General features: G+C 54.5%; 2 protein-coding genes and 1 long non-coding RNA gene across 4 annotated transcripts in view; 2 read left to right on the top strand and 1 right to left on the bottom strand.

Annotated features, from left to right (window-relative positions):
• Positions 1–2,825, top strand: part of LOC128150703 (uncharacterized) — a 5,133-nt gene extending 2,308 nt beyond the window's left edge. The window contains exons 2-3 of the long non-coding RNA XR_008238139.1: positions 1–2,390; positions 2,642–2,825. The exon at positions 1–2,390 is cut by the window's left edge and continues 629 nt beyond it. This is a non-coding gene — a long non-coding RNA (uncharacterized LOC128150703). The remainder of the gene's footprint in view (positions 2,391–2,641) is intronic.
• Positions 1–15,292, bottom strand: part of CSPG4 (chondroitin sulfate proteoglycan 4) — a 15,788-nt gene extending 496 nt beyond the window's left edge. The window contains 10 exon segments of the mRNA XM_052807100.1: positions 1–2,229; positions 2,626–2,809; positions 3,701–3,855; positions 4,019–4,153; positions 4,355–4,553; positions 8,426–8,602; positions 9,078–9,557; positions 9,865–10,125; positions 10,127–13,447; positions 14,748–15,292. The exon segment at positions 1–2,229 is cut by the window's left edge and continues 496 nt beyond it. Of these exon segments, the coding sequence (XP_052663060.1) occupies positions 317–2,229; positions 2,626–2,809; positions 3,701–3,855; positions 4,019–4,153; positions 4,355–4,553; positions 8,426–8,602; positions 9,078–9,557; positions 9,865–10,125; positions 10,127–13,447; positions 14,748–15,005 (7,083 nt within the window). The 5' untranslated portion in view covers positions 15,006–15,292 and the 3' untranslated portion in view covers positions 1–316.
• Positions 15,293–78,531: 63,239 nt separating this feature from the next.
• Positions 78,532–244,549, top strand: LINGO1 (leucine rich repeat and Ig domain containing 1). 2 transcript variants are annotated; one of them, XM_052807105.1, is made up of 6 exons: positions 78,532–78,780; positions 93,751–93,923; positions 129,624–129,666; positions 172,901–173,071; positions 178,451–178,536; positions 242,246–244,549. In XM_052807105.1, exon 6 carries the CDS (start codon positions 242,258–242,260, stop codon positions 244,097–244,099), a length of 1,842 nt encoding a protein of 613 aa, XP_052663065.1. In that variant the 5' UTR covers positions 78,532–78,780; positions 93,751–93,923; positions 129,624–129,666; positions 172,901–173,071; positions 178,451–178,536; positions 242,246–242,257; the 3' UTR covers positions 244,100–244,549. The 2 variants fall into 2 exon arrangements, with proteins under 2 accessions (XP_052663065.1, XP_052663064.1); XM_052807104.1 differs by lacking the exons at positions 78,532–78,780; positions 93,751–93,923; positions 129,624–129,666; positions 172,901–173,071; positions 178,451–178,536 and adding an exon at positions 225,449–225,616.
• The last annotated feature ends 36,995 nt before the right edge of the window (positions 244,550–281,544 follow it).

Here is a 281,544-nt window from a genome sequence, read left to right as displayed (position 1 = left end):
TCCTCTCCAGCACTGTGGCCACCATCGGGTGGCCCAAATGAGCACCCAAAGTCAGTGTTCCCCAGGGATGCTCAGGCATTTTGCCTGCCCCCACTTGCTTATGCAATGTCCCCCTCCCCTGCCCAAAGCCACCTGGAGATTTGGGGGTCCGGGGTGGGCCGGACCAGCAGCCCCCGTATCCCCAGGGCCCTCCTGCATCTGTGGGATGCCAGCTCCCAGGGAGGAGGAGGAGGAGGAGAGCAGGGAGGAGGTGGCCGGCGGTGCTCTGGGAGGGTCCGGACCCCCAGGCAGTCTCGTGCCCCCACACCTGAGCCCTTCACACCCAGTACTGGTTGTTTTTCAAGGGGGGGTTGGAAGTCCGGCAGTACTGGAGGAGCTCGGGGTCCGGCGGCGCCCCAGGACCGGTGCCATGGGGCGGGGGACCCGAGCCCTTGCCCTCCAGGGTGTTGACAGTCGTTAGGGGGATGCCTTGGTTGGGGTCCGTCCTCCGGAAGGTCTCCTGGTCCGGCACAGCCCCGTTCTTGGCCTTGGAGGAGGGGGTGCCCTGGACGTGGTGCTTCCCTGTCTTGTTGCGCTTGTGCAGGTAGAAGAGCAGGGGCAAGATGAGAGCCAGCAGGAGGAAGATGAGGCAGATGGGGATGATGATGCTGAACATGTTGGCCTCAACGAAGCTGAGGAAAGAGCCCCCTTCCACAGGGCTGGGGCTGGTGGTGGCACTGGGGCCTGGCCAGGTGGTGGGGGACATCCCCAGCTCGCTGGCATTGGGGCTGCTCCGTGCCGTGCCCTGGGAGCGGGGCACCAGGGGCGAGGGTCCCGGGGGAGCCGTGAGCAGGGTGACACCGTAGGCTTTCGAGGCGTTGTAGGGCTCAATGCTGTACCCCAGGGATGCCAGAGCTGGTGGCACGCCGGTGGCTGCCAGCTCAAAGACGAAGCTGTCACTCTGCAGGGGCTGCTCAGTCTCAGCAGCATCTGGCACCTCTAGCCCGACCAGCCCTTGCTCCAGCTCACTCTGGCTGAAGGTCTCGATCGGGGTGGTGGGTTGTGCCGGGTCCCCGGAGACCCTCACGAGACGGCTGCCACGGGGCGCCCTGCGGATCTTGAAGACTGGGATGCTCTTGGTGCGGTTGGCCAGCTCACTGGCATCAAGGACGCTGGTGTCCAGGAGGACCGTGGTGCCCCTGGGCCACACACTGCCCATCTGAGCCTTCACCAAGGCGCGGACGGTCACGTTCACCACCCCGGTCGTGTTGGCTGCCTGTGACATGGCAAGGAACTGGAAGTTGTCCTCAGGAGAGGTGAGGTCGGTGAAGGTGAACATCACCTCCCCGCGGTCCAGCTGCTTCTGCGAGAAGCCCTGTGCCGGCTTTTGGTTGACCTGCACTTGGCCAAACCGTGGGTCCCTGGTGATCCTGTACAGGGCATTGCCTGCCCCAAGCTGTGCAGCTCCCAGGAGGTGATGGTGGGACACAGAGGCCCTGTTCAGGTCTTGGGGCACCTCCAGCAGCACCGGGCTGGCAGCGGTACTTGTTGCGGGCAGCACCTCGACCTCCAGTGAAGTCGAAGTGGGTGGGTGGTGGCCATCGGAGAGGCTCAGGGCTAAGGACCCTGGAGCACGGCTCCCAGTGGCAACAAACACCACGTGGCCTGCGTTGACATCTGCTTGGGTGAAGTGGTTGATGGGCTCCCGTGGGTTGTGGGCTTTGGCCACGTGGCCGGCGAGGGGTCTCTGGAGGACGCTGTACACCATCTCCTCTGGGGAACCTGAGGGGTCTGCCACATCCAGGTATTCCTGGGACAAGGTCACCATGGAGCCTGGTGGGACCTGCAGCACTTTTTGCCGCCTCACCACCTGTGGTGGCTTTCTGCTGCTGCTGGTCACTGTTATATTGAAAGCTTCAGAGATGACCACCCCTTCCTGCGGAGGGTGGATGGACTGCTGCACCCGGGGCCGGAGCCAAGCCTTAAATCTGAAACGGTCTTCAGAGGTGCCGTCTCCACCATGGGCATACACCAGGTGTCCTGTGGCCAGGTCTGACTGCAGGAAGAATGGCTGTGACTGCTCCAGGGGCACACCAGCCAGCAAGAGCTGCCCATGAGCCGGCAGCCCCGTCACCAGGAAGACAACATCATGTGCAGCCCTCTCGGAGACCGGGATTTGGCTTAGGAGGTTGGAAGCATCCAGCACTGAGGTGCCGATCTCAGCCCGTTGAGCCCTTGCAAGCTGGAGGCCTGGGGGCGAAAAGGGAAAACCCAAAAGTCTGTCATCCCTGGGAATAGCCGGGATCTGCTGGAGAGGAGAGCAGACCCAAGCGAGAGCAAGATATAGCAGAAAAAGGAGGATTGCAAAGAAATGGAGAGGGATGAGAAGGCAACTGGGACGTATTAGTTTGGTAAGATGATGGAGGAAGGAATTGCACAGGGAGCCAGCAAAAGGATGGATGCAATTTTAGATGTTGCTTGACATGGTATCAAGGCTCGTGCTTGGGTGGCCATGGGAAATTGCACTGTGGTGTCATCTTTAGCCAAACAAGCCCTCCTGAAGTTCGCACAGTCCTCCCGAATGGGGGGGATTGTGCAAACTTCAGGAGGGCTTGTTTGTCCCTTACTTCTCCCTTCTTTCTTTACCTGCATTTCTCCATAGCTGAGTCGAGTGCTGGGGACACCTGGCCTCGAAGGAGATCAGCACGAGGAGGGTGAAGGAATCTGAGATGGTTGTGGGAGCGACCACACGGAAGCGGATGGCATCTTCGGCCAGCCAGAAGGGCTTCTCTGGCATCTTGTGCTGGTAGAAAACCAACCCGCTATCCACCTAAAAATAATAATAAACCCCTCCCTCAGTGAGCTCTGCTAAATGACAAAATAAATACCCAGAGTGGGTGATACCATGTGGGAAATGGGTGCATCTGTCTTATCTCTGGTGTGATGGGCACTGTAGCACCAGGGGTGATCCCTGGTGATGCTGTGCTAGAGCCAATATGTGCACCCTTGGCTCTTATCTTGGCTCCAGGAAGGAGCAGCCAAGCCCTATTTGGGTAAGAAATGGGGATCATCGCCAGCCATGGCATGGTAGCCACCATCGAGAGCTCACGCTGCCTCTCTGCCGGGATGTTTCTGCCTGGCACTTGGGGAAGTTGAAGCTCAGAAGAGGGGCTGAGCTTGCTCAGTATCCTCCAAGAGCTGGGCCAGGCTTCCTCCAAGGGTGAGCACAGCACGGGGGGGCTTGCAGGTTGGGCAAACCTGTGTGCTTCTGGGCGATGGCTAGAAATAAGCCCTTTGCTGTGCTCTGCAAAAGCCTGGCCCTGTGGGAGAAGGGTGGTAGCAAGGCTTTGCTCGCAGCAGGGGTGAAACTGTTGCGCTTGGCTCTTGCCTTAGGCAGCAGCCAGGATGGCTGGGTCCGCAGCAGGGAGGTAACCTAAGAAAAGGAGATTATAACTCCCCGAGCCTCCCCCAGCACTAAATCCAAGGCTGGTGGCCGTGGTAAAGCCGGCGCTGGGGTGGCAGCTCTTAATCCCTCTCAGCAGCCGATGGCAGAGCAGGGAAAGTCGCGGTGCGGCTGCAGCCTTGTTCTACCTCCCGCCAGGGATCGGGTGCCTCTGCCCGTGGTGGCGGCAGGGTCGGGCTGGGACCCCCAGCCTGCAGCGGAGGGTGATGGAGGGCTGTGCCTTGGGCTTCTGAGGGGCTGGAGGAGGTGAAAGCTCACCTGGGCTTGGGTGAAGTTCCTGATTTCCTCCCCCCGGGAGGTGCTCAGCCTGCCCAGGTGCGGGGCTTGCTCGATGCTGTAGTACAGAGTGGCGGAGCCGGCAGGGCTGTTGCTCACTGCCTGCAGGTTCTGGCTGGTGATGGGCTGCAGGGCACCTGGAAAACGCGTCCAGCACGTGTTTCAACCCGTTGCCTCGCCGGCTGCCTGCAGGCTCTGCCACGGGCGTCTCTTGGCAGCGCTCGGGGAGGGGGTGCTGGAAGGGTCCAAGGGCCCCGCTTGCCATTGAACTGGAAGGATGGGGAACATGCCCGTACCCACCTGGGCAGACGGTGAGGTTCTGCTTCTTGGCCAGGCTGATGAGGGGCTCTTTCTGAGCCCTGATGAGGAAGAAGTGCCCAGGAGACAGATTCTCGCCGTCCCACAGTTCGAAGGCGAAGCCCCCGTCCAGGGGCCCTGCAGAAAGCACAGAGCTGGGCATTTACGAGGGGCAGGGGAGAGGTGCAGCCCCCCATCAACCCGGCACGGTTTGGACCGGGGTGCTGTGTGATGGGGTTAGCATCCGCCTTGGTGGCACAGTGCTCCCCTCTGGCGGTGTCCCCCCCCTCAGGCGAGGGGTGACGCCGGGGGGGCCGGGGCACCTCAGCCCTGCCCTACCTTGGTGCACGAAGAGGACGAGGCCGTTGTTTATCTGGGCCTGGGTGAACCGGCGGACCTCAGCGCCAGGCGCCGACCTCAGCACAACCTTCCCGTTGGCCGGGGGCTGGATGGAGTAGGTCACCTCCTCCGCCGGGGAGTCCTCGTCCTCAGCGCTCAGGACGTGGGGGCCGATGGCAGCTGTGGCACCTTCCCGCAGCTGGGGGACAGGGAGAGGCTGTAATCCCCTTGGGATGTCCCCAGCACTTCTCCCCTCTTCCCCAGCCTGCTCTGGACCCCGTCCCTGCTCAGACTGCTTCGCTGGATGTCCGAGCGTGTTCCAGCCCAACAAGGGTGCCTTGTCCGCACACTGGGTGATGCCTCCGTCATCTGGCCTCTTCCCAGCCCTGCGTCACCCTGCACCATCGCTGTGTTTGCTGGCACGTGCCGTGCTGCCGGGTCAGTGCCTCTGCACGGTGTGTGCGGGACAGAGGCGAGGGCTCGCCCCTCTGTGCCTCAGTTTCCCCGAGTGGTGGAAGTGGAAGAAGGCACGGTGCTGGCGCAGCTCGTGGGGTTGGGGCAGAGGCCGTGCCTTTGATGCATCTCTCCCCGTTGCTCCACAGGGGAAGGGCTTTTTGTGGGGTCCCTGAGCCCTGAACTCAGGGTCTGTTGCGATAGGACAAGGGGTAATCATTTTAAACTAAAAGAGGGTAGATTCAGACTAGATACAAGAAAGAAATTTTTTACGATGAGCGTGGTGAAACATTGGCCCAGGTTGCCCAGAGAGGTGGTAGATGCCCCGTCCCTGGAAACATTCAAGGTCAGGCTGGACGGGACTCTGAGCATCCTGATCTAGTTGAAGATGTCCCTGCTTACTGCAGGGGGGTTGACCTTTAAACGTCCCTTCCAACACAAACTATTCTATGATTCTACGAACTCGCTCTCTGAGCTGCTGCTGTGTACGTGATGACCGCAGCCCCGTCTCTTCCTGGCTGGGTGTTTCTCTTAGCTCATGCTCCCGGCAAAGCACCCGTCCCACCGCCCTCTCGCAAGGCTGCAGCGAGGCCACGAGCTGCCCCAGCAAACCCTCCAGGAATGACAAGTATGTGGCCGAGCTCAGGGCCACTGTGAAGCTTCTCAGGGCTGCTTCCCCCCCTGGCCAGCAGTGCCCACCCACCCCCAGGGATGCTGCCTCCCCAAAACCCTGGCATCACCCCTCTCCACCTGGAGGCAACAATTTTCCCTGCTCCTAATCCTGTGCCATATCTCAGTCTTGGCAGACCACGGGGATGAATCCTGCGCTGCCAGACAGGTTCTGCCCACGCACCCCAGAGCTGTCTTTCGCCCTCAGGATGCCTCCAAATTGTGGGGCGCGGGGACCAAGCCTTCCCGCAGCTCGTGCAGGGCAGAATGCGCTGCATCCCACGGCATCGCAAGCCTGGCCTGCATCCTGCAAATGCACAAGACAACACCCAGGCACTGGAGGAGCTGCTCAGCTGGCCGTGCTGGGTTAGATGAGCTCTTTTCTGCCGTTTTCAGCTGGCCTAACCCAAAACATTTCTTGAGTGGGTGTGGGTGCCGACACTGAAATTAAATCCCTCAGCAGTCCCCACGGGATGGCGGGAGGCAGGCTCGAAAACACAGCTTTGGAGAGACGGGATGGGGGAAGCGCTGTCGGACACACGGCCGGTGTGGGAGCCGAAGCCCTCGCAGCCAGAGCCGCTTGCTCCCCTCTACGTGCGCCGAGGCTGTCGGGCTGCTCCCTCTCCCCAACACCCACAACCAGGTCACTTCAGCACTTGTTGGAATTGCAATCACACCCAGGGCTTGGTGCCAAAGAAAACTCCCTGCGGTCAAAGCCCGGAGTGTTTTTTTCAGGCAGGGGGGACCGGCAGCCCCCGAACATCGCTGCCCACCGGGGACGGGCACATGCGGCGGCTGCAGCGGCTTTGCTCGCCGCCAAGGGCCCGCGCCGCCGCAGCTGACCTGCTTCACCGGGCTCCCCGTCCTCTCTGAATTATTAAAGACTTCTGCCTGGTTCCTGCTCTCGCTTACTCGGCTTATTATGTTTGCTCAGCCGCCGTGTCGCCTCTGCTCTCCAGGAGAGCGTGCGGGGAGGCAGCGAAATAGCGCCGGGAGCGTGTCCGTGTGTTTTGGTGCAGCAGTGGAAGCCTCTCTGTTGGTGGCACGCAGCCATCCTTTCTCCTGATGCAACCCAAAAAGCCATTTGAGGCAAATCTGCCTGCTCCTTTCAGGGGGGCTCCGCTTCGGGGTCTGAACCCTGCCCGTCGTCTCTCCAGCCCTGCGTGGACTCTGCACCCCTGGAGCTGGCAGGCGCAGGCAGCAGAGGAAGGCTTTGTGCAATCTCTCTCCCGGACCCGGCCTGACCTTTAAACGCTGAAGTCATCTCTCGCCAGAGCACAAACACAGCAGGGCCGGGCCCCTCCTGAGCCCTGGGTTGCTTTAGCATTGCTCCTGCTGGGAGCAGGGAGCTTTTCCCAGCTCCGGAATCCCTCCTGCGGGCAGCCGGGCAGCTGCCATTGCCCCTCCCAGGGCCAAGGGGGGATCCCAAAGGAAAGGCGGACGGACCGCTGCCTCGGAATTTATTTTGGGAGCTTTTTCTGTCTTTTCACCCTTTTTTTAGCATGGTGGCTGGGAGGGAAGGACATGCCTCCCCAAGTGCCTCGCAATCACTGGGCTAATGGGCTGGCTAAAAATAAGGCAGGGAGGGAGCCTCCTCCTCCTCCCCTCGCACAGGGCCAGCTCTGTGCGTCTGCCTGCGCCCCAGGCAGGAGCGTGTGGCACTGGGGACAGAGCTGCCTGCTCTGCCTGCTTCCCCCGCCTCGGGCCCACCCTGCCAGAGCCGGCACGGAGCGGCCCTTTCGGGATGCGCAGGTCCTCAGTGAGCAGAGAGGGGCTTTTGTGCCTCTGGAGTGGGAACAAGGGGCTGCCATGGGCCCAGCAGCCGAGGGGTTAACCTTTCCCTGTTGGGAGTGCAGGATTTTGGCCCAGCTGGGGCAGATCGTGGAGGCACCACTTAATAGGGATTTGCTGGAAGGGGGGCTGAACTTCACAGGCTGGGGTTGTAGCTGAGGTGGGTGCAGAGCTGGGGCTGGCTGTGGATGGGGGGGCGGGCCCAAACTTTGCTGGCAGCCCTGGCCCCTCGCCCTGCCTGTGGGGCTGCCTGGGTAGTGCCTGGCCCTGGGCAGGGCAGCCCGTACCCTTCCTTTGGGCATCTCCTCCAGATTCCAGGCTCCCAGACACCTTCCCAAAGCCACTGCGATGATCCTGGCACGATGATCCTGATGGAAGGAGCTACTTACCCTGCTGCCAGTCTGGGAAATCCTGGGATGGGTGAGGATTGGGGGGGGGGGGCGGGGAATGATCCTGCTGGGCTGGCACTCCTGCATGTTTTCTAATAATTTCTTTCCTGCAGTTTTGTATTAGTGATCCTGAACGGGGCAGGGAAGAGTCTGAAACAGAGGTGGGACTTCAGCAGCAGGTGAGACCTATTTGCTTCTGACTTTAGAGAGATGGGCATAAGGAGAGGTGTGACAGCTGCCTAAATAATTATTTCCAATCTGTACTGATGAAACGTGGGCAAGCAGCTCTTCGTGCTCTCAGGGATTATTCCGGGACCTGGGGAAGGGCTGCCCTCCCTCCTTCAGAAAAGGGGAGGTGAGCAGCCCCTGCCTGCCTGCCGCCGTGGCAGCGCGGCTCCGCCGGGCGCATCGTTGTGCGAGGGACCGAGGGCTGCCGCGGGGCGATGCTCCCATCTTGCGGACGGTTTCAGCATCGGCGGCGGGGAGGGATGGGGTGGAACCGGGGGGGGTGGTGGTGGGGGCATAGCCCGGTCTCCGCCTTCCTCAAAGCCTCGCCCCCGCCGGGAAAGCGGCTCCCTTCTCCTGGAGCCCATCGCCCGCCTCTGGTCTGCAGCCCGGCTCTGCTTGTGCCTCAGTTCCCGGAGGTGCGTGAGCAGGCTCGGAGTGGGTCCCGTGGGGTCCCCACGTTGAGCTGGCCGACCCCCGGGGTGTCCTAACGCTGAGCGCCCAGGGCCCGCTGGGGTGGCTGCCCATCCCCGTGGCATCTTACCTGCAGCCCGGCGTTGACCCTCAGCCGGGGCCCCTTGGAGCTGCGGGGCAGGATGGTGATGAAGAGGGTCCTGGGCTGGCTCTGCCGGTCCATTTCGGAGGTGTTGGCCAGGAGGGTGAAGCTGTCAGCCTGGGCCCGGGGGCCGTCCTGCCTGTAGTGGATCTGCTGCTTCTCCACCTGCGGGGCAGGGGCTGGGTGACCCTCCTGGGAGGACACGGGCCACCAGCCCCGCTGGGGAGGGGACCTGTGCACCAGCCTGGGAGAAGGGAGGGAGCCGGCTGCCTGCCGCTTGCTCTGGGTTAGCCCTGCGGGATGGATCCAGCACAAAGACAGGGAGACGCGTCCCCATGGGAAGCAGATGTGGAGCCCAGTGTGGGTGCTCTGCCTGCATCCCCACCCCGTATCCCCAAGGCCATCTAAGCACACTTTGGGGGTTGATGCATGCCTTGTCCGCAGGGCAAGCCCGCCATCCCGAGCCCCTCCATCCCAAGGGCAGAGATGTCTGATGGGCAGAGGAGCCCCGCAGCCCTCCCCAGCCTCTCAGTGCCACTGGGGGCTGGAGCCCACCCCTGGGCTCTTCCCAAACACCCTGGGCAAGCAGTGTGGCGGGCAAGCAGCACGGTGAGCAAGCAGGCACCCTTGGCTGCTCTACCTCGCTCCAGGTGAAGCTGTGCAGCCCACCATCCTCAGGCCGCTCGCTGTTCAGGAGGGTGCCGAACTGGGGGGGCTTGAGCACCCTGAACTCCACGCCGAGAGCAGTGTAGTAGGCATTGGGGATGTTGAGGATGCCTGTGGAGAGGGTAGCAGAGCTACCTCCCGGTACCGTGATGTTGCGGACGTCCAGGGGGATGGTGATGGGGAGCACAGCCAGGCTCACCACCACTCCCTCCAGTGGGTCCGCACCACTGGCTGTGATGTCCACGACAAACCGGTCATGCTCCTCCTCCAGCTTGGAGTGGAGGTAGAGGACTCTGCCATTGTTGATGTCCTCCTGGGTGAAGGACTGGATGGGGTCCAGGCTGGGCTGCTCGTTCGAGTCTCGGCCGTGCTGAAGCATCGCCAGGAAGCCAGAGGCTGGGGGGCTGCTCACCAGGTAGACTATGTCCTGGGGGGGGATCTCTTCATGGGCCACCTGGGAGTGTGGGGGAGACAAGGCATGAGTGGGGGGCTGGTGCCTGCGAGGCTGGGCTGCCCCACAGCCCGCCGCGGTGCAGTCTCCCAAGGCTTTGCCGTGGGATGAGCAGCAATAGTCACCTTCTTGCCGCGGCCATGCCAGACCCCCCCGCCCCGCCTCTGGCCCTGGGCAAAGCCTGACATGGGCATGAGTCCTTTGCTCTGGCCAGGTGGGAGTAAAATGGAGTCCTGCCAGCAGCTGTCCTGGTTTGGTGGCCAGGGAAGTGATACAGGCTTAGAGAATGACTAGAGGAGGAGATACTCACCAGTAAGTATTCCTCCTTGATCCCAGCCGCTTCCCCCTGGAAGACGTGGATCTCCTTGTGGTTGACTATGCGCAGGGGGCTGGGATGGGTGTCCAAGAACACGCTGATGGCCAGCGTGTCCTCCACCACCACCTCGTTTGCTTCTACAGTGAACTGGAGCTCATCCCGGGTGTTCCTGCTCCCATTGTGGTGGTAGGAGATCTCTCCTGCCAGCAGGTCCCTCTGGGAGAAGGCCATGACCGGCTGCTCCCCTCTCAGCACGGTCCCCCCACCTTGGGGGAGTTGTTATCAGGAACCGTATCTCTTCATCTGACCTGATGTCCATGTTGGTCTCCAGGCTGAGGACAGAAGAGTCAATGCTCCCTCGGCTCCCTTGGTGGATGACTAGACCGGTGTTGTTGACTATTTTGATGTAGGGGTCCGACGCCTGTACTTCCAGGAGGGCCGTGGTTTGGTGGAGGCCATCTGAGATCTGTAGCTGGATCCAACCCCGGTCAGCCCCTGAATGGACAAAGAGGATCTTCTTCTTCCTCAAGTCATCCTGTGTGAACCGATAGACCTGGTGGCTCCTGTCATCGACAGACACGATGCTGCCAAACAAAATGTCCTTCCTTGCCAGCACCAGCTGAGTGTCAGAGAAGCCAGAGTCCTTGTCGGTGAAGGCGATGTCATCTGTCGTCAGCAGGTGCTGCCCATTGCGCACCACGTTGAAGACCTTGTTCACTACCTGGACCGGGGTGTGGTCATTGACGGGTTGGATGGAGACCCTGAAAACACCTCTCACCTCCTCCGCTTCGGGCTCAGCGCTGCCCTCACCCTGCCTGATCGCTACGAAGGGGATGTCGTCCTCCAGCGTCTCGGAGTCATCGTGCTGGTACAGCAGCCGTTGGTGGAGGATGTCATCATTGGTGAACTCCGTGATCTCCTCTCTGGAGGCCCAGCCGTGGGATGCAGCCCAGGCCAGCCTCCCGTGTGCTGGCCCCTCAATCACTTCATAGAGGTAGTCCATGCTGTTCATGCTCTGTACAAACAAGTGGTCCTTGGAGATGACTGCTTGCCCCCCTTCCGGCACAGTCAGGAGGATGTTGGTCAGGGCTGGCGCGTCAGGGTCCCCGCCAATGCTGATTGTGTAGGTATAGATGGGAGAGTGCTGTTCACCAGCATGGACGCGAAACTGGAAGGTGTCCTCAGCTTGCTGAGAGTTCCTAATGGTTGCGCTGTAGCTCACGTGGTTTCTTTGCAGGTCATCTTGGGTAAATCCAAAGCCTTCGGTCAGCCTGTTGCCGAGCAGCTCCAGGTTTCCCTTTTTGGGAGCCTGGATTATCGTGTAGTGGAAGGGGACTGGGGCAGAGTTTGGATCTTCCAACATTGCCTCCAGCTCCTTACTGGTGATATTTCTGTGCCGCTTGTTCTTCATCTGGAGGGGGACCATGGTCCTCATCTTAACGGTGGCTCTTTTAATCCTTATGAGAAAGGTGTTGTTTTGCAAGATCTTCTGCCCCACCTGGACTTCGAATCGCAGCTTCTCCACAACATCTCCCAGCCGGTGCTCTGGGTCTGTGCTAAAATACTGGATGCGCCCTTGCTCCAGGTCTTGCTGGTGGAAGGACTCGACTTTTTTCCATTCCCCTCCCATGCTCCCTTGCTTCTGGACTTCACCATACCTCAGGGGCTCTGTGAGGACATACAGGATGGCAACCCGTTGTTTCTCTGCATTTGTTGTCACTGACAGGTTGGCTGTGGTAATGCGTGCAGCCCCACCTTGGGAGATGGAGAGGCCGGTGTTGTTGTGCAGGTGGATGTCGGGGTCAATGGCGAGGATTCTCAGGATGGCAACGGGGCTTGGGACTGTGCCGTCGCTCACCTGCAAGGTGAGCTGTAAGTTTGTCCCACTCTGGTGCACGTAGGCTACGTTGCCTGCTTCCAGGTCCCTGCAGGAGAACTCTTCGATAGGCACTCCGGGGTGAAAGTCATACTCCACATAACCCTCCTCCATCTGCTGGCCACCATGCAGCTGGAATTCGAGGTCATCGCAGGACGTGTCATCATCTAGGACCTGCAGGATGTCTGTGGTCAGGTGTTTCCGTGTGTGCTTCAGGATTGTCATGTGGTTCCCCTGGGGAAAGATCACCTGCGGGGCATCATTGATGGGGTTGATCATGATGGGCAGCAGGTACATCTGCCCCTGCCGCAAGCACTCTGGGACTCCTTGCTGGGCCGTCACTGTCACCTCCAGCATCAGCTGGTCCATGGGCCCCTCGGAGCCATCGTGGACGTATCTGACTTTCCGGTTCACAATGTCCAACAAGGTGAACTTCCTTCTGCTCCTGGACCCAGGAATGTCAAGCTCCAGCTGACCGTGCCTAGGGTCGTTGGTGATGCTAAAGAGGACTTGGGACTGCCGGATGTTTGCAAGGCTCAAGTCTACTGTTGGCTGGGCGTGTTTCCACTCCAGATAGGCTGTGGCCCCTTCAGAGACTATGAGGGGGCTGACGTGCAGCAACCTGCTGACGTTGGCGAAGGCGGGTGGGAAGCTGCTGTCTGGCCGACATGGTTCCACCACCAGGCCCGGTGCTCCCAACCAGACATCCGGAGGTGGGGAGGTGGGTGCCTCATCCTGCTCATATACCTCGTCATAGTCCCAGTAGTGCTCCTGCTTTCCACAGCCTGATGTGATGTCCTTTGTGATCACGGTGTCTTGCAGACTCCTCCTCTGCAGGTTTATCCGCAGGTCCTCCAAGCAGCCAACAAACGAGTTGTTGGTCATGGTCCACACTGAGATGAAAGCAAGATGATGCTCCCTCAGCCTTTGCAAAGCTTTTTCGTTCATACCACCGATGAAGAGGTTTCCCTGAAGGTCCAGGTAGTTGTTGATGCCCCGGTTGGACGTGGATGAGGCGTAGTAATCTATCAGTATCTCAAACTTGTGGATGTCTGTGTAGACTTTGACATAGTGCTGCTGCTCATCACTGATGAAGACATTGTTGTGCAGGACGATGATGCCGTTCCCCTTCTCGACAAACCCCCTCAGGCGCCCATTGGAGATCTCTAGGTAGAAGAAGTCATTCTCCAGCCCCGCGTGGTAGATGAGGGGTGCCTGGGTGATGCTCGTCGTTATCACAAACTCAATGGTCGCTTCCTCCCTCGCATCCCACGTGGGAAAAGCGATGTAGGAGTGTGGCCCCAGGAACCCGAAGGGGTCCTCGGGCTCTGCAGAGAACTGTGTGCTGCACCCTTCCTGGACCCGGTGGAAGATCTTGGAGCTGCCCTCAGAGGACAGAGGGGAGAGGACATCCAGGCCATTGAATGTCACTAAGTGGAGGCAACCTCTGAAGGGTGAGCTGGCCTCGGCGAGGTACGGCAGGTCAAGACTGCCTGTCCCACCAGCATAGAGGCCGTACTGGATGTCCAGCTCACGTACGGGCCCCACGATGTCCACGGAGCTGTTGAAGAGGCCGTCAATGGTCAGCGTCATCCTGCCATCTTCCACCAGCAGCTCCACATCGTGCACCGCCAGGTTATTGAGCTGCAGCTCTGCTGGGGACTGCAGGGTCACCTCCTCCGAGCCCAGCCGCAGCCTGGCCTGCAAGGAAGGATGCAAAGTGCTCGGTTCAAGCAAGGTGGTATCTGCAGCACAGAGGACATCTCTCCACCTACCAGAAATACCAGCTGAAGTGTGGACCTGTAGCTGGGGGCTCACAAGTCCTTCTGTTCACCGCTGCGTGCCCTGCCCTCCTTCACCTCTGGGCGCATTCCTCCCTCATCCCCCCGTGGGCAGGCTCTCTCTGTCCCGCTCTCTGAATTTCTCTCCGTTTTCACTCATTCTCAGCAAACCCTGGTCTCGGGGCTATTTCCCTGGGGTCCTCCATCTCCTGGTCCCACAGATGGGCTTTTCCTCCCCCCCCACCAGAGGAGCCCTGCCAGATGCTGGCTTCTCTTCCCCTACTGCATCCTGCCTGCTGCCCTCCATCCCTGCCACCTGGGCTGCTTCCAGTCCTTGCCCTGGGAGCTGGCAGGGGAAATAGCAGGCTTTGCTCCCCGCAGGCAGCAGCCCGGAGCCTGCCTACGTAGAGGGCTAGTTGCCGGGCCCTGAGACAGACACATGGTCTGCATTAGGGAGACCTCCGGCCAGCTGCTTGCTTGTTGTCCTGCTTTGGTTTAGATGTGGTTGGTGGCCCAGCCCAGGCTGCAGGAGAGGCAGGATGTGTGCCTCGGATGCTCCCTGCTCTTTTCCTTTATGGTGGATGCCAACACCATAATCACACGAGGGAATTGTATTCTTTTGTCCTGATCCCTTCCCATGCCCTAGCTGGGCTTGGCCTGTGGGTGGGACAGGGGAGACCTCTTCTTTCTCTGGATCCTCTTGTCTCACCCCTTCTCTTCACTAACCCCTTGCACCCCGAGGGTGCTGTGCACCATGTCTGACCATGCAATGTACGTGGGGTGCTGGTGTCTGGGTGTCTCTGTGATGCTCCCCAGCGTTACCCCAGGCAGTGGGTGAGGAGCTTCCCCAGCTGGAGCCTGGTTCTCCGTATTTAACCGATTCTCCCAAGACTCTGTCCACTCTCCTCTTGAACTTGATCTTAGAGGTCTTTTCCAAACTTAATGATTCTGTTTCTATGTCTAAAATCCAGGTAATCTTGCTCTTCTTGGAGGCTGGACTAGGTGATCTTTAAAGGTCCCTTCCACCCCAAACCGTTCTATGACTCTATGAACTCTTAACATCCCCTGGCAGGGGTCTTGGCAGCTTGGCTCTCCGTGCTTGTATCTGGCCCCGTGGGCTGCTGCTTCTTTCAGGTGCCGCCCCTTCATCCTTGCACAGGACGAAGCCCTGACCCATAGACCCCAGCTGGCGTGGGGGAGCGGGGTGCCGGGGTGCTGACCTGCAGGCTGCCGGCTCGTAGCTGGAGCAGGAGGTGGTCGGGCTGGCCGGCGGCCAGGAAGAGCAGCCCGCTCCCCTGGCTGGTGTACAGCTGCAGGCGGAGACGCACCGTGCGCGACGCGTCCGCCAGCGGCATCTCCACGTAGCCGTCCCCGAAGAAAGAGGCTGGGGAGAAAAGGGAGAGGGTCAGGCAGAGGAGGACACCTCCCGCAAGCCCTGTCTGTGTGGGGGCTGTGAATCTGGAGCCTCCCAAGCCCATCCATCAGTCCTTCCCCGTTTGCCCTGTGACAGGGGGCTGGAGCCCAGCAGCCTGGAAAGACCCTCAGGGAGTCTGTTTTCTGATTTTCCTAGGGGAAGGGGTTTCTAGGGGCCGGGTGGTGAAGCAGAGGTGGTGTTTCTCCTTGCCCATGCAGCGTTTAGCGGAACCTTCCCCCTTGTTACTTGGCCAGGGCAGATGCAGTATTGCCTGTCATCGGGCCGAGTTCCCGAGCGTTAGGAGGCGAACTGTTACCCTAATGAGTCTTTCCCACTTCTGCCACAGCCATCTCCCTTTGGAGGAATATGCACCCTTCCAGCGGTGGCTGTGTCGTGCCTTGCCGGATTCCCCGGCCGGTGCCAATCCCTGCCAAACAGAGAGACGCTGCGTGGGAGCCCTGGGGATGCCGCCGGGTCAGCCAACGCTGCGCTCTGCTCCTCTCCCTATTTATACACCACTTTCTAACAGCTCTCCGTATCATGCTAACACTGCTGACGTTCACCCTGAAGGTGGCTGCTCTGTCGGTGCCGGAGGAATAAACGCCTGTGCCTGCAATCCATATGTGGATGCGAGACCATATGGAAACCTTGGCTCAAACAGGGCGTCTGAAGCTGCAGCTGGAACGCGTTCAACGCCCAGTATACATCAGCCTTGGAGGGACTCAGCGCAATGGCATGTGGTCATGAAATGAAAGACTGTGTCACAGGGCATATGCGGGAGACGGTAGAATTAAAAGCATAGGGAGCGGCAAGGCTTAATTTTAGAGTGCTTATACTTTTTGCTTACTCAATGCATGCGTGTGCATTGCATTCACGTTAAGTGCACGCGTCTGCAATGCATTGCCACCCATCTCGGTTAGCTCCAGAGCAGCCCACGGCAAAGTTAACTCTGCACTTGCAGGGCAAAGCATAAACACTCAGAAGACCCGTAAGTTGTGAATGCTTGGCGACGATGTGTTGGAGGGGGGAACGTGCACGTTGTCAGTCCATATGCAGTTACAGGCTGTAAAGGCTGCTGTGCTTGAGTTTATACGTGTGAAGCTTTCCTGCTATACTTCACTATTGCACTTGTCGTCATCAAATCCACCCAGCTGCAGGCCCACACTTGGGTTTGGGGGCCCACGTGCGGTTTGCTGAGGTGCCATGGGGCAACGAGGACGAGGCTTTGGCTTCTCCGAGGGTCCCAGCCCAGCCTCTGCTCTCTTTTGGAGGAGGCGAGGATGAAGGTTGGGTGCTGGAGCGAAACCAGTCTCCTGCGTGGTGAGGTCTGGGTGTAAACACCCACGTGTGCTCTTACAGCTGCTTCCCCGGTGGCATTTTCCTATCGCCCAAATTTCTGTGGGGCTGACTGGGGTGGGAATGGGCAGGAAATTGGGCAGGCCCACCCTGCTCCGGCAGGCAGGCTTTGCTCATGGGGTGGTGCAGCAAGTGAAAACCCAACCCAACAAGAAGCAGCCACAGTCATGGAGGGTTTGAAACGAGCCCGTCGTCAGAGGTGATGGTGAGGGTTTGCCTGGCAGGGGTAGAGTTGGAGCACTCTGCTTTGGCTTACTGCGTTTTCTGTTGAGCTGAGCTCTGCGGTGCCCTGTGTAGGGCGATGTTCTTCTGAGCCCTTCGGGGACGGGGACACATCCTTGCTCAGACCCCACGAAAAATCATTTCCTGCTGCTGGCAGCAGAGAAAGTGCCTCGGCTTTCTCCTGGGGTCTGGGAAAACAACATGGGTGTTGCAAGGACCGTCACCCCACCCGCTCTGGGCAGGCAAGAAATGGCAGCATGGAAATATCTAGCATTTGCTTTAATACCAAGCCCTTCGCCCAGCCCAGGGCAGGGCTGCCAGGGTGCCTTACTCAAGCCTACTTGTATCCTGGCCCTCGTGCCTCCCGTTAGCATGGGGCACTTTGGCTTCCTTGTCTTCTTGGGCCCAGCCGGTGACTCAGAGGAGCTTTGCTATTCTTTGCAGGAGCTCTGTCCTCTCCTGACCCACTCCCTCCTTCCAGTGGTCCTTGCAAAACCAGCCAGCCCTGGCATGCCTTGCTCAGTGGCCAAGGGTGGTGGGTGCTGCGCTGGGCGCTGCCCGGGGCTCTCGGCACCACCTCGTCCCGGCGTTTGGTGAGCAGGAGCGACGCGGCACATCGCAAAAGGGAATTTTCCTTTCCCTCCCTGCACAGACGCAGGCGGCTGTGCTCGGGCCCCAGCAAGGCGTGCACACATGCATGCAATATATTGTGGACCCCAGGGACGTCGCATGTACGTTATGTGCTGGCTCCCATCAAGGTTCCCCCGTGCGTGCGTGCGTGGTCTGTGCTCCAGCTCCCACCAGGATTCTGCTACGTTTCGGGTTTGTGGCTTCGTCTAATCCAAAAAACGTGCTCTTCAGATGGGCGCTGAGCGGCTGCTCTCACGGGGAGGGAAGGCTTTGCTGAGGTCGGACCCACCAGCAGCTCCTCTGCCAGCCCAGGGGCTGGGCAGCATCTCACCACGGGTGCTGGGGATCATGTTTTGAGGCTGGAGGAGCTGGTCCAGCACAGCCAGGCTGTTTTCCAGTGTGACAAGGGGCAGCAGCTCCTGCAGCCAGCACATTTTGTCCTGCCTCCGTTCTCCCGAAGCTGCCAGAGATGCTTTTCTTCTCTTTCTCTCGTAAAATACTAGTAATAAAAAGTTACTGCCAGCGCGGATGCCCAGGGGAGTGGTGCTGTTTGCTGGGAGAGGGAGGAGGGACCCTTGCCCGGCTCCAGGAGGTGCTGGGATTTTTCTCCGGCAGCAGAGCCGTGTGAGTTACTGCTGTTTGTTTCCCAAATTCCTGCTTTATTTCAGGGCCGCCCTCCTCCTCTGCTCAGCAGCCTGGCCAGGATGTGAATGCCGCTCGACCTGTGGCATTTCTCTTTCACAAGGGACTCGCAGCTTTTCACCTCCTTCTCCCCTCTTCCTTGCCCTCCACATTGCAAAAGACCCAGAAAATATGGCTTGCTGGATTTGGTTTTTTTTTTTTCAAATGCATTTCGCCCTGGAGGAGCCTCTGTGGCACAGGGTGCACCATCCTGATCGATCGCTTAGTCAGCGGCTCTGATTTGGGCACGGATGGAGAGAGCAGGGACCCCCTCGGGCACCCAGCCCCATCCGTGGGCTGGCTGCAGCTGAGCATCCCAGGATCACCCCATGCGGATGCATTCCCATGACACAAAAGCACCTTTCCCAGGTGATCCAAGGGTGCCATGATCACGCCGTGGGCTTGTTGTGCCCCGAGCCCAGCCTCATCCCTGGATGGGGACGTCTGAGCTGTCGTGGGGAGCAGGAGGTCTCCACATCCTGGCCGTGGGTCGGGGTGGGCACACTAGCCATCCCGCTTGCCCCGGCTAAAAATAACATTCCCAGCTCGCCGTGTCCCACAGGAAATCACTGCCCCTGCCTTGCCAGGCCGATAGAAAGGCGTTGACGAGGAGAGAGGGGCCTCCGTCACAGTTTCCGAGCAGCCGGCCAGCAGCCAGCAGATTATAGCCTGCAGTGTCATTTAGTTGGGGTTTTTTTTTGGGTTTTTTTTTTTTGCATTGAAAAAAACAAGGAGATGAGCCAAAAGCACTGAGCAAGGGGCTGGGAGCGAGGCCCCGGACGTGCTCGGCTCCTCTTGGGGCTGGTGAACAAGCAAGGGCTCTGTGCGAGCCGGCGCTGCCCCCGGCGGCCGCCCCAGCCGCCGGCCACGTGCCGGGTCTGGGACGCCTTGGCCCTCTCCCCCTGCTCCTCCAGTTGAAAACACGGCGGGTTTGGCCTCTCCAGTTGCTGGTTTTTGGTGTTCGGGGGGGGGTTGGCATCCCAGCCCCTGAGCGAGCCACATCCAGCGGAGCGTGGTGCTGGGCAGCACCGCGGAGGGGAAGGGATCCCCCTCCGCCTGGGGGGCTCCGGGGCTGCGCTGGGACTCGTCGGGGCCACTTTGGGCCCTCCTCCATGTTTTAACATCTCTGCACACAAACTTCTCCCACGTCCTCCCTGGCACGTAGGAGGGTGGAGGAGCTAACTCCCGGTCCAGGCGAGGGAAAGCACTTGCAAAACCCAGCAACAAGGGTTTGCAGAACGAACCGGCACGGGATGCCAGGGTTTTTCGGAGCAGGGTGGTGTCTCCTGGGTGTGCAGGGGGAAATGTGGGCTGGTGGATGGATGCCTTCGCCACCGGCAGGCTCCCACCCCGGCTTGGGGCATCCCCAGCCCTGCCAGCGGGACAAATGGATGCGTTTTGGGGTGTGCATGAGGAGGTGCATCGGTGATACAAACAAGTCCCCGAGGGGCTGCAGAGACTCCCATTGCTCTGCTTGGAGGAGGATGCCGAGGCCAAGGAGGAAGGACCGGAGCAAATCCTGCCGGGAGAGAGGGGGCATGGTGCTGGGGAGGCACTGGCCACTCAACAAGGCTTCATTCAGGCTGCAGTGGGGGGCAGGTGGGGGCCAGGGCTGGTGGCCCATGTGTGTTTGCAGGGAGGGGACTGGAATTCATTAAAGCAGCTCTTTAATTACCGCGGTGGGTGCCAGGAGAGCCCCGTGCACACACACGCACCCCCTCCCTGAAAGATTCTTGTGTTTGCAGCCACTTCCCATCCCGGCCACACCAGTTTTCTGACGGTGGAAAAACAGCCGGGGAGTGAAGAAGGCTCCTTGTTGCCCAAACAGCCCCGGGCTTGTGTGGCTGTGGGTGCAGTCCAGCCCAGCCCAGCCCAAGCCGCCGGCTGCCCTCCTTCCTGCCCGCCGGCCGATGCCAACAAACGGCCCCTGTGTCGGCAGCGTGCCCGCTGCTGCTGAGCCCCCCTGGCTGGGGACCCCCACGGCCGCCCTGCCGCGTTCCTCCTCTGCAGCATCAGGAGCTTGTTTCCAGGCCCTCTGAGATGTTAGGGGCTGGTTTTAATTTTTTTTTTTTTTTTTAATGTTAATGACTTTATAAGGTAGCGAGCTCGCCTGTCGCCAGCCGTGCCGCGCCACACCGCAGCCACCCGCTGTACAAACACCGGAGGGGCTGGGGGACAGCCGCCCAGGCTTGGGGATGCTGCTCGGCAGCTTGAACCCCTCCTGGTCCCCTCGCAGCGTGTGCGTGAGCTCCCGTCCCGCGCCCAGCACAGGCAGGGTGGGCAGGACCAGCCCTCCCGCCTCCACCGTGGGTGGCCGTGGGGCTTCAAGCCTCCCTAATCCCCAGGCTGGCTCTGGGATGCTCGGCGGGACCCGCAGCCCCGTGCTCCCCAGCTGCATCCCAGGCGGCGGTGGGGCTGGGCTGTGTCCCTGTCCCTGCGTGGGGTGGAAGGGTTGGGGGAGGAAGGGATCCGATGGGCTTTCTGAGAAAGGCTTCATTATGTTCCCTTCATTTTACGGCGTGGTTTTATTTATGGCCGGGGAAGGAAATGAGCAGCTTGCGAGGCAGGCTAAGGCAAACACAGCCACGGCAGAGCGGCCCTTGGGTTTGGCTGGGGCTCTGCTGGGAGAAGCGGGTGCTGGGGGGGATGACGACTGGGGGCCTGCTGCCTTCAGGGATGCCCGGAGACCCGAGCGGGTGCCTGGGTGTGTCAGGAGGGCTAAGCACCCATCTGGGTCTCCACAGCGAGGAAATCCCAGTGCAATGGGGACGGGTCACACGTGAGCAGGTCTTGGGCTGCAGCGATGGCATCCAAGCCCAGTGGGGACCTCGGGGACATCCCACGGTCCCCCTCCTCTGCAGGCAGCACAGGGCTGCCTCCACAACGTGCTCCACATTTGGGACGGGGCAGAGCCAGCCCAGCAAAGAGCCCCTGCCCCGGGAAAAGCCTCTCCCTGCTCTCCTGCTCCTGGGGTTCGGCCTCGAGATTTACGGGGTGGGGTGTCATCGGCATGGATCCATCCCTGCTGTGATAGCTCCCGGCACAGCACAGGGGAGGGCTTTTTCTCGTTCTCCCCGCTTCCAGGTTTTATCCTCCGTGACTCCAGACAGCAACTGCAGCTCCCGCATCCCAAGCCAAGGCTGTGCATGCTTCTCAAAACCCCGGCACTGGGAATAAGAGCTCCAGTTCTTGCCTCCCACCCTCCACCTGGCCCTCCCTCGCAGCGGGGCTCCCCGGGGCCGAGGCCGGTGCTTTCCAGGAGTGCCGGCCAGCAGAGATTGCTGGAAAGCAGCGCCCGGGAAACCGCCAGCAAAGCCACAGCCGATCACCCTCCTCGGGGCTGCCGACTGCCAAACGCTTGCCAGAAGTGGCCATCACCCTTGTTTCGGGCGTGGGAGGAGAGCCCCTGGGCCGGGGGGGGGCTCTGCTTCACCCCCATCCCATCCTGCTGGCCCCAGTCTCCCGAAGCAGATCATCCACCCCTACCTCTGGCTGCACTGTGCTGCTTTGAAACCTTCCGCCTGTGTTTATGAATTCAGTTCCTCTCCCGTTCCCCTGCCGGCTGCTCTCCCTCTCACCTTCCCCTGTCTCCTGCCTGACAGCTTCAGGAAAAAAAAAAAAAAGCCTTTTTGCAGCCCACGGACTTTGGGATCAGGGGAAAACTTGCCTCCCTCTAATTCTGCACTGCCTGGGGGGGGGCTTGCCATATCACCCCGTGTCCTGCCAGTCCTCGGCCCCCTGCCCGACGCGCGTGCCTGCTCCTGCCCACCTTCCCCATCCTTATGAAGCAGCATGAAGGAGCTGCTATAGCTGGAGGCCATAAAGCGAGGTCCAGGAGGCTTGGCTGGAGCTCTGGAGCTCCAGCCCTCGCTTCTCCAGCGTGGTTTTACGATGATTCAAGCAGCCCTAAAGCTGATGGTATTTCCTGCGCTCTCCTGCTCAGCCAGATGCAGAGCCACGGAGGGGAGGGCAAGGAGCTGATAGCTGGTACTGCCGCGGCCCCTGCCACACACCGGCTGCGTCCCCCTTACAAAGGTGACAGTGCTTTTCGGAAGAGCTGGGGCTCTTCCAGCATCTCCGGGGCGAGCACCCCCGAAGCCTGGCGCGAGCAGGAGCAGGGATGGAGAGCTTTTAATGACATGTGGCTACACGACTCCGGAGGGACTTAGGGAATAAGCCTGAGCTGGAAACGGTGGTTGGAGTTTTTGCCCTGGGAAGTGAAGCGGGGGGAGAAAATGGGAGGATTTGGGGAAGCGGGAAGCTCAATGGGGCTTTTGTGCCGTCCCCTGCAGCGTGACTCAGGCTCGCTCAGGCTCCCGCTGCCAGGAGAAGTTGGCCTGGAAATATCGTATCAGCCTCAGAGGACGTGGTTTCCAAACCATCCCAAGTCGGGTTTTGTTCTATATTTTTCCCCTTCTCTTTCTTTCTTTTTCTTTCTCCCAAGCCGTCTCCCCCTCTCTCGCTGGCTGGCAAGTTTTCCAGCTCCACCCTGCACATCCCAGCCCCCGCTCCCACAGCTTTCCCTACTCCGACTCCGTGCCGGCTGCTTCCCACTCGGTGAGGGAAGGGCTTGCAGAGCTGCAGGAGGGCATGCGGTGGCATACGAGGGGACAATCCCGGCCAGCCCACCACTGGAGGAGCAGGGGGACTGTGGGGGAAGCCTGGGCTGGAGGCTGGGTTACCGGGGAGAGGGGCACCCAAGGCACACATCCCACCTGCAGATCCCTGAATCCCATCCCTGCCAGCCCAACAGAGCCGGTGCTCGTGCCCAAGCCCATCCCCAGCCCCAGCGGGAGCGGCAGAGCCCAGCCAGGGGATGTTCACAGGCGTCCCTGGAACGGCTGGACGTTACCGGAGAGATCCTCGCCTGCCGTCAACAAACAGCACGGCTGCCGCTGGAGAGGGGCCCGTCTCCTCTCAGATGTTTCCCAACCTCGCTTGTGCCAAATGGCTCTTGAAGTGCCAAGATGGGGGGGGCTATCAGCCAAAGTCAGGGCGAGGAGGGGAAGGACGGGCACGAGCGGCGCACAGAGGGAGATGCTGAGGCTCTGCCGGGAGCTACCTGACGGTTTTAATTCCAGCATCCAGTGCTGTCCTCAGGGGTAGGGAAGGAGCTTTTAAAATGTGCAGTTCGGGGTGAGCTCGCTGTAGCTGTGCTGGCAGGGCAGCAGCCACAGCACCCTGCACTCCGCGGGGCTACAAGGACCGTGGCTGGCCTGGGCTTTTGGTGATGCTGGGTGCTGTGAGGCACGGAGAAAAGTGTCTCCATGGACAGGGAGGGGTGTTTGCAGCATGGAAGGGGAAAGAGAGGATATTTTTTGCTCATCTGGGGTTGACATGCTAAATTGTCTGCCTTGCAGTTCTAACTGCAAAGAAAATGGGTATTTTCTTTTTCCCCCCTTCCTAGAGCTGAAATCTCTGCCTCTTCTCTTCTCTTCTCTTCTCTTCTCTTCTCTTCTCTTCTCTTCTCTTCTCTTCTCTTCTCTTCTCTTCTCTTCTCTTCTCTTCTCTTCTCTTCTCTTCTCTTCTCTTCTCTTCTCTTCTCTTCTCTTCTCTTCTCTTCTCTTCTCTTCTCTTCTCTTCTCTTCTCCTCTCCTCTCCTCTCCTCTCCTCTCCTCTCCTCTCCTCTCCTCTCCTCTCCTCTCCTCTCCTCTCCTCTCCTCTCCTCTCCTCTCCTCTCCTCTCCTCTCCTCTCCTCTTCTCTTCTCTCCCAATCCTTTTGGAGGTCCCCCTCCCTACCGTGCCTCCCCCTCCCCACCCCCATTATCCCCCTGGCTTTTCCATCTATGAGAAACAAGCAGTGGGGTGATGTTTATAGAGAAAATAAATGCCTGCTCTATTTCTAGCACGGGGGAAACATATAGCTGGCCGCGTGGGGCTGTGGGGGTGTGGAAGCGGGCGCGCACATCCCCTCCCAGGGCTGTGGGGCAGGACAGGAGGCTTTTCTCAGCCACATCTACCTCAGGCCAAAACTTCCTTCTCTCCTCCCTGGCTCCCAGAGGAAGTGACCCTGGTGGGCCCAGAAATTTCTGTGGGATGGGATGTAGAAAACCTTGAAGCCCGGCTGAAGCCCAGCCAGAGGCTGGGAAAGGGAATGGGAAATTCCTCCTGACCCCCCTGGCTTTCTGCCTGTGTGCTGGGGAGCACCAGGGGGGCTTATGGCATGATAACGGATGGGGAGCATCCATTAACACACCTGGGCATGGCACTGCAAGCAGCCGGGGGCTCTGACCCCAAAACCCCCTCCCTTGCCCACCTTCCCCCTGCCCGCCGCAGCAGGGAGGAAAAACAATCACCAGAAAGCCAAGATTTGGGCAAAAGAAGCAGCAGGAGCCGTCCCGAGCTGACTCACAGTCCACGAAGTCTCCTTGAACAGCCAGTGAGTCACGGCGATAGATGAACGTTACTTTTCTCTCTCCTTGGCTTGGAGGCATGTGATGGGACCGGCCACCTCCAAACCGTGCTGTTTGCCCCATGACTTTTCCCGCTCCCGTCAATTTTTGGCAGCGCCCTCCCTTCCCTGGGATGCTTTCTGTCTGCTACTGTCTGTCTGTCCGTCCGGCTGTCAGGCAGCCAAGAGCAGCCGTTGGGCGCAGGGCAGCTCCCAGAGGTATTGCACGGAGCAGACGCACAACTGGCGCAGGTGACGCACCCGGGGAGGACGGATGGAAAATGGGAATTTATCACCCTCTTGGATCCAAGGCATGAGGCATAAACATCTTTCACCCCACCTCGCTGCCGGCTGGCAGGAGGATGCTCAGAGACCCGATTTGGTCTGTCCTGAGGATGAGCGACAGCTAACAAGTGACAAACCGGGCGGCAAACCTGCATCCTCCCCATCCCGGGGTCGGGAAGAGCTGCAGCAGTCCCGCTCCTCCGGTTTTAAGCCCAGCTTTGCAGAATCCAGAGCTGCCCTGACTCTGGGCTCTGCTTTGCAAAGCAGCCCTTGGCTTTGCAACAGAGCAAAGTGGGTTCTCTGGTTGTGGCACATTAACAAAAAGCCTCGGGTCCATTTGCAAACTTCACAAGTAAAATGAGCATCGTGCAGGCGTGTCCACTCCCACCCGCAGCAGCTCAGGGAGAAAGATCATAACACATTTCTCTTGACCTCAGTTTTTCTGTTACATTTACCCTAGAAAAACTCCGCGGGGCATCCTGTCCGCGGGCAGCATGGCAGTGTGCAGCCAAGCACTGGGCATGATGGAGATGGCTCGGGGAAGGGCTGCTTTGGGGATGAGGGGTCTCCGATGGGCACCCTCCTCGCTCCGTGTCTCCAGGAGGTTTGGAGATACAGGGTGCTGAAGGGGCTGGCTGCAAACTGGGCTGGGCTGCCTGCAGACCTGCCTTGTCCCTGCTAGGGTGACTTGGGCACATGGAAATGGCCTGGGACATCCAGGCGAGACCCAGGAAGCGTACAGGTACGAGCAGAGTCATTTCTAGGACTTTCTAGGCTGGAGGCTGGGGGTGATCCTAACACTCGGGGAGGCCGGCTTCCCAAAAAGGAGACAAGCCAGAGCCCGGCTCCTCCAGGCACCTGGAAAGGGCCGATGGAGCGGCCCCTGGGAGCTGAGGCTGGGCTGAGCCAACGCCTGTTGCGAACAGTCTGTGCTTTGAGCTTTATTTAGGCACACAGACAGCATTAGCCTACCGCCTCTGAAGTCCTGTTACTGTCCAGCCTTCAACCTGACGTTAGTTCCTCCGGGTGAGCTTAACCCTGTCCTGCGATCTTGGAGGAATGCGCTTATTATATATTTGCCCACAGCCCTCTGTTGCTAAATATAAGAGTGAGACAAGAATATTCCTCCCTGATTCCCACGATACCAGTCTGCATTCTCCCCCCTTTTCAGCCTTTTTCCTGTTCTTTCCCATCAGCTGGAAACTTTTCCAGCTGCTTGGAGCTATGACCTCAGAACATGTGGCGCATTCACAAAAAAGAAAGTTTGAATAAATCGGTCGGATTTCCAAAAGTGGAGGAGAGGAATAGCCGAGGCAGCTCCCTAGAGCCGATAAGATATCCCTACACCCCGGATAAGGCAGAAGGGGTCGTGGCCAGGTACCCTGGGACAGACACTGTTCCCTGCCCATGAGCAGGTTACGCCGCCCGGGGCAGCCATGGACAAGCCGGCGTCACGCTCGCCTCCCTGGGACCCCCATCACTGCTGCTGCGGGTCCACCCGAGACTTGGGGGTCACATTTTTGCTGGAAGCTCGGGGTCAGTGCTGCTCATAGGGACCCTACACATCCGATTCCTTCTTCCCCCCGCAAACCTCCTCATCACAAACCCCCAGTGAGAGGGTTTTTGGGGAAGGGGGAGCTCAGCCTGCCGGTGACCTCACTGGGAACCGGAGGAGAGCCAGGCTGTCTAAAAACAGTTTACTAAAGCCTCACACTCAGATGTCAAGAGGACAAGTTTCATGAGTGTTTTTTCTCTTTTTTATAATCTTGTATTTGTTGTTGTGCACAGTGACTTTTTCCATTTCGGACTGGGCAGAATGCCCGGGGGTCCTGAACCTGGGCTTGCAGGCAATGCAAAACACAGGCTTCACCCCTAAAAACGAGTTTGTCCCCAGCCCTGCACCCAGCACGCTGCTGATGGCTGGTGTTGCTCTCCCTGATGGGGATGGAGGGGTGTCCCAGGGCAGGCAGCCCATGGGAACGCCTGGCATGGGCGCTGGTGGTCTCAGCAGGGATGCTCCCGAGGGGAGGGAGCTTGCAGGGAGCCGGTGCCCAGACCGGCAGGGTCGTGGCTGCCACGTCTGCTTCGGCAGGGTGCAGAAATAGTCCCCAGCATCAGAAAATGGGTGTAAAACCCCCTTTACTTTCCCAGCCCTGCAGGTCTGTGCCAGGCAGATGCCCACTGATCCCTGGAGCTGTGCCCCAGCCACACGTAGTGTTACCTGGAGGGAATCTGGGGGTTTGGCAGGTGCCAGCGAAAGCCGCATGCCTTTTTTTGGGGTTGCTCCAGCCCATTCACTATGAAAGAGCTTGGGAGTGCCAGGGCAGCCCCAGGAGCCATCCTGGACACCGGAGCGGGCAATGGTTCCACATGGTGAAATCCCTGCCCGGGATGGAAAGGTCAGGGCTGGAAGGAAGAAGACCACTTTGTTCATTAACAAAAGGGATTTTTTTCCACTTGGCCTGCCAGGCATCCTCATATTCTGGTGCATGGAAAAAAAAGAAGGAACAAGGCCGGAGGGAAGGAGAGCAGCGTGTCCCGGAGGCCACCTGCTCGCTGGGGAGGGAACAGGGACAACAAGGGACCTCCAGGGACCTTGTGGGTGCCAAGAGCCATGAGGCTGGGCTCTGGGATTGTCCTTGTCCTCCTTCTTGCACTGACACAGGCTCGGACACAGAAGGTGGTTGGGGAGCAAAAGACCAGAGGTGGTCAGCAATTCCTTCGGAAACTGCTTGGAGCAAGCTCCTGCCCCACTGTTGGTCAGAGCCCTGACTCCCGGCAGGAGGTTTGGGGAAGAGAAACTGCTTGGTGAAATGTTATATTATTTTGGGGGTAAGTTAGGGAAAAAAAGTGCTTTTTAAATTCCCTTCGCTTCTGAAGCTGCAGATGCCGCTGATGCAGTGTAAATGGTCGGTTAGACCCCGAGCGCAGCTTGGAGGGTCAGGCTAAGGCGCAGGCCTGTCCCGAGCAGGATGAGACCCATGTCCAGACCCCGCAGAGCCTGCTGAGGCTCAGACCATTGCAGGTACAAGCATCCCGGCGCAGGGGAGGGAGCGGGAGGCAGAAGGCGCGGGGAGGAGGCGCGGGGTGGGACCAGGGCTGCGGGATGGCCGTTGGGATGCTGAGGCAGGGCACGCTGCCGTGCCAAGAGCTGTGTGGTCAAACCTGGCCGCTTCTTGGGGAAAACTGGATATAAATCACCCGCTCTGCTCCCCACCCAGCCCATGCCCTGCAGTAACCCCTCTGCCCGGCTCTGTCCCTGCGCAGCAGCCAGCGTCCCCTGCCCTCCCTGCTGCCTGGGGCCAGCCCATCCTGCGGCACCACGGCTCCTTCTCCTGGGAGAGACCCTCAGCTCTGGATGGTCCCTGGTGCCCCATCACCGGCGGGGTGATCCTGCACCCCTCCGGGACTGTGCCGGCAGGAGAGGCGAGCCCCTTGCCCCATGCACCCACCCACCCTGGGGTGCCCAGGACAGACGGACAGAGCAGAGGCAGGAGGTGACACGCACCCTGGCAAATGCTGTCCAGCTCCGTCTTTCCCACCGGCACCCTCCAAGCCCTCGCAGACACCTACTGTGGCAAGGCCGAACATGGGCAGGGAGGGCTGACTCTCCCTGCCGGGGTTTCAGGACGTGCCCGTGCTCCGTGCCCATGGCACAGGGCTTTGGCAGAGCGGGGAAGGTGCCTTTCCTCCACGGGCTGCCCACGGCGCAGACCAAAGCCCTGGGGTTCCTGTGTGCGTGCGGGGAGGGAGCCCCATCCCTCCCAGCACCACGTTTGCATGTGCCCCCCCGGGGAAAGCGTCGGACACAGCCGGGGTACACGGCACCCTGAGAGCCACGGGGGCGAGCAACCCCGCTCCCTCCCTCGCCTTTTCCCGCAGGGCGACCCGGCCCAAACACCCTGCCCGAAAACAGGCAGCTGCCTCTCCTCCCTCCTGCCAGCTTGGCGACAGGCACCCCCTCAGCTCGGGGAGGGACAGCCTGCACCCATGGGTGCCTGTACCGCTCCCCGCTGAGTCCCCATCCCTCCCAGCCCACCCGAAGCCGAGCCTTATCCCCCCGGATTTCTCACCGCTCCATCCCTCGGGTGGGCTGGCGGGACGGGGCTTACCTCCGGCCGGGGGTCCCGCGTGGAGGGACTGGGGCTGGCAGACCAGCAGCAGCAGCAGCAGCGTGGCAATGCCACCTCGGGCACCCATGGTGTCCCCCGGGGGGGCTGGAGCGGCGGCTGGGGCTCCGGGTACGGCACAGCCTCCACCAGCGCCTGCTTCCAGGCGAGGGCTGCTGCTACTACTATATTTAATAAAGCGGAGTGAGGGAGGGACCCGTAACTTCTCCCGCCTGTCAGAAAAGAGGAATTCGCTCAGATTACAAAGTCAATTTTCTGTCTTAAAGGGCTAGAGGCCCCCACCCGCCCGCTGCCCACCCGCCGCTCAAAGCACCCTTGTTCCCACCGGGGCGAGGCGAGGGAGGAGCGGCTGCCGCCACCGCCGAAGGGGGAAGGAGCCCGACACGGGGTGTGACGGGTGGTTCCGGAGGCACCGCCTGCTCCCGGCGAAACAGGGCATCCATGGCTTTCCCCAGCACCAGGCACTTCTGGGGGAGCAAATCCAGCTCCCGGTGTCCGTGCGGATGCAGACGAGCGGCTCGGTCCCAAAGCCATGTTACCCATCCCTGGCTGTATCCCACGGCGAGCCGGCCTGCCCGCCGCCGTGCCACCTTCTCTGTCGCCTGCCGAAGCGGTTCTCCAAACCTCACACCTCTCTCAGGAGGACTCAAGGCAGCCAGGATGGTCCTCAGCCCTCGGGGTTCGTAACGGTCTGGCCGTGCTAGCGTGGCACCGGGAAAAGAGTTTTCCAGCTTCTCCCCCCGATGCAAAGCTGATGCCACATGTGTTCAGGATGAAGTCACAACCTTTTGGAGACGCAGCATCCCACCCAGCCTGGCTCCCCGCTCCTCGCCCCGCAGAGCCCCGTCGGGTTTCAGGGCTCGCCTTGCTCACCGTGTAGCTCGTCTCCCATCTCTCCATCCCCCTACAAAGCTGCTCCTGGCCTCCCGCTTGGATCTTGCGCAGCACACCCCTCCTTCCTCTTGGATGTCTGCATTTCAGGTCCTTTTCCCCCCGCACCGTGTTTCACCGATGGATTACGTGCAGCTTGTTTCCTGCTGGTTTATTTCTAACCTCTTTAGGGCCTTTGGTGTGACTTTGCTGTCCTTGGCAGCATTTGCAACACCTTCCAGCTTACAGTCATCTGCAAACATAATTAATTTGTTATTTACTCTTGCTTTCAGATCATTAATAAAGACATTAAATAAACCTGGGATGTGCCATTTTCTCAGTAACTTCTTATGAATAATTGTCAGGGGCTCCATAAGTTCATTAGCTAATTCTATTTAGTCTGGGGGTTACGTATTATCCAGACTTGCTGATTTGTAGAGATTCAATTTTGCCAAGCATTCCCTTTCCTGCTCTTTATCTCGAGGTCTACTGAAGACCTCTGCATCGCTTTGCTTTCTGTCTGTCCTCAGCGGTCCCCCTCTCTTTGCCTCGTTAAGGGCTGATTGAGGGATAGAGGCGTGCAGGGCTTGGCCCTTCGGGTGGATGTTTGATCTCGACTGTCTCCGTCGTTATTCATGGGTAACGGGCAGGCTGAACGTGTCCATTCCTCGCCTGCCCACTTGGCACAGGAGGTCCCGCTCCCCTCTCTGGAAGGATGGACCGGGACCACCTCCAACCCACCAGCAAGCATCCCTGCCTTTGCTCCTGGCTCCCCGGCCCCAGGCTGGCTTTGCTCCCTGCGGCGCTGGGGACGAGCCACCGTTTGCCAGGGGAACGCTGGCCTTGGGCGCGGGCAGCGAGTACGGCCTGAGCAAGGAGAAGAGCATCTTCCATCTCGGGGATGCTCGCTGGCCCGCTCTTGCCTCTGCAGGTGGGGTTTCCCCTGCTCCAGCAGCAGGACACCCGCCTGCAGCAGCGGGGATTGCCGCTTGCTGGCTGTGCTGGCTTCAGTGTCACCCAGCACTGAACGGGAGGAGGCTGGTGGGAAAATATCAGAGACAAACCTGGCCACGGCGAGGACAGAGTAAAACCTTCACTGCTTTTTTTATTATTATTTTTTTTTGTTTTTCCCTCCAAGAAGGAAACGACAACCTCTGGTTGAAACCTCATGCGTTATCCAGAGAAATGTCCCCACCGAATCCCCGCGGCAGCCCGGGCGCTCCTGCCGCAGGCTGCTTCGGCCGCCCCCCTTGCCGGAGCCCCCGAGCGCAGCCCCATGCCCCGCGTCTGGCCAGCACATTTGCTATCCCTCAGCCAGGCCCTGGCGGCAGCCCGGGATTTGTTTTTCCCTTTCTGAGCCAACATCTGGCCGAGCGGCGGAGGGGCAGAGCCAGTGTGGAGCGGTGCCTTCGCTCTCCGGGCGCTCGGGTAGGGCTGGCAGCTTGGCTCTGCACCGAAACCCGCTCCGGTGCCGGTACTGCTGGGGAGGGACCCGCATGCTTCCCCCTCCAAAGGCAGCTCCAACCGGGGCTTGCCCGCTGCCGGCGTGGGGACCCGATGCCGGGTGCCCCCCACCTCCATTTGCAGGCAGCGGGGAGCTGCCCTCGCCCTTTGGTGAGTGCCCACCGCGGGGAAACCCAGCTGCTGGGGCGGGCAGGGGGCTGGGGGCTCAGGGAGCCTGCCGGGAGGTGCTTTGAGGAGGGCTGGGGGAAAAGTGAGAAAAGTTAAATCCTTTTCTTCCCCTGCAGCTTGGTGGGCTAGCGTTTGAGGCGGCCGCGGTCTCCATCCCTCCTGGCGCAGGACTGCTCCCCCGCCTCCTCTCAGAGCTGGCCGGCCCGCCAGCCTCCGGACGCATTTATTTATCCAAGCCCAGCTTTTATTTAGGATGTGTTTCCTCCAGTGCGGAGGGAGGTGCGGAGGACTGCCGGGCACGTCTCGGCCACCCCGCCTCTCGTGGGAGCCCCACTTTGTCCGCTGCATCCAAGCCCAGCGTGAGCTGGCCAAGCCAGGAGCCCTTTCCCTGAAAGGACACCAATGCGCCCTGTTTGCTTGGTGTGGGCAAAGCTGTCCACGGCATCTATTTTGTGGGCTGCCTTTTGCTGCCTCCTGTGTCCTGCAGCCTCTGTGCAAACAACCCAGGATGAGCTAAATCTCCGGAGAACCCTTCCAACTCCACCGCTTGCTGTGCGTGAGACAGAACAGTGGGATGCTGGCGTTCACCTGCAGGGATGAGACACCCTATGCACACTTTAATAAGCAGAGCTCAGCTTCTGTGCTTGGCTTTCCGCCCCAACACAACGTCCTGCAGCCTGGCTGGGCTTCGCACCAGCCCCAGGCTCCCACCCTGCCACCCACCGCCAGCAGAGGAGGGGGTCGGCCGCCCACGGAGCAAGGATGGGGGTTCCCGATGGCTGCGAGGGGCTGCAGCTGGGGAAGCGAGTCTGTCCGAGGGAGGAGAGCAGCAAGCGTGCTTGGAGCGCACCGTGAGCGTCTGGAAGGAATATCCCATCCGGTGCTGGCAGGAGGGAGCGCATTCATGAATGCTGCTGGGATTTAGCTTCTCAGCATCTGCCTTCCCAAGTGCTGGAGGGATTTTAAGAGGAAACAAAGCAAAGCCTTTGGATCTGACCTGGCCAAAGCAATGCCCTGGCTGGAGGTGCTGGGTGGATCTGACCTGGGGTGGTGGGTCCCCAGCCTTGGCCATGCGCCCATTCCCCCAGGAGCAGGGACATCAGCCGGGTGCTGTTTCAGCCAGGTTGGAGCCTCTCCTGCCTCGACACATACGTGCCATGCAGATGGCGGTCCCCTCGGGAAGGTTTTCTCTCTACTTGCTCAGGGAGAAAGCAATGCGAACCTTGTGACTGTGGTTCAAAACAGCTGGGCAGATGTGCAATATCTCTGTGGTTGGGGTCACCCAGGGGAGTAGAGAGGGATGTCACAGGGTTCATTTGGTATGTCCAGCATGCCCTGTCTCGGGGTGAGGGAACGAGCTCGAGGAGCTGGGGATGCTGCCTGCTGCATTAGGCAGCAGAAGCGCAGCCCAGCGTCTTCCCAAGCTTTTCTCTTGTCTCTTTGCAAACATCAACAAAACAGCCTGTGACTAGCAGAGACTTGCGATGCTGTTAATTTAAGGAGACAAATGGTTCTTCACAGAGTTTCAGGGCCCTGAATGCTAATTGCCCTGACGAGCCCCATCTGGGCTCCCACCCACACCTTCCACCCCCCCCAACCGGGCTGCATTTAAGCTCAGGTGCCCTTAGCCCTTGTTCCCCTTCACCAGGGATGTGTTGTGGTGCTGGGCTGATGCTGGCTGCTGTTGCTGGCCCTGCCTGCTCTGGCAGAGCAGCTAGCCCTTGGGTGGAGGGGCTGCATCCCTTGCCCACCATGGGGGCTCCCCTTGCCTCCAGTGACTTGCCCTCTGAGGACCAGGATGAGGATTAGGATGCGTTTGCAGCAAGGTGAGCAAACATCTCTCTGTTGAGTTGGTGCTGCTTTGGGGTGTTCCCACCTGGGGCACATCACATGCAGCCTCTGCATAGGGATGGGGACTTGAAGTCCCAAAAAAGCAACCAGCTGGGGTGACCCTGGGCGGTGCTGGGGGGCTACCTCTTGCGCTGGGCTCTTGCGGCCACACTGGACCACGGGCTAACCCCTGTGGGCCAGACCCACAGCCCTCCTGTTGTTTTTGCCAGGCCTTGTGCAAGGGGATTGGTGTGAGATGGGCTTTATTTGCCCCCCCGGGGGGTTCGGAGTGCTGTGACTGTGCTTCCCTGTGACTAATACCCTTTGCTCTTCCTTGAGCACTGAACACATCACTCCCCAGCGTTAGTTTAAAAAAGGAAATCAATAAAGTCCATTTATTTTTAGCCTGGATTTAGGGTGTTTTGGAAGAGGAACTGAGATGTGATTTGGAGCCAGCAGGCTCACCAGCTTCTCCGGGGCTTGTCAGATAGAGGAACTGGGCTTTTAACACTATATAAATATTGACCAATGTATTTTCAAGGAGCGAGGTCCCCATTGTGTGAGCGGGGAATCCTCTGAGGGCACGGGGAGGGCTTGAGCGACCCTTGGAGCATCCAGGGGAGCAGTGGTGAGCTGTGCTGGCTACTCAGGCTGACTTTGGGTGCCTGGCGAGGTCTTGGGATCTAAGTGGGCTGTGACAGAGCTGGGCTTGGTCTCGGGGAGCTTGTGACAGTGCCTGCTTGAAAAAATGCTCTTTCTCACCAAGCAGCAGCTAGCCCTGAAGCCCACTAAGGCCAGCCCAAGACCCAAATTCTGCCCTGCTGGCGCTGGGACCAGGGTGAGAACTTCAGGGCAGGGTGGGAGGTGAGGAAGATGCTGCCAGTGCCGGGGCGGGAGGAAGGCTGGAACAGCCCGGATACGTGCTGTCCCGGTCTCGAAGGGGCTGGGGAGGGGGAGGACGGGGATGGACGAGGACCCGGAGGGGTTACCCCCGCCGGCAGGCAGCGGGCAGGGCCCGGGGAGCCGCTGCCAGCGGCGGCAGCCCAGGAGATGGCACCAGCGCACCGCGCTCGCCAGCCCCGGCCGGGCGCTCGCCCACCCCGGGATGCTCACCTCTCGCCGGGCCGGGGATGGAATCCCGCTCCGAGGACTGCCCTTGCTCCCGGGGGGCTTCGGGATAGGCAGGGGACGTGCAGGGCTCCGCTGTCAGCCAGGGTTGTTGTCCCTCCTGGGGCGAAGCAGAGGTGGGAACCCTGGGGGCTGATCCCTCTTCCCCCCCTGCTCCTGGTCTCGCACCCGTGCTGATTTGGGAGGGCTCTTCCCTCCAAGCTAGGGTGAATGTAAGGGCTGGAGGTTTAATTTATAGCCTGGCTCCCGGAATTAACAGCTGGAAGGAGAATATTAGCTTTTGGTTAAAAGCCCCAGTGCTTGAGACATCCCAGCTACGCTGCCCCATAAATTTAGGCACAATTTATTGCTCTCGGCCCCACCAGGACCCGAAGGTGGAAATCCCAGGCACTGGTTTCTTTCTCAGGACAAACTAATGCCAAGCTAGAAATAGTTGCCCCCCCGGGAAAGGGGGAGGGGGAATGGGAACAGCTCTGGCAGATCCAGCCTGCCCCAGGGAGGCTCCTTGTAAGCCCAGGGATCCTGGTGCCTCTGGTGCTCTCCATCTCTTGAGCAAGCAGGGGGCTGCCTGGAGTCCAGCCCAACTCAGTTCAACTGGGAAGGAAATCAGAGTGGTTTAGGTCTGGGGGTCTGCCTGGGCTGGTCTTCCAGTAGTTTCTGGCTACTGGTGATGGCTGGAGGGGGGACATGTGGCTGGGGAGGGCGGGATGAGCGTGTTTACATTGGGATGAGCCATGCAGGGATGAGTGCTGGGGCTGTTGCAGGGACATATCTGCTGGCAGGGAGGAAGGTACTCAATGGAGAACTAAGGTGATTGTGAGGAAGAAGGGGTGGAACTTTGAAAGGGAGAAATAATTAGGATGGAGCCACGTGGGACAGGAGGCCAGGTCCGAAGGCAGCCCATTGCCAGACCCTGCTGTGGCTCCCAAGGGTGGGTGACAAGTAGCCCTGGAGCCCTCAGGGTCCCTCCTGTCTCTGCTCTTGATAGCTCTGCCCTCGTAGATAGCTCCTGCTCTGCTCTGCCCTCGTAGCTCCTGCACCTTGCAAGCATTGACACCAGCTTCACCTAGGGGAGACCAGTTAAAAAGGAGAGACATGAGCCTTCTGTGTTCATCCAAGTCCCTGTTTTTCTGATTGTGTGCTGTTTTTCTTTCCAAACAGCCTTCCCGCTGCTTGGCCCCTTATTGTCTGTCTTTGGTGTCACCAAAACAGACTGGGTAGGTGTCTACCTGCAGTGACCTTCCTTCCTAAGCAGGCATTTGCAGGCTGCCAGGAGCACATGCCGAAACAGCAGCAGCATGAAGCCTTTTGTGCCTTGACCCTGGAAAGCCCTGGCTGCTGCTTCAGCTGGTGCTTGCTGAGCTCATGGTGTGAGAGGCACCAGGAGCTGCCTCTTGCCATCCAGCTTCTCAGAGAAAGATGGAGGTGGCTTCTTTACTGGGAAAGGTTGTGGTTTCTCTGGGTGCACTGAGCTGGCAGGGTAAGATGCTCATGCTCCATCTCCCCATCCCCAGCCATTCTCATGGTGCTCGCAGTGGAGGTGACACCTGACCAGGGACCCAATTCCCTGCACCCCCTTTTCTTTTCCTTCCTTCACACAAACTCTGAAGCTCCCAAAGCTTTAATGGGGTGGGTGGGAATCAAGCGGAGGAAGATGCAGTGACGCCCTTCCCATCACCCCAGCTCCTGGTGCTGTGGTTTCCCTCCCAGTCAGCCTTCACTGGGGGATTCCTCTTCCCTCAGCGGGACCCATCTGTCTTGGAGCAGATTAGAAAGACGTCACTTTGTCAGCACAGTCATTTGTCACGGTGGCTGGGGAAATTAGCAGGGGCTGGGCAGGGAGGAGGGAAATTGGGCTTGTCCTGGTGGCGTAGGTAAAGGTTGCAGAGACTTCTAGACTATTTCTAGCTTGGCATTAGTTTGTCCTGAGAAGGAAACCAGTGCCTGGGATTTCCACCTTCAAGTCCTGGTGGGGCCGAGAGCAATAAATTGTGCCTAAATTTATGGGGCAGAGTAGCTGGGATGTCTCAAGCACTGGGGCTTTTAACCAAAAGCTAATATTCTCCTTCCAGCTGTTAATTCCGGGAGCCAGGCTATAAATTAAGCCTTCAGGCTTGACATGATAATCACAAGAGTGGGACAAACCACATCACCCTGTTGCAGTTTGCAGGGGTTACCTGTACCTTGCTCTGTGTGCATGGGAGCAACCCAGCCGGCCTTGGTGCTTTGCACAGGGGACAGCGGTAGGATAAGGGGCCCCAGTCACTAGTTGCCAGCTGGAAAAATGACAAAACTCGGGGGGGGGGGGGGGGGGGGGGGGGGAATGCTATTTTGCAGCCACAGAGAGACAGTGCTGCAAACAAACGAAGAGTAAAACGCAAATTAAAACCGATAAAAATTCCTTGGCAGTGTCCCCTTTAAGCATCATATATTTTTATTGTATTCCAGTTTTATTTGCTGGAAAGGGAAATGTAAAGGGAGAAACATTCAATTAAACCTGCTAGTCAGCTGGAGCCTCTGAGCCGTGTCACTTTGGGGGCTGGAGGAGAGATGCTGCTGGAGGTTTCCTTTGCACTGTCCCCATCAGGGTAGCTGGGACTGTTGATACTGTCTCTTGCCTGTCTGCTCGCCCACCGCTGTCACAGCCATCTTGTAGCACATGACTGTATTTGCAAGGCAATGTTAATCACCATAGTAACAAGGGCCTTATTTCTGGCAGGATCTGTCCCCCTGGACGTGTGGCAGAGCGGGGCCGTCTCCTCCCCGGGTTCCACGGAGCAAGGCTGGCTGTGGTGGCTCCTTGAGGACATGCTTGTGTTTCCATCCTCTTCCTCTCTGTGCCACTATCCCCACCTTGCCCATCACCCGTTGGCTTCTCTCCTGGCTTCTCTCCATCACCACCTCTTCCTCCTCCCCAGTGCAGTGCCCACAGAGGACACGTGGGGCACATGGACCACAGCTAGAGAGTCCCAAGTCCTGCAGTAAGGAGGGCCCATACATCCAGGGTCAAAGCTGGGACTTTGGGGGCAGCAACCGTCTCTTCAGTAGCGGCTGGGGGCTCTTTGGTGTCCGCACTCAACTAACATAAGAGGGAGATGGTTGCGGGCTGGTTTCTGCTCAGATCATCAGCTTTTCCTTCTGGAGGGTGAAATGTTGGAGTTTCCATGAGCTGTGTTGGTCTACAAAGATGTGCACCACTTTCTACGTGACAGATATGAAGTATGATGATCAATTGTGAAGCCCAGCACATGCTTACTGTTGGGTGGCTTAAACATCTAAGTGCAAGAGCTGGAAATATCACCGCAAACCTTGAAGTCTGAATATTTCTGATCTTCTACCAAGGCCATGCTTCAGTGGGTTCTGACTTTTTTCCATGAATATAGCATCTGTGGAAAGAGCCAGGGAGAAGGTCCTGGAGATGATACGGTTCTTCCCAAACCAGGCAGGGCTTCTCTGAACACCCCCTGCCCCAGCCAGGGCTGATTCCCAGCAGAAACTGGTGATATGGAGGATCCTGGTCATGTTGTGCTGGTGGGACCCCAGCACTGTCTTGAAGGAAACCATCATCTGGCTTTGTTCTGTTGAAGGCACAAGGCAGTGGAGAAGATGCTCCCAGAAATACTCGTGCCTGCGGGCACTTGGATTTTTCTTCATGGCAAGGAAATCTTCTCCCCTTGGTGGAGGCTGCTGGTTGGCAGTGGTTGTGACAGGAGCAGCTGTGATGGGGACATCAGTCTCCTCATAACTAGACTGAGACCAATGCCTTATTCCCTGGCAGGCATTCATCAGTTGGCAATGACTTTCTGTCTCTATTGTCCCAGGGCTGGAGCTGAGCCAGTGACACAGAGGTAAAAGGGTCTATTTACCCATGAAAAATACTCCTGAGGCATCTAGAGCCTCTTCAAGCTTCAAATACTGGTGAAACCAAGGATGTGCTGTGAGCAGGGAGATGCTGGTAGGACTGGAACACCCAGTAAGTGTGCGTGGAGCCTCGCTGGAACCAGTGGTGTTGGTGCAGGTGACATTCCTGAGATGTGGAAGAGCGGCTCTCTGAGCACAGGTAGATGATGGTAGCAATTCTTGGAAGGTGCCTTTTGTGCCCCCCTTCCCTCTTAGCTCCCCACTGGGCAGAGGGGAAAAAAACCAAGCAGCCGTGAGGAATATAGCCATAATAAACCCAGACCCCTGATGGGAAGGGTGTAATGCGCTGGAGAGAAGCGGTTCAGCAGGCAGCGGGTGGTGGGTGTGTTGCAGAGCCGGGGATAATAAGAATAATATAAAAAATGTCAGGGAGAGTGGCAGCTCGGCAGCCCGGGGTCAGGCTCGCCTCCCACCAGGATCCTGCCGCCCTCCGGCAGCACTGCCGAGCCGCTGACACGGCACAAATAGAGCCGTTTCCCCGAAAAAAAACCAGCCTCTGTTGTGCGTTTCTGCTCAAACCGTTGCTGCTGCTGCTTGGTGAAACCCCTAGCTGAGTGCACTCGGGCGTACGCCTGGGCTTCTTGGGTCTGACTGGGGATGGAGAGAGGGAAATAGAGATGATGGAAAGGGGACAACATTTTTTCAAAAGAGCAAAGTTGGGAAAGAGATTGACTGGTTGGAGGAGGAAATGGTGGTGGGGGGGAATGTTTTCATGAGAGAAGAGCCCCCATCCCTGAGGCAAGGGCTGACTTCAGCCCCTCCATCGCCTCCCCAGCCTTCTCCAGCCAATGTCCCTCATGCCCCTCACTCCTACTTGCTCTCTCCATCTCTCCAGCTGACCTGGCACACATGGGTCCACCTCCCTATGCATTGTCCCCATCCCTTCCTCTCCCCCAGCAGAGCCATCAGTTCTGGAGCTGTACCTGCCTCCCACAGACCTGCTGGGATGCATACAATCATGTATTCCCTTCCCCATGCTGTTTCTTTAAACATATGAAAATCCCTCATCCTTACTGGTTCTGCTCATTCCACATGCTGTTAGAGAGATGCATCAAGTTTAATTCTTGTACAGATAATCATTATTTTTATTTTCTAGCTTGCTAAAAGGGCCAGGCGCATCCCAGAAGACTTTCCTGTGTTAGTGAAGGCTGCCAGGATGCATGTGGAGAGGACCAAAAGATCGGGTCTTCTGCGGGGCGCTGATGGTGCCCATCCAGCCCAGCTCCTGGGGGGACTAACCACAGAGGAAGAACACAAGTCGGAGGAGGAAGAGTAAGGCAGGAGGAGGAAAGGATGAGCCAGCTGGTGGTGATGTTGAAAGGAGGAGAGAGTGGGCTGGGTCTCAGCTGTGAGGATGGATTTTCAGAGTAGCCTTGGGTTGGGTTTTTTTGTGTGGGTTTTTTTTTTTTTTTGAAACTGCTCCTTTGTCAAATGGAAAGTGCTTGTGGGGAAGGTCAGACTTGATAAATCTCCCCAGTTTGAAAGCAGGAGTTCAGAAATGCTCAGGAACGTCCCATTTTGGTGATTTGTAAGCCGACAAAATGGGGGAGAGTTGGTTCAAAAGACTTTTTGCCTAGGAAAAGTGAGTTTGCAGTGCAACATCTAAAGGCAAAAAATGAAGCAAGCCCCAATGACCGAATGCACTCGGGGCTTTCTGGTGTGATGGGTTTGACCCCCACCCTACCCTTGCAGCCCTTCCTGGCCATCTCTGTGTCCTTGCAGCACAGTCTCTTGGGGAGAACAGTCCTTTTGGGGGACAAACCCCTTTCCTACCAGCTCTAGTAAGAAAGTGGCTGAAAGCCAGTCCAGAAGCCCCAAGAAGGGGATTTGGGGGACTGGGAATTTAAACATGTTGAAAGGTTGGTGTGTGTCTTGCCCAAGTTCTGGTTTTGTGGGTGCTATTACTGACCCCCTGCCCCTGATTTTTCCAGCGTGGCTCCAGCCCCGAGGCGCAGGGAGTGGGAGCCCTGCGGCAGTATCCTCTGACAGGAGGGCTGGCACTTGTGCAGGGTAAGTTGCTAAATCGAGGGAATCTTCTTTGAATAGTCTGTGCTGGAGTGACTTTTGAATGCTGTGTGGTTAATAGGGATTAATGGGAATTAAATAAGAATGGGAGAGAAGTGCTGGGAGGACTAAACTGTCTTGGGAATAGACATTGGGGGGGAGGGGGAAGTGTTACCTGGAAAGTATCTGGGGAGGTGGTTGCTGGTATGGGATGGCTGGAAACTGGGATCCTTTGGGTGCTGGTTTTCACAAAGCCTCAGGGCAGGGGGATGCTGCAGCTGTATCCCAAGATGCAGGGCAGGGTTTGGGGGCACCACCCAAGGCATGGCAGAGGCAGGCAGGGGGTCTGCTCAGAACCAGCTCAGGGTACTGAGTCCAGAGTATTTTGCAGCTGGTGATGTAGGATTTGAAAGTCGCATACCAAGCTGGGAGAGGTCTGGGGGCTGTCGGCTCATCAGAGGGCTTTGAGGGTGTGGGAGGCCCCCCAACCCTCCTCACCCTTGCTCATGATACGCTAGACCCGTGCTACCCAATGCGACAATGGACCGGTGCGAAAGGGAGGTAATAGCTGGAAAAAGCTGAAGAGCTGGATGCTGATCTGTACTTAGCTCTGAAATTACAGCAGGGCCCTGGTGAAAGCCTTCCCTGGAAGATACTGCCCAGGACACTGTGGACTGGGGTGTCTGTGGTGTTAGGAGCCCCCTTGTCCCCCAGAGTCAAGGGCTGTCCTGGCTCCTGATGACAGCAGCTCCTCTGGGAGATGTCCCAGCGGCTGGCCCAAGTGCTGTACCAGATACTTACACATTGTTAGTGGCTCTGGCTATTAGAAAGCTCCTAAGTGCTGATGTGTTGTGTTGGCGCATCCTTGCCTGGGCTGTGATGGAGTTGGGTATGGAGCAGCCTGCAGAGCCGGGTGTGGGGATGAGTGGAGTTGGGTCATGGTGTGAGGGAAGACCTATCTGCTGATAACACCCTGCAAGAGTGCTGGGAGCGGGGCAGGGATGTGGGAGCAGAGCTGCCTACAGCCCTGCAGCCAGCTTCCCTGAGTGCCAGCCTGCTCAGCTCACCTCCAGATCTGGCTTCTTTGGTTTGTTGGTTTTTTTGGTTGTTTGTTTTTTTTTTTTATCTGGGCAAGTCTCATGGGGGCAGCTGTTGAGAGGCAAAGAAGCTGAATTGGATTTTTGTGCCTGCATGAAGTAGGCTCTGGTTACACAGCTGGAGAGAATAGGATCCTAAATTGGATTTCACTGCTTACTTGGAATGGGCTCCAGTTGTGTGAGATTATTGGGGATTTAAAGCTAACATATAGGAAATGGTAATGAAACCATCCCCCAGCCAAAAAGCAGGGGAGCTCCATGTGCTTCTACGTTAACAAATGAGGATGGGTCTCGCAATTAATATCTGAGCTGTGAACAGAGCATTGCTGGTGATGCTGGTATGGTAATGAAAGTTTGCAGGATTGCAGGATGGCTATTATCTCCTCCTCTGCAAAACACAAAGGCATGTGTGCCAACATGGCTGGCTCCTTCCCCCTCGCTGCCCCATGGGCTTGGGGTCCCTTCCATGCCTCTCCCAGCTGGGGTGGCCCTCAAGGGTGATTGAGGAGACAAAGCAAATCCTCAGGTGCTGGGAGGGTTGGCACCCATCCACAGATCTGTAAAGGCCATGTGTTCACCAGTAAAATCAATGATGGATTTTTTTTTTTTTGCTTAAAAGAATGAAATTTAGGATGGTTAATTGCATTTGCCTGGTGCTGAGATTTAGTGTCTCTGATTTGTTTCCCACTCCTCTGCCTCCCCCTTGTTTTGGCCCCAGAAATGTCAAGGCTAATTGCCAGCATTATTTCTCCTCTTGTTTCAGCCTCGCCCACCTGAGCGCTGGTAAATTAGGCAGTGTGAGTGTGAGCATCATTGCCCAGTGCTGGTGTGGGCAGCCCCTGCCCCGGGAGCTGGGGTGGCTGGGTCTGACAGGGAGAGACAGCTTCATTTGGGGAGCCGCGCTCCTGCAAGCTGCTTAGCCGGAGAGCATGGCTGAGAGAGTCTGGGCACGGATCCGAACCGGCAACTGATTTTTGTGGAGAGATTAATTGAAGTGGAGCTGTGGGAGCTGAAGTGGGGGGGGGTATGGGGGGATCGGAGCCCACCTGCAGCTGGCAGGCTGGTTTTGGGGGTATGGTGGGGAGTGAGGCCGCCTGGGTCCCTGCAAAGGGGTCCTGCACCCTGGCTGGTTTTGGGGGGGATCTCAGCAGGCTGGGGAGCGGGGCCAGGAGCCAGCAGATGGCACTCCTGAATGCACCGCACAGCCTCTTGCTTTGCAGGCACCGCTCTGAAATGGCTTCCCCAGCTTCTCCGTGCAGCAGCTCCGGGCTTGGGGCTGGCCACTGTGGCCCAGCACGCTCCCCGAGCTCGCCCTCCATCCTTGCCCTCTGCCTTCCTCGCTGCCGGCATCTCCTGCCTGCAGACCCCGGGCCCCAAAACTCTTGCTCTTCTGCACCCGGGTGCTTTCCCGGCCTCTGCTTTGCTCTCCCGCTGTGCCCAGGGTGCTGGGTGCAAGGACTTGGGGCTGAAGGTGGGGTCTGCCGAGGGACCCCAGCCTGAGGTTTTGGTGCCGGGGTTGGAAACGCGAGCGTCACCAAGAGCGGAGGGGAGGGCTGGCAGCAGAAGCGCGCGGAGACTGTTTATTTTCTGTCCCTTGGGTGGTAGGCTCTCACCTCCGCCTGGAATTACAAGTCATGTCACATCTTGGGAGGCTTGAAATTGTGTTTCTCAGCAATGTTCCCAAAGAGATTAGAAGCACTGAAATGGCTGAAATACCCTCTGAGCTTGGAGCGGAACAAGCCACCAAACACAGCAGAGTGGGATGGGAAAGAGCTGCGGCATCCTCACCGGGGTAGGGGCGGGGGGGGTAGGTCATCCCTTGCCCCCTCCCCACACTCCTCCTCGTTTGGGGTTGTTTTTTCAGTGCCAGTTCATACTGGTGCAAATGGGACATGGGAAGAGCCGGGGTGGCCACCTGCCTTCTGGCATGGGATGGAGAGGCCTAACTGCCATACCAAATACAAGGTGTCTTTAAAGGGGTACCTAAATGCTCACCCATGGAGCTGGGTGGTGTTCCCCAAATTTACAGATGGAAAGCGAGGAGCTGTGATTTAAAGGGATTAAGAAGGGCCAAGCAGCCAGGCAGAAGCTGACCCTGACCCTGAGTGTCGAAGGGATTGATTTCCAGGGCTGATTTAGAAGAGGTAGAGATTCAAAACTTCTTAACGCAAGGCAGAAGCCCATGCCTTTTTGAAGCTCGGCTGCTTGTTTTCAATGGACATATTGCGAACACCAGCCAAAATTGCCTAGCTCCGATTCTTTGCAGTCTCTTTTTGCTGCTGGAGCCCCTGCAATGGCATGCAGCCGCAGAGGGCTGTGTCGGCTGTGGGGCCGCATCCTGGTCCTGGTCATCTGCCTCCCTCCTGTGTACATCCCTGTTCCTGGGACTGTGCAGAGCTGTCTGAGATGTCACCAAAGTGAATTGGTCCCCAGGTGCTGCTTTGAGGGCCTGGCTGACGGAGTGATTGGTGATCAGCTGGCTGAACTGATGCATCATACCACAATTAGAGACCTCCTGGTATGAGAGAGCTTCAACCCAGGCAAAGACTGAACCAGTTACAAATATTGAAGGAGCTGTTAAAGATGCAAACTCATTATCTCCCAAGCAATCCAGCGATGCTCACGAGGACATTAATGCCAGAGCAGCACATTGGAATGATGAATGTATACATATGCGTGGGTCTTGCGTTATGGAGTGGACAGAAAGATGAGCTTGATGACAAACATGTCCACAAATGTGGCCATCATTCCAATTACAGCCTGAAAAGAAGTGCAGGGTGTGAGGAATGGGAATGGATGAAAGGGGCATCAATGGGGGGGGGGGGCAGGGGGCAATCTCTGATCTGCTCCAAGGAGACCTCGGTGCCGAAAAGCCAGAGCATTGGCAAAGGAAGAGCTGGGATTGAAGGAGGAGCTCACACGGTTGGGGCTGTTTGGTGAAGAGCTGCCTCCCGGTGGGATTCACTGCTCCAGTCTCTGCTGGCTTATTACGTTGCCATGTTTTTCATGACTTGTGAGACTCAGCAAAAGACTTGGTGAGGGTTGCCTCGGAGGTTAACAAAACTAATTGAATTGAATTTCCAGCGAGAGTATTTACATGGCTATTTTCAGAGTGTGCTTTTTCCATACCTCTGGAAAAATGCAAATCCAAAGGGTAACTACCTGCTCCTCCATAGCCTGGGGGGACCTGCTGCTCTGCTCCTGGCTGCAGCTGTGCCAGTGGGGAAGATGGTCCTTCCACCATGTATAGTCACACCTGTGGTGGAAGAGGTGCAGGGCAGGGGGATGCTGCTTCAGAGCCCTTCCAGCTGGGGTATTTAAATCCTCCTGCTCTGGTGAGAGAGAACCCCAAACCAATTTCTATCCGGTTGTGCGGCTTTATCTCTGCAATAACAATGTGCTTAGTGCGCAGGGTGAAATTAATACTGAGCCAAATTTACCTTGGGAATATTTGAGCAAGTTTTTAAATGAATATTCATTGGAATTTTCACGCTCTTATGTCTTGCTTGGCCTATCATGGCTTTAACTGGGCAGCTGGGTCAGCTCTTTCCGGGGCATCCCTTGCCATGTCAGAAATGCTGGAAATCTCCCAAAAGAAAACATCCACCTCTTATTTTCTCCGCAGCCTGCGAAGTCACGGGAGTGATGCAAATCCTGCTGTTGACACCCATGCTGTGATGTGGGGCTGTGAGGAAAGAGGGCATCTGCCTGGGGTGCAGCTCCTGTCTCCCATCCCAAAGGCACCGGCTGGCTGGAGCAGAGGGACGTGGGAGGACGTGAGGGTTTAGAGCCCTGAGTGGGAAGGTGTCTGGCAGCCAGGAGCCAGGTCAGTGCTGCAGGACACGGGTGGACTCGGCAATTGTAATAAAAGTATGTGAGCTGACCTGTGGCCAACTCTAGAGAGAGCTCTCAATGCTACAGCTAAATGAGCTGGTGGCAGATTCAGGCAAGACTAAAATTAAAACAGGTCAGGTACAGGCAGTATCGCGGAGCTGGAAGCCAGGGTTTTCAAAGCACGCTTTCTCCGAGAGAGGGAGAGCAGGGGAAAAAACCTTCCTGTGTATGCAAAAGACATTTCCAGAGCTCTAATCCTTTGATTATAACAGATCTTAAGAGAAACTGTGCTACTCCTTGAAGATGAGGGGAAAAACCATAACTGCTCTATCTCATGGAAACCAAGCTGCTAATCAGCAGAGAATAATGATCAATTTATTGGATGTGATACATTTAATGATGAAATACTAACTGTCTTTCCTAATTCCTGTGACTAATGGAGAAGGACATAGTAAAAAGTATCAGCGTATACTGGTACAGTAAGTGCTTGCAGCTGTACCGAGATGGGGCAGCGGGTATTTACATGAGTGCAAATGGACAAGGAGCGAAACATGAAGCTAAGGGCTGCCTGCAGCTCCACGAGGGGATGGGGCTTGCAGGCTGTATTTCAGGAGAGGGGCTGCCTTAGTGGGGAATAAAAATAAACATGTGGAGACAACTTCCCGTTCTCATCAGTTTCTCAAGACTCTATGGGCTGCTGGAGCGTTACAGATGTGCAGGTACTAAAAATAAATGCTAGCCACTCCAGTCCCCACACTCAGGTGCCACTCCAGCACATCTGTGTCCCTTCACAGTGGTCCTGCTCTGACAGCCCATCCTCTCGCAGCTGGCTGCTCCAGCTCTGAGGGTGCTCCTTAACAAGCCAAGAAAAATTAAGACTGGGAATGATTCCCCCACCCCCTTTACTGCTGACAAATGCAATCTATAAAGCAGTGAGAGAGAGAGGGGAGGGCAACAAGGCTTGTCTGGATTAAGCAGCTGGGGAGCATCAAGCTGGGGCTGAGGCTGTTGGAGAGGAGTGTTGGCTGCTCACGCAGAGGCTGCAGCAGCCCAGGGTCCTGGCAGAGGGACCCTGCTGATGTCCCCTCCCTTGGTGGCGTCTGTCCCTCTGTCCTGGCTGCGCTCCCCAGCGCTGCAGGGACCCTGTCTTGGTCTCCCTGCTTTTCTGGATGGTGGGTATGGCACGTCTGCCAGTTTGCTGGGAATGGCGCCGGGGGGCTGTGCTGCTCTCTGGGACTGGACAGGGCTTTGCTGGGCAAAGCCCCTTGCCTCTGAAGGAGCCAGGGAGGTGTCTCTGCAGCAGAGAGATGGTGTTACAGCTCTGAGGGGCAAGAAAAGCCCATAAGGACCCACAACCCTTTCAGCAGGCCTGATATCCAGATGCCCTGTCCGTCCTGGATGGCCGCTCATCCCGATCCCACAAGGGGCTGGGGGGTGCTGGCGTTTCCCACGGTGCAGTGGGACCAGCTTGGGGGTGGGAGATGCCTCCGCAGAAGAGCAGCAGGCTGTCCAACACCTCGGCTCGCCAGGCTCGGCATTGGGGCTGAGAGCAGGCTTGGCCCCCATGCGCTGCTCGGCACAAAGGCAGCTACCTGCCCTTGCGTGCTAAGGCTGCTCTCCTTGCCTGCACATGTTGCGCTGCAGTTTTTCTTTATTTTTTTCATTTGCTTGCACCCCGTGATGTGGAAGAGGGGCTGTGGGGTCAGCCACCGGCGAGCATCCCTGGATGAGGGGCCGTATGGGGCTCATCTCCCACCCATCCCATGGGTCCAGGAGGGATAACAACTCAGCTCGGCTCTGCTCTTGGAGCCGCACGTGCCTCTGCCGGTGCAATAGCAGAGCCTGTAGCTAGATGCCACTCAGTACTAAGGCGTCATTATTTTTTACGAACTAAGAGAACATTCCCTAATGCGCCTTGGAACATTATCGTAAATAATTAAATCTGAACTGCAGTTGTCACAGTAAATGAACAAAAGATTGTTCTGCTTCCCATGTGCAAAGTACAAATCACAGACTTTTAGTCTCCCTGAATTTTTACTGCCAATTTAAGGAAAGCAGTGAAGAAAGAACCAATATAAAGTCTCCAAGTTGGGAGCGGATCCAAAACCCCGCCTAAAAACTCAACCTTTGGGCAGATCGAATCCATTTCCCTCTCTGCGAGGGCTGAGGAGGTGCCTGGGACGCAGGATTGCAGCAGCTTGTTGCGATGGCTGAGATGCTGAACGCCTGCAGGCACAGGGGCTTGGGGGCTGAACTTCCACCTTTCCCCAGTGGGATCAAGGACCACTCAAAAGCAGATCAAAATTAGCGAGCTAATGGGGCACGTTGCAAGCTCCAGGTATCTGCCAAACGCAAGGACAAGCCGCAGGCCATCGTGCCAGCCAAATTCTGGGAAAACCCAATACGCAGGATTTGCAAGTCCTGCTTTCATTTCAAAGCTCAAATCCCTCCCTAGCTGATGAAATGCTTCCATGCGTGCTTAAGTCTAAGGAATGTAACGTGGCACAATTAGGGATTTATTTATGTAACTAGGGTTTTGTTTAGCTCTTGGTCCATCACACAGGAGCATCTTAGTCTGCTCCTAAAGCAGGTACTAGAGCCAAGCAGACAAATGATGTCCCTGAAGGGTGGGAGCCAATGGCCTGATATGGTCAGGACTTCAGGAGAGTAAAATATAGCCTGTGTCTGGGGAAGATTGCTCCTGTATATCACAGGGACCCCTGTGGCCACCTGGGCTGAGCTTTGGAGAGCATCTTCTGCCCCTTCTGTTGCCTTGATTTAAGGCCGTCAGTGTTGAGGACACAGTGATTTGATGATAGATCCTGATGGCTGTGATGCATGTCTGAGGTCCACATCTCACCTCCCTAAATCTTCCCGTGCACGGGTCTTAATTCAGTGCAAAGTGGGGATGTGTCACTCTGCCTCCCGCCGTGTGAGTTTGCCCTTCATCTTCCTCGTGGCTTTGGGGGGAAGGCAGGGAGGTGGCGGAGGGGGAGGAAGGCTGCTGCTTGCCCAGGGCCCAGTGTTCATGCAGGTGAAGGTGTGATCTTGCCTGATAAAGATTGCATCGCTGAGGGGATAAGAGCCTGCAGGTGTCAACAAGGCTGCGTCCTGGTTTTGATCGGACCCCTGAACTCTCGCTGCTGTGCCCGGCAAACACGTCGCTAGCCTCCAGCAAGGGAGGGCAAGTGGCAGAATAATCGCCTTCCTCCACTCTAGCCTGGGTTTATGATGCAAAACGTTTTAAAAGGGTGAATAATTAAGTGCTGCTCGTAAAAGAGTTGCTTGGCACTGCTGCCGGGCTCCTCTGTCTCCAGAAACCGGGACCCAGCAGGGGCTGGGCCGTGGTGGGGGGATGAGAGCTGAGAATCATCCGCTGCTGGGCGCTGGGCTCGTCCCGCAGGCAGAGGGGCCTGGGGGCAAAATAAACATCGCCGTTTGCTCTGACAAGCAAGACAGAGACTTTTCAATTGCTGTATAGGTCCCTATGGCTGAATCCGTTTGCAGACTGTCCGGTACAGGGGGTGTTTCTCTTGGCGAGATCCAGCCGCGGTAAATAATCCAGAATTTGTGCTTGATGGATGTTCGCTCCCTGCCAGCCTGTCTCCTGAGAGTTATATAATTCCCTTTCCTGCAGCTCGGCTGTAAATTCAGCATGATTCATGGCAGTTCCCTCCGCCAAAGGCTTTTACAGCCCTGCCAGCCCCAGGCGGGCAAGGACGGGGCGGAGGGTCCAGGGTGGCCTGTGCCAAGCAGAAGGATGCTGCTTGCCTGGGCATCGGGTCTCCGAGGGCTAAAGCTCTTGTGTGGGGTGGGCAGGGCTGTGGAGACGGAGCGGGGTGGCCCTGAGTCACATCAGCTGTCCCCCGAGGCTGGGACAGCTGGGTCCTCTTCCTCTAGCTGACACCAGCCTCCGTTTCTTGTCCCTGGCAGACCCCCAGGATGCTCTTCTCTTCCATGCTGGCAAACCCCAGCAGCTCCCTTTGCACCAAGAAGATGCGCTGCGCCGGAGGAAATAATTCCTGCCTTGATCCAACAGAGAAGCATTGACAGCGTGGCGTGGCTGCGCCAACCTCTGCGGCCCCGGGAGGGTCCCCTTCTGCTCCGCAAAGTCCCAGAGGGCAGGGGGAAGCCAAATTACTTCTTGATTTTTGGAGGGAGCCACCCTTATTCCACTGCGTAATATCCTGCCTGGCCATAAACCCGGCTGAGGCGGTGGGAGCCCGGACAGGGGGTGATTCGCAGGGTGCGGGGGGAGTCCCCGGGCATCTGGCTGGCCCCTGCCTGCTCCGGCACTGCTGGAGGATGCTGTGGCACCCCAGGCACTGGGAAATGAAGAAGCAACTCTGCAAACAGCCTTCGACTCTCGACCGGAGCCAAAGGATGGGGTGCTGCCATGCCTGACATCTGCCAAAGCACGGATCCTGGCGCTGCTTTTGGGTGCTCCCCTGGGGACGCTGGTGGCATCTCCCCTTGCAACGGGGTCTGGGTGGGAGGATGCTGGGTCAGGTCCCAAACGCCCTGTCCCAGCAAAGGGACCCTTGTTAGTGCCGTTTGCCGAGCTGGTCCCCTTCCCCTCCCTGCCCTGCCCATGAGCTCCCATCACAATTTGTTCGGCGCTCGGGGGTGATAACCTATCTGCAATATTAAGACACGTGTAATGGAGCATATACGTATCCCCCCCTTAAATCAGATAGACCCCGTGGCGGAGGCAGCTGATAAATCCCCTGGGCAGTTACACAGGCAGGCAAATTTAATTAATTCTTATCATCTCCGACAGAGGCAGCGAGCAGCGGGCAGGGAGAGGGATCTTTTTGGCCTCTTTTCCCTGCCGAGGAGCAGGAAGGGGGAGCAGGGGAGGCTGCAGGACCCTGCCCAGCATCGGGGCTCCGCGGCCGTATCCTGGTGACACAGAGCCAGGCTGGGGCTTGTGCCTGAGCACGGGAGTCTGCTGGGAGGAGAGGAAACAGAAACCCGCCAGCCTGCTGCTCATGGGCTTGATCCATCAAAATCCAGGCACCTAAACGCATCAAAATACTGGGACTGTATAAATATCTATTTCCAGGTACTGGAAGTATGTCTAAATAAAACAAACTAGGCTCGACTGCTCATCCTGGACAATAAACACCTGTAAATTGTGAGGTGGCTATGACGCACAGCTGGAGCGTACCCATTTCTGCTTGGAAAAATATTTTTGAGCTCAGCTGGTGGTATTTATCTCTGGTGGTTGGCTCTGTAGCTGGGAAACCAAAGCAGGGCTGGATGCTGCGGTGAGGGGCGGATCGGATGCAAAGAGTATGGAGCAGGGCACCAGTGGCACAAGAGAAAGGCAGGAGGCAGGATAAGGGGGTCATGGGTCTGCCTGTGGGGCGGAGACCCACCGGAGCGTCCTACTGCCAGCATCTTCTGCAGCTGGTCCAGAAGCTTCAAAGCAGCCACTGCTTTTTCAAGGCTTCTGCTAATTGCTCTGACGAGCATCATGGCAAGGGTCGGGAGGAGGGGAGGACGGTGTGCAGGCAGAGCCCCTGGAGCACCCACTCAGCTCCAAGTCAGAGGTACAACACTCGTCCCTGCAAAGCAAGCTGCCAGAGAAGGTGTGAGTGTCGGGCAGCTGCTTGTGGGGATGAGCGTGTCCTGCTCCGGTGGGGTTACGGCCTCTGGGGCCGTCTGCCAGGGTAAGGATGTGCTGGGTCTGGGCTCTGATGGCGCATCTCTGAAAGGTGACATTTCTGGAGGGGCCGCGGTGCAGCTCACAGCCCCTTGGGCTCCCTTAATCAATGTGCCGAGAGAGGGGAGATGTATTTTGACGTGGCAGGTGAGGGTGGCTTAGTGTCCCCTGAATGAAACGTCCCCGTCCCAGGGGCAGGACCGCGCTCCCACGCCTTCCGCTCGCCGAGCACCCGAGGCTTGGTGCAGAGCCGGGACGCCGGCACGATAACCAACACGGCAAGGTCCGATGCGGTGGCCAGGGCTGCTATGGCCCCTCGTCAGGACAGGCTGAGGCTCCCAGCGTGGTCCTCCCCCATCCCATCAGCGGGCAGGAGAGGAAGGTCCCTGCCTTGCACAGGGTGTTCAGACTCCATCCAACTTCACCAGTGCTGATCAATTACTCAATTTTTAATGTTCCTGTCTTCCTGAGAAGCTTCATTTTATTTTTCTTCTCCTTTTCTCCCTATCACTGGCCATTGCGTTTTCATCTTAATCTGCCGATAGTTCATTTTCATTTGACATGTTAATCTATGCTTCTTTCTGTAAAGATAACTCATTCCTGCCTGATGGCAGGAGTGCATAACCAGCGCCATGCCAGGAATATTTTACTTGCTTTGAAAAGTCGGTAGAATAACAAGTAACCAGAGTTGAGCTGGTATTGCCCATTTGTTTTAAGAAGCCAGAGGTCCCTGGCAAGAGACCTGCCAGGTGATGCCGGTTTAAGAGCTTTGCTCTGGCTTGCAGGCAGGTGAGGCTTTGAAGCACGAGCTGGGGCTTAGGATGCCGAGGTGGGGCTGGATGCTGGGATCGCCCCATCCCCATCCTTACACACACACACGTTGGCACCGGAATATTCGGCTGTCAGCACCGGATTAATTTATTTGCTGCTGTTTATCAGGTTTGCAGCTGGCTGGTGTTTTTAGTGCTGTTTGTATAAGGAACGGCATCAGTGCATGACAGCAATTATTTCTATATAAATAAGAGCATTGATGCTGTCAGCTGCCCCTGATGGGCCCTGGGATGGGAACTGAGCCGATGTCACCACCCTGTCCCCGGAGGTGGCGGTGGGGACATGGGAGGTACCACACAGGGTGGCAAATGTCACCAACAGGAAGATTTGACAGCAAAAGCTGCCTGGCTTCCCGTGCACCCCTCCACTCCCCTCTGCCAAAACCACACAGTTCCAGGGATGCTCCTGGTGCTGTTCCCTTAAACACATAAAAGGGCTCCATCTGGTTTTAATTATTCAAATGAGCTGACAGGGTAATCAATATAAATGGTTAAACATGGCCAGGATTAGTGTTGGTTCTGCTGTGGCACTGGGCAAAAGTTCTCAAGATGGGGGGGGGGTAGCTGCTGCCCCAGTGCTATGGGGGAACTGGGGTGTTGGGGCCCCCCCTTGCCCATGGGGATGGGGTGGCACCGTGGCCTGGGCTGGGGGTCATGGGGCAGGGAGCATGTGTCTGCGGCCACTCTGGCAGATGCAGGATTTAAAACAATAACCTGCGGTACTTCTGGCTCTGTCTGCTTTTTTATTGCTAATATACTGCTAATTGTGCTCTGCTGTGCGGTAATACTAATAAAGCAAGATTTAGAAAGCAGGAGGCTTAAGAGAGTAAATCAAGGGCACGGCACAGCCTCAGCAATCTGCATCGCAATTAGCCACAGCTCCCCAGCACCGGGGAAGGACGAGGGACCCCACCGTGAGGACCCACGTGTGGGGTCCTCGTTGCACCCCGAGCTGCCGGGGCGGAGGGGTTTTGTGGGTGCCGCAGCCTGGAGTGGGAACCCCAACTCCTTCCCGGTGCTGGAAGACCTGTGTCCTCGCGCCCTCCCCGGCGGCAAAGTTTCTCCTGACCCCTTTCTCCTCTCGGGGCTGCCGCCACGCTGCTTTTTTTGCCGGGTTGCCATGGAAATGCTGCCTGCATCCATCCCTAGTCCTGCCCGCATCCATCCCTGGTCCTGCAGCCGGTGAGTGCCACCAGCCTCCTCCCTCAGGGCACCGCTGAAGGGGGGTTTGGTGGGTTTGCTTGGGCCACAGCTCCCATTTCTCCCAAGGCTGGCTAAAACGTTATTAAAAGACGAAAAGAAAGAGGGAGGGAGGCGGGCACCCCCTGGGTTATTCAATCCGTCTCGGCCGGTCCCTTACGGAAGCCGCTGGCGGCCGTGCCCCTCGGCGTGCCTCGGCGTAGGTGTGCTTCATCAAGCCGGCACCCGCCTCGGAGCGGGGTCACGCAGAGACAACCACCGTAATGAGAAGAGCTGAAATTGCTGCACGCAGCAGGAGGGGAACAGTGACAAAGGTGACGGGGATAGGGATGTCCTCGTCCCCACCGTCAGGCAGCTGCAGGCTTTCTAGGCTTTTCTAGCCCCAAGCGATGGCAGAGCCAAGGCGAGGCCGTTGTTGTTCCCTCTCCTCCCAAACCCTCATTTTCATCTTGCGTTATGGCATGGAAATGTTTGACTTTACAGCCTTAGTTTATATTGCCGGGAAGTAACTTAACCGTGCTCTCTAAGTGTTGAAGCTGCATTTCTTTTTGATGATTTCAAAGATTTATTAAGTTCTCCCAGGGAGAAGGAAGAAAAAAAAAAAAAACCATGCCAGCAAATAAGATTCAGTGGTAGGCCCAGCGAATAAACTGAAAATATATGTGCAGTGTTTAGAGATTTTGCCGGAGCGTTCGCTTTCTGCCGGCTCCTATCTACAAACGCACCTCTGTGATGCTCAGTGTTATCCTCGGCTACAGAAGCTTTGACGCCCGGGGATGCTGCTTTTAAGGTTCCCCCTTTATTTTGGGGTTCGGCTACAGGAGCCAAATAGGAGATAATTAAAGGTTTGCTGTTTGCTAATAACCTGTGCGCTCGAAAGTGTTCATCCAAACCACTCAGCTGAAATTAAAACATAGTAAGTGCTCTCCGAGCAGGAATCTGGAGCAGTTCCTGGGAATTTCGTGAACGTGAGAGATGGGTCCAGTTCACCACGCGAGTTAGTTGCAATTAATTAATGGACTGGGTCTATTAATTTACTCCCAAATCCAATCATTGGGGGATGAGGTCACAGCTGGCAGAGAAGTACCAGCAGGATGCGGGGTTTTCTGCAAAGTAAATTAACAGCATTTAATTTCAAGAGTCCAGAAAAAATATGTGTTAAGAAGTGACGGAGGCCTGGAAATCGGCTGGGGCTGGAGCCAGGAGAGGCACGGCCAGCTGTGAGGTGGGCGAGAGCCGGAGCCAAACTTACATCCGAGGATTTGGGTTCTTTTTCTTTCTATTGGCACTTTGCGGAAAAATAAGCGGCGCAATCTGGTGGGGTGGTGCTGGTGTCGGAGCCCGGGGCTGGCATTGCTCCTGCCTGCTGCTGCCAGAGCCCTGGCCGGGTCAGGGGGGGACCATCCCCAGGTTCGTGTTACCCTTCTGTGATGCCGGCTTAACGAATCTCTGCCTGCGGCACCATAGGTGAAGCACCTTGAAAACTCCCATCTGCCAAGGAGCAAGCGATTGCCAAAGAAATCAGCAATCCTGTTTTACTGCAAACGCTCCTGGTATTAAAAAAAAAAAAAGGGGGGGGGGTGCTAAGAAACTGCAGTGTCAGCAGAATTTGGGGCCAACTGCTTTGAACACAGGCTGCTGGGTGCATCTTGGTGGTGCTGGCACCCCGATGGCAAGGGCCAGGCAACCCCTTCCCTGCAAGGTTCCCCGGGGGTGGTTATGCCACTTTAATGAGCGTATTTCTTCCAGGGGAAGATATTTAGTTGTAAACACGCTGCTTTCAACAGCAAAGGGCAAATCTTTGCTTGGGGAGGAGACCCCAGGGAAGGGCAGAGGTCAGAGCTGCGTCTTTTCACATTGCTTTTAATTTCACCTTTGAGAAAGCTTTAGCTCCGGGTATTTATGTATCTCAGTTTTACCAGTACAGTCCCAGTTTCCCCAGCACGGTGTATCTTTTGTTGCCGGCACTTGTCTTCAGCCCCTTTGAAATGCCCTTTGTAGAGATGACCAAGTGGAAGACATCACTGTGGGGTGCTGGGTGCTCCCTGAGAGGAGCTGGGGATGCAGGCAGAGCCCGGCGCAGGCAGCAGGGCCGGCATAAACACCATCAAAACTGCTCTCTTGCCCCCAAACACTCTAAGGATGCTCGGCTGCCTTTTCTGAAAGGTTTGCCCAATGCGGTGCATTACTAGAAGACCCTCCGCTCTGAGGAATAACCTCATCTTGCTGAGAGGAGTCAGCAGTGATGCCGTCAGTCATTAAAAATAGAGGCTGGACTTCTACCAAGTGCTCAGCTCTTACCGTGCGTCTTTGTGTGCTTGAAAACCCACTGTCCCTTCTGCCCAGGGAAGCAGGAAAACGCAGGAGGATTCCGTCTGGCTTGGGTTCATTGTCACATGAGCCTCTGTCTTTGGTGAACGCTGAGAAAAAGCTTAACGATGCTCAAGAGGAGCAGGAGAGGGGCTTAAGTGCTGTAAGAGAGAGAAAAACATCCACACGCCATCCCTTATGGGTTTAAGCCATCTCAAGCGAGCTTTCTCTTTTTTATTTTTCTAATTGGTACCCAATTCTGGCACTGGTAGTGCTGCTCAATGGTGTGTTTCAGACAGGTGATGAAGCTGGCTCCTTTTTTTTACCAAAAAGGACCATTTTCTCCCCATTTATTCTGCAGGGAGACTTCTCTTCCATCCCCACAGGGAACAATTCTGGAACAGAAACTGGGGCTCTCGGTGGGTCGCCCGGCCACATGCTGGCACAGATATGCTCAGCGGGGGTGGCAGAGCCTGGTGGGAGCTGCGTGAATTTGGGGACCCCCTCGTGGGGTGAAGCAGGCTGCTCTGCTCCATCAACCTGCTGCTCATGGGGTTGAGCCACATGCGTACGGGAAAAGCAATCCCTGGGGGAAGCCTGTCTAAATTACCGTCTCCCCAAATAGACATGATTTGAAATAATTTCCTTAAGTGTGAGATTATTACAGTTAGATTATATATTGATTTTGAAGGCTTTCAGATGAGCAGAAACACTCTCCCCTCATCACAGAAAAGACTGAAAGGGTGGGGTGGTTTTTTTTTTCCTTTTCTATTTTTATAGAAGAGGGGAATTGCACCAAAATAAGGCGGAGGTGAGACATGGGAAGGCAGTGACAGGTCCGAGGTCTCCAAAAGAGCTCTAACCACTGAATTACTCTCAGAGAAAGGTGAAAGGTAATGAATTGTGGTTCCTAATGTCCCAGAAGTGTTTCCCCCCTCCCAGCCCTCACTCCCTTTCCCCCAGCACCCAGCATCCCTCCAGCCCGGGCAGGGGGATGCTTACCGAGGGAAGTGCCTGAGATAAATCCCTGTTAATCTCGGCTCACTGTACGTGAAGGGTAATAGCTCTGCAGGTCGGTTGATGAGCCGATGGAAAATAAAGTAATATTCCTCCTCGCTGCCCCCACCGCTCCTGTCCCTGCTCTGACAGGAGGCCAAGCTGCCGTGTTTGGGTGAGTGATGCTTTGGGGAGCGGTGGGCAGATGTCCCATATGTCAGCAGATATCCCGACATAATTATCCAAAACATCCCAGTAATCCACCTGCCCCAGGAGCTGGTCTTCTAGTTGTAGCTGCAAAAAATGCAGCTTTCTGCATTAAAAACTACCCATCGTTGGGTAATCAACTCAAGCCACATATTTGTACTTGGGTGGGACCTGGGCTGTCTATATCCCCCCACCAACGCTGCTGGAAAGGGGTTTCCTAACATCTAACCCGAGCCTTTCTCTCCTCCCCACGCTGGATGCAGAGAACAGGTTTTCTCTTCCACTTTGCAGCCGTTGTCTTTTCTATATTTGCAGACGCAGTTTTGCCCTTGACCATCTCTTCTCTGGGTTAAGCAACTCAAATTCATTCAACCTTTTGTATTCCCCTGATCTCCTGGATTGACTTCACTGAATTCATTAGCGGGTTCTTGGGCCAGGAGGAAGGAAGGTCCTGCCTGAGCCCAGGCTCATCACTTGAGGCGAGTATTCCTCCTCTGCCCTGATGCCTCGGGGGCCTTTGGGAAGGTGCAGGGGATGTTTCCAGCAGTTTAGGGGGCTTTTTTGCCTGTGCCTCTCTTCTAGTGGTGCTAAGAGCCTTATGCCAGCTGAGAAATCAGCTCTCAGCATCTTTATCTAAGCCCATCCGTTTGGCTTTTCCTGAATGCAAGCCTGCACAAGCACCTCGCTGTTTCTCCCCCACATATATATTTAGGTATTTTCCCATATCCAATTAATTCAGCCCCCGCCACCGAAGCGTCACGCCGCCTCGATCCATCCTGCCTTTCATCCTCCAGCAATAAAAGCATCTTTTGTCAGCGGCTCGCTGCTGGGCCGTGTTTCTCCACCAGGCTTGTGTAAAACACCCCCAGAACCCGTTAGATAGAGACGTTCCCTCTTCTGCAAACCTTGGTGCCCGTGAGTGGAAGGGAAGAGATTCATTATATTCTGTGGAGGTACCTGAGCCTGAGACCCTGGGATGAGAGGCAGCCAGAGGGAAGGAGAGCTCAAGTGATGCTATGATTAGTCAGAAAAAAGTTGAGGCTGCAGCCCCATTTGCTGCAAGGGAGCTCGCCAGAGCATCATAGTGGGGTTTTTTAGCACTGGCCACTGTATTACCGTAGTGCTGAGCAATGGTGCTGGGGCAGCTGTGGTGGCCTGCGTCGCTGGCTCTTGCCTGGCTCCGCATCCCCTCGCCAGCAGCACAGAGGCGTTTATTCGGAAAGATGCAATTGGGATTGCAGCCGCCGAGCCGGGCATCACCTTAACTCTGCCCCATTTGAGGCGCGTTGGACGGAGCAGGGAAATTGCGGGGCACCAGGAGATGCCTTCTCATCTTCGTGTTTTTGAGACCAAGCCCAATGCTTCGTTCCCAGCTCAGCTTTTCCACTGTAAAATCAATGATGTCCTTTGTCGGGGTGCTGGTTGACGGGGGCTGAGATGTTTCGGTGCGGAGACCTGCTGGCCGTCAGCATCCCCTGGGGTCCCCAGCCGGCCCTGCCCCACTGGGGAGCAAACGCAATCAATCTGTGTAATTAGGCAAGCAACCGGCTGCATTTGCGTGAAGTGCAGGGCAGTAACGCCAGCCGTAAAGCTGCGCAGCCACGGCGGGGCTCAGATTGAAGTGATCCAGCTTTTATGAGCAAGGATAAGATTAAACTGCTGGCGTGGGGAGAGTCACTGTGGGCAGAGCTAAGGTGACTCGGTGCACGACGAGGTCCTGCTTTGCCTGGCCAAGGAGGGTTTTGCAGATGTGGCAGATGTGAGCGGGGATGACTTCTCCAAAGCCCCGAGGGATGCGACCCTTCTCCTCGCCCCTTTCCCGGCTGGGGCTTGCGAGCAGGTCATTGCCATCCCTCTCCTTTCCCTCCTGATGAATGCTCTGCTGTTCCAACTTAGTGTCGGTGGGTCTGTCAGAAAAATTAATTTTTTAATTAAAAACATTTTTTTTGGTGGTGCTTTAATGTCTGGGTCTGGAGTAATTATTAGTAGCTCCAGGGAGACTGTGCTTTAGAAAAATTGTTGGTGCTACTGCAAAGGAATTTATCTGATTAACGTCAGCTTTCACACGTGGCTGTCAGGGAGGGGGATGGATGAGGGTGGGAGCCCTGCTGCTCTCAAGCAAACTGATTAATCATGGAAAACAAGGCAGGGCTCTGCAGGTGTTGATTTTCCACCTTGGAGGTGGACTGGGAGAGGAGGAGAGGCTGCAGCAGCACAGGGCTCCCTTGCCATCCCCTACCCCCACGCAGGTCCCGGGACGCGGCTGGAGAGATTGAAGAGGTGAGGAGTGACAGTTTTGTCCCTTGCTGGAATAAGGAGGCAGAAAAACACCCCAAGAGAGCGTGAGCAAAGCCTTGGGCGATTCTTGTCGCCACGAACGCATCCTGGGTGGGATTAGAGGAGCTGCTGCTGTTCCAGGGGCTGGGGGATGCTCGGCGATATCCCTGGCCAGCCCGTTCCTCCACTGCGGCCACTCGCATGGGGATTTTAGGCTTGCACGTAGCCAAATCCCTCTTTCAGCAAAAGGTCAAAGGTTCCCTGAAGGAGGCAGTTTTCCCCCAGCTCTTCCCTCCCGACTTCTTCTTAGAGGCTTATTCCTGTCCTGAAGTGTAAGGGTTTAGATTCCTCCCAAAACTCCTGGCTCCAGAGGTTTTTGCTGTGCTGTTTTAATCCCCAGAGCCCCGGCTGTTCTGGCTGCTCTGGCTTTGGGCTAGCCTGGCCGTGGGAGATTAACCAGGGCGTTGGAATGAGCTGAGCAGAGCAGCTTCATTAGCAAGCAGAGAAAGTGGCATGAACACATATGTGTGCTCGCGCTTCCCACCTCAGCAAGCACCTCCCAGTGATGGGGTCCCCCAGGATGCCCAGGGGACGGACAAATGGATGGATGGATGGATGGATGGAGCAGGAGGTCCTGGGCTGCCTGGGGGCAGGAGGGGCCAAACACTGCACCGCTCAGGACCACCTTCCCCTCACAGTACCCATTTACCCGATTTCATCGTAATGTTGTCAGCTGCTTCTCTAACGGGTTCTGCAGGCTCCAGGCAAATCCTACCCTTTTTGCTCAATTAGCAGGCTATACCCTGGAGAGTGGGAGGTAATATAAATATTTTCCATGTAGTAATAGGACTTTTTTTTATTTCCTTTTTTTTTTTTTCTGTGGTGCTGTCATTATAATATTGATTTGACATCCAGGTGTCAGGAACAGCTGGATGGCAGAAAAAATGGCAACTTTAATTCATTTTGCAGGCAGGGGAGAGGGGGGAAGACTTTCCTCCAGGCTTTCCCCCCTCCACCTTCCCTCTGCGATGCTCCATGTTCTGCCCTGACAGGAACATTTATAAACTGCCACTGTGGGGAGTATTATTAACAGCTCGATTCCTTAAAGACGCAATTAATTATTCACCTGCTTCCAAATCAGTTTGAGCAGCTTCTAAGCTGCAGTGTAAATAAAACCTTCCCAACTCCCCTCTCCTCTTTCTCACGCGTACACACACACGTATTCCTGGTATTCATAAAGCTGAGCTATTTAAATTGAGCCAAACTAGCAGTTATTGTAAATTACTGCAGCTCCATTGGCTTCCCAGGCTCTCTGCTGAGTTACACCAGCCAGGATTTTAACTCATCCTTGTGGAGATGGCAACTCTCGCTATTTTCTCATTTGCCGTATTTTTAGGCTATTTTTGCCTTGTTGCTAAATCCCTCCTGTTTTGCCGTGCCTCCCCCCTCAGCCCAATCTCCCCTTTACCTGTTTGCTATTTAATAAATCATCCCCTAAATGATCCCCTGACTTGAGCACCAGCTACAATGCTTTTGTGGAGGATTGGGGGTTTTTTTCCCCTTTTTGGAAAGATGTTAATTAGGTCTCAGCTGATGGCTGCTTTCAAAGGAGAAAATACCGGCTCCCAGGGCTCTGTGAGCAAAAGGCTGCACCAGCCCTGGGAGAGGCTGATTTGGGGACCCGGAGCGGAAAGGTTGCTTTTTTTCTCTCCTCTTGCTTCCCTAGGTTTGGGTTTGGATGGCCAAAACAGGTTGAAATGGCTTTAGGGCCACGGTGTTGGGTCTCTTATGGCCCTGCTAGGTTTCATTTATTGGGGTTAAGTTTCTGGGCTGAAGTTTAGGGTTGGAAAATGGTAGATATTTGGGCAGTTTGGCTGATTTAAAGTTGGAAAATGGCAGATATTTGGGGAGAAGATGTTTTAGGAAGAGGTTTGGGCTTTTTTCTCTAATGGAAAGCTGAGACCTGCGGTGGATTTTAGTAGGAGAGGGCAGCGCTCCTGAAGGACCCTGCCATCGTCACCCCAGAAATGCCGAGCACCCAGGGCTGAAGGGCAGCGGAGGGGCCATGGCCAGCACCTCCACTGCGGCTCTGCCTGGCCCCAGGAGGTAGGGACCCTCCTGTCACCCACTTGCTCCCCTACAGCACAGCCCCCCGCTCCCGAGATGCCAGGGGCTGGAGGAACCGCTCACCACCAAAGCTCACTCAGCATCTCACCCCGTAAGCTCCCGTGGTCCTACCAGGGAAAATCTGCAAACCCCTGTGACAAAGAAGTGAGCACGAATGTCTGGAGGATGCTTGTTTCCATAAATAGACTCCAAAAAGAAAAAAAAAATAATCAATTGATAAAAATCCCCTTTCCCGTTGCAGGATTCGTCTCCAGCACGAACACAGCCGCTGCCTCATGCGCTTCAAACAGACGAGGCCAAATCTTTGCACAGATTAGTCGCTAACAATGGAGTTAATAACGATAATGGCAAAAACGTCCTGTGCCTGCGTGAGATACACTTAGAAAAATCTACTAGCACCAGGTAATCACCGCGTTTCACACCGTCAAAGAGATCAATCATGTCAAGAGCCCATTCATCAATCAGCTGTGCCGGGAGCTTAGCAGGCAAGGAGGGAATGCAGGCAGCTCGCAGCGCCCCAAAAAACCACTCCTGGGGGAAAGGGAGGGTCCCCCGGGATCAGAGTGGGGCTGGGAAGTGGGATGCCAGCGGGCTCGTCTAGGGAGGTGTCAGAGCCCCAGCGGGGTCCAAGCCCAGGCAAAGCCTCCGCTCCCCTCTCCTCTCGAAGATGCTTCCTCGGATGCTCCCCTCTCTCTGGAGACTGGGGCTGACGGGGCTTCCTCTGCCAGAGACAGATTGTTTGTTGCTGTTTCTCCATCTGGCTGGAATCACGTCTGTCTTCCACCGTGTTATTTGTTGCCCAGTTGCCACTTCTAACCCATCCTTTCTCCTTCGCTTTCTACCGAGGAGATGTCCTCGGCTGCGTGGTCCCAGAGCCGCCCTCGGGACCCAGTACCCCACGTGGGATCCCAGTCCGCTAGTGCTAGAAATCCTGCCCTGGGGGACTTTCTGCTCTGAAAAATAGGACCTTGCTCCAAAGAGCATCCATAAACCCGCAGTCCTGGCGGCAGCGAGCCAGCAGGCAGGGAACGGGCAGCGAGAAGCAGGAGGTGATGGAGAGCCTGTCCCCATCTGCGGTGAGTCCGGGGCCGGAACCTGCCCCAGAGGAGGCAGCTGGCAGCCACAGGGGCCAAGCATAGCCTTGCAGAAGGGATAACAAGAGGCTGCCAGCAGCATGTTACGGGCAGCTTGGGTTCTGCAAATCCTGCTGGACAACAATTTATCGCTTATTTATAGAGGGCTGGTGTGCTGGCAAGGGGAGAGACCCCGGTCCTCCAGCCTCCCAGCACCTCTCGCCACCAAACCCCATGGGAGCAAGTCACCCCAGCGAGGGGTGGTCCCAGGGTGGGCAGCCACCACCCTGCCTGTCTCGTGTCATCCTCCTTGCTAACTGGCGGGCGAACAGATTGAGAGCTGGGGAAGGGCTCCTGGTGCTGCCGGCTCTGAGCTGCAGTGGCTGGCAGGGCTGTCACTCCTGGTCTGCATAAATCAGCCAGCTGAAGGCACGGGGAGATGGAGGGGACGCAGCCCTGCCTGTCACTCTGCTGGCCTCTCCATGCAGGCTGGACCACTCCTCCGCTGCCAGCCCTGCCTGCACGGGCTTGCTGGGCTCTAGCCTCTGTGCTAGATGGGGATGCAGCCCGGGGACCCCCTGAGCCAAGCAGGGCTTCAGCTCCCTGCCAGGACAGGATTTCAGGCAGAGGACCATACCCCTCATTCTGGGTCTCATGGCCACGTGCTGCAAACCTCCCAGTGAAAAGGGAGCAGACCATCCAACCTATCTCATTGCTCTGCCAGGTAAGGGGAAATCGAAAACCCACCACAAGCACTGGCGATGCCAGCCTGCAGACAGCTGAGACGGTGGCTCCAAGGGCTCAGCACTCACTGACCAGTTTTAACTCTGATATCTGCGTGGAGCCCTCAGTTGTATGGCGCTTTTATGATTCATGAGGCAGATATTATTGCAGAGCACAACCCGTTGCACAGGGCTCAGTGATGTGCTCTCCAGAGCTTGACCTGAACTTTCTCCAAAGCAGTAAGCCTTCCTTGCAGCGCCATGGCCAGCATCCTTTACTTCCGCAGCGTGGTACCCAGCTACCTCAACACCTCTGCCAAGGATGCTGCAGATGTTGCCCAACACGTAACAGCATCTTTGTCCTCACAGCCACTCCAGGAAGGGATGCAGGGCTGGTAGCAGGGCAGAGCAAACCCTGGGAGCCCCCGCTCTGTCTCTCCCCTCTCCCAACCGTCTCTGGCCTCTTCCTCTCTTTTTCCTGGCAGCAGCCCTCTCTTCCTCCCCTCTCCTCCTTTTCCCCACTTCTGGGAGGCTGCTTGATTGCCTGGCTCCCTTCATTAGTGTGATACCTCCTGGAAAATTGGTAAACAGAAGTGTATGAATGAGGTGTTGATTGCAATCAGCAGGGGAGAAGGGGGGCTGAGAGCGCTGGAGAGGCCGACGATGTTTCCCAATCACCCGGTGGTCCGGGGCAGCTGCTGGAGAGGATCCGCTCCCCAGCACGAGCCGTGCAGGGCAGCCGCCCTGCACGGCTCGTGCTGGGGAGCGGATCCTCTCCAGCAGCCGCCTAAGCATCCCTCTGCGGAAAGATGTTGCGTGTTCACACCCTCGCCCTTCCCTCTTGGGAGCATTGGATGCGATCTGGGGGAGCCCGTCCTCACTGCTGGGGTGGGTGGGATGAGGAGGAGATGGGTGCCAGGACACCTTGTCCCACGGGGACCATCGCTGGGCTGATCGCAGGGCGCAGCAGGGTGAGAGCACCCTCGGGTTCTCAGAAAATAAGAGCTTAGGGGGATAAGCATGATCTAAAGCACATCCTATTATTAATCTGGACAGACTGCAATGGAGCTGATCCCTTGACCGTCCATTCCCCTGGCACCACTGGAGATGTTGCAGGGGCAGGCAGAGGATGCGGAGCTGCTATCTGGCATCGCAGATGGGGATTTGCCTAATTTCTGGCTTGTTGCAGGGTTAAATGGCTGAAACCATCCTCCCTGGGCCAGGTCCAGCACTGGGTTAATGCTGCCCGGCTTCACCAGCACCGCAAAGGCATTTGGCATGTCAGAGGTAATGGCCTGCAGAGGTGAGGAAGAATTAGCAGCCCTGGTTTGGGGCAGAGGTGACGAGATGCAGGTGCAGGCGGTCTTCCACCACCCTGCAGCATTGCCGGCGGAGCAGGGAGTGTGGGGACCCTTCTGTAGGGAGCTCTCCCCGGGGCGAGGAGTTACCAGCTCTGTGCAGGGACCCAGGGGGTGAAGTGAGGGTGGGCAGTGGGGGCAATGATGCCCACCACGCAGCCTGATGGTGTCTCATTCACCCTGCTCCCGGCCCTGGGCTGCTGCCAACACGCTCACCCAGAAGTGTCTGTCATTAAGCATCTATTTAGGCGTGCAGAAGTTGCCTAATTTTTCAAGGGTGCTGCAAACCCCCGATGCCCTTGAAGTCAGTAGTTGCTGAAAGTACCCGATACCTCCAAAAACGGGTCATGGGAGACTTGCAGGTGATGCCCGGCAGAAATAGGTGGGCAAAAGGGCCAGTCCACGTGACGGGACGGCTGCGTCCCTATTAGCAAAGGGGGTGTCGGGGGTATCAGAATCACCCTGGGTGGTTGGGAGCGATGCCCTGACCATGTGCCGAGGCAGGCTGCAGTCCTGCATCACTGGGGAAACCCCAAGAGCGATGGGGAAACCCCTCGGGGAAGCACCTTTCCCTGCGGGGCATCCCTGTTGCCATCCAGGCCAGGTCTCTGCTCCCTGTCCCCAGCCCTGCCGCTCTGCAAAGCTGGCCTTTGGTCACGGGTGCCAAACTTCTTGCAAAGCCCTGCCTAGAAAAGGCAGCCAAAATAGGATCCCAGCGGATTATTCCCCAGCTATCCTCAGGGGGAAACATGACTGCTGAGGATAAAAGCAGGAATTAGAGGAGGGCACCTGAAGACGGGGGCTCAGGCTGGGAGAGGCATCCCTGCAGAAGGAGGCAAAACACTGGCAGTGTTTTTTGCTACCGTGCATCTGTTATTTGACCTTATAAAACTCTGTTTGTGGAGGTGGTTGTTATTTTTCGTTAAATCTTTTAATCTAAAATCCCATTAGGCTCAGCAGCATGTTCATTTGCGAGCAGAAGCAAAACAGTTCGGTGTTTGCTCATTCCTGTATCTTCCTCACTTCAAACAGATGTAATAAAGTATTTTCTCTTTCCCTCTTGTTTCCCTTTGTGATTTGGCTTTTTTAGGAGCCTTCAAGGCAGCTCAGCCCATTTTTCCCCCCTCCCAGCACTGCACGCTGCTTCTAGCTCTGCTGCTTTCTGGTCTGTTGAAATCAAATAAAATTCACATGATGTCCTCCGGAGCGGGGACTTTTCTTTGCCTGGCTCTCCTGCCCAGTTGCGCCGGTGGGGTTAAACCAGCCCCGCCATTACCAGACCACAATGTCTGGCCTTGGAATAAAACAGCATTAAAAGACACATCCACGGGGTGGGGGTTTTGGGTGTATTTTTACGAAAGGCCACGTGTGCAGAGCAGAGCCTGTAGCCCCCCCATCTCTGCCAGGCAGCAGCAGCCTGTGGAGGGGCAGCCTGGTCCCCACACCCGGGGAGGCATCGCGGTGGCCCTTTGCAGTGGTTTTTTCTCCTTCCCCTGTCTCCGTCATCTTTATTTCAGGAATTACTTAAAATCAGGCTTTGAATAATTCACCGGGATCATATGGCAGTCCACCCTAACTGATTCATCGCAACTTCCCTCGACTTCAATAATTCACTTTCCCGGTAAGAGCTGATGTGCTTTCCTTGTACGCGGGTTTGCTGCTGAGCACGCCCAGCTCCCAGACCAAATCTGTTCATGGGGTTGAGAAAAAGGGGATTTAAGGCCAAACGCCTTTGTTTTATGAAATGCTAACTTTCAAGCGGGGCAGAGGGTTTGCCAGGCAGCTTGTCCAGCTGTGGGAAAGGCAGTAACAAGGTGATCAGAAAATGGTCTTGGCTTGCTGCTGGAGATGCTCCTCTTGCTGCCGGCATTGATCCCAGGTCCCCACGGCAGCAGCAGGTATCGGTCCTACAGCCCCCTCCTTGGCGTGAGGCTTTGCGGCTGCAGCACAGACGAACTCCAATGGGTCGGTATCTACCCCCAAGAGTATCCCAGACCCCCCCACCACCAGGGACGTACCCCAACCCCGCTGCTCTGACTGGTCAGGAGCTGCATCCCTCCTCAGCCTTCCTAACGAGGTGCCTGGGCTCGTGTATTCCCCCAGCAAATGAAATCAGCATGGGTTAATTAGCCAGCAATGGCCAGTAACAGCTTATAAGAGTGAGAAAGGCAACAAGCCGTGGGGATTTGGCAGCCTCTTCACCCAGGCCCTGCTTATCTGAGTAAATTAGGGTTTAATTTAAAGGAAGTACAAAGGCTTCTATGGCAGTGTATTGATAGGGTTGTGCTAGAGAATGTATGATACGTATGGGGGAGAGGCTAAGATATATAATGTACAAGCTCTATACAATAGTGTTTCTGCTGTGGATCTCTTTTTCCTGTCATCTCAGAAGTGCGGCAGCAAGGCTGGTGAGGGATGTGCAACAAGGAACCATGGCTGTGAATAACCAGCAAACTCCCAGGAGAAGAGCTGGGGCCCTGATCCTGCAAACGCCAGGAGCGTGTCTTTGCTGCGAGGCAGCCCGAGGTAGGTGATGGTGAAAAAGCTCAAGTGCCTGCGTAAGAGCGTGGCTTGTGGGAAAGGGTTTACGCTTATGCTAAGTGCGGTGAATTTAATTTTCTCGCAATAGCACTTTAATATTACAAGGCGCTCCAGAAAAATCAGAGAGGGCCTGAAGCAAAATGCAGCCGAGTCAATTGAAGTTAACTTCCCCGGGCACGGGGCCAGGCCCCTCTTTAGAGGCTATTTTCCAGAAAGGCGGTGGATTGCCTGCAAAAATGTATTTTTAGTCGCTTTTGATTCGGCTGCTTTGAGCCTACCCAAGCCCAAGCGAGCTGTGTGCGGAATGGCCCCTGAAAGCCTGTGTTTGTTGGAGGGGGGGGGCAAGGCTGTGAGCATCCCCTAGCTCCACTTGCAGGGTTTCTCTCCCCTAATGCTGTTCTTTTTGGCACTGTGGCAGGGGGCAAGAGGGGTTTCCACAGCTTTCCCCCCCACCCCTTCCCACTCCCCCCACCAACCCCCAGTCTGATGCTGCTGCTCCTGATAGCTGCTCTCTGTCTAATTGCATTATAGCCTATGGGGGGAAGGAAACTACTGCTTTGGCTTCAAACAAAAGATGCCCTAAACCAACTAATTAGCCACCTGACTTGCTCCCCAACCTCCCATGACACTCCTGTATTTTTCATGCCGTTTCGGCACTGCTAACAAGCAGAGCTGCCAAGGCTGCGGCTGGCAGCTCCCCTGGCACCGGACTTGGGCTCTGGCAATGAGCTTGTGTCCAGCATCCCAAGGGGATGCTCTGCCTCTTCTCTCTTGTTCATCTTTCTCTTTGCCATCATCCTTTTTATTCACAGGCGCTTCTTCTGGCCTACTTGCATCCAGTTCATTTTCCTTTTCTTAAATAAAACCTGACTCCAGGCCTTATTTGGTAAATAGAGCTGGGAGAAGCTGGGCTTGCTCTTTCTTCTCCTGACGAGCCTTTCAGGATGGGGGAGATGAGATGGAAAGAGAGAGATGAATAGGATGCAAAAGCAGTGAAGAAAAATAAACACGAGATAAAGGGAGCGTGGGAGAGAAAGAAAAATGAGGCAGATCTATAGCTGGGATGGGGAAGCAGAGTAAAGGCAAGGGGGGACCTGCTAAAATCCAACCACCCCAGCCCCTGCAAGTGAAGCAAGGGACCCAGGGAAGCAAACTGGGAACACACCGGTATAACATGGGCAACGCTTAACATCCTTCCCCATGCGCCTCCTGGCCGTGCCTACGTGGGGTTTTGGGGAGAGGGGGCCGGTCTGGTGAAGTGATGGCCACACTTTCATCCTCCAGGAGCTCTCCTCTCCTCCTGCATCCCCTAACAAATTTTCGCCTGAGGTGCAGGTCGCTCATGGAAGCAGCCGGGCGCTTTAACCTGGCTCTGTCTCCAGCTGTCAAACGCTGTAAATATCTGGGAGGCAGTTAATGCTGGGAAACAACGGAGGTGCTTTAAACGCAGCCCAGAGCCAAACCCACTGCTGGTAGGGCTCATAAATATCCCTTTTGTGTTTCTTCTCTGTCAGAAGGCAGCAATAAAAGAGAACAAAAGCCAAAGCCATCATGGGGAGGCTTCAGCATCTCTGGTGCCTCCTTACCCCTTCCAGGGCAAGTCTAATAGCAATGAGGAGTAAAACCCAACTAGCTGGGGGTGAGCTGGTGGCATGGGGAGCCCAGCACTGAGATGGCAAGGTCGGGAGCTGGCACAAGAGGCTCCTGAAGGGCGCAGCATGGAAATTGTTGTTTTTCCTATTATTTCTCTATTTTCAGCAGGCTGAGTAGCACTGAACATCTGCCTCAAGGCAAGTAACCTGGCCCAGCTCTTGAAACCACCGGCTTCATTGGCAGCAAATGAAGTCCTCGGTTGAAGAGATAATTTTAGTGCTTTAGCCCTCACTTTATCTGTGCTGAAACCAGGTGAGAGCGAATGCTGTTGAACAGGGCGTGTGATGGGGAAACAGGTAATTGCTTGCACCAAGCAAACCCCAGGCATTGCTGGGGATGCCGGGGAAATTTCTCCCCTTTATCAATGGGTCCCACCACCCCATCAGCCCTAAAAGCAAAGGACCCTCGGGGCAGCAGGACCCACACTCGAGGAAGGTGGAAGCCCTGTCTGAAGGCAGGCATTGGTGGCATAGCTCTGCCCCAGTTGTGATATTTTTAATAGGCTGAATTCTCAGCTGGACCTGGCAGAAAAATCAATAGGAGGACTTGAGAAAGCAGTCAAAATACATGGAGCTAAATTGGCCACCCTGCAGGCAGCTGTGTGGCTTCTCGGGTGTCATGATGTGCGGCTGCACTGAAGGGGGGGGGGGAATGACAATTTCAAAAATCCTTTGAAATAATAGCCTAAGATTACTGAAGTATCTTAAAATACCAGGGGAATATCCAGAAGTGCTTTTTAGAAAGTTGGTGGTGGAAGTGGGAGGAGTGAGGGAAGCCACTTTCCCACTGCTGAAGGCATCTGGGGAGGGTTGGGGTGGGTTTCTCTCTTTCCCAATTAGACCTGAAGGGTGGCCTGCCACTCCACCTGCAGAAACCTTATCTGCAAAGCAGCATATCGGCTTTAGCAGAAAGCCTCTCTTTCTCCAAAGTCTCTTTAATTCCATCCTTTTAGATCTGCCTTTTCAAGTGCAGCCCCAGCGACATCCATCTGCCCTTACAATAGAGATGGTGTCCTGAATAGTTTTATTTTTGGCAGCTTTGCCTTCAGCTCCTCTGTGGTGGGGAAGCGGGGAGATGCTGTCCCCTGCCTCCAGCCCTCCCCGCTGCTGCTGAGGATGCTGTGATGCCGTTGGGTTTGGGGACGGCTATTTTGGTCCTCGGTGCCTCATCCGCCGGTGACTGCAGGACAGACGGATGCTTTTGGGGAGTGGCTGTAGGCACCTCCCGAGGCTGTGCAAGCCTGTCCGTGAGTTACTAACAGCTTGTGGCTTTTGCTGGTTCATACCCAGGTGCCTGTAGGGACAATCCTGTATCCCACCCTGCATCCACCCTGTGGTATGCCCGGGACCGGGCTGGCCTTTTAATGTTCACTGCTTGGGGCTGGGAAAGGCATAGGGAGCCTAGCCCTGAGTTTTTAATGGCTGGCAAGCTATTCCGCAGCTAGAGGAGAAAAGACAGAGGAGGAAAGTGGGAAAAATATAAAGAAACAATTTTCTTCTAACATTTCTCTTTTCTTTTTCAGTGTGAGCCCTTCCGGGAGGAGGTCTTTAAAATTAATAATGTTCTCTCTTTTTCTCTCTCTATTCCCAAGACTCTTGGTTTAAATTAATGAAATGTCAAATACTATTAAGTTCTGATCATGTGTTTGTGATAACGAAGGGACTGGTTTCCAGCCAGTTTACAACTCTGATCTGTTCTCTCCCTCCCCCCCCCCCCCCCCCCTTTTTTTTTGCTCTGATTAAAACTCCCTTTATTAGAATTGCTCTTTCATTGGCTCTGTCTGATTTCCATCCTTTGTGGTCCAAGGCTGGGGAAAGCCTTTTCATTGAGCAGAAGATTTTAAGGTTTTTTAGCATTCTAGTGTTTTCCTCCAATGTCTGCTCAGACCAGGGGTGACAGCCCCTGCCACAATGCCTTGCTGGGAGCTGATGGATGCTCCCAGGGACCTCACAGCCCCTACCCCCAAGACCCCAAACCCCATAATTTCTTTTTTCACCTCCTTCTTTCTGTACTTGGGAACTGATTATGTTAATAAGTTTAAAAGGCCACATAATAATCCAATGCACCATAGGCAGCACCCTTGCAAGGAAAGAAGAGCTTCGTTATCTCCCCCAGTGCTGTTTTTCGGCAGGGGAACAATGGGGGCGATTACAACTAACACAAACAGCGGTGTGGGTCAGGCAGAGGATGGTTGGTCCCTGCCAGCAGCATCCAGGGGATTGCCAGGTCATGGCCCACATTGGGGCTGGACCCTGCCACTGGGATGTGGCTGCTGAGGCGGGAGGGATGTCAAGCTGGTTTTTCCGATGGTAACTTTACCAGGACACTGTGAAAAAGAAAAAAAAAAAAAAAAAGTCCCCTGATGGCCACAAACTGCCTTGGGAAAGACAAGCTGGGGGTCTCTGGGGAAGGGCACCTCAAAAGAGTGAACTTCCCGGCTGTGAATCAAGGCAGCCCTTGCTTCGCTCGCTCCCCCGACAAGGTTGTACAGTGAGGGTTGTACAGCTGGCAGCGTTCCTAGAAGGATGATTTAGGGAAGGATGAATGGATGGCCTCATGTGTAAGCAGCTAGATGGGCCCATCCCCTAATGGATGGGCAACGAGGCGACAAGGTGCTCTTGCTGATGGCTTCATCAATCACCCGTCTGGCTGGGCTCTCCAGCAAACTGGAAGAGCTCAAAGGGTTAATCTGTAAGTTAGGACTCAACACCAAAGATACAGTCATTGGGAGAGAAGAAAGCCCTGTTGAAAGCTTTAGGAAATAATTTGCCTTGGCACTTTCTTATAAGAGTGAATTGATTTTTGCTGGGCTGTGTCAGGCTGAATTATGAATGGGGGAAAGTATGGCTGGTGCTCCCAGAGGTGAAGGTGTGATAATTGAAGGTATGTGCAGAGGGGGCTTGGGGGCTGCTTCCTTCCAGCAGTTCCCTCGTGAACATGGGGCCACAGCATCATCATCCCTGGAGCCCTTGGAGAGGTGGGTTTGCTCCAGCCTGGACACAAAGGTGGCCCCCCATGTCGTGCTCCCCAGATTGGGCCAGGAGAAGCCTTTCCTGAACCATGTAGGACCATCTCCTCTCCCTGCCCAGCCAGCGGAGCAGCTGATGCTCGTTGCTGAAGGGCAAAGCATCGCAACCACCCTGGGAGGAGGGAGGTGGGAGAGTGTGAGTGTGCAAGATGTGATCCCGTCACCCTGCCCTTGGTCCTGCCCTGCCCACCGCAGCCTTGCTGGCAAGGGACCGTGCCCCGGCCGTGCTCCTGCCCTTTGTCCTGGCCTTAAAAGCTCCTGGCGCTGCCTCACTGCCCACATCCATCTCCATCAGCCTGGCGCTGAGCTCGCTGCCTGGACGGCAGGGTGGCTCTGCCCCCCAAGTGCTTTATCGATTACGCCCCACTCGATGCCGCTTTCCGAGGCAAAGATCCTCCCGCAGGCTGCTGGGAATTGTAGTGCAGTAAAGCTGGCGATCAGGAATGGAGACAAAGGCAGGCTCTCAGCTCGCCACTGGCCTGGTCAATGCGGCTCCCCTTGGCGGAGCCAGTGCCAGACCTTGCCCCCGGCACGAAGACCCCCCCCCCCAGAGAACATGCTGTCTGGCATGAGCCACTTCTCCGTAGCTCAGGCTGAGCATCCTGCTGCGCAGCTTGGCTTTTGTTTGCCAGCTCAGGGGGAAACGGTGGGAAGAAAATGAGGTCTGGGCTTTTTCTTTTCCCACCTTGCCCTTTTATTTATTATCATTTCTTACAAACCAGCTCCGGCTCATCAGTAAGACCTGGGAACAGCAATTCCTGAATAAGAGAGACCCTGTAGAAAAGCCTCACCTGATCGCAGCCACTTCCCAAACAAAGGGGCTCAGACTATCCGCTTCCTTCCCTGCCCCTTTTCCCAGTAAATCCCCCTAAAGAACAGCTTGTTCATTAAGCTTCTGCTCCGTAATCACAGCTAAACTAGTAATAAGCACAGGTTCATCCAGCTCGGCACAGCATCCCCCAGTTCCTAGGAGGATGGAAATGCCGTGCTCCCCAGGGAAATAGGCAGGCACGGAGAGGAGGCGGCTATCGCACGGCATATCCGGCACATGGCGGGGGGGAATGGGGGGGACCCGGCCCTGTCGTCTCCTGGAGCTGTGGCTCAGCCCCCCCCCCCCCCAGGTAATTGTGCATGGAAATGGATTCCCATTTCACTGCTCAATCGTCCTGTTTGCTGTCACAGCCGAACGTTTTGCATGTGCAATTACCCATCCCTGCATATATCTGTGGGCACACTCAGGTGTCGACTGCCAGCCTTCGGCGGCCGCCGCACAGCCACGTCGCTCTGCGTTTGAGCTTTAATAGCAGTCAAGCAGAAGCCATTTTCTGTATGAAACTGCAGGACCTATGGGGTAAATAAATGGGTTTGAAAGCCTAGCAGTATAATGAGTTAATTTAAAACCTGCCTTCTCTTCTTGTATATTAATTTACTTGGTATTATGTTTAATCTTTCACTTACTGGGGTTTCACTGGCTTCTTTCTCCCCTTCCCCCTCCAGCAGCTCCCTGGGATGCTCTGCCTTTGGCAGGAGCAGGAGGAAGCCAAGCCAGGGATGGAGAATAGGGACCAGCCCCGGGCCAAGAGGAGCTGCTGGGTCCCACAGGACTGGGCACCTCACGGACTTCTGCTCTCGTGGGTGCCCAGCAGGCAGATGCAGACCAATTCCCCCACAATTGGGGGCAGCCCACTGCTGGGTTTCCCTGGTGCCATTCGCCAAGGTGCTAATCACTTCAACCAACTGGGAGGGTGGCCTGGGGAATTAATCAGCTTTAATCAGGACAAGGATAGCTGACAAGGCAGCTGGATGTGGTAGCCAAGGATGGGGTTGTGCTCAGCTCTCGGTGCCTGCTTTAACTGCCCGCCCGCCCCTGGGCATGGGGGATGCCCAGCTCCTGAGCCCCCCAGGTACGGCACTGAGCCAGGGGACCTTGAGCCATCGCTCCCCATGCCCCCCCACCCAGCTGCGGCTCCAGCCCCTGCTTTGCTGACTTCCCACAGTTGGCCCTGTGTGGAGGGGATGAAATGTGGCTGCCTGGATGATTCTGCCCGAGCATCCGTCATGCTGGTCCTGCTCCCGTCCTCCCGCCAGCAGCCACGAAGCCTCCAGTGCGAGTGGATGGCGCTTCACACGAGCATCTCTCTGAAGGGGTACGAGAGGCCAGTGCGATGAATAAAAGGCTGGTGCAGCCAGGGAAAGCAGGGCAGAGACGGCAGCAGCAGCTCCTCAGTGCTCCGAGGACGTGCTCGTGCTGAGGCGGTACGAGCCGAATCGGACAAGTGAGACGTGGGTCCCCGTTGCATGGTGCAGCTTTGCACCCCCAGTCTCGCCCCAGGCAGCGTGAGCCGGGCTTTGTGTCGTCCCGTTGCTGAGGCTGCGATGCAACCCTGTGCCCATGGCTGGTCCGGATGCCCACCGGATTGCCCGCTGGTCCAGTCGAAGAGAAACCAGAGGGTGTGATATTGCAGGCAGCGCACGGGAAGCGGGAAAGGAGGGAGGCAGCAGGCAGGGCTTGGCAGGGCTCACGGGCAACCCGGCGAAGATGCAGCGGTGGGTGTCAGAAAGTGTAGCAGGCATGTCCGATGGCACTGGGAGACCTCGCCTGGAGCATCCCCTGCCATTTCCATCACCCATCTCCAAGGGGGATTAGCCTAAACTCTCTGAGGGAGGGACTGATGGATGATCTGGAAGAGGGAGAGACTATTGTGGGTCTTATTTAAGCCAGGCTGTCCTGAGAAACTGTCCCTGAGGCCACCGTGGCAGAGTGGGCTAACGCCAGGGAGAGGAAGATGGGAAACTGCAGGGCAAAGCGTGTGGGTCAGGGCCCCAGGGCTGCATCCAGCCCATGCAGCGTGGGGTCACGGGCAGGAGGTTCGGTCCGCGCCCGGCTGCATCTTTGGTGCCAGGGGAGCATCGGCAGCAGCTGCTGCTGGGGGAACATTCCCCTCCCTTCCCTCTTGCTAATGAACATAGGTGAAACTTGCTGTGCCATGACTTTAATCAGCAAAGAAAACTGCAAAGCCTTTTTTTTTTTTTTCTTCTTTCCCCACCTGCTGAATTCAGCACCGAATGTGAATTAGGCGGCGTTTGGGCTTGGCTGCGCGCCCGCTTCCCGTGCTAATGCAGGGAGCCAGCCTCTCCTGCACATCGAGCCTCCCAGGCTAATCCACGGCGCGCCTGGATCAGCCCCTTGCATTTCACGCTGTGCGCAATAACCTCTGGAGCTTAAAGGCTGCTCGCCGCAGTCTCAGCCCGCGCGACTCCTCCGAGCACCCGGCTGACAAGCTCAGCCCGCGCCGGGGAGCGGGACAGGCCCGTGGCACCCATGGGTGGCTGGGTGGGGTGGATTTGGCCGCGGTGCTGGGCTTGAGGGCGAGGACATGCCGCAGCAACCTTGGGAGCCAAGCCCACAGCAAGCGCTGCCGTATGCGCGCCGTGCTCGCAGCTCCGGGGAGCTTGTGGTCGCATTAGCCCGTGGCTGGCGTGCAGGCAGCGCGCTCAGCAGCGACAGGCAGCCTGGGGAAGAGAAGCAGGGGTAGGCATCCTGGAGCCCTGCGTGCCTGGGGCGTGCTGGAGCGGTACCCCTGGGCTCACACCTATGGGTCCGTCAGCACGCCAGGAGTAATTTGCAGCTCCATTAGCACTGGGAGTCGGCACAGCGGCCACGCAATGTGTCCATTTGATAAGAGGCAACTTCCACTGAATAATGAGCAGTAATTGGATTTCAGGGTTAACCAGCTTGCAGCAAAAATAGAAAAGAATGGAGAGCCATTGGATATTTCTGTTCTGGCTCATCAGACACTGGAGGTTTATCTCTGCTGAGAATAGCACAGGAGAGGTAAAGTTATTAGTGACCATCAGAGCATGGTGATACCATCTCCCTCTTGTGTTTAGTGGGATGAGTCTGTGCGTCCTCTGTGAGTTTCATTTAAGGCTACGGGAGTTTATAACCCCCCCGCGGGATAGCTCTGCATGTATACCATTGCGGTGCAGCAGAGAGGAGAGAAATCAGCCCTCTTTCATATTGCAGGAGCACCCAACCTCTCTGCTGTCAGCCGGAGGGAAAGGCAGGAGCCTGCAGCCCGGGGAGCGGGGCTGGGACAGCCGACGGCTGGGCAGACTCATTCGGCAGGCACGAGGAAAGCTGTCCTGCCGGCGTCACCTCATTCCGGTGACAATCTGGCATGGGGAAGGCCGGCACGCGTGCGGCACTGCCGTGCTTGGAGCTGCGGTCGACCGCTTCGGGGTGGCATTGGTGGAGGTGGAGCGGGCACTGGTGGCTGTGCCGGGCACTGGGAGATGCTACTTGAAGCACTGCGCACAGCCACCGTGGCCTGTCTTGCTGCAAGATAAATTCATGCTGGAAGCGGTGCAGAGAAGGGCTATTAGTATGGTGGGGGGAATGGAGAGCCTGTCTTACAAGACAAGACTGAAAGCACTTGGCTTGTTTAGCCCAGCAAAGGGAAGGCAAAGCAGGGATATGATTACTCTCCATAAATATATCAAGCAAGTAAACACCAGGTACAGAAAGGAACCATTTAAGCTAAAAGACTGTGCTGGCGCAAGAACAAATAGGTTTAAACTGGCTAATGTAGGCAGGAAATTAGGAGACAGTTTTTAACCATGGGAGTTGTGAGACAGTTTTTAGCCATGGGAAGCAGAGGAGGAAAAATACCTCATTGCTTTCCAAATGGAACTGGACCAGCATGTGAAAGGAGCAGAAAGCCGGCTGCCTGCAACTGCAGGGGCCTGAAGTGGGAGCCGGCGGGGTCCTGCCCGCTCCAGGCTCCTTCCAGGAGGTGCTGGGCTCATTGTGCGCTGCCGGTGTCCCTTGAGATCCCCAGTTTCCTGGGGCAGGGAGCATCGTTCCCGCAGGCAGGGACAGCCGACGCCGGCCTCCCTCTGCTTGGGGGCTGGCGGGTACCCAGTGCGTGGGACGGGCCCCCAAAGTGCTTGGGAGTGCAAGGGGTGACGAGCCAGAGGCAGCCAGCGTTGGCCGCCGGCAGGGAAGGTACCACGGGAGCTGAAGCGTCCGCCAGCCTGAGCGGGGCAGCTCACAGCACCCGGATTTGGGCTGGTGACCTGCTGCCGTCACTGCTTTTTCTGGATTTTCTCTGGAAATGGCACACAGCTGGGCCACCAACTCCAGATTTTACCTCCTGCATGAAATTATTTTGAATTCCCTGTATATTTTAGGGCCTGCCTAAAGGATGGTTGAAGAATCTGCTGATGAGGACTCTAATCAGTTTTGAGAGCAGGTAATTTCTCAGCTAGACACCAACTCCAAACAGGAAATCAGATTCAGGAGATGGCTGCTTTATGCAGCACATCATGGTGGACTAGAGCAAAGCTGCTTGTAATAATAAGCTGAGCTGGAATAAGAAGATCATTACTAACATTATGCATTAATTATTTTACAATCCTCCTACCAGGTGGCTTTTCCTATCTCGCTTATCTCTAGCGTTAATGGAATAGGAATAAGTCTAGACCCAATCCTGGCATCTGGGCAGGTTTTTTGGACTCTGTATCTCCTTCCTGAAACCTGAGGAAAGATGTTCCCTGCCTTCAGCGCATTTTGAGTCTGGCACTGTGCCTGGGATCATAGTAAGACACAAAAGCATCTGATGGAAGCGACCACTGGATGGAGCCTCAAAGGTCATAACAATACCCGCTTCTAGTACAGATGGTGTTCACTGATGAAAAACGCCAAGCACGAAAGCAGCGAGCACCAGTACTGCAGCATAAGGTACGGAGGGCTGCTGCCTGCGCTCCTGCCGCAGAGCCGGGGCTGGGCAGCGGTGCCCGAGCACACCGCCCTGCTCCCAGCTCCGTACCCCCAAGTGAGCTGCCTGCACCTCTGCCTGCTCCTGCCCCCGGGTCTGCCTGCCCTTGCTGTGGCGGCTGTAGTTCCCGTGGGTGGTTTCCGTGGGTGGTTTCCTTTCCTCCTGGTGGGTGTGCAGCGCCCAGCACCGCTGGCAGCCCTGCAGGCGGCAGCCCAGCATATAGCCCACGGCCAGGGGCGCATTCACACCCCCGAGCTGCACAGGCTGGGATGCTCTATAAAACCTCACCAAACACGTTGTTTCATTCCAGCAAGACAAACAGAGATAAAGTAACCGTGTGAAGAGAATTCCAGTTTTGATTAAAACCCACAGACCTGCAAGCCTCGGCTCCTGCTTGAATAAGGATGAGGATAATATTGGCAGGAGAAAACGAAAACATCTGATGATATCTGAAGCAAGAGTGTGGCAGGGTGGCAGCTTTGGGAAGGGGGGTCCCAGCTCAGCTTGTGGAAGGGAGCCCAGTGCCTTTCCCCCAGGGCAGAGCCTTCGGCGGCTCCTCTCCTTCCAGCCCTGGGAAGGGGTAAGGCGAACCGGGCCAAGGGGATAAGCTTAGATCTGGGAACAGAACGACGCACAATTCGATCACCTTGCAAACTTGCTTTGTTAAGCACCCCGAATGCCGCGTAGCAATGGGTTTTATGGATGAGTGCATGAACGTGCTCACTAAAAGGGGGCCTGCGGAGAGGGTGAGGGCGGCTCAGGGAGGGGGTTTTGCAGTAGCTCCGTATGCCTGTCTGCAAGGATTAGTGTCCCCTGCGCCGGGCAACCCGTGCCGGGTGTACAGGCACGAGCAGCACATGTGCGTGGGATGTGGTGTAAGTTGGTCTTGCAGAGAAATGGTTGATGATGCTCCTGCAAGGCCAGGGGGACTGTTTGGGTATGGGGTGCAGTGGGGAGCAAGGAGAGGGGCTTCCTCCATGGGCAGCTGGGCTGCCAGGCCCTGCAAAGCTGGCAGCTTGGGCCGGTAATCTCCAGGCAGAGTTTTTAGCGTGGTTGTTGAATGCACCAAGCACCAAGGAAAGCTACGGCTTCCCTCAGACCCCGCTGAGATGTCACATGGATAAAATCTTCCTCGGAAAGTCCCCCCCCGGCACAGCGTAGGCTGCCGGCGGTGCTGTGCACCTGGGGACAGCTTGGCCCAGTGCCCCCCGACTGCAGCAGCACTGGGGTTCACTGGGAAGGTGCGGGGCAGCGGATAACCTGCCCCGACCACAGCCAGCTCGTCTCGCCCCAGGAACTTTTCCACTCAGCGGGCTGGCACCCCTGCCAGGTTGCTGGGGGAGGGGGGCAGGGGGGTCTCTCACTGTCACAAAATAATGGAGGTGGGTCGCTTTGTGTCCTGCTTGCAGGGCTGCCCTTGCCCCCGCACCAGGGGACGTGGCTGAGCCCCGACAGCTCGACGCACTGATGGCTGCAAAGGCAGCGAAGCTGCCTTTGCAGCCATCAGTGCGTCGAGCTGTCGGGGCTCAGCTGCACCGAATACTCAGCACCCGGGGACCCTAAGGGAGGCCGGGGGGGGGACGGGGGACGAACACCCCCCGGTGTCAACCAGCCCCGCCCCGGGCTGGCTAGACGAGCGCTCTCTCTTTAAAGCAATCCCGGCCGCGATTTGTCACCGGAGGGGAGCGGGGAGGCGGGAGCGGGAAGCGGGGGGGGGGGGGTGGGAAAAGAGGAAGGGGGGGGGGGGCAGCGCCTCGGTACGGCGGCGGCTGCTGCTGCGGGAGGTGCCCGGCGCCGCGGCGGCGAGCGGAGCCTTGAGCCGCGTTCGGCGAGGCGGGGGGGGCCCGGCAACAACCGTAAGCCCCGGGGTATGCCCCCGCCGCCCCGCCGCCGGAGCCGGGGTGTGGGGAAGCGGGAGAGGAAAAGCGGGGAGCCGAGAGGAGAGCGGCGGGGAGCGGGGCGAGGGAGCCCGGCCGAGCCCCGAACGGCGGAGGATGCGCCGAGCCCCGCGGAGCCGAAGCCAGCTGCAGCGCGGAGCGTCTCGCCCGGCCCCCGCAGGTAAACGGCGGCGGAGGCGAGCGGGGCTGGGGCGGGGGTAGCCACGGTGGCATCCTGCCACCGCTCCCTGCTCCCCGGGGGACCTGCGGCTCCTCGGAGCGTCGCTCGGCAAAGTGGTACCCGGCTCCTTCGCAGAGGGGCCGGGGTGAGGGAAGGCCCCCCCCCCCCCCCCCCCGGTGCAAAGGGCTCCTTTGGGGTAGGTGGGCAAGCGGGGGTCACCGTGCTGTCGGCCCCGCTGCTGGAGGCCCAGCCCGGAGCGATGGCAGATGCTCAACGCCAACCTCAAAACCGCCGCGATCGAAGCTCGGCTTTGAGGTTCGATGCATCCAGTAACCTCAGGCAGCAAGCGCGGGAGACGGGCAGAGCGTGGCGCGGGGCTGCCTGCTGTCGGCAGGCCGGCTGCTTGCCCGCCTTGCCACCCGCTCCCCGAAACCGGCCAACTTTGGGCTGACTCTGGGGCACCTGGCACCCGGCGCTACTGGTAGAGCGGTGTGTGCGATGGGAGCCAGTCCCTGCCTTGGGCAGCTTGGGCTAGAGCTAGAGGAGATGAGAAGGGTGCCTGGACCATCATGGCCGGACCTCTAGGGACCAACGGCTCGATGACGGAGGATACCCCAGGTTTAGAAACGAGGGGGGTTCGATTCGATCCCAGACATTTGATTTCCAGCTCTTCATTCATCAGACGATCTGCCCTGCTAGGGAAGCTGCCTGCAAGCCTCTCGCATCTTGCTCAGCTCCCCCGCCAAATTAGGGCAAAATGTAAAGCTGTCCCACAGCCGCCCCGACCATGTCTCTGTTGAGAAACTGAGTCTCGTCTCATGTTCCTCCACTTGTACAGGAGCAACCCACCGCAACAGCAACCGGAGGGCCCCAGGGCTCTCCTTTTATCTGCTGCACTGCTAACAGAGGAGAGAGAAGGGTTTAATTATCCTCCAGTGTCAGTTCAAGATAAATCTCCTGGGACGCAGCTCTTGGCAGGTGCGAAATAACAGGACGTTTTCATGCATGGGAGGCTGAGCTGAGAACAGTTCAGTGGTTTAATTGGCGGCTCCTAGGAAGGGTTCGTATCAGGGTACAGAAAATGGGACGGTGCAGGCTCCAGCAGTGATCCTGGTGCTACAGCTGTGGCAAAGGGAAGATGGATGCTGAAGGCTAAGAACTTTCGCTCATGTGTTGCATTGGGGGCTTGGTACAGAGCGGGTGCTCTGGGCTGCTAGCACAACGTCAAGTCGATGCCGTCCTCTGAGGGGCTGATGCTTTTCCAGCATCGCTTCATTTCTGCTCATCTTTTCAGTCGGTTCCCAAGGGAGTCCTTGCAGGGCCATCAGGAGACATGCCCTGTTTTATCGGGTACCCGGGGAGCCGAGAATGAGGGAATTACCTCCAGAACCAGGGCACTCCGGAGCTGTCTTCTAGGCATGTAAGGTGGGATGGCCTCAGGGTTTATCAAACAGCTTCTCCTCCCTCCTCCTGCCAAAATCTCTGAAACGCTTTACAGGAGCTCTCAAGATAAGCATTTGAAGAGTTTCGGTTCTCCGACTCCAGGGGGAAAAGCCTCTTCCCTCTCCAAACGGCTGCGGCAGGGGAGCTCAGCGCCCACGGGGATGTCCCCGCCCTGCCAGGGCTGCGGTGCTGGGATGTATGGAGCATCTGTCTCCTCGCCTCCCGTCCTGCCCGTGCCGTGCTCGTTGGCCCCTGGAGCTGGATTGGGATCAGTGGGCAGAAGCTCCTCCATACAGTCCTCCAGCTGTGGCGTCCCACTGGGGCCGTATCACCACCACAAAACGAGGCCTCTCTGCAGCCAGACCCTATAATGTGTTGGTCTGGGACACACCAGTGGGAGGAAGAAGGACATCATATTTTATTTTATTGTTCATCCAGATGTGCTGAGCTCTTCGGCGTCCTCGTTCCTTAGCCTTCCCGGGGGGGCGTGGGGCAGATGTTTTAAAGAAATGGTGCGCCCCATCCCTGCTGGCTCGTTGGAGGGGATGTGGATATGAGGAGCCGGTGCCGCTGCTTTTCTGGATGAAGCTGTGGTGTCGTGTTGTTGTAGTTATGTTCCTCGTTTTAGGGTCCAAGATAATGACTCTCGTTTTAGGGCCCAAGATAATGACTTAGCTGTACTTCAGTGCTGGGTAGAACAAGCCAGCCCTCGTGCGGTTCCCACCAGCATGTAACAGCAGCTGGCGTTGGAGGTCTGGGGTTGGTCCTGTGCTGACCAAGAGTCGGCTTGTAAATCCGTACTGACCACCATCAGTTCTGGCTCCTCTTGCTAATCGCTGGCGTCTGTTGCTGACACTGTAAGGAGATGTTCAGTAAATGTCCTTGTAAGATGGTGAGTTTTGGAGATGCGCAGATACGGTGTTTTCAGGAAGACCCGGTTATTAGACGTCATCTCAGTGCCGTCCCCTTTCCATCGTGCTCAGTGAATGCTGCTGTTTGCTTGCAGCTGTGCTCCGGTCCTGCCAGAGTCGCATCTCTCCTTTGCAAATTTGCATTAGTGAAACTTGTAGGTTGTTGTTTGGGTGCAAACCTTGTCGATGCTCCCGGTGCTGACCAATGTGGCCTGCATGGTGCTGGTCCTGATGCAGGACAGCCGGGTATCTGGCCAGGGGTGGCTTGGCTGAGGACAGCTCTGAGAAGAGGCTTTCCGTCCCTTGCTGTAGTTAGCTGTGCCCGAGTCTCTGACAAAGGCATTTTGGAGGTGTGACTGAGGAGCAGAGACTCTTCTTCACTTCTCCTTGGAGGTCAAGCTGCCGTGAGATGGGCTGGACCAAGTGAGAGCAGAACCCTCACTCATTTCAACTGCAACAACCTTTTGATGCCGCCTGTGACAGGAGCATATTTAGACTTGATGTATATCCCCCGCCTTGACTTTGGGCTTTGGATCAAGGCGTAAGAGCTGTTGATGCACGCACACACAGTAAGGGAAAAAAAAAGCAATTAAACCCACAATCCTCAAAATGTTTGCAAATCCAAGAGCTTATCCTCACCCTGGGTAGGCAAAATTAACCAAGGGTAGGATCAGTAAATCACAGAATCAGCCACTTTCATCATCGAACATAAGGCGGCTGGGAGCGCAGCTGGCACAAAGCAACGTAACCACACCGAGTCTTTGCGGGGACGCTCAGGATCTGGCGCCACAGCTATTTTCTTTGATACCATTGCAGTGAGTGGCTTGGGAACCAGCAGGACTCCCAGCCATACATGGCCAGGATTTGGCCTCAGATGGGTGTGATTAAGAAAAAAGGACTGCTTGAGGTACCAAGGGCACCCGCTGAAGAAACCTCTTGCCAGGGGCGGTAGGAGGGACAGTGGCTGATTCAGGACCAAATGGGCTGAGCTAACGCAAGCCCCCACCCTTGTCAAAGGGGTCTGATAACTTCTCCCACCTCAGCACTTCAGTTTTTGGTTGAACTCCCACACTTTCAGCCCAGGGAGGAGATTTAAACCGTCCCTGCAAAGCTGAGAACATCCCATAGGGAGATCAGCACATCAATGCCAACAGTAATAACCGTAAAGGGGCTGGTTGTCCAGCATCCCGTCACTTTAGCCACTCTCCTACCTCAACTTGAGATCAAAGCCCATCTCCAGCGAGGCTGGTCTCTGCAGCTGAGCAGCGGCCATCACCTCTCGGTACTGGGGGGAGCAGCGGGGAAGTGGAGCGGAGCCGTACGGCGAGGTGGGAAGGGACCAGGCTGCTCTGGTGTATCAACATCAGTGGTCCACGACACCTTGAGGCAGCCTCCGCCACAGCTGACCGTATGTGGGGCGCATGTTGGCAGCGGTGGGGAGAAGACAGGCTGGCATATGGCCTTCAAATTTGTCCTTCTGCCGTGCTGAGAGCAAACTCAGAGCAGGCAGAAGTAGGGCAGGTGGCATGTCCCTAACCTGTGCTTGTGTCGAGCGAGGCTGGTGCGTACTCTGCAGGCAGCGGCGAGCCCGGGCTGCCCCCGGGCAAGGTGCGAGTGGAAGAGAACAGCACAGGTCTCATTAAAGTCGGCAGGGGCTCAGAAAGCCAGCGCACAGGGAAGGAGCATTGCAAGCGTCTGAAGGGGGTTTTTTGGGTGTGTTTGGATCTGGGATGTCGGCCGGAGCAGCGGCAGCTCCCGAGTACCCCAGTGGTGTTGGAGGCTGGGGTCAGGCCGGTCCATCTGGAGTTTCATGGCATTATCTCTTAAACGCCTTTAACTGCAATAGGATGGCCTGACTGATTGGATTGTGCTCTGTAATTAATTAGCTGGGTGCACTGTCGGGGAAGCAGCTACAGTGGGAAGAGAGGGGGGAATCTGCCGGTGAGAGCCGTTAAGCTTCAAATGGGCATTTCTCATTAAACCGTCCTCGTGCAGCATTACTCACTGGGCGCAGGGGGTTAGTTCCAGTGCCCTGGCCCTTTTCCAGGCAAGTAATTGCACTTTTGCTGCCTGACTGTTCCCCTGGAGCCTGGCGTGCTGCACCCCACTCCCTCCGCGGGAGCCATCAACCTGCTCGGCCTCGGGGACCTGCTGGGAGGAGACGGTCGGTTCAGGCCGGGGTGTATACGGGGGTGGTGAGGGGGTACCCCCTCTCCTCAGGAAACCCGTGCCGGGTGACAGACCCGGCAAGGGGCGTAGGATTGTGCAGCCCGAGCTGCCCTGCAGGTTGCCTTCCCGCGCCGGCGATGGCTCCCGTGTGTTAGAGGCTCCCAGGCACGGCTAGCACGAGCCCTGCCGCTCTTCCCTCCTTTGCCAGGGCCTGTGGGCTGCTCCCCGCTCCGTCTGCCGTGCGTTTGCTTGGCTCCTTTGTCTGCTTTTAGCATCCATTTGTATCTTTAAACAGAAAGCATCCCTCTTAGGTTAATTGTTTTGGTTTGGTTTTTTTTTTTTCCTTCCCCTTTGTGTTTACTGTGGGGATTAATAAGGAACTGCAGCGTAAGGGAAATCTGCAATGGCTCCTTGTTTATTGTTTAATTTAGGAAAATGCTGCTGGGCTGGGCTGGGCTCAGCCTGCCTGGTGCTGGGCCAGGGGCAGGGGCGAGGAGAGGAGGGCAAGGCGAGCTTCTGCGTGCCCAAGGGGACGGGCTGGCGGCCATGGGGCAGTGCTCCGATGAGAACCCTGCCTTGACCCCGCAGCCCCTGCTCCCCGGCCGGCTGCCGCTCTGTCCCATGGCGAGTTGCCCCCCCCCCCCGCCGCTGCTGTGGTGGGAGCAGGGGTGTCCCCTGCCAGCCCTGGGCAGGCGTTAGCTCCTGGGCGATGGCACCCAAGGGTGCTTTTCACTCGTCTCGTGGTGCTGGACCCAACTGACTCGCCCGGCGTCCGTGGCTCCGTCTTCGGTTCCCCGGTTCCTCTGGTGCCCGTTTGGAAAGTGGCGAGCTGGGGGTGTTCTCTGCTAGCAGGTGCGTCTGCGCTCTTGTGAAATTTCAAGCTGGTGTGTGACGGGGAAGCCGATGTTCTGCCTGCAGGTGCCCGCTGGCATCAAAATGGTCCCTCTGCCTGTTTTGCCTGTGTTTGCCTTTCCCCTCCTGCAAGCGTTGGGAGGCTTTGCTGTGCAACCGGGGGGAGCTGCCCGTGAGCACCCCTTATCAAGCAGCCTGCCACATGTTGGGGGCTCTGGGATTCGGTCTTCCTGGGCTGCTGAGGGCCAGGGGCTCCCCGATGGTGTGAGGAGGCTGGGGTGGAGGAGGGCGGTGTAAAAATCTGGAGGGTCAGCGTCGCTGCCAAGCCGGAGAAGAGTTGTAGTGCCCTCTGCACCGAAGGCTGATAAATCTTGGAGGAAAAAACAAAGAAAAACCAACAAGGAAAGGCATGTGCCAGCTCAGCTTAACCCACAAAGGAAAACCACGTCATTTAAAAAAGAAAAGCTTTTAAAAATAGATTATTTTTTTTTTAGCAGAGAATGTCGCTCAGGAGAGTCAACGAGCTCTGCTTGAAGAGTTGGGAAACAAAATGCTGCAGGAGCTGTGAAACGAAACCTCTCAGTTTCAAACTCTCCAAGTGTCAGGTGTGGCTCCTCGAGCTCTGTGTTTTTCTGGCCGGCTGTGCCAGATCCAGCCTGGTTGTGCGATGGTTGCTGGCTGCGTGATGGTTGCTGGCTGCTCCCAGCTGCTGCCGCTTGCTGGAAACAGGGAATTTGCCATCTTGGTGAAGGAGAGAAGCTGTGACACGGATCTGCGTTACATCTTGCCTTGGTTTCCCACTTGCCAGCGGGGCCGAAGGACAGGTGGTGAGCCCTGTAGAGCATCCCTGATTTTTTTTTTTTAATTGGCTAAGGAGCCCTCTCATTTGCTTCGGCTCTGACTAATGAGGCGCATCTCACTTTGACAACGTGTCACAAACAATAAATTTCTCAGGAGCTGCTGGGCTGCAGGGATGCCCTCGTGCTCCCGCCTGGGCTCGCACTCCTCCATGTCACCTTGTGCCACTGGCTCTTGCCCCAGCCCGGTCCTTGAGCATCCTCCCAGAGAGGGAGAGGAGGGTTGGGATGAAGAGGTCTGGGTGTGAAAGCGGCTATCCCCGTGGGCTGGCCTTGAGGCTGGTGATTCGGGGGCTTCCTATGTTGTTTGCCTGGCCTGGGAATTTGAAAGAGGAAATCACCAAGGACCCAGATGAACAGTAGTTTAGTAGCTGTGATCTCTGCTGTGTTTATCCCAAAGATCTCTGCTGTGGCTCAGAGCGTGAGCACCGTGCCAGGCTCCAGCTAATCTCACTGGGGGCTCAGGCTGGCTGGTGGTGAACCAGCATGCAAGGGAAGATCCTATGGAAGACTTTTTTTCCCATTAAAAATGAGTTTTTTATGGAAAGATTTTGCAGAAATGTGTCTCCTTTAGTGAGGAGAGAAGGACATGGTCTCCAGTAGGAAAATCCAGATGGATCCATGATTTTTCAAGGCATTCCCCATGGGAAGGCAATTCTGGCTTTATCAGAAGTGCGTGCCCCGGTCGCTCCAGGGGGATGCAAAGACTAAATTCTCCTTACCTCCCCATCCTGCCGTGGTCAGGCCATGGGGTGCAGCGACAGGGGCTGGAGCAGCCATCCTGGGATCCTCGCTCTGGAGGGTGGCAGCGCTGTGTGTAGTATGAGCGTATGGTATAGGTATCGTATGATGCTCATATAGGCAAGGAGAAGGGTTGTGAGTGAGTTGGGGGCTGCCAGCCAGGGGCAGAGATGCTCAGACACATCTGACCCTGAAGGAAGGGGTTGAATGCTGCTTTGTTCGAGGGTGCGGACACCTTTGTGCTGTTTGTCACCTCTTGCTGGCTGACACTAACCTTCACTCTGCCAGTGTCATTAAGGGACTGCTCAGGGTTTCTAATCATTGATGGGAAGCACCAACCATTAACACTGCTCCTCTTTGTATTCTTGATGGATTCTCTTTAAGCGTTGCTCTTAGTGGCTCTCCACTGTTAGCTTTTGTTTTCTCCTCAATAGCTTGTCTAATAAACGCCATTATCTTGGGCACAAATCTACTTCATGTCTCAATTCCACTTGGCGAGAGTTGGTAATAACAGCGGAACAGCATCCTTTGAAAAGGGGCTCTGTCACCAGCAGCTGCGGATGCCACTTCTCCGCTTCCCGCACCTGTCCCCAGAGCAGATAAAGACAAGGGGAAGATGCGTGGCTGGAAAGCGAAAGGGGCACCCGCCTGATAAATTGGATGTCTAAGCAGTGCCGGCAGCAGTCAGCGCAGCGGCTCCAGGGATCGGGGCAGCTCGGCCCCTGCCACCTCGGTAATTAGAGAAGATGTGCTTATGGCCTGGGATCCTTCCTAATTCCAGCAGATTAGAGGGGGAAATGGTGGCGAAGGGTGGCGGCTTGTCAGGGAAGGAGATCAGAAGTATTTCTTATAGCTTGAAGGAGCTTCTCATCTATGGCGAAATAACGCTGTTGCCTCCCAGTCTAAATCTGGTCCTGGAAAGGCTTTAACTGGTAGGTGCTGGGGTGCTTACTGGGTTTTGGGTCAGCCTGCAGGTCTATAAATGGAAGTATTAAGGCAGCTCCATACTTCATCTGAGGGCAGCGTGTTCCCAAGGGTGTTTAAGCCCACCGAGACCTGACCCTGATGCCGGCACTGCAGCGACTCTTGCTTGTTACTCTCCCTCCTGCGCAAGCAGCCAAAGTGGAGGGCAAATGGTGTTTTATTTAGGGCGAGCCCTATTTCTGCTGGGCCAGGCAGAGCTCAGCCGCTGCGTTGTCAGAGCTTCCCGAGGAGGATTTCCCAGGCTCAGGGGCAAGGGGACTATCAGTGGGAGCGCGCTGCCCAGGCTCCTCTTCTGAGCTCTCAGTTGTCCCATTGCTGGCATGTCTGGCTGCCTCTAAGATCTGTCCCCTCCCTGAGTTATAAATATTTTATCCTCTCAGTACCTACTGCATCAAATAATTTTTTTAAAAGGCATTTTCTTTTTCTATTTTTTTTTCCTTACTCGGTTCTTGCGTTTTAAAACGCACACACCATGTGTGCAGCACTCAGACATGCTCTCGGCTTCCCCCCAAATGTAATTGCTTTAAAACTGCAGATAGTTGGCGAAAGCAATTTTCTCTACATTATGGAAGGCTCCAGCTCCTCTCATCCTTCATGCAGGTTGCTCTCCCCCAGCCCTGCGTTCTCTCTGCTGCTGTGCGATGCTCATCACCTAGGCTTGCGGTACCTCTGCTTTCTGGGATAATGTTCTTGCTTTTCCAGGGCTGTGGGAAGAGGCTCAAGCGGGCACGTGGTGAGGGATCTCTCTATGGGGGATAACTAGCTTCTATTTCAGCTTCTGCTGAGTGAGGGTGACGCTCGCTGGCACCAAAGCCCTTCCCTTGGCCATGCTGCTAGCAGGGTGCCTGCTGATGCCACGTCTCCCCAGCTGGCTGGGTACCTGTGCCAGGCACGTGCTCGTCTCGGTTTTGCAGCTCCGCTGCCCACGTGTTTAACATGCTCTTCCTGTTTGCAGGACATGCTGGGCTTTCAAAAGCATTAATGATGGAAAAAAAATTGGAATCTGAGAGAAATAATCTTTAGGCATTCTCTGTAGGCCTTGTCTTGCCTTGCCTTCCTCAGCCACGTCGAAGGCTGCGGCTGGAGGGGAATATAAATGAGGAGGAGCCCCGGGTCCCTCTGATCTGTTGTGATGCCTCTTGCTCAGTGGATCGTGCCACAGGGAGCCTGCCTGCTTGCTGGTGCTGATAAACCCGAGGGGGTCTGGAGAGCGTGGATGTGATAAGGCGTTGCTGGACCTTCTCGGAGGGCTTGCAGTCCTGAGTCAAAGAAGGTCAGAGAGCTCGGGGCACGCCAGGGCTTCTGAGGGTCTGTGCCCTGCTTGGGGGGCTTTAGTTGCATGCTGGCACGGGGCAGCAGTTGTCTGTGCCATGCTCTTTGGTTCTGCACCAAGCTGTCCCGGGGAACCAGGACCTTGTGTCAGTGACCCACCCTGCAGATGGAGTTAGGTCGCAGGTAAACGCACCTAAACGTGCTCCGAGCACGCTCCAGCTGCAGTGTTCCCTGCCCTGCGCTGAGACCCCATCAGGTGTCGGTCTCCTGCTTGGAGGGGAAGATGGGATCCTCCCCAAGACCACCGCCCTCGCAAGCATCAGGGGGTTGGTAGGTGACGGGTACAGGATCCTTCCTGCCTGAAGCTCAGTTTGACCGTAAAAGGAACGAAATCTGCTGTGTGTCCGAAAGCCAAGGGCTTTGGCAGGAGCAGACTCGGCCGCGTGGAGGAGTGTCTGCCCCTCCATCGCTAATGGTGCCCACCTGAAATGTAACTTCCCACAACTGGGTAATTAATGGTACAGCAGGTTGTTGAGAAGGGAAGATGGTAAAGAAAATCCTACCAAGTTCTCAGTGCTGACATTTTCATGTCAGCACTTGGAGGTTCCCTCTCTTCCTTTCTCTGTGCTTGCTGTGCTGGAGGGAGGATGCTGGTCACCCTTGGGACGTCCTTGCTGAGGCCAGCAGCGTCTCTGGAAGCACCCAAATGTCTTGGTTGGGCACCCTCACGGCAGGACAGGGTGCAGTGGCTTTGTCAGCATCAAAACTTTTGGTCCTTGGAGGAGAGCCAACGTGCCAGAAAACCTGCTCATTTCTCCTGCCCCTGATCCTGCAAAATGAACGTGGATCTGCCACGGACCGTGAGTCCGCAGAGAGTCATGCCGGCCTCCGGCGAGAGGCTGTTAAGGCGCCATTGCCTATCTTAGCCTGGCCCCTGGGCTGCTCTTGGGCACAAACCAGCCTTGTAATGAAAGCTTTTTCTGTGTCTGTTTGTTTTCTGAGCATCAGTTTAACGTCTGGAAAATCCTGTTGCAGCAGAGCCCGGAGCACTTCAAAGATGCCTGGGGAGAGGACGGATGCTCTGTAGGGACCCCATGTATGCCAGGCGGGGAAAGCAAGCCAGCCGGCCTCTGCAGTCAGCTGCCTGATCTGGGGGCTGAACGTCGTGCTTGCAGCGGGAACGGCTGAGGTCTGGTGGCTCTGAGCTCTGGAGGTTGTATTGCTGAATGTGTTTTCACTTGAAGTTTGGACAGAAATTGTAGGGTTTTGGCCGTTCTAGCGCTTGGCTTTTCGTGTGTTCACACTGAGGGTGGGTTGCCTCCTTTCTCCTTTTAAATGGAGAGAAACCCAGATGCCTCCAGCTGAAAACCTACTGAACTGAGACTTCCTGCCCTTTTCCAAGGGGTTGGACTTGGCGTGGTGAGGGGAATACCGGGGTTTGCTCCCACAACACGGGTGCCCATCGCTGGGAGAGCCTGGTGTGGTACGTACTGTGTCCTCCCAGCCTCAGACCTTTGGAGATGCCTAGATGAGGAGCTTGGGGTTCAGGCGGGGAGGATTCATGGGTCTGAAACCTGCTGCACTCCTCACGTTAGCATGTTGAGTGATGCTTGTACATCCCTCCCTTTGGGGGCTGGATGGTGCTGGTGGCTTTCAGCTCCCACCGAAGCTGGGGTCAGGGCTGTCTGGCTGCTCCGAGCTGTACCTCCCCAAAGCAGGACTTCTTGCAGCGGTACCCTCCCAGTCACATAGTTATGTGCTGTCTTAATGGTGTCAAGCTCCAAATGAGCTCGGGCAATTTGCTTTATAAAGCAACGCACTAAATATGTCAACACTCAGTGCATGTTTTTAATATAATATTTCAGATTGTTTTGAAAGAAGCCAAGATCCTTCTTTCCCTCTTCATTAGGAACATTTTATGTGAAAGAGATGAACAATAGAGAGAGTTTGCCAGAGAGAAAGCTTTCCCAAGTATTTGTTGCTGCTGAGAAATCAGCTGCTTTTTACAAAAAAAACCCCTCTCAATTCATAACTATCAGGGCAATTAAGCTGTGCGTAAGCTGCCAAGGAAGGTTGTAGGATTGGCTTTGCTGGAGATGTTGAAGGCCAGGCTTGACTGTAGCCATTGGGCACGCTTTAGGCACAGTGAATCCCTGTTCTCCAAGGGGGAATGGACTAAATGACCCACCAGCAGCTCCTGGCCACCTGGGAGTTTCAGAAATATGGTCTGAGCTGCTCTGGCACTTCCAGGCTGGGGGCTGAGTGGGTTTGTGAATCTTGCATTTTTTCAGCCCAGATATGATGGCTTTGGCTTTTACCTTGGTTCTCAGCAGGACCAAGGGTGGGTTCTGTCCTAGTCTCCAGCTGGGAGACTTGGTCTCCTGCCATGGAATGGGTAAGACCTTCTGCCTGGCTGGTTACAACGCTCTGTTCTGGCTGATGCTACTCAAAAGAAAAAAAAAAAATCCTACTGCAATACTTTCATCAGAGAAACTGGGTTCCTGTCTCTTCCTCCAGAGAGTTTCTTTTTCATCACAAGTTGGAGGAAACTTTCAGGGAACTCAGAACTTTCCTTTTCAACAAGGACAAACCTGGGGAGATGGTGGCACGGAGCTGTTTCCTGAAGCCCCTGGCTCTCCATCCATCAGGCCTCCTCAGCCGTGGCCTCATGGGGGTGATCTGAGATGATTTCCTTATGAAATGGAGGGCAGCCAAGAGCCTGGAGCCTTCCCATCACGGAAAATCCTGTCTGAAAGCCAGGGAGCCCCAGCCTCATTAGCTGGGGCGGGTGGCACCGGGGCAGTGGACCCCAGAGAGGGATTTGAGTGAGGAGGGTGCATGGCTGTGCGGGGATGAGGGCTCACCAGGATGTCCTGGCTCAGGGTAGGGCAGGAGGGGACAGACGACGTGGATCTGAGGTGAGACCTGGCATGCTGTCTGTATGCTTGCTGCAAGATGCTGCTGGGGATTAGGGGAGGCCCGGTGAGAAGTTCTCTGGGGATGCTGCTGCTCTGCTGTAGCACCATCCCCTCCTGCACCCAGGACAGGCAGGGTTTGGTTTTTCTTCACCTCCTGATAATCCTGCTGCTCAAATATTCTTCCTGCAGATCTTTTTTTTTTTTTTTTAACGCTCCTAAATGGAGTGTTTAAGCTTATTCTTTTCTTTTCTGTGAAAGAGGCAGTAAATCCTTTATCCTGCCTGGCTATTTCTGTGCACGTATTTTCTCATTGTGCTCCAGCTTGTCGGCTGTGTCAAAGCCTGGAAACCTTGGCCTCTGTTGGACTCCAGACTTGGATTTCTCTGTATTTAACAACACAGGCTCCCTTTGACTAACAGTTCTTTTCTCTCCCCTTCGTGTCTTTTTTTTTTTTTTTTTCTCCCCAGAATACCTAGTTAAAAAACAGTCCTGACAAAAGGGAGCAAGTGGAGAGGTAATGGTCTGTCAGGTTCATCCCCAGCACAGCCTGGCAGCACCGGCAAGGAGCCAAAGCTGGGGTGTCCTCCTGCCCCCCGTGCCTCCGGGGTACCAGGGCTGCCGTGGGGAAGGGGAAACCCCCCCGCTGCCCCCGCCCTGGGCAAAGGAGCTTTCTAGAGATTAGCTTGGGATTGGGGGTGCCTAATACTTGGGCAGTGGATCCGGCGAACACAAAGGCAGGATTTCGGCGTGCGGGGGGATTAGCCCGGGGGAGGCGGATGGCTGCCTGTGCTCCAGCTCCGGCTGCGGTGCCCGCTGCTGGGAGCGAGCGTGGGGTGTCTCCCTGGGGGGGGATCTGATGGAGGGACAGCCAGCTTGCCATCCCCAGGGCTGGAGAGCAGACGACCAGGCTGCGGTGCTGGTGGCCACAGGTGGGACTTGGGATGGTGGCACGTGTGCTCCAACCCGCTCCGTGCCCCCCACGGTGGCGGCAGCAGCCTCAGGTGGTCAGTGCCCCCCCCCGTCCCGTTCCCCAGGTCCAGCTCCACCAGCTTTGCTTTGCAGCCACGCTGGCGCTTCGTGAATGCCACGGCAGCTTACCACGCTGGGCAGTGCCGGTGTTTGTGCGAGAACAAAAGAATAAACAATGGAAACTGTGATTAATTAGCACAGCTAATTAGCAGAGTGCTTGGCCTGGGCTGGAGCTTGCACAGGTGCCAAGATCAGAGGCAAAGCTGGGGGGGAAAGACTCTGGTGGGAATCTCTTTGGGGAGTGGGGAAGGGGAAAGGGTGCTTTCCCACCACCCCTTTCCAACAAGCTCGCGCAGGGAGCTGGGATTTGGGAAATCGCCACCCATGTACCCCGGAGGTGCTGCTGACATGCAGCTATCGCCATCCCCGGCAGCATCCCTCCATTCCCTGGTGCTGCCTTCGCTGACAGATCACTCCCCTTGGCCACAATCGGCATCAGGATCTGGGTGTTAGACCCCCCCGTGCTCCAGTGCTGCAGGTGTTAATCGCTGAGCCCTTGTTAGGGTCGGCGGAGTTCTCTTCCCTGTGGAATAGGGAATCCTCCTCGCTCACCTTCTTACTCTTTGCTCCCCATTTGCAAATTAGCGCAAGGACCACGATCAGCAAACATATTTGCAGCAAGCGCATGGCGGGCTTGGAGATTTGGAAGAATCCTTGGCAAATATTTGCCAGCCTCCGCCGCAAACCTTGTGAATACTTTTTATGACCGAGAGATGCTGAGTGTAACTGGCAACTTGGGATAGGATGTCAGACCTCAGGTTGGGGATGGCTGCTAAAAAATACCTGAGCTAACAGCACTTGCTTCCATCCCTCCTCCTCCCTGCCCTCTCACTGTGCAGCGTGGGGATATCTTAAGATGCGATACACTTGACTGCAGCCGTTGCAGGATCACATCATTCCCGTTAAAAGGTGGCTGCGGCTAAATGCCATTTGCTCAGCAAGGTCTAAAGCGGTGCCCTTTGGAGTAATTGGGAGCCACGGCTCCTTTTCTGAGGATGGGAGAGTCTATTTTTTAAGGCGCCATCACTTTATTATTAATTTGTTAAACACTGACTGCTCAAAACTGTTTGAGACGCAAAAAAGGATGTAAGCTCTGCCTTGGGGACCTCACTGCTAAATAAAAGTATTAAATCAAACCCATGCTGGAGAGGATAGTGCTGCAGGTGAAGGTGAAGCTGGTTAGAGGAGGAGTGAAGGTGCCACTCCTCCATCGGGAAAGGGTCTCGCTTCTCTTTCAGCACTGAAGTCAGGAGGAGGGCTTGCAGATCAGCATGTCAAGGACCTTCTCTTAGTATTTCTGAGGTGGCAGTGGGACCCCATCACTTGGGAGCAGTGGGGAGAGCTCCCCAGGCCCTGTGAGACCCCCAGCTGGGCCTGTTGGGCTGGGGGGTCCTTCCCTTGCATCTTCTTGGCTGTGTGCCTCAGTGCGGGCAGGGGGGCTGCTGGCCCAGGCAAGCTTGTGCTTTCTCTCCCTCCCCACCAGTGATGCTGGAAGCACAGTAACACCCTCTGGGAACTGCACCCAAATATCACCCTATACCTGGCAGGAGCCCCTCAAGGGGTGCTGGACCTCTTCAAGTATTCACATCTGCTTAGTGTCCAGAGCTAAGCAGGTCCCCCCCCGACTCCTCTTGTTTCCTCGATGATGGGGAGGGGGGAAATAAGGGCAATACAGAAAAAAGTCAATATTTACAGTTCTTTCAAGTTAAACTTGCTGTGGGATTGGGTTTGCTCGGTGGGTGCTTGAGGCTGTGCGTTCCCGGTCTGATGTCTCCTGTGCCTTCTTACCCGCAGCCCCCTGCACCTGGGAGCCATGAGCTGCCCTCAGCACCCGCAGAGCCACCGGAGCAGCCCCCCGGCCGCAGCCCCCCGGCCCTGCTAGGCTTCCCCGCTCCCCCAGGAAGGTGCCCGTCGCTGGCAAGGAGAACCGGCTGCACCCGCGCCCAGCCTCTCCTATCCCTCCCAAGGTAAGGACCGCATCCTTTCTGTCTGTGAAAATCAAGGCGTTTGCAAATGCAAGTGAAAGCTGGGTTATTTCTTGGGTCGTTGCATCTCCTGCCTTGCCCGGGTGGGCACCGTTCCCTGGGCAGCGTGCACGGCTGCCTGTCTTCAGTCTGCTCCTCTCCCCCTCAGCTTGCTGGGAGGGCGAGGTGCTGGGTCAGGGACGAGAACTGCCCTTGTCTTGCAATTAAAAGGTGATTTTGAAGGTGGGGTAGCTCCCGATGTAACCCTGTTGCTTGCAGACCTTATCCCATCTGTGAATTTGCTCGTAGATTTAGAAGGCAGGCTGGGCTGCTGCAAGGAGCTGGGCTTGGGTGGGACGGGTGCCTTGCGACTGCCTCTGCTTCCCTGATGTACTTCCGAGGATAATTGTCTGTAATTTGCCTCTTAATGACGCTCTAGAGGCTTCCCAAGCATGTGTCGCCTTTCCTCCCGCTGCAAAAGGCCTTTGGGGTATTTTGGAGGCTTCCTGCGGTGGGGGAGCGAGGGGTGGCTGTGGGAGGGTGTTTGGGAGGGGGCTGAGCCCCTGTCGCAGTGAAACACCCTTGTCTGCTCTTTGCACTTTGCTGTAGGGTTTTTTTAAGGTTAAAGAAGTAGAGCTTGGTTGGCAGGGAGCGAGCTGGGGCTGAGGCTGATGCAGGGCTAACTGCCCTCCTGATGGGCGCAAAATCGGTATTCACAGCTGAGGAGTGGAAATCAGGTTTAGAAACCAGAAACTCAATTTCTGGGATTGTTTTGGGTTTTGAGATTTTTGGGCCTCTTGTTTTCAAGCTTCTCCTTGCAAACAGAGGCGTCAGCGGTGTGCGGCAACATACGAGAATCACGACTTCTCCATGTGTGTATTCCCCTGTGCAGGGGAGCTTGAGCCTGGAGGAAGCTATGGACGTCATCGGCCTATGGCAGGGTGGGCATGGGCACAAGGCTCCTGTTTTGGGAGGTCTGCGAGAGGGTCGCAGTGGCCCCAGTGAGCTAAAAACGTAAGTCGGAGCTGGGGTCTGGCTTGTCCTGATTCCATACCTCTGGAGCGGGGATCAGCTGGGATGCTCCAGCCCTTCAGCCAGGGAAGCAGGGGCCTGTTAGCACTGCTAAGGCTGACATCTTCGGCCGTAAATATCCAGCCCGCTCTAATCCTCCTGGTAGCTCCAGCACTGCTGTTTTCCTAAGAGTTATTTGACTCTTTGTGTTACACTTCTCAGACAAATGGCTTTTAAATAAAACCCTCTGCTAACTTGTTAGGCCTCCTGTCCAGGTCACTTCCTGCATGGGTGATTTATAGGGCTGCTTTTAACGTTTTATTAACTTTAAATCGCTGGGGCCAGTCAATCGGAGTCTATCCCATTAGCTGTGGTGAGTGGCAGCCCGGGGCATCAGGCTCTCCTGCAGCCTCCCTCGCTTCTGGGGAGGCCGCGGTGCTCCGAGAGCGACCACGGGGACAAGAGATGGGAAAGGACAGGAGGAGGATTTAGATAAGGAGAAATAGATCTGGGATGGATAAGTGAATCGCATAAGGGTTAAGGAGATAATGGGGCTTGTGATCATATCTGGGGATCTGGCTTATCTCCTGCCTTTGGCACGTGTTTTCTCGGCTGCAGCCCCTGCAGCATGTGCTGGACCGTGCAGCGATGGGAGAGGAGCATCAGGGCTTGGTAAGGAGGTGGCTGCTCCAGACCGATCCTGACAGGGCATCGCTGCCGGAGCATCCCTGAGTGCCCACCCTGGGTAGGATGTGCCTGTATTAAACCCTTCCTGTAGCAATGCCAGAGACAGAGCCTTCCTCCTTGCCTAGTGCATGGACAAGCCCCTTTAGCTCCTGGCATCCCATCCAATTCAGTGGGCTGCTCCCAGGGAGCCTTGAATCTGGTTCCCTGCCACCTCAAACCCACCTCTGCAGCTCCTTTCCCCTTTGAGCAGAGCCAACTCTGGACAAGTCCTGCAGTCCCGGGCGGTGGGGTGAGCGGGGCTGGGCACAGCCCCAGCACACAGGAGGCTGCCAGGTGCTCCTGGGGGCTGAGTGAGCAGAGACCACTCCGGCTGGGAAATCCAAACGAGACGGAGATCGTAAACGATGTGAGGCTGCAGCAGCAGCTTTGATTATCTCTGGTTTTGTTGCTGCTCTCCCCCAGTGCTCTGTCTTTGTTCCACCTGTGCTCAGAGGTGTTATTCAGTGGAGTTTTCCAGCTCTTGGTAACAGGGGAAAAAAACCCCGAACTCCTGCACAACCAGAGCTAATGAGCTCTCTCTGGAAATAAAAGCATCCTGAGGACAGCCTTGCCATACAGAACAGCCCGTTCTCTGTGGCTGCTCCGGCCACCGCCTCCAAGCGATGGCCCAGCACGAGGCTGTTGGGAGCTGAGTGGAGCTGTCACCTCCCATCCTTCCCCCCAGCCATCGCTTACATGAGGCACCGAGAAATCCAAGCCGTGGTTTGTTCCTCTGGCAGAGCTTTGCTGTAGGGATGGGGATTTGGGAGCATTTGTCCGACACCCTGATGCAGAGCCCATCGCCTTGTGCGTGCTCGCAGGACAGGGCAAGGAGGGAACACACATCAGGACCAGCTTTAACTAGCTTGGAAGGGGGTTTGGGTAACTCCCTGGCTCCCATCACCGGCTGGGTATTCCCTGGGGTGGATGGGTGTAAGGAGGTGGGCTCGCTGCAGCCGCATGTGTCTGCAGGGAAAGCAGACTTGCAGTCCCCAAGGGCTGTCGGGGTTGTCAGGCATACGGCTAGGAGGGAATTTGTCTTGCAGCAAAGCCGGCATCTGGAAGCCATCGCTTCTGATGTGCCCATGATTTGCTGAAACCCGTGTCTCCTTTGTCATATTTCTGTCTGTCTTTGCCTCAAATCCCAGAGCAAAGACTGAGAACTTGCTCGCAGAGAGGAGCGTTGTTTTTTTTTTTTTTCCCCTCCACCTTTAAATATTTATTCTGAGCTCTCAAGCTACGCACGCTGTGATCTGGGCAGCCTGCTTGTGTGCTGCCAGCCTCTCCTGCACGGCTGGAGCCTACCCCCTCCTGCTGCTGCCCTGTGCAAGAGCTGGGTCTGAGAGGAGTGATGTGGGGTGTTCACCTCTTCCCACGCGTGTACTCGTGCGGGAACAAAACCCAAGACCCACTTAAGCGCTGTGCAAAGAAGGCTCGGGGTTGTGAGCTGCGGTTTTGGGGAAGGGGCTGAGAGAGAGGTAAAAGCAGCCTGGCCCATCTGGCGAGGTCCACCACTGGGGTGGCACATCCCAAATGGCACCCACCTCTCTCTACCCTGCCTGACTTTTCCCGTCCCCGGCAGCATGCAGAGCTGCCGCTGGAGGCTTTCGCTCTCATCTTTGCAGCTTATCCCGGGCTTTCAAGGTCATGCAGGTAACCAAAGCGATGCTGTCAGCCTTGGCTTTGCAGCCTGAGCTGCTGCGCTGTGCTCAGCTGCGGCTTCGGGCCTCCCTCCCTTTCTCTTGTCTTGCTCTACTTTTCCAAGCCTTCCTGCTGCCACCGCTTGGGTACACGGATTGAATTCAGGGAGAGCGGCCCCGTGCCACTTGGATGCGTGTGCCCAGCATGCCGATGAGAAGCGGGGCCGGTGCTGGGGAGCGGTGGCCCTGCCCTGGGATGTGCTGGGCACTGAGGGACTGTGCCAGAGCACAGCCACGCTGCAGACATAGTCCTGTGGGTCCCTGCAAAAGGGGAGATGGAGCCCCAGCTGGCTGCAACCACCACCCTCCGAGCATTTCTCTGGAATCTGGTTCTCCCGCAGAGCTGGCTCACCTCTGGCTCCGTCACGGTGTGCCTGGACCAAGGGAGAGGGGATTTTGCATCTTCTCCTTGTAGCTCAAATATGGTGGTGCTCAACTTCTAGGAGAAGAGCCAGAAGCTGGTTTCTCAGCAGCTTTGCAAGGGTGGGGAGGATGTTTGCCTTTCCAGGTGAGCACACAAATTGCTACCTCTGCCTCCAGCTGCTGCAGCCCAGGCAACCCGCTCAGCAGCTGGCACTCGTCGGCAGAGAGGCTTGTCCCCAGTCCCCCCCGGCGGTGCCAGCCATGGGCTCCCCGGGACCTGTAAGCATGTGGGCACTGATGCAGAAAATCCTCTGCAGAGGCCTAGGATTGGATGGCAAATGCTGCTTTACCAGGAGATGCCTTGAAACCAGCACGTAGCCAAAGGCAAGAGGAGGCAGAGGAGACAACAGCTGATAGAGTGGGATTTTTTTTTTAAGGAGAAATAAATGCAAGCCAGCTCACTGGTACAGCACTAGCACTGGAAAACTAAACTCCAGTAAGCTGCAAAGCGATGATGAGGCTGGGACCATGGCAGAGGTTTCCCAGGCTGCTTTTCCCATGCCTGCCTGCCCTCTGCCTGTACCCACCACGAGCTGGCAGCAGGACCAGCCCTCTCAACTCTCGCTGAATTTCAGACCAGAACAGCCTCATTGGCAGGAAAAGTTTCACTGAGACAAGTTACTGCTGCCATAAGAAGTGCAATTATCTCTCTTTTCTGCTATTGCAACCATGGGCATTGAAGTTTGCTGCTCTAACACCGTGTCACAGCAGCACTCCTGTGCACAGGAGGGTGCTGCCCAGAGAAAAAAGTTAAATTATAGCAAGGACACTTTTTGGAAAGAAGCTCTTGTTATGGGTTTGTTCCCGCTTGGTTGTCTCATTGGGTCAGAACTGCTGCGCCCATGCAGAGTAATGCCAGCCCCTGCCTGCCCCTTCCCTCCAGCCTGCCCTTCCCGGCACCTGCCTGCATGTGGCTTGGTTGGGGTGGTGGCTGCCCGTGGTTTTTAAGGCAGGCAGAGGAGATGTGCTGTGTGGCAGGCTCCTGCTCTGCCTGTGCCCCTTCTTCCTCATGGTCTCACCCCTTGCCCAGGGCCGCAACACCCCAGGGCTCCCTTGCTCCGGCATGATTATTCACTGAGCAACGTGTCTGCAGGAACAGACAGTGCCAGAAGTGTCTCCTGGGAGTGAAAATAGGTCTGAGACTTGTAGGAAACACTTCCTTCAGATTCAAGCTTATTCAGTCATCGGTCATCTGACCTGACAAAACCCTGTGGCACGCCATGAGCCATGGAGAAAGCTCCCAGAGCACACAACTTGTTAGTGAATGGTTGGGATAAGTCATATTTCATAGACTCAGCCAGGAAAAAGATTGCTGATTAATTCTTTTTAATAAACAATGGTGAGCAGTGTGTCTTGGTTCAAGCCAGACTGACTTTTACAGTGATTCATGGATTTTTCCACAGGAAAAATCACCTTTGCGGGGATTGCTGGTGTGCGGGGTGCCTGCTTGCCTTCATGAGTAATTCTACTCCCCCCCGCAAAAGTACTGGGGTGTGGAAAAATGATGAACTTCTCTGCAGGAGCTGCAGGAGGGACTTGAGAGGGAGGAAGGGTGAGCTTGGCTCTACCACCGAAGCCAATGACTGTATCCTTTTGAAGAGCACTGCAGGAGGTGGGGGAGTGGGAATTTCACTGCCAGAAACGCTGAAGGAGGCGAATCTCGGGGAAAAGAGAGCAGAGCCGAGAAGTCTATGCATGTCATCCTGGGCTTGGCTAAGCGAGGTCAGTTGGGACCAGCTGATTGCTCCCCCGTGCAAAGTGCTGCAGCACTCCTCTGGCAAAGCAAAGGCCCAAGGAGAAGCGTGTCCCGGCATCGTTCATTTCTATTTAATTTGGTTTTTCTTTATTTCTAGCGCCTTGGCTTGGTGCTGGAAGCCAGCCAGCCTCCATGGTCCTCCATGCTGCTGGGATCTGCGGGTCTGGGGCAGGAGCGTGCGCCGGGAGGCGGCAGCGTGCGGCTGGAGGTGTAGTGGGTGGCTGTGTGATGCTGCTTTTTAAAAACAAGCGAGGTGGGATGGGGAAATGCCGGGCGAGGCACTAGTCATAGGTGTGAGCAGTGCCTGTGCCTCGGAGGCGGCACTGGGGGTGGCGGCGGCCCTTGCTGCGGCGTTGGGGCTTGTTTTTTAGTTTGAAGATGGAAGCAAAAAAACCAAAAAGTAGTAGTTCTGCTGAGCCTAAACTTGAAACTTAATTTAGTTTCTTGGTGAGGTTTTTTTGACTGTTCTTGGTGAAAAATGCAGGTGTTTGGCCAAAACCTTGAGTTTCCCGGCGGAGGAAAAGAAAGGTGGCACAACGGTGGGAGAGGCTTGTGTAGAGACGCAGTTGGGAAGGAGGAAGAAGGAGAAGTCATCCTGGAGGTCGGTCCAGCCCCAGGAAGCAACAGGCAGGCTGACATGTCCCTTGGTGCAGTAACACCCCATGGCAGCATGGCTTTGCCCACCAAATACCCACCCGGCTCCCCTGTCCCCGCAGTCACTCCGTGGCATTGGCAGGGGCGGCGTTCCCAGACCAGCGTGCCGACTCCTCCTTCTCCACCCCTCCCTCCGCCGCGGTGCCCATCCCGTATTCATTACGATGCCCGTGTACTTCTCTAAGCCCAATATACTTTGAATTACTGCTCATCTATTCCTCTTGACATCCTCATGCTCATAACTAGGAAGCCTGCATTACCCGTTTGCACATCTGTCAAACTGCGTGTTCCTTGGCCATTTCCAGAGATACATAAAATTGCCCGTGGTTATGACATTATTGACAACCCGCCCCATCTCCTTCCCCCTCCCTGAGCCCGAATGGCTGCCTCGCTTTATGAGGATTGATATTTGGGCAGTAAATATTTTAGAGGCTCATCTGATGAGTGTGTCTGTGCGGGTGAATACATTTCTGGCTGAGGACAGATGTTGGAGCTATCTTCATTGGAAATGTGGGGCCTTGGCTTTCTTCCTCCTCCCTTTGCAGCATCTCTGTCATCTCTCTGCAGCCCCCCCCAGTGCTGCCTGTTCCCAGTGGGAGGAAAGGGAATCGGAGGTAAAAGCCAAGCAGAGGTTGCCAGGAATGACTAGGGCTGGCTGGGCTGGCAGAGCTCTGCAAGGGATGTTGGGAGTCGATGGTCCATCGCTGCAGCATCCTGGTGCTGGGCTCCCCATGCCCATCAGCACCAGGATTGAATTTCTATGGGCAAGGTGGTTTCCTTTCCCAAACCCAGGGAAACCACCAATTCCTGCTGTGCTGGACAAGTAGTTTCAGCCCTTTTGGGAAAAAGAAGATAAGCGTCAGGCTGTCTGTCGTTTCCGAGGGATATATTTTGACTTGGCTGTTCCAAAAAGCCGCTTCATCTCCCAAAGTTTCAAAACGCACTTTGGTAAATGCCTCTAAAGAGGAAACAACTTGGGAACGGCAGAGCCTGGGTGATCCGAACAATTTTTTTATCTTGCTGAGAAAAGCAAAGGAGCCCATTTTCAGTTCCTCAAAATGATTTGCTTGCTTTCCCTTCAATCAGCAAAACAAAAAGTGTTGCCTGATTCCTAGGGAAGAGAAAAAGCAGGTGCAGCTCCTGCAGAGCGAGCCGGTGCTGGGCTGGGCTGCAGCTGCCTGCAGTTCGGGGTGTCGCAGCTGGGCTCGGGCTAGATCTCAGCTCGGGCCATCAGGATTCAGGGAGCTTTTAAAGTACATCTGCACTCGGACTCTCTGGGAGTTTTGCTTGTCCTACTGAGTGGAGTTGTCCTTGCACCCAAATCTAAGCCTGGGCTGGGACTGGGGTCCCTTCCCTGGAGGGAGGAGGACTGCACGGGGGCCTGGCACAAGCCCTCTCCCACCCAGCGGGGTTGGAGCACATGCAAGGCAAGTCAGCCGATGGGTCCCCCCACTCTGTGCCTTCTTGTTACCATTTTGCTGGGTTTTTTTTCCTCTCTAAGCCCGGAGCGAGAGCATTGAGATGTGTAAAAAAATCAGCTGCCTGGGGGCGGCTTTGCAACTGGTCTGTCACAATTCCTTGGAGCCTTTGTCATGAGGGCAGGAGTTTCCTGGCTCTGAAGCGGGATGCTGCGTGCCGGGCTGGGACCTGCCGCCGGGGGGGCCAGGGCAAAGTGACGTGGGGGCCGCCGGGCTGGCAGCCCTGCTGGCACGTCACCCGAATGCCCGCTGTTCCCAGGGTGTGGGTGTCTTTTTCCCCACCCTCTCTGCTTGCCGACGGGGGAGCAATGTGCAAAGGGGACTCGGCAGCATCGCTGGACGTTATGGGGCAGGGAGTAAGTTGGAGCATTTCTGCGTCCTGCTGCTTGGGGTTTGAAGTTGTTGCATAGGCAAGGGGGTGCCCAAGGGGGTATGTGGGTTTCCAGGGGTGCCCTGTGGGCCAGAGCCTGTCAGCCACCTTCTTGGGGACCGCTGTGCTGGTGCTGGTGAATGCAGGTGGTTGCTGGTACCACGGAGTCCACTGTACCTCTTACATCCCATCCGCTCATTCAAGGAGACATCTGTAACATCGAGGAGCTAGCCTGCACAGGGCAGATTTGCGAAGGTGCTGGGGAGAGGAGAAAGTGTCTCAATCTCCAAAAAGCCTCGCTGCAGGAGCTGCGCACCGAGGTGAGAAGTTCAGTGGTCTCGTTTACTTGCTGATGAAGGATGCTGCCCTGGCCCTGGCCAGTCTGCTCTTTTACGGCAATATAGTATCTATTTATTTATGATTTCCGTGGGTGGTGTTTTGGATGATCTATTGAGCCAGAGTGAGATATTTTGAGGCACAGTGAGATATTTTAAAAACATCTCATCACTCTGGAAATATCCATGGTGCGATAGCTGCGTATTAGTCATTCGGAAAGGGAGTGATTTCAATGAAAGAAAAAACATTTCATCTTGTCAGAGCATTTTCACTCACTGTCTGCCAGGCAGCTGCTGTCAGTCTCTGTGGCTGGTTTTACTCTTCTCAGACTCTGCCTTTTTATTTTATTTTCTAACAAGAAATAAAATAAACCCTCTAATGGATATTGGTAGCTATGAACTCATCAACTGTCAGTAAGAAAGAGCCTTTAAAAAGATGCAGTAAACCCTCTTTGCACTGGATTATTTCCAGTGGGATTATTTCTCCCAGGGACTATCTCCATTTGGAACGAGAAACTCCTCTTCCAGGTATTGGACCTTGAACAAAAGCCCCTGCCTCTGACATGATTTATCCCCCTGGAAAGTGGGAGTAACTCCAATACTCTTGCACACCAGCTGGGGATGCAGAATTAGGCTCACGGAGAACAGGAGAAGAGATGGTTTTCTTCTAGGAGGAAAAAAAAATCTGTAAGAAAACACAAATGATGAGGCCCCATCCTGCAAGGGAAAACAGTACAAAGCCGTTCAGCAAATGAAAAGCCAAATGAGCTGTAAAAAAACCACTACCGTGGTAGGAGAGATTTTCACTTGGAGGGAATCCGCCATAAATCACCTAATATTCAGCTTTGCACTGCCATTTGGGAAAATGTTCATCATATTCTACTGGTCTCTGCTCTACTTTATGTGTATCTATAGCTAGGGTTTCTATAGCACAGCCCACGCGCCCCGGGGAGGAGGCGATTCGGCCGAGATGTTCCCATCTAGTTTGATCATTCTCCATAATCAGGCTGAGAGTAATTGCACTGTAGTTACGCCGTGAGTACTATGCACTGTCGCTTTGCGGGACGCAATTGCCGTTGCCTTGTGCAACCACTAGAAAACTGCTTAAATGGCTTAAAATTATCCCTTTGTGCTTAAATGCTTGGTTGGTGTTGATACCCAGAGTTTTCCTGGGGTGCAGGATGCTCGAGCACATCTAAGGACACCTTCAGGGAAGCCTGCTGAGAATGGGCTTGTGCCCGAGCCGTTTTGGGGGGATGTTTCTCTGCTGCCGTGGCTCCCCCTCGGCCATCTCCTTTGAGTTAGGGTGTCCCGGCTGGGTTTCTTTTGCATCTGCTGCCCAAGCCCTGTGTGCACAGGCAGCTGCCTTCGCTGGGGCTTGCCTGCTTCTCCTGGTGTGCTGCCGTGGTGCTGAGCTCTGGCTGCATCCCCGTGCATGCCCACCCCAACTCCTGCTGCTGTGGTCAGAGTGACTCCAGCCAGGGGTTTAAAATAGAAGCTATTAACTAATGAGAAGGAGAGGGCAGGGGGGAGGCAGCCGGGTCCCCCCGGGAGGATGCCAGCAGTGTCTCAGGGTTTAGTGAGCCCTCGTGCCTTGGAACCTTCTCCCCAGCTCCCCTGGGACAAAAGGGGCATCGCTCCCCATGAAAGCAGGAATCAGGGGGGGTCAGGGTGGCAGCTGCCCTGGACCAAGAGCCCATAAACCCCATCTCTCGCTAAAAGCTGGGCTTGGCAGTGGGGACTTGTAAGCTGTACAACTGTTGCCTTTTATTTCTGGCAAAATGAAAAGAAAATGGCAGACCAGAGCCATTTCTTTCCTTTAACCTTTTCCCTTTCATGCCCACGCTTGACCCAAAATATTCTTCTTTTGGTTTGCACTTGGCGTTCCCTTGCCGGGCGCTCTTAACACAAGCTGACTTCTTGCATTTCTTGGCCAGAAGCAGGACTTATCACCCGCGTGGTGAATCCTCTGCTCTCTTGCCCTCTTGGCGTGGCATCTTCTGCATCCCTTTGCTGGTGGTGAGCACATCCCCATCCTGCGCCCCTGAGTCAGCAGTATGCTGCTGCTGCCGGCGTGCTATTTCAGCTGAAAAAAATAAGAAAGTTTCAGTATTTAAAGTATTTAAGCAGATGGGAAGCCACAAACTACAGTCGGTGGAGGGAGCGTGTTTCATGACTAACAAAATATGCCAGGTAGGCCGTTCCACTTGAGATATTTTCAGGAATATAATCACTTTCACACATCTTCATAAATTTGCCAAAGTGTTAGTTTTCCCCCATATGGATTGGGGAGGAGGCAGCATGTCATGACTGTTGCACAGCATCTTGAATGCTGTGTCTCCGTGGTGGGTTTTTTTTTTTTTTTTCTTCCCCCCACCCAGAATGTAATTGAAATAAAACTTCGATTCCCCCTTCCCTGTAATTAGCGTGGGCAGAGGGTCATCCTTGAGTGTTTCGGTGGGAGAGCTCCTTGGCCTCCATCCAAGGAAGGGCAGAGGAGGCAGCGGTTAAATCTCTAACAACTCCCCCCAAAAGGGCTGGAGCAGTGCTGGGGATGCTGTCCCCAGTGGGGTACCAGCAGGTGACAGGGGGATGCTCTAAGGGAGCCCCAAAGGCTGCATCATTCCCATTAAGCTCCTTTGAATAGATGCTCCAGCATCGCAATGGGGTAAACAAATGCAAAATATTTTGAAGTCATTCAGTCTCAGCATTGGATTCTTTCTTTTCTTTTTGGTATCGTGGCAAAATTGAATAAAAGGACCCGTTTTCTGCATGTTATTGATCTTTCACTCAAAATCTGGGCCCTTTTCCAGGAAAAATGAGCCCTTTTGTGAACAAAGAGACAGGCACCTTCCCAACAAAAGTCAGTTTTCAAATCCAATATTCTGTGTGTTTGAAATTTCATGTTTCTGATAGGAAAATATCAATTTCACTCAAATTTGCAGAGAAGTGATGCTGGGGGGGGGACGACGACGGGACTGCCCTGAATGGATTGATGAGCACTTAAAGGCCAGATTGCCAGAGGGATTTAAAAGCAAAGGGAAAAGCAACCTTGTCACTGATTTTGAGCAGCTTGTGTTGTGAATCCAGAGGCAGGCTGTTGGGCTGGAGATGGTCCTGCTGTCCTCGTCCCTCGGGGACCTGGAGCCTTCATTTTATACCCTGCACATGGCAGGAGGGCTCAGCCTGCCTCTTCTGACCAGATCTCAACCTCAGTGGTTTATATTCCCTTTTTCTTAACATGGTAGCTGCTGGGGCCAGATACTGAGCTGGTGTAAGTTGGTGTTTCTCTGTTACCTCGGTTGGGCGCCCCAAAAAGAGCTGCTCGCTACTGTCTTAGACAAGCTGGGCTTTGCCAGCGGTGTTTTACAGGTTAAGTCATTAAATCTCTGTAGCTCATTTATTTGTTGGTAAAGCACTTGGGAATTGCTTGGGAGGAGATGTGTTATGCTCCCTTGGACCACGCAACCACATGGATGCTCAGCTGTTGGGCAGGGCTGCCGAGCTGGGTATCCTAAACACGTGTTTATAGCGCAGCCCATTGCTGCGACACCCTCGTTATAATGAGGGGGGCTGCGTTCGCCTCCCAGTCCTGCTGCTGCATCCTTTGATAGCAAGTAAATTGGTTTTCTGCATCTGTTTTCTACCTGTGCAGCAGTGATGCTCTTTCCTTGCTGTAATGCGGAGGGGATGGAGGCAGCACTGGCTCAAGGACGTTGTTCCCAGGGCTGTCCATCCAGCACCCTGCTCATTCACCACTGCTACATAAAAAGTTTGCCTGGTGACTCTGAGCAGAGAAGTTTCTCCCCCCGCCCTGACGGGATTGCTCCTGGTGCTTTGATACCCGGCTGCGTGTGTAAGCTCACTTATCTTTGGAAAGGCACGGCGGCGCTGACAAGCAGCGCAGGAGATGGGGGCTGTAGGTGGATCGTTTTTAGCAGCGCGCACGCACGGAGCAGACAGCTTGGGCATGTTCCAAAACACTTCCCACGCCCCCAGGCTGAATTTTAAGAAGCTGGGGCATCTGCACATTCAAAATGCTCCGGGGAGGGCGGAAGGGGGGAGGGAGAAGGAAAAAAAATCCCAAAGGCAGGCAGAGCAGCCAGCGCGTGGAAGGGGCGAGCAGCACCTAAAGGCTGATGTCTTGCTGCGGAGGGGAGTTTGTTGCAAAGGCTGAGCAGCTCCAAGCCGCTCTCCGGAGGGGCAGAGCACAGGTGAGCGTGGAGCAGCGGTCGCCGGCTTGCCTTGCGGCTGCTTGCAGGCTTGTCTTGCTCTTGGTTGAGTGGGGGGAATGGGAAGAGGAGCTTGAGTTATCCAGGAACGGTGTCCGGGTGAGTGCCTGTTCCTCCTGTCCAGCCGGTGTGGTGCAGCCTCTGAGCAGCTCCCTACATTCGGGGGCCCCAGAGCCTTGGAGGAAGAGGGGGGTAGTGGGGGGCAGAGCTGTCTTCCTTACAGTGATGGGGAGATGGGAATGAGCCCTGTGCTCATCCCACCTCGAGTGCTTCCAAGGGCTGCCTGGGATCCTGCCCGTTAATGGCAGGAGGTGTCCCACTGAGTTCTTTCTGTGGGGCAGCCCTGCTACGCAGGACTAGCGTCATCCCCTTTGCATCTCCTGGGGGAGCTGAAACAAGCAGGCAGTGGGCAGGGCTTGATGTTGGGAACACGCAAGCCCTGGGCTTGCACCGGCTGGCTGAGGGCTATTTCGGCCCTACTCCGGGTTCCCTGGGTCAGGGTGGGATATACAGCCGGAGAGGGGGACCTCTGGGGGATGGAGGACGGAGGACAGCCTGTGTGTACGGTCCAGTGAAGTCTTGGAGCCCCTGGAGTGATGATCTGGGGCTTCCTCTCTGAGTCCTAATACAGCTTTGGATAAGTAGCTTCAGGCTGTGAAAGCTGGGAGGCTTTCTGTGCTGGGCGCCCAGCTTAAGTGCTGAGAACACCCCAGTTCTTGCTGTTGCTGCTCCCTCAAGATCCAAGGTCCCTGCTCCTGGGGACGTGGGGCCTCAGAGGTCTTGCACTGGAGCATCAGGAAGGGGCGGGTGTAAATCTGGAGAGCCTGAACTGTCTTCCGAGTTCCTCGGCTTACCGAGCTGGTCTGCGCTCTGAGATCCAAGGATGGAGAGCGCATCCATCTGCACGCTCCGTCGAGATCCTGTTCCTACTGCTGGCGAGGAGGACGACCGCGTGACGTCCTGGCAGCCCTAAGCCGTTCTCGTAGGGGCGTCTGGGCTCTGACAGCTCCCTCCTGCCTCGCAAAGCGCCGGGCTGCTGGGCCAGGCACTGAAAGATGCTCCTCCCGGCGCATCACGTGCAAGAGCGGCATCTTCCCAGCGTTCCCCCGTGGTTGCCTTCCATGCTGCTCAGCAGGCGGTCACCCTGGCGTCTGGGCGACTCGCGGTGTGCCCTTCTGCAAACAAAGCGGGTGGCTTATTTAAATGTGACTTTTGCCTGGTGGCAGCAGCTGGCATTGAGGAGACGGGGAAGCTTGTGAGGAGTGAAAACGAGAGAAGTCCAGGTGTGGAAAGCAGCCCTGCCTCTCCTGTGAGCTAAATGCCCCAAGCTCAGAGATATTTTCCTTTCCTTTTGGGAAGAGGAGACTTCTCGGGAAGCCTCTACTTCCTAAGCATCCCTCCCAGAAGAGGCTGAAGCAGACTCTAAATGACGAACTTTCTAAGTGTCTTGGTACCAGCAGAAGTGGCACTCTCCACTGTGTCCTCATCCCCAAGGTAGCCTCATGGCAAGGAGCAACCTCTTGGCAATGGATAAGTTTCTGGGGTCCCTCTGTCCTCTGTCCCTCGTCCCTTGGGTGGGCAGGGGTACATTTGCACCTCTGGCATCCAAGGGAGGAGGACAACGGCCTCCTGGCTGCGATGCTAAACACAAGATGCTCTTCTGCTGTGCGCCCCAGGGTGAGGAGGAGGAGGAGGAAGGCAGAGAGGGATGGGGATGGACCCAGAGTGCCCTGGGGGACTGGCTCATTCTTGATAATTAGTGGTGTAACCAGCCATCGCACAGCCAGGCTCCTGGCAGATAATTACCTTGCTGGGTGCAGGGAAGGGAGCAGAAAGACTCGCTGTCCACAGGGGCTTTAAAATCTCCCTATTCTTGAACTCATTTGGGAAAGGCAACCAAAAAAAACCCAACCAACAATATATATATTTTAACAGAGCTATTTCTGCCAGTCAGGCAGGCCAATTTGTTACCGAAGTGACACATTTGGTTTTAACTGTAAGAATCAGGGGGGTTTTTTGCTTTTCTCCCTTTTCAGTCCCTGAGGCAGGGGGTGGCTGAGCCGGGGGGGCTGCAGGGGGTCTGGCTTCCTCCCTGGCCCAGCATTGTTAAGCTCGTACAATTTAGGGGGGGGGGGGGGAGAAAAAGAAATCTGGGAATGATCCCAGTCCGCTCGTTGCAGCACGGTGAGGTTTCCACGGGGCCAGGGTATCCTGCCATCCCTTTGGTAATGTGACTATACAGATGCCGCCTGAGGGCTGCCGGGGGTCCTGGCCCCGCGGCTGGCTGCTCTGCCACCCTGGGGACGGCTCCCGGGAGCTGCCCTGCAGGTCCCTGCCAGCCGTGTTGGGGCTGTGCTGGGCAGTGCCATCCCTTGTGTGCTCCTTGTGCCCGGCGGGTGGGATTGCTGCTGGCCAGAGCAGCATCTGCGCTCTCCTCGCACCTCTTGCCGGGGCCGGGGACCTCATTAGCTGCCTCCATCTCCTCTCCCCTCTGTTTATCTCAGGTTTTTCAACGGCTTGCCTGAATTTTGTTTTTTAATTTTCTTTTTTTTCCTGGCTTGAAGGGAGAAATGACTGCGTGAGTCATGATGGGGCCTGACAGCTCCCTGCGTGCCCTGCCAGGCTCTACTGAAGTTGGGCGGGGGGTGCTGCAGCAACAGCTGCCTGCGAAGGTCCCGTTGGGGGACACGGCGAGGACCGGGCATCCCAGCCTTTTCCCCCCATCACCCATTAACTCTTTGCGCTGTGGTGCTTGGCACGGGGTCTGGCAAAGCTCAGGCCTCCAAGGAGGGGTTGGGGGTAGATTTTTGATTCTCGTTGCGAGGGGCAGTGGGGACATCGTGGCATGGGGTGACAGGAGGGCAGCAGGCTGGGAACAGCTTGGGATCAAAGCCCGGTGCAGCCCTGCCTCTGTCCGTTGGCTGTAGTGGATTTGGGGCTGTGCCCAGCTAAGGGAAAGGCTCTTGGCCACATGCGTGTGCCTTGTCCAGGAATAGGCTTGCAGGGATGACAGGCTCGTTGGGTCAGTGGCCTCGCCCCCGTTTCAGTGCACGTGGGATGTCTGCTCCCGCACAGAGTGGGGTCCCGGTCTGGTGCTCCCCGCGGCACCTCCCTGCTGAAGGAGCACTGCCGCTCCGCGCCACGCACCGGCGGGGCGCAAGGCATGGCGATTCCTCCTCCTCAGCGCGGGGCTGCGGGTGCCAAACCGCGTCTCTCCTGCTGCCAGTCCTGCCCTGTTGGCAACCTCCGTCCCCGTTCTTCCACACCCCATCTCCCTTTGGAAAACCAGCAGTAACTCTTAGTGCTGTCTTATGGATCATTACTTTGGAAATCCCAGGGAGAAGGGCGCTTGCCCATTGTCCTGCGTGGCTGGTGCCATCCTCTGCAGCCCGTCACCACCCTGGCGCCCCTCGCTTAGAGGGCAGGACCACCCTGACCTGTTCCTCGCCACTCTAGGATGCTCCCAGCATCTCACCCGTGCTTTTTATAGCCCGAGCCCGCGCTTTCCGGCAGGCTCACCAGCTGACCTGGATACGGCCGCACTGCATTTGGGCTGAGCTCGCTTGCATCTCCCCTGCTCCCTTCTCGCATTGCAGTGGGCTGGAGCTCGCTTTGCTGGCTTGTCGGTGCTGAGGAGGTGGCCTGGTGCTGTGCCTGGTGCACCCCGGGCTCTTCTCGCAAAGACGGCAGCGTCCCTCATCCTGCTTGCTCTTGCGTCGAGTGTTTTCAGTCCAGGCTGGGTAATAGGGATTTCTGCGAGCACGCACCATGCAATCTCTGCTCCGTGGGGGTCCCTTCTCTTTAGCAGGTGCTTTTTCTCTTAGATGCTGTTTGGCAGAGAGGGAACAGGGACAAATTAGCATCCTCGTCATTTCTGGCTCTCCCCCCTCCTTGCCTGCCTGCCTCCCCTCCCTTCTCTCTTTAAAGAGATTCAGGTCATGCCTGGAATTAGGGCTCCCCGAACTGCAGAGAAACAGGGTTTAAACTGCTTACCATCGATTAGATGGAGTGATTTGGGTTTGGTTCGTCCCCCCCAACCCCTGCCCTCAGCTTCGGATGGGTGTTCGCAGCACGGCGCGTTAATCCTCGCTTCAATGTCTTTGCCATCGTGGGCTGCTCTTCCCTGTCCAGGTGGGTCTGGGGTCCCTGGGGGGCTGCTCCCTGCTTTGCACCCTACTAGTAGCCAGCTGCTCTTGACACAGAGACCTTGCAGGAAGGCATTTTATTTAGCTGGCTTCGTTTATCACGGCGCTCCGGCTGGGATTAGACACAGATAAGACGATCAATAAATCCTCCTCTTGGCTGAGATGTGCCGTGAATTTTTCGGGGAAGGGTAGGGAAAGGAGGGCACCCATTCAAAGGCAGCAAGCCTGGCTGGAGGCGAGGGAGGGGACAGGCAACGCTGCAAGGTGGCAGGGAAGGGACCCTGGCCAGCCCCGCCGCGATCTCGCTGCCGGTTTATAAGACGACATCTGTACGTGGTAGAGGAGAGAAGAAACCCCGTGCTTCTGCTGTGGCTGGCATGACTGTGCCGCCGGAGAAAGTAGGTCAGGCTGTCCTGCAGAGCCCGGCGCAAAGGCAAAGCCCCCAGCACAGCTGGGCACCCACCTCTCCCCAAATCCCCCCCCCCCCCCGGCTGCTCTGCTCACAGCTGGGGGCAGCCTGCCCCATGCCAAAGGCAGCCCCTGCGGGGCTGGGTTGGCATCAGCCCCTCACCCTGGCGTCGGGGCGGCTCTTTGCCGCTGCCCTGTGGTCCCACGCTGGTGGCTCTGGGTGAGGGTGGCAGCCTGAGGCTCTGTGCAAGAGGAGAAGCAGAGCTGTAGGGGACGTGGTGGCTGCGGGCAGGTCCTGTGCGGGCAGGTCCTGTGCAGGCAAGATCCCCTGCCTGCATCCTGCCTGCGTCCCTGAGCCGACCTCCTGGCTCGCATGTGTATTTGGCTGCAGGAGGGATGCCCTAGGGATGCAGCTCCAGCATCACAAGGGAGCAGCTGCTATTCTGGCTCCCCAGTATTTTGGGGTCCCCCATAAACGGGGGTGGGCAAAGCGCAGGGCCAGCCCCCCACTTCTGGGAGCGTTTTCTGCATCAACAGGGAGATTTGGAGGGGGGGAGGAAAAAAAAAGGTTAAAGGCAGAGTTTAACGTCTAAATCCGCAGCGATTTTGGGTGCTTCTTGGGGCTCTCAAAGCCCCCATTGGAGGGGAAGGGGGAGCAGGACAGGATGAGTGACGGGAGTCCCATGGGTCGGGCTCAGGCGAGGCTGGAAGATGCCCCAGCTTGGCTCAGAAGGATGGCTCGGTCCATCACCACTTCCAGGAAGGTTTTGTGGCTGCTGGGCTGAGGAGAAAATTAAGATGTGCTTTCAAGACAGAGGTGTTTCAAGTGCAAATCAGGAGCATTTCCCCAGCGGAGCCCAGCTCGGCACTTTGCTATAGCTGTAGGCACCTGTTGTGAGATGGAAGAAAACTCTGAAATTGCCTTTGCCACCCGAGGGCACAGCTGGGCTCCCGCTCCCAGCCATGCTGTGGGGAGGGATGCTGTGGGTGCTGGATTGCAGCCATGGGAGTGCGGCTTGCTGCAGCCAGGGGCATGGGGCCACGAGCCCAGGACTGCCAGGTTCAGGGAGGTGACAGTCGCATGCTAACGTGGCTCTGGTGGCTTTGGTGCCATGACCCAGAGGGTAGAGCCGGGCAGGGGCACTGCATCCTCCAGCGAGGACCTGGACTGATCCAAGAGGGCTGGTGGTGAAGATGCAGCAAGCCAAGCAGGGAATAAATTGAGTGGGTATATCACAGGCAGGTCTGGGCTTTATTGATTTTCAATGAAAGGCTGTGTCATGAATTTTTCTCTCCCACCGTATTTGCTGCAAAGTTGCATCTTGTCTCCAGGCATTAACCACTGACTAGAGAGCTCATTTTTCCCCCCCCAGGAGATGCTGGGGGGGGAGGCAAGTTTGCACATGGTCTTTTTAAGTGCATGATGGATGCAGCAGCTTTACTAATCCAACACCAGAAGAGAAAGCCAGTATTAACAGCGGAAAATGTTATGTCCAGCACTTCAAGTGACTTATCGCTAAGGGGCTGCATGTGGGATGCGTCTTGTTTGATGGGCTGTGTTATACATCCCTCACTGCCCCAGGATCCATGTGGGAATGGTGGTCTTGGTCCTTGCTGTTCCCAAGAGGGATGGGACATCAGCTGGGGGCCTGGGGATTGTCTACTGCTCTTGCTGGTTTTCCTTTCCTCCCAACGAGGGGAAGTCTCTAAAAGAGAGGGGACATAGTCCCTATGTCGAAACCTTTTTGGAAGCTGCTGAGACATTTTGTTGCACCCTGCTTTTAAGCCTGTGTTTGGAATTTGGAGCGTCTCTTTAATCTTGAAGTTGTTGGTTTTAAACATTGAAGAACATCTGGAAATGCGTATAGCATGAAATGTTTTAGGAGACATTTCTCCCCATCTTCAGAAACTCTTGCAAGTCTTTTTTGCTTCTCTGATGAACGTGTCGAGGATCTGGGGGAAAGCATTGAAACCAGCTGAGGGTTTTAAGAATTGATAACCAACAGAGAAAGTCTGAAGGGCTTAGGATGGGTTTGTCTGGAAAAGAGGCGACAGAGAGGAGATGTTTTACCTGGTTTTGGGTAGCACCATGCAGTGAGATGCGCAGCCACGGCAGCTCGTGGCCTCACAGGGAGAGGCTGGGAAGTCTTGAGGGGAGTTGGGAATGTCCTGGAAGGGTTAACTCTGGTGCCTGGATATAGCTGGATGCACTGAAGCTGAAGTGGAGCCGTATGCAAATCTATCCACTTTCATAAACTGCTTAATTAGGCGAATGTTAATGAGACGTTAATTACTGTTGTGCCGGCGAATCCCACGGAATGGAGATTATGTTTCTCTTCAAACATCCAGTCTTAATTATAACTTGCACTTAATTCCACTGTCTTGCCTGGGACGGAGCCGGCTGGGGAGGACGAGGCGCCAGCTCCCATGGGTGCCCACAGTGCGTCCTCCATCCTCGCCCATGCCCCAGCAGTGGCCGTGGGCATGGAGCTGTGGTGGTGGCTTGGGAACGGTGGCTGCGAACCGCTCCCTTGCAGCCAGCTCCTTGCATTCAGGTCCAGCCTGGCAGCACACCCTCCGGGTGCATGTCGCTGGCACATCAGGGTGGAAAATCCCAGGTCACCTATAAAAGATCCCATCCTTTTCCTTCGTGGACTTGGGAAGCCTTCAGGAGGTCCCCGTTTGTGCCCTGTGTGCTCCAGGGATGCCACATTGCTCCGCTCTGGAGGCGCCTGCCCCAAACTGGTCAGACAGGGGCAGAGGAGCCTCTGGGGACACGAGCATCCATCCTGCGCCCGGTCTCCTCCTTCCTCACTTTCTATTTCTACATGCCTTGCCCTTTCCAGCCAGACTGCAAATGCTTTCTGCTGCCTGTGATTCCCGATTCCTGTATGGTTTTTTAATTGATGGAAGTGTGAATCGCCAGAGGTCCTGCTTCCACAGTGCCTGACGTGCGCATGTGAATATTTTTAAAGTACGGCTTCAACTTGGAGATCAGCAAGAGATCGCTGCAACGATGAGCAGAGAAACAGCATCCTGTTTCCAATTTTAACACCCTTTTTTTTTTTTTTTTTTTTAGATGGCTTCCATTACTGTTCAGGATAATATAACACTTTCAAATAAGGTATTAGTGAGCCATGAAATCTGCATCCTCAGGTTTTTTTTTTTTTGTCTGGTTTTCATCCGTGCGTATTCGGTGGCTGCTCTGGGCTACCCGCGAGGTTTCCTGGGTCTTTGCTCATTGCTGCCAGTTGGGTGGCGGAGGGGACAGCATCATAAGGCTGAAACATGAGGTTTGGGTTCCGTCAGGGCTTTTTTGGCACCTGCGGGGAAGATTTCTTCCAGCAGGAGGGCTCTTTTTACACAACGAGTTGTTCGCCTCGCCGCTGCTGGTGGGAGAGCCCATAGGCTGCCTGCACCGCTCCTCCCGGCAGGAGCTCGATGTCCTTCACATCCCCAGCAAACGGGCTTTTTAATTACGCATGCTGCATCTGCACGCCTCGAAGCTTGTCGCCAGAAACCTGCAGCTGGAGAGCGGTGGCTGTTGTCCTCTTGGGCCCTCGCTGATGGCTGGTGGTGGCTGGGGAAGGTGCTCCGGGGTCAGAGCCGCTTTGGATTTCCATTGCCCACCGTTGCAGCCTCGAGGGGTGATGAGCAAGTGTGTTGTCCCCCGAGCGACCCACACTGGGGGTGACAATTCTCCGCATTGGATGTTTTCAATTACAGAGGGTGTCAGCTTAGGTTTCATTTTCCCGTCGTTTCTTTCTTTTCTCCCCTCTGTTCCGACTCTGCTGTTTGATTTCCAGACAGGTTTGATGTTTCCTCTCCCAGCAAGCCGGCAAGCCCTGGGGACTTCTGCGGGCAGCTCGCTCCGGCGCCGCTCCTTTGATCGCAGGGAATGTCCCTCCCGTGATGGACAGGCTGGGCTGGAGGACCAAGCGCGGGCAGGCTGGCGGCTGCCCCTGCTGCAGCACCCATGGCGGGTGGCACCGCTCGGGCTGCCCCGCCGGGCTCCAGCCAGCTCTGCCTGCTTCTCACTGCCTTCTTCCAAAATCATCTGAACGTGAATTTTTTTAATCTCTTAAAAAGCTTTTCTACCAGAAGAAACGTGTCCAACAACCGGGGATTTTTTGCCTTTTTTTCTTATCTTCTGCATTCGGCATCTCTCAACGTTGAAGTCCCTGTTAATTAATTAAGAGTTAATTAATTCCCATTCCTTTAATTTTTTAAAAATGGCAGGAGCCAGCCATGTACCCCCTCCCAGAGCCGCCTGCCGCTCCCTCCTCCCCTCCTTGCAAGAGCAAATCTCGAACAAACAGAGCCCTGCTGCAAAATAAACAGCTGCGTGGGAGGTGGAGGCAGCATTTTGCATACGATTTCAATAAAATACAGCATGTTTGGGAAACATGAGGCACAGCAAAGCCAACACGGGGGGGACCGAGAGAGGCTATTGCCTGCATCGAGACCCCAACACCGAGATGCCCCCACACGTCAATGGCTCCTGTGCCGCTTTTCGGAGCCCCAAAACGCCGCGAGCAGGTGCCGGTGGGACCGGGTGCTCCGGTGCAGCCCCTCCTGGGTGTGAGCACCCGGGGTTCGGACCCAAGGGGAGCAGCTCCGGACGGGTGTCGCGGGCAGAGGAGCAGGCAGGAAAGAAGAAGCCTTCACTCAAACCCACGGTGTTCTGCCTGCAGCCGCCTGTTGCTTCTAATTGCTGAGCCCAGCACCTGCTGGCTTTAAAATGAAATAAAGGGAGGAGAGAGGAGAAAGAAGGGTTTGGCTCAACGGCATGTCTAAATTAGCCTTATTGTGCTGGGAGCCGGGCGTCAGGGTAAATCCATTTCCACAGTACCGTATATCTTTACTGAGTGGGATATTGGGGGACAAATGAATGTTCTTCATATATTATCATGGCCTGACAGCGATGAGGCAGGCAGAGGCGATGCAAAGGTGATTAATGAGAAAGTTTGAGTTAACGAAGTGTAGTCATCTCTCATTAGGGGGAAATGAGTTCCTTTTACCACCAGCCGTGGGGCTTGTGCAGTTGGGACTGCTCTCGCCTTTCTTTTTTTTTAAATGCCAGATAATTCGTTTCTTATTTACCTTTGCTCACCAGGTTGATGGCGTGATATCGCTCGCCCTGTCTGGAGCAGCTGCGCTGGACTTGGGGCTTTCTCAGTACCCGCCGATAGCAGCGCCGAGTGCGTGTGGGGGGATGCTGATGGGACACAGAGGTGCTCCTGGGGACATCGAGGCAGGGACACAGTGTGCAAAAGGGGATGCTCAGGGCTGGGGGACCCCTCTCCGCTGGGCGAGGGAGGGGGAAGAAGTGGCTCTCCAGCAATCACTCAGAGCCAGGAAAGCAGGTTTGCAGCAGGAACCTGCAATATTAACGAGTCTTTTAATGAAAAATATATCTGCTGTTCAGCTCCTTCATAGCCTGAGACACTGGCGTGCTTTTTGGTTCAGTGATGGTTGCTGCAGGACCTTTTATTTTACAATAGCTGAAACAAAACTGGAATCTTATTTTTAATCCTTTCCCTTTCTGCCTTGCTGCCTTCCCTTGTCACCCCGCTGTTGTGCTAACCCCGCAAAAGCTCAGTCAGAGTTTGGGAAAGGCCAAGGGCCGGGTTGGATGCCCCAGCTTACAGCAGGAAGACTATCCATCCCTGTACGGTCCCTTTGCCCAGCGATCCTGGCTCAGGCCGTCCCAGTTAGGGCTGCTTTGCGAAGAAAGTTCCATGGCTGGCTGCCATTGAGTAGCTTTAGCTTTTCAAGGAGGGAGGATTTTTTTTCCCTGCCAGATCTGGGGCAGGCTGGGCAGGATCTCCTCAGCCTGGATTTCAAACTGTCTTATTGGCAATCATGCCTGGAGGCAGAGGTGAAGGCTGGGTCATGACAGTTCGCTCTTTGCTGGTGCTTTTCATGCTGGGATTTCTTAGCAATTCCCAGAGAAGCCAGCCACTGCAAAGCCTGTACTGCTGGCGAGGGGCGGAAGGGGCTGGAGAGGTGGGCTGAGGTCCCGTGCAGGGTATTTGCTGCCAGAGCCTACTGCTTGGTACGTTTGGGCATCCCCAGAGGTGGAATACATGTGTTTGGGCAGCGTCTGGCCCTGCCAGGGCTGCGGGCAGCCGAGGCTGCAGCCCCCAGGAGCTGCCTTGCCTTCCCTGCCACCCGCTGCCTGCAGCCGCAGAGGCACCGTTTATCTAGAGCAATGAGAGACCTTAGAAAAATAACAATAAAGAAAAGGTATGTGAGAAGCACCTGTGAAATAATAACAAGATCCTGGGGATGGAGCTGCTTTCATCTGGGAGCTCTTTGCTAACCGCGGGTTGCTCCTGTCCCTCGTTATAGAGAGAGCCTGGTGGCGATGCGCCCGCTCAGATCTTTCTTTCCTTTTAAGATCCCCCCGTGGCGTCCCACAGGCTGGTGAGCCTGGCCCCTGCCAGCACATCCCTCCTGCTGCCAGCTGCTGAGCTGATTTTTAATCCCTCTAATCAGCCCTGCATCCAACCCCAGTGGCGGTGGGAGAGCTGGGCTCACCCGGGGCCATCGTGCCTCCCCACCGCCTTACATCCCAAATGAGAGATGTGGCCGGGCTGCTCCTGTGCTGGGAGCTATGGAGTATGGAAATCCCACGTCTTTGTAAGGCTGAACTGCCAGCTTTGCAGCCGGTCATCTCCCAGCCGGGGTAGATGCTGGTTTATGCTTGTGCCGGGTCTGGTCCAGACCCCCAGGGAACACCCAAGCAGTGCAAGTGCTGGCAGGCACCATGCTCCTTTCCAGCTGGCTGGAAAACATCCACCAAAACTTGCTTTCCTGGGAAAAGGCCAGTTCAGCGAAGCTAAAACACTTGTGGGACTCTGTGTTGAAGCCAGGGGAGGGTTTTGATGCTCCCACACTGGTGCAGAGGAGCGTGGGCTCCTAGGGCCAGGCTGTGGGAGAGCTGCCCCCGCAAACGGCCCCAGAGCAGGGTAAAATGTGAAGGGACCACACTAGCAGATGCTGGGGAGCAGAGAGGAGGATGGGGGATTCTGGACACATGGAGAGCCTGGTGCTGGCCTTGCCTGGGGCAGAGCTGATGTTTCCAGTTGAAGCCCGCATTGCTCTGCCCTGTTCTGCTGCTTGCCAATGAGAGGGGTTTGCTGGCTGTTAATGTGTGGTTATTTGCACATGGCTTGGGAATGGCTTTCGGCATGGTCCCTGGTTGGACTTTTCCTGTAATAAAATAATTCTGCTACTCTGGAAAGAGACTCTTCTGCAAGCGAGGATTAAGGTGTATTTCAGAGCATTTTGCCTCTTGGTCCGTGGCATGAAGGGAGGTGCAGAGGAAAGGTGCTGCATCTTATTTCGAGGCTCAGTAGTTGAAATATCTTGTGTGAGCTCAGGAGAGGAGGGATTTCTGCAGACCTTGAGAGCTGCAGACCTCGAGAGCTACAGACCTCTGCAGGTTGCTAAAAAGTGGGGTTGTGGAGGAGGAACTGTGTCAGACCCAGGTTACATCAGCGAGGTGGGCTGGGGGTCTTGTAGGGTCGTTGTCACCTCAGAGGCGAAGGGAGTGATGTGACTGACGGTCAGCACCTGAGAGCACGCTCAGACACCGGTGTAGCATCCAGCAACGTGCTTTCAGCTGTGGGTAAACACGTTTACACCACTGTGCATGGAAGCAGGATCTGGCCCAGGGCCTCCAGCAGCTGTGGAGACACGGGAGGCCAGAAACAGAGCATTTAAAGGCTAATGAAGACGCACTAGAAAATTATTAGCTTTGCAAGCAGTATTCCTGTGTGCTGGAAACAGGGGTATTATGAAGTTCGCACTAAGCCCTTGGAGATCTCTTGAGCAAGAGTGATCTGCATGCAGCGCAGTGCTATTATTGGAAAGGGTGGCTTCGCTGCCTATCATCTGGCTTTGCTGAGTTAGCTCCGTGGACTGTCGCCAAACATAAAGCATCTTTTCCTCGGCCGTTGCCAACCCACCTACTTGGAGTGGGTGATGACTTGTTTGTTCCTCAGCTCAGCTGGAAAAAGTGAGTGTCCCTGTGGGAGGGTGGGAAGAGGGAGCACTGCAGGGTGGCATCTCCCGAGGAAAGAAGCGGATTGCTGGGCTCGGGCATTCAGCCGGAGAAATGTTCAGTATCCCACTGTGATCTCAAGATGGTCCTGCTCGGCTCCCATGGACGCCCTTTGCTGTGTGTCGGGCTGGGGCATCGCTGCCTGTCGGGCTTGGTCAACTCATCCCCCCACAAGCTCCTGAGGGAGCTCCGTGCAGTGGCAGATCCCCCCCCCCTTCACTCTCAGGGGGCACAGGGATGCTTTCGCTTGGCCTGAACCTGACCCAGAGCAGCCGGACTCTCGCTGGTGTGCTGCCGCTGCTGCGAGGCTGAGCCCAGCCCAGCTTTCCTGGCGCTTTCAGGCTCTGGCGTGGCACAGGATGAGACGTAGTTTCCCTCTCGGCTCCCGCTGCTTTCAAGGTGATGAGCGCTTGCCGTGCTCCTGATCGGGGTGGGAAGCATCCTTTGGACTTGGCACTGGATCCGTGCATCCCCGTGGAGACGTGCTCCTCGGGAGATCGCTCCCCAGGACTCTTGACAGCAGCTGTGCTGGCAATGCCTGCCGCTGCCAGCCCTCCCGCTGCTGCTCCAGCCGCAGATTCCCCTCTGTGCCGCCGCTAACATAAATCCCCAAGTCCCTTCCATGTCAGACATGAAGCGGTTGCTTTGCAGTGAATTAGGTTGTTGGGTTTTTTTAAAGAAAAAACTAGAAAGCATCCCTTCGGCCCCAGAACCACTGCCCGAAAGGACAGGAGCAGGAAGGAGGTGGAAGGTGCCGTGGAGGGAGAGAGGAGATATCAAAAGGAGATGAGGGATGCCCAGGTTATTGCCAACGCAAACAGGAATGACAGGAGAGACCTCAGGAAAGGGCAAAGAGCCAGGGCACAGGCACACAGCCTTGTGGCCAAAGGCCTTAAATCTGGCTGGCAAGTGTGAGTGCTGGGGAGAGAGGGTGTTTCTGCATCCCCTCGCCCGGGATGCAGGAGGGGAAGATTGCCCCGGCTGCCACCCCGGCAGCAAGCATCCCTCCTCCTGTGCTGGCAGCCCCGCTGCTGCCAAGGCCGAGAGGGAATTTGCAGATGAGCCGTACTGCATAAGGGCATTAGGGTTGCGCTGCTGCCGGGGCTGCCACCCCCCCCCGGCCGCGTTTTCCTGGCAGGAAAGCTGGGGAGAAACTGGGAGTCCGATTCCCCAGGGACCTCTGGGAGGGCAGCATCATTCCGAGTCCAGGATTAAATCCATTACAGAGAAGTGCGTGGGGGAAAGCCCTGGATGCGATGCACATGGAGGCTGATGCATTAAAACCGCTTCCTGCAGAGATGTGCTCCCACTCATAAGGCAGGGAGAGGGGTCGGGCACGAAACCACCACCCGGAGCTGCCTCCAGCACTAATGGCTTGCATTTGCTGGCAAGCCAGGAGCAGCCTGGTCACCAGCCTGGCGCCGGCTGGTGAAAGAAGCCCTTCAAACCCCAGCCCCCTCCAAGCCAGAGCTGAACGTCGGAGGTGACTGAGACCCTTCCCCTTGCCGTGCCAGTCGGGTCCTGTGGGTCCCAGTGGCTGCCGGGCAGAGCTGCAGCCCAGGGCCGGGGCCGTGCCTTTGCTCCGCCGGGAGGTTATCAAACCCGACACGTTTTTTCCAACCATTTCAGTTCCAGCCATAAGCATTGCGCAAGGAGAAAATCCGTTTAGTCAGAGGGTTCCCCACCAGCTTTAATCATAAATGGTATCTGGGTTCCCTGGAAGGCGGCGTTGCCTTGCTGCAGCCCAGCACCTGGCTGGAGACGGCTGCCTGCACATGAGGGTACAGGCAGGTGTAGGCAGGCATGCCTGTACCACTTTCTTCCTAGGTGTTGCCTAGCAAATGACAGGGTGTGAAGAGCCTTCCAAAACTTGCCAAATTAGTAGACCTTTCCCAGAACAGGTGCTGGGGTCAAAGCGATTGGCCATTCCTGATTTGCTTTGAAAAACATGTATATTCACTCTTTCTGCATTTTTCCCTTTTCTCCCCTTCCATCTTGCATCCCCACACATTTCCTTTTATTCCCCCCCCTTCCTCCTCCTTTTCATGAGCTATTTTCAAATGCCAGGAAGGGCGAGATCTGAGGGGAGGAGGAGTAACTGAAAGAAAAAAAAGGGTGGTAAAATTATTTCACACATTTACAGGGGAAAAAAAAAAGGTGTGGGTGTGGGGAAAGAGAACGGCTCCAATTCCCACATGACAAAAAGCAACTTCATTCATTTCCCAACGTAATTTAATCAGGTAGAAAGATCTGGTTACATTTACGCAGCCCTACAGCTCCCAGTGATGGTCCTGGGGGGTACCACTGGTCCCAGAGAGTGGAATTGTCCCTCCTGCTTTGCTGCCTGACCTGGCACGGGTTTGATATCAGGGCTTTGGTACCGGGTGAGCTAGGGCAGGAGGATGCCTAGTGGGGAGAAAAGGAAGGATGAGCTGCTGAAAAACCTGGCTTTGGATTAAGCCAAACTTTTGTCCAGCTTGGCCTCAGGAAGGGTAAGGGTGATGTTGCAAATATCGCCAGCTTCACGGGAAGCGTTTCTTCACACAAGGACAGTATGTTGGATGATTTCCTGTGTTTAATAAATAGGATTAAACCCAGCAACAACAGTGCTTGCTGAGAACTAGGAGTTCAGGTTGTGATAAACGCTTTAGATGGCAAAATCTTCTTATGCTCAATTGTTTTTCCATTTAGCTGGGAAAACTGGAAACAACTGTTTTGGCTTGATGAGAACCAATCTTTAAATGTGATTTGTTTGGTTCACTGGCCACGCTGACAAATCTCGTAGCCACTGGAGAAGAGAAGAAAAAACACCCAAATCGCAAAGACAGCTTTCCTGAGCCGCTCGCTGCTGTGATTCTAAAGATAACGCTGGAGGACTAATGCTCTGGCTGTCCCACATCGAAGACCTGTCCCCTTCATGCCGTTCTCTTCGGTGAGCTTTGGAGAAGACCCCTGACGGGAGGAGACTGGGGACCCGGCAGCAGGCACTAGCCTGCCCATCTCCCTGTGGGTGAGCCTGGGCGCTTGCAGCAGGCTGGCATTTCACACCTTGGGGAGGGTGACATTTTCTTTGCGGCATTTCCACGTTTGAAAGCTGGCATTTCACCCCAAGAGGAAGCTGGTATTTATAAGGCAGGGCACTGGCATTTCATTCATTGTTACCATCCAGTGATTCAGACAAGGTCTCTTAGCCAGAAAGGTCAGCTGGGTCTCTGCTGTTCTTTGCTGCTTTTCTTTCTTTTTTTTTCCCCCCCAAGGGAAAGAGGGAAAAACAAAGCCAAGCCATGCACCAGAACTGCTGATTGCCATTTTTCTTGCCTTGAAAGTGAAGGTCTACTATACTACATAAAAGCTAAGACTTTCCAAAGTCTGTCTTGCAAGGGTGTCTTTTGTAAGGCCCTTATTTTATTTTGCTTTGAGCTCCAAAGATGCAACCCAGAACCTGGTGCCAGGATGGTGTGGGTGGCACCAGCGTTTGCCCCAGCGCTGTGCTGGTGCTCACCATTGCTCTGGTAATCCTGCATCATCCTCTTTCTTGGCCTGAAGCACTGAGCTGAAGCCCACGTGGACCTTAATAAGTTTCAAGGAGCCCCAAACTGCATCCTTTCTGGCCAAACACCAGGTTTTGTCCCCAGAGTTGCCCCGGGGCAGGTGATTTTGCATTGCCCCTTCCAGGGTGGGCGAGGGATGAGGAGCAGGAAGGGAAAAGCACGTGCAGGTCCCCACCGTGACTATGGGGCTCTTGTTGGACTGGGGCAATATAGATACTGCCAGGGCCTGGGGAACATAAATAAAATCAATAAGAAGCTGTTAAATTGCGCCTGAACCTCGCAAGGAACAGCGTGGGGAGTGCTGGCTGCAGAGATGTATCTGCTGCCACTCCGCGGGCTGTGGCACATTCATTAAGTATCTTTAAGATGGATACACCCCCCAGTTCACCTCCTGCGAAAGCCTGGGAATTTATTTCCTCCTGAACCATGCCATCAATCACCGGTGACAGCACCGCCTCGGCACCGCACAGCTCAGCTGCCAAACAGCCGGAAAAGCGCAGGGCCGGCTGCCCTGCCTCGTTGGGAGGGGGCTGCCTCAGACCCCCGCACCCTGGTCAGGAAAAGGGGGATCCTGTTCCCCTGCCCTTGGCGCTGCTGCCGGGAGGAAGGCTGTCTTGCACCGCAAACACCTTTGTGCACCTTTTTGCGCCGCTCAGGACCCCGCTGCCTTGCGCCCGCCTGCAGCCAGGCTCCGCATCCCTTTGCCATCCAGCGCTTCGCGTATCCGTCTACTAAATCCCCGCAGGCTGGCGTGGAAAGGAGTTGATGCTTCCTCCTCTCCTCTCCCCTCTGCACAGCGCCTTGCGGTCCTGGGCCCCTCCTCGGCACCCTGGCTCCGCTCCTGGCCCCGCGTTTGGCCCTTGCCGGGTGGCTGCTGGGAGCTCCCGGGGCCCTGCACTACACGTGTAAATGCGAGAGCCCGAAGTCTTCGCAGAAAAATTTTGCCATGCTCGTAGCTTTTATTGGAGCAGCCAGACAGGAGCAAGATGAATCCAGCGACCCGGGGCAGTAGGGGAGACCACGATCGACGTCTGAGCTGCTTTGCTTTCCCTCCCTCCTCCGCCTGCTGTGTCAGCGATGCTTTGGACTGGAAAGATGTGACAGGTCCACTTAGCAGGAGAAAAGACCAGCTAGAAGGGGTTGAGTGACCCTCCTGCCCTGCACCCAGGACCCTCTTTCCAGCCCTTCCCGGATCCCACGGCCACCCCTTTCCTTCCCCGTGCTGACGTTTCACCTTTTGGTGCTTTCAGCTGTCAGCCAAGGTGCCCATTACTTCAATTTATGCAGAGACCTGGGTTTTACTTCTTCCTGTAATTTCTTCTGATGCTTTTAATTTTTTTTCCCCCGTATCAGCTGGGAACCTACAGATTATCCCGTAAGAGCAGAATAAAGACTTGTCAACCTTTCTTACACGCTCCTTGAGATGAAAATAACTTCCTGAAGCCCTTATAATGCTTTATTTTCTGCCGCTTCTGCTACTCTGAGTATAATTTGACTGACTAAAGGATCTTGAAGCTAAAAAAAAATATATATATAAAGTAGACTAATAACGATAAAAACTGCTCCCAGGAGGCTGATAAGGGCCTGGAGACTCACACCCCGGCACTGTCTGCCAGGGCAGGCGTGAGCCCAGCTTTTGTTCCCCAGCTCCATAAGCTGGTGCTGGGAGTGGGGACAGACAGTCTCTGCAAAAATGGGACGTTTTTCAAGAGAAGAAAGGTATTGTGTCCCCTGTGATATGGAAATGAGCAGGGAGGTAAGGGCAGGGAGAGAGGATTTCTGATGGTAATGAGGCTTTACACTGGCTTTCTTGCCTTGCCTCCATCCCTCCCTTTCAAATGTAGGATGGGGTTTCAAGGGCTGTTGTATTCTTTCCCTTGGATTGTTTGTCATGTCTTTTTGAACCCTGCCTGTTGTGGTTTTTAAAGATAAAATGTGGGAGCTGCAACGAAGGGGAATTTGGGGAGGGCTGGGCGATGCTGCAGGGGTTATGGTTACTGAGCTGGGGATGATACTACGGTGCTATGAGCTCTCGTAGGTGGGTTAGATGGGCTTGGGAATGCTTTTCCTCTCCCATCCCACAAGCCTCAGCACTGCCAGAGATGGCTGTGAGGTGCTGAGCTGGAGCAAAGGCTGGTGGTGAAGGTTGGTGCCATAGCTGAGACCACAGTGGCTGTGCCATCCCCGACGACCCTGTCCCAGCTCTGCCATCCCCCTCCGCAGTGCTGGTGAAAACCAGCCCCTCCATTGCTGGTGTCCCCACGCTTCTATGGGGACACTTATAATCCTTGGACGTTGCTTGTGAGCAACCTTATAGCACCTCTTTTGGAGGAACAGCCTCTCTTCCCCTTGAGATAGCTGAAGACAGAGTATTCTTCTTGCTCCTAACTTAGCGGCTGCAATAGTACTTGTGACTGTTGTGCCTTATTTTTAGTCTGAGCTTGTCTAGTTTCAGCCTTCAGCCACTAACTCTGGTCCGACATTTATCTGCTGCCTTGAGGAATGCTCCGCTATTCCAAACCCCTTCCTCATGTAGGAAGATGCGCCGCTTGATGGAAAGGGCTGGACACAAATTTCCTGCGCACACAGTTTCTGGTGGAAAACTGAAGTTTTTGAGCTGAGCTCAATTTGTCATGTAAAATACATGCTCTCTGCTGCAGAGGTGAACTTTCTCCTCTGAAAAGCCGGTGCTGCAAGCCCACGGACTTAGACTGGGGGAAGAAGGGGGGGAGCGGACAACTCAGGTCTCGCCAGAGGAACGAGGGAGCATTGAATGAGCAGGAGCTGTTTCTCGGGCAGTCGCAGGGTTGCTGTTGCCTCTGTGTTGCAGACAGCTGCTGAATTGCTGTGCGGCCAGCAGTGCGGCCAGCCGCCTCGGCCAGGAGGGCAGCCCAGGATGGGCGGCCAGGGCTCGCCCTGTGCTTGACTGTCAGTGGTTTTCATCCATTGTTGATCCGAGGAACTTTACTGAACCTCCCAGGGCAGCTCGTCTGCCCACGCTGGGCATAGGAGCTGCCTGCCCCTCCTGCCCTGCCTGCCCTGCCTGCACCGCAGCGAAGACCACTGAAATCTGGCTGATTTCAGAAAGTGCTGATGCAAAACGCAGCCGGCGCTCTGCTGGGCTGCCGCGAGTCAGGAGGGCTCGCAGGTCAAATTCGCTGTTCAGGCAAGAGCTGTAAGCAAAGATGCCTCATGGTGAGCTTCGCTGGTGTTTATTCCCGAGCTCCCTTTTTAGCCAGAGCCCTTGAGCCACGCTGGTGGTTGCTCCCCCTCTGCCCGGCAGACGTTTGCTGCTCAGCTGTTTGATTTTATCCCTCCTAATTTTACAAGAAGTGACAGTAAATCTATCCCGTACGCACAGGACCGTGTGGGGTGTTTAAACAATCATTCGCATCCAGATGTGTTGATAGCTTTGGGGTATCTCCTGACAACGTGGCTTGGTGCTGGATATATTATGCCATAAAAGTTAACGTTCAGAGTCTGACATTCAATCTGAAAGAGCAAGCGAGTGTTTGGCAATGAGCTTCGCTGCGTGGGGCAGCCCCGTCGCCAATGGGTGCCGGGAGGGTGTCCGAAGGGTGCCGGAGAAGTCTCCCATCAGCCCTCCCCACAGACACCGCTGCACCGCCATTTCAAGGCTCCCAAGCACAGCCAAGGGTACCTATACAGCTTGTCTCCACATCCAAAAAGCCCATTAGCCTGGGAGGAGGAGGAGGAGGGAGAGCAAGGGGATGTGGCAGAGGAAGATAAGGCCGGGGAGCGGAGGATTTGTGGGGAGTTAATTGGCGGTGAATTGGCATTATGCCCTGGCAGGTTCTCGTTTCGCTGGCTCTGGGCTGGCTTGCTTGCACCCCAGCGCGGGGAGGGAGCATCTCCCTGAGCATCCCCACCTGCCACGGCTGGACCGCGCAGCGCGGGGCAGGGCAGGCGGGTGTCAGGGGTGCATGGGGAGGGGAACGCAGCCAGACCTGTGGCTGCCCCAGCACGTCGTGGCCACGAGTCCCCTGAGCGCAGGGAGCTGAGGTTTGCAGGTCTGGCGTGCAGCCCTGGGACCTCTGGCTCATGGCTAGGTGGCAAAAGGGACAAAGCAGAGGAAAACAAGGTTACTTTGCTGCTATCCCACTGGTGATGCTGAGGGAGATGCTCCATTTTAAATCAAACCCAGATCAAAGCAGAGATGGCTCCTCTGCTGCTTGGGGATACATAAGGCTGTGTCTGAGCTCATAACGTCAGGGCAGCTTTTACTACTTAAAGCCGTCTCCTTGCTCCGCTTCACTCATCTACGCTCACAGAACAACCCGGTACCTGCTCTGCGTCATATTACATCAGCTCGGAGGAGCTGGAAGGAGCTCGCCGTGGCTTCCCCTCTGGGCAGGAGCAGCGGCTGAGCTTGGGGCTGTGCCCGCTCTGAACCAGGGAAGGATGCTGATTCCACACAGGAGGGTTATTTTTGAGGCTTCCTTGGACATGAGGGCTGCAAAGCAGTGGTTTGCCACCCTGCTTTTAGGCACCGGGGCAGCGTGTCCCCCCCCGCCAGCTCAGCCTGCACCCCCAGGGCAAGGCCCTGCCAGGGAGCCAGGGTGCAGCGGGGCTGGGGGCTGGCAGCGCGGTCCAGCCCCGCGGGCACGCTGGCATTGCGGCTTTCCTCTCTGCAGGGCAGATAGAGGCCATCGCCTCGGCCAAAGCAGAAATTTTCTGGTGCTGTTATTAACTCTCCAGCTTGGAGATAACGGCTCTTCTCCTGGTGGCCGGAGAGCACTCTCAGCAGCAACACCGTGACCGCTTAAGTCCTTCACCGTGGCCACTGCGTCCCTGATGCAGCGTGCCAGGGAGGGAGCATGTTCCTGCTCCAGCGCTCCAGGAACGTGACAGCGGCACTGGGCACGGGGCCAGGAGCATCCCAGATGGTTGCACGCTGGGTTTGGGAGCTGCCGGCGAGGGGTCAGCCCTGGGGATGTGGCTGCAGGTGCTGCGGCCCCAGCAGCTCTGGTCACCCTCCTCCACGTTCCCCCCCGCGCAGAACTGAGAGCTGCCTGGGGGAGGTCCCCAGCAGCAAGGGCACATGGTGGGACGGTCACCTGCAGGTCAGACTCTGCTCAGTCCGGGGGCTTCTGCAAGACCTTTTCCCTGCTTGTATTCCTTTGCACGGGCCTGGATGGATGAAACGGACTTTGCAGCCCAAAATCCCTTAATCTCCATTATACTTAACGGTATTAGCCAAACTACAGGAGTCATATACACAGTAATTGCACTCAGCGGAGGACACGCTCAGAATTTCATGCTGGAAGGAAACGTATTATTCATTTTCTCCTGTCTCCTACCCATCTACACAGAAGTACACGGAAGTCATGATAAGGATACGTTAAACCTGCAAAGAAATGTCATAGCTGAAATATAACATGCTCTCTTGGCGATTAACCTGGGCAGCCTTGCAGGAGCTGCTCAGGGTGAAATCTGCTGAATGTGGGGTCTAGCACTGAGGCAGATTTTCAATTTTAATTTATTTATGTTTTCTGAAGAAGCAGGCAATGCTAAGCACTGGTCGTCGAGCAGAGACCGAGCTGTGGGATGTCCCTTGGCTGTGTGGACCTCTGGGTCTAACCTGTCCCTACCTCCAAGAAGTCACCATGGTCCTCTGCATGCAGAAGGGGCTGTGGATGTTGGCGCTGCCCGAGGACCTGCCGTGGCCCCGAGCGAACACAACCTGTTGCTGGTTGTGGCTGCCTTAAAGAATCCTCCCCTAGGACCTGGTGATGTGAGGAGCCAGTCCCTCATCTTTACAGCTGGGTGTTTGCACACCCCATGCCCAGCTCTGCTCCTGTTTGCAGAGCCGATAACTGATGGCAGAGAAGACTTTATTGTCTGAGGAATACTTATGCAAACGAGCACGATGGCTTAATAGGGAACACCTGGAGAAATCTCCAAAGAAAGCACTGTAAATTCCCCTTCCCTTGGATTTATGGGGAGATTTTTCACAGATATTTATGGTTTCCCAGCTGCCTTGTTGTGACTCCTTAGCATAGATTTGCATGGCATGCTCCAGGAGCTGATGAGGCGCTGGGAGAGGGGAGCAGTGATGGGGCAGCCCTGTGTTCATACTGGGACTGGAGTGGTGAATGGTTCCTTAATCCCTTGGTGAATTCCCACTGTATGCAGCGGCTTGCAGTCCTGCTGGCACTGGCCGAGCGTCCTGAGAGGCTGGTGAGCGAGGCTGGGTGAATTTAGGTGGTTCTGATGAATTTAGATGGTCTTGATGCAGTGCAGGTGGAGGTAACCTCCTTCCCACTTGCAGTGCCGCAGCCCTGTCTGAGTGCGCTGGCTGGGAGGCACACAGGCAGGGAAGGTTAATTTTCTTGCTTTTAGGGTTCGGCACCATTAGGCTGCTTTGTGGGAGCCCGTTGGGTGCTGGGACACCCCAGCCAGCTCCAGAGGCAGCATGCGGGCACCTGGATGCTGTGGCTGGGAGCGCAGCCAGGAGCAACTGGTCCGAGCAACTCCGAGCTGCTTGGGGATACAGAAGGCTGTGCATAAGAGCATATCCGAGCAACTCTGGTGATGTCCAGGACATCAACTGGCGCTAATTAAGTAGGATGTGTAGGCATCTCGTCTAAGACTTCGTTTGCGGCATGTTGCACGGCAAGGCTGTGGCTTGGGGTGGCTGGGGTTTGTGGAGCAGATTTGTGCCCTGCGGGGCTGGGCTCAGCGCTGCCGTGGAGCAACATGCCCCATCCCACCCGTGCGGGGCTGGTGCAAAGCCAACACTCCCCTGTCAACCTTTTAAAATGCCCGCTGCTGTCAACAGCCAATCCACCGAACCGCATTTCTCTCTCTCCTTCTTTCCAGGTTCCTTGCTTCGCCAGCAGGTGCTTGCAAGATTTCAGCTCCGGTAAGTGCAATAGCGTTTTCTCCTTGTTGAAAGCGTGCCGGTGCTAAACCATCGCGTGGTGCTGGAGGAGCAGCGGGGCCGGGCACCATCACTGCTCCCCAGGCAGGTGTAAGAGCCCGAGTATGCCTCTGCCGAGGAGCCAGCTCCCAACGCGCTTAACCCCAGCACAAACAGAGGCCCACATGCTAGCGCAATTATTTCCCCGCCACGTGAAAATTGGTTGAGATATGTTTATCCGTGCCTTTCCGTAATTTGCGAAGGGAAACTGCATGGGCATCTTCGATCCTTCCTGGGTAAACTTTAATGGATGGGAACTGAAAACTTCAGTTGAGTAATTGGCGTGATGATTGCAATAAAAGCCAGGACGGCTCTGCCACCACCGCCCCAGCAGCTCTGGTGTGGGACTCAGGGGACCTTTGGAAAGATAAGAAAGTGAAGCAATGGGTGGGAGGAGAGCACAACCTCCCCAGGGACCTTTGCAGAGGAGCCAGGTTTAGCAGAGCATTTAGGACCTGGGAGAAATGTGAAAGTCAGAGGTTGCAGTCCTGGCTGCAAGCTAGCATTGTCACCTGTAACCTTTCCAGAGGTGGGCTCCTCTCAGGCCACCCGCTCTACCACTGGCCACCCTGCTTGCTTTCTCCTGGAGGACCCAGCGGGTAGAAGCATAGTATTTCCCCTTTCTCAGGCTCAAGTCCCTATGCCACTCTGTGTTTGACGTTTTTGCACTTCCAAAGTCCCCACGGGTTTTCTAACCGTACACTTAACCAAGCAGAAAGGGTCCTGCTTCTGTGCTGGGATAAATTAGCAGGACTGTCTTGCAAGCAGCGGGGCTGCCACTTATTGCGTCGTCTTCACTCGCCTTTGCCCTCTTGACACGTTTTCTTTAAAAATATACGTATTTATCAAAAAAGCAGTTTCTCTGTTTGATGCTACCCGTCGGGTTGATAATTGAGTCCCACTGAAGGCATTGACGCTGGCCGTGTGCCCAAGGATTTGTCGCTGTGGTCCCAGCTCGTGTGGCCCTGTTGAACTCAACGGTTTTTCTTTTCTTTAGCAGAAAATGGTTCACTAGCTGGAACCTAAAAATGTCAAAGGGAGGGGGGTTGTGGTGGTCTTGGGGTTTCAGGTGCTGCCAGCGTGACCTCGCTGTGGAACAGAGGTGCCCCATGTCCCCCCATGGGGACACCACCGCCCAGGGTGTATCTGACTGCGGCATGGGGCAAACGACGGCAAACAAATGCCTGCAATGACAGTTGCTTCTTGCCATCGCCAACCACACGTGGTGTTCTCTGGTCATCCCACCTCCATCCAGTCCCTCCCCATGGTTTCCTAGCTGTGTTGTTTGACAGCTCCCCGGGCTGTTGTCTGTGCAGGAGCATTGGGATGCAAGCTGCTGTGCCCGCTGTGTGGCACCTGCCTTGTCCCCTCCCTGGCTGGCGCTGGTGGCATGGGAGGTTGTAAACCCTGGTGCCCGAGGGACTGGCCTCATGCCCTCTCCCTGCGCATCCATCTCACTGGAGGGCGTCTGGCATGGCATTGGCTCACCCCAAAAACTACTCCTCACCCCAAAACTGCGCAGAGACTCCTGATCTGTTGACGCTTCGCTTGTGACGTTGGCGGCCTCAGCTGGTCCCTTCCCTGGCGCTGCTTGCCCCCAAGAGCCCTTTCTGGTCAGCCAGGATGGCTGGGCTGGTGGGAGACAGGGGCTGCCGTGTGTCGTCCTCTCTGGTCGTGCCTGCTCTGGGAGCCCCCGCTGCCTCGGCTATCGCATCTGCCATGCACTTGCTATTGCTTGGGACAGTGATTCCTATGGAGGACACGTGCAGCCTGAAGCTGGCTGGTCGTGCCTAACGCCAGGTGACACTCTGAATGGGGTGTCTGCTAGCGAAAGGCATCGCCAGCCAGGAGAGCCCGGAATGCTGCGGAGGAGTAGCGGTGGTGCCGCCGGCAGGATGGACCCTGTCCCTGGTGTATGTGCTGGTGCGGGATGCGATGTCGCGGTGGGAATTAAGAGAAGGGCTGTTTCAGCTGCTGCTGAAACGCTTGCAGGCTGCTCTGCACCAGCACATCGGACTGCCTGCGCCCTCGGGAGAGCTGCGCCGTGTCGTGCAAGCAGCATCGCCACGTTGGGTGTTGCTCCGGCCCGTGGAGAAACTCCAGCGAAGGGATGGATGAACCGACTGGCTGATTTTTCTGTGTCAGGGCCATGTTACATCAGGAAGTGAACATACAGCTCTGCCTTCCCAGGCAATTCCTGCAGGAGCAGCTCTGGCCGTGCTCCTGCCAGCAGCGAAGAGCAAGTGTCTCTGGCTGCAGAGTGAGGACAGGCAGGTCAGGACCTGCCAGTCCCCAGAAAAGAGGAGAAGGTGGAAAATGGCCTGTAGGAGGGGGCAGCTGGGGGAGAAGTGGCGGCAGTGGTAGAATTGCCTCTCCTGAAGCAACGTAATCGGCTCACGGCTTCTTCTCCCCGATCCTCTTACATCCCTCCCGTTGCATATCTCTCCCCAGACACGGCCATGTGTGTTAGCAGAGATAAAAGCTCTCTTCCCACACGGGGCTCTTCTCCCCCAGCATGCTTAATTGCCAGCCAGCGTGGCAAACAGCCTTCCTGGGAGATGCCCCGGGCTCAGACCCTCGCTCTCCCTCCCTGCCTCCTGCCTTTTGCCTCCCGCTCTCGCTTTCCCCCATGCCCCGGGTCTCCCTGCACGCCCCTACAGCCCGCGTGGCTGTCACGTGCCTCTGATAAATGAGCTTCATCTGCACCCAAAATTAATCACATTGTCATGCCGGCAGAGGATGAGGCAGCTGCGCCGAAATGCCTGAATCTCCGGCTAATTTATCACAGGGGCTGGATGCAGAGCCGCTCCGCAACTCCTGCCACGTGGGGTCACGCTCCGGAGAGGTGGCCAGTGTCAGGGAGCCATTAGGGCTGGGACTGCAAGCCTCGGGAGGAGGTCTTCTCCTCCTTCCCGGAGCTCAGCCATTGATTTTCAACCAGGAGAACCTGGCAGGAGGTTGCTCGCATCCAGGAGGGCTGATGCTGCTGGTGACAGCCCGGCTCCTCTGAGCCACCTCGGACCTGGGAGCTGATGCGTCCTCCTGCACTGGAGGATACTCAGGAACCTGGAGCAGGAGACTACTGAAGGAAATGGATGTGGAGAAATTATTCCAGGACTTCCAAAACCATGGTGTTTGTGGACAGTGGAAGGGGGAGGTGCCCGGCCAGGCTGACACGTCCTTTTCGCTTCATTACTACAGTGCTGCTCATCAGAAGCAAAGATTTCACCGGCTGTATGCCCACAGCACGCGTGCAGCCGGTGGTGGGCTGGTACCAACGCAGAGGACCAGCTCCAGGGCCAGGGGCACTCAGTTGTGCCAGCTCCTGCTACAAGACATTTGGGATGGGAGCTGGTTGTGGCGTTCACTCCTCGTGTTGCACCAGGGATGCATGTCTTTTTGGGATCCACATCATCCTGCTTGCTTGCTGCCAGCTGCTCCTCTCCATTTCAGTATGGGTTTGGCTGGGCAGACCCTCTTTTCCTAGGTCCATCCCTAGGACAGACGTGGGTTCCTCCGATATATTTGCTCTCGCTTGTCTTGTGGCAGTTAATTACTGATTCCAGACCAGACTCGGCTCTGGAGTGCTCGTTAACTAATTGGACGCCTTCCAGCAAGTCCCAGCAGTCCCTCCACGACGGGAAAGTCGCGCGTTCCTTGTCTGCTCCCTGATTGCTTTGTCCCCCCGTAGTCGACGGGAGCACCTTGGAAGAGGTCCTCTGGGGCTGCTCTCCTGGAGCTCGCAGGGGACTGCTGACAACACAGCAGGTGCTTGCTTTGGGAAGCAAAACAACGGACAGCAAAGCAAAGCACCATGTAGATGTCCCATGCCGTGACTGATGGCATGCTTCAGGGGCTCTGAGCTGGTGGAAGAGGCTGAAAACCTGCTCTGCCCTCTGAGGGTTTCACTACGACTCTCTTTGCAGGCGTTGTAAGATGTGGGTTTTTTTCCTTGTGGCCCAGCAGAAATGCAGGGCAACTGTTGTACTTTGTGATCTGAGGCTCTGCATTGCCCACGTTGTGCTGTCATGGGGAGAACTGGTCCCATGTTTTTAGAGAAAAGAGGCTTTTATCAATAAAAATCGAGCTGCTGGTGCTCCCAGCAGCTCGCCCAGACAAAACAGTGAATTGCTTTTGTTAGAACTTTAAATCTTAACTCATAAGGACATGGGCTCCCTTACACCTGCAGTAAACTGGCTTTCAGACAAACACGGCGTTTTGGGGAGGGGGAAAGGGTGCTCCGGGTCTCCTTCTGACATGTGCCCACGACAGCCCCATGGGGTCTCTGGCCAACAGGCACCAGCGGTTGTGGGCAGCTGAGCAAGAGGGGATGGAAAGCTCAGTCTGAGCATCTCTGAGCCTCGTCCTCAGACCTTGCAGCCTGCCGGGCCGACCATGGGGTTTTCCTCCCTCCTCATCCACATGCTTTAGAGTGGGTTTTGGGGCTGTGCTTGTGACTGCACTTCCAAGCTCTTGGGAGAGGCAGATGTGTGCATGACTGTGAGTGGAAGACATGTCCGACCTGATGTCCGTCCTTATTTTGACTCTGCCGGGAGCCTGTGGAGTATGATGCAGCCTTCGGTCAATGCGGAGGAAGAAATACTTCTCTCTCGGCTTGGCCGTGTGCTCAGAGTGAGCCGCTGCTGCGGGGGAGAGTGCTCCCAGGGGTGCCACCACTCACCCCGATGCTGTTGGTGATGGGTGCTGGCGGTCGGTGTTGCTCAGCCTTGCTGAGGCTGCCTGCTTCACCGGGCTGCCTTATTCTATTCATATTCTCTTATTTTTTTTAAGTCAGGGCTACAGCCAAGGCTTTGTAGGCACTCCTTTGCCAAAACACGAGAGAGACTGGCTTGCGCCCCCGGTTGAGTGGAGATGCCAGGGAGGAGCCGGGGAGCAGCTGAGACGTTACGTGGGGAGTCGGAGGCGTGTGGTGACGCCTGTGCAAGAAATGATTCAACAGCCTGGGAAATAACAGCTCAGGTTGCCAAAGTGCGTGTTGAGAGGGTGGCAGGCAGCGGTCCTCAGGAGTCTGACAGCAGAGAAGAGCAATGTTGGGCGACTCCGAGAGATACCTTTGGCTTGGGTTGTCTGAGGTGGAAGAGAGAGGATCGGTCCCAGGTCTCACCGAAGTGGCTGGGCCGCTGCCGGTGCTGGGACAGGGCAGGACCTGCTGCCAGAGCCCGGCCGGGACCGCTGCTGGTGGCTTCACTCAGCGCTTGCCGTTCCCTTGGCTGGGAGGGAGCCAGGGCACTGCTCGGGGAACAGCAGAGCGAGGCATCCCTGGGATGCTCTGGGGATGCTGAGCCACCTCGGCAGAGGGAAGCGCTCATCTGCCCCAAAAAAAGGCTTTTCCAGTCTCCAGCTGCTGCCAGAGCTTGGGGAAAGCCAATTGTAGCTATTTTGAAGTGCTTTGCCACGCTCTGCAACGATTGCTGTGGAGGTGCCCAGGCCTTTTAGGACTCAGAGTTCAGTTTCCGAAAAGACCTGCTCCCTAGAAATTCAAATGAACTGTCTCTGCAGATCCCCATGTACCAGCAGCCAGGGCAACACTCAAGAACCTGCCAGGCAGGGCTGACACCGGCAAACTTGCCGCCTGTCTTTTCCTAGGTGCAAATAACTGTGCCACAAATTACATCAGACTTAACTGTCGGTTAACAGCTCTGTTTTCTGCTCCTTCAATCTTTTTTTTGGTGCCAAGGAACTGGAAGTGTTTCTTTGGGTCTAGTCCAGCCCCACGGTAATAAATCGGGGTGGCAGCGAAGGCTGTGGATGGGCAGGGAGTGCCAGGGAAGCACTGCCCTGCAGAGCCTCCGGTTGCTGGCCGTGCCCTGCCCCACGGCTCGGAGGAGCAGGGGACCACGACGCATCCCTGTCGGCACCGGGAGACAGTCCTGAGCCGTTCCTCGCAGGGCTTTGCAAAACAGCCCCAAGGCAGGTTCATGGCATCTCCTGTCCCTCTGTCTCTTGTAGGATCCATGTGAATGTCACGGATTTTAGTGGCATTTGTATTTTCCTCTGGCCAGGCACGAATAACAGTATTTTGCCCTTGCACCCTGCGATGCAAATCCCCTGCACCCGCGTTTCGGACAGGGTTGTGCTGTGCAGTGCCCACCCGGGCTCCTCTGAGCTCTGCCTTTGGGGGTTCGGCATGGTTTGTGTTTCCTCGAGCCTCCGTGCTTTCAGGCAGAGCTGGAAATGCCAGCCTCTCTGGGGGGGCCAGTCCTGGCACACTTTGAAGCCAGCTCAAGGGAGCTGGAATAACCTGATATGACTCTGCGGAGCCTGATTTCTAGTCCCTGTAATTAAACACCCAGCTGTTGAGATCTTTTATGTGTATTCAGATTGAAACTTGGCAGGCTTACGGGTAGCAGGGAGCTGGATTCGGTGACCAGGAAGATCTATTGTGCTCTTAAAGCAAACTCCATTATAGCCCAGCCAGGATGGGCAGGGATCTGAGCCTGCCAGGGATGCTTTTATGGGCTGAGCTGATGAGATTGGGTGGGAAGCTTTGCTGTGTTATTGCCGATACCCGGCCCATGGGCAGGGGTAAGTGGGGCCTGCCTTAGAGGTGGGGTGTCCAGAAGCCAAAAGGAGTCCCCAGAGCCCCCTAAGGCATGTAGGGGCCGCACGTTAGGCTGTGGTCTCAGAGGCTGAAGAGGGTTCAGCTGCTGGAGATCTTCCAGGAAATGCCTGAGCTGAACCTGAGTATAACCACATCATCCCAGGGGAAGATGGCTGCTTCTCTGAACCAAACCCCTAAACTTGAGATTTGTCCATCACTGGTGATAATGCACCAAGAAGTAAATGTCACTTACAAAATTTATGGGAGAGATGCTTCGCTAGTCTCCTTTTTAAGGTTATACTAAAAATTAAAGCACATTTTCCCCCAAGGGGGAGCGGCAGGCTGTCACCGTAAAAAATGCCCCCATGTGTCGCGGAGCGGCATGCATGTGCGTGCACACAGCGTATGCAGGGATCGGAAGGCAGGGCAGCACAAAAGGCACCACTCGTGGCTGTTTAGCTGAGGAAAATGGTTATTTTTATACATATATTTTTATATTGTAATTTCCTGGCTGCATAAAAAAAAAAAAAAATCAGAGAGTTACACAAGCTCAGAACTGAGTTTCCAGTATAAAAACCTGGCGCGTGACTTATTTATGCAACCGAAGCATAAACTCATCAGGGACGCAGGCAGGAGTGCTTGGCGTGGCCTCCCGCTCCTGCTCAGGTAGAGCAAGAGAGCGTCCCATCCCAGTAGGACCCGTGGTTCCAGAGCCACATGGCCTAGGCACCATCAGCTCGCAGGAAATGTTCGTTTGATGTTAAGCAAGGGATCAGCTTGGCTTTGACTGATGTTTTCCCTTCCTGCCCCAAGCGGTGGGGCAGCGGTTCGGGGTCCGACTCTCCCCAGCCGCTTGTGTGCCACGCAGCCGGACAGGGCTCTGTGGCTTGGGGACGTTCATCAGCTCTGGCAGCGGAGCTAATGCGATTAAGGACTTTTCTCGCCCTCCACTCAGTGCTCGTTAATATTTCCCTTCTAAGGCATTTATGAGCATCGCTTCGTCTTGCCGCCGCTTTGGCTTGCGACGAGAGGAGCGTGCAGGCTGCATGGGGGAAGGCTCCCCGAAGGCCGTGGGTGCTGCCCGGCCGGCGATGGGGCAGCAGAGGGAGGGGATGCGGCTGGGAGAGCTGCCGTGCCGCGCCGTGCGATGCCGCCAACCCCAACGCTTCCAGCGAGGAGTCCTATTTATACCGGGGATTGGGAGCTCGGGGAAGGCAGATGCCCTGGTTGAGGGAGGGTGAGGCTGCCTGTCTGGTAGCCTGCGAACGGAGACCTACAAACAGCTTCTCTGTGGTGTCACAACCCCATCCTCTGCGCAGGCAGGGAGAGAACCCAATTTTGGAAGCCTCCTTCCCAGCTCTCTCGATCCAGGACCGGGAGAAGTATTTTTATTTGGTCTTACAAGTAGGTCTTGAGACACCTCTAAGTGGGTGCTTCATAGCCTGCATGCAAATAAAACCCTCCCATGCGCCACATAAAACCCTTCACAGCAGCAAGGCGCAGGCTTTGCACTGCTGTCTCTGCCCCGTGCTCTCCTTTTGCTCCGTGTCCCGGTCCAGCTCCCCTGGGGACGCCTGCAGCAGGCTGCCACAAAGGCTGACGCATGCCCAGTGAAGTTCGCTTGCAGAAGATGCTTCTAGACTTTCCATGGTGGGTCCCAGATGGATGGGGTTGGTGGCGTCTTTTCATTCTGGGGGAAAACTGAGGAACAGGAAAATAAAAATAATTTTTTTTAAATAGAGCGTTTTAAGAGAAACGTCCAACTACTGCAAAAGGAGTTGTTTGGGTTGTGTCCCACTGCTCAGCCATGGTCCCTCGTGCATTCGTGGAGCACGTGGAGCCCACCTCCAGCCCAGGGAGGTGAGGGCATGTGGAAAATATGGGGTAGGGATGTGGGGTGTTTCGTCGAATTGGAGCCAAACTTGGTTGTCTTTTTAGTCACCTGAAATGTGTCAGTCTGCGTTGAACCCAAGTAGAAAAGTGCCTTTGATTATTTTTTTCTGAATATTTTAATTCTTCCACCAACAAAAAGTGAATTTCCCATGGAAATTGCATTTTCTGTTTGGAAACAGGTTGTTAACACACCGATCAGCACTACAGAAGGCTGCTTTTCCAGGGGCTAATACCTAAAGATTGACTGATTTCAATATCTAGCAAGATGCATCCTCTGATTCAGCCCTTTCCCTGCATCATCGGGGCTTTTGTGTTTTTCCTTTCTCCCACGTGGATCCTCTGGAGCCTCGCAAGACCCAGGCTCCTGCTGCAGCCTGGTTCAGCTGAGCCGAGGAAGGCCTCTCCTCTCTATCTGTCTGCCTATTTTCATGAAACCTCCAGGAACTTAATATCTTTGAGATTTCCAGCTGTCACTCACATGCTGTTGAATTTGACTGCTGAGTTGGAGAGTAATTAGGGGAGACAGACAACACACAGAACACGTGATTGCACAAACCTTGTTTTTTTCAGGAAACCATGCCCCCAGAAATTTAAAAACCCCTAAAAATCCCTCTTTTCAAATTTTTTGCCTTGTTCTACCTGCACATAGCTGTTGACAGTGGCATCTAGGGAGCGTGGGCTGCCCTGGGGTGGTGACGCCCAGCACTGGGTGCTGCCGTGGGCAGGATGGGTGCTCTCATCCCCACAGTCCATGGGGACACGGCGCTGAGCGCTCGGCGCAATAACTTTGGTCCTTCTGCTGTGACGCTGGGTCTGCGTTAAAGACATGGCACGAGCATCTCCAGTGGTGCTGTGCAGCTTCAGGGCAGACCCATCAACTCAGAGCCATCCTTTATAAATAAATGAGGTTTTAATTAAAAACACTAATTGTTAACAGTCTATTATACTGCACATTAAGGTGAGATGTCAGCAAAATAGCGGAACATCCATTGAAAAACCTGTTAAAATACTGAATGGTGCTGCCATTAAAGGGACTTTGGCTGGTTACTGAAGGTGCTGCCTTCAGCCCTAGGTCAGTGTCCTGCTCCAGGACGCGTTGGTGGGACAGGAGGTCTCGGATAAAGCAGCCCATGGTGGGTTTGGAGGTGATGCCCGATTGCTTCGTGTAGCCGTTGTGCCCCATCTTGCCATTTGCAAGGGGGACATCAGCATTGGGGGTGAAGGGTAGGCAGGGACGTGCCATGGGAGCTACTGAGCCTGTTACTACGTCAGAAGGAAGCATAAAAGATGCTGCCTAAGGCATGTGGTGCTGCCTCGGGCTGCAGGCAGCAGCAGGCAGGAGGAGGAGGAGGAGGAGGAGGAGGAGGAGGAGGAGGAGGAGGGCTGTGGATGGAGGCTGCAGCTCCTGGCCGGCTCGCTGCCCTCCAGGGTCCAGCTCAGCTCTGGGATGCTCAGAGAAACCTGGACCCACACAGCTGCCTGCCCTCGCCTGCTTTTATTCCCCTTCCCCGCTCCTTTCTCTCCCTGCTGGCGGGCGGCCCAGAGCCAGGCTTTTTATGCTTTTTCTTTTTGTCTTTTTCAACGAGAATAAATCTTTTATCTGTTGACTGTGAGACCGTGCTGGAAACAAAGTCCTACAAATCTTGTGGGGTTTTTATAACCACCTCCATCTCCCAGGTTGCCTGTTTGCAGCTTGGTCTGTGCCCAGAGCTGGCACCGCTGGCTAGGATGGAACTTAACCCCCACTGGTCTGTGCTGGAGGCAGGGGTGCAGGGATGGGGACATGGGGGTCCTGCTACCCCCATGGCATGATGCTGTCTCTGCTGGCCTTGCAGAGAATGTAATAGGAAAGGGGAAGCGTGTGGATGGGAGGAGGTAGACGTACAGCAAGGAAAACCAGCTCATTTTGCTTAATTATGACTGACTGTGACAGCCTGCATCTTTAGTTTGAAAAGTATCTGTGAGGTGCGGGCTGCTTCTCTCAAACAGGGTAATTATGTTAATTAAAATGCTTTCTTTATAGCAGTTCTGATTAATAAAAACAGTTCCAGTGCTCTCTTTAAACATGCTAACCTTCTGTTGTGCAGGAAAACTGGCTTTTCTCAGCAATTTATGACTTTTAAAACAGATTACAGCGGGACAGCCTGCTGCTTTCACGCAGTAACGCTTCCTACCCGGGGGAGAGAAAGGCAGCCCACCACCGCAGAGCCCTGCTCTTGGGGAACAGACGGGGGAGAGCGCTCGGGCAGCAATGCCGGAGCAGGCAGCAACATGTGCCCATGTGGGAGCCGTGGATGGGAGGCGTTGGGGAGCTCTGCAACAGTGCCAGGGAATAAAAATACCACTTATTTCTCTAATTGCTGTTTATTTCCTCTGCAAAGTATTGGGATAATTAACAAGCTCCCAATTAAGAAAAAATTGTGTGTAGGGGAAAAACAGGTACGGGTGCCAAGAGAGCTGGGTTTGTGCCAGAGCGTGGAGAGGGGCAGGGGTGGGGGTCCCTCTTGCTGACCACTCATGGGACAGGGCCCTTCGGGGACTCCAGGACTCTGGAGGACAAGGCAGTTCCCCAGCTCCTCGCCGGAGACCTTTACCAAGATGATGGTTGTGCTTCTAGAGGTTTTAAAGGTTAGGAGCTTGCATCACCATTGGTGTTTGGCTGGTTGATGTTTCGACTCTTGGCTAGTTTGTTGGTTCTTGGAGGGGTTTATTTCTTGTGTGTGGAAGTTCAAACCCTCTGAGTATAGTCTGATGTGGGTTTGGAGAGTGGCTGAGCATCTACCACCCTCCTGTGAAGCAGTGGCAAGCCAGGAGGGCTCGGTATCTCTGCAGGTAGCTCTGAAAATCCTGTAAACAGCCAGCCTAGTGCATCACTTGTTCCTCATAACGAGTGTAGGATTGCCACACACTTGTCCCCAAATGCCAGTCCCCAGCCAGCTGCATATTCCCGCTGTGGCAAGGAGGTTTTGTGTCCTCCCCTCCCTCCCTTTTCCTTCCTCCACATCTTTCCCCTGGCTTGCTGTCCCTGCTGGCAGATGGTGCCTTACGCTGGGCCAGATGCTGGAGCAACACGTGAAGCGGTTCTCAGCTCCCACTTATACTTCCCAGGCCCAGCAAGGGGCTCTCACGCAGGGGTTAGTGATTTGCGTCAGGTCCGTTCCCTCCCTCCATGCCCAGGAAGGGACCAGCACCTCCAGCAGCCCATCCCCAGGCTTGGGCACCGCGGCTGAGTCCTCTCTTTTGGCCGGTGCTTTGGGACGGGTGGTACCGTCCTGCTGCCTTGCAGACAAATGGCCAGAGGGGCTCAGAGGAGTTTGGGTCTGTTCTGCTTTGCTCTTGTAGAAGAGGAGGAAAGTGAGTGCTTGTCTCTGGTTCTGTGAAATACTGCATGTGAAAAGCCACCCTTGCCCGAAGAGATGACGGCATTAGTTTGCCATCCAGCTGTGAACCCTGACGTAGAGAGGGGCAGCTGGGTGACTTCACTGGGTTCACTTGACCCGGGTGAACCGCTGGCGGGTGTGAGGAGAGGGGCTGCACAAAACCTCCCGGGTCACCACCCCGTGCACGTGTCCTCGGAAGCAGCCGTGCGATAGGATTTTCATGTCCTAACCCCCCGAAAAGGCTGCTGCTGGCACTGCCTCACCACACATACACCACGAGCCCCCCGGTTTTGAAACCTCACCTGGGCATCCAGCGAGGCTCGGCAGAGCTCACCCCCCGGGCTGGGAAGGCTCTGCCAGCCCCGTGGCCGATGGACTTTGATTCCCTGCTTGTCTCCTGCTGTCACCGCGTCCGTCCTCTCCGTCCCTCCTGTCCTTCACAGCCCTGCTCCCGCTGTCTTGCCATGTTTGAAGTCTTTTGGGAAGGATTGTTGGGGAGAAGGGGAGACCCTGGTTATAAACCCCTACAGGCTTTAGGGTATCGTATATAGGCCAGGGGAGGGAGGCGAGGGGCCGTGGCGGTGAGGCTCCTGCACGCATGCAGCAAAGCAACTCTGCCCTCCGTTGCATTTGCACCCGGCAGAGCTAGGCGAGCAGGGCAGCCATACAATGCAGCCATCCGGAGCTTCCCCACAGGTTATCCCCCCAACCTGGGGGGGCCTCAGCGGCTCCAGCCCCCCAGCGCAGCCCTTTCCCTGCCCCGCAGGCTCAGGCTCGGCTGGGGCTGGCTCTGCTTCGCTCCTCTCCTCGCTGCCCCGTTTACCTCTGCTATATTTACATGTCTATTTTATGATTTCAATTTTTAATGCTTCTGCTCTTTGAAGATGCTTAATGCTTTGGAGTGGAACATTTTCTTCTGAGTCCTGAGTGCCAATTGAGGACAGACCAATAAATCAACTAATAACTGGAACCTCATTTTCTGCTCCCGTGGCTGCGAGTTAACCCTCCTTGTGCTGCCTAGGCTCTCCCAGTGCTTCCCCATCTCCCCGGGCAGGACTTGGCTCTTGCTGGCAGGCTGGGCTCTGTCGCTGTGCCTGGGTAGCCAGGCAGGCGTTACCCGTACTGGATGTAAACACAGCAAGCATTTGCACGCTGCCTGTGCTGGCTCTGAACACCCCTTGCCTGGGCGGTGTCCGGCCTTTGGGGTTCTCGTGCTGGGCTGTATCTTAAGTGATGGTTTCCAGTTGCCACCTTCTTTCCTCTGCCATCACCGCCGGCCCTAACGCCCTGTTGCTGGGTGGTCAGCAGAGCTGGAGATTAGCAAGGCTGCCTGCGGAGAAGGGGGGAACATGGTGGATGGGTCTGGCAGGTCACCTAGTGAGACCCAGGCTGTTCCCAAGCCCTTGGCAGCTCCTCAGGCTGGAACAGCCAAGTGCCAGCTTCGTGGCTTTGCGATGCTGCAAATGCCAGGAACGCTCTGCAGGAATGACATCCGGAGAAAGCCTCTTCCCTGCTGCTTGCACAGGTGCTCCGGAGCCCAGCAACTTGTGGCAGAACTGGAGGAATCCCTCAGGAAGGCATCCCGTCTCTGTTTCACTGGCAGCTGGAGCAGATGAACCTCCGGTGCAGGAGAACATGCTCTGCGCTACGAGTCTAACAGAAAGTGGCAGATCTTAGGTGAATCTTCTTTCCAGCTATTCACCATAGCCCATAAGGGCTAAGGACTTTCCACGCTGCTGCCTTCATTTGTCCAACTCTTTACTGTTCTTATTCATATCAATACCACCCAACCCTTTAAAGAAGCGCCCACTTTTACCACCTCCTGTAGCAGCGAGTTCTGCAGGTCGCTCGCAGGGCGCCCGTGCTTCCCCTCCACGCATACAGACCTGTGTGCCTGAGGATGCAGATGCTACCCCTGCTCTCAAGATACCTTCCCTGAGACAGGCTGCTGGGCTTACCTTGCTGTAGTATTTTATTGCCTGTTGAATTATGAAAGCGCTGCTTGCATCACCTGGCAGACAGCCACGGAGCTGCCTTTCAGCTGCTCTTTAACTTCTGACTCGAAGGTGTTGCATGCATTAGCTTCCGCACCTCTACATCTGGAGCCAGGCTGTGTCCGTGGGCTGCGCTAACGTGGTGTGTTGGGGCCCTGGGGAAGCCCTGGCCGTGCAGAAAGCAGCCAGCCCCGGTCTCTTTGGCACTGCTGCCCCGGAGGGGAGAGGCAGGCCTTCGCGAGGCTCCATGGATGCCTAATGAAGTGCTGAAGCTTCGTTAAATGGTCCCAGAGACCGGCATATCTCCCCTGGTACCCTTCCACTGCCACAGAAATACAGGGCCGCATAGTAATAACAGGAGTCCATGGCTATGCTATTCACCCCACCTTTTTTTTTTTTTTTTAAAAAGGCTTCTCATCAATGCTGTGGTTTTGTTCCTGGGGGCTGGAGCCCTACAAATACATCTTCGTGGCTCTCTGCAGGGGCTGGGGCTCAGCTGCAGGTGCTTGGTGGCAGCAGGGGACCAGGCTTAACCAGGGTTTGATTCCCACTATTGCTGTCAGAAGTGATTTGTCCCCAGGGAGCCCTCCCAGTGTTTGGCTCTGAGCAGCCTGGCCCCCGGCCAGCTCGTTTTTGGCAAGCCGGGAGTGCCCAGGGCTGGTTGGCAGAGCTGCTCCGGTGTGCGGCTGTTGGCTCAGGCTGCCCATCGCCGTCTCAATCATTCCCAGTGAGCGCTGGGGAGAGGATGGGGAAGGGAACAGGGCCCTTCTCCTTCCAGCCTCGCACTCTGTTGCGCTCCAATGGCCCACGTTGTGTTTATCCGTAATTATAATGGGGTCACACGGTTACAGTTTCCAAACCCATACACAAATGCTTAATAACCCAGGGGAATGCTTTCCCACTCGTTAAGTGGCGCAGGCAGGAGCCACTCCACCTCTGCCCCTTCCCCTGGTTCTGCGCAAGCCGAGCATGGGGAAGCATCTCCTCTCTGCTGGGGACCTGACACGGGAGGGACACAACCTCCATCCCCTGCATCCTGGGTCAGGCAGATCTGTGCACCCATGCTCTGGAAATGGAGGCAGAGGGTATCAGGGATAAAATTTTCCATTGGAAAATACATTTTTTTTTTATCAGGCTGCATTATCAGAATCGGCGTGTAGCCAGGAAGCAAACATTCAGGTGGGAGAGTATCGAAGCAAATCATTCTGGCTTCCGTCTGTTGACAGTGTCCAGGAAATTCAAATGTATCTCTTTGATTTGACGTGTTTTGACTTTTACGTTTTAATTTAATATCCAGGTTATATTTAACATTTTATTATGGTTCGTGTTTGAGAAATGAAATACTTTTTCCCTTACTGCAGCAAAATGCCTGAATGTTTCCCAGTGAAACGCGAGGACTTGGGTTTTTCCCGAGTCCCGTTCTGCGGGTGATTTTGATTCATTGACCTCAGTGCAAAACAAAACTTTTAATTCAGGAACTTTGCACAGACCAGATATTGCCATTTCTGACAAAAAGTCATGGCTTTTTGGTTACGTGCGCCCTGCGAAGGGGCACCTGAGCCATGGAGCAGGTTCAGGGGTCTGGGGAAACAGCGCTTCGGAGATGCTGCTGAGATAATGTAGAGGAGGATTCATAGCTTTGACCTGACAGCCCGGGTATGGAGGTATCCGTGGAGGACCATGTCCTGTGCTGGTGTGGATACATTGCTGGGGAGGATGCCTGGGAGGTGGCATGTCCCTCTGGTAGGATGCCATGCAGGGCATCCCTCTTCCCTGCCCCAGGGGAGTCAGACCGCTCTGCTCCCGCTGCCACCCTAACAGGTCTCGGGGTGCCACAGATCAAAGCTGCTTTTGCACCCCCAGTGAACCCCCACTTGAGCGAAAGGAAAGAGGAGCTGCAGGCAGAGCTCAGGGCGACTGAAACTGCTGCTGCCGGTGCCTGTTGGCTGCTTGCTTGCACACACACGTGAGCGCGTGCATGTGTGTTTGTGCATGCATGTAGGGATAAAGCCGCTTTCCAGGCAACGTTTTTAAAAAACAAATGACAGCTTGTTTGCTGCTGGGATTGCAGGGCTGCCTGGCAGAGGCTCCGTACCAGAACTTTGTTTGGAAGATGCCGCCAGCAAATAGCCAAATGCATTTGTATGGTATCAGTCGACAGCACGTTCCAGCCTCCAACTCTGTCGGGGGGGAAATATCATCTCACTGTGTGTTTCAACATCAATTATCCAAGCCTCATTTGCTCTAGACTCACAAGACCATGTCCCATGACATCTATTAATTGCATTAAAAATCTCTCATTATCCTAAATCTCCAGGATGCAGAGTTGGAGTTGCTCAGGCCCAGGTTTTTGGGAGGGCACGCATGTGTGACAGCATGGGGTGGAGGATGCATCATGTTCGCAGGAGGCAGGGCACGCACAGCCACCGCTGGCAGCAGGGCCTGAGCCCTTTCAGGTTGGGAGCAGTGGGGTGTTTCTCCCAAGCCTCTGCCCCCTTTTTATCCATAGTTGGGTTGTACTTTTTACGTGTCCGATCCGTCAGCCAGGATGTGACAGTTCGGCTCGGGGTGGCTCGGTGGTGCCGTTCCCCACAGCCCCTCGCGGTGTCGGGCAGCTCGATGTGAGCGATGCTGCCAGCGCTCTGCACCATACGCTGCCAAGCACGAGCCGCTTGCCTCCTCTTTGCCAAATACTTATTGTTCCTGCTTTGAACTTCTGCAAAGCGAGGTTTGCCAAGGCTCCGACATGAATCATTAATTAATTCCTGGAGGGGTTTTTTGTGTGTTGTTTTGCTTTGATAATTCAAAACAGGGAGAGGGAGGCACTAGGTGCAGGAGAGCATAGGTGCGTTCAGGGCCGTTTCACCGTTCCCGGTCAGGAGGGTGCTGCAGGTGTCCCGCTTGCCCCAGCTCTTTGGGCCGGGCTGTAATTGCTGCCAGGCGCTGCCAGCACCCAGACCCCTGCCTGCAGCCGCTGCCCCTCATCCTGCCTGCTGGGTTCTACGCGAGAAAACATACCCGCCTCTGGCTGTGAGCATCTCTCTCCCCTTGTCCTCCTCCTGCACCCTGTGGCATGATAGGGTATCCTCCAGCACCCCCGCTGCCAGGGGTGCCCTTTGCCGAGAGCCTTGCTCGACACAGGAGCCCCGAGGTGGAGCAATGGTGGGGAATTGCTTTGCTTCCTTTGGAAACGTCGTTCCCTGAGGGGGGTCTCTGGTGGTGCTGGTGGAGGCAGAAAGTTCAGCAGGGCACCAAGAAAAGGCTGGGAAAGCAAAAGGCAAGTAGAAAGGACAGAAAGGTCTCACTAAAAGAGAAAAATACATTTTCATTTATCAGGGCAGCCTCGGGATTGTGGGGAGTGGAGGGGGGCAGTAAGATCTCGCCTAAAGGCTGAAAACCCAACTTCTCCTTGTATGCCATGTGCTCTGGCCCCTGACCATCCCGATGGCTCCCTGCCAGACTTGCTCCAGTATTTCAGTGCCTTGTTGGACTAGGGAGCCCCAAGTGGGTTTGTCTCATGGTGCTGAAGAGAGGGACCGGCCTCGGCCGTGGCCGTGGAGGGAGGGCAGGAGCAGCAAGCCCTGTCCCTACGCCCCAGAGCCCAGGGACAGCAAGAACGGGCTGCATCTGCGACGACGCCCGGGCCCCGAGCCTCCAGGAGCTCTTGCCATTTCCACTCTCTTGCTGGTTTAATAACTTGTTCCTTATTGACATTTTTATTCTGAACACAGGGAAAATGCCAGCATGGTAATTGCAGTACATGTAAAGCAAGGCACCGTGCCATATCCTCCAGATCATCTCCTTCCCCCTTTCCCCAGCTCATAAGGCCCAGGTGGAAGCAAGCAGTGGTTTGGCCGGAGGGTGGGATACAGGGACCCAAGCGTGCCGTGGAGCTGCCACCAATGGATAGGTGGGACACGGGCACCATCCACTCCTCCGCGGTGACTCGCAGGGCAGCGGTAGGGCAGGGAATAACACCAGGTCTAATTGCTCTGCTAACAGCTAGACCCGCTGCCTCCAGGAACACTTACATCTGCAGATATCTTGTGGTTTCTAATACCATCAGAAATCCCTTTTGCTCTCGTGTTTACCAGCATGCAATCGCAACCCCTTGATGTCTGCATAACAGCCTTCCATCTCCCGGTTCCTGCAAAGAGTGACAGAGTTATAACAATCTGGAGAGAGGCAAACAAGAAGCAAAAATCCACTGGGATCCAGGGAAAAATCTGCGTCCTGCAGGATGTAAATCAAAAATACAAAAGCTCTTCCCTCCCTCCACCCCAAAAGTATTCGATAAACAGATAACGTAGGAGATGTATAATTTTGCAAAGCCACGGCAGCCACCTTTTTTCATGCAACAAGCCAGAAAATGTTTACTGCGTGAGCAGAGCAGAAGCTGTAATGTTGTAAAATGATAGTGCTGGGGAGCCATCTGCTTATTGACTGAAGTCTGGAGCACGGGCTTTCTGCTGCAGTGCCTTACATAGACGTGTGTGCATGCATATGTGCCAGGGATGTGTACTGAATGCATACTGACTATGTGGTTCCTTATGCCCAGGGGCCATTTGTTCACGCCTGGACGCACGAGAGCGTGCGCAAGCTTGCAGGTAGGGCGTTCCCGTGCACCGGGGCGCATCCCACGCAGCAGAGGCAACCATGTGTTTCGGCAGCCTGTCCGTGCCCCGCGTGTGCTCGCAGCCTCCCTGTCTCAGCTTGGCTCTTTCTCTTTTTGTCCTGACACGTTTCTCCTCCCACCTTCATCAACCAGCCAAGCCTCTGAGCCCTACCACCGTCCGTTGTCACCTTCTGCGATTTGATTGTTAACACGAAAACACCGTGGTTTTCCTAAATTGCACTGTCACTCACGGTGAGCGAGGGACCCCATCCGTGTGCGGCGCTGGGACCAGCGTGGAGCTGCGGGCTCTGGGAGAGCTGCTTTCCCCGGCATTTGGAGCAGGGGGCTGCGCTTCACCAGGGCTCCCTATTTAGCTCGGAGAAACCTCGGGGGGGTGTTGGGTTAAGTCAGGACGGGCTGTGGGGTGGTGGCTGGGGAGGAGGGTGGGCTGGCGAGGGCAGGCACAGGGGATGCAGCGGGGGGGGGTCTCCTCCCCTCACCCCCTGCAACTCATAGCTCTGGTTTTCAAAGTGGGGTGATAGAAAAGCGAACATGAAGCAAACAAAGCAGACCCATAAGCTTAGGGGCTCTCAGGCTGGCTTTGCACTAGCGTACAGTGAGAGGGGGATTTCACCGGCACAGCACTGGCGAGGGGCACCACCGGAGGGCTCAATGCAGACCTTTCATGGATTTGCATCTGATGAGAGCTGCGTGCATCCCGGGCTCCTCCTGCTAAAGCCTCTGAGCCACGCCAGCACATGGTCGCCTGTAGTTAAGTGGGGGATTATGCATGTATGAATGGTTGGCATTGAACTCCTAAACTCTCCAAATCAAATTCTGCCCTGCAGAATGGCGACACCGCTCCTGCTGAGGTCAGGGGGATTTGTGGCAGCTTGTAAGAGAGCCAAATCTGTCTTTTCTTCCCCCGCTGAAGGTCGTGCCACAGTGCCCTCAGCATCTGGCTAATCCAGCCAGCGCCCTTCACCCGTACGCAGACCCACGCGTCTCCGGTACCTGCCGGGGCCATGCTGAGCCCCGCACTGGTGTCCCATCTCACACCACGGGAGCAGCAGGAACCCGGGCTGCCCCATGCGTCCATGTACCCATCAGTGCAACTGCCTGGCTGCAAGAAATCAGTCTGCAAGTCTCCGACGCAGTGAATTTGGTCTGTAGCGTTGCATGCCTTTGTTTTGATGACAGGAGTGGTGAAATAACACCCTTGGGACAGAAGGGATACCAAAATTGTGATATTGCCCTGTGGAATTATTTCACAGTCCATGTAGCTTTCCTGTCCTCTCAGCGATATTTTACCCAGACATTGCTCAAAGGATCACTGTCTTATATTAATCCATTTCTGTTGATGCACCGAATAAAATGCTATATTCCCCCTAGCACTCCTGCTGTCCATTTTGTTTCCAAGCAGCAAGCTGCCACCGTTCACGGGCAGTGGTGTTTGTCTGCTGCTGTGAATTATGATCGGCTATTGCGGAACAGGAACAGGGTACAGATTCATTCAGTCTTCTGCTCTCTCACAAGCTGCTCTTGTATTATTGATAACACAGGGCTGAGTGATTATTACCTATATAAATTTATTTTAATTTCTTATGATTGCTGCTGTGATTAAATTATGTGTCAGATTGTACTTATCCCGTACAAGCCGTGGCAGAATTTACATACAAGGCCTGGCTTAGTGAGACTGATAGATGAGACAGGACTGGTTTTCCCCATGTAGAGCTTTGACCCAGACCCGCAGAGGGATTTCGATGCATGCATTTGTTTGATTTCAGTTTTGGTGGGTCTGGGTCCTGGCCTTGCGCTCAGTGCAGTGCGGTTGTTTTGGATGTGTGAACTTTACACATTTCCCAGGAGAGCTGTAACTGCAGTAGCACACGTCAGGCTCCTGACGTGGATTTTCTTGGCTCAGTTCCCTTTTGCAGACGTGGCAGGGTTGTCCCCATGCCCTGGGATTGTTCAGTCCAAGCCAGGCAGGAGCGAGTGGCTTTGCCTGGGCAGCCAGAACCAAATCCAAACTGTATCGTTGCTTATTTTTTCCAACCTGTGCCATTTTCTATAGAATTATGAACTTTGGGCTGAAGTTATAAAGGTATTTAGGCACGTAAAGATGGAGAGAGGAGCTGAGAAAGATTAGATGTCTACACCCTCTTCACTTGCCCCGTAGACACCCATCCGCATTTTAAATGTCTTTCAATATCTGGCTATTAGGGCCAGGTAAAGCTAATTGTATGAGTAATTCTGTTGACTTAGTTACTCCTGTAAACATTGACAGAATCAGCCCCCCTGTTACTCAATAGAAAACACTTCCCAACAGAAAATACAAACAAATTGCTCTTCATATCATAACATTTTAAAATAAAAATATCAATAAGGAGCTAAGTCAAAACTGCATTTTAGATTCAACAGATTATTCAGCAGAAAACGTGAAAACAATGAAGCTCCTCTGAGTATGATAATAAGCACACACAGACGTATTGCTTTTTCAGATCACAAAATCTCAATACCCAAGATCAGTAGAAAACTAAGTAGAAAATGCTTTTTATAGGATTCAAATTCCAATTAAATTAGAGCAGATTATTCAACAAGAAAGCCTACAAAATGAAGTCTCAGTTTATGTATTGGAAAGCAAAATGCAAATATGTTGCTTTCCGGCTCGCAGGTTTTCAAACCAAAAGACAAACTTACTTTAAGTAAAAATTATTTCATTCAAATTCTGGGGGAATCGACTCAAGTAACTGATCCTCAACTGAATTATTCAGCTTTTTTATCAACAGACTTATTTCTTCCCTCTTTATTCTTAATTTGCCTATTCATAAATTCCACCGCTTTGTCAGTCATAAGAAATACTTTACAGTAGCTTTGACAAAGCAAAAATTAGCAGGGAAGAGAACTGGCACATAAATGCTTCACTGCAAAATACTTCCTTGCAACGTAAGATATTTTTCTCTTCCTGGAGCTTTAATGCCAGCAGAAATCAATGTGATCATCTGAGCTAACCCTCCTGCGCGGTGCTCGCCGCAGGGCTTCCACCCGGGCTTTGGGGACAGTCCCCAGGCTGGTCTTGCAGTGGCCGTTTTGGACCCGTGGTCTCTGGCAGCCGGCTGGGGGGTCCCGGTGCTGCCGCTCCACCCAGAGTCCCTGCTGGCATCCCCAGAGGAACAGCTTTGCTTTCAGAAACTCTGCTTTGGGCTGAAAGGTCCCGTGGGGCAGAAGAACGCGCTCTTCGGTAGACGGCTCCATTGCTCCGTTTCCTTTGCTCTTAAACAGTGGTATCTTCTTTCCAGCCTGCAATTGCCTGGCTTTGACTTTGAGCCATTGGATCTCATTACATGAGCTTGTGTGGGTCGTGGGTGTTTCTAGGGGAAATACCGGTGATCATAAATCTTTCCTTTTGATCTACAAACATCAATCTCTGCTGATGTAAAGAAGACTTAAAGGTTATAGTAAGAGTTTGAGTCAGAGGGGTAGAACTAGATGAAAATCTCAGTTCTGTAATTTTATTAGGAATTGGGAAATATTTTAACAGGGGGATTAAATGTATCTTTAAATACAGAACTTAAAAAGAAGGAAGGGATTTGTTCAACTGACACACTGGAGGAATTGTAGGACCGTAGAAACAATTTGTAAAACCTCATTAAATAGGAGAAGGCTCTGCGAATCCATCCAGCTTTCCTGAAGAACGTTGAACCTTCCTGCTTCCTCCAGTCTGCAGCTACTTGCTGCTGCTGCGTCTGCGGATCAGTAACCTGTCTGCAGGCACCACGAACCGTCAAGCCACATCCTGGGACCCCGGGTACGCGATGTGGGATAGTAAACGCAGTCAGGACCAGGGTCCCTCCTTGTAATCGCTTCTGATTCTCCCAGTTTCTCCAGGCAATGGGCTCGCTATGAGGCTTGTGTTAGTGGAAGGAGCAGAAAGGGCAGTGTAAGCCTTGGGTCGGAGGTGGGACTTTGGGGGTGAGAAGTGGTGTTCCTTCTGCTCTGGAAACATTACCTTGCATCTCTGCTGCAAAGTGTCTTCTTGTCCTCATCTCCTTGTTTGGAGGCATCACAGAAGAGAAACTGTGATGCTGTTACCATTTTTCCCTCTCTGAAGAGCAGGCAGGGAGAGGACACGGAGGGGCCGCAGGGACTGGAGGCAGTTGCCAGAGAAGCACTAACAGGGGGTGACAGCTTGGACCCAGCATCCTTGCACCCTGCTGCGGCATGCTGTGGTCAGGGCACGCTGTGCCGGTGGCTCATGGGGATATGCCACCAAGCCCCGTCCAGCCCTGCTGCGAACATTCAGCATGCTGCAGATTTTTGCCTCCTGGGATGTGAGAGGGACGCTGGAGATTTTGGCAGCAGCCCATAGAGCAGCTGGGGTTTCTGGCACCCAGGAAGCTATTGAAGATAGCTTACATGTTTGAGAGGCACTTGGATATGTTGGTGCTGAGAAAGGAATGTCCCGCCACCTTTCTTCTCCCTTGTTTCTTGCGTGGGGGTGAGGGTTCCCCACCCTTTGGTGCTCCAGCTGTGCAAGGAGCCTTGGGAATGTCACCCCTTTGGCACAGCTCTGAGGCTCTCCTAGCAGTTTCCCAGCCTTGTGATGATGTTTCCCAGTGGGCTGGCAAGGCTGCCCTGCTGTGTGTTGGGGACCTCAGGGTGCATGGTGGGGGACAGAGCCAGCAGTGATGCTCCTCTCGTGGAGCAAGCAGACCTTGCAGCCACTGCCTTCATGCTGCCCAAGCCTTGTTCTATCTCGTGGCAGAGCTGCATGGGAGCATCAAAGACTAACAAGTGGCCTGGGGACAGGAATGTGGATTTGGGGGAGAAGGGCTCTCATCACCCTCCTTCCAGGTTTTGATAGCCAGCTGACTTGTAGAGGTTGGCAGCAGAATGAAACCCCAGCATATATCCTCTTCCCTGTGTGATCTGTGCTTTGTGCCCACGAGGGGAGAGCTGTCACGGGTGCCACAGAGCAGAGGGGCCAGGATTCCCCCAGGATGCGGCTCAGCGATGCTTTATCAAACCCTCAGCACTGACTGAGCTGGTGGCTTTTAGGTCCTGCCCTGGACGCAACAAGGGCACGACTCAACTTTTGCTGGAAGGAAGGGACAAAACACAGGGCAGGAGCTGCCCATGCTCCGAGGGAGCTGGGGAGAGGTAGAGAGGAAAGAAGAAAGAAAGGGAGGGGAGATAGAAGGAAGGGGACGCAGAGTGGTAGAGGGCTGCTCCCTGCATCTCATTTGCCATTAGGTTGGCTTGAACAGCCCACAGCGTCCTCTCCTTGCAGAGGGTAATGGGCTTTCTGCAGAGCTCTCTGCTCTACCAGGAGGGAATGAGAAAGCAATGTCAAATATATGTTTGAAATGTCAACAGAAGGGCCCTGCAAGATTGACTGCAGTCTCGTGAAATATTTAATTCTTTCTCTCCTTATGAAGAGAGACGTTATTCTGGATGAAAGATTTATGCAGGGGGAGGAGGACAAGGGAGGAGGGGAGAGAGAGGGGGAAGAAGCATGCGGGGAGAGGGAGGGGACCAGCTGGCTCCCTCTCTCACTGCTACCCCTAACAGGGTGCCTGTTTGATCTGCCTGCCTATTACTCATCGCTGGAAGTGTTGGATGTTGCTTCATTATCGCAGCCTCATTTATTTCTATCAGCATATCTTCCCTTTCTGCTGCCTTTATCTTTGCACAGATGTCTACTGCAAAGCATGTGCCCACCTGCACACCGGCCCCTGAGCCCCGGACAGCCCTGGCACAGCCCACCCCAAACCACAGGGTACCAGGAGCTGGGGACACTGGTGGCGGCGTGGGGCTTTGGTGGGATGGCCACAAGGAAGCCGTCCACACCAAATGGTAGCAGAGGGGTATCGTATTGAACAGGATACCCTTTTTCCAGACCTGCAGGTTTTATGCTGCCTGAGGGAGAGGTCTTGCTTTCCCACGTGGGGGTACCAGTGTCTGATGCTGCAGATCTGGGGGGACACAACTGCATCTAGCCAGGCTGAGGGGGACGGGAAGGGCAAGGAAAACATTCCCCTTATCTGCTCCCTGCTCAGCACTTTCATCTGCTCTGCATCCAGAGGCTCACTGCCTGTCCATCTGTTTGGGGTTTGCTGAACGGGGAGCCTGTGAACAGCCAGATACCGCTGGGCTCCAGAGGGACCCCTTCCTCTCGGCAGCTTGCACTGGGGCTGTAACCTGCATCCTGCGTCGTGCCATCAGCTCATGACGGTGATGGCTGATCCAATGCGCCTTCCTCCCTCACCCTCCGCAGCAGGGCTGGCACTTGAAGGGGGAATGGGATGGATGTCTGCAGACATGCTCACCCGGAGCCTCCCGGGCAGTGGAGCTTAGCGGAGGCCCCTGGCATCTGTCGTAATGTCAATAACAGCGATAATCCCTCTGAGGTCATGTTAGTGAGACCAGAACCGTCTGAGGAAGCATCTCCCCACCCTTGCAATTCTTGAGATAGAAAACAAATGAGTTCCCACCAGCAACAGGAACAGAGATGTAAAATTCCAACAGCAGTAAAAGAAAAAAAAACCAACTTGAAAAAAACCCCTTTTGATTCCACTGAATAGTTTTTTTTAAATAATTTCAAAACATTTTGATAGTTGCTTTTCATTTCTAGTTCTTTTTGCAAAACTATAAATTACCTTAGATTTATTAACCTAAAAATTGATTTTCTTTCATTTCAAATGTGTCAAAAATGGAGCATTTTGACCTTCTGAGCCTTTTTCCAGAATTTTTGTGAAATGGGTAATTTGTCACAATTGATCCTTTTTTGGAAGGCTTTGAATTTCAACAAACTGGTATTTACTGATGAAAACACATTTAGTTGACAAATTCCCAAACCAGCTCTATTCAGGCAGTGGCTGTGATTTCAGGTTTCCAGAGCAGAGCGGAGAAAGGTTTTGGTACATGATTAGGAGCTTTCACATCCCGGGTGGGGACGCATCCTGAGAGCGGGTGCCTCTCAGACAGTTACAGCTCTCTGCACCTGCCTAGCTCAGATTCAGAGCAGAGACCTGGAGCTGAAAACCGTGGTAGTGTCCCCTCTCGAGTCCCCTGGGCAACCCGTGTCCGCACTGTGCTCTGCGCGACTGGCTCTCTGCAGGGCAGAGCAGGTCAGAAACCCATGGCTCCCCTTGCACCTCCCCGCTGAAACCACACACGCTGGCATCACTGGCATCTGAGCTGTTACACTCACTGCAGCGTTAAACCTTGATAAATGCCTTTAATTGGTCTTTAAAAAACATAAATAGGCAGGATATTAAATGCAACTCCTCAGGCAGAATAAGGCGAGTAATGTATGTTACCCAGCGACTGGTGGCACCTTGCAAAATGCACTTACGTGTGGTTTGAAACCAAGGGCTGGGGAAACGTTTCCTTTTCTTCTGTACGCTGACGGGAGCGGGAAGCTGGCGGTGCCAGGGAAAGTCCCATTCCTCCCAGCCCCGCTGCAACCCTGCGGAGCGCTCGACTACCATGTCCCAGCGCACGGTAACGGAGAGGTGGTTCGAGAAGCCAGGCCAGGCTCGCGCTCTCTCCCCAAAGCAGATGCATCGCATCTGTGGCACAGACCTGCCTCGCCCCACCTGGCCCCAAATCGGGGAGCCCTGGTCGGTGCCGAGACGTGCGAGCCGGTGCATGGCTTGTTCCTCGGTGTGGAGTTCATAGGTGCTCAACCATAGGACTTCGCTGTCTTCGGAAATGAGACGTGCGCCCTCATTACGCACCCTCCACAGTGCCTCTGAGGCCGCGGTGCCTGCTAACGAGATCACCAGAGGCCCTCTAGTTCCAGCCTCTGCCGGCTGCCTCAGCAAAGCAGGAGCTGTTAGTTCCAGCCATTAAAAACATTAAAGTTTCCTGAGGGTCTAGCAGTTGTTGTGCAATTTGCAGTAGTAGATAGGGGCAAAAAGCACCGGAAAGTTCAGAGCGGAATAAGGCCAAACAGCCAAATTAGGGGTCCGAGTCCCAGGGCCATGTCCTCTGCGGGTGGCAGCGGCAGCAGTTCCTCCAGCCACAGTGCAGCAGTGCGAAGTCGCATCCACTCAAGATTTTGCAAGATTTGCCTGCAAATTCCCACCTCCAGCTGTGCCAGGTTTTCAAAGGACTTCAACTCCAGCCCCACGCGTCCTGGCATGAGTCCGTCCCTTGGGAAGTCAATTCCACTGCCCCACTGAGACACAAGATCATGATCCAAAGCTTGGGCCTTGCTATTGCTAAGGGTGTTATGGACTATAAAGCAGATGTATGGGCAGATAACCCTTGGGAAAAATAAAACAAACACACCCCCCCCCCCCAACATCTTTTGAAGTTCACAGGAGGTTCAATTGATGTGCTGAGGGAAAATCTAGGTTTATTAGGGAAGCTGGGGTTCAGTCATTCCCTCCTAACCACCTGAGCCAGCAATCCTCGCAGAGGTGGGAGTAATGCAAAGAGCATCCTCCCCTGCCATCACCAGCACACTTGTCTGACTCCTTCAGCATTGCCAGCGCAAGTGGTGGGTGAACCTCCACGCATCTAAAGGCTGATTTTTCAATCAGGCGAGCACTTAAGCCTCCCAGAGTTCAGGTACTTGTCTCTCCGCTGCCACTCCTGTCTCTTCAGCATGAACAAGTGGGCTGGAGATCCCAAGAGAACAAGCTTTGCTATGAAGTTGCTAGTGCCTGGGGCTCGCAGGTTGGGGGTGGCATGAAAATAGCCGCTCTTGGAGCTCGGCTCTCTGTTGTTCACCCACAGCAGTGTCTCAGCCACCATCAGCTGCTTCTAAATACGGAGAAACGCTGCAGGCCTTCGGCAGCAGCACCGGGGAGCTGCCACTAAATGCACGGGAATAATGATCCCGCTGCTGGGGGGCCCTGGAAAAGCAGAGCTGTGGGAGGGAGTGGAAGCAACAGCAGCAGCAATAATAAGCAAGGAGCAATCCGGCGGGGAAAGGCTTGATCTGAGGGCTGGGTGACAGGTCTGCCTGGGCTTTTCCTGCGCAGGCTGAGGGAGGGACCTGGGACTTGTTGGAGGGAAGTAGGAGGCAGGAGCAGCTTACACCTCACCCGCACGGCATTCAACCCACCGCGACTGTGCCTTTGCACACAGCAGGGAGATCCCTGCGCGGGCAAAGCCTTCTGCTCTTCCTCTCTCCAGATGGAGCAGGCGGGGGTGGCATGCAAGTCTGGATTCAGCCAGATCTCACAGCCGTGCCGTGTCGTGCAGGCAGTCCCTGCCTGCCCTCTCCCTGCTGCTTGCCCGGGACTGAGCCAGCTGCCACCCTGCACCGACCGGCAGAGCGGCGTTTCCCACCCAGAGCAGAAACGCCGTCCTATGGGACCTGCTACACACACACTGGTCCTTTTTCTCTCATGAAGCTCCTCAAAACCGACCCAAAGCAACATGGAAGAAGCCACCGTAGTCCTGCGGGAGCTGGCAGCATCGGACTCTGCCTTTTCGTTTCTCTCTTTTCTTCCCTCCTTCCTCCACTTTTATTCTCCCTTCTCTGCAGAACCAAAACATTTTGGAGACTCTGCGCTCTGTGCTAGCCTATTATTCACAGAACCTCCTATCTCCCTGCTTCAGGATGCTGCCTGGATCCGACCAATTACCAGCTCCCTTGATGTATAACACCATAAAACCCTTAACCTCATTATAGAAAATTTCTTTTGAATGGCCTTTAAAAACCATCTCATTACACAGGAAGAACTGTAATTACCTTTAACAAGACAGAGATATTGTGCGAGCGAGTGCGTTTGGGCTGTCAAAACAGCAGCGGTGGGAGTTCATCTCCAGCCAGTTTCACCACAAGGGCAAACACTTTGTAATTCTCTCCCCTGCTCCGCTCTTCATCCTGACCCTACTCCTGCCTCTCATTCCTCGGTTCTCCACGCCTTCACCGGGCAAACACAACTCCTCGCTTGGCTCTGCTTTCCATGATAAAGCCTATCTTCCCCAGGTCTCGTCTCTCTAATGCTGCTGGTCTCTGCAGTCTGAGCAAAGCTCTTGCAAAGCCTGTCCCCGCACTGAGTTAACGTGTGGTCAATGCTGTCCAAGGGCTGCTGGGGTTCCTGGACTGACAGTTGGTCTTGGCCAAGTGGAGCCAAGAAGGAGGTGACGATGTGGCTGCCGGGATTTGCCATTGCCACGGCCCTGTGGTGCCTGGGCTGCAGGGATGATACCGCCTTTCCCAAGCAAGCCCACCTGGGTTTAACAGGGAGGGCTGAATGCCAGTTTGCTGCCTTCCGGACAAGAAGAAAAATGCTTTTTTTTAGGGCAAAAATCCTGTCTCTGCACCTTCCAGCTTTGGCCTCTGTTGACCTGAAGGGCAGGGGTCCATCCCTGCAGCCCAGCGGGATTCAGCTCTTTGCTGCCACGTTAGAGCTCACCCTTGGAGGGGGACCGGAGGGGTTAAGTTGTTTTCCTTTCTGCATGCGTGTGACTCAAAAGAAGATATTTTTTCCAAACAAAAATTTTTCCATCCCATCTGTCACTAATGTCAATGCACTCCTTTGCCCAGATCCATTTTTAAAAAAAAAAAAAACCACCCTAAAAATCTAACATTATTTTAGAAAAATCTGAGTACGTGTTACCAGAGCTGTGATATTTTCCATCTCTCGGAAAGGAGCCTTTACAGTTTTTAACCCTTGGTGTTCATCCCGAGGGGCTCCACCACCCTTGTCCCTGCCGGGCAGCTCTGCCTGCTCTCTCCTGTGGCATTTCTGGCTGTTGCTGCTTTATTTCTGTCCTTTATTTTTTCTACCTCTGGGATTTTTGGGGGTGTGTTTTCATACTGAACAAAGGAGAAGCTCACTAAGTGCCATTTACCCATTTCCAACATGTCCGCCTCTGGTAGCCCTGGCAGCGCTCACTCTGGCATTACATCTTGCTAGAGAAAGAGCATTTACCACGTCTTTCCCCTGGTTTTGAACATTTATGAACAAATAAAAAGTCAGGGGCTGGATGCGGGGGGGGGGGGGGGGCAGCCAGGCCCACCACGCTGCCCTGAGGGGTATGAGGAAGCACAGGCCTCAACAGAGCAGGGGTCTGGGGGAACCATCCAGAACCGCTGCAGAGCAGCCCTGCTCTCCTCGCAGCAGACACTCCTGCAGCCCCTCGGCATTGATCGTGCTGTTGGTTGTACTGGGAAATGGCACCAAATCCAGTACGGGGAGTGGGGCAGCTGCCCCCCCCCGTGCCTCGGGGCTGTCCGGAGGCAGTGCAGCCTGTCCAACAGCCCCTGGCATGGGTGGCTTTTCCCCAGGGACACACAGACCCCCCCAGCAGACAGGCTGCTCTGCCACTTTGGCCGGCCGTCCTGCCAAAATACGGTCATCTTCTGCCATAGGGAGAAGGAGAGGGTGGACATTGAGAGCCCAGCTGCTGTGAGGCAAGCTGATTGCTTAAAGGCCTTAATTGCCCTAAGCAGCCCCACCTGGAGCCTCCACCCGACCCTCTCCAACCACTGCTCTGGCAGCCATATTTAAGCTCAGGACTGGCCCCTTTGCTACTTTCTTGGGTTTTGGTGTGGGTTTTTTTGCTTCAGTGTTAGCTGCCTATGGGGCCTCTGGACCTGGTTTGTTGCTGTTGATGGACCTGGCTGCAGCACCCACCTCTGCCTACTGTGTTTGGAGCCGTGGGCCCATGCTCCATCAGGGAGGGCACCCTCTGCTTCTGGTTTGCCTTCCCTGGAAGAGCAGCCAGCCCTTGCTGCACACTCATGCTCCAGGGGACACGTTTCTGAAGCTGCCTGGTGAGTTTTGACCCCGTGTTAGAGGGCTGATAGCCAAGCTCTGAAAGGTACTGGCTTTCCTACCACCTTTGGGTTAGCAGATACCTGGTTGAGGCCCCCAGAGTGTGTCTCTGGAGTTGGGCTTTCTCAATGTACTGTGCTTGTGGCTCTGGGCATGTTGAGGACCAGCATGGAGAGCCAGGCTGGGTTTACATGTGTTATCCACCTGTGGTCCTGTTCAGGATCTGCAGCCTTGCTGAGGGCAGAGCTCGTGGTGCCCTCCTGGGGCTGGAGCCTGTGACTGGGAGGAAGGTTAAGTCCTGGGGCTCACCCTTGCCTCTTTCCAGAGCAGGCAGAGGGGGTGCTAGGTCTTTAGGGAGGGGGTGTCATGCTTTTATTTCCTGTAAGATGGCTAGGTTGGACTGTGGTTGATCAAAAAGCTGTGAATGAAGCAGCTGTGCTGTTTGTGTGCTGTCCCTGCCCAGGGGTATGCTGTGTTTGCCTGCCTGCCTTGCAGCCTGCCAGCAGGGCTGAGTTTTCCTTTCACTCCCCTGAATGCTTCAGGGGAGGCTTGGACTCCAGACAGTCTCCTCTTATATCTACTAAAGATGGGTGGTAGTCACCTTAGGTAGTTGTCTTCCCTATCCCAGTGTGCCAGAGGATCTGGGAAATGTTCTTGGTCCTCTCCCTGCCAGCAGCACCCGAATAGGAGCCTCAGGGCTTTCTGTCCCACTAGTTGTGACCATTTCTGCAGCCTCCCCCTGTGCTGGTCTCTGTGGTGTAGGAGCACAGCCCTGGTTTGTATTCTCCTCTGTTGTGGGGTATTTACTGCAAGTATCTACACAAAGTCCCTTTCATGGGCAGGTCTTCTTGCAACAACAGTTGGTCTGGTTGGGAGCAGGCATGCCTGTGGTGCAGGTCCCTGCCACCCCAGGGACCCCACGGCAGGAGCTCTGCCTCGGGAGGGTCCCTGTGAAACAGGTCGTGGTCTGCAGCCTGCATTGGCCAAGGAGTGTTCCTGTCCTGCTATAAGCGCACTCCTGAGAGTGGCTTTGCTCAGCCTCAATGTTTCTGACCTTTTCAGTGTTGTGCAGCAGCATTGGCTGCTGGAGCTGCCTTCGGCTCTGCTTGCTGTCTAATGAGCCTGTGGGGATCAAGGGGAAATGGGCAGCCAATAAAAATACAGAATATTGAAAAGGTCAGAACTGTTTGGTGTGGCACAATAACTCACAAAACTTCTCGGGCATTGCATGTCTCTCTGCTGGCCCCTGGTTGTGTGCCCAGGTGCAGGGGCTGTGGGGCTTGCAGCTTGGCTGTGGCTGGCTTGCATGGCCCTTCCCAGAGCATGGGGGAAAGACTCACAGCTGTGCTCTTGAGGCAGTGGTGAGCTTTGCAGGCATGCCAGTACCTCTGTGATTTTGCACATTGGTTGCACCTCTGCAAGCTGTGTTGGAGAAATCCTCCTCCAGAAGGAGTCTTCAGAAAATGGACTTTGCTTTCATCTTTGTGGAGGAAGAGACACCTCTCTGGTTGGGGTGTTCACTTACTTTTGCTAGCAGGTTCCTGCCATGTTCCCAACAGCAGGGAGCTGGACAGCTAGGTACCTGGTTGAGGTTGTTTCAGTGTCACGCTCTGGATCTGTGCCCTGGGTGTCACAGCAGTGGCAGGCAGGGACCACAGACCTCCAGGAGAGTGCTTGCTCCTGCACTTGGTCCTGCTGGGTGCAAGGGGCACTGGCTCATCCCTGATTGCCAGCAGCTGGGGGTGCATTTAAAGTCAGATGTGTACCTGGCTTTTCTGTGCCCCTCTGACAGCTAACTTATGAGGGGGAAGCTAAGCCTCTCCTCCTTGCCAATAAGGGCAAAGCTCTCCCGCAATGCTGTGCTGATTTAGCAAATCTGTCATTTCTAAGGGTGGGGGGAAATGTGCATCCAAAAGTTCTCAAACTGACTCCACTTCTCCAGCATTAGTGCAGGAGGGAGTCCCCTCTTTCTGCCTCTGACCCCTTCTAGTTCTCCACCTCTGTCCCAGCACATCTGTTGGCTCGTCCTCTGCCATGGGCCACCGGCTGGTGGGGACCTCACCTCTCCAGCCAAGGTACATTTGATAGCTCTTTGTGGTGACAGAGCAGGGCCCAGTGATGTTGCCATATGCCTGGCTATTGAAACATGCTGTAGGCCTGCCAGGTGCTGGGAGCAGAGGGAGAAAAAGGTCTTTTAAAAACCACTTGTTTCATCCCACCCAAAGTCATCATGACAATTTACTGCTGAAGGCTCCATATCAGCCCTGTGCCACTGACAGTTATTGGAAAATATCAAACAGTGCTTCGTGCAGTTCCCTTTCCTGTGGGCAAGAGGCATTTGGAAATGACAATTCATTGAGCTTAGGAGTGAAAATTTCTAAGTGCTGGAAGTGAAAACAAAGGAGCAGGGGGAAATTGCGGGTCAGTGCCAGGCAGGCAGCAGCAGGGCTGTGCACTGGCACAGCAGCAGGTCTCACCCTGGACACTGCTTTCCTCATCTGGATGCTGATTTCTCTGCAGACTCTATGTCCAATGGTTGGGGTTTGCCCAAGTTTCTGGCAGAGGAGACTGAGTGTTTTATGCTGCTTGCTTTGGTTAGATGTGATGGCTGGATTATCCCGTCAGCTCCCCATAGCCATGCTCCTGTGTGCACAGCTCTCATGTGCACCCTAACCCTGGTTGTGGGCACTGTGGATGTCTGCCCAGCCTGGTGCTTTTTACAGCCCTTGGCTTTGCTATTTCAAGTCTTCATGTGGTGTCCCAGGGACAGTCTTTTGTGTGGCGTGTAGTTCAGTAAATATGTAATGTGTTGGTTTAGGGCTTTACTGCTTTTATGCAGCACTAATGTAATGCTATTCAGAGAGCTCTGGCATGCCTGTTAGCAGCTGAAGTGGAGCAAAGGAAGGATGTTCTTCCTCTCCAAGCCCATCATCTTCCCCTCTTGATGCTCTCGGCCATGATATAGTGGTCTAAAGGAGACAACTTGTCTCTGTTAGCACTCAGTGAAAAACAGTCAATGGGATCGTTAGAAGTGACTATGGATTGGCCTTGTTTTTAAAAGGGATCTAAAATTTTTGGCCAAAGTCCCACTGGAGCATTTTCAACTTTTGTAAAAACCTTCTGCTAGACAACTTGTTTCTAGAGTTCCTACTAGACTTGTGCTCTCAGGTTTGGGGTGAGGAATTCCATGAGGAATTGTAGGTGCTTGTAGTGGCTTTGGCCAGTCTAGGAGGTGTCATCAGCACCCTGCCCTGGCCATGTGTCTCAGCCCCCCAGCAGCTTGGGGGGGGGGGGGCTGTCAGGCCTTAGCTATGTGTTGGATGATGTTGGGAACTGTTTCCTCTCTGGAATTCCCCAGATTCAGGGTAGGACTTAGCTCATGTTCCTGGCTGCACCCAAATCTGCTTCTTCCAGGCTGTACCTGGGCAGGGGTGTTACTCTGAGAGCAGAGCCTGCTCTGCAGTGAGCCTTGTGCCCCTGTCCCATACCACTGCACTGAGGTGCTCAAGCTTATGTGTGGGGGGGTGCTCCCAGCAGGTGGTTAAGCTGCTGTTATTCTGGATTGGCTCTTCAGCACCTTGCTAGTTTGGGCCCCTTGCAGTTAGTAATTGTAATACCTAATTTTAGTGTAATGGCACTCATTCAATCTGCAGTTCCCAGAATGTGTGACATAGATTAATATTACACAGAAAAAGTCAAGCTTCTGGTGTGAGATCAATAGATCATAACTTGGTGACATTTCAAAATACATCTTATTAGCAGTTCATATTTTGGCACTTTCCATATATTCCCATGAACCCCCCTCCCTGCTGTCCTGGGGAGTTGCTGTGCATGTGGTTGCTGATGGCATCAGAAGTCTTGTGAAATAACATCGCCTGTGCTGGATGCCGCTTTGTGGCTTTTATCTCGTGGAAAATAAATACCCTGATGGAGAGAGGTGAAAGTGCTGTTGGTCACTGTGGTGCAGTGACCAGGAGCCATTAGCATCTTGCAGCTGTAATGACTAGGGCTTTTTTCTGATCTGGCTCAGGGCATCTGAACCCCCAGCAGGCACCTTGGTGTTGACATTGTGTGGTGCTGTTGTGACCAGCCCTAACAGAAAGGTGAGACTGGGAAAGCAAAGGAAGCCCATGGTGGCTGTCCTGTCCTAGATGAGGATAGAGGTTCTTTGGAAGGACAACACAGGGCACACCTGTGTGACCTGGGCAGTGCTGTTGGGTAGATAAGCAGAGGCTTTGTGCTTTTGGGGCACAAACCAGCACCTTTTATCAGCATTAATGAGGAAGGGTAATATGGGGGCCAGCCATGGCAGGGCGAGTCCTTGCCTTGTGGTGATCCTTCTCAGCCTCAGCATATGGGCATCTTTGCACAGAGGCCCTTGTTTGACAGCTTAAAGTGACTTCCTTGAGGATGGGGCTCAAGGTAAAGGCTGAGTCTATTTTGACTCTGGACCAGGGTCTCCTGTAACTCCTGTGCTTATGTCCTCCTTTTCCCATGTGCAGTGGGTGGTGCTGGGTTGATTTGTCTGCATGGGTCAGGCTCTTGGGCAATAAGTTCAGAGCTGAGTTTTGCAGCCAGCTGTAATCATATCTCTTCAGGGCACACGTACGCATGTGCATGCACTTCTCCCTTCATGTCTTGCTCTGCTTTCTCCTCCTTGGAAGGAAGCTAATCTCCTCCACAGCCCTCACCCATCAGAGCAGCTCTCAGCTGCTCCTGTGCTGTGGAGGAATTGCCAGGATCAGAGGTTTGGATCATAGTTGCGAGGGATGATCCCTCTTTTGGTAAGCCTGGATGAGAAAGGTGGTGTGCAGTTATTCTGCATCAGTGGAGTATGCTAGAGAAGATGCACTTTCCTCTGGTCCCCAGAGTCAACGGGAGCTGTGCTGAGTTTTGCTCAAATGGAAGATGCTTGTGTACAATTCTGTAAGCAATGAAGTGACTCAGGTTGCCCACTCAGTCTTCTCTTTCCACAGTCTGTTCCCAAAGTCCCTCCGGATGTGTCTGAAGCATCCTAAATAAGACCTGTGCATGCTGTGCTCCGAGGTGGAGGCTGTACTGAGCTGCTCACTGAAAAATAGGCCATTGCTTTTCTCACGCAGGCAGGCATTTAAAGAGCCTGTGCGGGAGGAGTGTGGGCATGTAGCTAAATCAGAAGTGAGGAGCCGTCCCCTCCTTTGGCACCTCACCTGCCTTGCATGAAATGGGGATGTTGGGAAGCCAGGATGCAGGCTGGCTGGCTTTTTTTGGTAGCTTTCTTGGTGGCACTGGCTTTGTGCAGTGCTCCTACCATCCAGCAGAAATCACTAGGGAGAAGCCACTTACTTTTTGCTTTGCCTTTCTGTCTAGGATTTCCAGAATGGCTTAGTTTTTTTACCTCTGCTCCCAGAGAAGTCAATGGCAAGACTTGCTTGCCTGAAGTGGGATTAGGTAATAGACCTCACAGGAATCCCTGCCTTGCTCTCCTGATCATTTCTCCAGCCAGATGCCCAGGCAAAGTATCTCTGTCTGTCTTCCAACCTGAGATTCTGTCTCTTCACTAATTAAATGAGGAATGTCATCTCTTTATATTTGTCAGCTGACTTCAAATTAAAAAGGGACCTATAGAACCAAGAAGAACCTTATCCTCACTTTGGGGATTGCCTGCCTTTTTAAGTTTTTTTTGTGGACTGATAATTCCATCTGAAGGTCTCCTGTGATACTGCAGTAACCCTTGGATGCTATTCAAGTGCATCTTAGCCCCTGGTGTGTGCTCATTGCCTCCTAATTGCTCTAAATAAGTTGGGAATGATGAAATTAAAGTGCCATTGATATCAGGCAGCCCTGGCACACTGCAGTTACAGGCATGTGAGGAAAGTGGACAGATGGGGAGATGTTAGGATAATAGGTATTAAATGCAGATTTTACCCTGTTTGGGATCCCCATCTAAGCACAGTTCAACTTCTTGGCACAGCAAGTTTGGCAGCTTCCATGCTGGTGCCCCAGCTGAGCATTTGGCATGGGTTGGTTATGTACAGGACATAAAACTGAATGACCTCCCTCGGTTCCCCAGAGATTCCTGGATGTTGTGCTCTCCAGAGGCAAGGACATGCAAAATAACCCTGAGGCCACACGATGTCCCCAATCTGTAAATCCTCAGTTGCCAGTCCTTGGGGCAACATGGTCAAGCTGAAGCAAGTAGGTGTGGGCTGTTGGGGCTGTACTAGTTCATCAAACAGGCAGGGCTTGTCCTTATGTTCACTCCCTTAATCTGTAATGGACTGACGGCTGAGTTTTGGGTTCTGGCATTGAACCCAGAAGAGAGAGTGGGGTGTCCTCCTACCCTGGCATGCAGGAAAGCTAACCTGAGACTCCAGTGTGCCTGGGATTGGCATCCCCTGCTCCTGCCCTGCCTGGGAAAGCAGCCCTTGCCCCAGTGTGGGGACAGCACTGGCAGGAATGATGGTAGGGAGGACATGGGAGATGGTGGGGCTGGGAGCTGCCCTGGGGTGAGGCTGGGATCTGGTTGGTGTCATTCAGTAGCTGCTCTCAAGCTCTGTTCACCTGGAAATCCTGCTGCCTTTAGTTTGCTTTGCTCTGAAAGAAACGAAAATTGATTTTTAGCATATGTAGTCAAAGGGGAAGAATGATACCTTGTTCTTGGCTGGCAGTGTTACTGTGTCCTGTAGGAGCAGAGGGGCCTGGATAAGATGTGAATCCGGATCTTAAGCAAAGGCAGCTTTGTGACAGTCTGTTTCTAGCCAGAATAGACTCATCATGTAACCCATAGGGTGAAATTCATCCAAGTCATGGGGCGTGCAGACCAGCAATTCAATGCTCATCCCCATGATTGAGTATGCCCCCTGATCCTGCAGTGAGAGCTGCGCAGGTGTGGTAACATGATGCTCAAGAAGAACATCTTGGCCAAAGCACCCCATTTTTGGAGCCTGTGGGGGGTGGCTAGTCCCAGAGCTGCAGGTGAGAATGAGCTTCATCAGGTTGCAAGTACTTCTGTGCTTGTGTAGCCTTACAGGTGTGCCCAGTTTTGTGATTGTGCAATTAATAGTTTTCTGAAGATGGATGACAGGTACAGCACAGCAGTTTTCCTTCCAAAAAAATGCCAATCATTTTAATCACTTGCCTAAGATTTGAGTCAAGTCCAGCCACCTGGCTTTGGATAATAACTCTCCCAAGCCTTCTTGAGCTAGTCTTGTGAAGTGTTGGTGTTATCAGGACACTTGAAATAGATGGGAGGTGCACTGACATGGCAGCCAGCTGGCCCACAGGATGGATGGCTGGTTGCAAAGCGATGGAAAGTTACATTTGCTCAGTCTGAGCCAATTCTATTCCTGTAACTGGCCTTGGCTGTGACTTCAGCTTCCCCATGGCTCATCGGATGCTCACCCTGTGACATGCTCACCTGGGGGCCTGTTGCACAGGCTTTGGGTTGAGATGGCAGGATCCCTTGCTCTGGGCAGCCCTCCAGGCTCAGGGCTGATCTTTCAGAGGAGTTTAAGACCTCTGAATTCCACCTGTTGCACATCTAAAGGAGATGATTCATGACCCACTGGTCTGACCTGCTCTGCAACAGAAGCCAGAAATTATCCCCTGCTAATTCCTTTGTCAAGTGCAGTAACTCTGGGTGCATTCAAGCACATGGTTCCCAAAGACACGGGAGCTGTGGGGTCTTGGCTCTGCTGGCAGGCAGGACGGGTGTCTGTGAAGTTGCAGAGGAGCAGCCATCTGTTCCTAGCTGGGCGTTTGGAGCAATCCTTTGAGTAAGGGTGCTCCTGGAGTGCCTGGGCTGGCTGGTGCTGCTGGCACCCTGCTCTGGTAGGGGGCTGCATGGGGTGTAGCAGTCTGTTTGCATGAGGTATCATGGACACTGCCCTGGGCTGGTCCCCGTGACCGAGTGTTCAAATGTCCCTAACACATGGTACCTCCAAGCAAACTGCTCATGCTGCAGGAGGTGGTTACAATGGCTGTAAATTCCTACAGGCAGGAAACACCCTGGGTTTGGAAGGGTTTGGGTGTTAATTCATTGAGTTAACTTTCTCAAAAGGATCTACAAGCTGCAGGGATGTGAGCATGATGCCATTTGCACTTTCCAGTGAGTGGGCCAGTCTCCCTGGTGCCCAGCACCCTGCAGTGCTGTGGTCCTGTTCAGAGGTGCCCTCCCACCCATCGCTGCTGTTCCCTCTGCTTGGGTAGAAATGCCCCCTCCAGTTGCAGTCCCTCCGCAGCTGCACTTGCAACCCAGCCTGCTGAATTATTGACAAAAGCCAATGCGTGTGCTGGTTGGCATAGTGCACTGCGACCTTGAGATCCCCTCAGTGCACCCTCCTGCCTTTGTGTTAGCTGGAGCCGAGTTAATACCTTTCTCCTCATCTTGTGTGGGTGTTGGCTCATGTCTGTTCTTGCCTTGTCTTCCTCTGCTTCCCCTTCCCCTCGGCCACTTCCAGGATGTGACTGCCTCTGGGCTCGGTGCCTTGGGCTGGTCTATGCAAGCTCCCACCAAGAGCCATCCCCTTCTCTGCATGGCTGAGCACAGCATGGTACATCCCTGGACCTGCAAGGAGAAGGTCCGGGTGCCACTCATCAGCAAACAAGCTGGGCACTGCTATGGCACCAGGGAAGAGGGCAAGCGCAGGGCATGGCTGGCTCATCCGTGCAGGCACGCTGTGTTTTGGCCAGTGCTAAAGTTGGCTGTTCCTGCTGGACAAGGAGGGGGAGGAAGGAGCAGTATTAGGTGGAAAGCCCTGGTGAGCTGGGCTTGGCATGGTTGTGGGAGGAGGAAGGGAGTGGTGCTGGCTGCTCCCAGGAGGAGCCATGAGAGCTGTCACCCTGTAGGACCCCCTTTTTGGTAGCTGCACCCAGCTTGGTTATCAAGGGCAGTGAAAAAGGCTGAGCAGGCACCGGGGCTTGTTTTGCCACCAGGAACTGTTTGATGCTCTGGACAACTGCTTGCTGGACTGTGCTGTGCGGAGCCTGGGCAAGGCTTGGTCCGCAGAAGCTTAATTTCTGGGGAGCAGATCCCTTGGGTTTGCTCCAGCTGAGTGCTGTCGTGGTGGTGGTGGTGCAGTTTGTCACACTAAGACTCGCCTAATTGGACCAAACTTCAGTATCCTGTGGGCTTTGCATCCCCTCCAAACAGGGCAGGTCTTGGAGACCGTGTCTGGCACTGAGCAGAACAGGTTGTTACTCGTCCCCACTTGCCCCAGGTGCCCAGAGATGTCCTGGCATTGCCCTGCAGGGCAGTAGGTGGAAGGACGGACTTGTTTTCCCATCTTGATCCCTCATGACTGAGGTTTTGTGGAGCCTTTCACCCAAAGGTGAAGTCACTCACCATGGCCACCTTTAGCAGCTGCTTCTCTGCATTGTGGGTTGTAAATGTCCCCTTAATTTAGTGCCTGCAGTGCACTAAAGCAGCAACCTTAGCACAGCCTCTGCATAATAACTGAACAGGCTCCAGATCCTTTGCTCTGACACAAGACTGCTCTCCTTGCTGTAGCCCCAGTGGCTGATGTCTCCCTTACCCCTGGGTGCCTCTGCCCCATCCCTGCTGTGTGCCACAGCCAGGTCTGCTCCTGGAGATGACAGGAGGGGCTGGTGTCTGCCACATCTGTGCTTGGGATGAGGGCAGGATTGGACCAGGAACGGCAGCAGGATCCTGCCCCTGGGGTCAGAGATGCAGCAGGGCTCCCTGCATGGTTCTGGGGTCCTGCCCCATCCCCATCTGAGCAGGCACCAAGCCAGATGCTGAAGCGCTGTGCTGCTCCTTGCTTGCACCAGACTGCCCCTCTGCCCCACCACTGAGCCTCCCCACAACTTGTTTTTGGAAGATAACTCCCTGTTAAATAGAGATATTTAGCCTAATCCAGGCAGGTCAGTCCAGGAAGTAATGCACTCACTTCTCAAATGTTTCAATTTTTGGCTAAACTTACTAGTGAAAGGTGTTTTTTCTCCTTCACAGAAGAGAATAACAGCTCTGACCTTGAGGAGAGAAATGATGAGGGTTCAGAGTTTTCTTTCTTTTTTTTTGTTGCTATTTTTCTTGCAAAATATTCAAGTTGAGAGGGATTTTTTGCTTAAACAATTTATGCCCAGTGGATAGATTTATTCCATTCAGCTGCCAGCCACAAGAAAGCCCTGTTATTCCCTGTGGCATGGCTTTTTTTCCTCAATACTCATAAATACTCTTTGCTAAATCTGAGTTTCTACTCCTTGCAAACACGAGGGACCAGGTACTCCTGCCACATTCCTGATGCTGGATGTGCCTCCTTGTAGCCACCTCGCCTGCTTTGCTGGCCTGGGCCAAGGTAATGTGAGTGGTGCTCAGGACCTGCTCCTGAATTTCCCTCTGTCTCCCCACGCCTGATCCCATTCTGCTCCCTCATTATTGCCATCTCTTGGGGATAAAGGCTGTGTAAAAATTGCTTTTTTTTATTAATGTCCTGGCACCAAGTGCTTTGTAGGCAGCACTTCCAAATCCCACCTGGCTGCTACCTCCCAGCCAACACCGTGCTGTCCTGGCTTTTTAGCAGGAACCAGGCAAAAAATGGATATCCAGGCTGGCTGGGTGGTTTAGCATGATTCCTTCAAGGGAGAAAGGGAAAATGTGAAGGTTTGGTTTGGTTCTGAATGATTTATTTGAATGAATGTGGCAGAAATGCAAAGTGAGTGTTTGGGCTTGACAGCACAGGTTTTTTTGATTGGGGGTAGGAAAAAAACTGAGGAGATTCTTAAAGTGAAAAGTGGGCTCAGTGAGGGAAAAAGGGAGACGTTTTCTTTTAAACACATCAAAACTGGCTGGTTTTAATGCTGACTGATCACTTAATACTTTTTTCTGAAACACTGTTCCATGTGACAAGGCACGTTTGCCAGGGCTGGGATTGCTGCAGCTGTGTGGTGTGGCTCGCTGGTGGGTTTGTCTGTGGTAGCTCCAGAGCTGGCATGGCACCATCTGCCTGCCAGCCCCTTGCACCACTGGTGTCTGCCTCGGTTTCCCTTCCCTTGTCTGCAGCTCATTCATGAGGTTTGGGGAGCTCTGGCTGCCCCATCTCATCCTTACCAGGATAAGCTAATGCAGGGAACCCATGTGCTGCTGCAGCTCCCTTGCTCAAGAGATTTAACTGAGGTCTGGACTGAGATCTCCAAACAGTGCAGTAGTGAGCCTGAGACATAGTGTCCCTTCCCTGATGGGCATCTTGCTGGCTCTGTCTCTCTAGTGCTTTTGATTTCTTTAGAGCTCAGTTTTTCAGCCTCCTCACCTCCCTGCTAGCACAGTGTTTTAGGAACAGATGGGCTTAATTTCCGATTGCCATCCCCTGAACTTGGGAGGAGGTTTGAGTTTGGAGCAAGTCTGCCTCTTATTCTGTGTGACTCCATCCGGCAGACTCCTGCCTGTGGGCAGCCAGGTCTGCCCTGCCCCTGCGGACACGTAGCCTCCTACTGAGGACCTGGCAAATACCCCTCTTCATGCTGAGGAGGGCTCTCTGAAGTAAGATTTTTCTCTCTTAGCAGATAAATCTGTTTCTGTGTTACCTTAGCAGTAGCAGTGGCTGAGCATCATCTTATGGGTTGATACTGTTGAGATGCTTAGTCTAAGCTTCATCTAATCCTCTTTCATCTAGCAATCAGGCTAGTGATCTCGCAAAAACAGGTTTTCTGACACCAGCCTCAGCATTTTGTGGTGCGTGCTTGTGCTGGAACGGTAATGCTCCTGCAGTATCTCAGTGTCGCTGCCCCTGAACTGAGCCAGAGGCAAAAGGGAAAAGAAAATGAACCTAAGTTTCTAACCTGAACTCTGTACCTGACTTGTGGATTTGGGGTTCAGGTGTCAGCTCTTGTTTTCATAGGATTTTGTGGCATGTGATTTCCTTGCCTGGCTTCTTGTGGAACATAAACCAGATTTTTATAACCATGAATTTGGGTTGGATTAAAGTTTTGGGATTGGTTGGTGGTTTTTTGTTTTTTTTTTTTTTAAGAATGCCTTCCTGAATCTGGCCTGTTTTGCTTCTTTCTTCTGCACACTGCCAGTGCACCTGTGGAATCCTGAAGCTCTTTGAGGAGCAATAGCAAATTTAAAATATTCCCATCCCCTTTCTGTGTGTTGAGGCCCTGAATTCAAGGCAGAATTTGGGGCTGCCAGACTTTGCTTGTGCTTGAAAACTCTTGGACTGTGAACTTTGCAATCAAAACCTGATTTCTGCTTGCTTTGTGTGTGTGGTTCAATGGGCTTGTTGCCCTCCAGCATGGCAATGTCACACAGACACCAATCTGGGGGACAGGCCTCCAGGTGTAGGGATGGGGTCACCTGGCTGTGGTCCTGGCACAAGGCAGTGGCAGGGATTAGCACCCAGGACCACCCTCCCATGGCCTCAGGGCATGGGAGAGGGGCTGTGGGGTTTGCTATCAGTAAGATCTGATCAGCCCTGAGCTGGTTCCCAGCTGGTGGTTAGAATTCATCCCTGGGATCTGGTTTTGACCAGCCCTGGGATAAACATAATCCCTCCTTGAGCAAGAGAGGTCAGGTGAGCAAAGCCTTCCTTGATGACTGTCTGCCAATCCTGCTGTGGTGAGGGCTAGCTGCAATGATTGATGGCTGTGGGTGGGAGGGAGAGAGCAACCTCTTCTGGAGATGGTCTCCAGTGGGGCAGGTCCCTCGGCTTGGGTTTGCTGCTGGTGTGATACTTAAGGAGTCGTCCTGCTTATCTCTTGTGTGGCCACTGGCATGGAAAGCCTTGTGCTAGCAAGCAGATGGGCGAGTGCACCTTGAGAGCAGGGCAAGAGGAGATGAAAACTATTGCATGGGTGAGAGAGTGGAGTCAGGGAACAGACCTGACACCAGCCAGCCAGTGCTCCAGAGCTGCTCGCTGCCACCACCTTGCCCTAATCCCTTAACTCTGCTTGGCCTCAGCCCCCAACACCTTCCTCCTTTTCTGCCCAAATTGGGTGTTTGTCCCTTCAGCACCTTCTCACACTCTCCCCATCCTCCTGTCTTGCAGGGCTGTGTGTCCAGGGCTGAGTGAGGTGCCCTGCTGCGCTGCATTGGGTCCCATGAGACAGGCAGGACCACCCTGTTCTTCCCACCCGGGGCTGCAGCACCCCCCTCTGCCTCTGCTGCACAGGAAGCCCCTCCAGCACCCGAAGCAAAGCTGCAGAGGTCTGCTGCCACGGTAAGTCCCTGGGCTTTTGCTTTCCGCTGCCACTTCTCTGGAGAAGGACATGCTGCAGGGTTCGCTTTCCTGTTTGCTCCATGTGCATCAACCTGCTCACAGCGTGGGGTGTGTACGCAGGCCTGCAAAAAAGGCTTTGAGTGAACAGCTAGCTTATGCACCGAACAATTCAGGTTTCAGTCAACAGAAACAGCTCACGAATTCAGGTTGTATTTAGCAAGTGGTTTTGGCTGGGGAAAAAAGTGAAACACTGAAAAGTTTCATTTTGACATTTTCAGAATGAAACCTTTCAGCCATCTGTTTTGAGATGACATTTCATTTTGAATTTTTTCTAGGGTTTTTTTTCAGTGTGGGGGGGGAAGCCACCTACAAACAAAATGAAAGCTTCACTTCAGACCAAACAAAATGTTTCATTCAGCCCCAGATTATTACTGGGGTTTTAAAATTTGGCAAAGAAAAAAAAAATACTTCAGTCAACCTGAATTACTTTCTTCTCAATTTGGCCACCAAAACAAAAAACAAGCAACCCCCCACAGTTTTCCCAGCCCAAATCCTCAGAATATGTTTGCTGTTGGGGTTGAAAGCTGGAGGAATGGGTGTTACACCAGGGTTGTAGGGCAAGGGACTTTGGGCAGCCCCAGCAGGCAGGAGGAGGGAGCCTTGCCTTCAGTGTGGGGAGGCGGTAGCTGCAAAACCTGTGGGGTTATTTGCTTTGTGTGTGCGAGGGAGTCAGAGCTGTGAGGCATGTACTATGCATCACTGGGGTTTTTTGAGTGAGAGCTTGGGAAGAGCCTGTGGTGGCAGAACATGTTGTACCAATGACTTGAGGGATGGCAGGAGAGACTCTGTGGGAGCTAATTTTAGCTATGGCAGAAAGCTTGTGCCTGTGAGGAGAGCTTGCTGTGCTGAGCCCACCTGGGAGCCAGCATCCTCCTGGGAATGGGATGGAGCCCTGAGGCTGTGGTGGTGGCCACTGGCACTGGTGCCCAGACCTGGGCTGGCTGCTGCTGGGCACCACAGGTGCATGGCAGGTCTCACCCAGCCCTGTTTGCTCCCCACATCATCTGTGCCTGTTAATGCTTTCCCTGTCCAGTGTTTGAGAAAGCCCAGTTTAGGGGGGGATTGATGTGACACTGAAGGGACCTTCTGGTCTGCCTGGAAGGTGTTTGCAACTGAGCTTGTCCTGCACAGGAGAAACCCCTCTGGGGAAGGAGCCTGTTGGGCTGCGGAGGGAGGACAGTGGGATGAGGCTGGGGAAGCAGCGGAGGGGGAAGGGAGGCAAGTGGCTGGTTTGCATGGCCAAAGCATGGAGGTGAAGGGTTCAAACATGTCAGCTTGGTTTGGGGTCAGAAGATGTAGCAAAGTCGTGGGAATGAGGGAGAACCCAATCTCCCAGCAGCACCACACCTTGCAGAAGAGCAGCAGTTGAGCACTATGAGGGCCACAAGTTCCCAATGCGAGGCAGAGGGACAGTGCCTTGTGGTGAACAAGACTCTACCCATGGGGCTGCAGAAGAAACCTGCATGGGCTCCTCTTGCCCCCTTAATGACAAGGAGGAGATGGTCTGACCATACTTCCCAAATCCCATCACTGTGAGCACCTGGGTAGCCCTTCTACCATGCTCTTGGCTCAGCTGAAAGCTGAAGCTACCTAATTAAAGAGGCTGCACTTTTCATTTACTACATGCTCTCCACCCCCAGTTTATCCCAAATGTGACCTTATCAACAGTCACATCACAGAACTGCTGGGTGTGGAGGCAGGTGCTGGAAGGGAGATTGCTGTGCTTGGTGGGGGCTGCTGGACTCCTCCCTGGTGTGGGGCTGTACCTGCCCTGCAATGGCTCATGCCCTTTGTCAGGAAGGAGGAATGGAGGGCTGAATTGTAGTGGGAGAGTAGGAGAGACACAAAATTGTGTCATAAACAAAATCTGTGTGGTGGGGGGAGTGGGGTGGTGGGCAGCCTGCAGGAATGCATCGTCTGCCTATTTCCTAGGAGTGTGCTGCTGGTGTCCCTGGCTCCCAGCAGCCTGGGCGTGCAGGACTCCCACTCTGGCAGGCTTAAAATACAAAGAGTACCAGGCAGGTGTCTCGGTATGTGGTGGGACAGCAGGTGTTTGATATCCATTCTCATGTGCTCCCCATGCTTTTGTCAGCACTAGCTTCCTGCTGAAGCATTACAGGGTTGCTGCCTTTGTTGCAGAGGTAAAAATTGGCTGTTCAGAGCTGTGAGATCAGAAGGGATCAAGGGTTGTTGCAGATCTGAAATCAGTGTCTGCCCTTACCTGGAGGGGAGCCAGCTGTGCCCAAGCCTCTGTCTGCTATTTTGCAGGTGGCTGTGAACCCAGGATGTGCAAGTGGTGGTGCTGGGGAGGGTGGTAGGACCTTGTCCCTGTGGCCTTCCATGCCCAAGGGGTCCTTGCAGTGTGCCCGTGCCAGAGCACAGCTCGGCTGCTGGGTGCTTGGAGCCGGCACCAGCCTCTGGGATGTGGGGTAGATGCATGGAGGCAGAGCTCATGGGGCTGTGTGTTCCTATGCATGATGTGGGCTTGGAAGATGGTGGTTGTCCTTGGGTAGGAGGTGGGTTGGAGGAAAGGGGTTTATCCCACAGGGAATCCCTCCAGCCTGGTTTGGGAGGCGTGGGAGAGCCTTTCCCCAGGCCCTTACTGGAAGCCCCTGAAACCTGCTGAATCATTTACCTCTGTTTTTGCATTTATTATTCCCATCTTCCATTCTCTTTCTGTTTTCATCTCTCCTTCTTCCCCCCCCCTCCTGCTTCATCTTTATCAGTAGCTAACGAAACAAGCAGGGAGAAACCCGATTCGTACAGTAATTAAATTTACTTAGTGGGTATTCAGCTGGAGTAATGAGAAGTTTAATTCAATGATTAGTTTTTTCTTTCATTAATTAAAAATGGAACAACGGTGCAGTTAGTGGGCTGCATTGATCCTCCTTGTGGAAAGCTGATGATGATGGAGGAGGAAGAGGAAGGCAGGCAGGCTTCTCATTTTTTCTATCCTCCTTGGAGGCTCTCCCCACACCCAGATGCCTTTATTGTCCCCTGTCTCTCAGTTGACCCCTCTGCCCAGGTGTTCCTGACCCTCTCTGGGTAAGGGGTGCTTGGGGCAATCACGGAGCGGAGTGGTGGAACAGCCCCCCACACAGGTCCTCTCCCTAATCTGTCCCCAGAAGCAGCCTTTCAGCTTAAAAAGGGATTTGAAATATTTGCTGTGGGTGGAAGATTGAAAAGTGGGTCCCAGCCCACAAGAAGTTTGGGGTGGGAGAGTTGTTTTCCTTCCTAGCTAAACAGATTTTGATCCATTTAAATGTTAAATTCATAAACATGTTTTTAGTCTTTTAAAATAGTTATGTGTGAAAGCAAAAATAAGTAAGTTGATTCCCATTTTTCAATGCTTTCTGCAGGCTCTTGAGCAATGTTGGGACCTCAGATGTCCTTTGAAGCATGGTTGGGCAGGTTGTGTTCCCCTAAAGCAAAGGCATTGGTTTGCTCCTGGTTTTTACCAGAATAAACCTTCCATGTAGCTTTTGGGATCATTGTAAGATCTGCTAAGTATGAGACTTCATAAGGAAGTGTAGTCAAGAATGGGAATAAAAATCCCCACAACAAACAATGAACCATTAATTAGTATTATAGATCCAGTCTGTGCAGGAGCTATGTGCATAAGTGGGCTGGCTCAGGTGGCTGGGCAGGAGAGAAAGGGCTGCATCCCCCCTCGCCTGTGCCCTCTCTGCCCCGTGTGTCTTTCCAAGTCATCTGTTTCTCTGCTGCTGTTGTGGAGACTGTGTGATGGTGAGAATTAGCCAAGGGCTGGGTGCACTGAGCACCTGGGTTTGAAGCCAGTAAGTGCCAAGGGCACTCAACACCTCTGGAAATGAGATGGTTTTGCTTTCCTTGGGTGTCCTTGGGTTATCTCAGATGATAACTGCTTTGGCAAAGCTAGCAGGCAGGTGAGAGGCTCCTGGCCAGCCCAGCGCTCTGTCCATGTTGGGAAGGGCAGGCAGAGTGGGATTGCAGTGGGATTGGAGCCCCTCCAGCAGCATTCGTGTCTCCTGAGGCTCCTCTGTGCCCCCCTTGCTTGTGGAGCTACTCAGGATTCAGAGCACTAATTTTTTATTCCAAAAAAGGAGGCATATGTCCCCCTGCTTTGACCTTGTTCCCCAAAACAGTGAAAATTGTGGTGGAAAATGGTTTCTGGCAGGAGAAAAGGTGAATGTGGGATACTCCCCTTTCCACATGTGGCAGGAGAGTCACAGCTGTGGTACCTGCGCTGCCCCCTCTCCAGCATGTACCTTGGCTGTGGCAGCAGCAGGGAGGTGAGCCTGAGGCTGGGACATGGTTGATTTGGGCATTCTGGTGCTGGCAGCCTGGCCTCTCGTGTGGGGCAGCTATGGGATGGGGCATGTGGAGGGATCAGCTTGCCCAGCTGGGTTTAGGCAGCATCCCCTACCTGCCAGGATGGCAGCACAGGGTGAGGCTGTGGGGAAGGCAGGGTGGGACAAGGCCACTGTCCCTGTGCACTCCTTGGCTGGACTGGAGCTCCTGGCATCTGGCAGGGCCTAACCTGTTGTCCCCAGGTAGGTGAGATGGTGCTTTGCTCTGGGCAGTGTTTTGGGCTGACCCTGGCTGTGACAGCATCTCCAAATCCCAGTACATCTATGGGAGGACCCCCAAACACCCCAGGTCTGTGGGACACAGCCCCCAGCCAGAGCCTCATGCCCCATCACCGGGGTCCTGAGCTATGAGACCCTTTTGCAGCTCTGGGCTTTAGTGGTGTTTTGTAGTTCCTGTCTTGTGTGGAGCATTTTATTGCTCTGCACAACCCGGGGCCGCCAAGGCTGGGGTACAGGGATGCAGCCAGGAGCAGTGCTGCCTGCCTAGGGAGGCTTAGCGAGGGTGGTGCAAGCCTGTGCTGGCCAGCAAGTGCTATCTGGCCTTGTAGACAGCTACAGCACCGTTTTACAACAGTGTTTTTCAGAGGGCTTTTGCATGCATGTGTTTCTTGAGAGATCACTGCAAATGATTCCCAAGTGCTCTGGCCCAAATCTGTCCCGGTAGCTGTCAGCAGATCAATGCTCTACTAAGTACAGGCCTGCTCTATTTCCATGGGAAAATGGCTTCTATTAAGCAGTTCATTTGGGGCCTTTCAGCAGTGGGTCCACTAAATTTTGGTAGTTGTGTTTTTCTGTCTGTTGCAGCCTGATTTATAGCTTTTAAATACTAGCTCAGATGAAGATTAAGCTCAGCTGAGCTGTGGTTTTGGGAGGGAGAGGGGAAAAGCATTCACAGCTTTTTAATTTCTTTCCTTCTTGCCTCTCAAATGCCAGGTTTATAGCCCTAATTGCAATATTGTTTCGCCCACAGTGCATGAGTGGAAAGCAGAGGAGAGGCCAAAGCCCAGCGTGCCCCTGGCATCTGATCCCCCAGCATCCTGCCTTCATCTGACCTGGGTAGGTGGCACACGAGCTTGGGTGCTGTTGTATTGCTGAGCACATGACACTCACATGCCTCTGTCGTGCTGAGTCCAGGACTGGACTGGTTTCTGCTGCCATAAGCTTGGTAGTGATTCCCCCCACCCTGTAGTCTGGGGCTGCCACCCAGCCCTCCTGGGGCATAAGGCAATGCAGTTTTCAACCAGGATCTGGGGCAGGCTCTGCCTGTGTGTCTGGAACAGGTAGGAAATGTTCAATCCATCATGTCTGCAAAGGGGAGGGTTTTACTGGGGGTGGGGGGAGGCACCCAAAATGAGTATTTGGACAGTGGCAGCGTTGAGAAAGGAGGGCTTTGTCGTGGGGCCACAGCTCGGCTTAGGCAGGTGGGTTTGCTCCAACTTGTATTACATCGGCAAGGGGCAAACGCTGCCTGCACGGACTGAACCAGGATGGGCAGCCGAACACCGTAGTCTGGGGGATGCTGGGCAGAAATAGTTTCATCTTCCAGGAGAGGGCAGGCGAGAGGGTCCTCAAAAGGCAGCGTTTTCCAAGATGTCTCTATTACTGTGTTGCACAGCGCCCGCGCACTCTCCACTGACTCAGCCTCCTTCCAGCGCTCTCGCCGGGACAGTTAAAAGACATGGGAGCTGGTTTCAGCTTGTACTGTACATACAAATCCTCAGCTGAAATCTGTGAACTGTCAGTTTGATGCAGGCAACGTGTGAGACGGCAAACATCAGAGCTGACTGGGCTGAGGCAATTTCCCGGGATGTCAGTACTCGAGAGGGGGGAAAAAAGGGATCTCTCTGTGAGGAGCAGAATTCAGTTTCCTAATAAAAAAAAGAATTGGGATGATTCAAGCATCTTTTATATGCCAGAGCTGGGGCAGGAATTGTTCAAATTGGATGTTGTCCAAGGTGGTATGAGATGGTGGGGTGTGCTGTGATCTCTGCTCTGCAGGTATGGTGCCACTGGGAGGCACACCTCTGCTTGGGGCAAAGCACAGGGGCTTACCTGGGACTGCCTGGGAGGCAGTGTCCCATGCCTGGCTCAGAGGAAAGGGGATCAAAACAGTGAGGCAGAACTGGCTTTCACACTGACACATGCACACAAGTCTATAATTTCCCCTTTACATCGTGTTCTTTGCTCAAAGCAAAGAGCAGGCTGCATAGGCTCAACCTGATGCATGCAAAAAAGGGGCCCGTCCTTGCCTTGCCTCTCATTCCTGTGCAAGTAGGGCCAGTGGAGAGGTATTTCTAGCTTTGCAGAGAGGTATTTCTAGCTTCTTGTTGCTGTTTCCCATTTTTTGGTAAGCAGGAATGAACCCAGGCACCCATCCCTCCCTGCTCCCACAGCTGCCCCTTGCAGGTTGGGCCCTGGGAAAAGCTGTGTGCAAAGGATGCTCGGTCAGAGGAGTTCCCACTGTGTCAGGGCTGACAGTGCAAGTGGAGGGACCATGGAAATAGCGGGTTTCTGTCAAAACACCTTCTCAGCAGTAAGCCCTGAAATGCATTTATTCTTAGCAATCTATCAAAACAAAATTCTGCTGGGAAATGATCGTGCTGGTTAAAGTCCGCCCTGAAAAAATGAACACTGAGAGCCATCTGGTTTTGGTTTGGATTTGGGTATTTTCTTCCAGAGTGTCATTTGCAGAAGTTGAAGATTTTTCTTAAGAACAGTATTTAGAAAATGAGGTGGTTTTGTTTTTCCTTGTGCTTTTTCCTTTGAGAAAAGAAAAAAAAAGTTATTTCCTAGGAAATTTGGGATAATGGAGGGGAGTGTAGTCTGTTTCTTGGTCTGGTCTCTCCACTAACTAGTGCAAGACTAGAGCATCCAGGTGCTATGTAGTGTAATGATGGGCAGCAGTCACACCTTGGGTCCTGGACACCCCAGGGTCAGGGCACAGCCCTGCCTAAAGGCCCTGAGCAAAGCAGGACCTGGTGCTGGGAGGGGGCATCTCAGCCTGAGCATCCAGCAGACACATAAGCCCTCTCCCCAAGGAGACTGTGAACCTTGGGACTGGATGATGTGGTCAGAGGTTTTATTTAGTTTTGAGGCAGGGCTGAACCTGAGTGGATTTTTAATGCGTGAATTTTTAGTGTTTAAACCGAGCAAATCTTTGAACCTATGTGGTTTCTGAGGGATGTTTTTCTTCCTTTCTGAATGTGTGTGCCATAAACGCCCCCCCCCCCCCCCCCCCCCCCCAATCCTCCCTCTTCTCTCTGGTATTGCTGGCTCTGGTGATGCAGTCACAGACTTGCAATAGGTCAGGCTTTCCACTTAAGGCCCTGTGGAGTGTCTTGGATTTTCACTTTTTTAAAAGCAAGTTTTCAGCATCGGGGTTATGTCAAAACCCTATAAAAGTGAACAGGGGCACTGCAGGTTCCCCATCTCATACTGCAGTTGGGCAGAAACCCCTGTGAGGGTGGCTGGGAGCAGGGAGGAGGATGTGGGTAACCTTGGGGGTGCAGGAAGAATGAGAGAGGGGAAGGGGCTGGGTGGCAGCCCCTGGCGTGGCAGGAGCTGTGAGGGGAGGAAAGGGATGGCACTCATTTACCAGAAGGTGTCTGTCCTGGGTGCGTACTGCACTGTGCAGGTCAGCACTTGTTTGAGAAGGAGCAATGCAAGTTGTCAGGTGGAAAACATTACCTCCCCTGATAACTTCATTTTGCTGAACAATCTGCTAGCTCAGAGCAAGGAAAATCAATGTAATGGAGTCAGGTTGCCCATGCAGCAGGAGATTCTGCCTGGGACTCCCTGCCACCCCATGCTGTCCCCAAAGGGGACCAGCTGTGTGCCCAGAAGGGGGGTTCTCATGTAGGAGTAGCAGTAGTGCTGGGGCTGTCCCCAAGAAAGCTGCATGGGACAGTGGGCACACTAGGGACACTTGTCTTTGGCTGGCCCAAAAGCTGTGGTTAAACAGGGTGGCTGGGAAATGCTGAGAGGGAGAACAAGGTTGGCGGGAGGGAATGCAACAGAGGGAGAGGTGTCTGTAGCCTGTTTCGGAAGGTCTGCTCCTTCACCCCACCAGGGCTGAGAAAAGCCCTGAATTTCTTTTCCACACCTTACCTGGTTCCCACCTGGCTCTCTATATTAAACCAGATTTCTTTGCAAGCGTCTCGCTCCCAGGGCCAACAAAGCTATTAACATAAAGAGATTTTTGTTGCTGTTTAATTTTTTTTGGTAGCATATTTGCAAAAATAAATATTAATTGTGCAAAATGCTAATAAGCTAGGCAGGGAGCCAGGCTCTGCAGCCCAAGCATAGCACTGTGCATGCAGCTGCTGGCCCTTGGTGTGAATCTGGATGCCACTACCATGGTCCAGTGGCTCTGGAGAGCTTTGCAGTGGTGGGATTTCACGTGGGTTGCCTGATGCTTAGGGGTTTGCTGTGCCTGTGAGCCTTGGCAGGGACCATCAGGGACTATTTGTGGTAGGAGTCTGGGCGCCGTGTTAGTGAGGCTGGGAGGCACTTGAGGTTTTCTAGCAGTCAAACAGCTCTTCCCCATCTAGGGGTGGGAGATAGTATCGTGCACACAGCTTGGGATGTCACATTAATGTTAAACACGGGGAAGAAGCAGGAGCGAGTGAGAGCAGGAGCTGGGTGTCTATGGCAGTTTGTTTCTTTGGGTTTATGCGCTGATACTTTCTGCTTAATTGCACCCTGACATGCACGAAGACAGGGGGGCAGGGGTTTTAGAAAAGCTTTAAAAAAAATTACCTTTCATGAAATATTCAGGACAGGCTGGTTTCTTTTTAAAAACTGACATAATTACTTCTGCAAGGCTTCTGATTCTCCTGGTTTCATTGCATTAGGAGAGAGGCAGCATGAGTGTTTGTCCTCATTAGCCTGGAGAGAGGCTGGGTGGGTTTGTATTCATTAGAGGGAGGTGATCACTGTATTGATACTTGGAGATGGGCGAGTTGGGGGTCAGTGGGTTGGTTTGTTCCCATGAATATCTGTTGGTGATGGACTGAGGACTTGGAAGGGAATGGAGGCAATTTAGCAATGTATTAGGGTGTAGTAGGAACAAGAAAAATGTCCCTTGTGTTCTAGGTGCGTGGGGCTGTGCACTGGGGTGCATCCCACTGCTCCCTCTTTGCTGTGCCCTGCCTCCCGCAGATGTCGGGGAGCCAGCGGTGGGTCATGGCCATGGGGAACGCATCCCCACTTGCCTGCGGAGAGGAGCTGCTCCAGGAAGTGCTCTCCTGATGCTGTTAGTCGTGATCCAAAATTAGCATCCCATTCACTTGCTCTTAGCTGTGTTAGCTCTGCAAGGCTAATAGGGCTTAAAAAAAAAAAAGTCTCTTGTCACTGAAATCAGCAGCTCTGCCTCAGAATATGCGGAGGGAGCAGACTTGCTGAATAAGGCAATGTTGCTGTTGTAAGCGCTTGCCTGGCCGCAGCAGTGCTGTGGGACTTGCCCAAGGTCAGCCTGAGAATTGGTGTCAGAGCTTGAGAGGAGTCCTTGATTCCCATCTTGGTGGCTAAACCACTGGGTGAGGAGGATGAAGGTGTGAGCATCAAACCCAGCCAAACCGTGAAGCATTCCCAGTGTGGTGCTGTGTTCCACAATTAATCACTTCCACCCACGTTACACCTTCCCCCTCCCCTAAATCCTCCCTCACTTGGTACTGGAGTGGGGAACAGAGGCAGCTCCAGTTTTATGAATCAATCAAAGACAATGCCTGCTTTTGAGAGCTGCTGATTTAGAGAGCCCTTTGCAAGCGTGTGTGCAGTATGATTTCTTGTCAGAGCACAGCTCTGGACAAGCCTGCCAAGAGGAGCTGTTCCAGCTCCCAGCCACATCCTGGGGAGACGGGCTGAGTGGTCTTTTCATCTACAAATAAAATAAACAGGAACAAAGAAGGCAATAATATTGACTTTCATCATTGATATTCCCATTTATCTCAGTAATAATTAGTATTTCTATTGCTGGAAGGGTATAGCTCATAATCTCACTGTTTCACGGGAGCCTATTAATGTCATCAGAAGAACAGCCAGGCATGAAGTGCTGAGGAGGGTGAGTGGGTTGGATGGCTGGGAATGGAGCAGAGCTGGACATGGAGGAAAGAGGCAAGAGGCTGCAGAGGGGTGCCTAAATGCTGTAGGGAGTGGTGGAGCAGCAGAGCTGGGGAGAGTGATCCTGGGCATGGGCAAGGCCTGGGTCAGCACTGACCTGACACTCCTGCTGTGCTTGGGGTGCGGTGGGAGAGCCATATGGGCTTGCTGACGGTAGCTGGGGCTCTCAGGGTGCCTCTTGCCCAGCCCTTCACTGCCTCTTCCAGCACAGCCAGAGCAAATCCCACTTGTCTGGGAGGGAAGGGTGGGACTGGTGCTTCATCCGGTGGCCCAGGGATGGAGGATGTGCTGTAAGATGCAGTCACAGTGCCTTCCCTGTGGTGTGATGTGCCTCCAAGCTGTAACGGCAGCTCCCCCTTGTCACCGCCACACCAGGCAATGTGGGCAACAAGGGCAAGTTCTTGCATCTGTCCCCATCTGCCCCCAGGGTGCCTGTGCCATTCATGCACAAACTTTCTGCAGCATCCACAGAGCTTGTTATTTGCTGGCACTTAATTAGTCATTCCCTGTCCTCTTTTAAAAACCCCTCACGGTGCTGTCTGCAGGTGCCTTGTTCTGTCAGAGCTGCATACCTGGCCTGATCCTCCTCTGGGAGCCCAGAGGAGGTGGGACACTGAGGTTTCAGGACTAGTGTCGCTGCTCTCCTATGTTGCTTTGAAAGCTTTTGCACCCAGCTGCTCCGTGCATCATCCTGAATCGGTCTGGAGGTCTGTTTCCTGCATCTATTTTTTTAATTGTCCTATTAAGTGCATGTCCTGACCCTGCCTGTGAGGGTTTCCGGTATGCAGCGTCCCGAGCATTATCAATTCCACAGGAACCGCTGTCACAGCAGCCGCAGGGACCAGCGAGCAGCGAATGCAAATGCAGGGTGGTGTTTTTATTGGGATTTAAATGAGTTTTAGGCTGTTCAGAATTACAATGTGATTTGAGCCAGGAGGGGCTTATAAAGCTGGTACTAGTTCATGTATTATATGGTAAATGTGCCATCCCCATGACTCCTGCTGAGCACCTTCCTCACCAAGGTGAGGAAAGGAGCAGGGCAGCTGCCAGGGCTCAGCCCTGTTGTCCCACCATGTAGGTCCCCATGGGGGAAAGGGCAGTTTGAGGTGGAAGGAGGGCTTAAAAGGCTCGGCCATGGAGGTTGCTGGGCAGGGGAGCTGGTCCCTCTTAACAAACCCAAGCCCATGGTGCGTGCAGTTCAGGCTGGCAGATGGTCTCTGGCTGGAAGGTAGGGGTGCAGGGAAGGCTTGTGGACATGTTTTGGGGCAGGGTGCATTTCACCCATGCATCCTTCCCTCTCTGTATAGCTCCGCTGGGGAAAGGTGGCAGTGGGTGCTAGCGATGTTCCAGCTCTGGCCATGCTGCGCACCAGGGAAGCGGCACAGCTGCACCTTTTCCTCCCTGTGCAGCAAGCCATGGCTTTTCTGGGTGCTGGTGCAGGACACGGAGACCCTTCCTTGGGCCAGACCCTGCTTCAGCTTTCTGACAGCAAGGAGCTTTCTCCACTTGGTCCAGGATGTGCTAGCCCCAGCTCGCACCTCTCTGGAGACCTCATAGCACCCAGATCACCTGCCTGTTGCACAGACATCACTCATAAAGGCTTTAATGGCCATTATTGTAACCTATGGCTGTGTGGGGCTTTGTGCAGAGATGGGTGATGTGACAGAACTGTACCTGTGTGCACAGGTGCCCTGGGTCTGTGACACCTGGGAGCCACCATGGTGAAGGTGACAGATTCCTCCATCTGCTCCCTCAGCCAGGACAGGAATGAAAGGGAAGTTTGAGCTATTGGCTTGGGATGTTTGTGCCTCACCTCATTTCAGTGCTATGCTGTTGATCTCTGAAGGATACAGCTGAATATTTGAATGAGAAATATGTGGTTGTATTGAAATCCTAGACAAAATGTCTTTTGTGCCTTCCTGCACGTTTATTTGCGTAAGAGTGTTTTGCTGGAGAAACATGGGAAGGAGCTCGAGGGAGAGGAGCGAAGGCGGGGGTGAGAGCATTGGGGAACTCGCAGTACAATTTCAGGACACTTAAGAGCCTCTTATTGTCAGTGGCGAGACAGCGACATCGGAGGCAGCTCAGGCAATTGTCTGAGACAAATTGCTTCATTTGATGGGTTTGTCGGTATCCCACTGGTTAAGTTTCTGGGTTATATATATACAAAGCACAGGAGAAACTCAGAAATACACATATATATGCATATATACATGCTTCTGTATCTGTAGTTATCTCCCATAAATGACCTTGCAGGCATGAAATAATGTCATCAGCCTGCATGGTGCTTCTGAGCAGCTGGATGTTTGCTCTGTAGGTCTGGGGAGCGAGGGAGCCAGGCCACCTCTCGGGGCTCCTGCTGTGAAGCCACCAAGGTGCTTGCTCTCATGCCAGGGAGCGGGGCTGGTAGTGTTTGCTGCAGGAGGGAGCGTCTCCCCACCTCCCCAAAAAGAAAGGTTTCAATTGCTTCAGGAGGTGCTGAGGGAAGAGCCTTTGCTGACAGGTAATGTGCTGCTAAACAAAGCTGCTTTCCCCAGAGAGGGAAAATTGTTGCTGGTGCCTGCGGGATAGGTGAAGGTGGAGATGTGACGGATAGCAGCACCGCTGTTTTGTCCTACTTGGAGGAGACATGGCAAGCCAGGGATGTAAAGGCACCCTGATAAAAAGGCCTACTGGTGGCATTTGGATTGTGCTGGAGAGGCAATTGCTCGGCTCTCCCCTCCCTGTGCATCCAAAACAGCACAGAGCCCCCAGTTTGGACAGCCCTGCCCATGCCAGCAGCTCTGTTTGTGCCATCCCTGTGGTGAGGATGCAGGAGGAGGGCAGCCGGGGCAGGGTTAGCTGGGAGATGTGTGCTGCATCCAGCAGCCCAGATCAAAGGGACCTCAGCCGGTGACATCCACCTGAAAGCCTTTAATGCCTAGCCCTGGAGCAGGGAGATTTACTCAAGGGACTCATTTCCTTTCCTGAACATAAAAAAAATTGTCAACTTGACATTCAGGAAACTTTAATACCTTTTTATTTGTTTAACAGTTTAGCTAATTGCAATGCTTTTTTGTTATTTTTATATACTTTTTTTGACTCATTCTGAATTTGTCCTTTTATACTTTGTTCTTTAAAGCCATTTCATTATGGGTATTTATTGCCTGTGCTGGTTCTCTGGGAGAATGGGCAAAGGAGGAGGGATACCCTGGCTGTACCTACAGGCTGAAGCTTTCAGTAGCTCTGGTGACACTGGCTGGTCTCAGCAGATCAAGACAAGATATTATAGAATGATAGAATCGTTTAGGTTGAAAAAGACCTTTAAGATCGAGTCCAACTCCTAACCTAACACTGCCAAGTCCACCACTAAACCACGTCCCTAAGCGCCACATCTACACATCTTTTAAATACCTCCAGGGATGGCGACTCCACCACTTCCCCAGGCAGCCTGTTCCAATGCTTGACAATCCTTTTGGTGAAAAAATTTTTCCTAATATCCAATCTAAACCTCCCCTGGCAAAACTCGAGGCCATTTCCTCTTGTCTTATTGCTTGTTACTTGGGAAAAGAGACCAACCCCCACCTCACTACAACCTCCTTTCAGGTAGTTGTAGAGAGCGATAAGGTCTCCCCTCAGCCTCCTTTTCTCCAGACTAAACAACCCCAGTTCCCTCAGCAGCTCCTCATAAGACTTGTGCTCTAGACCCTTCACCAGCTTTGTTGCTCTTCTTTGGATGTGCTCCAGCAACTCAATGTCTGTCTTGTAGTGAGGTGCCCAAAACTGAACATACTATTTGTGGTGCAGCATTATCAGTGCTGAGTACAGGGGGACAATCTCTTCCCTAGTCTTGCTGGCCGCACTACTGCAGAAGCTGCTGCTTGGTCTTGTTCTGGTGGTGGTTGTTGAGAAAAGTGCACCTTCAGCAGCACTGGAAGAGTGCAGACATGCCTCTGTTTTGCTGAATTGCTTGTTTGGGGCAGAAAAACACCAAAAAAAGATGTCCCAGGGTTTCATTGTGCTGTTTCCTCTATGAAGTAATTGCCATTTTCCTTTAGAAAGAAAACTTTGGTTGGAAAGTTCCTTGACTTTTAAAGAACTGGGTAAACCTTAGAAATGTCCAGTTATAAAGTGAAATGTTATTGTGCTTCTCTGCAGTTTAGATTTACCAGCATTTAACAGAAGGCGTTTTCTTCTCAAGTTAATTCTTACTGAATTGTCAAAAATATGGAAAAAATAATAATTGCAATAATAATTGCACTAACAGTAATGTGCTTTTACCGCAGCTAATTGTGCTCTTTTATTCCTCCTGCTCTGCGTCTCAGCTGTCTCCTCTTTACTCAGACCTTTCCCCAGGCACGGTGGGTCTCTACACAGCCCCCCATATGTGACCTCCCTGCGCCCAAACTCATGGCAGCCTTGTTATGCCCCATTATGTACTGAAGTCACAAAGTCTTGCCGGAGCTGCGCCTGCTTGGGATTATCCAGATAGATGAGCTTGAGTGTAAGCTGTACCTGCCTTCAGCCTTGCCCTTTGGTGCTGGGGTGCCCTATGGCATCCATACCCCGCAGCCCTCAGCACTGGCCTGCCTAGCACCAAGTCCAAACCACACTATCAGGCTTCTTGTGCTCCTGAGCAGGGCACACTCTGCCTGTCCCCCTGTGGGGTGCCACCCCACTACCCTAAACAGATGCTTTCAAGGCCAGAAGCAGTTTGCAGCCTCCCTTCCCCCTGCCTCGTGTGATCCTGGCTCACCGCCCACCCCACGCACGAGCACCAGCAAGGAGCGAAGCTGGGGAAAGATGTCAAGGGCTGTTACAGCATGTGCGGGAGCTTATATAAAAGGATCCATTTTCATTCTCCTGCTTGTCTGCTTCAGTCAAAATACAATGCCACAGCTAACAATGTTTTGTGTCATAGCAGACCACAGTGATCTAATGCACAGGCTGCTGCGGTAGGTGCTACATCTCTCCGTACCACAGCTGTCCTGAGCCCCTACCGCAGCCCCTGGGGCTGCCTTCACCCCCGGCCCCTGGGAGCCCGCAGCTTGCCCTGCTGTGAATCATGTCTCCCACTGAATTGTAGCTCCTTGTGGGCTCTGCAGCTCCCAGGTTGTGAAACACAGCCCTGCTAGGCTTGTCTCCCAGCTGGCGGAGCAGCTCTCTGGTGCCTCTGCCTTCTCAGTGTGAGATGGAGCAGACCCCTGTGTGCTTGCTGCAGCCCAGCTGAGCCCACTGCAGGAGCAGGCAGGCTGCTCTGGCCCCGCGGGGGCCCTGGGAGCAGCACTTGGACAAGTTGCTGATCTCTTTCTGTTCAGTAGACATGTGTGTACACATGAACACACATGTACCAGAGTGCCCTTGAGGTGTCTGGCACCTGGTGTCCTCAGCTTCATTATTTAGAGGCTATAAAGAGCACCTCTCTTTGCCTTTCGCTCCACAGGCATGTTGCAGGGCTGCTGGGGATGGCTGCATGGCTGGAAATGTCAAGGACCTGGAGATGGTGCCTCAGGCGAAGGTGGGGTAGTGGAGGCTCGTGTGCTCAACCCACTGACCAGACCTCCTTAGCCAGGGCAGGGGTGATGACTGTGGAGCTGGGCCTGTGCTGTGGGTCCTTAGAGATGGGATGTGGGGAGATGAGAGGAGTGTGTAGGGATCTGTGTTTCCTTTCCGCTTCTCCAGTGTACCTTCACCCATTCCTTGGCAGGGCTCATCTCACCTGGATACCCCCCCTGTTGAGCTGGACCATCTGGTTTTGGGGATATTTGGCTTTCCTCTGCCACTGTGTTGGGTAGCAGACGTGCTCTGCGTGGCACAGAAGGGGCAGTGTGTGTGTGTGTCAAGCCTGGTCTGTGCACAACTGCTTGGACCTGGCATAGGCTCACGGATGCTTTGGGTGAGCCTTTGCTATTGTATTCCACCCCCACCCCCCCGCTTCTCCCTTAAAATTCAGTGTTGTATCTCCTTTGGAAATCTGGGCTGTGGCAGTGCGGCTGTGGAGATAAGTGGCCACCCTGACTTATAGCAGGCTGGAGGGTGTGTTTGTCATGGAGGTAGACATGGGCAGCTCTGCCTTCCAGCAGCACTGCTCCGTGATCATGCACCATCATGGACCGTCCTCTGGACAAGGCACCGTGTCTTTGTTCAATATCTGCAAATTGCTCATTACTGAGGACTCTGCTCCATGAGCAGGGCCTGGGTACAGGAGCAGACAATATGAATCATGAAACCTCAATGCACTGAGCAATTTTCATCAGAGGTTTTCACACCTTTCCTTTTTTCCTCTCCTTTCTCTCATTTCTCCTCAGTTAGAAAGACAGGGAAACAGGTCTCCTGAGCTTTGATTGTGAGCTCGCCACCACCCCTTGCCTCTCATTGGCGCGGGCAGAGCAGCTGATGGGGCTGTGGGGACATGGCGCAGCAGCAGTGGAGCTGCAAAACTCTTCCCAGCGCTGGCTGGACTGAGGCAGAGGGCACCAGCCATCTCCCATCCTATCCCCCTGAAATGTCACTTGCTTTTAAATGCACTGGTAGTTTAAAATAAGAATAACCTGCTCCAGGGCTTCTTAAACTGTGGAATTAAATATGGTTCTGGTCTCTAGGCAGAGTCTGACTCTTCAATTCTAAATCTGCTCAGCCAAGCGAAATATTGCGGGGGGGGGGGGGGGCGGTTGGAATCAATATTTCTCAGGCCCAGCACAGAGAGGAAGCTGTCTGTGTGCGGCTGCAGGCATGCAAGTGCAGATGTGCACGCACAAGCATGTGAGGCTGGGGTGGGAGTGTGAGAGTGGCACATGTGAGCGCAGCAAAGAGGAGCACCGCTGGGAGACAGGGAATGGGGAGGAGGACATGGTGTTTGCGATGCCAGAGCGCTGTGCGTGCTGCCTCTGGGAGAGGCGTGGGTGTGAGTCCATTGCACTTGGGTGTGCATCTGGGGACACAGCTGGGTTTATCTCCATGTGGTTCCCAGCACAGTCTTTAAGATAAGGAAACACAGCTTTCTAGGTTTCATGACATGTAATTTAGTGGTGAGCGAGAGGCTGTGAGCTTGTGCCAGAGCAGGTGCACTGTGGCTGTCCTGGTTTCTGGTACCTGGTATGTGGAGCTGAGCTGCACAGGAGATGGGAATAATGAGGGCTAATCAGGGTTTCTAGCTGAGCAAAGGACTTTCCCCTGTGACCCCCAGGCCCCATCATCTGGAGGATGGCAGCATTACAGATAATGGATGGGGTGCTCTTGCTATGGTGTGTGTAATCTATAACATGGAGGTGTTTCTGCGTGATGCCAGGACCCTCACCCCAAGGACTGCCCTGGATGCGCCACGTGCTGCATTGTGTGGCCCATGGCGGCATACCCTGGGCATGGCTGTCCTTGCCCAAGGGCTGCCTCTTGCCCAGAGGACACGGGCTGTGTGGGGAATGGCCCCTGCTATCTGCTATGGGAGCATCACTGAAGATTCATGAAGCTGATTTTGCCAGGTCTAAGTTCTCCAGGTGGTTTCTGTCCAACCCCTCTCCCCACCATCACTGCCTTGCAGAGTCCTGATGTCTTCCCTCTCTGCCGCTGTGTGTCCTCCATGGTGTACGGTGGTGGGAGGAGGGAGCTGTGCAGCCGTGTTGGGATCAGGAGCAGAGGAGGATCTCCATCTGCAGCAGAGAGGGGAAGGACAAATGTTATTGACCTGCTCTGGCATCTGACCAAACCACAGACACTCACCCCTCCCAAAAAGCTTCTCTGATAGCTTAATTTCCTAATTGCTGTCTGTGATCAGGATGTCAGCGCTGGCTCTCCTCCAAGATATGTTACTTCCAGCAGTCTGGGGCTCTCTACCACCTTGCCTGGTCACTACTTTCAGCTCACCCGCTTGACTGGCTGGAGAATCTCCCATCTCCATGCAGGCCACCTCTGCTGCCCTGAGGGCATCATGGCAAATATTGAGGGAGCTCAAAATGTTGAGGAGTGCCGGTTCAGGGCCCCAGCTCCAATGCCGTTTTGTGCCTTGGCCCGAGAGCTAAGGGTTGGAGCTGAACCGTGTGTTTTGAAGTCCCAGCTAGAGTCCAGCACAGCATCTGGAGGAGATAAGATCCTCAGATGCCTGATGCTGGGCTCAGGATGGAGAGCTGGAGAGCAGGCATGGTGGAGTGCCTGAAGGTGAGGCCCCAGGAAGGGACCCAAAGGAGAGATGCCCTCTGTGGGGTCTGGCGCTGGGCTGATGGGAATTCCTGGCAGCTCCAGCCATCCACATAAGTCAGTGCCATGAACACATGCAGCAGGAGCTTACAAGATGCAGCATAGCGAGGCTCTACATCTCAATAAGCAGCACTCCAAGGCAGACCTGAAAATAACTGTTTGAAGAGGAAATGGTACTCTGTCTTCTATTGTCTCTCTTCCTTTCCTCTCTCTCTTTCTCTCCCTTTCTCCTGTCTTTTACATCTGACTGAACATGAGAGTTCATTGTTGAAGGGGTTTTGTTTTCTTGTATTTTTCCCCTTTCTCTACTCTCCCGATGAGGAAACTACAAGGAGATGCACTATTAACAATTCAGACCCATACAGCAGCAAGGGCTGTCTTCATGCCGAGGTTACTGGGTCCTTGTTCTTCTTCTCTGTCGCTTAGTTTGTTTGCTATGATAAAACACACCTAGATGGCTGTTTCTTCTGCAGGGAGCAGAGATATGATGGGATCAAGCTGTCTGAAAAGAAGTCTGTAAGTGTGGTTCAGCCCAACCCTACAATAATTTTCCTCATTCTTAGAAGCTTTGTCTTTGTGCAGGGCAAAGCAAGCAGGACAGCGGTGCCATGAATGATACTGCTCCTGGTCCCTGTTGGCCTTGATGGGAAACATTAAAACTGGGCCAGGAGGATGCATCTGGCCTTGTGCCTTCCTGGAAAAAGAGGAGTAAGGGACTGTTAAGCTGCAGATAGATGTGAAGGTCGGGGCTTGTGGCACTGCGTGTACTCCAAGTCAGACAGAAGGTAGGTTACTGAGGCAGTGGATTTTCACACAGGAGTGGGCAAATCAGCCCCTCGCCTGCCACTGGCTGCGTAACTAAAGAAAGGGGAGCCCCATACAGAAATGGTTCACACCCCCACGCAAGCTGGGATGGGCCTGACAGCAAGGCCCTCCATGAACAAGAGCTGGTGAAAGTAGGGATGTTGTGTGCAGAAGTTGGTCCTGGAGTGGAGAAGGGAGTGCAGAGTCAGCCTATGGGCTGTATGATCTCCCCCTCTGCATTTGAGGATCTGTGGGCTGGGAAAGGAGCATTGGCATCATCTAGAGCCCTCCTCTGAGTGTGGAGGGAAGTGATAGAAGAAATCGATATAAAAGTAGAGGTGAAGAGTGGTAGTGAGAGGGGAAGGGAAAGACTCCAAAGAGGAAATGGGACTGAAAAGTGCAGAGGTGTGTAAGGATATCTGAGATGTCACAGGCAAGGGAGATAGTCCGGGGAAGATGTAACTTTGGGAGAAGTCTTCTTAGCCTGGCTGCAAATGTTTGCTAAGCTTCTCGGCTATATTTAGCAGCCTCCTTGCCCTTTGGAGAATTCTCCACGCAGATGGCGGAGGAGCGGCTTGCCAAATGGTGGATGCCGTGCTGTGTCGGAAGGGGGTGCCTGTGTTCAGGGAGAGAAGTTTAATGTCGGCTTCGCCCTTTCAGCAGCGAAGCCAAACGGTTCGCTTTGCTGCCCGGTGGATGGGGCTGCCAGATGGCTAAATATTTGCTTGTAAATTAGCAATGGGAAACATGTGATATAAAGCCCTAAATTGAAGAAACACAGGGCCTGGATTGGACTCTTCCTCCTGCAGAGGATGGTCTCTGCAGAGCAGGGTTGGGTAGATCCATTATGGGAGCAGCACAAGGAGATCTCAAAGCAAATGAACACGGGCACTGTGCCGCCATCTCTTCCCTGTTCATTGGCACAGTCATGGGCCATTACTCAAGTGTGTGCAGCCTCTGGCTGTGTTTGCTTTAAACCAATATGCAGAGAAATACAGCTTTTCTCTCTAGGAAAAAAAAAAAAAGCTGCTTGCTCTGTGCAGTATCTCACTGAATGGGATATGACTGGAATGAAATTTCCAGGCACTAATGTAATATGAGTACTCATAATTTGTGTGTCATGTGTGGGGATAAGGCAATGTAATGATCCCGTGCCGCGCGGCCCTGAGCAGCATCCCATACAGTCCTGCCCTTGAGCTCAAGCCCTCCTGCGAAACGGCGTCATGGCTCACATGTCTCTGCATCACGCCTGATCTGAGGCTCCGTGCCAGGGCGGAAGGTGGGGAAGAAAAAACTGAGACATGCCGAAAGACTTGGGGTGTGGGGGGGAGACAGGGTGGGGGGACCGCAGAAATAGCCACAGAGAATCTCACCAAGGTAGTGTTAATGCTGCCTCCTGCGAGTCCTCCCAAATCACAGGGCCGCCCAACTCCCTGCTCTCTGCACACATCCACTCCAGAGGCATAAGGTTATTTTAAAAACAAGTAAATATTAAAATATTGGCTTCTTTTTAATTGCCGTCTGGTGTTGGAGCCTAGTGTTTTCATGTTCTCCAGCATTTCTGTGCAGCTGGGAGGGCTGGCCCCTCTCCTCTCCCCTTGGTTTCTAATGAAAGCAAAGCTTCCCACGTCTTAACTTGACTCCAGGGGCTGGGGCTTTGAGAAGCTCTACCTCTGTAATACTGGCAATAAAATCATAAGAGCTGGCTATGCTGCTGTAAAACTTTTATTGCTGTGTGAAGAGGAACAGCGAATCCTCCCTCCCCTCTCCCCGTCCCTGTGGCTCCCCCGGCTCTCGCTCTGTTTCCCCTCTGCAGCTCTGAGCCTTTGTGCCAGGCAGCACAGACCGCATCCCGTTTCCCTCTGCTCCTGCTCCCGTTGATCCCTTCCCTGGGGCTGCTCTGCCACCGTTCTTCCCTCGTCCGGCCTCTCTGTGCCCCGCTGGCGGGTCTGCTCCTGCCCCCGTCCTTGTCCTTGCCGATTGCGTGGCTGCTCGGCTGCACGTCAGCTCTCCGTTTGCGGCATGATCGAAAGGAGAAGAGCTGTAATAGCTCCCCGCGCGGTTAGGCCGTCCGTGCGTTTTGCATTTCATGGCGGGTCTGCCTTCCCACACCATCCCCTACCGTATTTATAGATCACGGCGGCAGTATCCATGTGGATGCAGATTGTGCATGACGGTTTTCTATAAATACAAATGCTCTGTAATTATCGTTAGAACTATTTAGCCCAATTCAAAGGTAGATTAAATAATGAATGTGTGTGTGATATGCCTGTCGACATCAACAAATGGAAAGAGACATCTCTGGATGCGTATCTGGAGGTTTCCCCAGTGAAGAAGTTGGGGGAGGAGAGCGGGGAGGGAGCTGAGCAGCCGTATTGCTGTAAATGCCTCTTTCGCAGGGGTTCAGGCGGCGCGGTGTGGCCCGATGGGTACTCTCTGCTCCCCAGCGAGGTCTCGGGGCTGGACAGATAGGTGGTCTGGGAGACACCGTGCCAAGGGATGGACAAGGAGGATTGGCACATGCAGAAGCCACTTGGTATTCGCAGCTACCCATTGCTGTGCATCTTCCCCCTCTGCTTTCACTGTGCCTTGGGAGCAGCAGGAGATAATTTCAGGCTAGGCTGCTGATGGAGAGCAATGGAAGGTGTATGATAAGGCTCCCCAAAGCCTCTCGGCCCCTTGTTTTGTATGGTAATTGATTTTCTCTGACACCACGCGTGCCCTGGTGTGTTTCCCTTCCTGCTAGTCTCTCCCTGGCTGCAAGCTGGTCCACAGCAGAGTCCTTTGGGGACACTGGCTCTCTCCCCTGCGATGGCTGTGCTCCTGCCCAGCCCTCCCTACAAGAAAGGAAGAGGGGAGCTTTAGCAACGCGAGCCTAGGGACAGTCCCCTGGTGGGTCCTTGCTGAGGATGGATGTGGCTTTACCAGCATCCCAGATGGTTGCAGCAAGGGGACCATGCACAGCAAGGCAGGACTGGCATTTCAAGGAGAGGGTGCAGATGTAGCAATCCCTAAACACTGCGTGTGTCCCAGGAGGAGAGTTTGCAAAGCCGATGGAAGGATGGGGTAGATGTCACCACTGCTTTTAACATGGGAACCTCTGTCTCTCCCTTCTTCGCCCTCTCCCCAGGTGCGGTGAAGCCCTGCCACCACTCACAGGCACTAGCTTCATTAGCTCGTGTGTGGCTGCTACGTCTCAGCCCTTCCATGGCTCCGTGTCACATCGCGGGCTGCTCCCCTGCCCTAGGGACAGTAGTGTCAGGAACGGCAAGGGAAGCAGGACTGGGAGGAAGGGCTCCATCACAGTAACTAATAACTGTGTGCTGACAAATTGAATTATACCTTTTCCAGTTGCCTGCACTATTGATCAGAGAAAAGGTTTGTGTTTTTGTTAGGCTTTTTTTTTTTTTCTTTTTCCTTTTAAGTTACAGTTGCAATGTCCTGGGAGCTTATAATGAACTAAATAAGGTCAGGTTAGCAGAAGAATCAAATATGCTCTGGCAGCAGAAGCGTGGGCTTTTCCTGGTGACTCTGAGCGGAGGGGAAAGCAGCGGTGGGAGCAGCAGCAGCTCCTGCTCCTCAGTGCCCTGGTGCATGCGAGTGTCCCGCTGCGGCCTCCTGCTCCCGGGGAGGGCAGCGCTGTGGCAGAGGGCAGTGCGGGACCGAGCAGGCAGCTGATAGAGAATGAGCAGTGCGGGGTGAAACCAGACCCTACCACACCAGGAGGCATACGGAGGGCTGCTTGGAAATGGGGTGATGTGGGTGAGCTCTGGGAGAGAGGCAATGCAAGTGTAATTGCACTTGGCCTGATCCTGAGCAGCGTGGCAGGAGCTGTGGGGGAACCGGGGTTCACCAGGGTCCGTCTGCCACCTGCCCTAGCTCATGCCAAACTGCACTGCCTGGGCTGCTGGAGTGGGTCCCACCCTGCCTGGGAGGCTGCTGAGGTGGGCAGGAGATGCACGATGGGGTGCAAGGAGCCAGGATTTGGCCAGGTACGGCATTTGCCCAGCAGCTCCCTGTGGAGTCCCTGGCTGGGGAAGCTGATGGTGTTTGGTTCTTTGCTCCGGTGCGGGGATCCTGCTGTGAACTCAATTAAAGCTGTGTTGGGGGAAGAGGGAATAAATTACCCAGATGAAAAGGATGAGTAAAAAAACGTGTGCAGAGAAATGCCAGCCCACCTTTGAAAGGCTTTATCGAACTCGGACACGTGTTCGAGTTGGCAGCAGCGAAGCTGGAGGGAAGGGGGAGCACTCCCTGGTGTCCCCCTTCATGTTCCCGCTCCCGGGCTGGGACCAGCAATGAAGCGAGGTAGGGCTGTTGGAGGAGAAGCAGAGGGTTGAGGTAGATTGTCAGTGCTAGACTCGGGACAGAGGTGAAGCATTGGAAAACCAGCTTGAAACTGCGCTCGGGTGAAGGTTTGCAATGATAGCAATGCCTGCCTAAGAGAGGAGGGCAGCTGCAGGTTCAGCAAGTGGCTCCAGTGGCTCTTCTGTCCCATTCTCTGTTTGTCCAAGCTCTGTGGCTTGAGTTGCTCTATCCTGTTGCTGGAAGAGGCCAGCAGCTCTGGGTGAAGGCTGGATTTGCTGCTCAGAGCCATAAATGTTACAAAGGGAGCAGCTGCCATATGGGAGCAAGCCTTACTGCCACCAGCCCCACCACCCAACTACTGGTCAAGCGGGGCTGGCAGATAAACCCTGTAATGGTGGAAAATCACTTTGAGAGGCCAGGACTAGTGCAGGCTGGATCTGGCCCCAGGCTGCTAGCTGGACGGACCTGCTCCTCCAAAAGGCGAATCCAAAGGCAGTGTAATGCAGTGGCCAACTCCACAGCCCTGGGGCTGTGCTCGGAGGGGTGACCTGAGGGCAAGCCTCAGTGAGTAGTAGAAGCAGGGACAGTCACATCTTGTTTTTGTGTAGCTCTATTTACAAAGACCTAGATTGAAATCTCAGCTGCCCTGGGGTGAATCTGGACTGTCTCCAGAGCCGTCTGTGTGCTGGCAGAGCTGCCATGCTCCACAGGGCAGATTTTCCCACTTTGCACACAAGTCCTGTCCCTGGTGACCCCAGAGCCCCAGGCTTTGGAAGCAAAGGCTCTGCCAGGGCCAGTTCCCAGCCTGCTGCACTGGGGCTTCCTTCACTTCTGGACTTCATTGTACAAAATTCACCGATTACAGGCAAGGACCAATAAACTCTGCACGGTCATCACTTGTTTTAGCGTATTGGGTCTTGGTGGAGAAACAGAGGCTCATCTCCCACATGGTTGTTTGTCTGACCTGCTCCTTTCTGCAGGACCTTGTGTGATATGATAACCCCTCCTTGTAGCCAGCTGTGCCTGCCTCACCCCACCACCACACTGAAGCTGGAGCACTGGTGCAGGGTTTGAAGGTGTATGTGAGGTGCTGTGCATGCGTGGCAGTCTGCAGGGCTGTTTGCGTTACCATTGTGTCACCAGGACAGTGAAGTCCTGGTCCCTTGACAGGTCCCTGTCACCCAGCACCTTACCCTGGTTGCTCTACACCCAGCCCTGAAAGCCAGGGTTGTGGCAGGAGAGCTGGGTCCCATCCTGCTTGGTGTCCCCTGGGGCCTCCTGAGGTGTGTCCAGCAGCCAGGGCACACTGTCTGGGCGCAAACCTGATGTCTCTGCTCTTAAGTGCAACCTTCCTCCTCCTTCACTGCCTTGCTTGAGAGTCCAGCCACATAGGGTACCGGATTAACATTCCCAGCACAGCGTCACTCCATCACCATTTCTATTAAACTCATTTGCTATCTAAAGGAATTCATTTTCCACTTTGTTTGCCCATGATAAAAAAAAAAAGCCCTCTGAGCTGAGGCCCCAGTGGTTGAGAGGGGGGAGCGCCCAAGCAGGGAGCTGGGTGCCAGCATCCCCTCCTTCAGGCCATGTGCTGGGAGGAGGGAGGGCATTCCCATCATCCATGCAACAAGATGCCCCTGTCTCTATACTTCCACCATACACCTGGAAGGAGGAGCTGCCTGTTGCAGGCACCAAGGCTAGTGCTTGCTTTTTTTCCTCAAGCAAATGACACTGTTTCACCCTAGGATGAGGCTTTGCAAAATCAGATTGTCCCATTTTTACTGGGAATATCCCTGGACTTCAGGAAACTATGCCCCCTTCCAAAAATCAGGTTTCCTTGGAGTCTACAGCAAGTCCAGGGAAGGTAGAGACAAGCTGGGTTCTCTCTGCCTGCTCCCCCCTCTCCTTGTGTGTCGTGTCCTTCAGTGAGTTGCTTTGCAACAGGCTCAAGAGCTGGATTCCTGCCCCTGCCTGGGGTTTAGGGCCTGTCTGTGTGTTTGGGTACATGAAGGAGGGGGAAAACAGGGTGTGTATGCGTGCATGTGAGCAAACCCACTTGTGTGTGTGCATTCCCTCCGGGGACCACAGGGCTCCTGTTGACAGCCCCCCCACCACAGTTTATCACCGAGCCTCCTAGTACGGGCACCTCCTGCCGGAAAAACGGAGCGAGATGCTCTGCAGCCCTCTGTGCCGCTGCTTTCAAGGTCGGAGGCTGCTGGTAATTGATCTACAGCCTCACTATAAATCTCATGCCGAGGGGAGCCTTCCCTGCTGGCTCTCGACAGCAGCATCCATCCTGCATGGCTCGGCTAGCCCAGTCACCAGCAAGGGGGCTTTAATCACCCTCTGCCTCTGCTGGACAGCATTCGGGTCTGCCACTGGCCTTGCTGGCTCCCAGCTCTGCCATACACCCTGTGCTGCTTGTGGCTGCATTTACAGGCAGTTCCTCCTGGGGTCAGCTAACCCCTGCTGCGGTCTGCATCTGCGGGGCAGGAGAGCATGAGTGACTGGCATGGGGCCTGGGGTGCAGCTGCTGGGGCCAAATGGTTGATTTAGTGGGTTTGGGATCTCCAGCATGGCCTTGGGTGCCCCACAGGACCCAGTGTTTAGGGTAATCTCCCAGCAGATGGGAAATCTGGCTCCAAGGCAGGCAGATGAGGAGTTGGAGTTGGCATCCAGCTTCCCAGGGAGAGCTGTGGAGCCATGTGTTATGGGGGAAAAGGAGCTGAGGGGAGAAGGGCAGTGATGGTGGCCATCAGCTGTGGAGCACTGGGGCTCAGTGCTGGGCCACCTCTTCACCCGGTGTCCGCCAAGTCCCAGGCCTGAGCAGCTGGATGCTGGACTGGGTCCTGGCTGCGATTCCTCTGGCTGATTGACTGCCGTGGTCAGAGCAATCGAGTCTGTTGTCAGCACGCAGGCTTGCTGGGTGTAGTTCACAAATTGAATTGGAGCCCCTGCAAAATGACAGCCCTTTGTAAATGCAAAACGTTTCCCTTCATAATAATCATCTGCAACTAAACAGCAGCTCTGTTAGTGATCACGGCAGCTTTCAGCCCTGGACCGGGTGCTGACTTCAAGCCTTCTTCACCTGCACTGTGAGCAAAGCTCTGTTCCCCCAGTCCCTTCCCATGGGATCAGCCCAGCCACCCGCCCTTTTCCCACAGAGCAAAGGCATATCCTGCTCCATTTGGAGAGAAACCAGTTTCCCTCCCACAAATCCTTTCTCAGAGTTGCTGGTACTAATGGAGAAGTAATCAAGCCAGTTTAACCCTCCCCGCTACCTGTGACTCTCACTGCAAAGCCTGCTAATGAGTGAGCTCAGGCTGTGCTAATTACTCTAACCCTGGCAGGCCAGATGAGAGCACCAGGAGTTAACTAATACTCAATTAACCCCTGGTTGCTAGTGCTGATTTCTCCTGTTCCCAGCAGCCATCAGAAAGTCAACATGTAAATAGTGGCAGGCAGGAGGCAGATAAACCTCCATGCAGCCAGGGGGCTGATAACCTCCCCTGTGTGGCACGGGAACCGTGCAGCCCACCCACACAAGGGACCCGAGCCCATGCTGCTGAGCTCTTTTGGCACTCTTGCCCGGTGGCTTGGGGCGCCTTGGAGGCCCTCTGAGTCAGCAGCGTTAGGTCCTGGCTGCCTCTCCATCCCTTGATGCCCTCATCCCTGGAAGCACCAGCGCAGCTGGTCAGATGGATGGATGGATGCAGGGAGCTCCCAGTCCTGCATAAGGGGGCAGAGCAGGCAGGAAGGAGAAACCAGGAGGGGTCGAGGTGGTCGGGGAAGGTCCTTCACCAGGAGCACAGCCTGCATCCTGTGAGTCTCAGGGAGCTTTTGACCGTGTTGTTTCTCACACCTGCAAACCCGCTGGCTCCCAAGACACCTTGGTTGCGGGGCTGGGATGCATGGGAGCTGGGGCCACCCCAGACCCTCTGCACACCCTCTGGGATGCAGAGGGGCTGGGGCGGCCTCGGCTCCTGCCGATGTGCTCAGCTGCTGCCCGGAATTTGCCCTGCAGTTGCTATGGTGACATTGCCATTTCTTACCTCGCTGGGGGAAAAAAAAGCCTCCAAACATTTAATTCTGCAGCCCACCTGGGAGCCTTTTAAACTCCCCATTCGGTGTTTGACATGTAATAATTTTTCTGCTTTTAAGATTATCCTAAAATGCTCATTCTCTTTCTCTCTCTTGAAATCTCAGCAGTGGAGCCTCAGAAAGAAATCAGCATAAAAAATACCAATACAAGTTTCAAATGCCAATTTGTCACCGTCACTGGGAGCAGGCAGTGACAGGCACCATCAAAGGGGATGCAACAGCGTGAGCCAGAGGTGACCGCCAGTGGCACTGGCACGCTGCAGCCACTGCTGGCCGGCTCCGTGGGAGCTGCCACGATGGAGGGCTGGGCCTAGGGATGAGATACCAGGGCCAAGTGAGAGAGGGGAAGGAGGCGATGGGCTGGGTGGTCATTCAGGGAAAATAGTGAGGAAGCAAGGAATTTGGGGAATAGAGCTGGTCCTGGCTGGTAGCAGGGAGGGCTTTGATCTGCTGCCCCACATACATAGTGATGCTGTTGCTCAAGAGAAGAGACTCATCAGTGGTGTAGGCATGAATGCAAAAGCAAAAATAAGATAAAACCTCCCTAAAGAAACTGAATTAAGACTTGGCTCAATTCTCGAGGTCTGCCTCAGGCTCCCCAGATGACCTGGGCTCCCCTGTTGCTCCCCAGGTTTCCCTGATGATGCAGGGGAGCAGAGCCCAGCTCTGCATCACAGCCTTGACGTGCGAATAAATATAGTCAAAACTGTCAGGTGCTGGGTACTGCGGTGACAAGAGGCACTTGGGTACCAGCAGTGGGACACCATCATATGGCTGTTTATGCTTGGGTATCTGCACACCTTTACCAAGCAGATGGTCTGCTCCAGAGCACTGGGATCCAACAAGCCTGTGGAGCAATTTAATCTCCAGAAATAATTTAATATGGCTTCCTCCAGAGTATGGTGGTTTGATTTTTTTTTTTTTCTGGCCAGCCATAGAATAATTTAATCCTGCCTTCTGTGTGAAGGTCTATTTTGAGCTTGCCACCTGCAGAGTGTTTTAATCCCACAACTCACAAAGTAATTCAATCCTCTCCCTTGGTGAGTAATTTAATCCTCTATTTCCAGGGTAATTTAATCCTCTCCCTGGGGAATAATGGAATAATTTGATCCTCCATTTCCAGAGTAATATGATCCTCTACCTGAGAAGCTCAATACTTTAAACCAGCCACCTGTGAAGCTGCGCACATGCCTGTCTGCAGGCACTGCCATCGCTGCAAAACGGTCCCTACCCAGGGGGGACTCGGATGTTTGCCGAGTAAATCCATCCCTGCGCTGGCTGGGGTAATCCAGGCAGGTTCAGAATGGGCAAAACCATTTGGCACTGCCTGACCTTGGGGCTTTTGAGCCTGGATGTGTGTGATTCCTTCATTTAAATTCCTCCTCAACCAATTAATCCATTTGCTTGTGAATTAGTTTTAATCTGGTCAGTTCCATGGTTGTTAAAGCAGGGCAGCCTTCACCCCCGCTCCGTGGGGCTGCTGGTGTGAGGGAGGTCTCCTCTGGGCTTGTTTCAGCCCTAGTGTGGGGCAGCTGAGTTCTACCTATAAATAGAGCTAGCTAGCTAGATAGCTAGCTAGACAGACAGATACATAGATAGAGATTGTCTTTCTGTTTATCTGGAAGGGCTGTGCTGTGTCTCCTCACCTAGCATCACCTCCAGCAGGACTTGCTGATGGGGAACCGGCTATCGAAATGGCTGAACTCTGGGTGCCGTTCAGCCAGGACCTCCCTGCACTGGAGGTCTACAAGTAAGATCGCAGCATCCAAGTCTGCTGCTGAGGAACTGGGAGCATGGCAGGGCTGCGGAGACCACCTCCTCCTGGAGCTGAGCATCCCTGCCCTGCCACAGCATCTGGGACACGTGCATTGCCTCTGTCCGTACTGTCACCCTCTCATGGGGCCTCTGGGCACGTCACACACCTTCTCCCAGCATGGCAATCCACCTTGAAAGCAACAGAGACTCCCTATTGGGCTGCATGAAAGAGAGATTCGCAGCAGGAGTCTGGCTGTTTTACACCTCTTCCCCCTCATTTCTGCTACAGCAAAGGCTCATGGTTAATAGGAGAGAGAGTGTTTCCTTAGCCAAGTTGTTAAAAAGAGAGAGAGAAATACCAATAATGATAGTGTCCATTTCCATGCAGAGGAGGATCTGTGGAGTATTCAGAACAGAAATATTTCCCTGTCCCTCTGAAGACTGCAGCAGTTTGTACTCGGGAGAGGGATTAGCACACTAAAAAGGAAATAACACCCTGAAAAAAACCCTGTGGAAGAGGAGAAGGAGGGAGAGGTGGGGCAGCAGGGCAGGAGGAGAGACCTGGTGAAGAGGGGGAAGCGCTGAAGGGCTGTGTTGGCCCCAGGTTTGGGTTGCCCAAGCATAGATGGGAAGATGCCCCAGCATGGCGAGGCAGAGGGGGGACAGGGTCAGAGCCTGCCCACTGCCCTGGGGAGCCCCCATGCCGGGCAGCTCTGTCCACACCCCGTGGGACCCTTTCACACAGGGGAGTCTGCCCTGCATCACCCATCACATCCCCAGGGAAAAGTTAGGAGGTTGAGGCAATTATTATTGTTTAATCCCACTGTCAAGTTAGTGCGTAAATCTTTCGGAAGCCAAAGAAGAGGCAAGTGGTTTGGAGGACCAGAGCCAACTTTCATCACTCCCTGTCTGCAGCTCCCATCTGCACAGTGTTGGAAATAACTCCCCATTCCCCCAAGCCTGCTGCAGCCCCCTGGGGCCACCCCAGCCACCCGCCGTGGCTCTCGGCAGCCTCCAGCCAGGGCTGCACTGGGCTGAGAGGTGCCAATGGTAATTGTCTTTCCTAGGGACAGAGAATTCAGACAAAAATCCCTGCCTGGGCTAAACAGAAATCATTGCTACTTCCACTGCATGCTTTACATGCCCCAGTCCCTCCTAGGACTGCTAAAATTCTGCTTTTAAAACTCTGCTTTATACAAAAGTCTGTCCTGGATATGTCATCTTACATTCTAATGTGATATATTAGACAAATAATTCTTTATGTGCAAAGCATTCCCAAGTACCTGCAGGCCAGAGGGAAGAGAGGGGCCTGAATATCTTTAAAAATCCCACTCTAAATGTCTCCACTTCAAAGTCTTTTTTGCAAATTCCGCTCCATGCTGCGTCTCTTGCCCAGAAGTTGGCTCTACTGGCAGTTTGTGGGTTGTGCTGAATGCCCTGTCAGCCTGTACGCCTGGTTCAGGTGGCCGTGCCCTGCCCTTTGGCCAGGAAAATGGTGGGCTTGCACTGGTTGTGGTGTATCTCCCAGATGTTGTAGTCATGTATCAGGGTGGGGGGGAGAGAGCAGGAAAGCAATATCACCCTTTACTCCTTGGAATGTGAGCTGCTCTGTTTAACTAGTCTTGGTGTTCACTCACCTCTCTTCCCCTCTAATGAGTCAGTTTTTGTTCTCCCATATCACGTCTGAATGCACATTGCGGGTAATTGATGGACAGGACCCAGCCTCTGAAAGCTATCAACGTAGCGACTGTGAAATCACACGTCCAAATATGTTTATCTTCTCAGCTTTTTGGGCCTGAGTGCTCTTCGGACACGGATTTCTGTACTTCAAGGAGGAGAGCAAATTTCCTTCAAAATGTCAGCATAGAAATGAGAGATAAAAGGGAAGACACAGGGGCTGCTTAAACTTTGCATTCACGACAAAGCAGGGCAGCTTGACTTGGAGGGAAAAAACGGAGCTCAGCCGCAGCTGAGCCTTATTTCGGGGGGGTGGTGGTCTCTCGGGGGTCTACATGCTGCAGCGGTGGGGTGAGAAGGCTGGTGCTGTCGTTGGGTGCTGTCCTGTGACGGGTACACCTCCCGTGGTGGCGTCCAACCAGTGTTGGGTGTGCAAACCATCTGCTCTTCTGAGCTTGTTTTCCCTGGGAGGAGACATCTCAGCAGATTGGAGTCTGGGTGTCTTCTCCCGCTGTGGGCTGAGCCCCCGGTGTTCAGCACGGGTGAGTCTCTGGGGTCACACCGCTGTGTCTGCCCCAGCACTGGGAAAGGTCTCCGTGCATCCTGCGTTGCTGCAACATGCGGGGAAGCAGCCGTGACCGCTGCGGCTGCTGCTGAGCCGCTTTGCTCTGCTAGCACTGGGACAAGGCTGTCCCATGGACTGCAGCCTGCCAGGGCCAAGTCGCAGGCAGTGGCCCCACAGCAAAGGGCTCGGGTCTGTGTCGGCACACACTGCCTGCTCTCAGCATGGCTCCCGAGTACTCTGTGAGTAATTCTCGAGTGCAGGAATTACTCTCCACACAAGCACCTCTCCAAGACTCGCACAGCGGCAGCAGATGTTAGGTGTTTCTCCTTGGTCCCTCCCCAAGTGCTGGGCATGGGAGGACAGCGGGCGAGCTGTGGTGAGGGAAGTGGGAGGATTTCCCTGGCCAGCCAGGAGGACAGACCGTGTTCCCAGTGCCTGGGCACAGTCATCCTCCTCCCCTGGCCAGACCCTGGTGGGGCTGTCCATGACCACCATGGAGTAATTTCAGTGAAATTATGAGCCCTCCTCCATCGCAGATGGAGACAGAGCAGCCGCAGCGCACTCCCTGCACGCCACTGATTGATGGCAAAGACGCACGACCGCACATCTTGTTTTCAGCAATCTCGGTATTTGTGTTGGCAGAGCCTGGCTCATGCTAATGACAGGAGCTGCCTCTCACTGTCAGCGGCAGCTCTGCCATCGCTGAGCCTTTGCATGCCCCCCCTCTTCCCTGGAGCCGGCGCCGGCTCCACCAGCCTCTGTTCCTGGCAAGGCTCACAGGTCCGCCTGCAGCCACAGCACTGGTGGGCACCCGCTCTCCGCTCTCTTGCAAGCACAGCTTTTGCCCCTCTTTTGATGTAGCCCTCTTGCTCGCTGTCCCCCAGCTGTCATCCCTCTCCCGCCATCCTGGGGGGCTCCTCGCGCACCAGCACCAAAGCTTAGTCTGCATCAAAACTGCACTCTTGAAGTCAGAGCTGTGCATCTGTCTTAAATACCGACGGCGGGTTAAGTGAGGAACCCTTGTGGGTTTGCTGCCGGAGCTCCTAGGGGATGATGTGGTTTGTGCGAAGCAGAAGCTGGGAGTATAGGCTGAGAGTGGTCCCTCTGGCTTCTCTCATCACGCAGTCTCCAGCCTCCTTTTCCTGAGCAGCTCTGTGGGATGGGGATGAGCTGCGGGAGAGGACTGCAGGTCCATGGCAGGATGCGGGTGCCAGGGCCCAGGGTGCTGGGGCCTGGGGAGCCCCGCTCAGAGCAGCGCTGCTCAGCCCACCAGCTGCAGCCTGTCTGCCCCACTCGCACTCCCAGAAACTCTCCAGGAGCTCTGAGGCTGCACCAACTGTGGCTGCAACCCCTGGGACGGGGCTCTCTGGCTAGGCTCCTGCTGCGTTTCTACCTGGGCCCCATTTAGCTGTTTCCAGCGTGGAATGCCGATGCTGGATATGAGCTGGACCTACTGAGCTGCAGCCACTGTCCCACCCTGTGCGGAGAGCTCACGTCCCCAGAGTCCTGCCTTGGCTCCTAGCTATGCAGCCGCGACGTCCATCCCTTGCAGCGCCCTGTCCTCCTGTTGCACTGTCACCGGGAGGCTCCCAGCATGGGCCCGGCGAGCCCGCTGCCTGCCAGCAGGGCTCGGGCTTTGCCCACTGCTGCCGTGTAGGGACCTGACAGCGGCACAGTGCGAGAGGCTTGTGCCTCTGCCTTGGGATGACAGATGCTTCCGTGCCACTGTGAAGCTTTCAAGCTCAGCCTGAAAGCGGTTGGGAGCGTAAGAAGCTCCTGCCTGGCATTGCCAGAGAAGGGAGGTGAGGAGAAAGAGGAGGATGAGCTGGAGCATGGGTGCGTCTGGGGAGGCTGGCTTGGGAGCAGGGTTGCGGTGAGGAGAGAGTGCAGTAGTACGCAAGGACTGCATGCTGCGGGTGAGCCCAGGCGGTGCAGGAGAGGAGCCCTGACTCTATGTGTGTGTGTGCACACGCGCACGCAAAGATCGTGTGTTCATTACGTTTGACTTACAACGCGTCCGTATAACAAAATCACCTCTGAGGGTCCCCACACCAGGGACAGCAAATAATAATGAGACATTGGTAGATGCTTCATGACTCAAGTGAGAGCTTAGTTGCCAACCCGCTCCTCTCCTTCTTTCCTGCAAGCACTGAAAAAATCAGAAGGAAGTTTTGCAGCCCTAAATCCAGTTCCTGGCCCATTCACAGCCTGCTGGCACAGTATTAGGTTGGAGCACTTGGTCTCCAAAGGCCAGGGCTGTGGGAGGAAACCTTCAGCCACCCCTGAGACCTCTCAGCAGCCCTGATGCGCCTTCTGGTTCTGTCACCAGAAATGCACCAAAAATGCAGCTTTTTGATGGAGAAATGTAAACATTTTGGATACCGAGAAACAGACTTTTGGAAGCGTTTCTGCAGAAGTGAGGACAGGCCATACTTCATCCCACTCCTGCCTTCCCTGGAGCCCAGGAAGCCCCTTTTGCTGCCAGAGAAGCTCTTGCACGTGTAGCCCCCCCCAGGTTGTGTGTACCCTCCTCTCTAGCAAATGCATTTACCACAGTGTGAAGCACAAACTTGTCTTCTCCGTGTGTGACTTCAGGCTGTATTGTAGATTAAAAGATTTGTCTTTCTCCTTTATCCAGCAGGTGGGTCTCTGGTGGCTATTTCAATACCATTCCTCGCATGGGCTCTGGGACGTCTGTGCTGAGGTTCTCAGTAAACTCAATTACACCGTGGTAATAGCATGGTATTGACTCAGGAGCCTCAGCAGCACAGGACTCTTGCCGTTTATTAGTTGTTTAATTATATGGCACATCAGGCCAAAATAATGTCATTAGCTAATTAGCCCATGTTGGGGTTTTTTGTAATTTTTCTTAAATGAATGTTAACATCAGTGAAAGGTGCCAGCTGGTAGCCCAGGAGACCGGGCTCCTTTTATGCACAGAGCAGGTCAAGACTGGCCCTAGCCCACATGTTCCTCCACACCGTTCCACGGGCACAGGTCCCCTGCCACCTTCGGGGAGCCGTGCCAGGGGACAAGATGTTTCCCCACAGACTCTTTGCAGGGTTTGGGTGAGCTACCTATAACGGCACTTTCTCATTACAGGCCAGCTCTGGTCCCAACAAGACTGGGACCCCCAGCACCCTCCAAAGAGCTTCCCGTGGGCATGGCTGGGCGAAGCCCACATCCAGGGTCCTGGGCTTGCGCAGGGTTTATTCAATAGCAGTGCTTTTAGGATTTAAGGAGTAGTACTGTGGTATTGGAAAGGCACAGCTCTCCAGAACTGTCATGCAGCTCACCCCAGACAGTGACCATGCGCTGCTGGAGCCCACCTGTGAGTCACTGCCCCCTTGTTCGACACCGGCATGATTATGCACCGCTGAATACACAGCAAAATGAAAATAAGTATTCAAATGCCAATGGCATGTACTACATTTATAACCCACCAGAGGGGGTGACAGCAGCACAACTATAAGTCTAAACCTTTTATTACACACCCTGCACTGCTCATGCTGCCCGTTTTGTCCAGGAATTAGCCGAGTTACTCAGCAATGCTTTTCTTCTCCTCTGTGTGAGGGGCTGAGCGTGGGTGTGCATGTGTGGGGCTGGGGAGGCAGAGCCCATGCATCCCATGCAGGAGACACTGCCAGCGCTGCCGTGACTGCCTGCACACACAGCATCTCTGTGCATCCGCCAAAACCCGTGCCTGCGTGCAGGCAGAGCTGCCTGCCTTCCCGGACCGCAGTATGGGAGCTGCTAGACCAGGACCGTGTGCTGGGGGTCAGTCTGCAACAGGATCTGCTCCATGTTTCACCCTGGTGCATGTGCACAAAGGAGCAACATCCCAGTGGTTCACCCGGAGGTGGATGCAGGCTGCTGACATGGAGACGGGTGTATAAATCCTGTGGGATAAATCCTGTGGGATTAGGAGATCTACAAGACAGCTTTAGCTATCTCTCTGTGGTTTCTGTGGCTTTTCTCGGGAGGAGGCAGCATTGCCATGTGAGAGACACTCCAGGCAGGACGCTGCAGGACTTCCATCAGTGATGTTTTTATAATTAGCATGTCTTGGCTGCTTTGTCACAACAGCACCAAAGATTTTCAGCGCGATGGCTGCTGACTTATGGAGGTCCTTCAACTGGCTGCTTCAGGCCTGCAATTTCCAAAGTATTCATGTTGCCCCTGCAAGCTTCTTACCATTATTTAACCCAAACAGATCAGCTCTGGGCTTTACAAAATGCATTTGCTGCTCCTAAAGATTTCTTAATGTCTTTCGACCTGGCTGGGTCCATTCCAAACTCTGAAAAATTGCAGGCCCCTGCAGATGCTTTCATGTCCTTGAAGACAAGTGCTGCAGACTTGAGAAACTCCCTGGGGAGCCCATGCACTTTTGAGAGGTTCAAGAGTCCATAGCAAATAATTCCAAAATTAACCATGCAGTCCTCCCCCAAGTCCTCAAAGGCACTAGTTCAGATGAATAAAATAAATTTGGAGTTAATAGACCACGCTGAATTTAAAATATGACATTCCAAAAAGGGGGCGGGGGATAGAAGACTTTTCCAATAGTGAGAAACTTTCCATTTTTCAAACCTTCTTATCTCCCCAATCCCTTAGCTGATTAATTGGAGACTCTCTCGAATAATTATTTTCCAGAATAGAGAATTCTTTGGCGGGCAGATTTTTTTAATTTTTTTTTTTTTAAGAAGCACTAGGGAGAAACAAAATTAGGCTTGTAAAGAGAATGAATTACATCCCTAAGCTGGACATTGCTCGTGTGGTTCCACAGTACTGCTGCAAGATAATCACCCATTCTCCCATGCTCTGCCGCTCACCTTAATAACTCTCGCAGGATTTGATGTAATGGTTTACATAACCTTTCTGAAGCATCCTGAATTCTGATGCATCCAGCACTTAAAAGTGACATGGAGTCAACTCCAAAGTGCTTTACAGCTGGGTGACGCTACTTGGGGCTATCCGATACAATGAACGAAAAAGTTTCACTTACCAAGCTGAAGTGATCACAACTTTTTAACAGATGAGCCATATGGCTGGAACAAATCTCAGGGTTTCAAACCCTGAGCCAGGGGGGTGTGTTTGCCTCCCTGTGCCACCTGCGGATGTGTGTAGCACCAGGGTTGATCCAGAGCAGCAACTACGTACTTGGATTCACTTCACCTGTCTGCACATGGCCCCTCTGTAGGTACCTGCCTCTGAGCCCGCTGGCTGGATGACATTTATAGTCAGCAGGGAGAAAAAAGGCACGTCCAGGCACAATTCATCTGACCTTTCTCAGGCAGCCACCTTAGAGATTAATCCTGCCCCTGAGAGGCCTTTTCTCTCCATTAGCAATACGACAGTTCATCTGGCTCATTCATGGATGCGGGCTGCATTTGGGCAGATGGATCCCCTCTGGCTCCCTCTTGGGCTGTAGGATTTAGGTACTTGCACTCCTTGTGCGTGCCTCTCGGCTTGCACGCCAGGGAGGATGCTTCACTCCTTCCCGGGGCACCGTGCGCAGTGCATGTGTGGGAGACAGGCAGCCCTGCCTCCCCAGCACCCTCCCAGCACCCTCCCCAGCTGGGCCTCTGGCACGTGGCATTCGCCAGCCTAACCAAAGGCAGAAGCTGAGAGGGTAGAGATAAAGATAGCCATTTTCTGATATCTGGGGCTGATTCTGCTGTCTTAAAAATCCTGCAGCAATTTCTGGTGTTGATTATATATGTAAATCTGTATCTATAATAGTCTCTCTCATATATGTCTGTGTATATATATACGCGCACACACATAGATGTGTGTATATCTAACATATGTGCTCTCAACCCACACAACATATGCGCCTCTGAAAGCCACCGGAGCATGCGCCTTTCTCAACCCCGGCCTGCGTGTCACCCACAGAGCGGAGCGGGGTGATGTGCCAGCCTGCGCCAGCCTCACTGCTCGCCCTGACACGGCATCGCCCTCACTGTCCTTCCAGCTGGGATTTTCACCCTGCACAGCACCGGCACTGGCCTGGCTGTGACCATTGTCCCCGCAAAATGCGTGCAGTGTGATGGCACCCTTCTGAGCTCCCCACAGTCCTCAAGGTTTGGGCTTTTGTTGGGGAGGACAAGGCTTGTGAGGAGCCTTGCAAGGCTCAGTTAGCCCAGTGCAGGTTGGTGCTGTGGGATGTACCAGGCTCCCAGTGCTTCTCTGTGGCTCATTCATTAGTTTGTGTGTCTTAATAAATCAGGCTGGCCTTCTGCCAGCAGGCATTAACTCAGGCTGGATTTGTGGGGGAAAAGCACCTTGGGAATGGGAGAGAGATGGTGCCCCGGGAAAGCATGGTTGTGCCCCTGGCACACACAAGACCCCATCCCACAGCTCTTGGGGCTTGTGCTACTCCAGATTCTGGGCCAAAATCACTTGGAGAAGAGGCTTTTGGGTAGCAGTGCTGTCCCTTTCACCCTGGTGAGACCCACGTGGCTGCAGGGCATCCCCAGGCCAGTGTCCAGCACCAGCACAAGTGTCCATGGCACTGAAGGTGGCAGTGGGGGAGGCTGGAGTTGCCTGAGCATGGTGCTCCAGGTCTGCAGGGAGAGCGGGCTCTCCGGGGTGCTAGCGGCTGTACAACACTCAAATCCCACAGCAGTCAGAGATGCAGCCTGAGCCTTTTGCCCATCTCTAGAAAGGGCATCGTGTCTCCCAGCTTCTTCTCTTCGCTGGTCTGGGTACAGACATCAGACAGCCGAGCACGGCCCTGTCGCTGTAATGCAGATAGCAGTAGCATGGCCAATCACAGTTAAGCAACATGATTCAACTTTGTAATTTCCAGCCATAGCATATTCAGAAATAGTCTGGAGGAGCAGATCTGACAGAGGCATGCATCTGCGGGAGCTGCGGGGATGGGGAGACAGAGCACGCGCAGCTGATAAGTTGGTCTCTCAGCTGGCCGTGAGCTGAGCACGTCCTGCAAAAGAGCAAGAAGCAAAGCAGGGAGGGGAGGAAAGGGCAGGTCTAGGGAAATTTCAGGTGCACAGCTGAGGAAGAGCCTTTCCTTAAGAGAGCTGTTGGTGCTGATGACATTAGTAGTGTCACTGATGGAGAAATTCAATCACTTCCAATGAGGGAAAAATAATTGTCTTTCGAGGTACAGTAGGTTGTTGTCATCTTCCTATGACACACTCCATCAACTTTCAATTTCTAGCACAAAAGCCCTTCGTTCTTGCTCGGGCCTCTCTAATCCGTTGCGGTGAGCACTCGTGACAGTTGTGGCATGGGCTGGCTGAGTCTGGGAACAGAAACACCTAAATTGTACCAAAGTGCAAGCATCACCCAGACCCCCCTGGGGTAGGGAGGGTGCCAGAGGGGGGAAACCAGCTCGGGTCAGCAGTCGGTGAATTATCTCATCTCCCTGAGCGCCAGCTTCTGTCAAATAAGGAAAACAGTATGGTGAGGGGCTCACATAGCTTGGGTGGAGGGGTTGTGGGGTGACTCCCGGCACTGCCGTCCCAGGCAGGCTGGGCACAGCGAGGCTCAAACCCTCTGGGGCTGGAGGATGCAGGTTTGGCTCCATCATCCCCTCCAGGATGGGTGGTGGTAGGGAGGGAGGGCAGCAGAGAGGAGAGGAAGGGCAGAAGTGCGCAGCCGTGACTCAGAGCAGAGGTGTGCATGCAGGAGAGCCAGAGCTCGGCACAAAACACTTCCCTGCCACTGGGTGAAATAAGAGGTGATTAGCAACTTATCCCGGCATCCCAGCCTTCTCCTCAGGCATTTAAAGAGGAAATATATATTTAAAAATACTGCTCTAACAGAGAGAGGTAATGATGTGTTTCAAGGCAGAGATGGTATCATTCATAAAGCCTGTGCTGCTTAATTACATCAGCACCATTTAGGAGAGGAATGATTTCCCAGTGAGTTTCTGGTTTGTTTTCCCTCCGTCCCGCTGTATCTTACCAGGGCTCCAGCTGTTTGTCAGGCTCTTCGGTATCTCCGTCTCCAGCCACAGCTTGAGGCTGGCTGCCAGCCCCGGGGACTGGCGGACTGTCACTGTCACCAAGTGCCAGCCGCCCAGAGAGGCCCCAGAGGCTCAGGGTAGGCAGCACCATGGCACTGAGGCGATGCTATCTACACCCAGTATTCCCATGGTCTGGGGAAGATCTGCTGCCATGCAAGGTGAAGGACACCGTCTCCGTTAGGCACATAGCTGTCCTGCCCTTCCTGGGGGCTCCTTGGGGACCCCAGTATTTTCCTAGCAGGCTCTTCCCTGATACTCCGCTGCCCTTGTGCAGACGTGTGCGTGCTTGCCCCCGCGCCTGCCGCCCGCTCCGCTGCCCTCTGGCCCCGCAAACCGGGGCTCTTCCTTCCAGAGGACAAGAGCATTTCACGCTGCTTTTAACCAGCCTTACCTCGTGGTGCTTTCCTTTCGCCTGTCAGATCTAGCCTGACGTTATTTGGGTAGGAGCAGAGGGGTGGGAGTTTAGAGAGGCAAAATGGTGCTTTTTTTCTCTTGCATTCATAAGACATTTCAAGTGACACACACAGACAATAATGTATCACTCAGCCTGACTACAGCTTGAATGGTTTAAAAATACGCTCCTGAACTTTCCACCCCTATTCATGCACAGGCACTATCCCTTTGGGGTCTGCACTTTGGCAAGAACAAGCAAGGAGTTAAGCAGCTCAGCAAGGCAAGCTATTTATGGATGTTGCAAGCTCCCTGCTCTTCTCCGATACCCCATTCAATCCTTTAATTATCTGCAGTTGTTTCATGCTGTGTCTCACCGCATGCTCTCTGGGGGAAACCGCTGGGGCTTTGCCAGTTGATGGGGAGGGGGGTGGGAAGGGGGAACACTCTGCCACACGCGCCAACACAGCCCAGGAAAATAATGAACGCTGTGAAGTTGCTTATCTGTGGGCTGTAAGGGCTGGGGGGGAGACCAGGGCATGGCCATGGGGCCTTCTGGGACAAGGGAGCAGAGCTTATCCGAACGACACCCCCAGTGGGAGTTGCCTGCGGGGAGGAGAACGTAGCAACAGAAGGTGGGAAGAGACTTCCCACATCCCTGGGTTCAGTCCCCTGCGTCCCCAAGCCCTCCCTGTGAAATGGAGGCCAGAAGCTGCGAAGTGTAACACGTGAGAGGGAAGAAGGCAGGAGGGACCGCGAGGCTTCCCAGCCTCTGACGTTGCTGCCCTCCAGACAGCACTGTTTCTCTACAACACTGCCAGTTTTGGAGAAGAGAGCGGCTGTTGCCAGGAGTCTGCACCTCTTGTTGTTCCCCTGGCAAGCCCGCCCAGCTGCAGACTTGCTCCAGGGTAACATGAAAGCTACCCCTTCCACCTCCCTAAACCCCCTGTGAAGATGCTGCTCCAGCATCATAAGAATTACGGTTAATCCACTAATATATCTTTGAGTAAGTCGACCAAACAAGAAATGAGATGAGAATAATCTCCAGTGCCTGGAGCTGCGTAGCTGTTAATGAAACCAGCTCTTTGAGCATCCTCCATACAACAGCCTGCACCCCACCTCCCTGGGCAATTTACACTCCTGAGACCCCTCTCAGCACCTTTTATAGCCCTTATGAATTGTGACAAGATGGTCTGGGGGAGGCTGGCCAGGATCAGTGCCCTGTGTCCCCTCCAAGCTGCAGGGAAAATGGGCACTGGGAGGGTTGGAGGGGACGAACGCACCCCTACCCACCCAGAGGCCGACCAGCAATCAGGCCAGGGAACCATCCCTTGGAGATCTTTGTAGATCCATTTGAGCATAGGGTCCGATACCCCCCAAGGCTGGCATCTGCAGCCAGTGCTGTCAGACTGGTAAGAACTGGGGGCAGCTGCTGGTTACACCGGTCTCAGATAAAGTGTTCACGGGAACTGGAGATTCCCAGATTTGGATTTTTATATGGGTCTAGTACCAGACATGTGGGGCTGTTATCTTCCCTACCTATATCTACCTGTGTCTCTCCTTCTTCTTCCAATCCACTGCCTTGCACTTTCTTTCTGGCTTGTCCTGACCAGGACCAGTGATCCTGGGAGACTCCTGGGTCCCTCTTCCCATGCAAGCTCTGGCCCAGCTCTGTGCAGAGATGGCAGGGAGGGCAGGAACAGCTTCTGGGCTCCTCACCTCCTCCTTACGCTCTCCCCAAGCTGGGCCAAGGGGCCATCTGCCCTGGGGGTACCCCACACATTGCACCCCTGAGAACGGCGCACAGACCCAAGAGCTTTTACAGACACGCACACGTCCACGTGAGTGAATCACCTGGCCTGTGCCTCTCCTGGCATCTGGGCTCTTCCAGCCAACCGCCGTGCTCCCAGCCTGCTCTGAAGCCCATCAGCAGGGCAGGGAGGCCACGGCCAAGCCCCTGCATGGTCCCAACAGGCAGTGCAGGCAGCACACCTCCACCTCTACCTGCCACAGCAGCTGGAGACACGGGCAGCCCCTGCACGACACACCTGGGCTTAGGGAGCAAGCCTGCGTGCCTCTGTCTGCTCCGTCTGTGGGGAGTGGGGCCGAGCTGCCGGTGCTCCTCCAGCTGCTCAGGCTGCACAGGAGCTTTGTGGGACTGTGCAAATTCAGAGGAAATGTCTCTGTGTTCAAAGTGCTCTTTCAGGTGGAGACATTGCTTTTTAAAAATGGCTGGGTACTGCAGATGTCAGGGGGTTTTGCCTGAATAATCATAGCAAGATGGGGGGGGGTTCTCCCCTCCCTCTCTCTGCTTTCTTCATGGCATCTGTGCTCTCATTCAGCTCCGGACGGCCCTGGGTAAAGGCAGGGCCCCGGCAGCCCCTGCATGTGCAGGGTTAGATGCTGGAAGGGCCCCTCTGTACAGACTCCATGCAGCAGGATTTTGGGGCTCAGCCCCCAGGAGAGCCAGGAGTCCCTTCCCCTGGAAGCCCAACTCTGGTGGGTGCTGATGGGGCACCGGGGGCCATTGCCATGAAGCCCCCTCCAGCCCCTGTGGGGACCTGGCTGCAGAGTGGGGAGCGCTGCCAGAAGCCGGAGGCTCCCCCTCCTTCCCCAGCTCCACTCTGCATGAGTTTGCTGTATTCTCACCTGATCAGCGGATTTGAAATACAGCCTTTGGCTTTGAGACCCAAAATAGATGTTAGGTTGTCTTTACTCCGCTGGAGGCTCCTTAGTATGTAAATCCCTCCCCAACACAGTCGGTGCAGCACCGTGCTTTCCAAGGGGATGGCACCGCCAGGATCCCGGCTTTACGGGAGATCCCTGCTCCGGCTCGAGATCAGCGGTGTCCCGCTGAGCACAGCTCCCCTATGCCACTGCTTGCCCCTGTGATGGGCATGGAGGGGGCCCGTGCAGCAGCGTCAGAGACGGTGCTTTGCTGGGGGTAGCAGCATCCCTCCTCCACCACCCCCCTGCCTTCCTCCCCCTGTGCTCCATGGGACCCAGCAGGTTTCCAGGGAGGCATCGGGGCCAGCGGGCAGTGACATTTGTTTTGTCACTTACACTGTCATCGCCAAAAAAACTGAAAAAGTAGCTGCCTCTAGGGGAGAGCTGGGCCCTGTGACATTCGCTTCATCTTACAGCAACTAATGCATCCAGCAGCATCCCCAGAAACTGTGCGCTCTGCTGGGATAAATATGCTCTGTGCTGCCAGCAAAGCTGTGGCGTCAGAGCTGCCTCCCAGGCCATCCCAGTGCTGGTGGGCCACCGTGCTGAGGACCAACTGGGCACAGGGCAGGACCTCTCCCGCGGGTCAGGGACGCCCCATGCTATAACAGCCACCTGCCCTCCACAAACCGTCGGCTCTGCAGAGAGCAGGGAGTGGGTGTTCATTAAGTGACACTAATTGCTTGATACTTTTGAAGTGTTTCCTACCTTGTAAAGATTGAGTCAAAAACCAGCGCCCTGAGGAACCACCCCTATTAAACTGATGTTCATTAGAGCTGACTTTGCACTACCTCATTAGGCTTCTGTAATTGAAGGAGTTAATTCATTATCAATAGTTTCAGTTCTCTCTTCCCATGCCCGCGAGGCCCTGCTGGGTCTTCTTCAGGGTCCATCATTCATCATGTGGCTCAAACATGCCTAGCTGCTGGCAGTCGCGGACCGAAGCGGCTTGTGTTGCTCCGTGCATCCCCATCTCTGTGCTGTGCCGTGGCTGTTGGGATGCCGGCGCTGCCAGCTTCACTGCAGCAACGTTTTCCGTGTGGGTCCTTTGTGTTGCAGCATATTCACCCTGATTTGGCGCTAGCTGCTCTAAACTCTGTTTAAAATACTTTTGATGGCTCCCCTTTCCGTATCTGTTTTTCAATCCCTATGTATTATATTTGGAGAGGGTGCGTGTGGGGGTTCATCTCTTCAGTGACTCTCTCATGGGTGTGAAAGCGGAGCCTCCGAACCAGCTGCTTCCCGAGCGCAGGCTTGCTCTGCCTTGACGGCGTGCGTTCGCTACACCCTGTCCCACAGCGCAGGGGTGGGGGGCACAGCCTGCGCGGGGGGGGGGCCTGGCCGGCCGGCGGAGGCTGCGTGGGCGTGCTTGCATGCTGGTTTTCCTGTGTGCGGGTGCTCTGGCTGACTCCCTCGCACAGACGCATGCTGCCTGACTCAGTCACACGTCTGCTGTTTTTAGAGACGGCCTCCTAACACCCTGCCTCACTCAGCAAAAAATCAGGGAGATGCTGTGCTTCCCCCAGCCAGCCTGAAACCAAATCTCCTGGGCTCAGGAGCAGCCCTCAGGCTTAGCACCCTGGCCCTGGTCTGCTGGAAACAGGACAGCCGTGGCTATTTTGGCGAGAGGACCCCCGGGCAGGGACACCTCTGTGCTCAGCCCTCCTGCCGTGGAGATCTCTGCCCCCTGCCCCGTCCTGCCCTCAGGGTGCACCTTTCATTCTTGCCCTTCCCCCGGGAGCAGAGCGCCCAGAGCATCCCTGGGTACCCCCAGGAGCTAACGCCCCATTCCTGTGTCCCAGCAGAGGACCACAGGTGACATGAAGATGGTGACGCTGCAGCAGGTGAGCTGGGGATCCTCTCCACCCCTCCATCCTCGCCCCCTCCCCAGCCTCCACTGAAGGCACAAACAGGTCTCAGAAAGCCAGAGGACAGGGGTGCCACAGGCCATTTCCCTGCAGCCAGTGCTTCCGATTTTCCCTGGGACTTCAGGTTTTTAGGCAAATGCCACTGCTCTGCCCCAGCTCAGGGTCTGTGCTGCATCGCGGATGACAGCAGAGACAGCAAGAGGGGAGATAGACAAGGCAAGAGGAAACTTGCTCCCCACCTTCGTTAGTTTTAACTAACGAGCTGTTTATAGGAGCGACATGACACCTGCTTTCCTCTTTATAAATTCAATAATTTATGAAAGGTATTAAAGGCAAAACAGCCTCCCGGATAAAGCCTGTGATGCGTGCACTCTGGGTATTAGCCAAACGGGACAATGAGCTACACTTGAATAACACACGAAGATATTTACCCTCTCCCTCTATAAATTATTAAGGGGCTTTTTGCACATAATTACACGAGCTTTTATGTTTCTCACTCCCTGCTTTTAATCCTTTTTGGAAAGGCGCCAGTCACTTATGACAGGAGCTGAGCAAACAGCAAATATTACAGCTGGTTTTAGGGTCGCTGCAGATGAAGGAGTTGCAGGAGAGGGCACCGGCGTGAGCCCACCCTGCTCAGCACGCGGTGAGGCCGGGGCTCTCCCCGCACGCCACTGCAGGGGAGGGAAATCAAAAGGCGCGAGCCATAGGGGACCAGGCCAGGGTTTGGCCTCGGTGCGAGGTGCTCTTCCTCCTCAGCGTGGGTTCGCGGAGGTGGCCGTGGGAAAGTGCAAAGCAGGCTCCAGGGTTTTAATTGCTCTCCAACTGTGCATGTAAATCAATGATATGCAGATGTAATTGGGCGTGCAAATGTCACTAGGAGGCTGTTTACATGTGCAGTGTACATTAGGGGAGCGTGTATGTGTGCAAAGAAACACTAAGGATATTAGTAATAATTACACTTCCGAGGGTGTCCGGGTGCTGGGTCTGCTGCCTCCACTTCTCCAGCTCTGGCCTTCGGGGGGCAGAGCTCCTTCCTCACCCCGCCCCATGCCAGATCTCCCCTTCCCCAGCCGACACGTGTTTGCTCCCCCGTCTCTGCCTGGTCTCCGGCGCAGCGCAGCTCCCTCCCCTGCTCCCCAGCATCGCCTTTCCCTGCGCCACTTGCCAGGCTGGCTGCAGCCCCAGCTGAGGCATGCCCATCTCTCTGCCTGGCACACCAGGCAGGGGCCAAACCACTTTTAAACATTAAGGTGAGGAGCCCATTTCATCTCCTCCAGGGACGCTGACCCCCTTCCGTTAGCTGCCAAGCATTTGTGAGTCAGCCTCAGCGGGACGTCTCCCATACCACCTTCCCATCCTCCTTGTCCAACACAGCCTTTTCTTTTTCTGCGTGGGCATTTGACACGACTCTCATGTCCTCCACACTCACCGCAGGATCCAGGCCCTCTCTCCTTTGTGCAAAGATCTTTAATCATTGCTCTTTGTCCCATTGTGCGGCTCCTATTCTTACACCAAGCTGTTAAAAAGCTGTCACTGTCATAACTTCCTTGTCCCAGAAATTATCTTTCATCTCCTGGATGTGGGCTACAATAGACACTGAGATGCTTGATATTATTAATACCTTCTGTATATGTGTCAATGAGCTTAAGAATTTAATGGAGCCTTTTCCCGCAGCGTGTTTGGGCTGCTTGACAGAGCAGTCAAGCTATCAGGCACTTGAGTCAGGTTGACATTAGGACATGTGGCCTCTCTCCACGGCAGGGCATTTCGTAGCAAGGCCTAATTTCCACACCCTGAGCTCGAACAGGACAGGGTGGTGGCAGTTCCCTGGCAGATACCTGGGTGAGCTGAGCTGGGGCAGCCCCTGTGTACCAGCAGCTCATCTCCCTTTCAGCAGCACGTGCTTGAAGGGGGCTACAGAAAGGCTTTTTGCTCTTCTTTCTTCCTGTTCTCTGGAGCATCATGGAGGTCGTGTCATGATTTGAGAGAGGAAAGGCATAAGCACAGCATCTCCTACCTCTCACCTCACTTCAGCTGAGCAGAGATGCCTGGAGATGGGCTTGGCCACACATCTGCTGCTGGAGGGGCTGCAGCCTCCCAGCAAGCGAGGCTGTGGATGGGGACAACGGTGGGATCACCCTCGATGGCCTGCACAGCCTGAGCCCGTGTCAACGGTGACGTTGCATGGCTCCTGCCACAGCTGTCCCAAGTGGGCGGCTGGTGGTCAAAGGATTTTTGGTACATTGCCTCCTTCTGCTCCAAATCAATCAGCTGACCAGGGCAAGGAGCAGTACAAGACAGTACAGAGAGAAACCATTATGATAATACTTGATAACGATCCTCAATTTCACCCAGGAGCAGCCGTACAATGCAGAATTTGGACTCCCTCCAGCTGATAATGAGAAGCCACTGGACTGACTCAGCCTGCTGTGAGGAGGCATCAGTACACATCCAGATGGCCGTGGGGACGGGGGAGCAGGAATATCCTGCATTGCCCCTTCATCCCACTCCCCCCCACACACCCTGAAATGTCACCACCTCCAAGGAAGAAAGCACGCGCTATCCAAGAGCACGTTCATCCCCTGACTGCATCCGCAGGGGTCCGGTGCTCTCAGCCGTTCTCAGGAACAGGTCCTGCTGCCTGCAGAGCTGCAGCCCCGAGGTGGGCAGAGGAGGTCTGTGTGCAAGTGTTGTGCAAGACAAACACAAGACATCTGGGTCGCCTTTCCATCCCTGTCCCAAGCAGCCAGGAGGTTACGGCTGCCTTCTCCAGGGACTGGTTAGTACTGGGCAGGATCAAGGAGCCAGTTGCCAGCTGAGCCCAGGGGAAATGCAAGGCACCTTCCCCTCCAGGTGCGCAGGGGCAGAGCGGGTGCAGACCCTCCCTCTGTCCTTGCTGACAAAGGGAGGAGGCTGGAGGGGCAGACAGCCGATCTGGCGTTCCCAGAGCTGGTGCTGGCAGTACTTCAAGGTGTGGTACATCTTATCTCAGCCTGGCATTTGCACGTATTTTCTCAGCTCAGCTTGTTACGACAAAAGTGTGAAAATCTGAAAGAAAAGGAACTATAATAATAATGGGAGTAATTAAAATCCGTCTCCCTCCTGCCAGCTCAGCCCTTTCTGGACCTTTTGTGGGATTCCTGGACACGTGCACTGAAACCGAGAGAGACGAGCATGTCCCAGCTAGCCCCGTTGAGGGGCAGGTCCGCTCCCCGCTACCCGGGCAGGAGGCTCGGTCCCTCGTGCAGTGTGCAGGTGCCAGCTCTCCGGGAGGGAGCTCAGAGCAGGGATAAACTCCTGCCTCCTGCCAACAGAAGGGAACCATCTGCCACAGTCCGTTATCGTCTGAGGATGGCAGTGGCAAAGAGCTGGAGCATCTGTCTGAGGGATGAGCCCCACAGATGGACACCCAAATGTTCTTGCCACTCCCTGCAGGTTTTAAAGGGGAAAATGTTCGATGAGGGCTTGTGAGCAGAGCTGCTCTCTGCGGTGTCCTCTGCAGCTTGGGGCTATACAGGGGACAGGACAGGATAGTCACACCTGGAGGCCCGGGATGCCCCTTGTTCTGAGTCACTCCATGCTGCAAGAAGGAGGTTGACCCAGTTGAGTGGGTCTTTGTGGCCTCCCACAACAGCTGGTGTTGGTGTTCACAGCGTGGGGGAGGCCAGTAAAGGTGATGTGAGAGGGAAAAAAAGCATGTCTACCACAAAGCTGGCAGCTCCAAATAGATACAGGCTGTTAGTGGGGACAGGAGAGGACAGTACTTCCAGTAAGGTTTGGTTGCATACTTCTGGCTGTCCCCAGTGCTCTGTCACCCATGCTACACCTCAGGAACCTTAACAGTAAGCTCACCCTTACCTTAACTCTGAATATCCCTCTACAAAAGCAGTCCTTTGCCAGGAATGGTAGCACCCAGTTATCCTGTTCTTCTTCCTAATGTCCCATTGATGCCCTTCTCCCAGGTAACGTTATAAACTTACCCCCTGTGAGCTGCATCGCTGCTCCTCTTCAAGCAGGACCTTCATATCAAGCATGTGTTAAGGGTGGGCTGCGTTACCGTCTGCGTGAGGGATGGTGTCAGCCCTCACGGTAGTTGTTCATCTGTGGTAGCAAGATGCTGGCCAGCGGTGGCCCGTGAAGAGCTGGGAACAACCTGACAGTCCCAGGTAGATCTGGGCCTCTGGTGCTGTGTGGGGTGAGCCGTGCCACTGGCTGGTCCCTGGGGGAAAGCACCTTGGCCTCGCTCATGGGCAGCCGTCCAGATCTCTCGCTCCAGTCCCGGGAGCTCACTGCTGCACCAGGGCTGCATGACGGCAACATTTTAGGGCGAGGAGGCCACACAGGATCTGCCAGCACAGAGCTTACGATGATAGGTCGGTAAATGCAGAAACGTGGGAGCCTGTGGGACTTCTGAGCAGGGGCCAGTGCAGTTCCTCCTGCAGAGATCAAGGGGGTTTATTGCTGCTAGGATCTGCCTTTGTCCGAGGCGTCTTTGGGGCTGTTGGGGTAAGGAAGTGTTGCCCATGAGGTGGGGTGAGAGTTACCCCTCCGCATTTGAAGGAAGGGAAAAGCCCAAATGGCAGCGCTGCTCCTCGGGGAGATTAGGCGTCCTGGCTCCTCTTAAACTCCGGCGCCGTCGATAAAGGCCTTCGTGCTCCTGCACCCAGCTAGGAGAGCGGTTATTAAGCGATGCTTTCTTTTCACCGCCCTCTCCATCTTCCCTATCGTCTCACCCCGCTGCTGGCCAAAACGCCCCACTGTAGCCAGCAGAGCAAACCAGGGCTCTGCTCCGCCGCCACGCCTGGCACATCCGTGGTGCCCTCGCCTCTCGTGCTGCGCCGCTCCCTCTGCCCACCCAAGTCAGAAATCATGCACAGAGCTTACTGAAAAGGCAGGTTTTGCATGGGACTTTTCTATAGGAGAGATGTGCATGGATGCTATCTTAGCCCAAAAGCTCACCTCTGCTTCTGCACACCAAGTCCCCCGTCCTCTGCCGCTCACCACACTGCCAGGGTGGGGATAGCCGTCGGAGCCGAGGTGGGAAAGACGGTCTTGGAAGGCCCCCTGCTTCCAGGCAGCGTATAGCATCACTCTCGCAGGGCCACCAGTGCTGCTTGCATGGCGTATTTGCTGAATCTTTGCGGAAGGGCTGAGGGGAAATTTCCCCCTCTCACACCAGACAATGCCAGGAATTATTCTGGAGTGTTATTGAATACACAGTGCCCTGCACTTTAGCGGAGCTTTAACCGTGGTGGGGGGAAGCATTAAAAATGGCATTCAGAGCTCTTAGCCTGTCTTTTGTCCTCTGTTTGTTTTTTCTGGCCACATTCAGATTGCCAGCTTTGTCTGTGTTTGTGAAGTGCTATTAACATCGATGGCATCGCTGAAATAGCCATAATAATAAGCAGCATCGATCTGCGCTGAGTAAAGGTCTGAGGACCACTGAGAGGGGCCAGGCTGAATTTCCTCGGTGTCAGGAGCAGAGCACACGTGCACGCACACCCGCGCTCTCACCCTCCCGTGTTTCTTGCCACAGGGGTCCTTTGCTCAAGCCCAGGCAGGGCTGCGTGCCTGACAGGCACCCACCCTCCCAGCTGAGCCGGGGTCTGCACCCACAGGAGGAGAGGCGGCAGCCTAGGAGTGGGCAGGAGCACCGAGCGGGAGCAGGGAGCTGGAGTGATTCAGCCCTCAGCTGGCAAGCTTGCGGTGCCTACCCTTTGTTTATTCCTGCTCCGCTCAGAAGCTCGCGTGTGCTGAGCAGGAGGATAACGAGCTCCGCTGAGGGCTCCAGGGAGGCAGAAGCCTCTGTCAGAGTGCGGAGGGGGGCTCACACCGCGCTGGGTTTGTTCGTAGCCCACCGCAGGGACGTGAGCTCGGGACAGCCACTGGGCTCCTGTGCTCCACGGCAGGCACCCATAGGTGTTTGGCCCAGCTCTGGCACGCTGCCTGCTGGCCTCCCCGCAGGCTAGGGGGACACCATCGCACGGGAGAGGCCTGGGGCAAGCACGCAGCTCCGCTTTCGCAGGAGGGAGGAAGGGAGGCCAGCCCAGAGGGATGCTCTGCGTGGGAATCTCCACCCCCGGGCTTGGTTAAATGGCTGGTGGAGGAAGGCCAAGCCATCGTCTTCCTCAAAAGCTCCCACCGGCTGAAAGAGCCGTCCAAGGGAAGGCTCATGGGACCCAGCGAAAGGACTCCCGCAGAGCCTCCGGCCCCAGCCCGTGCCAACGCGGAGGGCCCTGGTGCAGCTGCCTTGGGTCCGCCTTGGCCCGTGGCCGGCCGCGCTGCGAGGACAGCTGGGTAGAAACAGGACAGAGCGGGAAGCGCCCCAGGAGAGCCCTGCCGAGAGGAAGCAGGAGGGGAAAGTGCACATTAGAAGCAAAGTTTGTGTCCATTACTGCCAGAGAAATCAGCCTCCGCTGGAAGAGCCAGCGCTGGGCAAATCTGCTAATGCTGCTCGATAAATCAGTGTCCATTATGGAAGGGGGTGAAGCAGTGGGCAGTGCTCGGGAAGTCGTGCACTTAGTTCTGAATGAGATGCCACCAGCTCAGCATGCGCCGAGCCTCTCAGGAGGCCTTTGGGATCACCAGGTCCCAGATCAGTCCTCAGAGGCATCCCCCCCGGCCTTGTAGCCCTTTTCCTCTCATGTGCCGGCGGGGGAGGGGGGGCAGTGAAAAAAAGAGGAGCAAACCGCTTTGCAGAGGTAGCTGCTGCAGGACGGACCGCTCTGAAATCTCCAGGGTAGCCCGGCATCTTCCCTCAGCAGGCTCAAGCAGGGCTGGGCACCGAAGCAAGGGCGACCAGCGGCGCTCCTCCAGCCCGTCCTCTGCGAGCCCCGCCGGAGGAGCGGGGACTGCCGGTGCCCCCCACCTCTCTGCAAGGGCTGCCGGGGGCCATCAGCCACCGGTCCCGGCCCCGCTTTGCCGCCGGATCCCGGAGGCAGGCGCTCGGTCTGCGGGTGCCACGGCACCCTCGCCCGTGCGAGGGGGACGCAGCGGCCCTGCCGCGAAAAGCACCGCTTCCCCCCACCCACCGCGCAGCCCCGGCCCCGGGGGGGCCCGCACCCCCCCCCCCCCCCGCCGGCTCTCGCTTCCCCTCGCCGCGCTGGAGCGGGGGAGGCGGCGGGAGGAGGGGACTGACCGCGGCTGCCGCCGCCGCCGCCGTTGCCGTCCCCCGCGCCGCTCCGCGCACCGCCCCGCGCCCGCCGGCGGCTCCTCCCGGAGGGGAGGCGGGGGGCCGGCGCGGCGGCGGCGGCGGTTCCCGGCCCGGCCCCGCCGCTGCAGACCCGCCCGGCGGCAGCGGGCGTGCGGAGCCCGGGCCCTGCCAGCCCGCCCGGTGGGGCGATGCCGCCACCGCCGCCCCGCAGCGGCGCCGCCGCCGCCGCCGGCCGCCCGGCGGGCGCGGAGGGGAGGCAACCGGTCACCGCGCGTCCCTAGGGCGGCCCCGGAGCGGCCCCGTGCCCGGCCCGGCCCTCCCCCGGGCTCGGGGCTGGGGTTGGGGGGGGGCGGCTCGGACCCGGGAGCGCCGCCGCCCCTCGTGCTGTCGCTGCGGAGAGGGGGAGCTGCGTTACTGCAGGTGGAGGTTTTGGCGGAGGGGGTGGGGGCCGGGGGAGATGCCATTTCTGACCGAAGGAGATCGCCGGCGAGAATGAGATGCAGGTAAGCGAGACGGGGATGCCGGAGCGGGGCTGGCGGGACCGGCGGTGCGGGGGAGCTGGGGGGCTCCGTCCGTGTGTGTGTCGTCGTCCCCGTCCCCGTCCCCCGGCCGGAGCCGCGTCGCTGCCCTCGGGCCGGACCCGCGCCGGTGCTCGGGGGGTGCCGGGCCGGGAACTTCGTGCGTGCACCGGCGAGGGCACGGCGGGGGTGGGGGGGGTACGTGCCGCCGGTGCCCGCCGGTGCCGGCTTGGCACCGCGCCCCGGGGCGGGGGTCCGGGGAGCGGGGCGGGCACCGCCGGCCGGGGAGGGGAGGGAAGGGACAGCGGAGCCGGGGGCTGCCCGCGGCGGGGACGGACGGACGGGCGGACGGACGTGTGCCCCGGGCCCTGCCGTCCTCCAGCCCCTCTTGGCGCCGATCCTGCCGCCTCCACCGCCCTGCTCTGCCCGGGCGTCTTCCCTCTGCCGATCTCCTCCCCAGCCCCCCTGCGCCTCTCCCCTGCCTTTCCCCGCAGCCCCTTTGCCCAGCCCCTGCGGGAAGAGGCAGCTGGCAGCCAGGCGGGGCCGGGCTGCGGGGCTGGGGTCCCGGCCACCCGGGGCTGACTCGCCCAGCGGAGGGCTGGGGCTCGGCGGTGCCGAGGCGAGCGCAGAGCTGCATCCTGATGTGGGAGCTCTCCTCCTCCCCCCCGGTAGTTAAGCAGATGAGTTAGCCGGTCTGGAGCAGATTACATATTCAGGTAGGGGATGGCCGGGACAGCGCTACCTGCCAGGGCTTGCTGGGGAGCAGGGGGATCGGCCCTCAAGCAGGCAGTGCCCAGCTCCCCAGCCTGCAAGGGTTAATTCAAGAGGAGGAATCGGCCCTCTGCCTGTCCCCGGGGCAGAGACACCAAGGGTTAAATACGGGCAGGGAGAGCTCTCCAGCCCTGAGGGACCAGGCTGGAGGCAGCAGCCATGGGGGGGGAATTTTTCAGGGCGGGGGCTCACCTCTCCATCACCAGCCCCCCAGCCTGGAGGCAGGTGAGTCGGGGCCGTGGGGAGTCATTGCCGGACAGGATGATCCCTCAGGCTCCGGGGGGGGCTCTGAAGGCACTGAAGGGTCCCCCCACCTGGGCTCAGCTCCACGCACAGGAGCCAGCCCGGAGGTGCTGGGGAGGGTCAGGGTGCCAGCGCGGGCTCAGCCCTCAGTTTGCATCTGGCAGAAAAAAGAAGGGGTTAATGTTGAAGGGGCTTCGCAGGGGTTGGGAGGATGCCCAAGAGCCTGCTGGCTAGAAGGGCTTTGGGAATCCTCCCGGGCAGTGCCATTGCTTGTTGCTCTCTGAATACCGTGTGTAGGTGATCGGATTTTTTCACCTTGCGCCTCGGATGTATAAATAGCCCGAGTGAAGGGTAGAGGCATGGTTCGCTCCAGGTGCCGGAGGAGCCACCGCCGAGAAGAAAGAACTGGGAGTGTTGGTGCTGGGCAAGTGATTTGCACTGGGAGGGAGGGACAGCGGGTGAGCGTGGGCACCGGTGGGATCAGCTCTCCTCGCCGTGGGTCTGTGCTGGTTGGCGAAGCCGAGGCTCTGCTGCCTCTCCCTGCCTGTCGCTAGCCCAGCTACTGCTCGAGCCGTCGCCGCCATCCACGGTCCTTTCCCAGCAAACGCCCTTTCCAGCAAAGCGGCTCTAACTGCTGGCCTGCAGCAGGGGACTGGCGTGACAGCCCCACGCTTGCCCCCAGCCCACGCTGTTCTCCAGGGTCTCGGCCCGCGGGGGGAGCATGGGGCAGAGCAGTTGAGGCATCCCCAGGAGCAGCAGCCCCACTCTGCAGATCTGCTCCTTCTCCCTCCATCTCCCCTTCCTTTGCACCACCTAACGGAGCCCAGCTCTGAAATGATAGCCCTTCCACATCCCCATCCCAGCCCTCCCGCCAGCCTTAACCCTCTCCTCGCTGCTCTGCCACTTGCAGCAGCCCTGACCTGACCTTCACGCCTGCCAGAGACAGCCGTGGAGCGGCAGCGTGGCTGTGCCTCCAGCCAGCCCGCTGGCACGGGGGCTGCATGGACCTTACCAGGGCTGCCTGCGCTGCCCAACCCAGCTCCACCCCAAAGGCAGCGATCCCAGCCCCACACCAGCGCCACAGCCCAAACCTTTGTTCGACCCCCTTCCTCCGTGTCCGTTCCCCCAGTTTCAAGTGCGCTCCTTGTCCCTCTCCTGGACCTTTTGCAAGTGACACCCCGTGCGTGTCCCAGGTGCCACGAGCCGAGGGGCAACCTCACTCTCCTGGTGCATGAAGTCCCGCTCAGCCCTCCAGCCATCGCAGCGTGGGCTGGGGCTCGGTGGGAGGAGAAGTCGGGGCTGGCCGTGCCTCCTCGCCTGCTGCTCCTGGCTCCTTCGTGGAGCACCTTGGCTCAGTAGCTTAATACCATGGAGGAGAAGTGGTCTCTGAAGCTCTCAGCCTAGCCAGGCTGGTGAGTAAGGCCGAGACAGAAATGTGTCCCTGGGCTAAAGCCTCCGCCTCTTCCTGCAGACACGCTGGGGCAGTTTTCCCCGTAGCCAGGCCCTTCTGCTCCCTCCCCAGTGCCTGCCGCGCTGGGAGAGGGACAGACACTCCCTGGAGGCAGCCGTGTCCCTGGTGGGGGCTTTGCAGGTTACCGGGTAGCAGGAGGGGGCTTCTCCTCCTCTCTCAGCTATAAGCCCCCAGCCAGCAGCTGGGAGCTGGCAGGGCCGCAGGCAGTGGCACCTGCCTGCACTGGGTGCTCGGGCAGCCCCAGCTTTCCCCGAGGCTCCCACGGAACAGGCAGGAAGCGACTGGAGAAGATAGTGGAGCTGAGTTTACAGCACCTGGGGAAGAGTCAGGTTTTCCAAGCCTTTTTGTGGAGGGATTAATTACAAAACGAATAGTTATACTTCTGTAATACCGTACCGTGCTGCAGTTACTCTACACCTATAACGTAATTACTCTGTGATACCTCTAATTACCACTGTTTCATATCACTGGAAGGTTAACAGCATGACTGAATGACTTATTATTTCTTTAGTTTCCTGCTTAATACAGTCACTGTAATGATGCTGGAGTTTATACAGTTTGATCTATGTAACAAGTATAAAATCCTTTAACTTGAGGTTTTATTTCATGGGGTGATAAATCACTTTATAATAACTCCACAGTTATAGTGTTATTATAGTGTAATTACGGTTGCTGAATTATAAAGCACAACCGAACCTGTTGTGGTTCGATGAGGATTAATATACCCATCATTACCTATGTTGCTTCATGTATGTAGTTGTCACCGGGCAGCGATGGGCCCGGGTGTGTTGGACGGCTGTTGGGTGCGGGCTGCTGTGACAGCTCTCTGGTGACATCTGTGTCAGGGCTGGAGGTTGGACCCCAGCCCCTCGAGGCAGGGGAGGACGTGTTTGCAATGGGCACGTCTCTGTGAATGTCCTGGTGGAAAACACGACTCCACCAACTCTTTCGCAAAGCTTCGGGTGTGGAAACTGCTGGAGAGACACTTTTCCACGTCACCTCAGCTGAGTCCTGCCAGTCCTTGGATCCCCCCTTGGCTTGTGGCCCCTTGGGCAGTTTGCTTGGGCTCTGCTGGCACTGGGGTGGATGATAGCGGTGCCGTTGGCTCATATTGACTCTCCTTCCGTGGTACAGGCTAACGTGAGCTCAGTGTCTCCATACTCACCCTTTATGCTTGACACCGGCCACCGTGGCAGTGCTTCGGAGCCGGCGAGAAGAGGGCACAGCCGGTGGTGCAAATCACGGCACAGCTTGGCGAGGGAGGGTGTTTGCCTGGCTCTCAAACACATTCAATGCACTGAGTCAGCAGCTCTCCTCTGTTCTCTGCTAAATCCTGAGAAGTGAAGGGAGCAGGGTTTATCCTAGCATGAGCAGAAATGGCTTTTGGTGGGAAAAGAGCCAGAAGAGCTTGTCAGGTAGCAGGGAAGGCTGGGATGAGAGAGAAGAGGGCTACAAATGCTTCGCTCAAATCAAACAACCCAAGAAAAATAAAGGGAGAAAGCAACTGCAGGCCACGGCCTCAATTTTCTTCCAAGTCAATTTTTTCCCCCTCTCTCTCTCTCCATCTGGGGGGAGTAAAATCGGAGCTTGCAGAGGGGAATGGCTGCTTGGAGAGAGGTTTCCATGCCTTTGCTGGGTGTCCCAGCTCCCTGTGAGACTGGCTGCGGACATGTCTTACTAACAGCCAGTTTTGGTGGCTGTTTGAATTTGCAGCCTTTGGGACAGTGTCAGGACATGTGTGGTACAGAGAGGGAGAGGAGCGTCTGAGGACGGGGCTGGCTTGGGGAAGGGGAGAAACAGCAGCCGTGGCCCCCCCAAGTGCTTCCCCAGCCCCGGGAGCGCTGTCAGCAGCGCAGCGTGGCCTCTGCCCCTCCTTGGCACGGCGAGCCAGGAGAAAGACGGGTCGCACAAAGGTAGCGGTGTCTGAGCGGGCAGCTTTAATTGTCAGCTTGACCCAGGCAATTGAATAAATGCTGATAAATGCCACAGAGGGCCTCATCACCTCTTTAGCCCGGGCAGGGAGCGTGAGGCTCCCTCCATCCCTGAGAGCAGCGGGTCACGCCGGCAAGACCCAGGTGATTCCCACCTTCCGGGAGCAGCTGACAGACGGCTGTTCTGACTGACAGAACCCATCCAGGCCATGCCTTGCCTTCCCAAGAGGACGCACAGAGCGTATTGATGCATTGGCAGCAGCACGGCCATTTTGGGGGGAGCCCTGCCATGAGCCCCACCAGTGGCTCAGTCCTCGCCAACCACCCCTTGCCCTCCACAGCCCCGTATCCCATCCAAACAGCATCTCCTAACTGAGCATGGGACCAGGCTAGGCAGCAGGTCAGTATCCCTGTCACGGGGGCCGGGGAGCTCGGCTTGGTTTCGCTCATTCTCCTGGTTAAGCACAGAAATGGCTTCTGTTTAACCGTCCTGCATGTTTTCTTCCGTAAATTTTTTTCATGTGTCTCTGTAAGTCGGTCAGCCTTTCAGTGCCCACAGCATCCTGCAGTGGACATGTGTCCACACATGGACATGACTCTTCTGGGCTCCAGAGGAGGACCCAGGTGTCCTGGTCAGAGGCCGAAGGCTTTGCCCACTGAAGGTTTCATGTCCCTTGTCTGAGGGCTGGGATCAGTGTCCTGAGCTGGGGACAGTCCTGTGGTGAGGCGGGAGGGTCCCTGCAGGGAGTGGGGACAGGGGAGGAGGTGCAGGACTGGGCTGTGCCTCCCGGGACATGGTTCTTGCGGCCCAACACTGTCCGAACGATGCTCAAACGGCAAAATACCTGCCGGCAGCCATCAGGCTGGGCTGATCCCCTGCTTTGGAGGACAGAATGGCCACTGGTCCCTGAGGGATGTGCCCATGAGCACCCAGTCCCTGCCCTTGCTGCTGTGGCATCCACAGGCTGGGCACCCATGGTGCAGCCCAGCCACTGCCACCCTGCACAGCCCTCGCTCCCCTGGCAGCCCTTTCCTCCCCGCCACCCCACATTGCTCTTAGTTATCCCAGTAGGACCCACATATTTTTTTTTTTGTTGTCATTTCCATTCTGTTTCTTCATCAGAATGCAAAACATTAAATATTGCTCTTGTAATTATGGTTAATTTCATAACCAGCACCTTAATTGGATTGGTCTCTGATGGGGAATTCTCGTAGGAGGGAAAAGCAGAAATATTTTGATGTGATCTATTCTTTCAGCTCTTTGTTTGGATTTGAGATGTCGAGTGTGAAATGGGAAACAACTGATTTAGACCTCAGAGGCAACCTGTGGGTGGCGAGCAAAGTCTGAGCACTCTCGGAGGCTCTTCTTACTCTCCGTGCAGGCAAACCTCTCCGTCCTGTACCTGAACCTAGCCTTTCTCCATCGCCCCTTTGGATTGGGGGCAGTCACTGAGAGCCAAATTGATATGGTCTAACCCAAAATGTGAGCCTGGGGAGCCAGGAGGGGCATTACGGGTGAGCACTGGCCCAGCAGCTTGCTTCTGCCCCAGCTCCGCTGGCAAGCAACTTGTGCATTGTACCATGGAGCAAGGCACAGCAACGAGGATTAGGTAGAAAATGTAGATGGCAGCTGTAGCCGTGCTTTAAATGAACATGCACTGTAGGAGCCAGATGAAGGAAAGGAATTAGGGCCACAGCAGTGAGCAGTGTGAAAACCTTCCTGCCTGGCCCATGCTGGGGGAGCAGCCTGGCACAGCTCTGCAAGCTCCCAGTGGGTCCAAGTCTGCCACCAGGACCTCAGGGATGTGAGGGACACCCAGAGGGACACCTAACGGGGCACCTCTTTTCTGCTGGGAATCGGGCAGGCAAGGGCCTACCGGCATCCCTGAGCCCGGAGAGGGACACCAGCCCCTCTTGTACCCTGGTGAACCAGGTTATTTCAGCACTGTTGCCGAGGGCAGCAAGTGCTGCTGGGGCCGCAGTGGTCCCCCAACGCTCCGCTGGGGCTGTGCCATGCCGTGGCTGTCCCACGGAGCTGGCGCGCTGCGTATCACACTGCCGCTTTGGGCTTGAGCTACGATTTGCTCTAGGAAACATGGAATTGCGCTGCCATTAGGTGCTGCCATTAAACTGATTTGTGCTCAGCCTGTTTATCCTTTTCAATGGGAAAAGATACAGAAGCTGAACTGAAATGGAAACCCTGGCCTTGCATTTCTGATTTAATTTCTATGCACTGTTTTTCCCTGTGATTACTTTTGTTCTCACATACAGCCGAGAGTGCAGGCTCTGTATTATTATCAACATCACTGGGGAGAAGGAGGAAGGGGCAGAAAGCATCTCTTTCAGCTCAAACAAAACACAACAAAACCACCCCAAAACTGCCCTCCGTTGAGGGCAGCGGGGGAACCGCTCCATCCCCACATTGGGTCCTTCCTTTTTCTCCATGCCCACGGGCTCAGCGCAATCGCCCACTAGAAGACAGAAAGGGCCGAGGAACGGCACGGCTCCCCGTGGCACAGCTGATGCTGCTGGTGTGCTGACACCCCTTATCGTAGGCTTTAAACCGATTGCGCTTTTCGCCTCTGCTCCAGCTGCTTCACAGCCGCGGGGCAGTGCTGCCTGCCCTGCATCGAGCCCTTCCCCGGCACAACGCGGCGCAGCCGGACACGTTCCCAAAGCGCCTGGGGCTGAGATTTGCTGAGGCGCAGCACCCGCAGCCAGCACCGGCTCAGCTTGGGGTACCCTTGCTAGTGAAATCAATGTGTCGGATTTCATGAAATTGCCCTGAAAAATCCCAGAGTTTCCAGTGCTTCGGTTTCTCCTCTCAACCAGCATTTCACACCTTTTCATTCTTGCTTGGGGGAGGTCTGAGGTTTGGGTGCAGTGCCAGGACCCCAGGAGCTCTGTGCGCAGCCCCCATACCTGCAGAGGACACGTATCAGCAGGGCTGGCAGCACCTGGAGCCCAGATCCTGGCCAGGCTGCATCCCGCAGCACCTCCCCGCCACCGGGATTTGGGCTGGGAAGGGCTGGCGAGGTGGTGACCCCTCGTCCCCGGCTGGCTGGCACTGCCTGGCCACTCGCATCAGCAGCACCCGCTCTGCCTGGCTTCGTGGGTATGGCTGACTGCAGGACAGGCGGGCTCAGCCGTGGCTCAGCACGGTTTGTTTTTATCTAATCTATTTTATTGTTGAATGAAACAATAACAGCAAATACAGGCCCTGAAGACAAGCCATAAATAATGCAAAAATCAAACAAGCGAGAAAAGGGGAAAGAAAAAAGAATTATACATGTAAAACCAGCACAGAAAAAGCCAGGCTGGGAAGAGGAATCTTCTCTCCGTGTTTGCCATCACTCATGCTTTCTTTGGCTCCCTTTTTTCTCCACTTCTCGCTTTCTGGAAATTCCTGCGGTACTAAATTTGTTATTATGTGAATGAAACTTAATAATAATTGGGGAGGGGGCGGGGAGAGAGAGATCTGGCTTGCGGGAAGGAGTCGGGAAAGGAGGTGGATGGAGAGGACCGGGGCTTTCGTCTCTCGCAGCGCCCTGAAACGCAGCCATGCCCCTGCCCAAGCCCACCACCCTGCTCTGCCCCTGCATCCCCGCGGGAGACAGGGCAGGGACAGCTCTGCCGATGCCGCCTGGCGCTCGCGGGGCTGTTGGTCCTGGCAGCACGGCACGTCCTCATTGCCCCGTGCAGCTTGTCCTGCCAATGGGTTATCACAGAGCCATCTTCGCTGGGCTGGGCTGGGCTGCAGTTGGCCTCTTCTGAAAGGCTTCCAAGGCCACTTATTCTAGGCAGCAGTATAAAAATATCAGGGCCGGTCCTAAAGGGAGGTAAATCAGCAGGTTTCCCAGGAGTCAGCGAAGCTGCTGGGTTTATGTCCTCTGAAGTCCTCTCGCTATTATCCCAAAGGTTTCCAGAGGAATATGCAGCGCTCTGGAGCAGCCTTTTTACTTTTCTAGGTATCCTGCACTGGTTGTAGGGATATTTAAGGGACGTGGCGTGGGAACAGAAGTGGTGCAGTCTAAGTAAGTACGGTCTAAGCTTAAATTAAACATAAGGAACGTGACCAGTCCCTGGCAGCAATGTTGCTCTGTGGCACTGCAGGCTTGGGACGCGCTTGCCGGTCCTCAGTTGCTGCGGCTGCACAGCGTTTGGGACTTTGATCTGGGGTTTCCACCTTCAAGCAGTTGCAGGGACACAGTGGGGATGCAGAGGCTTGGACTCGTGGCTGTTAGAGCTGGTCACATCGCAAAGCTTCAGCGATGTCCCCGTATGGCCCTGTGGAGTGAGGTTGCTTATGGGGCCAGGGTGTCGGGCTGGTTTGGCATTTGCCTTCCTGCTGAGCCAGCCCTGGGTAAAGGAGGGCAGAAGGCACCGCGGGTGCTCCCCATCTCTGCTTGTGGCCCTGGTTTTCTGCTGCTGCAGCTGATGGGTGCCCCAGCCCCACTCTGGGCGCTGAGCAGAGCTCTAGGGCACTGCAGAGCCATGGGACACCTTTTGGCAGAGGGTGATGGCTGGAGGGGACGGGATGTCCCCAGGCAGGCAGCGGTGGGGAGGGAGCAGCTTGTCTTGGTGCCAGACAGCTGCCCCTGCCAGGCCCTTCGTGGCGTCCCCAGGTGTGGTTTGTGCATTGGGATTACCAGGAGCAGCAGCTCAGCCTGGCAGGGCCTGCCCACCTCGCTGCTGGGACGCTGGCGCTGGCCACAGCGCAGGGACCGTCCTCGGGGGCCGGCGCCTGGGTCTGGGGGAGCGGGAAGACACCGGTCACCGGACCAACCATCGAGGCGAGCTCATACAGAAAAGCCATCTGCTCCTGCTCTGGAGGAAACGTGCTGTGGCAGCGGGGTGACTTTGTACCAGCCGCTTTTATGCTACATCAGGTGGTGTCCTGCCCCTGACTCAAACGCAGGGTTTAGCACAGGCACCGTACAGCTGCGCTCCAGCTGATTCAGCAGCACCGCGACAGCGTGCTGAGCCACGCAGAGCTGCCCCGGCAGTACCGGGGCCACGCAGAGCAGGTGGGCAGGGCGGCCAAGCCGCCTGGACTGTCCCCCATCCTCCAGCTTTGCAGTGCCCTCCCTGGTGCTGGGGCTGCTTGGAGCGCTTCTGGGGAGCTCAGGGCAGCGCAGAAGGTGTTTGGGTACCGCTCGAGCCCATTCCCAGGAAAAAACAATCCTCCCACCAGTGCAACAAGAAAGGGCATCTGCCAGCCGTGGCTGGGCTGTGCTGGGAGGAGAAGGCAGTTTTCTCCATGCATGAGCAGGAGCGGGACGGTGGCCCAGGCTCTGGCAGCTGCCGATGCCCTGCTCTCCCCAAAGGGCCTTTGCAGGCACAGCCTCGGGGACGGCCTCATCCCGTGACGCCTTGCTGGCCGTGGGCACGTCGAGGCAGAACGCAGGGGATGCCTTCGCAATGCCATCGTGACCCTGGCGGCTCTCCCAGAAGACACTCATTGGACAGACCTTTGTTTCACCTCTCCGGTGCAAATGTTTCCATAGTCCTAAGAGCCTGGGGTTTTTCCATCCTCCTTTGACAGCTACAGACAGGGAAGAAAAAACCATCTACGGAGACCCTCATGCTATACTGAAGCCTCCTCCACCCAGCATGTGCTCATCACTCGAGTGCCTGCTGAGCTGGGTGCCTTCGGGTGAGCACCTAAAAACATCCTGGTGAGCCAGCCCATGTCCACAGAGACAGGAATTCCAAGGAGAGTTGCTGACATAAAGAAAGAAAGAGAAGGCCCATTCCACTAGCTGGTGCACGTCCTTCCCAGCATCCCAGCACACACCATTCTCCTGCTGACCCAGCCCAAAATATCTCCAGTGCTGGAGTCCCAAGGCCAAGCCTTGGGAGATATTCCCACAGCAAACACAGCTCTCCTGCTCTTTGTCTCACAAGCAGGAAAAAAAAAAATCAGCCTCCTCCCGTCTTGCCTGACACGGGAAGCATTGAACCACCAACCGGCAGCGGCTGCGGCAGCGGTGGGCCAGCCCGCGTCCCGGCCACCTCAGTCGATAAGTAGGGGAGTGTGGCTGGCTCCGAGCCCGAGCTCCACGGTGCGCTGCACCCTTACATTCCTCATTTATCTCTTGCTAGCTCAGGGCTTTACACCCCCGGCATCCACAGCTGCCTTCGCAATTACTTATTGATCACTTGTCAGGATGTTTTCTTTGCTGATGGGGCACTGAAGCATGTGCAGCCAAAGAGTGAGAAAAGACGTTAAAAACAAAGGAGCAAAGGTGTGAGAAGGGTGAGCAGCTCTTGCGGAGATGTGAGCGCAGCAACAAACAGCCTCAGCAAAAACTGCTCTGAGCTTCAGCATCCTGCAGAGACAACCAGGATCTCCTTCGCATCGCCCTGCTCCAATAACAGGCCTGCCGAGCCTGTAAACTGCTCTCCAAGTTGGCTCTGGGCCATCGCTGGTTGTCCCTCCACCATACATATCTGTCCCTGCATCGGGTCGAGCAGATCCACAGCCCAGCGCTAAATCAGTGGACGGCTGGGCCGAAGCCTCCCCCTCCCAGCGTCCCAGCCCCTCAGCCCGCTTTAGAGCTCTTCTCCTCCCCTGTGCATCCCCCTCCCCTTTCTTCTGCTCTTCTTGCCCTTTGGCTTGGTGCTTCCCTGACTTAATTCCTCGCGGCGCTGGGGGCACCACGTTTTGGGTGGAAGAGCCCGTCGCCTCGAGGAAACGCTTTTGCAGGGCGGTCCCGCAGGCTGGCTGCTGCGGGTAGCTGGTGCCAGCCAGGCGGTGTCAGTGCCGGAAGGGGATTTGCATCTTAAATACGTCTTCATGCTCTTTTTTACAGCCTCAGAGCAACTGCCAGAGCAGATCGGGTTGCATGCACCTATTCCAGGCTCCCGCCTCAGAGCAGCTGAAAGCAGATACTTCAGAAAGCTGAGCAAAAGCTCCGGGCTGGAGAGTCGTGCCTTCACGTGGGTGAGCGGGAGCCAGTGACCCCGGGCAGCTTGTGGCTGGCGGGCCTGAGGGTGGTCTCCTCTCTGGCTAACCTGCCGTGGTCCATTGCCTCACACGACTTGTTCGTATGTGCCCACCACCCTGAACAAGGCACTGCTGGAGGGGTCCTCCTCAGCTTCTGCCCGTTTCTCCCCCCACTTCTCACACCCTCCTGTGCTGCTTCTGGAGGATTTGGGGCCAGGCCAGGCCACAGGGCAGCCCTTTGCACTGCGGCAGCCTGTTTTCATGCCCTTCGTTAACAGCCCATCCAATAATGAAGGTCTAGAGGAAATGCGGCGGCAGCTTTCTGTCACCCAGGCCAGCACTGTGCCTTCGGCCACCCTGTCTGCTGCCCACCAGCCAGCCCTGGCAGCGCTCGGAGCTGACTTTAGGCTCTCCCCTCTTTGGTTTCTTTTTACCCATGTGAAGCAGCGTGGTCCCGGGAGGGAAACTGCCCCCTCCACCCTGTGCGCTCTGGCCCCTGCTCCCACCCATCCCTGAGCATCCCCGGGCACTGGGGAGAAGGGCAGCTACTACCGACACCTGCGCTCCAGGGACTGGGTGGGAAAAGAGGAGGAGGAGGGAGCCGGTAGGGCGGGAAGGAAAGACAGAGAGACAAAGCAAAAGGGCCCAGAAATGCGTGCTGGACACAGGGAGAATGATGGAGAGAGGAGGAAATGGGCACGAACGTGTTTGGCAAATTAAAGCTTCTCCCTTTGTTTTGCTGCTTTGCAGATAGCTACAGGAACACTTAGTGCAGAGCCTGGGGTCTGGATAAGCAACTCTTTTAGCAGCAGGAAAGGTTGTTAAATATTTATTTGTAAACCTGTAGTCTTTATCTCTAAAATGTAGTCAAGTTCAATAAAATTTGATTTAGCTGGAGCAGCTTAGAGGAGACGAGAGCACTGACTCCGAAAGCTGTGTTTCGGCGGCTTTGTGCGAAGCCGGCAGACCAGAGGTGGGGGCGAGCCCGTGGCTGGCCCACACCCCTACCCAAAGGCACCCTGCAGCCCAGCGTGGGTGCCTGGTGCTGCTGGGATCAGGCCCACTCCTGCATGCTCCATGGCCCTGCAGCAAGGTCAGCTCCTACAGGGACGGACAGGGTGGGGATCGCGCTCCCCCGGCCCTGCTGAGCCCCAAAGCACTGTGGGCCCCCCCGGGAATATGGCTTCCTTCATCCTAAATTGCCTGTTGTCGGTCGATGCTCTCGAAAGCATCTGGTTCAAGGGTGAACGTCTCCCAGAGTGTAATTTATGGCTGCCAGGTGGGGCTTATAGCTGACTCGGGGATTTTTGCCGCTTGCTCGCTGTCAGCGTGGCAGACGGATCGCTCGGTGCCGAGGAGCACCAAGCCCGGCCCCAGCTGCAGGGCACCCCTGTGGGGCGGTGAGCGGGGGGCAGCCCAAAGGACAGTGGTGATGGCAGAGGGCACGGCCCGGTGCGCTGCCCACCCCTCGGGGCAGGAGGGCGGCAGCAGCCTTGGGAGCAAACCCAGGTGCCGAGGCTGGGCTCCCTCCTGGGTCATTGCCTGGCTTTGGGTTCCCTGCGGCCGTTCCTCCCACACCGGGGCAGCCCGTGCCCGTCACAATGGAGTAAACCCCACGCACGTCAGTGCTCCAGCCCGGCCCCAGGCTGCATTTCCAGGCACAGGCCCAGAATGGCATCTTTCCTCCCAGCGCTGATCCCAGCCAGAGACGCTCAGCGGGTCCCGCTGCATTTAGCACCAAGGCAGCACGGCTCCAGTGCGCCCATCTGCGCCTTGGGCCGAGTCTAGCAGCTTCCCCGGGGGAAGGGGTTGTCCTTTGGAGCCCTCGTCCCCAGGCGGCAGGGTGGCGAGGGCAGGGGTGAGTGGACGCCGTGGCTCTGGGCATGATTTTTGCGCTGGTTTGCTCATTGCCTAAAGGCAGTGAGTCTGGCAGCTGCTCCTTTCTTACCAATTCCTTTTTTTTATGTGAGAAATGAGAGCCACGTTCACGCCAGAGGGCTGCAGCTCTCCCTTGCCTGGCCCGGCCCATGCGTCACAGCCACGTGGCCTGATCCCGCCTGGCAGCTCGTGCTGGGCACCCTGGAGGGGTGCTCCGGCCCATTTCGCAGTCCTCCTCAGAGTAAATCTGGGAGAGCTTCAACGTTTGGTAGCACTTTGTCTCAGTCACTTCCCGGTTTCCTGCGCGCAGCGATTGCTGAGAGCAGCCACTGCCGTCTCTGCCCTGGAGACACCAGACCCTCTCCCCAGCGTCACCCAAGCCCATCCGAGGTGGCCGCAGCCCCTCGCTCAGCCGGCACCCACGGCCCCAGCACCGGGCACCGCAGCACCGTGTGGCGGCAGACGCAGGACGGCCGAAAAGGACAGCCCTAACTTTGGGCTGAGGTTCACTGACGTGACGCGAGTCCAGCCACTGCGGGGGGGGGGGGATGCGTGGCGGTCAGTGGAAAGCCATGCGCGGGTTGTTGACTTCAGCTCGCACAATAATCACCATTTGAATCATTTTTAGAAGGGCACCTCTTAATATCTGCCTCGCCTTGAGGCACAAATATTCCCTTCTGAAACAACCAGAGGTAAATGGGAACCAGAAGTGATTTAAAGCTCATCTTAGCCCAGAATTTTTCAGCTTATTCATTGTCTTTCTCCCAAAGCTCTTCTGTGGCTCTGGCTATTAAGATTACGGATGTTTTTGTCAGGGATTGTATTTATCACGGATTTAAATTTAGCTGAGAACTAATAACATGTGAGGTGTGTCTAGACTTCAATTCTACACAAGTGGGCTTGTCTCGACTTTAACAACATGCAGATTTTGCTTCATTCATCTATCACCTCTTTGCTTATATTTTAACCATTGGCGCCGCATCGCTCCCAGCAGCTCTGGCCGCTGCCCCTCCACCGAGGCCGGTGCAGGGACAACAGCGCAGGACCAAATGCATTGCAGGTGCAATCCCCTTCCCACCGGCAGAGAAGCAGATTTTGGCCCAGGGGAGGTCCGGGCCGATGCGGGAGCCATGCACGGGGCCCTGCAGCAGGATTCGGCTCTCACCCCCGCCCCATGCCCAGCAGGGACCAGCATGCAGCTGCACACACGGGCAGTGCTGAAATTTCAGCCCAGAACACAGCCAAATAAGGCCGGCTGCCTGGCACTCTAATGAGCTGAAGTCTTTTCAGCCCTGGTATAATTAAGCCCCTTAGACTGTATTTTGTTTTGCATGCAGTGTTTTGCTTGCTTTGATGGCTTTCTCAGCACGGCTGTGAGGAGCGGGAATTGGTTTCTGAGAAACACCAGGCGAGGGATGCCACGAGCGAGCCGGCGCACGTTGGCAAGCGGGCCGTGGGAGCAGCAGTGCCGGCAGCACTCGCGGGCAGGAGGAGCGGACGTTCGCCGGCCACGTGCCGCCTGCAGGGAGAGGCGGCAACAGCGGCACGGGGAACCCCTGGCAGGTCGGCGCCGGCCAGGGCTGCAGTACAAGCCTGGGGAGCAATTCCACGTGCAGCCCTTCGCCTGAGAGCTGCCAACCGGCAGCGCCATCCTGGCCCTGGGACACCAGCACATCCCTCTGGCAGGTCCCGGCCCCAGCCCCACTTGTATTTGTAGGACTGCCCGGCAGCGTCAGCACTCAGGAGGTGATGACGACTTGTAAATACCCAGCAACCAGCTCTTTGGCCCAGGCCCAAGCGAACCCACTGGAAATGTTTCTACTGGACTGGGACTTGCTGGCCCGGGGCCGGCAGGCAGGAGCTCAGCAGCGCTGCCAGGGGAGCTGTGCAGGATCAGCTCCTGGCATCGCACCCTGTCACTTTGGGGGTGATGTGCTTCGGGTGGTCCCCAGCGACCAGCCCCACCACAGAGGTAGCGGGGAAAGGGGATGGAGAAGGACAGCGAACCGGGAGGAAAAGGCAGGAGGATTTCTGTGGGGACTCCGGGACCTCACAGCCAGATCGCCTGGTGTGCCGAGGCCTGGTGGTTTCCGAGATGGCGCTGGTGGACGTTTTTATGACCCGTCCATCATCTTTCATCCTTGCATCTTGCAAAGAAATTTTGAAAAATTTTTTGGGACCAAAAGTTATACTTGGGTCATATATCTGTATGAAATGATGAATATAAACAGATGCAATGGAAGTAATGCACAGAATGCGTACCAGACCCATAAATAGTGCCAGAGCCGGAAAAGTAATGTACAGGATATATAATGATGGATACAAATGGAGCCAATGGAAGTAGTGTATTGAGCATATTCAGCGATAGCCATAAATAGCATTAGTGGAAGCAATGCAGAGTGTACACACAACAATAGATATAAACACGGTCTGGCGTAGCTGTACATCTAATATGCAGTATTAATATGACTTGATCCCTCATAACAGCTTGAGCAACAAGGAAATAAATGCAACCGAGGCAGCGTGACAGGGAGCGTTCGCTTCTGCCTGCCGATGGGCCGGGGCACGAACCAGACCGTAACCCCCGAGGAAGTCTCCCAGCCCTCCCCAGGGAAGGCAGCAGGAGGCCGGGCCTTTCCCGGCCGAGACCAGGCAGACCCCCTTACCCCATAGCACCCCTGGACCTCACGTCAGGCTATAGCTCACTCTGCAGATACACTGACCCGTTGCTGTTTCTCAGAGGGGAGTGGTGCAGGTCTGCACCTTGCAGGCAGGCACGGCGGGAGGCAAGGGGCCAGCCCTGGAGGGGGGACACAGAGACCGGGCTGCTGCGGAGCCTGGGGGAGCGCAGGGGAAGGGGACCGGTCCCCATGGAGCTGTCACTGTTGCTCCCCACTCGGACACCCCGCTGCCAGCCGAGCCCAAGCGGGGTTCCCCCAGATGCTCAATCCTGCGCTCAGCTCCTCTGCGTTTGCAAAGCAGTCTTTATATTCAGGCTCCATCTACAGGGAACTGAATAATTTCAAGAGCTTAAAATAGGATGTAGATAGATGTGTTCAGTATTAAATTTTTTTTTTTTTTTTTTTAAGCAGCCAAGGAAGCGAGGTCTGTCTGACACAGATTCCTCAAGGCTTTCCACTCAAAGTCTGTGCACGTTCAGTCATCAAGTGGAAAGTTGGGAGGTGGGGAGGAGAGATGGTCTTGTAGCCAAAGGGCTGGATTTCAGCTGGAAAATGAGAACCTCTGCTCTGCCTCAGCGGTGCCTTTTGCCTTAACGTCAGCTCTACCAGGACTGTAAACCTTTTGCCGCGGCTGTGCCTGTTGTTTGCTCACATCCACCTTGCTCTTTCTCTCCCCCGTGTTACCTGCAGGTGAGAGATAGGATGGTAGCTGGGGAGGCGAGTATGCGCAGCCCAATCCTGGCCTGCTGGCAGCCGATTCTCCTCCTGATGCTGGGATCCATCCTGTCCGGCTCCGCCACGGGCTGCCCGCCGCGCTGCGAGTGCTCTGCCCAGGAGCGTGCTGTCCTATGCCACCGGAAGCGATTCATGGTCGTGCCGGAGGGGATCCCAACCGAGACCAGGCTGCTGGACCTGGGCAAGAACCGCATCAAGACGCTCAACCAGGATGAATTTGCCAACTACCCTCACCTAGAGGAGCTGGAGCTAAATGAGAACATTATCAGTGCCATTGAACCTGGGGCTTTCAACAACCTCTTCAACCTCAGGACGCTGGGGCTCAGGAGTAACAGACTCAAGCTGATCCCCTTGGGGGTGTTTACCGGACTCAGCAACCTTACCAAGCTAGACATTAGTGAGAACAAAATTGTGATCCTCCTAGACTACATGTTCCAGGACTTGTACAACCTGAAGTCTTTGGAGGTGGGGGACAATGACCTTGTCTACATCTCCCACCGGGCCTTCAGCGGCCTCAACAGCCTGGAGCAGCTGACCCTGGAGAAATGCAACCTGACCTCCATCCCCACGGAGGCCCTGTCTCACCTTCACGGCTTGATCGTGCTGCGGCTGCGCCATCTGAACATCAACACCATCCGGGATTACTCGTTCAAGAGGCTGTACCGGCTCAAGGTCCTCGAGATCTCACACTGGCCCTACCTGGATACTATGACGTCCAACTGCCTCTATGGGCTGAACCTGACCTCCTTGTCCATCACCCACTGCAACCTGACGTCCATCCCGTATGTGTCGGTGAGGCACTTGGTTTACCTCCGGTTCCTGAACCTGTCCTACAACCCCATTGTCACCATCGAGGGCTCCATGCTCCATGACCTGCTCAGGCTGCAGGAGATCCAGCTGGTGGGAGGGCAGCTCACCACGGTCGAGCCCTTCGCCTTCCGCGGCCTCAATTACCTGCGCATCCTGAACGTGTCCGGGAATTTGCTGACCACCCTGGAGGAGTCAGCCTTCCACTCGGTGGGCAACCTGGAGACGCTCATCCTTGACAACAACCCCTTAGCCTGCGACTGTCGGCTGCTCTGGGTTTTCCGGCGGCGATGGAGACTGAACTTCAACAAGCAGCAGCCCACCTGCTCCACCCCCGAGTTCGTCCAGGGCAAGGAGTTCAAAGACTTCCCCGACGTCCTCCTGCCCAACTACTTCACCTGCCGCCGAGCACGGATACGGGACCGCAAACCTCAGCAGATCTTCGTGGACGAAGGCCACACGGTCCATTTTGTCTGCCGGGCAGATGGGGACCCGCCCCCCACCATCATGTGGCTCTCTCCCCGGAAGCACCTCATCTCTACCAAAACCAACGGGCGGCTCACTGTCTTCCCTGACGGCACGCTGGAGGTGCGCTACGCCCAGATCCAGGACAATGGCACCTACCTATGCATCGCCAGCAACGCGGGTGGCAACGACACCATGCTGGCCCACCTGCACGTGCGCAGCTACTCCCCAGACTGGCCCCACCAGCCCAACAAGACCTTCGCGTTCATCTCCAACCAGCCCAACGAGAGCGATGCCAACAGCACGCGCGCCACCGTGCCTTTCCCCTTTGACATCAAGACTCTCATCATCGCCACCACCATGGGCTTCATTTCCTTCCTGGGCGTCGTGCTCTTCTGTCTGGTGCTCCTCTTCCTGTGGAGCCGGGGGAAAGGCAACACCAAGCACAACATTGAAATCGAGTACGTGCCACGCAAGTCCGACGCGGGCATCAGCTCTGCCGATGCGCCGCGCAAGTTCAACATGAAAATGATTTAACCAGGCAACAATTTGCAAATAATAATGGTGGTTGTTTTTTTTTTAAAAAAAGAACAAATGAACAAATAAAAAATAATTAAAAAACAAACATTGCTACAAACATACCGACCTCTGTCCTTCCACCACGCCCTCTGTCCCTGTCCAAACCCACTGCACCCGCACTGTCACCACCTCTTTCTCCTCCTCCTCTTCTTTATACCAGGAAAACATTCAGCTGATGTCTTCAGGACTCCTGTGTTTGTAAGGACTTTGTCTGATGGACTCTGGTGTCAGATATAACTGAGAGGGAAAAGCAACAGAGGGGGGAAAAAAAAGAAAGAAAAAAGAAATAAAATCAATAAAAAGTTACGAACTTTCTTCTGTAACTTTGATTTCAATAATTATGGATTTTTATGAAAACTTGAAATAATAAAAAAAACCCTATTTCCTATAGATAGTTGGAATGCAAAATCTTGACTTCTTGATCTGTCCAGTTCTGTATCTCCGGCGAGCGCTCGTTTTCTCGCCGCGGAGGCGTTTTCCAGCCGCCTCACTGAGAACAGCCCCTGGCCAGGGCGAGTCTCCCACTGATGCCAAAGGTTCGCGCTCCCCCAAAAGGCACTTCCCGCAGTGTCTTGGGCCCTGCACAGCACCAAAAGGAGTTTGACTTGTTTTCCCCAAGGACCGGTTGTGGTGTTTTAGCCATTCACCTGCCCGCCCCCAAAGCCCGGGGGAGTGAGGCTGCGGCGCTGACGTGCATAAGCCGTACATAGCGGGGCTGTGTTTGCCTGCCCTCCGCGTGGTGAGAAGAACGCAAAGCCCCGTCGCGGGGCAGCCCGCAGGGCAGGCAGCAGCTCGCTGTGCCCGCGGCCCCTGGGTTGAGAGCTAGCGGGGCCGGGCTTGGCCCGGGCAGCGCTGGGGGTACCTGGGGATCCTACTGCCTCTTACGCGGGGAGAGGACTTTCTACCTGCCGTTGCCAGCAGCACAGCGGTGTCTCCTCTCCGATGGGGGACAAGGTGGCTCTTGTGCTGTGGACAGCTGTCCCTGCGGGCGGGGATGCTGCAATTCCATTAGAGCCCCTGCTGGCAGGACAAGCCGGCAGTGCCCTGCCCGGCCCTGTCCACCCCTGGTACCCAGCGCTGCTCCCCACCTACCTGTAGTGACTCTCACGGTGGTTTTCAGACCTGACTGCTGGCAGCCAGACTCACAAGCACCCTCAGGCACATCCAAGGGAATTTAGCTTCCACGCTTGCAGGAGACTTTGTCTGAAAATAACCAAAATTACATACATTTATAAACACACACGTGCACAGCCTGAGCCAGAGGAAAACAGGCGCAGGGCTGCAGCAGGGAGGTGGTGCAGGCTGTAACGCCCTGGCTGCCCTGGTGCTAGCTCCACCGTGCCCACCACCATGGTGTCTGGTCACCAGGCAGCGACCTCCCTTTGCTCAGCTCTGGTACTTGGGATCGGGAGGCGTGGAAGGTTTGTATTGTCTCAAGGAGGAAAAGGGGAGGAACGCCGGATAAACTGGCCCGCGGGCAGGGCTGCGCTGCCTGGTGCATCCCTTGCAGGAGAGGTGTGACAGTGCCACCCTGCCCTGAGAGCAGAGCTACCTAGGGCAGCGAGACATGGCACAGGCTACAGAAAGCATCAGCATAAAAGTATCGTACAGCAAATGAATTAAAAGGAGCAAGTCAGCAGGGCAACCACAGAGGGAGAGTAAAATCAAGAGGGGGAAAGATGATGGGGAAAGAGATGTCTTTGAAAAGTAAGAGAAGCATCATCAGACCAGCTCAGCCCTTCCCCAATTGGTTTGTGCAACTTCCCAAGCCTCAGAAGGTGCGGAGCGGGGTGAAGGCCACGGTCAGCCCTCCCATGGGGCCTTTCCATGGGAGAAACAGGGCTGGTACTGTGGCTTGGGGGACCCCAGCACAGCTTAACGGCCTTTGGCTGTGCTGGAAGCAGAGACATCCCTGCAAACAGTGATAATATGGGCACTAAAGGTTTTTATAAGCATTACTGAAGCAGCGGGTGCTTCCCGTCCTTCCCAGCTGCCGCCAGGACTGGTGGCACTGCATTGGCCAGCGGCTTCCTGGCCCGCCCAGCCCCAGCAGTATCTCCGAGGTGGATGAGCTGAGATTTGCATGCTTGATTTATAAAGCACTTCAGGAGTCTTCAGGGATCAAAGTCACTACAAGATAATAAAAAAAAAGCGACAGGAACCTGGAGCGCCAACAGGGAAAAAAATGGATTTGCTTTTCTTCCAGCGATGTGCCAATCTAGAAGAACCAACCTGAAACATCTGTGCTCATGGGGAGGGGGAATTTTTTGCTGGTTTCAGCTTTCTATTCATCTTCAAACAAAACATTTTGTGTTTCTTTCTCCGCAGCAGGTTTCAGGAGCTTTGATTTGTTAGTTTCTCATCTCTAACCCATCTTTCCTTTATAACTTTGAAACGAAAACATTTTTTTTAAAAGCCTTTTGCTTTTGTTTTGCTTTTTAAAAGACCCAAAGCAAAATGCTTCTTTGCAAGCTTCCCCTCCCACCACTGTTTAACCAACATTTTCAGTGAGCTAAATACGAAACCACAAACAGCAACACACAAACCTAGGCCTGAAGCTGAAGGCAGACACACTCAGCTCCACCTGCACCGCAGATCCTGCTCCAGGAACCCCAAGCACCGGCTTGGAGCAGCACTCACCTGGGAGAGGCAGGGATGCGCTGAGGCCTCAGCCCTCCAGAGGAAGACGCCAAGCCGAGCACAGCTGAGAAAGCCACATACAGTGGCACGTTAAGTGCAGAAATCTCAGTTTGAGCCTTGTTGCCAGGACTGACAATAACTCAATCAGCAGTTCAACAGACGGCAGAGAGGTGGAGGGGGGGGTCTCCGTGATCCTGGACAGCTATTAACACTGGCAATCTAAAAGAGCTTCTTAATTGACTCCAGTTATCCTTTTTTAATGCTGTAATTAAAAGAGCTAATTCAACACACACAGATCAAAAAAACCCAAACAACTAATAACCAAGTCCAACAAGGTATTTGCAGCACGCTACAGTGTCCCAGCAAAGGGAGGAATCAAGCCTCTCACTGTTAAAAACAAGCTTTAAAAAAGAAAAAAGGAAAGAAAATTATTTCTTTTCTGTGTAACATCACAGGCTGTGCTAGCGCAGGATTCTTCCCAGCCCGCGACCTGCCACTCACACCCACATGTGCCCCCAGACCCACCACCTCTGCTGCTTGAAACCCTCCTGGGGAGAGGGGAAGCCACGCTGCCTGCCCTGCATCCGAGCTGTGGCTCAAAGTCCCTCATTAGCAAGTTTGCCCAATGGTCTGTGGCACTGCTGCCTGCCACACAGTTTATTATCCACACTGATTTTTTTAATCTTTGATGCTTTGTGAACTGGATAATTTTTTTTTTCAGTCACCATGTGATTAAAGCAGATGGATGGAGCAGAAGAAAAGCATCTCAGAGTGGCCAGAATCTCAGCTCAGCAATTTTCATGGCTGGTAAAGATGGGAGGAAGAAAACCCGAAAGAATAAACTCTTTTTCTCTCCTTTGCTGAAATCTATGGTGTGTTTCTTCTGCAGTTTAATCAGGGGTGAGAGAGCAGGGGCTGGGTTCCAGCATTGCTCTTTAGGTAACTGTGGGCTATGTATGAGAGCCAGAGAGCATTTCTTACTTTTTCTTTTTAATAAGGATAAATAAAAAGCACTTAATAAAACAGCTTAAAAGGGGTAGCAAAAAAAAAACCCAGGAAGAATTGTGTTTAGGGCAAGGAGGGAAGGCTGCCTGTGAAACATGCCTTACCTCCCCTGCTTCCAAGACTGATGGGAGTCCTGTAGGGATCTCCATGACAGGCACCATGTGTTGGGATGCGGCAGGGAGGAGGACAAGGGCTCATTCAGCGCTTCCAACCTGAGCACATCACCTGCCCTAGGCACTTCCTTCCCCACCAGGCTCCGTGTTTTCCCCCACCGCCGTGGGCTGTGGCTGGCAGGTGCCTGGCTCTCCCCTTCTGCCGCCGAGGCAGGAGCAGATTTACGAGCACCCTGTGGGAGAGACATTTGTACCCGCCGACTCCCTGACCCTCCTCATCAATCCCTGTGCCAGCTCAGCTCCTCTCTCCAGATCATCAGAGGCATGTAGAGCAGCGCAAAAGGCCAGGTTTGAGACTGACACCTTTGCCTACACAGGGGTGAGGGGGACCAGATGAGAGGGGGTCAGGCTGGCCCTTCACCTCCCTGCACCCAGCAGCCCCCCCGCTTCTCTGCCCGCAGAGCCTGGCTGCGTTGCCCAGGCTTGCCGCCTTCCCCCATTTCTATCAGGCCTTATCGCGCTTAATTTTACTCCTTCTCTCACTAACTGCCCTCCCTCTCTTATCTCTGCTTCAGAGTAAATTTTTTACTCTCTCCCTTTTTTCTTCCTTATCGCTCGCTCTCCTTTTTTTTTTATTTTTTAAAATACTTTTTGCCTTCTGTGCTTCTCTCTCGCTTTCCTGCCGTTTGTCTGTCAGGTGCTCTTCTTTCCCTGCCATGTCTGTGCTTCCCGCGGTCCCCTCTCTGCACACACACTTCTCCCCCACATCTCTGCCTCCCTCCTCCCCTGGAGCATCCCATCCTGCTCTGTCCATGGCAAGCAGCACAGTGGCACGGAGGAGAGGAGGGAAAGATCTTCAGGCATCACCTCCTTTTCTCCTCTCTCCCTTTCCTTCTCTCTCTTCCCCCACCCTCCTGCCTTGTCCCCCCTTTTCCCACCTCCCCCTTCCTCACTTCCCACATGTTCTCCAGCCCTGCCCAGCCGGTTTGCCATAAGACTTTGCAGCGCCATCCCTGTTACCAGGTTTTTGCAGGACACAACAGAGGAGGAAGGCTTTGAGGTGTGGGGCTCAACACCCTGGAGGAGATGGCTGGGGGAGCAGCCCTGCTCCCCATCTCCCTGGCCCTGCCATGGGTACACGCAGCTCCTCCAGGGAAAAATGGGCCTATTGCTTTCCTCTCTTTTTTCTGAGTCTGTATCTACATGCTTGTGATAGATTTACTGTGATTCTATTGGTTTATGATTAAAACCCATAAATTTTACTAGGCCTTTTTCTTATTTTCCATAATCTGCAGGATTCAAGGCAATCAAATTTTAACTGGAAAGCATGGGCTGTGCAGTTAGGTCCCAGTGTAATGGGGAACGGTTCATTTCCCAATCCACCCCCATTACTGGTGGTACTAAAGAAATATTGCCCTGTGAAACAGATCTTTCCTCAGTTCCCTTTAAAACAATGTCCTTACCTGAGACAGAGTAAGGGTCAGAGGAACAATACGAACCTTGACTAAAACACAGTGCCGCCCACCACTGCAGTTCGTTCCCATCCTGAGGTTTCCAAGCAGAGTTTCCTGGCGGACTCAGGCAGGTGCTGAGGGTCTCAGGGGGACCCAGGCTGGGGTGAGCAGGTGGCTGGAAGTTGTGGGTCCCCATCAGCTGCTCCGTCTCAGATCCACATCACCAGGCAGCAGGTAGCTCCAGCCCCTCCGGAGATTTCATCATGTGCCTGTTACGATCCAGGTAATAAGACATTTCATTCAAATGAGCAAATTTATTCCAGTGGCACTTTAATAACAAAATCAATAAAACTACACTTCCCAGCAGGGGTTTATCATATGCTAAAACTACAGCATAGTGCCTGGATATACTAAATTCTCTCCCTGAAATAAAGTGCAAAGTTTAGAAGACAGATGACACCATTTGTGGCACTAGTATGGTAATACCCTAATAAATTCATGGCCACCTGGGCACTTCAGAGCTGTCACACACTGCGCTCAGTGGCCACCGGGAACTTCCCAACGACAGCGAGAACAGGAATGAGACCTTTGTGCTCCTCGAGCTCACGGTGCAGACATAGGGAGTGTGGGCTCTGGAGCACAACCCTGTGTCAGAGCAGCGAGGCATCCACGCACACAGACCAGCCAGAGCAGACTGCGTACGTATGAGCATCACGGACCTAGTTATCAGTGCGGGTTACCTTATCTGTGGTGGCTCTCTCTGAAAGAGCCGGCTCTGACTGGGTGGGAAGGTAAGCATCCAGCTTGGAGACCAGCCGGTCCACGTGGTGGGGACCGGGCTGGCCTCTCCCAGCAGAGCTCCTCGGTGTCACCACTAAGCTAGAAAGGAGATGGGACAGTCAGGAAACACGGCCGGTCCTGCAAGCCCAAGAGTCAGCAGGATCCCGGGACAGGCAGCTGCCCAAGGAAGCGCCCACATAAGAGGACAGTTGCTGCCCTGCCCTGCGTGTGGCTGTGCACCCCTCTGTGCAGGATCCCACCCCCTGAGCTGGGCTCTGTGGCTGCTCTCCCACAGACCATCCCTCTCGCTCCCTCCCCACCTCGCCATCCCCTTCAATTACTGCCTGCCACTTCATCGCTGTTCCCCGTATCGTTACGCTCCAGCACCTTGCCTGACATGAGATTATGGCTATTCCCTCCTCCACCATCCTTCCCAGACCATCATCCATCAGTTCTTCAAACCCTGTGCTGCTCCCAGCCATTTCTGTCTGCCAGTCAGCCATCTCCCACCAGCTCACTCATCCTCCTCGTCCCTCCAGCTTGTGCTTCCCAAGCCTATCAGTGTTCCCCAGCCTTGAGTGCTGCAAAACTAATTAGCTAACTACAAAGATTGAGGAATAATTAGGGACTCCACTGAAAGCAGGAAACTAGGGCATCTCGCCTTAAATAAACGCGAGGAAGCGTCTCTCCGCTCTGCTGACGGCCTGTGATTGCTTCAAGCAGATGACTACACGACTCGCCGTCCCTCGGCTCCCACTCCAGGCACGTTCACTAGAGGCGCCTCTGCCTCCATCACGCCCCTTAGCTGCTTTCGGGCTTTTTTGGCTCTTGTCTCTGCCACTAAAGCCAGCTCCTCACCACAGCTCCATGGCTAGCCAGGCACTGAAGCAAGCAAGCAGACTTCCTGGAGATGCTGGGGCCGCTGGTTTGGGCACTGCCTTCTCAATGGTCCACCATCTCCAGCTCTCTCTAGGGGAAAGCTAGCACCAAGTGTGAAAAATAGTTAGCAGGAAAAACATTTGCAAAATTTCTTTTCCAGTTGGCTCCGCTGGGTAGAAGAGATACTAAAACAGCCTTTCCCCATGGCAGCTCCACCCTGATGAGTGGGAGTCTGCCCTGCCATGCCATACTGCAGTCCCTAAAGAAGAGGGTGATACAAGAGGAGGAGGATCTGGGGACTGCACAGGTCCTCCTTCCTCGTGCACAGACCGTTCTGGGGACTCCACATTTGGGCATGTCAAAGTCCCCTGGTGACACACAGGGCTTCCCTGCAAACCCATGTCTCAAGGTGATGAGCAGGAGATGGCATTGGAGGCAGCCCAGAATGAGGTGTCTCTGACCTTCACCACTTGCTCATCTCCCCGGTGCTGCAAACGATCCCTCCTCCAGCCATTGTCTGTGCCTGAAGTGCTCCACACAGTTTTGTCACTTACTAATGAGATTTAATAACAACCTGACACTCAGCCCCTGCGTCTCACTCAGAGACCTGAGGCAGCCGCGCCGGGAGCCTGACTAATGTCCCCAGCCATTTGTGGAGGAGCAGTGCTTGCTGCCTCCCTGGGAAGGTGGGACAGGGCGTGGGGAGGGAAGCATTGCTTTAAGCCCCTCAGAAGAGCCTCTCCAGCTCCTGCTCTCTCTGAGCCTGCTCAGCCCAGGCTGAGCATCCCCTCTTGTCCCCAGCCCACCCCTCCTGCCCTCACCCATGGGACCAACCAGCAAAAGACCTCATGGAGACTATGGCACTTTACATTAAGCCACAACCCCTGCCATCAGAAGCTTTATGGGTTTCTTTTGTTCTTCTTAGGGTTTTCTAGTGCCTCAGATCCACAGCCACAGACAGGGCAGGGAAAGAGAGGTGGGAAGGGCGTCCTAAGTGGCAGCCTACATCAAACCTGAGGACATTGTTTCAGCATCAGGTCCCTGATGCAGACTACAGGGTGTATGTCTCTGCACCCATGCTGGAGGCTGTGCCCTGGCCAAGCTGTGCTGGGGAAAGCAAACCTAACCCTCATCCAGCCACAGCTCCTCCTCAGTGGTCCGGAGAGGTGACACATCAGGTGTCCATCACCCACAGGAGGTTCCCTTGCCATACCCAAGGACACAGGCTTGGAGAAGATGAAAAAACTTCAGCTTTCTCTTGTACGAGGATTCGGAGACAGGGGAAAGTCTGCACCCTGAGAAGGGCCATGCTGAGTCAGGCCCAGGGCTGTGTACCTCCGGAGCACGTCCCCAGGCATGGCCGCAGGCAGATGCCTATGGCAGAGGGAAGGCCCAGGTGAGTACAGAATAACCCTAATAACCTTCTTTTTGTGCAATCCCTCCTAGCCTCAGGCAACCCGAGGTTAGAGAGCTTCTGAGCCACGCAATGCCTCTGCCCCATTTTTCTTATCAGTCCTCAACAAACCTTTTTTCCTTGAAGTCGCTGATTGCATTTTTTAATCTACTCATGCTCCTGGCCTGCAGCAGTAGTTGTAGCAGTGGGTGGCACCCCCAGATCCTGCTCGGTGCTTGGTGCCGCCAGCGAGGTGCATTTGCTCAGTACACCCAGCGCTGTGCAATATGAAATCTATGCTGCAAATGCAGTCCTGCTCCTTTTTTTCCACCTCTGAAGGGTTAAGGTTTTCAGAGAGCAGGTCAAGCTAGGCAGAACAGGCAGGACTACCCGGCTGCCTGCTGTAGCTGTATCTGCACCAGCAAATGGACTGGAGCAGCTGCTCCCACTTCTCCTGGGTGGCTGCTTAAAGGGACAATGCCAAGGTCAATTAGACCCAACCCTGGACCTGCCTTTTCCTTCTCTTTTCTTTTTCCCAGGGCTCACAAGTGTTGACAACTCAAACAGATGAGAATTCAGGACAAAAAGCAAGAGTGAGGGTTCAAGCACCTTCATCTAACAGTCCTTCCCAGGTAGACTGGTGAGGCAGCTTAGCATTGCTCTTCTGGGAGAAGACACCCAAAGCTTTTTAAATTCCTATGCTCCTCGTTCTTTGTGTAACCAGATAGCATGGTTTCACACTCACTGTGTCTGCTCACAGCATATAAATGCTTTGTGGCAGAACCATTTTAGGGATAAAACCTCCACCTGTGCCATCTTACATTGGGCTGAAAACAGAGGCAGGGCCAGGCTGTTTGCCCTGGAGCAAACCTTCTTGGTTCTGCATCAAGAACCAGAGGGCAGAAGAGTCCCTGGACATTGCTCTACCATGCAGAAAAACAGGCAGAAGTAGGTGGGGAACGGGCTGCAGGCTCTCCAGCCCCCTCCATAGCAAGCCTCTCTGATGGGATGCTCTTGAAGCAAAACTGCCAAATGTCTCCACGTCCCAGCTGTCTCCAGGTCCACAGACCCTGAGCTGTCAGTAAGGCTGTGTTGTCAGGACCCCAATGACAGCACCAAAGTTGAAGTATTTTCAAAAAGCAGAAGTGTGATGAGGAAGAAGAGACACAAAATCACCTCATGCAAACAATCTTGCCCAGTGAAAGAGGGTCTGGCTCTGGAACCTTCAAAGAAGAATGAGAAGTGCCCTGAAAGATGGGGGTGGGTTGGGACCTGTGTAGAACCAGGAGGTTCCTTCTGGCACAAGGTTCTCACAGATGCATGCTCAAGGCAGCAAACAGATACGTCTTTATCCTGCAGTGCAAGTGGAGCTGTTCTTGTCTTTCAAACACACACCTAATCATTTTTAAGATCTCTGCCTCAGAACTATCTTTTTGATAAAACTAATCACAGGCTTAAATTACAGATAAATACCCGATATTAAAAGAACAGCTTGAAAAGGAGGAAAGGGGTAGTTTAACGGTGCTCATTTTCTCTGCTTTTCTATAGCACACATCTTGGGCTATTTAACTGTAGAGCTTATGAAGCTTCATTCTGACAATTCTGCTTTCTTTCAAATGTGGCTTCCACAAATGTTTCCCCTGGTTTCTTTACCCACTATGCTGCTGTTAGCTGTATTATTGTAGCAGTCACCATATCTCCAGCTGAGACTAGGAAGCAGGCATGCGAAAAGCTGCGTGAACACACACAAAGGAATAAAGCTGGTGCTTAAAAGCCTGGACCCAGAGGCATCTACATTGGGAAAGAGGGACACCTAAGTGCCCGCGAAGGATCTGGGCTGTAATAATTCAACAAAGAAGAGTAGCTGAAAAAAATCAAAGCTGCAAGTGGCTCAAGACGAGTAGAGAGGTCTGTGCCAGCGTAGCTCTCCTGCCCACACCTCTGCTGGTCCTTGTGCTGCCAGCCAGGAGGATGGAGCAGCTGCTCTTGGGCTGGCAGGAATGATCCAGCTCTAGGTGCTTTTAAGCACCGCACAATCCAGGCTCACGCTGGCTTCCTCTGCTCTGCAGGGAACGATGGCTTTGATCAACAGAAGATTGCTGAGTTAATTGTAATGATATTCTAATAAAGCTGGGGAGATTAATTACGGCTCTTTATCAGAGCTGGCCCTCTGCCAAGGGTTTGCAAAATTGTTTTCCTCTGTTTCTTGTCATTTGAATTTAGGAGAAGAAAGGAGGAAGTTGGGTGCCTTTTTTTCCTCTAGCAATCAGGAGCGCAGCCTTGTGCCCTGCTCACGCTCACAGCTCGGCACGTTTACGGAGGGGAGCGGGGAGGGTGCAGACAGAGAAAGCAAATGGAGAGCGACAGAGCAAACCAATTAGACATGATGCAGCACAATTACACTCCTAGTCAATCAGTGGGTCAGCGCGGAGAAGCACAAAGGAACAAGGCGACAGCGTGCGGACCACAGACGTCACTCCACAGAGGGTAAACCCAGGGCACATTACACCTTTCCAGGCCAGGGTGGACAAGATGCATGCAGTGCTCACCAGGAAGGCTCACAGCAGCAGCGCTTACGTTGGGCAGAAAAGCTTCGTGGCCTTCATTCTTGCTCGTAGCACGCTGGCGCAGAAAAGTAAGTGTCCGGAGAGCAGCCAGAGCCCTGCTAAGTGGCCTTAGCAAACATGAGACTTAAACCTTCCTGTTTCGCTTGACAAATAGCTGTTCCTTCCAAGGAAGACGTAGCAGTGCCCAAGCAGGTGAGAGACAGACCTGCAGAGGAATGATCCAGGCTGGAAGGCAGCAGATCAATCAGGCAGAGCTGCCTGCTCTCACTCGCAGAGGAGAAGGGAGGAGAGGCCCTTCCTGCAGCCGGCTGGCACACGATGTGCTGCTGGGGGAAGAGGCTGCAAGTCAGACCAGGGAAGGAAACGTGCTCCTAACACAAACCAGAGAGAAAGCTAAGAATGAAAATAATACCACTCGCTTTTAAGCGGGCAGCAGAGCAGTACCAGGAAACTTCCTACCAACAGGCCAGGGCTTGCCACTTTGAGGAGGAAAAATGCCACCATCTAACCCATGGCCTGCAGCTCTCCGAGGGGCACTCATGAGACACGCAGCTGCTCCAGAGGCATCTTCCTGAATGGCTCCGGGAAGATGACACGTTGCTAACTGCTCATGAACCATGAAGACAGGGTGGGAGTCTAGATTAAAATTTTAAGTATTATTCCTGCCAAACAGAACCTAACCAGGTTTTACGCCTCAGAGGCGTGCTCATGCAGGACCAGCCCCGCAGGGCCCCTGCTCTCCCTGCAGAAGCGGGACTGGCACGCAGCACGGTGCTTTCTGCTGACGCCTTCCCGTGCCAAACACAAGCCACAACACTCACCTCCCGCTGCTGAAACACAGCCTGCACTGGGGCAGCACGCAGCCGTGCTGGTGTCTACCAACTTGCCACATGCCAGCTTTGGCCAGGGTGTTGCTGAAACGGAGAGGGCCAACACAGCAAACCCAAATGTGTTCAATCTGGGCCAAAAATTTGGCAAGAGTAGGCAGGGAGCACCGATCTCCACGTGCAGCATGACTGCTCACAATCTCCAGCTGCCTTTCCAAAGCAATGTGGGTGCACTGAGCACTTTTTGCCTGCTGAAGGACCAGAACACGACAGCAACATCCTCTCCGCGCTAAACCAGAGGACTTACAACAAGGTCACAACAGGGTAAGAGTAGGATCTGGGTTTTGTACCATCACCCTGAAAACAATCTAGATGATTCTTTAGGGTTTTCAATGACCTGTAAAACTATCTCACATCTGAAATGTTTGCTCCAACTAAGAGGAAAAAATGCTGATCTAAATACTTTTCTCCTGGAACATGACAGAAACAATTATTCATTTAGGCTTTTGTAAAGACTACTGAGTTTGGCAAAATATTGCTCCAGGGGTAAAATAACTGGAAAAAAAAGTTTCAAAAACAGTTAAAAGCCCTACTTTTTTTAGATAACAAAACTCCAGTTTTCCCATTTCAGAACAAATCCTTACACTAAATCTGAGTTTATATTAAATACCAAGAAATAAACAAAACATTAAGAGAACGATTACCAGGATGATCAACACCGGGGAGCAAAATGTTGCAGAACTGTATTCATAACCTTCCATCCCAAGAAAATTTGCCCTTCTATACAGATGCTGGGTGACCAGAGCATTTCAGCAGCTTAAGATATTCCTTAAGAAGAAAATCTTACTTCCAGCTGCCTCGAGACCTTATCCCCGCCTGTGATGGGCCTGGTATTGGTCTCTCTCAGAGGGCTCAGGACCAGCAGCAGCAGGGCAGCACAGCCAGGGGTGTGCCCAGCAGCAGCACCCACCACTCCAGCATGCACTACCCGAAATTCCCCATAAATAAAATCGTCGGCATCGGCTCTCGTGTTCATTTCACAGGCGGCTGCTCTGCTGACAGGTTTCACACGCCACTATCGCATCTTGTCAGCTTTATACTCTCAGGCCAACGCCGGCTCACCAGCTCCAATGTATATACATAAAAATAAATGGCTCAGAAACCCCAATAAAGTGACAGATAACATAATGGGACCTGGCTTCAGAAAATAAGCTTGTTTATGGAACCTCTGCGCCTCCAAATTTGATTTATGTCGTGCAGACTGTCTCTCGGCAAGGGTTTGGGGAGAAGGGCTTGCTCGTGCTCGCTTCCTGTGGGTGGCGGGGGGACAGCTGCTGGTTAAGGGCTGCCTTTAGGCTCCTGCTCTAAGACTGGCAGCATTAGTGTCAGGAGCAGAGAGCAGAGCTTCCCGCAGGATTTGGTTGATGTGATCTTCCACCAGCTCCCGCAGAATCTCCATGTTTTTGCCAGCAGCTGCCCCAGCCAGGTCCAATACCTGCCCGCCTCAGGGAAGCGCTCCTCATCCTCTCTAACCCTCCTTCCACACAACTCCCTTCCTTGCGCTTTCTGGGTTTGCCCACACTGTCTGCAAGCTGGAGGTAGCTGCAAAGAGCTCAGGGCTTCAGCAGCCAACAGAGCATATGAAGTGCAACCAGACAGTGCCTAAAGGAGACCATGGGAGCTTCAAACAGGAGAGCTCCTGATAGCACGAGCAGGTTTCTCCTGGTAGCCCCTTTGCTCTGGGCTGCAGATGGTCCTTATTCAATCTCTTGCTAGAAGAGCTTCCTTGCAAACAGGGATAATCCTTCATTTGATGTTTGCTCCCTTGGATATCACTGTTCACAGCAAGCACTGCAATTTGTGTTTATTCTTGCCAAGCCATGTTTATTCTTGAGCCGCTTTGATTGTTACAGTGAAGCCTGGGATGGCTCTTTCAGTCAAAGTGCCTGTTTCCAGAGGGCTAATAATGAGAGACTGTCAATCCAGAGACACAAGGGAAAAGAATCACAGCCCCTCCTCTCACAGAAAACAATCAGCCCCTGCCAGACCTCACACTTTGTGCTTCTCAGTCTTTGATATGTGGCTGGAAGATCCTTAGCTCCAGCCTCAAGTGGACACGCCAATGGCATGCTGGACCCAACACCTTTCCTGCAGAAGAGCGCAGAGGCTATCGGGAAAAGCCTCACAGCCGCAGCACGTAAATGCCACGAGACATGGGTGTTCTAAGAGCCCCGTGGCACGCACAGGATAGATGCCTGGTGCAGGGTGAACCTAGCAGAGTCTGCATGGTGGAGCTGGGCTGCAGGGACAGAGGCACCAGAGCTCCTGCCCCGGCAAAGCTCTTCAGAGCGACCCACGAGTCCAGAGAGTTCAAGCTGCAGATGGTGGGTTATGATAGTTTCCTACGCCATGATTGATGCACCCAGCAATTCCTGTGCTGAGCCAAGGCTCCCATGTGCAGAGCAAATCCCTGTCTAACTGCTGCCAAGCACGAACCACACCTTGAGAGGAAGAATTACCCCTGCAAGATGCAGGATCACATGCACAGACCTGCCGTGGCAGAGCAGGGGGACCTCAGGCTCAGATAGCAACCATGTGGCTCCCCATCCCTTGTTCCAATCTCCAGGCCTTTGTCCCATTCAGATTTTAATCAAACCTTACATTATGCTGCCATTTGTCTGGGGCTTAGTACTAAGGAGGGCTGTGGGGGAGGTTTCCCCTCAAATTAAATAATTAAAATGTTTTTCTCAGGCTAAATAATTTTAATTTTTCCCCCCCAGCAGACCAACGGCAATAAATATTTAATACATTCCTTGCTTCACTGCATCCAGCGCGTTGCCATTTTAGAAATCATTTTATTGTGTGTATTTTTCTTCTTTTAATTACAGTCACCCAGTATCAAACCACTTCAATAAATAATCAAAGGCAGGGGAGAGACGGGGCAACCGTGACGCTTCAGGAGACACGTGCTGTGCTACTGGCACGGGGAGGTACGCATCCCATGCTGGCAGCCACCACCACTCCTGTTGGGGCTGACATCTGACCCCCACCTTAATGCTGCAATCCCGGCTGCAGCCATCTCCTTCGGGGTTACCAAACTAACGCCTCAGGAAGGGATGCGGTGCTTGCCAGCTCGAGCACAAAGGTCCATCCTGCCAATATCCTCTCTGGCAGGGGCCAGCAGCGAATGCCAGGGGATGGGTGTAAAAGCTGGCCAAGCATGCCCTGATACCTCCCCAAGATGCTCCTCCAGCAGCCAGCAATCTGAGGCTGAAGGACTTCCTGAGTCAGGCATCCTACCTCTCCTTTAAAAGCCCTCAATAGATCCCCCCCCCCCCCCTTCCAGGAATTTCTCTAATTACAAGGATAGCCCCAGTGCTTCTTAACTGTTCTCTGTCCAAACCAGCCACTGATTTCCAGTGCCGGCAGGTAAAGATGCCCTCCGTGCCGGCAGCGATAGGTGGGCTGCCAGTGCTGCTGGGTGCAGCATGGGGGGACTATGTGGGAGTAGATGTCAGAACCCCCCCTGCTGCTGTTGGAAGCGGGAAAGCTGGGAGCTCCAGCCCTTCACTGCATGGCCAGATCCTGCCACTCCCGCAGCTGCCCCCGCAACCACCAGGCTCGTGGCCCCAGCGGCCTGGCAAGGAGAGGGTTAGCATCTGCCACAGCCGCCACTGCAGCCAGCCTGGTGAATGGTATTAGCAAAAATGAATAGAAATACTACATGAAGCTAATAAGATCTGAGTGGAGCTCCTTAGACAAGTTGATTTCCAAATTGGACTGACTTTAACCTCACATAAATAAAAATGAACACTTATAAGATATGGTGGAAAAATCCATAAGGGCAGATGAAGGCATTGATGCGTTTTTATCTCCCTCCTGCACTTGTGGTACAGAGGGGGGCTCCACGTGCTGCTCGGGATCACTGCGTGCTGCCGATTAGCCCAGGCAGGTAGTGTCTGGGGCCAGACTCTGTCTGCAATAGCAGATGCTGCTCTGGGGTGTCACTCAGCTGCCAGCAAGGTTCAGGGCCAGGGAAGCTCCCTTGGGCTGGCTGCCTGCACCCTTCACTCCAGGCACAGTGGAGCAGGCATCGAACAACAAGGGACAGGGGCTTAACCTGCCCCCATCAGCACTGAGCCATACAAACCCAGTGCAAAGCAAGCCTCCATCTCTGCGTGCCACAGAAGGTGCCTCTCTGGTATCCAGACACCTCTTTTCACTAAGCCTGGAGGAATGTAACATCCCTACCCAGCCTGCCAAATTCAGCTTGAATTCACCACTGCTTCCATAAAGCATGGCAGCAGGACAGATACACATCACACATGCACAGAGCCAGGAGGATCTCACGAGCTTGTATTTCTTTAGGCAACCACTGCTAAAAAAGGCCCTGTCCCAAAGGTCTTCAACCTAAGCAGAAGATGAGAAGAACCAGAAGGAGAAAACGGGGTCACTGCCTGACAGACAAGTGGTTCCCACACTTGCACCCGAGCCATCGTCACCAGTGTGGGACAGAGGCTGGCAAAGGAGGGGTGAAGGGCAGGGAGACATTTCTTGCAGGATGTATCTAGGAGCTCCTCTTCAAGCAAGAGGCACTGGGGCAGAAAGCAGAGAACAGGGAGACACTGCTGGCAGAGGCTGTCACCAGAGGCTGACTGACAGCGAGAAACCATGTGTGGAGAGGGACTACGAGGTTAACAGGAAAGAAAGCTGTGAAAGGCCTGGAGAGCAGAGACAGGTAACTGCTGTTTGCCAGCAGGAACCAGCGAAAGCAAGTAAAGCATGGGTGACACGAGCAAAATAACAGGCAAGGAAAATGATCCTTGCAGGAGAGCTCTGAACAGGCAGGAGTGGGAGAAGATTGCATTTGTCAAGGCCAGAGAAAAGGATGTTGAAGGAACTGAGCCGTGAGATGATGACACTGCGGATGAGAGTTTTAGCTGTACCTTAGCAACCTGACACAAGGGAACGAGGCAGGCCAAGCACAGCCATCTCACCCACAGGCAACGCCAAGCTGGCCCTTGGATTGGGGTGACCTTCAGTTACCCACGTGGAGCTTGCACACGGATGCTGATATCCGGGTCCAGGCAGCGCAGGAGGTGATGGCAACTGAGGATGGGCTCCGGGAAACCGTTCCTGAACCCAGTCGTCTGCTGGCATGATGAAGATGATCTTCAGACAGACAAGACAAACGAAGAGGTAGACAGAAAACCAGGAAAGATGATTTGGGTTGCCAGGGGAGGACAGGTCTTCAAGAGGTCTGTGGGACGAGGGATCAGGAGGAGGGAAATGTTCAACTGGTGCAGAGCTGTTGCCAGGGCAGCTTATCAGCATCAGTGAAAGGAGGGCATGGGGCCAGCCCTGTGCTGGAACCAGAGGAGCAGAGCTGGCCAGCAGTTATCAACAGCACATTCAAAAAGCTATGGGAATTTTGGGGAAAAAAGGGGTGGGAGAGAGCTGATGGGGTCTAAGGTAGAAGGGAAGAAAAGCAGGCCTGTCTGGGAAGGGAAGATCAAAGGGGAAAGAGGTAGGGAATCACAGTGCAAGGAAAAAGTCATTGCACCCCCCTGCAAGCTCAGCCAAGCCTCCTGCAGGCCAACTGAGTGAGAGGCATCAGGAGGCAAAGCCCTAAACCAGCCGGCTCAGAAATCCTGGTAACAGCAGCAGCTGCCCTGTAAAAAGGGGTCTGGCCTTCAGAAAATAATGTGGACAATAACAAAGTGGAGCAGCCTTAAATATCCATTTCTTCCACATAAATAACACTGTCTATAACTTTGGCTTTACAAGCAAATATTTACAGGGCAGAGTATCTACAAAAGATAAATGGAACGACTTCTGGGCTGCTTGGGACAGATACAAGGAGCTCAGAGATGAGCTCCGCTTGCCTAAAGGGAGCAAGGTCCCTGGAAAAGAGGGATGGGTCCAGGGACCTGGGCAACTAGCTGACACTGAGGGCCACATGCCCATCTGAAACCACAGGCAGTCATTTGATGCTTGTGAGATCTTTCCTCTGCTGCTACATGCCAGCCCAGAGCTGGTTGTGTGCAGGGCCTGGTGTTCACAACGGGCTTTGCTGGTAGTCAAGGGAAAGGTCTGCGAACTCTCAGTTCTGCTTCTGCCACGAGATAACCTGGGGATGATGGAGGAGCCAGGGTCCAGCAGCTAGAGGTCTGTGCCCACCTATGAAAGCCAGGCTTGGCCAACCCACCACTCACTCGTGCCAGCAGGTTTCAGCTCAAGAAGAGGGCAAACATCTCAGCCTCAGGTGTGTCGTACCAGTTATGAGCCTCCCTCCCTCCAGCCCACCCTGCCATGCTCCCTGGCACCTCTTGAACACAATTTTGAGAGATGCATTGTTGCCAGACAACACCAACCCTGAGAAACTGGTCCCAAAAATGTGAGCATGTCCCAGGGGAAGTCTGCCAGCCCCGTTCCCAGCCACCTCCTGGCAGCTGGGGGAGCACCGGGCACACAGCAGTTGCAGTGTTTCTGAAATAATATCATGCACAATTTTGGATCCATAAAAAAAAGGCAAAGCTTTTTGACCCAATTCAGGAGTGGAAAAAAAACAACAAACCCAGATCCATGTACAAAATCCTCCAAGGTTTTTGTGGCACTGAAATTCAGGCTCAGAGCAACTTTCTAGGAGAGAGGAATTCCCGCTGTGTCCCTCCTCTGCACTCATCGCTCATTATCCTCAGCATGGAAATTTTTCCTACTGTATTCAGGAGGTGCTTTGAGCTGTTTTCAGCTCAAAACACTCTGTGCAGTGAATCCAGATTGGACCTGGTAGGGAAGGGTAACAGGATGCTGCAAGCAGGAACAAAAACCCTGCGCAACACACGTACAACATAAAGACACTTCCAGCCTCGAAGGGCTTACCACCGTAACTCCAGACATTGCAGACTTCTGAGCTTTACTGGTCACATTTTATTGAGTTTAGCAGCACAATGAATTAAGCCCATGCGTGAGTCAGTGCAGAATCAGGGCCTTGGTGTGCGAGGGGCATGTACATGCAGGCAGCTCGGGAGTGCTGCAGGACACGGTGTGCACCCACCCACCTCCCTGCTGCCTTGCCACGTTGCGTCAGAGCAGATCAAACACAAAAACCCACAAGCGGGTTCTTCTCTGCAAACACTGTCATGGCTACTCCAGAAGCAAAGGACGATTACAAGGGAAGAAGCCTCCCTCTGCCCGGGGGAAATCAGATCGCTGCTTTCATGTTTGGGCTGTGTCACTACTCATGCGCTGGGAGCCAGCATGCTCTGAGTGAGCGCAGCTGCAGCGTGGGATGGGTGGCTCTGCTCATGGCACGACTCGGGGCTTGGACAAGTCCCCAGTCCTCTCACAGGGCACGAGGTGCAGAAGGACTTGCAGGGGCTTTGTAGCAGGCTCAGGCAGGGACAGACACACAGATGTCCAAGGCACGCTGGGATGAAGGCAAGGGAAATTGTTCATAAAAGCGATGGATTTACCTTTCCCCTCTCCCCACTAAAATGCAGGTTTTGTATCAACCCGGACATGTACAGGTCAGAGATGAACTTCAGAAAAAGAAGTTAAAATGAAAATTCCAGACCTGATTTTTTTTTTCCTGGACATTGCTGAAACAGAGCACTTTTCACTTAGGAAGCGAGCCGACATGCACAAACAAGAAGCAAAATGAAATGACCTCAAACAAATGAAAGGGATTTTCATGGTTTGTTTCTTCCTCGGGGTATGTGTGAGGGGAAAGGGATCACTGTCAGTCTCCCAGAGACATTTTTTAACTGTTCCACTTCAGACATCACATTGAAAAACTGAATTATTCAGAGTGGTCTAATTGCAGCTCCGAGGTACCCTTCCCTTCCTTTGCATGGTACCATCCTGGGCAGAAACTGCTGTTTTCCTCCTGCTTTCCCAAGGGATAGAGGCTCTACCCACACACAGAGATCATCATGTACCTATTCCCAACAGCACAACACCTTATGGGGAAGAGGGGTTTTACAGATGAGTGCAGGCAAATCTGTACACGCGCATATAAACTTTGCGGGATGGAAGGAAGAACAAGAGGTAATGAATCCCCTTTCACTCACTAAGTCCAAACAAATAGACTGAAGTGGGAGCCTGATTTGCATTGGTTTGATTGAAGATGTAATTTGCTGCTGAATAAATGTGGTTGCATCCAAATCAAACCTTTAGTCCCTCAGACATTGTAACTCTTTCCTTTCTTCCCTCAGGGTTTGCCAACCTTTAAGGCTGACCAAGGATGATGTATTACAAGAAGGAATGGCCTTAAATAAGAGAAGGGCAAGTTTAGAATAGATATAAGGAAAGACTTCCCATAAGGAAGAAGGAGAAGTTTAAAAAAAACCTCCAGGAAAAGGTGCCATCACTAGGAATGATGGCAGCCAGCCCAGCCCCACATCCCACACAGCATCACCTCAGGATTACGGTATCCCTCACACACGGAGCTGTGCCTACATGCCATGGGCCTGGTGCTCTGTTTTCTCAGCAGGCTCCCACTCAGAGCACTTTATATCTACCATAGCTCCCCTCAGCCCATCCCATGGGTCCCCATCAACACAGACAGCTCTCCTGGTGCCACTGTTTCACCATGGTTGCCCATAGCACGGTACATGATATCATACCCTCAGGATGGGTGGGAGACATGCAGGTCTTGGTAAGCATGCATCGCTAGGATAGGCCTCTGATAGAAATCTGGGCCCAAATTTAATGCTATTGGGAAGTATTTTCCAGAGCTTTTTAGGAACTTGGCCCTGCTGCCTCTCCCCCAGTAAAGCCTGGTGAGATTCAAACCTTTCCTCCTTTGCTCGTATCTCACTGGCTTATCACAAACGCCACCCAGCTGGAATTGGCACTTAAATGGCTTCCTCAGACTATCGCCGACTGGGTGAACCCGCTCCCTGTCAGACACGCACTGCACGCTGAGCTCCCTCACTTGTTCTCTTTTCTTTCCTTACAGTACCACACTTATGAGATCCCTCCAAGGTCTCTATCAATCGCTTGGGCAGCCTTGGCCACACAGCAGCTATCAGAGCAGCGAGGATCCCGTCAGCCTCTTGGGCAGGGAGCAAAGGGGAACTGGGGCCCAGCAAGAGCAGATTTACCGGGCAGCAAAGGAGGACATAGCCCCCATCCTCGCTAGCCCCATCCCAAGACACACCACGGTCCTTCCCCTCTGCCTGCCTGCCCCCCATCCACATTGCAGCTGCATCCAGCTATCAGGCGACATAGCGCTGAGTAGAGAAGACACAAGCCAGTGCAAGAGAAAGGAGAATAACAGCCACAAAGATGAAAAATTGTGCATTACAGCCAGGAAGGAAGTTACTTGCATGTTACTGAGCAGCTCTTTGCTTTGCCCTTTGTCTGAAGCCCTGGGGACTCGCAGCCACGCTATGAACACACAGCAGAGACGTGCATCTCCTGGGCATGAACTCTGCTCCTGCACAAGCTTCACTGCTCCAACAGCTTCCCAGTGCAGACCATCCCTGGGAAGAGCAAGGATGCTCACAGCCTCAATTTATGTGAGGGAAATCCATCACAAGGCATGAAAGCTTTTCACTCAGGACAATTTGTTGCGGGAGTTATAAACTGAGGTGCTGAGAAGTCAATTGTCAGGCCAGGAGCGCTGCAGATTAGCAAGGCGGAGAGGGCTGCACCTGCAAGGGGGACAAGAGCTACCTAATAAACATTTATTGGGCAGATGATGCTGTAAATAGCACATGCACTCCTGAGCTGGGCATGGGGAAGAGAAGGGGGCAGGGGTAGGCAGCCTCGTCCCTGGGCACTGTTTGTAACCTGGAGTCATCATTCAGAAGCAAGGACCATGGTGCAGGCAACACCAAGGCCAGGGGACAGTAGAGAGGGAGAGATTGATTATCCCATAAATCAATTGCTGGGCACTGATTACAAAATAAACCACCAGGGCAAAGGTCAAGTGCTTTATTATATCACCCAGCCCACAAGATTTATTTACCACTTGGGCCATCAGTCCCTCTTGCCATCTATTACAGGGAGGTGCAGCTCTCCCTTCCCAGCTTCATGCATGGCTTCTGTCTACAGACACAACCAGGCACAGCCCTGCAGGCAGCAGCACAAGGCTTAGAGAAAAGATCCAGCAGCCAGGACCGGGTAGGTCCAGGCATTGATCCTGTAGGATCTACATAGCCACACCTACAATGCTGAGAAAGGTGACAGCCAGGCAGACCAACCCTGCTGCAGACACCAGTGGTGGCTAAGGGTGGTCACCAACCATCAGGCTGCCTGGAAGCAAATCAATTCTCCATGGTGGGAGAGACCAGAGGAACATGGTCTCCTCTGCGAAGAGCCACCAGGCCTGGCTGGGGTGCACCATGCAGAGACTCCCACAGCAGGTTGTCCTCTGGGAGAACTTGCCATTTCTTTCGGGGCTCCAGGAAAGACCAAACCCTTTGAGAGGATCAGCAACTTCCCAGCAGGGGAGCAGGGCTTCGCTCCAAATCAGATCTGTACCCAGCCAAGCTTTCCATGCCCACTTCTACCATCTGAGCTCTGTATCCATACAGGGAGAGCTGCAGAGACTGTCTCATAGCACTCAACTGGAATTCAGCCTGCAAAACTTTATTTCCACCCCCCCCTCCCCTTTCTAACTTTAGATTTTAAACACAGGCAGCAATATGAGGAATTCCTGGGAGTATTGTTCATCTGTTTCCCATAAGCTGCTTGTCACTGACCATGAAAAGATTTTTCAGTCTGGCTCCCAAAATATAAAAACCCTAAAATGGACATTTTTGTGTCCTTCACATCAACCAAAGGAGAATAACGTCAGAGCTGTAGGATGTGTGCGTGCATGTACTCAGAGGGTGGCAAAGAAATATCACGAGGAGGAGGAGAGGTGCCAGCCCGTGTGCCGTGGGCAGGGTGCCTTCTGCCTGCCTCCAGCCGCACAGCCCGTGTCTGCCTGCGGCTGGGGGAGGCAAAAGCATGAGCCTGGATGCTGCTGGGCAGGTTGTGAGTGCAGATAGCCTGGGCTGGGGCTGTTTCCACTTATGGATGTTCCCATTGACCACGAGGCTGTTACCCCCACCCTCCCACATGACGGTACTCTGCCAAAATGGTTGCTGCAGTTGGCACTTGCCTGGGAGTTTATTTTTCTTTCCAGAAGCTCTGAATGTTTCAACTCCCATTTTAGCCCATCTGCCAGCAGAGAGCGGAGGCTCCAGCTCACGGGCCCAGCCACACGCTCCCACAATCTGCGCGGGACACCGCCGTGCAGAGGGGCACCACTACCAAGGGGCAGGCGAAGTGATGAATTGCAACACACTCCAACCCTGATGTAAGTTGGTGCTGTCACTACAAAAACCTCAGTGATTGACCCTGGCTGGGGATACAGTCCCCACAGACACCTCCTGCCCTAGGGTAGGATTCAGCCATCTTTTATACGGCAGCTCATGTCCCTGGCAATCCCTGCTCTACTCCTACTGATACCACCCTCTCAGTAAGCTCAACCACCACTCAACCTCAGCTGTCTCCAGCTTGAAAACACAAGGCACCCTCATCCCCAAGAGGTAAAGCTGCCACCCCAGTTTCTCTAAATTGTAACAAAAACATCCCAAGTCCTCTAGGACAATTCTATGTCCCAGTAGAGTCAGAAAAGCACAAGGACCTGTGGCTGCTCCATTGGTCCCTGCTTCCCCAAGGGAGGCAGCAAAGTCCACAGAAGTCCTAACAGCGCAGAGACAGGAATCTCTACCAGTAGCTGTGTTGCTCTCAGGAGTTACATTTCCGACTGCACGGGTGGGCTCCTCAGAGTATGGTGCTCATCTCCAGAGCTGGCACTGTCAGCCACAGTCACCACCTTGACCTTGGTGGGGAAGATTGTGATAGGTAGCTAGCCCTTCCTGTGCCCTCCCAAGGAACCCGATCACAACAATCCATTATTCCAAGCATTGATTGCCTCATTCATGGAGGCTTTTGCAAATCCCTCGGAGTCAATGCTACGTTACTTTCAGGGCTTGGTATGTCTGCTCCTCTCCCATAAGGGTTTTGACCTGCATGGACATCCATCACTCCTATCATTTGGCCTAGCTCCATGTTTCTGATGGTGGTAATGAACTGAGGTCGGCACGAGACAGTTACATTCCCCAGCCCTCCCTTTGCTCCTCCTGGCAGATTTAGAAGTTCACATTTAATCTGAAAGAGAGAAGATGGAGAGGAGCCTCACCAGCTGCAGTTTCAGTAAATGTCAGGATAGGAATGAGATCTTAGCAAGCCTTAATATACTATGCAAATCCTCAGAGCATGACCGTGTGTTGCCAGGGCTTTTTATTCCCCTCTGTGGTAATCGGAGAGACAAGGATTAAAAAGGGGAGTTGCCACATAACTAGCTGGTCCCTCTGCTTTACTAACCACTGTTTAAAGACAATATCTGGACATATGGGCCTAAGGCTCTGTAAAGATCTACAGGTAGAGGCAGGTGTTCTCCTAAAGTGTGCTAGCCAAAGACTTTTGCCTGCATCTCCCTACTTCAGAGTATATTTGGTGTATGTGCAAGGGGATAAGGCACATGTGCATACTTCTGGCTGTGTCAGCGAACAGCCACAGATTTGACATGTGCGTGGCTGAAAGTGAGACTGTGCTCCATGGAGACGGGATGAGGAGGAGGCACTCAATGGTGCCTGGGCATGCAGCTCTGTGTACCTCTTTCTACAACTGCATGTTTACATCGCTTCTTTTCTCTACATTTTTTTTTTTTTATGCATCAGGAAAGCTCCATCACTTTCCTCTCCTGTAATGATGTTGACCTGATTAAAATTTTTATTGGATTTTACAAAATAATTTCATACATACTGTTCCCTGGAGCCCTGCAGGGTAGATGGAAGGCAGGAGAGAGAGAAAAAGAGAGAAGAGAGTATATTAAGAATGAGGTGAAGAAAGAAAATATTTTATTTTACTCTGAAATTATTTTTCCTGAATGAATAATAGATTAGAAATCTCACTTGCTTTTTTTTTTTTTTTTTTTTTAAATTGTGCTCTTACAAGTACCCCTGAAACACTCAGGCATGAAAAAGTCACCACTTGAGCATTTTGGGCCTATTTCAGTAACAGCTTTGCTTTCCTGCTGCAGCTCCCAACCCTTTTTACCACCTCTCAGCAGTAAGCAAGCTGTGGCTAATGGGCTGCTGAAGACCCAGAGATAGGCAGGAGCACAAGGAGACAGACCCCTGACCCTCCTGGCCATCCACTGCACTTTCATCAGTCAGCCCAAAGCATCCCCTGCAGTCTGACTCCTGTTTTAACTTGATGCTTTAACATAAGACCAAACTGGGTAGAGGCACCACTTTGTTGTTCTCCTGTGCGAACTATGATCTGGGGTTGGTCCCAGGGACTCCAAAGAGCTTCTCATTAACAAAGCCACAAAGACAGGCCACAAGCTGAAGTGGCCACACACCAGACTCTTGGCTCCTACCTCCCAGTCCCCAGCCTTGACCAGTGACAGCTTGATGAGCCTGATGTGCCCCAGGGGAGCTCATCAAGCAGGGCAGACCTCTGGGAAGCTTGAGGCAAATGAAACACAAGTGACAAAGGAAGGTTTGAAAGTTGCGATTGTCTTGCTGTTTTAGCATTTTTCTACCGTTTTCCCTCCCCACCAAGGCAATGTTCTAACACTAACATTTCAGGTGTAGAAATCCCACTATATTTTTTGCTCCGGTCCCTAGAAAGAAGTCAGGTCTTTGCTTGTTTGAGAAACATCATGGGGATGATTTAGTTACCCAATTCCATTTTCATATATTTAAATTAGATTGCAACCCTCTGGCCCAGAGACTAGCTGTTGCCTTCCAGAGGAAGGCAGCCACTCCTGCAACGGGCAGCTTTGCACCCTAGGTCCCAGTGCAATACAACAAAAAATGCTTTCTGAGGGTTCAACATTTGCTTCAGATGTCCTTTCAGGAGTATGCCCACAGGGCTGGCTTGTTTTGAAATTTAGTTTCCCCAGTGGATGCTTATGAAATAAATATTTCAGTGCTGCATAGATGCCTCACCAGAACCCCCCCACAAGGGGCAATAAGTCTCTGAGCCAAACCTGATGCCAGTTGAGTCTCAGGTGACAGCAACCACAGTTGAGTGAAATCAAGGCAAGGAATAAAGCATATTATACTCTGTGGGCACCATTCATGGCCAGCAGCTGAGATTGCCTGCAAGTTTCTTGCTCTCTAGGTGGTTCTCAAAGTCACATTGCTGGAGGTATTAAGGTCATCTGGGTAACCTTTAATATATGTTTTGGAATGAGTTTGTGGGGTGAGGGTTGAAATTTTTTCCAGCATCATGTTCTCTTAACAATTGCTGTTTGACATTTCCCCACAGGTTCTAGTTTTCTTCCTGCAGCAAGTGTTCAGACACGCTCCAGGTCAGACCACCTCCGCTGTGCTGGGAGGGGATTGCAGCCCCCTAAATCCTGCATTCCTGCCACTTGCCTGGGTGGGACAGCACTGCTGTTTTACACTGCATTCTCCATATCTGCTCTGTTGTTACAGGGAGCAGTGGCAGCGTCATCTCACCTCAAAACACGGGCAAACCACCTCACCCTCAGCAGTACTGCGTACTACACCTGGGACTTCAGAGGGCTCTGCGATCTGCCCTCAGAGCACCATCCCTCCTGTTCCTGCCATCTCCTGCTGTGGCACTGTCCTAAGGGCATCCATCCGTGTGACTTCAGGCTGCATCTGTCACCCAACACATCTTAATCTTGACTTTCGACACTCCTGGCTACTACCATTCCTACCTGAGCCCATCCTGGGCAAGGGCTGAGGGCAGCAAGTGGGGCCAACCCTAGTCTGTGCAGGCTCTGTGCAGACTTGCTCCCAACCCGGAGACCGGCAGAGCAGAGATCTGTCAGCACACAAAAGTATCTTGCAGCAGAAAGGGATTTGCAATGTAGTGAACAGCTAACTGATATATACTACAGCAAGAAAAGTCCAAGCCCTGGATAAAAATGGCTTATGGTGTTAAGCTGTGCCCATGGTCCAAGAAACAGAGGGCACCTGCAGCAGCTATTACATTGCCCCACACCCAGCACAAAACAGTCATTTGTTTCTGACTGACTTTTATTTCAAGTTAAAGACAGCAACAAAGAAAAGAAGAATATAAAGCCTCCCCAAGAGGCTAAGCACAGCAATTCACAGAGCAGCCTAACTGGAGCGAGACACAAAATGGCAGCTGCTCCTGCAAGCGGGCAAAGCCAGCTCCTGCCTTCATGAGCGCAAAGAGCAGCGGCAGCTCCTGCTTCTGCACAGCTGCCTCCGCCTCAGTCCTGGCTCAGGATCTCAGGAGGTGGACCAGAAATTAGGGACATTAATTTCTGCTCCGTGATGGGCAAACAGAATAACCCACAGGCTCTAACCAAACCTGAATCTTTCTGGAACTCGGGCATTAATCTTTAGAAAGAATAACTCCCTCTAAGTATTTGCATTTTGCTCTTCCTGGTTTGTGAGCCGATACAACGCAGACACAGTCCCTCTCCACCAGGTGACCTGCTCATGCATAACAGAGCTCTAGGAATCTCATACATGATCTGCAGGCCTGCTTCCAGACCTCACAGCTTCATCTCCTCCCATAGGAGCTCCTGGGAAGCCTCCAGGCTTTGAAGCTCACATCTGCATATCAGCAGCCCTCCATCCAGGCTCCCTGGAGTGCTTGCCTTGCAGCTGAGGGCAGCCACCAGCTCACAGGCCACTGGCTTGGCTCATTTCTTGTCCCTAAATCACACACACAGATGGGTTTAAATACATCAAATGATTTCTTAACCTCGCATCTCCCTGTGAACAGCAGCTGGAGCTGTCACAGGCATGTTACACAGGTGCAAACGGGAGAGGCATGAATTTGGGAATCCTTGATCTGCTCCCAGACCAGTGGGAAGGGACAGGTCAACACGAGCTCCCACCAACCCCTGCCATCAAAAGCCATCTTTTACAGGCAGCGAAATGGCAGCCAGCATGTAAAACAAGCGTGTAGTCCACACCACAAGACGCCATTGCCACAAGTTGCATCTCTTGGCCTTCACCAAAGCAGTGGAGCATTAACCGGGTCCCTCGGCACATGGAAGAAGCTTGCGCTGCCACTGCTTCGCCCTGGATAACGAGGGCTTTAATCTCCATGTTTGTCAACTTAGCACCTTGCCAGAACTAGGACTCATTTTTAGTATTAAAAAATAATGCATATTTATCAAACCTAGTCAGGCAGCAGGGAGCGGGAAACAGCTGGCAGCAGTCTCCCTCTCCCCACCTGACATGTGCTTGCCGTTTTTCGCAGTTTCAACAGCTCTCCAGCTCTAGTCCTTATAATTATGATGAAAAAACCTCACACTCGACCATAGCACCTCGCAGCCAAGATGCCAATGTGTTTCCACATAAAAGCCTCGTTGCAAAAACCCTAAAATTTTTCAGACTCTCTGCTTTATTCCCATCTTCCCTTACATCATTGTATTCACATGGTGTTCAATTATTTACAAGCATACAAAACACTCCAGCCCAGATTCTCAACTGGTATTAATCAGTGAAGCGCCAACTAAATCAACAGAGCTACAAAGATTTGCTCCAGAGAAGGATCTGTCCTGCTGTCCCTAAAGACCCCTTCTTCCCCCCACAGCACACACTGAGAAGGAGAGGATGAAAAACAGCTTTTTTTCTTTTCATTCCCTGAGTTTGCCAGACACATGCAAGCACACTAATGCCCACAGAGACCTGCTCCCCACTGCTGACCTACTTTTCATTCGTGTGCCTGTGACACACTTGTCTCCCATAGCAGCCCCAGGTACTCCTGAAAGCAGCCATCCACACCTCACCCAGAGCCCTGTGGCAACACCAGGAGCTCTGTCCATGGGGCAGGCCCCTGGTACTAGGATAACATCCTTGACTTCAGTGACAGATAAGGCTTTCAGATTATTCAGCCAAGCTTGGCACTTCCTTGGAGCTGGTGCAGCATCATCTGTCTCCAGTCCATTCCTTCAGGGCTTTTTCTCCATCCTTTTCAAGTGGCAGCACTTCCAAGGAGGCCCAAAGGGAGACAGCTTCTCCTGGCTGGTAAGCACAGAGGGCTGACACACAAGATGGTCTCCTTTAGTGATGGCTGATCATTTCCAGCTTTCCAGCCTCCACCATTTTAATTCAACAAGACCAACAGAGCCCCAGGACATAGATCACAAATCAGAGAGGCCAATATATTGGGACATTCCTCTAAAGCTATGGGACAATCTTCAATCAGTTAGTGCTTTTTTAGGATGGATGAATCCCCATAGACAACACTAAGCTTTCCACAGGACCAGGACCAGGGCCAGTACAACCAGTCTTTCAGTAAGTCTGTTTATCAGGATTTTGTGATCACACAAAAAGCAGAAACTGACTTTTGAAAGACACTGTTATTTGTACCTTCACTTAGAATCAGGAAGTGAAGAGTTCATGAAAACATAATGTGAGTGTAAAGAACAGGTCTGTTCCCTTGAGAGCATTTTCACACACAGACTGGAGAATCGCATGTGAAACCCTGGGCCACTGGGTATCTCATTAGAAGATACATTTACTCCTATTACCATCACCACTTCACAAACTAGGACCACTCCATTCAAAACCAGAAGGCCAAGGAAGTGCAGGAGAGACACCAGGCTGGGTCTTACTGCAATGAACCCAGCTTACTTATCCCTCATGTACCACCACAGCAACTAGATGTCACAAGGCCTTGATCATGACTGGAATCATAATATCCATGATTCACATGAAAGACTTTTTATACAAAGCACTGAGATAAAAATAAAATGAAGAGGAAAAAACTTAACAAGAAACTTGTTTCATTCCCTACAAGATGGATAAACCAAGACGAATGTAAACAGCTCAACTTGACCCAAATATTTTTTCGTTGCTGAGTAACCCTGCAAAAAACGTTGTTATCTCACTAGCATCTGTGGAGATTAGATGGAAGGGAATTTTAAACAAATATTCATTGTCCCTTGTTTTAGGAATTTCAGCCTGGACTTGAACTCTTGGGACTGCTGCTCTTGCAGCACCCCTGAACCCTTTCAGTAAGAAACAAACAGTTGAGGACAGCAGGAAGCATCTGTAACATCTCCAACATATTAACATGCTGTTGACATGAAGGTTTACATGAAACATTTGGGTTTACAGCTTTCCAAATTCTTCTAAGAGAAGGATGCAGCTGCTTTGTGAATGCTACAAGCAGGAAATACATGCTCAGGCCATGACTACAGCAGGAGGTGGGAGGAGGGGTAGTCACAGCAGATGGCTTTGAGCCATTTTGGGTGGCAGTAGGCACCCACTGAGGGCCTCAGACTTTACAACCCACACTGGCTGCCATATGTTGCAACAGTGGCTCAGCATCACACAGGACCCAATTTATAGCATACTTCATGGCTGCAAGTACCACACTACCCTCTTACTGCTCTCCATTAGTACAATCGCCTTTCCACCAGGCATCTTCTAGCACCTTGCTGTCATATTTACTGATTTTTTCATGTTTTTGTAGGTGGAGGGAGATCTGATAGATCAGCTGAGAGATTCAGGCATGAGGTTTTAGTCTCATTTGTGCTCTGGAGGTCAGGCTTGCTCACTCCTTCACTCCCTCCCAACAGATAAGCACTATCTCAACAACACACAGATGCTTTTAGAGATCACCTTGGCCCCTGCTAAGCTGTGCAGCATTTCTGCCGTGGGTGTCCTGGAGTCGGAAGTGCACAGCAAGCAAGGCTATGCCTGTGACACTGGGAGTTCAGAACAGGTGAGGTGTGGAGATTACAGCTCTGAAAATGGCAGCCCTTCCAGCAACAGCAGACTTCCTTGTTGAATTTCTCCTGAGTAACTCAGGGAAGTGAGAGCAGGGGAGAAAGAAAGGCCTGGAGGGGCCAGGATGGAAATCAGTCTTCCATCAGCCAGGGCTCAGAGGCAGAAGATGCCAGCAGCACCTGGCAACAGGCTGCAATGAAAAGACGTGCACGAAGGGCAGAGTGACGGTACAGCATGGCTGCGCTATCACATGCTTTTGTTATACAGCAGCGGCAATATAACCCCAGTGCTGTGCCACGATGGCAGGGCAATGCTGCAGCCCAACAAGCTCCAAGGATGAGGAGATGGGATGCCTTCCCTCAACCTGAGAGCAGGGTCCTTCCACCCCGGGACAGGGGAGGCTCTCACCTGTGGAGGACTCTTTGGGAAATATGTCAGTTTGCTCAAAATACTTAGTCTCAATCACATACAGACAACTTTATAGGCTGGACCTTCTGCCCCACGTGAGAGCAATGAATGAGAGGTCAGTTCATACTCAGTCACTGGAAGGAGCAGGTCACCCTGAACCACTGGTTTACATCCCAGCTGGGTCAGCCCAGCTGCCAAACTAAAGATTAAGGCACTTTACTCTGTAAGGGTCCTTAAAATATCAACTCAGTGTGAGTATTACAGCTCCCACCAGGGCTCTGAGGGAGGACAGTCATCCACACTCGTGCTAGGCAACTGCATTTGCATCTCTTGGATTCATGGAGAATCTGGGATATTTTTAACATTTTGAAAGAAACAGCCACTCAGCATCAGTTATTTTAACTCAGTACAAAGACTGTGCATTCAGACCAATCCTACTGCATGTACCTTTGCTACTGCCCTACCCCTCCCTCCATGGCGGCTGCTGGCCCTGGCCTGTTTTGCCTCCCAATTCACAGCAGTTGCATTTTAATCCTCAGGTGATGCATGTCCTCAACATGCACAACAGGCACAGCCAGGGAACTTCCTAGAGGAAGCGATTACAGAAATTGACCTCAACCAAACAACTGAAAAAGCTGAGATATATCTCAAAGCTCCAATTTTTCTCTCTACTACACCTATGACCTGCATCAGAGGGAACAGATTTTGCTCTTTTCCAGTTGCTGCCTGAACCTCCACCAGTGCTGACAGCTCTACAGGGCTAGCCCAGAAGCTCCAGTTCACCAAGGAGGTCAACACAGCCCAGCTGTCCTGTTTAGGTTGGATCAACCAGTTCCATAAAGGAAGTGGTATTGGTTACACCAGTGCAGACCAGAGCCTAGGAGCATTTGGCCCCACAGCAGCATTTTCAGCCCTGGAAAGCAGAGGCTTCTGTCTGATCACAGCCTGCTAAAATGCTTTGCTCCTCATGCCCTACCTAGCAGCTAACACATCACAGCCAACTCCAGAATCACCCCAGCAAAGCAGATCTCAGCTGCAACTTAATCTGAACTTCTACTTCAGCTCTCACAGCCAGCTCAAGTGAAAATGAAAAGCAACTGATAAAGGAAAACCCACAAAGTGAAGCAGGTGGTGAGGGGGCCAGAGGCAGAGAATGCAACTGGAAAGAGCAATGCCACCACAGACCTAGCGGTGCAAACATTAATTGCTTTTTAATCATTCCAGTGCATTCCTTCCCCGGTTGCTGGTAATTGCAGGATTCCTGCCTGCCCACCAGTGGCTGAGAGGAAAACCAGGAGCATGTCAGCAGAGCAAGCCCAGGAACCAAGCATCCACAAAGGCCTGTTTTACCCCACAGTGGACAGCAGGAAGCTTCAGTGGCACTGAAGCTGCTGACATTTCTTGAGCACCATTGCAGAGCAAGTCTACTGGGACACCTCAGCCATCTCTGGGGGAATCTGAACCACCAGTGCTACCGATGTGGAGGCCAGTACCTTGAGTTTCCACATGACTCAAGAGCATGATTTGCTTCTTATCAGAGATATGGGTAGGAAAGAACATAAACAAAGCAAGGACAGCCCAGATGTTTTGCCCCAGATTCAGTTACACTTCTGAGGCTCTAAAGAACAGATGGGATGACCTTCTCTGTCCTGCTCCCCCAATGCCCCTGGATCGAGTCACTTCCAGCTCTCAGAGAAGGGCCCCACTGCCTCTCAGCACACCTCCTGCTATCAACACCCTTATGACAAAGTTGGCTTTGTGCATCTCTGTGCTGCTTTGTGACCTGGAGAAGCCCAGCTTGGTAAAGTACAGCCAGATGATGAGTATGGCACAGCCACCACCAGGTACCACTCGGGTGTCATGAGTGTCATCTGCAAGCATCCCCATCCCCTCCAACCTCTCCCCACAATAGTCCTGAGCCAGCACCACGCATCAGGTTCAGACCCTCAAGCCTTCAGCACATCCCCTCCATGGGAATCTCACCCAGCATCATGCATATGATCCCACAGCAGCCACAGAAGAGAAAGCAAATAACCTTAGTTAAACCTTCCTCCAAGTGGGCAGGAACTGGTGCTGCCATTTTTGCTGGCATTGTCATTACAGTGCCAGAAAGTGACTCACGTATTTGATGGGAGCTCAGAGGAGAGGGACTAGGGAAATCGCATCTCATCCTGCCTTTCCATAGCCAAGCTTCTTGATGAGAGAGGGGAAAAAGAAGCATCATCCTTTTTAAGACGGGAGGAAAGAATTGGTGCTACAAAAGCAAAAACAATCTCACTCTCCACTCAGTGCAGCTGGTCAATACCCCCAGGGCTGCTGTACAGTTTGAAGATCTGGGGTTGAATGCTGTCATTGCCTGCAAGGAGACAACCAGGCATGTCATGAGCAAGAGGGGACTGAACCTCAGACCACCAGATCACAGGCCACAAGCTTCCTTCAAAGGAAATGTGAAAAGTGAGTCCCCTGAAGCCTGCAGTGGCACCACACCTATGGCCACTGTGCCACCTAGTCACTAGGGTGTGACAAAACACCACCGAGGGCACAAGGATAACCACCCCATCGCCACTTCAGTGCAAAGGAGTAACAAGCAATTTGGGGTCCAGGACAGAGACACTTCAGTGGCAGCGGCCAACATACTGCAGATAGGAAGCTCTTGTACTTTCACATGCACTGCCCTGTTCCCCGAGGACCCAATTCCAAACCCTCCAAAAATCAATGAGATAACAAGGAGATGAGTTGCAGCCAATATGGATTTGTCAAGAGCAAATCACATCAGGCCAATCTATCTTCCTCCTATAACAGCATAACAGGCTTTTGGCAGAGAGCACTACCTGTCAAACATCTCAACTTTAGTAAGGCTTTTGACACTGTCTTGCCTGCCATTCCCATAAGCAAGGAGAATGTGGTCTTACGAGAAACTATGACAGGGGAGGTATAAAACTGCTCAGATAGCCATATGCAGAGGGCAGATACCAGTGGTCTCCTCTGCTACAAAGCAAGAACTTGTTGCCAAACAGGATTTTGTAGGAGTCTGTCACATACCAGCCCTCCTCAGAGCTTTCACTACTGACCTGGATGATGGAGCAAAACCAAAACTTACTAAATTTGCAGGTAGCATAAAGGTAGGAAGAACTGCAGGTACTTTTAGAAGACAGGATTAGAAGATCTTGATATCTCGAGAAATCATCCTTTTTTTTTTTAGGCAGATACAAGGGCCAGGTTTTTCTCTCAGGCAGGAATAATCAGCTGTCCAAGAACAAGTGTCCAAATACAAAGAACAAATTTTCAGAGACGATTGCTTCATTACTCTTGCATATCAAGGGCTACTGATGCTGTAAGGGGTCTGAGGCCTCTTGTTCTTGACCCTATGACAGTAGTGTCTAGGGTCCAAGACAGACTAGCAGCATGTTGCGTTAGGCAGGCATGTACTTGGGGCATCCCTTCCCAAGCAGCTTGCAAACTGAATCAATATCAAGCTTAAAGGGCCCCGAACAGGATCAGAAAACACGAATTCCCACTCCCAGGCTGCTCTTCATCTACTGCATCACTGTCACCTCATTGCAACTGGCACATTCACTGTCTCTTCTGAGAACTGCTTTCAGCAGGGAAGGTGTTCCTGTGCCAGCAGCACATCATGCTAATGATGACAGCCAAGCACATACTAGATCTGACTGCTGTGCACACCATACATGTTTCATAAGGTTGCCCAACTGCTTTCTCAAGCCCTCCCCATAACCAGCTGCACCTGATTCCGCTGTCAAGTGATCTTCCTCTTCCCCTGCTACACCTTTCACCATTTTAATCTGTAATCTCTGCAAGACAAGGACTTCCCATTTCCAGTTGAGTTTGCCACTGGAAGCAAACAAAGCACAAATGCCCTGCAAAAATAATGAGCCGTGCATGTCCAGACATGGCACTTTCTATGGAAAGCCATGGCCAAGCCCCTGCAGTGAGCCACATTTCTAGCCTGCAGGGAAGAGATGCTTGCAGCCATCTCCACGTGATCTTTGGGCTTTCCCCTCTGATCATGCATTTGGTTTATCTTAGTGTGAGCTGGTAGGGAACCAGACCTTGCAGCCCTGGGAACTCTGATGTTCCAGGTAAGTTCATTCGCTGCCAGAATAAGAAAGCAGAGTTTCCAAATAAGTGACATTTCTTTTCCTTAAAAGAGTTGCTTTTGGCAGCCAATTGCAGGGAAGACTGCGAAGTAGCAATGGATTGATTTGGCTCCTATGGAGGTGACTAATGGGAACACGATCCAACAGCTAAGGCAGAGAACTAGATGGCAGTGCTCCCCACAACTGCCTTTGTAAGAAGACACTTCCCTCACATGTAATGAGGGAATCCTTGTACCATGCTCCCCATGTGTACATCTCCTGGGGGTCAATACAGTATGTTTTTGCCACATGCTCCAAGAACCCAGAATAAGAAGCAAATGCTTGAAATTAAAGCAGGAGAGCCAGGCTAGGGAAGGAAAGTCAGCATCACACTTCAGGTTCAGAAGCACCCAGTCAGCTGGTAAAACCCTCTTCACTGCTGTGGATGTGAGCGATGGGTATTGACAAGGCAGATTACACAGAGCATCACCCAGACCATGGGCTTTTAGCACCCTGTGGAACATTATTGAATGCAGTCTTATCCCTCCAGAATAAAGTCCGAAATCAAGCATTGCAGCAGAAATTATAGAGAGACTCAGGGTCATCCCAGGGCAGGTCTCTTCATGGTGAGGGGCAAGACAATCTATGCATCAGGAACTTGACCAAATTTAAAGAAAGGTCACAGGAAGAGCCAAAGCAGAAGATGAACTGGCTTGTATTTATTAGCCACTACAAAAGACAGGAGCAAGATCAAGCCATAAAAGCAAGGCATTAGCACCTCTATGATCAGCATAAATCTGTGAGGATCTGCCATCTCTCTCACCAGTACTTACTGCGGTTTCTCTCCTGAAGGATGGGCTATGCACATACGTCTGTACATAATCCTCCACACTAAGAGCCTCACAGTATCTGACAACCTTGGAGCAGTCAGGTGAGGCTCCGCAGCCTGCCATTGCATTTTCTCCTTCAAAAGAGCTTGGGCATCATTACCTCACACTTAATACTGCCAAAAAGCCTGTGAAGTTTAAAACTGGATTGTCATCACTTCTCTCATTCACACGGATGCCAATGCCACAAGGGTGAATGAAGAAGTTCCCTAGAACATAGACAAGATCAGCTCACAGCTAAGGGACCACACTGGGAGCTGAATGGAAGTTACAGGCTATGCAAATTGACCTCAAAAATTGCACCAAGTACTGGAAGCCAGGAGTTAGTGGTGCTACTGGCACAGTCAGTTCAGTTCTTAACTAATGCTTCCTTGCATCCCTTGCTGCCTTTAAGCTACCATGCCAGAGCACCTGTGATCCACACTATTAATGCCAGGGTCTCAGCTCATCCCAGCCTGAGAAGAGTGCCACAGCCACAGTTATTCATGCCTTTCATCACCTCTCAGCTAGACCACAGCAATATGACAGCCTTGCAGCATGCAAGAAGCTCTAGCTGAAATCTGCTCTGCATCCCCAAATGCTCTGTAATCCCGTTACCACAACCATACCAGGCTGGTCCCCTGCCTCACAGCTCCTGATGCAGAGATCAAGGAAAAATCCAACTCAAAGCCTTGGCCCTCATGTCCCTGTAGCCAGGATGGAGTCCTGGGCATGGTACATTTGATCATTGCAGAGCACCACTGTGCCTCACAAGGGCTGATCTCATCCATACACAGCAGACAACCTTCTCAGCCCCTGTTGAGCTGTCTCTGCCCAGGGAGCACAGGTTATCATAAACATTTCCTGCTGCAAACAACTGGGTTTCTTTGGGCTACCTGGTCTGACAGAAATACACCGTGACATGTGCATTTAAAGGAAATACCCTAGAACATAACTTTCCACTGCAGGCACTTAACCCTGGGATGACACTGAAATATCCAGACCCTGACAGAGGCAGGCACATTCACTGTAATGCACGACTCAAAGATGGTCAGATATATACCCTCAGAGCACAGAAAGCTCTGTCTATGCCCTACACTAATGGTGGAGAGCTTACAAGCTCTCAGTCAGTCTGTTCAGCCATTTCAAATTAGCATGGAAGTTATTTGGTTCCTTTGGAACAGCACTGGGACAGTGTATTTGGGATAGGACAGGCATTACAGACATGAATGGGAGAGGTGGGCTCTCCACTGCAAGCAATGACTATCATGGCATGAAGTGAGAGAAGGAAAGAGATGGTGTTTGTGCCTCTGCTGAGCTCATACAATTCCTCTATGGCTTAGCTCCCTCATCTGTAAAGAGAAGGATAACTTTGCTCACCTATCAATTTCCTATTTGCATCAGCTAATAAGAATAAAGGTCTGGTCCCATGAGGTTCTGATTCACTCTGCTGAAGGTGCCTTAGTCTTTTAAGACAAGTTAATGGGAGTTGTGGTAAAAAGCAATCCACCTTGTTTGGATATGCTGGAAGAGATGACTTAAAGAAAAGCAGCCTCAACGCCTCATCTTGTGGATTCCCAAATATTGCTGTAGGCCTTTTCTTTACC

Source organism: Harpia harpyja, chromosome 14 (assembly GCF_026419915.1).
Source record: "Harpia harpyja isolate bHarHar1 chromosome 14, bHarHar1 primary haplotype, whole genome shotgun sequence".
Classification (NCBI taxonomy): Eukaryota; Metazoa; Chordata; class Aves; order Accipitriformes; family Accipitridae; genus Harpia; species Harpia harpyja.
The sequence above is the reverse complement of the archived record's forward strand: the minus strand, read 5'-3'. Positions and strand labels throughout refer to the sequence as shown.